This window comes from Salmo salar, chromosome 02 (genome assembly GCF_965601325.2).
Source record: "Salmo salar chromosome 02, fSalSal1, whole genome shotgun sequence".
NCBI classification, from domain to species: Eukaryota; Metazoa; Chordata; class Actinopteri; order Salmoniformes; family Salmonidae; genus Salmo; species Salmo salar.
Window position 1 is genome coordinate 11,341,493 of NC_138292.1, and position 207,341 is coordinate 11,548,833.

A 207,341-nucleotide genomic window follows, 5' to 3' on the forward strand; every position below is an offset into this window, starting at 1 on the left:
ATATAAATATGAACTTGAGTGAACGAAACATGCATGTATTGTATAACATAATGTCCTAGGAGTGTCATCTGATGAAGATCATCAAAGGTTAGTGCTGCATTTAGCTGTGGTTTTGGTTTTTGTGACATATATGCTTGCTTTGAAAATGGCTGTGTGATTATTTTTGGCAGGGTACTCTCCTGACATAATGTAATGTTTTGCTTTCGCTGTAAAGCATTTTTGAAATCGGACAATGTGGTTAGATTAACGAGAGTCTTGTCTTTAAAATGGTGTAAAATAGTCATATGTTTGAGAAATTGAAGTTATAGCATTTTTGAGGTCTTTGTATTTTGTGCCACGCTCTACCATTGGATATTGGTGAGGCGGAACGCTAGCGGAACGTCTGTCCTTATTAAATCAATTAGTATATTTGAGTTTAACCATAATATTTGTTGTAATATATGTTCTGTCTTTTCTGGTGGATTAAACTGAAATTGCAACCAACTCTTTATTTCTTGTTTTTAAAACACCGATATTACGGAGATTGTTGGATTTTCAAATAACCGAAAGTGAGCGGTTGTAACCTGAATAAAGGGAAAAAGGTCATTCTTGAACATGGGGTGAGACATTCTTACTCATCTGCTAGAGAACTAGTTTGGGCTTAAGTATAACTTTTGTATGACTGAAGCCTTTAGTGAGAGGTCTAATGCTTTAATATTTAATCATTTCTGCCCTCTGAATTCATAATCATTATATAAATAGGCCTGTTTAATTTTGTCTGGCTTTCCGTTCCAAATAAAATTGAATATGCTTTTACAGGTGACCAACGGGCAGGCTTTCTACTGGCTGTCTCAGCTGAGGCATCGCTGGGAAGAGCAGCAGAGAAACTGCCTGGCTAACATCTGTGATGTTCAGTTTTTCTAGTCCTACCAATACCTGGGGAACACCCCTCGTCTGGTCATCACCCCCTCATGACCGGTCAGTACTTCAACCTAACCCTAGCTTCATGTCCAGTTCAACTCTAGCCTCAACCACAACCCTAATCCTCAACCCTAAATCTAACCCTGTCAAGTCATCAGTCCCCTCACAGACTGGTCCATAACTCTCCCCTTAAATCTGTACTGTCATCTCTCAGCTTATTTTGTTCATCTTGTCATTAGGTTTATTTCATGTTTACAACTGTGTTGCTATCAATGCTGATTAGAATACACAATGAAAGCTGATTAGGATACCAAATATTATCTCATTGTACATTTATTTTGTGTCCTAAAGAATATCATTATTCAGTCCGACCCAGTCTCTCCACCTGACTAAGAGTGGGGCCCCGGCAGGTCCTGCTGGCACTGGGAAGACTGATACCACCAAGGACCTGGGAGGGGCCCTGGGCATCATGGTGTACGTCTTCAATTGCTCTGAACAGATGGACTACAAGGTTAGAACAAGGCCACATTTGTTCCTATTTTTTATTTTCTTGTCTTGACTTGTTTTTCAGTTGGAATATCACCAGTCACCACCTCCACAATATTGTGTTTTCATATTCATTGATCAGTATTTCTCCCTCTGCACTTGAATAGTTCCTTGTGCATGTTGTATGGCACCCAGGTGGTGTTTATAATGATGTCATCCCCTGTCATGTCCAGCCTATAGGGAACATCTTTAAGGGCCTAGACTGGAGCCTGGGGCTACTTCGATGAATTCAACCGTATCTCTGTGGAGGGCCTGTCAGTGGTGGCTGTGTAGGTCAAAACCATTCAGACTGCCATCCGTAACAATAGGAAGAGGTGGGGACTGTTTTTATCATGTGAACACAGGGTCGTGTTCAGTAGGGAGAATATGTTTTCAAATGGGCAGGTACTAGCCAAACTTTTTCCTCTTTCTGTTGCAAAACATTTTGATTCTGTTTACCCTATTGAACTTGACCCTGGTTCTTTGATTTGCACACAACACTACAAATATGGATTGATTGTTGATGTTAATGTTTCTTAACCTTCTGTGTACAACACCAAGAGAAATTCTGCTTGCAACATCTGTTGCATGGCAATACTGTTTTCTGATTCAGATCCCAACCGGAATACCATGTTATATATAAATGATCATCAGACACAACTGATAGTAGAAACTTCATCACCATGAACCCAGCCTACGCAGGCAGGATGGAGCTACCTGAGCTAGATCCATTCTCTCACCGTATTATCCTCTCTTCAGAGAGCTAGCTCCATTCTCTCACCATATTATCCTCTCTTCAGAGAGCCAGCTCCATTCTCTCACCATATTATCCTCTCTTCAGAGAGCCAGCTTCATTCTCTCACCATATTATCCTCTCTTCAGAGAGCCAGCTTCATTCTCTCACCGTATTATCCTCTCTTCAGAGAGCCAGCTCCATTCTCTCACCATATTATCCTCTCTTCAGAGAGCTAGCTCCATTCTCTCACCATATTATCCTCTCTTCAGAGAGCCAGCTCCATTCTCTCACCATATTATCCTCTCTTCAGGTAGAGCTAGCTCCATTCTCTCACTATATTATCCTCTCTTCAGAGAGCTAGCTCCATTCTCTCACCATATTATCCTCTCTTCAGAGAGCTAGCTTCATTCTCTCACCATATTATCCTCTCTTCAGAGAGCCAGCTCCATTCTCTCACCATATTATCCTCTCTTCAGAGAGCCAGCTCCATTCTCTCACCATATTATCCTCTCTTCAGAGAGCTAGCTCCATTCTCTCACCATATTATCCTCTCTTCAGAGAGCCAGCTCCATTCTCTCACCATATTATCCTCTCTTCAGAGAGCCAGCTCCATTCTCTCACCATATTATCCTCTCTTCAGGTAGAGCTAGCTCCATTCTCTCACCATATTATCCTCTCTTCAGGTAGAGCTAGCTCCATTCTCTCACCATATTATCCTCTCTTCTGATCTGTGTGTCTCCAGACCGCGTGTCATGGTGGTGACTGACATTGAGCTGATCTGTGTGTCTCCAGACCGCGTGTCATGGTGGTGACTGACATTGAGCTGATCTGTGTGTCTCCAGACCGCGTGTCATGGTGGTGCCTGACATTGAGCTGATCTGTGATCTGTGTGTCTCCAGACCGCGTGTCATAGTGGTGACTGACATTGAGCTGATCTGTGATCTGTGTGTCTCCAGACTGCGTGTCATGGTGGTGCCTGACATTGAGCTGATCTGTGATCTGTGTGTCTCCAGACCGCGTGTCATGGTGGTGACTGACATTGAGCTGATCTGTGATCTGTGTGTCTCCAGACTGCGTGTCATGGTGGTGCCTGACATTGAGCTGATCTGTGATCTGTGTGTCTCCAGACCGCATGTCATGGTGGTGACTGACATTGAGCTGAGCTGTGATCTGTGTGTCTCCAGACCGCGTGTCATGGTGGTGACTGACATTGAGCTGATCTGTGATCTGTGTGTCTCCAGACCGCGTGTCATGGTGGTGACTGACATTGAGCTGATCTGTGATCTGTGTGTCTCCAGACTGCGTGTCATGGTGGTGCCTGACATTAAGCTGATCTGTGATCTGTGTGTCTCCAGAACGCGTGTCATGGTGGTGACTGACATTGAGCTGATCTGTGTGTCTCCAGACCGCGTGTCATGGTGGTGACTGACATTGAGCTGATCTGTGATCTGTGTGTCTCCAGACCGCGTGTCATGGTGGTGACTGACATTGAGCTGATCTGTGAGTCTCCAGACCGCGTGTCATGGTGGTGACTGACATTGAGCTGATCTGTGATCTGTGTGTCTCCAGACTGCGTGTCATGGTGGTGCCTGACATTGAGCTGATCTGTGATCTGTGTGTCTCCAGACCGCGTGTCATGGTGGTGACTGACATTGAGCTGATCTGTGATCTGTGTGTCTCCAGACCTCGTGTCATGGTGGTGACTGACATTGAGCTGATCTGTGATCTGTGTGTCTCCAGACTGCGTGTCATGGTGGTGCCTGACATTGAGCTGATCTGTGATCTGTGTGTCTCCAGACCGCGTGTCATGGTGGTGACTGACATTGAGCTGATCTGTGTGTCTCCAGACCGCGTGTCATGGTGGTGACTGACATTGAGCTGATCTGTGATCTGTGTGTCTCCAGACCGCGTGTCATGGTGGTGACTGACATTGAGCTGATCTGTGATCTGTGTGTCTCCAGACCGCGTGTCATGGTGGTGACTGACATTGAGCTGATCTGTGATCTGTGTGTCTCCAGACTGCGTGTCATGGTGGTGCCTGACATTGAGCTGATCTGTGATCTGTGTGTCTCCAGACCGCGTGTCATGGTGGTGACTGACATTGCGCTGATCTGTCAGATCATGCTGTTGGCTGAATGCTTCCTCAGTGCCAAGCTACTGGCCAAGAAGTTGATTACCCTGTACACACTGCAAGGAGCTGCTCTCCAAAAAAGGTACCTTTACTACCACACCATACTGCATTATACAGGCACACGCACGCACACACACACACACACACACACACACACACACACACACACACACACACACACACACACACACACACACACACACACACACACACACACACACACACACACACACACACACACACCATTGCTTTTCGATCCCTTGACTAAAGACTGTAAAATTGGGACCTGATGTGTCTCTGCTTGGTACTCAGCATTAAGGAGATAGATTGGTGGTCCGGCCCTGCGATACACGAGTGTCCTGTCTACCAGGTGTACTGGTACATCAAGCTGCCTCACTTCAGAAACAGGAGATATGCTCCTGCTCCTATAAGCCGTTATATCTATCACAAACCAAGGTTCATGCACCAATCCCCCACTAGAACACACCAATCCACCACTAGAACACACCAATCCACCACTAGAACACACCAATCCACCACTACACCACACCAATCCACCACTACACCACACCAATCCACCACTACACCACACCAATCCACCACTACACCACACCAATCCACCACTACAACACACCAATCCACTACTAGAAAACAACAATCTACTACTACAACACACCAATCCACCAATCCACCACACCAAGCCACCACTACAACACACCAATCCACTACTAGAAAACAACAATCTACTATTACAACACACCAATCCACCACTAAAATAACACACCAATCCACCACTAAAATAACACACCAATCCGCTATTACAACACACCAATCCGCTATTACAACACTCCAATCCGCTACTACAACACTCCAATCCGCTACTACAACACTCCAATCCGCTACTACAACACTCCAATCCGCTACTACAACACTCCAATCCGCTACTACAACACTCCAATCCGCTACTACAACACTCCAATCCGCTACTACAACACTCCAATCCGCTACTACAACACTCCAATCCACACTCCAATCCACTACTACAACACTCCAATCCGCTACTACAACACTCCAATCCGCTACTACAACACTCCAATCCGCTACTACAACACTCCAATCCGCTACTACAACACTCCAATCCACACTCCAATCCGCTACTACAACACTCCAATCCGCTACTACAACACTCCAATCCACTACTAGAAAACAACAATCTACTACTACAACACACCTATCCACCAATCCACCACACCAAGCCACCACTACAACACACCAATCCACTACTAGAAAACAACAATCTACTACTACAACACACCAATCCACCACTAAAATAACACACCAATCCACTACTACAACACACCAATCCACTACTACAACACTCCAATCCGCTACTACAACACTCCAATCCACTACTACAACACTCCAATCCGCTACTACAACACTCCAATCCGCTACTACAACACTCCAATCCGCTACTACAACACTCCAATCCACTACTACAACACTCCAATCCGCTACCACAACACTCCAATCCACACTCCAATCCACTACTACAACACTCCAATCCGCTACTACAACACTCCAATCCGCTACTACAACACTCCAATCCGCTACTACAACACTCCAATCCACTACTACACCACACTCCAATCCGCCACAACACTCCAATCCGCTACTACAACACTCCAATCTCAGCTATCTACACCACACTCCAATCCACTATTACACCACACTCCAATCCACTATTACACCGCACTCCAATCCACTATTACACCGCACTCCAATCCACTATTACACCGCACTCCAATCCACTATTACACCGCACTCCAATCCACTATTACACCGCACTCCAATCCACTATTACACCGCACTCCAATCCACTATTACACCACACCAATCCACTACTACACCACACCAATCCACTACTACACCACACCAATCCACTACTACACTACACCACACCAATCCACACCAATCCACCACACCAATCCACTACTACAACACACCAATCCACTACTACACCACACCAATCCACTACTACACTACACCACACCAATCCACTACTACACTACACCACACCAATCCACTACTACACTACACCACACCAATCCACTACTACACTACACCACACCAATCCACTACTACACCACACCAATCCACTACTACACCACACCAATCCACTACTACACCACACCAATCCACTACTACACCACACCAATCCACTACTACACCACACCAATCCACTACTACATTTACATTTAGTCATTTAGCAGACGCTCTTATCCAGAGCAACTTACAGTAGTGAATACAAACATTTCATTTCATGCATTTTTTTGTTGTTGTACTGGCCCCCCATGGGAATCGAACCCACAACCCTGGCATTGCACACACCATGCTGGCGTTGCAAACACCACACCAATCCACAACTACAACACACCAATCCACTACTACAACACACCAATCCACTATTACAACACTCCAATCCACTATTACAACACACCAATCCACTACCACAACACACCAATCCACCACTAAAACGCACCAATCCACTATTACAACAAACCAATCCACCACTACACCAATCCACCACACCAATCCACCGCTACACCACACCAATCCACTACTACACCACACCAATCCACTACTACACTACACCAATCCACTACTACAACACACCAATCCACTACTACACCACACCAATCCACTACTACCACCCAATCCACTACTACACCAATCCACTACTACACCAATCCACTACTACACCAATCCACTACTACACCACACCAATCCACTACTACACCACACCAATCCACTATTACACCACACCAATCCACTATTACACCACACCAATCCACTACTACACTACACCACACCAATCCACTACTACACCACACCAATCCACTACTACAACACACCAATCCACCACTACAACACACCAATCCACCACTAAAACACACCAATCCACCACTAAAACACACCAATCCACCACTAAAACACACCAATCCACCACTACACCACACCAATCCACTACTACATTTACATTTAGTCATTTAGCAGACGCTCTTATCCAGAGCAACTTACAGTAGTGAATACAAACATTTCATTTCATGCATTTTTTTGTTGTTGTACTGGCCCCCCATGGGAATCGAACCCACAACCCTGGCATTGCACACACCATGCTGGCGTTGCAAACACCACACCAATCCACTACTACAACACACCAATCCACTACTACAACACACCAATCCACTACTACACCACACCAATCCACTACTACACCACACCAATCCACTACTACACCACACCAATCCACTACTACACTACACCACACCAATCCACTACTACACCACACCAATCCACTACTACAACACACCAATCCACCACTAAAACACACCAATCCACCACTAAAACACACCAATCCACCACTAAAACACACCAATCCACCACTACACCACACCAATCCACTACTACATTTACATTTAGTCATTTAGCAGACGCTCTTATCCAGAGCAACTTACAGTAGTGAATACAAACATTTCATTTCATGCATTTTTTTGTTGTTGTACTGGCCCCCCATGGGAATCGAACCCACAACCCTGGCATTGCACACACCATGCTGGCGTTGCAAACACCACACCAATCCACTGCTACAACACACCAATCCACTACTACAACACACCAATCTACTATTACAACACTCCAATCCACTATTACAACACACCAATCCACTACCACAACACACCAATCCACCACTAAAACGCACCAATCCACTATTACAACAAACCAATCCACCACTACACCAATCCACCACACCAATCCACCGCTACACCACACCAATCCACTACTACAACACACCAATCCACTACTACAACACACCAATCCACTACTACAACACACCAATCCACTATCACACCACACCAATCCACTATCACACCACACCAATCCACTATCACACCACACCAATCCACTACCACAACGCACCAATCCACCACTAAAACGCACCAATCCACTATTACAACAAACCAATCCACCACTACACCAATCCACCACACCAATCCACCGCTACACCACACCGATCCACCGCTACAGCACTCCAATCCACCGCTACAACACTCCAATCCAATCCACCGCTACACCACACCAATCCACTGCTACAACACTCCAATCCACTATTACAACACTCCAATCCACCACACCAATCCACTACTACAACACACCAATCCACTACTACACCACACCAATCCACTACTACACCACACCAATCCACTACTACACCACACCAATCCACTACTATAACACAGCAATCCACTACTACACCACACCAATCCACTACTATAACACAGCAATCCACCACTAAAACGCACCAATCCACCATTACAACAAACCAATCCACCGCTACACCACACCAATCCACCGCTACACCACACCAATCCACCGCTACACCACACCAATCCACCGCTACAACACTCCAAATCACTATTACAACACTCCAATCCACCGCTACAACACTCCAATCCACCGCTACAACACTCCAATCCACCGCTACAACACTCCAATCCACCGCTACAACACTCCAATCCACTATTACAACACTCCAATCCACTATTACAACACTCCAATCCACTATTACAACACTCCAATCCACTACTACGACACACCAATCCACTATTACAAAACACACCAATCCACTATTACAAAACACCAATCCACTACTGCAACACAATCTCCACATTTAGTACATGTTCTTCCAGTGTAGAATATTAAGGTACTGTGGTATACTGAGCACGGTTGCCATTGTAATGTCAATAAAATATTATCATATTTATTGTAAAATAATAATACAACTACATACAGTTGAAGTGGGACATTTACATACCCTTAGGTTGGAATCATTCAAACTCGTTTTCAACCACTCCACTAATTTCTTCATAACAAACTATAGTTTTGGCAAGTCAGTTAGGACATCGACTTTGTGCATGACACAAGTAATTTTTCAACAATTGTTTACAGACAGATTATTTCACTTATAATTCACTGTATCACAATTCCAGTGGGTCAGAAGTTCACATACACTAAGTTGACTGTGCCTTTAAACAGCTTGGAAAATTAAAGAAAATTATGCCATGGCTTTAGAAGCTTCTGATAGGCTAATTGACATAATTTGAGTCAATTGGAGGGGTACCTATGGATGTATTTCAAGGCCTACCGTCAAACCCGGTGCCTCTTTGCTTGACATCATGGGAAAATCAAAAGAAATCAGCCAAGACCTCAGAAAAAAAAGAATTTGTAGACCTCCACAAGTCTGGTTAATCCTTGGGAGCAATTTCCAAATGCCTGAAGGTACCACGTTCATCATACAAAAAATAGTACGCAAGTATAAACACCATGGGACCACTCAGCCATCATACTGCTCAGGAAGGAGATGCGTTCTGTCTCCTAGAAATGAACGTACTTTGGTGCGAAAAGTGCAAATCAATCCCAGACCAACAGTAAAGGACCTTGTGAAGATGCTGGAGGAAACAGGTACAAAAGTATCTATATCCACTGTACAATGAGCCCTATGTCGTCATAACCTGAAAGGCCGCTCAGCAAGGAAGAAGCCATTGCTCCAAAACCGTCATAAAAAAGCCAGACTATGGTTTGCAACTGCACATGGGGTCAAAGATCGTACTTTTTGGAGAAATGTCCTCTGGTCTAATGAAACAAAAATAGAACTGTTTGGCAATAATGACCATTGTTATGTTTGGAGGAAAAAGGGGGAGGCTTGCAGGCCAAAGAACACCATCCCAACCGAGAAGCACGGGGGTGGCAGCATCATGTTGTGGGGGTGCTTTGCTGCAGGAGGGACTGGTGCACTTCACAAAATAGATGGCATCATGAGAAAGGAAAATTATGTGGATATATTGAAGCAACATCTCAAGACATCAGTCAGGAAGTTAAAGCTTGGTCGCAAATGGGTCTTTCAAATGGACAATGACCCCAAGCATACTTCCAAAGTTGTGGCAAAATGGCTTAAGGACAACAAAGTCAAGGTATTGGAGTGGCCATCACAAAGCCCTGACCTCAATCCTATAGAACATTTGTGGGCTGAACTGAAAAAGTGTGTGCGAGCAAGGAGGCCTACAAACCTGATTCAGTTACACCAGCTCTGTCAGGAGGAATGGGCCAAAATTCCCCCAACTTATTGTGGGAAGCTTGTCGAAGGCTACCTGAAATGTTTGGCCCAAGTTAAACAATTTAAAGGCAATGCTACCAAATACTAATTGCGTGTATGTAAACTTCTGACCCACTGTGAATGTGATGAAAGAAATAAAAGCTGAAATAAATCATTCTCTCTACTATTATTCTGACATTTCACATTCTTAAAATAAAGTGTTGATCCTAATTGACCCAAGACAGGGACTTTTTACTAGGATTAAATGTCAGGAATTGTGAAAAACTGAGTTTAAATGTATTTAGCTAAGGTGTATGTAAACTTCAGACTTAAACTGTATGTATTGTAGTACTTTTTATTAATAAAACTACAAAATCATTAAATTGTAGCTTGTGGTTCTGTTTTCGGCTGTGTGTTTTGCGATTGGTCATATCTGTAGTGCTTGAACCCCCCATGTCTTCCTCCCAGGTCTTGACCCCGGCCAGTAATCAACTTGTTCCTCTCACCCCATCCTTGAGGCTGGTGTTTGAGATCAGTCACCTGAGGACAGCCATTCCTGCCACTGCGTCCAGAGTAGTCATCCTATACGTCAACCCACAGGACCTGGGATTGTCCTGTGCAGCTTGCTCTCTCTCTCTCTCTCTGAGATGTTTTTTTTCTGCTCATCTCTTGTCTCCTGGCTGCAGACTGTGTGCGTTGCTCTCTGTAGACTCTCTTTGTAGTAGCCGCTCTCTGTAGACTCTCTCTGTAGACTCTCTTTGTAGTAGTCGCTCTCTGTAGACTCTCTCTGTAGACTCTCTCTGTAGCCGCTCTCTGTAGTAGCCGCTCTCTGTAGTAGCCGCTCTCTGTAGTAGCCGCTCTCTGTAGTAGCCGCTCTCTGTAGTAGCCGCTCTCTGTAGTAGCCGCTCTCTGTAGTAGCCGCTCTCTGTAGTAGACTCTCTCTGTAGTAGACTCTCTCTGTAGTAGACTCTCTCTGTAGACTCTCTCTGTAGTAGCCGCTTTCTGTATTTGCTCTCTGTAGACTCTCTCTGTAGACTCTCTCTTTTGTCTCTCTCTTTTGTCTCTCTGTATCATGTAATTAACTAGCCGCACAGCCAGAGTTCTGGAAAACCTCCCGGTTACAGTTGATGTTTTTATTGTAGACTACATGGGAATAATATCTTCCTGTTGCAGCTTTACCTTCCTGTTGCAACTTTTCAAAGAACATCGGAATACACGTTTCAGAGAGAAAGACACCATCCTTTCAAAAACAATGACAAGAAATGAACAATGCGGCCGTATTAAAAATGTCTGAACGCATCAGCGAGCATGAGAGGGTAAAGCCACACATCATGAGGTCATAGTGGGGGTCCCTAGCTAGGACGGAACAAAGCCCTGCCACTGTGTCTGATTACCATCTAGCACACCGCATAGCAGAGGGTGTGGGTGTAAAAGCACAGACTCTAGACTCTCAACCCACGCTCTATTGCCTCCTCCCAGTCCTCCTGCCCACAGCTGCCTGCCTGCTGCCTGCCGCCTCTGGCTGAGCTGTAATTAGCAGGGTTTTGTTCCCACCTAACGACGCTATTATCCCCGAACAGTGGCGGTGTACACGGGACACATAAGACATTATCAATTATGAACAACTCACTGACTTGGTGTCGGTCAATACATGGCTTTCAAAGTGAGTGATATAACCATGCTGTAACCATTTCTGTGTTCACACTTCACTCTTTTCTCAGTTGTTTTCTACGGCTGCTGTACTTTAGGCCGCTCTGGTGCACACGGCTGAGACGGCGCATCTGAGGTACTTCATGGATCTGTTGCTGGAGAGGGGCCAACCCCTGATGCTGGTGGGGAATGCAAGCGTGGAGAAGAACTTCTCTGGTCAGGAATCAGGTAGACCACCTGACAGACAGAGATTGACATGACCACTGAAGTACCCCTCAACTACTACTGCACCTCCCTCATGCTACAGAGTGAGTGACACAACATTGGGTTCTTTCTTGACTTAAGCCCTTGGCTCCTATTAGGAGCATAGGCCATTGACGAATGTCCTCCATCTCACTCGGTTCTGGTCAAGTTCTTCCTGTGTTGAAGCTGTGCTTTAAGGCAACAAGCTGTGATGAAAAAATGCTTCACGTCTAAGATATGCGGTTGTAAGATCCAGATCTCCAATCAGAACAGAACAGCAGCACCATCTGCTGGTGTTACTAGGAGAACGAGTAGAGATGGTGAGGTGACAAAGAAAAGTTATCTGTACCATCCAGCAGTGTTTCCCAACCCTGGTCATCCAGTACCTCCAACACTACACAGTGTTGTTGTAGCCCTGGACAAACACACCTCATTCAACTCATTGAGGGCTTAATGATTAGTTGACAAGTTGAATCAGGGGTGCTTGTCCAGGGTTACAATAAAAACATGTACTGTTGGAGGTACCTGAGGACCAGGGTTGGGGAACAATGCCATATAGGCCAGGGGTATTCACCGCTTACACTACGAGATCCAGAGCCTGCTGGTTTTCTGTTCTACCTGATAATTAATTGCACTCACCTGGTGTTCCAGGTCTAAATCAGTCCCTAATGAGAGGGGAACAATGAAAAACTGCAGTGGAATTGGCTTTGAGGTCCAGAGTTGAGTTTGAGGGGTATAGGCCAGTACTAGTTTGATCATCAATTCCACTTGTACATCTTCTAAAAGGGCCAACAGGAAACACTTTGGTTGTTGGTGATCTAACAGTACTCATCAAAATATAGTTTATCAGTGACTTGGGGTGTTTTGGTAACTGTGATGTCTGATGTGACTAGGGAGTTCTGGTAAGTGATGTGACTAGGGAGTTCTGGTAAGTGATGTGACTAGGGAGTTCTGGTAACTGTGGTAAGTGATGTGACTAGGGAGTTCTGGTAAGTGATGTGACTAGGGAGTTCTGGTAAGTGATGTGACTAGGGAGTTCTGGTAAGTGATGTGACTAGGGAGTTCTGGTAACTGATGTGACTAGGGAGTTCTGGTAACTGATGTGACTAGGGAGTTCTGGTAACTGATGTGACTAGGGAGTTCTGGTAACTGATGTGACTAGGGAGTTCTGGTAACTGATGTGACTAGGGAGTTCTGGTAACTGATGTGACTAGGGAGTTCTGGTAACTGTTGTGACTAGGGAGTTCTGGTAAGCGATGTGACTAGGGAGTTCTGGTAAGCGATGTGACTAGGGAGTTCTGGTAAGCGATGTGACTAGGGAGTTCTGGTAAGCGATGTGACTAGGGAGTTCTGGTAAGTGATGTGACTAGGGAGTTCTGGTAAGTGATGTGACTAGGGAGTTCTGGTAAGTGATGTGACTAGGGAGTTCTGGTAAGTGATGTGACTAGGGAGTTCTGGTAAGTGATGTGACTAGGGAGTTCTGGTAAGTGATGTGACTAGGGAGTTCTGGTAAGTGATGTGAATAGGGAGTTCTGGTAAGTGATGTGACTAGGGAGTTCTGGTAACTGATGTGACTAGGGAGTTCTGGTAACTGATGTGACAAGGGAGTTCTGGTAACTGATGTGACTAGGGAGTTCTGGTAACTGATGTGACTAGGGAGTTCTGGTAACTGTGATGTCTGATGTGACTAGGGAGTTCTGGTAATTGATGTGACTAGGGAGTTCTGGTAACTGTGATGTCTGATGTGACTAGGGAGTTCTGGTAAGTGATGTGACTAGGGAGTTCTGGTAACTGTGATGTCTGATGTGACTAGGGAGTTCTGGTAACTGATGTGACTAGGGAGTTCTGGTAAGATATGTGACTAGGGAGTTCTGGTAACTGTGATGTCTGATGTGACTAGGGAGTTCTGGTAACTGTGATGTCTGATGTGACTAGGGAGTTCTGGTAACTGATGTGACTAGGGAGTTCTGGTAACTGATGTGACTAGGGAGTTCTGGTAACTGATGTGACTAGGGAGTTCTGGTAACTGATGTGACTAGGGAGTTCTGGTAACTGATGTGACTAGGGAGTTCTGGTAACTGATGTGACTAGGGAGTTCTGGTAAGTGATGTGACTAGGGAGTTCTGGTAAGTGATGTGACTAGGGAGTTCTGGTAAGTGATGTGACTAGGGAGTTCTGGTAAGTGATGTGACTAGGGAGCTCTGGTAAGTGATGTGACTAGGGAGCTCTGGTAAGTGATGTGACTAGGGAGTTCTGGTAACTGATGTGACTAGGGAGTTCTGGTAACTGATGTGACAAGGGAGTTCTGGTAACTGATGTGACTAGGGAGTTCTGGTAACTGATGTGACTAGGGAGTTCTGGTAACTGTGATGTCTGATGTGACTAGGGAGTTCTGGTAATTGATGTGACTAGGGAGTTCTGGTAACTGTGATGTCTGATGTGACTAGGGAGTTCTGGTAAGTGATGTGACTAGGGAGTTCTGGTAACTGTGATGTCTGATGTGACTAGGGAGTTCTGGTAACTGATGTGACTAGGGAGTTCTGGTAAGATATGTGACTAGGGAGTTCTGGTAAGTGATGTGACTAGGGAGTTCTGGTAACTGTGATGTCTGATGTGACTAGGGAGTTCTGGTAAGTGATGTGACTAGGGAGTTCTGGTAACTGATGTGACTAGGGAGTTCTGGTAACTGATGTGACTAGGGAGTTCTGGTAACTGATGTGACTAGGGAGTTCTGGTAACTGATGTGACTAGGGAGTTCTGGTAACTGATGTGACTAGGGAGTTCTGGTAAGTGATGTGACTAGGGAGTTCTGGTAAGTGATGTGACTAGGGAGTTCTGGTAAGTGATGTGACTAGGGAGTTCTGGTAAGTGATGTGACTAGGGAGTTCTGGTAAGTGATGTGACTAGGGAGCTCTGGTAAGTGATGTGACTAGGGAGCTCTGGTAAGTGATGTGACTAGGGAGTTCTGGTAAGTGATGTGACTAGGGAGTTCTGGTAAGTGATGTGACTAGGGAGTTCTGGTAAGAGATGTGACTAGGGAGTTCTGGTAACTGATGTGACTAGGGAGTTCTGGTAACTGATGTGACTAGGGAGTTCTGGTAACTGTGATGTGACTAGGGAGTTCTGGTAACTGTGATGTCTGATGTGACTAGGGAGTTCTGGTATTTGATGTGACTAGGGAGTTCTGGTAACTGTGATGTCTGATGTGACTAGGGAGTTCTGGTAACTGATGTGACTAGGGAGTTCTGGTAACTGATGTGACTAGGGAGTTCTGGTAACTGTGATAACTGATGTGACTAGGGAGTTCTGGTAACTGATGTGACTAGGGAGTTCTGGTAACTGTGACGTCTGATGTGACTAGGGAGTTCTGGTAAGTGATGTGACTAGGGAGTTCTGGTAAGTGATGTGACTAGGGAGTTCTGGTAAGTGATGTGACTAGGGAGTTCTGGTAAGTGACGTGACTAGGGAGTTCTGGTAAGTGACGTGACTAGGGAGTTCTGGTAACTGTGATGTCTGATGTGACTAGGGAGTTCTGGTAAGTGATGTGACTAGGGAGTTCTGGTAAGTGATGTGACTAGGGAGTTCTGGTAAGTGACGTGACTAGGGAGTTCTGGTAAGTGACGTGACTAGGGAGTTCTGGTAAGTGACGTGACTAGGGAGTTCTGGTAACTGTGATGTCTGATGTGACTAGGGAGTTCTGGTAACTGATGTGACTAGGGAGTTCTGGTAACTGTGATGTCTGATGTGACTAGGGAGTTCTGGTAACTGATGTGACTAGGGAGTTCTGGTAACTGATGTGACTAGGGAGTTCTGGTAACTGATGTGACTAGGGAGTTCTGGTAACTGATGTGACTAGGGAGTTCTGGTAACTGATGTGACTAGGGAGTTCTGGTAACTGTGGTAAGTGATGTGACTAGGGAGTTCTGGTAACTGATGTGACTAGGGAGTTCTGGTAACTGATGTGACTAGGGAGTTCTGGTAACTGATGTGACTAGGGAGTTCTGGTAACTGATGTGACTAGGGAGTTCTGGTAACTGATGTGACTAGGGAGTTCTGGTAACTGATTTGACTAGGGAGTTCTGGTAACTGATGTGACTAGGGAGTTCTGGTAACTGATGTGACTAGGGAGTTCTGGTAACTGATGTGACTAGGGAGTTCTGGTAACTGATGTGACTAGGGAGTTCTGGTAACTGATGTGACTAGGGAGTTCTGGTAACTGATGTGACTAGGGAGTTCTGGTAACTGATGTGACTAGGGAGTTCTGGTAACTGATGTGACTAGGGAGTTCTGGTAACTGATGTGACAAGGGAGTTCTGGTAAGTGATGTGACTAGGGAGTTCTGGTAACTGATGTGATTAGGGAGTTCTGGTAACTGATGTGACTAGGGAGTTCTGGTAACTGATGTGACTAGGGAGTTCTGGTAAGTGATGTGACTAGGGAGTTCTGGTAAGTGATGTGACTATGGAGTTCTGGTAACTGATGTGACAAGGGAGTTCTGGTAACTGATGTGACTAGGGAGTTCTGGTAACTGATGTGACTAGGGAGTTCTGGTAACTGTGACGTCTGATGTGACTAGGGAGTTCTGGTAAGTGATGTGACTAGGGAGTTCTGGTAACTGATGTGACTAGGAAGTTCTGGTAACTGTGATGTCTGATGTGACTAGGGAGTTCTGGTAAGTGATGTGACTAGGGAGTTCTGGTAAGTGATGTGACTAGGGAGTTCTGGTAAGTGATGTGACTAGGGAGTTCTGGTAAGTGATGTGACTAGGGAGTTCTGGTAAGTGATGTGACTAGGGAGTTCTGGTAACTGATGTGACTAGGGAGTTCTGGTAACTGATGTGACTAGGGAGTTCTGGTAACTGATGTGACTAGGGAGTTCTGGTAACTGATGTGACTAGGGAGTTCTGGTAACTGATGTGACTAGGGAGTTCTGGTAACTGATGTGACTAGGGAGTTCTGGTAACATATGTGACTAGGCAGTTCTGGTAACTGATGTGACTAGGGAGTTCTGGTAACTGATGTGACTAGGGAGTTCTGGTAACTGTGATGTCTATTGTGACTAGGGAGTTCTGGTAACTGATGTGACTAGGGAGTTCTGGTAACTGATGTGACTAGGGAGTTCTGGTAACTGATGTGACTAGGGAGTTCTGGTAACTGATGTGACTAGGGAGTTCTGGTAACTGATGTGACTAGGGAGTTCTGGTAACTGATGTGACTAGGGAGTTCTGGTAACTGTGATGTCTGATGTGACTAGGGAGTTCTGGTAACTGATGTGATTAGGGAGTTCTGGTAACTGTGACGTCTGATGTGACTAGGGAGTTCTGGTAAGTGATGTGACTAGGGAGTTCTGGTAACTGATGTGACTAGGAAGTTCTGGTAACTGTGATGTCTGATGTGACTAGGGAGTTCTGGTAAGTGATGTGACTAGGGAGTTCTGGTAAGTGATGTGACTAGGGAGTTCTGGTAAGTGATGTGACTAGGGAGTTCTGGTAAGTGATGTGACTAGGGAGTTCTGGTAAGTGATGTGACTAGGGAGTTCTGGTAAGTGATGTGACTAGGGAGTTCTGGTAAGTGACGTGACTAGGGAGTTCTGGTAAGTGACGTGACTAGGGAGTTCTGGTAAGTGACGTGACTAGGGAGTTCTGGTAAGTGACGTGACTAGGGAGTTCTGGTAACTGTGATGTCTGATGTGACTAGGGAGTTCTGGTAACTGATGTGACTAGGGAGTTCTGGTAACTGATGTGACTTGGGAGTTCTGGTAACTGATGTGACTAGGGAGTTCTGGAAAGTGATGTGACTAGGGAGTTCTGGTAAGTGATGTGACTAGGGAGTTCTGGTAACTGATGTGACTAGGGAGTTCTGGTAACTGTGATGTCTGATATGACTAGGGAGTTCTGGTAAGTGATGTGACTAGGGAGTTCTGGTAAGTGATGTGACTAGGGAGTTCTGGTAACTGATGTGACTAGGGAGTTCTGGTAACTGATGTGACTAGGGAGTTCTGGTAACTGATGTGACTAGGGAGTTCTGGTAACTGATGTGACTAGGGAGTTCTGGTAACTGATGTGACTAGGGAGTTCTGGTAACTGATGTGACTAGGGAGTTCTGGTAACTGATGTGACTAGGGAGTTCTGGTAACTGATGTGACTAGGGAGTTCTGGTAACTGATGTGACTAGGGAGTTCTGGTAACTGATGTGACTAGGGAGTTCTGGTAACTGATGTGACTAGGGAGTTCTGGTAACTGATGTGACAAGGGAGTTCTGGTAAGTGATGTGACAAGGGAGTTCTGGTAAGTGATGTGACTAGGGAGTTCTGGTAACTGATGTGACTAGGGAGTTCTGGTAACTGATGTGACTAGGGAGTTCTGGTAAGTGATGTGACTAGGGAGTTCTGGTAAGTGATGTGACTATGGAGTTCTGGTAACTGATGTGACAAGGGAGTTCTGGTAACTGATGTGACTAGGGAGTTCTGGTAAGTGATGTGACTAGGGAGTTCTGGTAAGTGATGTGACTAGGGAGTTCTGGTAACTGATGTGACTAGGGAGTTCTGGTAAGTGATGTGACTAGGGAGTTCTGGTAAGTGATGTGACTAGGGAGTTCTGGTAAGTGATGTGACTAGGGAGTTCTGGTAAGTGATGTGACTAGGGAGTTCTGGTAACTGTGATGTCTGATGTGACTAGGGAGTTCTGGTAAGTGATGTGACTAGGGAGTTCTGGTAACTGTGATGTCTGATGTGACTAGGGAGTTCTGTTAAGTGATGTGACTAGGGAGTTCTGGTAACTGATGTGACTAGGGAGTTCTGGTAACTGTGATGTCTGATGTGACTAGGGAGATCTGGCAACTGATGTGACTAGGGAGTTCTGGTAACTGATGTGACTAGGGAGTTCTGGTAACTGATGTGACTAGGGAGTTCTGGTAAGTGATGTGACTAGGGAGTTCTGGTAAGTGATGTGACTAGGGAGTTCTGGTAAGTGATGTGACTAGGGAGTTCTGGTAAGTGTTGTGACTAGGGAGTTCTGGTAACTGATGTGACTAGGGAGTTCTGGTAACTGATGTGACTAGGGAGTTCTGGTAACTGATGTGACTAGGGAGTTCTGGTAACTGATGTGACTAGGGAGTTCTGGTAACTGATGTGACTAGGGAGTTCTGGTAACATATGTGACTAGGCAGTTCTGGTAACTGATGTGACTAGGGAGTTCTGGTAACTGATGTGACTAGGGAGTTCTGGTAACTGTGATGTCTATTGTGACTAGGGAGTTCTGGTAACTGATGTGACTAGGGAGTTCTGGTAACTGATGTGACTAGGGAGTTCTGGTAACTGATGTGACTAGGGAGTTCTGGTAACTGATGTGACTAGGGAGTTCTGGTAACTGATGTGACTAGGGAGTTCTGGTAACTGTGATGTCTGATGTGACTAGGGAGTTCTGGTAACTGATGTGATTAGGGAGTTCTGGTAACTGTGACGTCTGATGTGACTAGGGAGTTCTGGTAAGTGATGTGACTAGGGAGTTCTGGTAACTGATGTGACTAGGAAGTTCTGGTAACTGTGATGTCTGATGTGACTAGGGAGTTCTGGTAAGTGATGTGACTAGGGAGTTCTGGTAACTGTGATGTCTGATGTGACTAGGGAGTTCTGGTAACTGATGTGACTAGGGAGTTCTGGTAAGATATGTGACTAGGGAGTTCTGGTAAGTGATGTGACTAGGGAGTTCTGGTAAGTGATGTGACTAGGGAGTTCTGGTAACTGTGATGTCTGATGTGACTAGGGAGTTCTGGTAAGTGATGTGACTAGGGAGTTCTGGTAAGTGATGTGACTAGGGAGTTCTGGTAACTGATGTGACTAGGGAGTTCTGGTAACTGATGTGACTAGGGAGTTCTGGTAACTGATGTGACTAGGGAGTTCTGGTAACTGATGTGACTAGGGAGTTCTGGTAACTGATGTGACTAGGGAGTTCTGGTAACTGATGTGACTAGGGAGTTCTGGTAAGTGATGTGACTAGGGAGTTCTGGTAAGTGATGTGACTAGGGAGTTCTGGTAAGTGATGTGACTAGGGAGCTCTGGTAAGTGATGTGACTAGGGAGTTCTGGTAAGTGATGTGACTAGGGAGTTCTGGTAAGTGATGTGACTAGGGAGTTCTGGTAAGAGATGTGACTAGGGAGTTCTGGTAACTGATGTGACTAGGGAGTTCTGGTAACTGTGATGTGACTAGGGAGTTCTGGTAACTGTGATGTCTGATGTGACTAGGGAGTTCTGGTAATTGATGTGACTAGGGAGTTCTGGTAACTGTGATGTCTGATGTGACTAGGGAGTTCTGGTAACTGATGTGACTAGGGAGTTCTGGTAACTGATGTGACTAGGGAGTTCTGGTAACTGTGATAACTGATGTGACTAGGGAGTTCTGGTAACTGATGTGACTAGGGAGTTCTGGTAACTGTGACGTCTGATGTGACTAGGGAGTTCTGGTAAGTGATGTGACTAGGGAGTTCTGGTAAGTGATGTGACTAGGGAGTTCTGGTAAGTGATGTGACTAGGGAGTTCTGGTAAGTGACGTGACTAGGGAGTTCTGGTAAGTGACGTGACTAGGGAGTTCTGGTAACTGTGATGTCTGATGTGACTAGGGAGTTCTGGTAAGTGATGTGACTAGGGAGTTCTGGTAAGTGATGTGACTAGGGAGTTCTGGTAAGTGACGTGACTAGGGAGTTCTGGTAAGTGACGTGACTAGGGAGTTCTGGTAAGTGACGTGACTAGGGAGTTCTGGTAACTGTGATGTCTGATGTGACTAGGGAGTTCTGGTAACTGATGTGACTAGGGAGTTCTGGTAACTGTGATGTCTGATGTGACTAGGGAGTTCTGGTAACTGATGTGACTAGGGAGTTCTGGTAACTGATGTGACTAGGGAGTTCTGGTAACTGATGTGACTAGGGAGTTCTGGTAACTGATGTGACTAGGGAGTTCTGGTAACTGATGTGACTAGGGAGTTCTGGTAACTGATGTGACTAGGGAGTTCTGGTAAGTGATGTGACTAGGGAGTTCTGGTAACTGTGGTAAGTGATGTGACTAGGGAGTTCTGGTAACTGTGGTAAGTGATGTGACTAGGGAGTTCTGGTAACTGATGTGACTAGGGAGTTCTGGTAACTGATGTGACTAGGGAGTTCTGGTAACTGATGTGACTAGGGAGTTCTGGTAACTGATGTGACTAGGGAGTTCTGGTAACTGATGTGACTAGGGAGTTCTGGTAACTGATGTGACTAGGGAGTTCTGGTAACTGATGTGACTAGGGAGTTCTGGTAACTGATGTGACTAGGGAGTTCTGGTAACTGATGTGACTAGGGAGTTTTGGTAACTGATGTGACTAGGGAGTTCTGGTAACTGATGTGACAAGGGAGTTCTGGTAAGTGATGTGACTAGGGAGTTCTGGTAAGTGATGTGACTAGGGAGTTCTGGTAACTGATGTGACTAGGGAGTTCTGGTAACTGATGTGACTAGGGAGTTCTGGTAACTGATGTGACTAGGGAGTTCTGGTAAGTGATGTGACTAGGGAGTTCTGGTAAGTGATGTGACTATGGAGTTCTGGTAACTGATGTGACAAGGGAGTTCTGGTAACTGATGTGACTAGGGAGTTCTGGTAAGTGATGTGACTAGGGAGTTCTGGTAAGTGATGTGACTAGGGAGTTCTGGTAACTGATGTGACTAGGGAGTTCTGGTAACTGTGACGTCTGATGTGACTAGGGAGTTCTGGTAAGTGATGTGACTAGGGAGTTCTGGTAACTGATGTGACTAGGAAGTTCTGGTAACTGTGATGTCTGATGTGACTAGGGAGTTCTGGTAAGTGATGTGACTAGGGAGTTCTGGTAACTGATGTGACTAGGGAGTTCTGGTAAGTGATGTGACTAGGGAGTTCTGGTAACTGATGTGACTAGGGAGTTCTGGTAACTGATGTGACTAGGGAGTTCTGGTAACTGATGTGACTAGGGAGTTCTGGTAACTGATGTGACTAGGGAGTTCTGGTAACTGATGTGACTAGGGAGTTCTGGTAACTGATGTGACTAGGGAGTTCTGGTAACTGATGTGACTAGGGAGTTCTGGTAACTGATGTGACTAGGGAGTTCTGGTAACTGATGTGACTAGGGAGTTCTGGTAACTGATGTGACTAGGGAGTTCTGGTAACTAATGTGACTAGGGAGTTCTGGTAACTAATGTGACTAGGGAGTTCTGGTAACTGATGTGACTAGGGAGTTCTGGTAACTGTGGTAAGTGATGTGACTAGGGAGTTCTGGTAACTGATGTGACTAGGGAGTTCTGGTAACTGATGTGACTAGGGAGTTCTGGTAACTGATGTGACTAGGGAGTTCTGGTAACTGATGTGACTAGGGAGTTCTGGTAACTGATGTGACTAGGGAGTTCTGGTAACTGATGTGACTAGGGAGTTCTGGTAACTGATGTGACTAGGGAGTTCTGGTAACTGATGTGACTAGGGAGTTCTGGTAACTGATGTGACTAGGGAGTTCTGGTAACTGATGTGACTAGGGAGTTCTGGTAACTGATGTGACAAGGGAGTTCTGGTAAGTGATGTGACAAGGGAGTTCTGGTAAGTGATGTGACTAGGGAGTTCTGGTAACTGATGTGACTAGGGAGTTCTGGTAACTGATGTGACTAGGGAGTTCTGGTAAGTGATGTGACTAGGGAGTTCTGGTAAGTGATGTGACTAGGGAGTTCTGGTAAGTGATGTGACTATGGAGTTCTGGTAACTGATGTGACAAGGGAGTTCTGGTAACTGATGTGACTAGGGAGTTCTGGTAAGTGATGTGACTAGGGAGTTCTGGTAAGTGATGTGACTAGGGAGTTCTGGTAACTGATGTGACTAGGGAGTTCTGGTAAGTGATGTGACTAGGGAGTTCTGGTAACTGATGTGACTAGGGAGTTCTGGTAACTGATGTGACTAGGGAGTTCTGGTAACTGATGTGACTAGGGAGTTCTGGTAACTGATGTGACTAGGGAGTTCTGGTAACTGATGTGACAAGGGAGTTCTGGTAAGAGATGTGACTAGGGAGTTCTGGTAACTGATGTGACTAGGGAGTTCTGGTAACTGTGATGTGACTAGGGAGTTCTGGTAACTGTGATGTCTGATGTGACTAGGGAGTTCTGGTAATTGATGTGACTAGGGAGTTCTGGTAACTGTGATGTCTGATGTGACTAGGGAGTTCTGGTAACTGATGTGACTAGGGAGTTCTGGTAACTGATGTGACTAGGGAGTTCTGGTAACTGTGATAACTGATGTGACTAGGGAGTTCTGGTAACTGATGTGACTAGGGAGTTCTGGTAACTGTGATGTGACTAGGGAGTTCTGGTAACTGTGATGTCTGATGTGACTAGGGAGTTCTGGTAATTGATGTGACTAGGGAGTTCTGGTAACTGTGATGTCTGATGTGACTAGGGAGTTCTGGTAACTGATGTGACTAGGGAGTTCTGGTAACTGATGTGACTAGGGAGTTCTGGTAACTGTGATAACTGATGTGACTAGGGAGTTCTGGTAACTGATGTGACTAGGGAGTTCTGGTAACTGTGACGTCTGATGTGACTAGGGAGTTCTGGTAAGTGATGTGACTAGGGAGTTCTGGTAAGTGATGTGACTAGGGAGTTCTGGTAAGTGATGTGACTAGGGAGTTCTGGTAAGTGACGTGACTAGGGAGTTCTGGTAACTGTGATGTCTGATGTGACTAGGGAGTTCTGGTAAGTGATGTGACTAGGGAGTTCTGGTAAGTGACGTGACTAGGGAGTTCTGGTAAGTGACGTGACTAGGGAGTTCTGGTAAGTGACGTGACTAGGGAGTTCTGGTAACTGTGATGTCTGATGTGACTAGGGAGTTCTGGTAACTGATGTGACTAGGGAGTTCTGGTAACTGATGTGACTAGGGAGTTCTGGTAACTGATGTGACTAGGGAGTTCTGGTAACTGATGTGACTAGGGAGTTCTGGTAACTGATGTGACTAGGGAGTTCTGGTAACTGATGTGACTAGGGAGTTCTGGTAACTGATGTGACTAGGGAGTTCTGGTAACTGATGTGACTAGGGAGTTCTGGTAACTGATGTGACTAGGGAGTTCTGGTAACTGATGTGACTAGGGAGTTCTGGTAACTGATGTGACTAGGGAGTTCTGGTAACTGATGTGACTAGGGAGTTCTGGTAACTGATGTGACTAGGGAGTTCTGGTAACTGATGTGACTAGGGAGTTCTGGTAACTGATGTGACTAGGGAGTTCTGGTAACTGATGTGACTAGGGAGTTCTGGTAACTGATGTGACTAGGGAGTTCTGGTAACTGATGTGACTAGGGAGTTCTGGTAACTGATGTGACTAGGGAGTTCTGGTAACTGATGTGACTAGGGAGTTCTGGTAACTGATGTGACTAGGGAGTTCTGGTAACTGATGTGACTAGGGAGTTCTGGTAACTGATGTGACAAGGGAGTTCTGGTAAGTGATGTGACTAGGGAGTTCTGGTAACTGATGTGACTAGGGAGTTCTGGTAACTGATGTGACTAGGGAGTTCTGGTAACTGATGTGACTAGGGAGTTCTGGTAAGTGATGTGACTAGGGAGTTCTGGTAAGTGATGTGACTATGGAGTTCTGGTAACTGATGTGACAAGGGAGTTCTGGTAACTGATGTGACTAGGGAGTTCTGGTAAGTGATGTGACTAGGGAGTTCTGGTAAGTGATGTGACTAGGGAGTTCTGGTAACTGATGTGACTAGGGAGTTCTGGTAACTGTGACGTCTGATGTGACTAGGGAGTTCTGGTAAGTGATGTGACTAGGGAGTTCTGGTAACTGATGTGACTAGGGAGTTCTGGTAACTGATGTGACTAGGGAGTTCTGGTAACTGATGTGACTAGGGAGTTCTGGTAACTGATGTGACTAGGGAGTTCTGGTAACTGATGTGACTAGGGAGTTCTGGTAACTGATGTGACTAGGGAGTTCTGGTAACTGATGTGACTAGGGAGTTCTGGTAACTGATGTGACTAGGGAGTTCTGGTAACTGATGTGACTAGGGAGTTCTGGTAACTGATGTGACTAGGGAGTTCTGGTAACTGATGTGACTAGGGAGTTCTGGTAACTGATGTGACTAGGGAGTTCTGGTAACTGATGTGACTAGGGAGTTCTGGTAACTGATGTGACTAGAGAGTTCTGGTAAGTGATGTGACTAGGGAGTTCTGGTAACTGTGGTAAGTGATGTGACTAGGGAGTTCTGGTAACTGATGTGACTAGGGAGTTCTGGTAACTGATGTGACTAGGGAGTTCTGGTAACTGATGTGACTAGGGAGTTCTGGTAACTGATGTGACTAGGGAGTTCTGGTAACTGATGTGACTAGGGAGTTCTGGTAACTGATGTGACTAGGGAGTTCTGGTAAGTGATGTGACTAGGGAGTTCTGGTAACTGATGTGACAAGGGAGTTCTGGTAAGTGATGTGACAAGGGAGTTCTGGTAAGTGATGTGACTAGGGAGTTCTGGTAACTGATGTGACTAGGGAGTTCTGGTAACTGATGTGACTAGGGAGTTCTGGTAAGTGATGTGACTAGGGAGTTCTGGTAAGTGATGTGACTATGGAGTTCTGGTAAGTGATGTGACTAGGGAGTTCTGGTAAGTGATGTGACTAGGGAGTTCTGGTAAGTGATGTGACTAGGGAGTTCTGGTAACTGATGTGACTAGGGAGTTCTGGTAAGTGATGTGACTAGGGAGTTCTGGTAAGTGATGTGACTAGGGAGTTCTGGTAAGTGATGTGACTAGGGAGTTCTGGTAAGTGATGTGACTAGGGAGTTCTGGTAACTGTGATGTCTGATGTGACTAGGGAGTTCTGGTAAGTGATGTGACTAGGGAGTTCTGGTAACTGTGATGTCTGATGTGACTAGGGAGTTCTGTTAAGTGATGTGACTAGGGAGTTCTGGTAACTGATGTGACTAGGGAGTTCTGGTAACTGTGATGTCTGATGTGACTAGGGAGATCTGGCAACTGATGTGACTAGGGAGTTCTGGTAACTGATGTGACTAGGGAGTTCTGGTAAGTGATGTGACTAGGGAGTTCTGGTAAGTGATGTGACTAGGGAGTTCTGGTAAGTGATGTGACTAGGGAGTTCTGGTAAGTGATGTGACTAGGGAGTTCTGGTAAGTGTTGTGACTAGGGAGTTCTGGTAAGTGTTGTGACTAGGGAGTTCTGGTAACTGATGTGACTAGGGAGTTCTGGTAACTGATGTGACTAGGGAGTTCTGGTAACTGATGTGACTAGGGAGTTCTGGTAACTGATGTGACTAGGGAGTTCTGGTAACTGATGTGACTAGGCAGTTCTGGTAACTGATGTGACTAGGGAGTTCTGGTAACTGATGTGACTAGGGAGTTCTGGTAACTGATGTGACTAGGGAGTTCTGGTAACTGTGATGTCTATTGTGACTAGGGAGTTCTGGTAACTGATGTGACTAGGGAGTTCTGGTAACTGATGTGACTAGGGAGTTCTGGTAACTGATGTGACTAGGGAGTTCTGGTAACTGATGTGACTAGGGAGTTCTGGTAACTGTGATGTCTGATGTGACTAGGGAGTTCTGGTAACTGATGTGATTAGGGAGTTCTGGTAACTGTGACGTCTGATGTGACTAGGGAGTTCTGGTAAGTGATGTGACTAGGGAGTTCTGGTAACTGATGTGACTAGGAAGTTCTGGTAACTGTGATGTCTGATGTGACTAGGGAGTTCTGGTAAGTGATGTGACTAGGGAGTTCTGGTAACTGATGTGACTAGGGAGTTCTGGTAAGTGATGTGACTAGGGAGTTCTGGTAAGTTTGATGTCTGATGTGACTAGGGAGTTCTGGTAAGTGATGTGACTAGGGAGTTCTGGTAAGTGATGTGACTAGGGAGTTCTGGTAAGTGACGTGACTAGGGAGTTCTGGTAAGTGACGTGACTAGGGAGTTCTGGTAAGTGACGTGACTAGGGAGTTCTGGTAACTGTGATGTCTGATGTGACTAGGGAGTTCTGGTAACTGATGTGACTAGGGAGTTCTGGTAACTGATGTGACTTGGGAGTTCTGGTAACTGATGTGACTAGGGAGTTCTGGAAAGTGATGTGACTAGGGAGTTCTGGTAAGTGATGTGACTAGGGAGTTCTGGTAACTGATGTGACTAGGGAGTTCTGGTAACTGTGATGTCTGATATGACTAGGGAGTTCTGGTAAGTGATGTGACTAGGGAGTTCTGGTAAGTGATGTGACTAGGGAGTTCTGGTAAGTGATGTGACTAGGGAGTTCTGGTAAGTGATGTGACTAGGGAGTTCTGGTAACTGATGTGACTAGGGAGTTCTGGTAACTGATGTGACTAGGGAGTTCTGGTAACTGATGTGACTAGGGAGTTCTGGTAACTGATGTGACTAGGGAGTTCTGGTAACTGATGTGACTAGGGAGTTCTGGTAACTGATGTGACTAGGGAGTTCTGGTAACTGATGTGACTAGGGAGTTCTGGTAACTGATGTGACTAGGGAGTTCTGGTAACTGATGTGACTAGGGAGTTCTGGTAACTGATGTGACTAGGGAGTTCTGGTAACTGATGTGACAAGGGAGTTCTGGTAAGTGATGTGACTAGGGAGTTCTGGTAACTGATGTGACTAGGGAGTTCTGGTAACTGATGTGACTAGGGAGTTCTGGTAACTGATGTGACTAGGGAGTTCTGGTAAGTGATGTGACTAGGGAGTTCTGGTAAGTGATGTGACTATGGAGTTCTGGTAAGTGATGTGACTATGGAGTTCTGGTAACTGATGTGACAAGGGAGTTCTGGTAACTGATGTGACTAGGGAGTTCTGGTAAGTGATGTGACTAGGGAGTTCTGGTAAGTGATGTGACTAGGGAGTTCTGGTAACTGATGTGACTAGGGAGTTCTGGTAAGTGATGTGACTAGGGAGTTCTGGTAAGTGATGTGACTAGGGAGTTCTGGTAAGTGATGTGACTAGGGAGTTCTGGTAAGTGATGTGACTAGGGAGTTCTGGTAACTGTGATGTCTGATGTGACTAGGGAGTTCTGGTAAGTGATGTGACTAGGGAGTTCTGGTAACTGTGATGTCTGATGTGACTAGGGAGTTCTGTTAAGTGATGTGACTAGGGAGTTCTGGTAACTGATGTGACTAGGGAGTTCTGGTAACTGTGATGTCTGATGTGACTAGGGAGATCTGGCAACTGATGTGACTAGGGAGTTCTGGTAACTGATGTGACTAGGGAGTTCTGGTAACTGATGTGACTAGGGAGTTCTGGTAAGTGATGTGACTAGGGAGTTCTGGTAAGTGATGTGACTAGGGAGTTCTGGTAAGTGATGTGACTAGGGAGTTCTGGTAAGTGTTGTGACTAGGGAGTTCTGGTAACTGATGTGACTAGGGAGTTCTGGTAACTGATGTGACTAGGGAGTTCTGGTAACTGATGTGACTAGGGAGTTCTGGTAACTGATGTGACTAGGGAGTTCTGGTAACATATGTGACTAGGCAGTTCTGGTAACTGATGTGACTAGGGAGTTCTGGTAACTGATGTGACTAGGGAGTTCTGGTAACTGTGATGTCTATTGTGACTAGGGAGTTCTGGTAACTGATGTGACTAGGGAGTTCTGGTAACTGATGTGACTAGGGAGTTCTGGTAACTGATGTGACTAGGGAGTTCTGGTAACTGATGTGACTAGGGAGTTCTGGTAACTGATGTGACTAGGGAGTTCTGGTAACTGTGATGTCTGATGTGACTAGGGAGTTCTGGTAACTGATGTGATTAGGGAGTTCTGGTAACTGTGACGTCTGATGTGACTAGGGAGTTCTGGTAAGTGATGTGACTAGGGAGTTCTGGTAACTGATGTGACTAGGAAGTTCTGGTAACTGTGATGTCTGATGTGACTAGGGAGTTCTGGTAAGTGATGTGACTAGGGAGTTCTGGTAACTGATGTGACTAGGGAGTTCTGGTAAGTGATGTGACTAGGGAGTTCTGGTAAGTGTGATGTCTGATGTGACTAGGGAGTTCTGGTAAGTGATGTGACTAGGGAGTTCTGGTAAGTGATGTGACTAGGGAGTTCTGGTAAGTGATGTGACTAGGGAGTTCTGGTAAGTGACGTGACTAGGGAGTTCTGGTAAGTGACGTGACTAGGGAGTTCTGGTAAGTGACGTGACTAGGGAGTTCTGGTAACTGTGATGTCTGATGTGACTAGGGAGTTCTGGTAACTGATGTGACTAGGGAGTTCTGGTAACTGATGTGACTTGGGAGTTCTGGTAACTGATGTGACTAGGGAGTTCTGGAAAGTGATGTGACTAGGGAGTTCTGGTAAGTGATGTGACTAGGGAGTTCTGGTAACTGTGATGTGACTAGGGAGTTCTGGTAACTGATGTGACTAGGGAGTTCTGGTAACTGATGTGACTAGGGAGTTCTGGTAACTGATGTGACTAGGGAGTTCAGGTAACTGATGTGACAAGGGAGTTCTGGTAACTGATGTGACAAGGGAGTTCTGGTAAGTGATGTGACTAGGGAGTTCTGGTAACTGATGTGACTAGGGAGTTCTGGTAAGTGATGTGACTAGGGAGTTCTGGTAAGTGATGTGACTAGGGAGTTCTGGTAAGTGATGTGACTATGGAGTTCTGGTAACTGATGTGACAAGGGAGTTCTGGTAACTGATGTGACTAGGGAGTTCTGGAAAGTGATGTGACTAGGGAGTTCTGGTAAGTGATGTGACTAGGGAGTTCTGGTAACTGATGTGACTAGGGAGTTCTGGTAACTGTGACGTCTGATGTGACTAGGGAGTTCTGGTAAGTGATGTGACTAGGGAGTTCTGGTAAGTGATGTGACTAGGGAGTTCTGGTAACTGATGTGACTAGGGAGTTCTGGTAACTGTGATGTCTGATGTGACTAGGGAGTTCTGGTAACTGTGATGTCTGATGTGACTAGGGAGTTCTGGTAACTGATGTGACTAGGGAGTTCTGGTAACTGATGTGACTAGGGAGTTCTGGTAACTGATGTGACTAGGGAGTTCTGGTAACTGATGTGACTAGGGAGTTCTGGTAACTGATGTGACTAGGGAGTTCTGGTAACTGATGTGACTAGGGAGTTCTGGTAACTGATGTGACTAGGGAGTTCTGGTAACTGATGTGACTAGGGAGTTCTGGTAACTGATGTGACTAGAGAGTTCTGGTAACTGATGTGACTAGAGAGTTCTGGTAAGTGATGTGACTAGGGAGTTCTGGTAACTGTGGTAAGTGATGTGACTAGGGAGTTCTGGTAACTGATGTGACTAGGGAGTTCTGGTAACTGATGTGACTAGGGAGTTCTGGTAACTGATGTGACTAGGGAGTTCTGGTAACTGATGTGACTAGGGAGTTCTGGTAACTGATGTGACTAGGGAGTTCTGGTAACTGATGTGACTAGGGAGTTCTGGTAACTGATGTGACTGGGGAGTTCTGGTAACTGATGTGACTAGGGAGTTCTGGTAACTGATGTGACTAGGGAGTTCTGGTAACTGATGTGACTAGGGAGTTCTGGTAACTGATGTGACTAGGGAGTTCTGGTAACTGATGTGACAAGGGAGTTCTGGTAACTGATGTGACAAGGGAGTTCTGGTAAGTGATGTGACTAGGGAGTTCTGGTAACTGATGTGACTAGGGAGTTCTGGTAACTGATGTGACTAGGGAGTTCTGGTAAGTGATGTGACTAGGGAGTTCTGGTAAGTGATGTGACTAGGGAGTTCTGGTAAGTGATGTGACTAGGGAGTTCTGGTAAGTGATGTGACTAGGGAGTTCTGGTAACTGTGATGTCTGATGTGACTAGGGAGTTCTGGTAAGTGATGTGACTAGGGAGTTCTGGTAACTGTGATGTCTGATGTGACTAGGGAGTTCTGTTAAGTGATGTGACTAGGGAGTTCTGGTAACTGATGTGACTAGGGAGTTCTGGTAACTGTGATGTCTGATGTGACTAGGGAGTTCTGGCAACTGATGTGACTAGGGAGTTCTGGTAACTGATGTGACTAGGGAGTTCTGGTAAGTGATGTGACTAGGGAGTTCTGGTAAGTGATGTGACTAGGGAGTTCTGGTAAGTGATGTGACTAGGGAGTTCTGGTAAGTGATGTGACTAGGGAGTTCTGGTAACTGATGTGACTAGGGAGTTCTGGTAACTGATGTGACTAGGGAGTTCTGGTAACTGATGTGACTAGGGAGTTCTGGTAACTGATGTGACTAGGGAGTTCTGGTAACTGATGTGACTAGGGAGTTCTGGTAACATATGTGACTAGGCAGTTCTGGTAACTGATGTGACTAGGGAGTTCTGGTAACTGATGTGACTAGGGAGTTCTGGTAACTGATGTGACTAGGGAGTTCTGGTAACTGATGTGACTAGGGAGTTCTGGTAACTGATGTGACTAGGGAGTTCTGGTAACTGATGTGACTAGGGAGTTCTGGTAACTGATGTGACTAGGGAGTTCTGGTAACTGATGTGACTAGGGAGTTCTGGTAACTGATGTGACTAGGGAGTTCTGGTAAGTGATGTGACTAGGGAGTTCTGGTAAGTGATGTGACTATGGAGTTCTGGTAACTGATGTGACAAGGGAGTTCTGGTAACTGATGTGACTAGGGAGTTCTGGTAAGTGATGTGACTAGGGAGTTCTGGTAAGTGATGTGACTAGGGAGTTCTGGTAACTGATGTGACTAGGGAGTTCTGGTAAGTGATGTGACTAGGGAGTTCTGGTAAGTGATGTGACTAGGGAGTTCTGGTAAGTGATGTGACTAGGGAGTTCTGGTAAGTGATGTGACTAGGGAGTTCTGGTAACTGTGATGTCTGATGTGACTAGGGAGTTCTGGTAAGTGATGTGACTAGGGAGTTCTGGTAACTGTGATGTCTGATGTGACTAGGGAGTTCTGTTAAGTGATGTGACAAGGGAGTTCTGGTAACTGATGTGACAAGGGAGTTCTGGTAAGTGATGTGACTAGGGAGTTCTGGTAACTGATGTGACTAGGGAGTTCTGGTAACTGATGTGACTAGGGAGTTCTGGTAAGTGATGTGACTAGGGAGTTCTGGTAAGTGATGTGACTATGGAGTTCTGGTAACTGATGTGACAAGGGAGTTCTGGTAACTGATGTGACTAGGGAGTTCTGGTAAGTGATGTGACTAGGGAGTTCTGGTAAGTGATGTGACTAGGGAGTTCTGGTAACTGATGTGACTAGGGAGTTCTGGTAAGTGATGTGACTAGGGAGTTCTGGTAAGTGATGTGACTAGGGAGTTCTGGTAAGTGATGTGACTAGGGAGTTCTGGTAAGTGATGTGACTAGGGAGTTCTGGTAACTGTGATGTCTGATGTGACTAGGGAGTTCTGGTAAGTGATGTGACTAGGGAGTTCTGGTAACTGTGATGTCTGATGTGACTAGGGAGTTCTGTTAAGTGATGTGACTAGGGAGTTCTGGTAACTGATGTGACTAGGGAGTTCTGGTAACTGTGATGTCTGATGTGACTAGGGAGTTCTGGCAACTGATGTGACTAGGGAGTTCTGGTAACTGATGTGACTAGGGAGTTCTGGTAAGTGATGTGACTAGGGAGTTCTGGTAAGTGATGTGACTAGGGAGTTCTGGTAAGTGATGTGACTAGGGAGTTCTGGTAAGTGATGTGACTAGGGAGTTCTGGTAACTGATGTGACTAGGGAGTTCTGGTAACTGATGTGACTAGGGAGTTCTGGTAACTGATGTGACTAGGGAGTTCTGGTAACTGATGTGACTAGGGAGTTCTGGTAACTGATGTGACTAGGGAGTTCTGGTAACATATGTGACTAGGCAGTTCTGGTAACTGATGTGACTAGGGAGTTCTGGTAACTGATGTGACTAGGGAGTTCTGGTAACTGATGTGACTAGGGAGTTCTGGTAACTGATGTGACTAGGGAGTTCTGGTAACTGATGTGACTAGGGAGTTCTGGTAACTGATGTGACTAGGGAGTTCTGGTAACTGATGTGACTAGGGAGTTCTGGTAACTGATGTGACTAGGGAGTTCTGGTAACTGATGTGACTAGGGAGTTCTGGTAAGTGATGTGACTAGGGAGTTCTGGTAAGTGATGTGACTATGGAGTTCTGGTAACTGATGTGACAAGGGAGTTCTGGTAACTGATGTGACTAGGGAGTTCTGGTAAGTGATGTGACTAGGGAGTTCTGGTAAGTGATGTGACTAGGGAGTTCTGGTAACTGATGTGACTAGGGAGTTCTGGTAAGTGATGTGACTAGGGAGTTCTGGTAAGTGATGTGACTAGGGAGTTCTGGTAAGTGATGTGACTAGGGAGTTCTGGTAAGTGATGTGACTAGGGAGTTCTGGTAACTGTGATGTCTGATGTGACTAGGGAGTTCTGGTAAGTGATGTGACTAGGGAGTTCTGGTAACTGTGATGTCTGATGTGACTAGGGAGTTCTGTTAAGTGATGTGACTAGGGAGTTCTGGTAACTGATGTGACTAGGGAGTTCTGGTAACTGTGATGTCTGATGTGACTAGGGAGTTCTGGCAACTGATGTGACTAGGGAGTTCTGGTAAGTGATGTGACTAGGGAGTTCTGGTAAGTGATGTGACTAGGGAGTTCTGGTAAGTGATGTGACTAGGGAGTTCTGGTAAGTGATGTGACTAGGGAGTTCTGGTAACTGATGTGACTAGGGAGTTCTGGTAACTGATGTGACTAGGGAGTTCTGGTAACTGATGTGACTAGGGAGTTCTGGTAACTGATGTGACTAGGGAGTTCTGGTAACTGATGTGACTAGGGAGTTCTGGTAACATATGTGACTAGGCAGTTCTGGTAACTGATGTGACTAGGGAGTTCTGGTAACTGATGTGACTAGGGAGTTCTGGTAACTGATGTGACTAGGGTGTTCTGGTAACTGATGTGACTAGGGAGTTCTGGTAACTGATGTGACTAGGGAGTTCTGGTAACTGATGTGACTAGGGAGTTCTGGTAACTGATGTGACTAGGGAGTTCTGGTAACTGATGTGACTAGGGAGTTCTGGTAACTGATGTGACTAGGGAGTTCTGGTAACTGTGATGTCTGATGTGACTAGGGAGTTCTGGTAACTGATGTGATTAGGGAGTTCTGGTAACTGTGACCTCTGATGTGACTAGGGAGTTCTGGTAAGTGATGTGACTAGGGAGTTCTGGTAACTGATGTGACTAGGAAGTTCTGGTAACTGTGATGTCTGATGTGACTAGGGAGTTCTGGTAAGTGATGTGACTAGGGAGTTCTGGTAACTGATGTGACTAGGGAGTTCTGGTAAGTGATGTGACTAGGGAGTTCTGGTAAGTGTGATGTCTGATGTGACTAGGGAGTTCTGGTAAGTGATGTGACTAGGGAATTCTGGTAAGTGATGTGACTAGGGAGTTCTGGTAAGTGACGTGACTAGGGAGTTCTGGTAAGTGACGTGACTAGGGAGTTCTGGTAAGTGACGTGACTAGGGAGTTCTGGTAAGTGACGTGACTAGGGAGTTCTGGTAACTGATGTGACTAGGGAGTTCTGGTAACTGTGATGTCTGATGTGACTAGGGAGTTCTGGTAACTGATGTGACTAGGGAGTTCTGGTAACTGATGTGACTTGGGAGTTCTGGTAACTGATGTGACTAGGGAGTTCTGGAAAGTGATGTGACTAGGGAGTTCTGGTAAGTGATGTGACTAGGGAGTTCTGGTAACTGTGATGTCTGATGTGACTAGGGAGTTCTGGTAACTGATGTGACTAGGGAGTTCTGGTAACTGTGATGTCTGATATGACTAGGGAGTTCTGGTAACTGATGTGACTAGGGAGTTCTGGTAAGTGATGTGACTAGGGAGTTCTGGTAAGTGATGTGACTAGGGAGTTCTGGTAACTGATGTGACTAGGGAGTTCTGGTAACTGATGTGACTAGGGAGTTCTGGTAACTGTGATGTCTGATGTGACTAGGGAGTTCTGCTAAGTGATGTGACTAGGGAGTTCTGGTAACTGTGATGTCTGATGTGACTAGGGAGTTCTGCTAAGTTATGTGACTAGGGAGTTCTGGTAACTGTGATGTCTGATGTGACTAGGGAGTTCTGGTAAGTGATGTGACTAGGGAGTTCTGGTAAGTGATGTGACTAGGGAGTTCTGGTAACTGATGTGACTAGGGAGTTCTGGTAACTGATGTGACTAGGGAGTTCTGGTAACTGATGTGACTAGGGAGTTCTGGTAACTAATGTGAAGAGGGAGTTCTGGTAAGTGATGTGACTAGGGAGTTCTGGTAACTGATGTGACTAGGGAGTTCTGGTAAGTGATGTGACTAGGGAGTTCTGGTAAGTGATGTGACTAGGGAGTTCTGGTAACTGTGATGTCTGATGTGACTAGGGAGTTCTGGTAATTGATGTGACTAGGGAGTTCTGGTAACTGTGATGTCTGATGTGACTAGGGAGTTCTGGTAACTGATGTGACTAGGGAGTTCTGGTAACTGATGTGACTAGGGAGTTCTGGTAACTGATGTGACTAGGGAGTTCTGGTAACTGTGATGTCTGATGTGACTAGGGAGTTCTGGTAACTGATGTGACTAGGGAGTTCTGGTAACTGTGACGTCTGATGTGACTAGGGAGTTCTGGTAAGTGATGTGGCTAGGGAGTTCTGGTAAGTGATGTGACTAGGGAGTTCTGGTAAGTGATGTGACTAGGGAGTTCTGGTAAGTGATGTGACTAGGGAGTTATGGTAAGTGATGTGACTAGGGAGTTCTGGTAAGTGATGTGACTAGGGAGTTCTGGTAACTGTGATGTCTGATGTGACTAGGGAGTTCTGGTAAGTGATGTGACTAGGGAGTTCTGGTAACTGTGATGTCTGATGTGACTAGGGAGTTCTGGTAAGTGATGTGACTAGGGAGTTCTGGTAACTGATGTGATTAGGGAGTTCTGGTAACTGTGACGTCTGATGTGACTAGGGAGTTCTGGTAAGTGATGTGACTAGGGAGTTCTGGTAACTGATGTGACTAGGAAGTTCTGGTAACTGTGATGTCTGATGTGACTAGGGAGTTCTGGTAAGTGATGTGACTAGGGAGTTCTGGTAACTGATGTGACTAGGGAGTTCTGGTAAGTGATGTGACTAGGGAGTTCTGGTAAGTGTGATGTCTGATGTGACTAGGGAGTTCTGGTAAGTGATGTGACTAGGGAGTTCTGGTAAGTGATGTGACTAGGGAGTTCTGGTAAGTGATGTGACTAGGGAGTTCTGGTAAGTGACGTGACTAGGGAGTTCTGGTAAGTGACGTGACTAGGGAGTTCTGGTAACTGATGTGACTAGGGAGTTCTGGTAACTGTGATGTCTGATGTGACTAGGGAGTTCTGGTAACTGATGTGACTAGGGAGTTCTGGTAACTGATGTGACTTGGGAGTTCTGGTAACTGATGTGACTAGGGAGTTCTGGAAAGTGATGTGACTAGGGAGTTCTGGTAAGTGATGTGACTAGGGAGTTCTGGTAACTGATGTGACTAGGGAGTTCTGGTAACTGTGATGTCTGATATGACTAGGGAGTTCTGGTAAGTGATGTGACTAGGGAGTTCTGGTAAGTGATGTGACTAGGGAGTTCTGGTAAGTGATGTGACTAGGGAGTTCTGGTAAGTGATGTGACTAGGGAGTTCTGGTAACTGATGTGACTAGGGAGTTCTGGTAACTGATGTGACTAGGGAGTTCTGGTAACTGTGATGTCTGATGTGACTAGGGTGTTCTGCTAAGTGATGTGACTAGGGAGTTCTGGTAAGTGATGTGACTAGGGAGTTCTGGTAACTGATGTGACTAGGGAGTTCTGGTAACTGATGTGACTAGGGAGTTCTGGTAACTGATGTGACTAGGGAGTTCTGGTAACTGATGTGAAGAGGGAGTTCTGGTAAGTGATGTGACTAGGGAGTTCTGGTAACTGATGTGACTAGGGAGTTCTGGTAAGTGATGTGACTAGGGAGTTCTGGTAAGTGATGTGACTAGGGAGTTCTGGTAACTGTGATGTCTGATGTGACTAGGGAGTTCTGGTAATTGATGTGACTAGGGAGTTCTGGTAACTGTGATGTCTGATGTGACTAGGGAGTTCTGGTAACTGATGTGACTAGGGAGTTCTGGTAACTGATGTGACTAGGGAGTTCTGGTAACTGATGTGACTAGGGAGTTCTGGTAACTGTGACGTCTGATGTGACTAGGGAGTTCTGGTAAGTGATGTGGCTAGGGAGTTCTGGTAAGTGATGTGACTAGGGAGTTCTGGTAAGTGATGTGACTAGGGAGTTCTGGTAAGTGATGTGACTAGGGAGTTATGGTAAGTGATGTGACTAGGGAGTTCTGGTAAGTGATGTGACTAGGGAGTTCTGGTAACTGTGATGTCTGATGTGACTAGGGAGTTCTGGTAAGTGATGTGACTAGGGAGTTCTGGTAACTGTGATGTCTGATGTGACTAGGGAGTTCTGGTAAGTGATGTGACTAGGGAGTTCTGGTAACTGATGTGATTAGGGAGTTCTGGTAACTGTGACGTCTGATGTGACTAGGGAGTTCTGGTAAGTGATGTGACTAGGGAGTTCTGGTAACTGATGTGACTAGGAAGTTCTGGTAACTGTGATGTCTGATGTGACTAGGGAGTTCTGGTAAGTGATGTGACTAGGGAGTTCTGGTAACTGATGTGACTAGGGAGTTCTGGTAAGTGATGTGACTAGGGAGTTCTGGTAAGTGTGATGTCTGATGTGACTAGGGAGTTCTGGTAAGTGATGTGACTAGGGAGTTCTGGTAAGTGATGTGACTAGGGAGTTCTGGTAAGTGATGTGACTAGGGAGTTCTGGTAAGTGACGTGACTAGGGAGTTCTGGTAAGTGACGTGACTAGGGAGTTCTGGTAACTTTTGTGACTAGGGAGTTCTGGTAACTGTGATGTCTGATGTGACTAGGGAGTTCTGGTAACTGATGTGACTAGGGAGTTCTGGTAACTGATGTGACTTGGGAGTTCTGGTAACTGATGTGACTAGGGAGTTCTGGAAAGTGATGTGACTAGGGAGTTCTGGTAAGTGATGTGACTAGGGAGTTCTGGTAAGTGATGTGACTAGGGAGTTCTGGTAACTGATGTGACTAGGGAGTTCTGGTAACTGTGATGTCTGATATGACTAGGGAGTTCTGGTAAGTGATGTGACTAGGGAGTTCTGGTAAGTGATGTGACTAGGGAGTTCTGGTAAGTGATGTGACTAGGGAGTTCTGGTAAGTGATGTGACTAGGGAGTTCTGGTAACTGATGTGACTAGGGAGTTCTGGTAACTGATGTGACTAGGGAGTTCTGGTAACTGTGATGTCTGATATGACTAGGGAGTTCTGGTAAGTGATGTGACTAGGGAGTTCTGGTAAGTGATGTGACTAGGGAGTTCTGGTAAGTGATGTGACTAGGGAGTTCTGGTAAGTGATGTGACTAGGGAGTTCTGGTAACTGATGTGACTAGGGAGTTCTGGTAACTGATGTGACTAGGGAGTTCTGGTAACTGTGATGTCTGATGTGACTAGGGTGTTCTGCTAAGTGATGTGACTAGGGAGTTCTGGTAAGTGATGTGACTAGGGAGTTCTGGTAACTGATGTGACTAGGGAGTTCTGGTAACTGATGTGACTAGGGAGTTCTGGTAACTGATGTGACTAGGGAGTTCTGGTAACTGATGTGAAGAGGGAGTACTGGTAACTGATGTGACTAGGGAGTTCTGGTAAGTGATGTGACTAGGGAGTTCTGGTAAGTGATGTGACTAGGGAGTTCTGGTAACTGTGATGTCTGATGTGACTAGGGAGTTCTGGTAATTGATGTGACTAGGGAGTTCTGGTAACTGATGTGACTAGGGAGTTCTGGTAACTGATGTGACTAGTGAGTTCTGGTAAGTGATGTGACTAGGGAGTTCTGGTAAGTGATGTGACTAGGGAGTTCTGGTAAGTGATGTGACTAGGGAGTTCTGGTAACTGATGTGACTAGGGAGTTCTGGTAACTGATGTGACTAGGGAGTTCTGGTAACTGATGTGACTAGGGAGTTCTGGTAACTGTGATGTCTGATGTGACTAGGGAGTTCTGGTAACTGATGTGACTAGGGAGTTCTGGTAACTGTGACGTCTGATGTGACTAGGGAGTTCTGGTAAGTGATGTGACTAGGGAGTTCTGGTAAGTGATGTGACTAGGGAGTTCTGTTAAGTGATGTGACTAGGGAGTTCTGGTAAGTGATGTGACTAGGGAGTTCTGGTAAGTGATGTGACTAGGGAGTTCTGGTAACTGTGATGTCTGATGTGACTAGGGAGTTCTGGTAAGTGATGTGACTAGGGAGTTCTGGTAACTGTGATGTCTGATGTGACTAGGGAGTTCTGTTAAGTGATGTGACAAGGGAGTTCTGGTAACTGATGTGACAAGGGAGTTCTGGTAAGTGATGTGACTAGGGAGTTCTGGTAACTGATGTGACTAGGGAGTTCTGGTAACTGATGTGACTAGGGAGTTCTGGTAAGTGATGTGACTAGGGAGTTCTGGTAAGTGATGTGACTATGGAGTTCTGGTAACTGATGTGACAAGGGAGTTCTGGTAACTGATGTGACTAGGGAGTTCTGGTAAGTGATGTGACTAGGGAGTTCTGGTAAGTGATGTGACTAGGGAGTTCTGGTAACTGATGTGACTAGGGAGTTCTGGTAAGTGATGTGACTAGGGAGTTCTGGTAAGTGATGTGACTAGGGAGTTCTGGTAAGTGATGTGACTAGGGAGTTCTGGTAAGTGATGTGACTAGGGAGTTCTGGTAACTGTGATGTCTGATGTGACTAGGGAGTTCTGGTAAGTGATGTGACTAGGGAGTTCTGGTAACTGTGATGTCTGATGTGACTAGGGAGTTCTGTTAAGTGATGTGACTAGGGAGTTCTGGTAACTGATGTGACTAGGGAGTTCTGGTAACTGATGTGACTAGGGAGTTCTGGTAACTGTGATGTCTGATGTGACTAGGGAGTTCTGGCAACTGATGTGACTAGGGAGTTCTGGTAAGTGATGTGACTAGGGAGTTCTGGTAAGTGATGTGACTAGGGAGTTCTGGTAAGTGATGTGACTAGGGAGTTCTGGTAAGTGATGTGACTAGGGAGTTCTGGTAAGTGATGTGACTAGGGAGTTCTGGTAACTGATGTGACTAGGGAGTTCTGGTAACTGATGTGACTAGGGAGTTCTGGTAACTGATGTGACTAGGGAGTTCTGGTAACTGATGTGACTAGGGAGTTCTGGTAACTGATGTGACTAGGGAGTTCTGGTAACATATGTGACTAGGGAGTTCTGGTAACTGATGTGACTAGGGAGTTCTGGTAACTGATGTGACTAGGGAGTTCTGGTAACTGATGTGACTAGGGAGTTCTGGTAACTGATGTGACTAGGGAGTTCTGGTAACTGATGTGACTAGGGAGTTCTGGTAACTGATGTGACTAGGGAGTTCTGGTAAGTGATGTGACTAGGGAGTTCTGGTAAGTGATGTGACTAGGGAGTTCTGGTAAGTGATGTGACTATGGAGTTCTGGTAACTGATGTGACAAGGGAGTTCTGGTAACTGATGTGACTAGGGAGTTCTGGTAAGTGATGTGACTAGGGAGTTCTGGTAAGTGATGTGACTAGGGAGTTCTGGTAACTGATGTGACTAGGGAGTTCTGGTAAGTGATGTGACTAGGGAGTTCTGGTAAGTGATGTGACTAGGGAGTTCTGGTAAGTGATGTGACTAGGGAGTTCTGGTAAGTGATGTGACTAGGGAGTTCTGGTAACTGTGATGTCTGATGTGACTAGGGAGTTCTGGTAAGTGATGTGACTAGGGAGTTCTGGTAACTGTGATGTCTGATGTGACTAGGGAGTTCTGTTAAGTGATGTGACTAGGGAGTTCTGGTAACTGATGTGACTAGGGAGTTCTGGCAACTGATGTGACTAGGGAGTTCTGGTAAGTGATGTGACTAGGGAGTTCTGGTAAGTGATGTGACTAGGGAGTTCTGGTAAGTGATGTGACTAGGGAGTTCTGGTAAGTGATGTGACTAGGGAGTTCTGGTAAGTGATGTGACTAGGGAGTTCTGGTAAGTGATGTGACTAGGGAGTTCTGGTAACTGATGTGACTAGGGAGTTCTGGTAACTGATGTGACTAGGGAGTTCTGGTAACTGATGTGACTAGGGAGTTCTGGTAACTGATGTGACTAGGGAGTTCTGGTAACTGATGTGACTAGGGAGTTCTGGTAACTGATGTGACTAGGCAGTTCTGGTAACTGATGTGACTAGGGAGTTCTGGTAACATATGTGACTAGGCAGTTCTGGTAACTGATGTGACTAGGGAGTTCTGGTAACTGATGTGACTAGGGAGTTCTGGTAACTGATGTGACTAGGGAGTTCTGGTAACTGATGTGACTAGGGAGTTCTGGTAACTGATGTGACTAGGGAGTTCTGGTAACTGATGTGACTAGGGAGTTCTGGTAAGTGATGTGACTAGGGAGTTCTGGTAAGTGATGTGACTAGGGAGTTCTGGTAACTGTGATGTCTGATGTGACTAGGGAGTTCTGGTAAGTGATGTGACTAGGGAGTTCTGGTAACTGTGATGTCTGATGTGACTAGGGAGTTCTGGTAAGTGATGTGACTAGGGAGTTCTGGTAACTGATGTGATTAGGGAGTTCTGGTAACTGTGACGTCTGATGTGACTAGGGAGTTCTGGTAAGTGATGTGACTAGGGAGTTCTGGTAACTGATGTGACTAGGAAGTTCTGGTAACTGTGATGTCTGATGTGACTAGGGAGTTCTGGTAAGTGATGTGACTAGGGAGTTCTGGTAACTGATGTGACTAGGGAGTTCTGGTAAGTGATGTGACTAGGGAGTTCTGGTAAGTGTGATGTCTGATGTGACTAGGGAGTTCTGGTAAGTGATGTGACTAGGGAGTTCTGGTAAGTGATGTGACTAGGGAGTTCTGGTAAGTGATGTGACTAGGGAGTTCTGGTAAGTGACGTGACTAGGGAGTTCTGGTAAGTGACGTGACTAGGGAGTTCTGGTAACTTTTGTGACTAGGGAGTTCTGGTAACTGTGATGTCTGATGTGACTAGGGAGTTCTGGTAACTGATGTGACTAGGGAGTTCTGGTAACTGATGTGACTTGGGAGTTCTGGTAACTGATGTGACTAGGGAGTTCTGGAAAGTGATGTGACTAGGGAGTTCTGGTAAGTGATGTGACTAGGGAGTTCTGGTAACTGATGTGACTAGGGAGTTCTGGTAACTGTGATGTCTGATATGACTAGGGAGTTCTGGTAAGTGATGTGACTAGGGAGTTCTGGTAAGTGATGTGACTAGGGAGTTCTGGTAAGTGATGTGACTAGGGAGTTCTGGTAAGTGATGTGACTAGGGAGTTCTGGTAACTGATGTGACTAGGGAGTTCTGGTAACTGATGTGACTAGGGAGTTCTGGTAACTGTGATGTCTGATGTGACTAGGGTGTTCTGCTAAGTGATGTGACTAGGGAGTTCTGGTAAGTGATGTGACTAGGGAGTTCTGGTAACTGATGTGACTAGGGAGTTCTGGTAACTGATGTGACTAGGGAGTTCTGGTAACTGATGTGACTAGGGAGTTCTGGTAACTGATGTGAAGAGGGAGTACTGGTAACTGATGTGACTAGGGAGTTCTGGTAAGTGATGTGACTAGGGAGTTCTGGTAAGTGATGTGACTAGGGAGTTCTGGTAACTGTGATGTCTGATGTGACTAGGGAGTTCTGGTAATTGATGTGACTAGGGAGTTCTGGTAACTGATGTGACTAGTGAGTTCTGGTAAGTGATGTGACTAGGGAGTTCTGGTAAGTGATGTGACTAGGGAGTTCTGGTAACTGATGTGACTAGGGAGTTCTGGTAACTGATGTGACTAGGGAGTTCTGGTAACTGATGTGACTAGGGAGTTCTGGTAACTGTGATGTCTGATGTGACTAGGGAGTTCTGGTAACTGATGTGACTAGGGAGTTCTGGTAACTGTGACGTCTGATGTGACTAGGGAGTTCTGGTAAGTGATGTGACTAGGGAGTTCTGGTAAGTGATGTGACTAGGGAGTTCTGTTAAGTGATGTGACTAGGGAGTTCTGGTAAGTGATGTGACTAGGGAGTTCTGGTAAGTGATGTGACTAGGGAGTTCTGGTAACTGTGATGTCTGATGTGACTAGGGAGTTCTGGTAAGTGATGTGACTAGGGAGTTCTGGTAACTGTGATGTCTGATGTGACTAGGGAGTTCTGTTAAGTGATGTGACAAGGGAGTTCTGGTAACTGATGTGACAAGGGAGTTCTGGTAAGTGATGTGACTAGGGAGTTCTGGTAACTGATGTGACTAGGGAGTTCTGGTAACTGATGTGACTAGGGAGTTCTGGTAAGTGATGTGACTAGGGAGTTCTGGTAAGTGATGTGACTATGGAGTTCTGGTAACTGATGTGACAAGGGAGTTCTGGTAACTGATGTGACTAGGGAGTTCTGGTAAGTGATGTGACTAGGGAGTTCTGGTAAGTGATGTGACTAGGGAGTTCTGGTAACTGATGTGACTAGGGAGTTCTGGTAAGTGATGTGACTAGGGAGTTCTGGTAAGTGATGTGACTAGGGAGTTCTGGTAAGTGATGTGACTAGGGAGTTCTGGTAAGTGATGTGACTAGGGAGTTCTGGTAACTGTGATGTCTGATGTGACTAGGGAGTTCTGGTAAGTGATGTGACTAGGGAGTTCTGGTAACTGTGATGTCTGATGTGACTAGGGAGTTCTGTTAAGTGATGTGACTAGGGAGTTCTGGTAACTGATGTGACTAGGGAGTTCTGGTAACTGTGATGTCTGATGTGACTAGGGAGTTCTGGCAACTGATGTGACTAGGGAGTTCTGGTAAGTGATGTGACTAGGGAGTTCTGGTAAGTGATGTGACTAGGGAGTTCTGGTAAGTGATGTGACTAGGGAGTTCTGGTAAGTGATGTGACTAGGGAGTTCTGGTAAGTGATGTGACTAGGGAGTTCTGGTAACTGATGTGACTAGGGAGTTCTGGTAACTGATGTGACTAGGGAGTTCTGGTAACTGATGTGACTAGGGAGTTCTGGTAACTGATGTGACTAGGGAGTTCTGGTAACTGATGTGACTAGGGAGTTCTGGTAACATATGTGACTAGGGAGTTCTGGTAACTGATGTGACTAGGGAGTTCTGGTAACTGATGTGACTAGGGAGTTCTGGTAACTGATGTGACTAGGGAGTTCTGGTAACTGATGTGACTAGGGAGTTCTGGTAACTGATGTGACTAGGGAGTTCTGGTAACTGATGTGACTAGGGAGTTCTGGTAAGTGATGTGACTAGGGAGTTCTGGTAAGTGATGTGACTAGGGAGTTCTGGTAAGTGATGTGACTATGGAGTTCTGGTAACTGATGTGACAAGGGAGTTCTGGTAACTGATGTGACTAGGGAGTTCTGGTAAGTGATGTGACTAGGGAGTTCTGGTAAGTGATGTGACTAGGGAGTTCTGGTAACTGATGTGACTAGGGAGTTCTGGTAAGTGATGTGACTAGGGAGTTCTGGTAAGTGATGTGACTAGGGAGTTCTGGTAAGTGATGTGACTAGGGAGTTCTGGTAAGTGATGTGACTAGGGAGTTCTGGTAACTGTGATGTCTGATGTGACTAGGGAGTTCTGGTAAGTGATGTGACTAGGGAGTTCTGGTAACTGTGATGTCTGATGTGACTAGGGAGTTCTGTTAAGTGATGTGACTAGGGAGTTCTGGTAACTGATGTGACTAGGGAGTTCTGGTAACTGTGATGTCTGATGTGACTAGGGAGTTCTGGCAACTGATGTGACTAGGGAGTTCTGGTAAGTGATGTGACTAGGGAGTTCTGGTAAGTGATGTGACTAGGGAGTTCTGGTAAGTGATGTGACTAGGGAGTTCTGGTAAGTGATGTGACTAGGGAGTTCTGGTAAGTGATGTGACTAGGGAGTTCTGGTAACTGATGTGACTAGGGAGTTCTGGTAACTGATGTGACTAGGGAGTTCTGGTAACTGATGTGACTAGGGAGTTCTGGTAACTGATGTGACTAGGGAGTTCTGGTAACTGATGTGACTAGGGAGTTCTGGTAACTGATGTGACTAGGGAGTTCTGGTAACTGATGTGACTAGGGAGTTCTGGTAACATATGTGACTAGGCAGTTCTGGTAACTGATGTGACTAGGGAGTTCTGGTAACTGATGTGACTAGGGAGTTCTGGTAACTGATGTGACTAGGGAGTTCTGGTAACTGATGTGACTAGGGAGTTCTGGTAACTGATGTGACTAGGGAGTTCTGGTAACTGATGTGACTAGGGAGTTCTGGTAACTGATGTGACTAGGGAGTTCTGGTAACTGATGTGACTAGGGAGTTCTGGTAACTGATGTGACTAGGGAGTTCTGGTAACTGTGATGTCTGATGTGACTAGGGAGTTCTGGTAACTGATGTGATTAGGGAGTTCTGGTAACTGTGACGTCTGATGTGACTAGGGAGTTCTGGTAAGTGATGTGACTAGGGAGTTCTGGTAACTGATGTGACTAGGAAGTTCTGGTAACTGTGATGTCTGATGTGACTAGGGAGTTCTGGTAAGTGATGTGACTAGGGAGTTCTGGTAACTGATGTGACTAGGGAGTTCTGGTAAGTGATGTGACTAGGGAGTTCTGGTAAGTGTGATGTCTGATGTGACTAGGGAGTTCTGGTAAGTGATGTGACTAGGGAATTCTGGTAAGTGATGTGACTAGGGAGTTCTGGTAAGTGACGTGACTAGGGAGTTCTGGTAAGTGACGTGACTAGGGAGTTCTGGTAAGTGACGTGACTAGGGAGTTCTGGTAAGTGACGTGACTAGGGAGTTCTGGTAACTGATGTGACTAGGGAGTTCTGGTAACTGTGATGTCTGATGTGACTAGGGAGTTCTGGTAACTGATGTGACTAGGGAGTTCTGGTAACTGATGTGACTTGGGAGTTCTGGTAACTGATGTGACTAGGGAGTTCTGGAAAGTGATGTGACTAGGGAGTTCTGGTAAGTGATGTGACTAGGGAGTTCTGGTAACTGTGATGTCTGATGTGACTAGGGAGTTCTGGTAACTGATGTGACTAGGGAGTTCTGGTAACTGTGATGTCTGATATGACTAGGGAGTTCTGGTAACTGATGTGACTAGGGAGTTCTGGTAACTGATGTGACTAGGGAGTTCTGGTAACTGATGTGACTAGGGAGTTCTGGTAACTGATGTGACTAGGGAGTTCTGGTAACTGATGTGACTAGGGAGTTCTGGTAACTGATGTGACTAGGGAGTTCTGGTAACTGATGTGACTAGGGAGTTCTGGTAACTGATGTGACTAGGGAGTTCTGGTAACTGATGTGACTAGGGAGTTCTGGTAAGTGATGTGACTAGGGAGTTCTGGTAAGTGATGTGACTAGGGAGTTCTGGTAAGTGATGTGACTAGGGAGTTCTGGTAAGTGATGTGACTATGGAGTTCTGGTAACTGATGTGACAAGGGAGTTCTGGTAACTGATGTGACTAGGGAGTTCTGGTAAGTGATGTGACTAGGGAGTTCTGGTAAGTGATGTGACTAGGGAGTTCTGGTAACTGATGTGACTAGGGAGTTCTGGTAAGTGATGTGACTAGGGAGTTCTGGTAAGTGATGTGACTAGGGAGTTCTGGTAAGTGATGTGACTAGGGAGTTCTGGTAAGTGATGTGACTAGGGAGTTCTGGTAACTGTGATGTCTGATGTGACTAGGGAGTTCTGGTAAGTGATGTGACTAGGGAGTTCTGGTAACTGTGATGTCTGATGTGACTAGGGAGTTCTGTTAAGTGATGTGACTAGGGAGTTCTGGTAACTGATGTGACTAGGGAGTTCTGGTAACTGTGATGTCTGATGTGACTAGGGAGTTCTGGCAACTGATGTGACTAGGGAGTTCTGGTAAGTGATGTGACTAGGGAGTTCTGGTAAGTGATGTGACTAGGGAGTTCTGGTAAGTGATGTGACTAGGGAGTTCTGGTAAGTGATGTGACTAGGGAGTTCTGGTAAGTGATGTGACTAGGGAGTTCTGGTAACTGATGTGACTAGGGAGTTCTGGTAACTGATGTGACTAGGGAGTTCTGGTAACTGATGTGACTAGGGAGTTCTGGTAACTGATGTGACTAGGGAGTTCTGGTAACTGATGTGACTAGGGAGTTCTGGTAACATATGTGACTAGGCAGTTCTGGTAACTGATGTGACTAGGGAGTTCTGGTAACTGATGTGACTAGGGAGTTCTGGTAACTGATGTGACTAGGGAGTTCTGGTAACTGATGTGACTAGGGAGTTCTGGTAACTGATGTGACTAGGGAGTTCTGGTAACTGATGTGACTAGGGAGTTCTGGTAACTGATGTGACTAGGGAGTTCTGGTAACTGATGTGACTAGGGAGTTCTGGTAACTGATGTGACTAGGGAGTTCTGGTAACTGTGATGTCTGATGTGACTAGGGAGTTCTGGTAACTGATGTGATTAGGGAGTTCTGGTAACTGTGACGTCTGATGTGACTAGGGAGTTCTGGTAAGTGATGTGACTAGGGAGTTCTGGTAACTGATGTGACTAGGAAGTTCTGGTAACTGTGATGTCTGATGTGACTAGGGAGTTCTGGTAAGTGATGTGACTAGGGAGTTCTGGTAACTGATGTGACTAGGGAGTTCTGGTAAGTGATGTGACTAGGGAGTTCTGGTAAGTGTGATGTCTGATGTGACTAGGGAGTTCTGGTAAGTGATGTGACTAGGGAATTCTGGTAAGTGATGTGACTAGGGAGTTCTGGTAAGTGACGTGACTAGGGAGTTCTGGTAAGTGACGTGACTAGGGAGTTCTGGTAAGTGACGTGACTAGGGAGTTCTGGTAAGTGACGTGACTAGGGAGTTCTGGTAACTGATGTGACTAGGGAGTTCTGGTAACTGTGATGTCTGATGTGACTAGGGAGTTCTGGTAACTGATGTGACTAGGGAGTTCTGGTAACTGATGTGACTTGGGAGTTCTGGTAACTGATGTGACTAGGGAGTTCTGGAAAGTGATGTGACTAGGGAGTTCTGGTAAGTGATGTGACTAGGGAGTTCTGGTAACTGTGATGTCTGATGTGACTAGGGAGTTCTGGTAACTGATGTGACTAGGGAGTTCTGGTAACTGTGATGTCTGATATGACTAGGGAGTTCTGGTAAGTGATGTGACTAGGGAGTTCTGGTAAGTGATGTGACTAGGGAGTTCTGGTAAGTGATGTGACTAGGGAGTTCTGGTAACTGATGTGACTAGGGAGTTCTGGTAACTGATGTGACTAGGGAGTTCTGGTAACTGTGATGTCTGATGTGACTAGGGAGTTCTGCTAAGTGATGTGACTAGGGAGTTCTGGTAACTGTGATGTCTGATGTGACTAGGGAGTTCTGGTAAGTGATGTGACTAGGGAGTTCTGGTAAGTGATGTGACTAGGGAGTTCTGGTAACTGATGTGACTAGGGAGTTCTGGTAACTGATGTGACTAGGGAGTTCTGGTAACTGATGTGACTAGGGAGTTCTGGTAACTAATGTGAAGAGGGAGTTCTGGTAAGTGATGTGACTAGGGAGTTCTGGTAACTGATGTGACTAGGGAGTTCTGGTAAGTGATGTGACTAGGGAGTTCTGGTAAGTGATGTGACTAGGGAGTTCTGGTAACTGTGATGTCTGATGTGACTAGGGAGTTCTGGTAATTGATGTGACTAGGGAGTTCTGGTAACTGTGATGTCTGATGTGACTAGGGAGTTCTGGTAACTGATGTGACTAGGGAGTTCTGGTAACTGATGTGACTAGGGAGTTCTGGTAACTGATGTGACTAGGGAGTTCTGGTAACTGTGATGTCTGATGTGACTAGGGAGTTCTGGTAACTGATGTGACTAGGGAGTTCTGGTAACTGTGACGTCTGATGTGACTAGGGAGTTCTGGTAAGTGATGTGGCTAGGGAGTTCTGGTAAGTGATGTGACTAGGGAGTTCTGGTAAGTGATGTGACTAGGGAGTTCTGGTAAGTGATGTGACTAGGGAGTTATGGTAAGTGATGTGACTAGGGAGTTCTGGTAAGTGATGTGACTAGGGAGTTCTGGTAACTGTGATGTCTGATGTGACTAGGGAGTTCTGGTAAGTGATGTGACTAGGGAGTTCTGGTAACTGTGATGTCTGATGTGACTAGGGAGTTCTGGTAAGTGATGTGACTAGGGAGTTCTGGTAACTGATGTGATTAGGGAGTTCTGGTAACTGTGACGTCTGATGTGACTAGGGAGTTCTGGTAAGTGATGTGACTAGGGAGTTCTGGTAACTGATGTGACTAGGAAGTTCTGGTAACTGTGATGTCTGATGTGACTAGGGAGTTCTGGTAAGTGATGTGACTAGGGAGTTCTGGTAACTGATGTGACTAGGGAGTTCTGGTAAGTGATGTGACTAGGGAGTTCTGGTAAGTGTGATGTCTGATGTGACTAGGGAGTTCTGGTAAGTGATGTGACTAGGGAGTTCTGGTAAGTGATGTGACTAGGGAGTTCTGGTAAGTGACGTGACTAGGGAGTTCTGGTAAGTGACGTGACTAGGGAGTTCTGGTAAGTGACGTGACTAGGGAGTTCTGGTAACTGATGTGACTAGGGAGTTCTGGTAACTGTGATGTCTGATGTGACTAGGGAGTTCTGGTAACTGATGTGACTAGGGAGTTCTGGTAACTGATGTGACTTGGGAGTTCTGGTAACTGATGTGACTAGGGAGTTCTGGAAAGTGATGTGACTAGGGAGTTCTGGTAAGTGATGTGACTAGGGAGTTCTGGTAACTGTGATGTCTGATGTGACTAGGGAGTTCTGGTAACTGTGATGTCTGATATGACTAGGGAGTTCTGGTAAGTGATGTGACTAGGGAGTTCTGGTAAGTGATGTGACTAGGGAGTTCTGGTAAGTGATGTGACTAGGGAGTTCTGGTAAGTGATGTGACTAGGGAGTTCTGGTAACTGATGTGACTAGGGAGTTCTGGTAACTGATGTGACTAGGGAGTTCTGGTAACTGTGATGTCTGATGTGACTAGGGTGTTCTGCTAAGTGATGTGACTAGGGAGTTCTGGTAAGTGATGTGACTAGGGAGTTCTGGTAAGTGATGTGACTAGGGAGTTCTGGTAAGTGTGATGTCTGATGTGACTAGGGAGTTCTGGTAAGTGATGTGACTAGGGAATTCTGGTAAGTGATGTGACTAGGGAGTTCTGGTAAGTGACGTGACTAGGGAGTTCTGGTAAGTGACGTGACTAGGGAGTTCTGGTAAGTGACGTGACTAGGGAGTTCTGGTAAGTGACGTGACTAGGGAGTTCTGGTAACTGATGTGACTAGGGAGTTCTGGTAACTGTGATGTCTGATGTGACTAGGGAGTTCTGGTAACTGATGTGACTAGGGAGTTCTGGTAACTGATGTGACTTGGGAGTTCTGGTAACTGATGTGACTAGGGAGTTCTGGAAAGTGATGTGACTAGGGAGTTCTGGTAAGTGATGTGACTAGGGAGTTCTGGTAACTGTGATGTCTGATGTGACTAGGGAGTTCTGGTAACTGATGTGACTAGGGAGTTCTGGTAACTGTGATGTCTGATATGACTAGGGAGTTCTGGTAACTGATGTGACTAGGGAGTTCTGGTAAGTGATGTGACTAGGGAGTTCTGGTAAGTGATGTGACTAGGGAGTTCTGGTAACTGATGTGACTAGGGAGTTCTGGTAACTGATGTGACTAGGGAGTTCTGGTAACTGTGATGTCTGATGTGACTAGGGAGTTCTGCTAAGTGATGTGACTAGGGAGTTCTGGTAACTGTGATGTCTGATGTGACTAGGGAGTTCTGCTAAGTTATGTGACTAGGGAGTTCTGGTAACTGTGATGTCTGATGTGACTAGGGAGTTCTGGTAAGTGATGTGACTAGGGAGTTCTGGTAAGTGATGTGACTAGGGAGTTCTGGTAACTGATGTGACTAGGGAGTTCTGGTAACTGATGTGACTAGGGAGTTCTGGTAACTGATGTGACTAGGGAGTTCTGGTAACTAATGTGAAGAGGGAGTTCTGGTAAGTGATGTGACTAGGGAGTTCTGGTAACTGATGTGACTAGGGAGTTCTGGTAAGTGATGTGACTAGGGAGTTCTGGTAAGTGATGTGACTAGGGAGTTCTGGTAACTGTGATGTCTGATGTGACTAGGGAGTTCTGGTAATTGATGTGACTAGGGAGTTCTGGTAACTGTGATGTCTGATGTGACTAGGGAGTTCTGGTAACTGATGTGACTAGGGAGTTCTGGTAACTGATGTGACTAGGGAGTTCTGGTAACTGTGATGTCTGATGTGACTAGGGAGTTCTGGTAACTGATGTGACTAGGGAGTTCTGGTAACTGTGACGTCTGATGTGACTAGGGAGTTCTGGTAAGTGATGTGGCTAGGGAGTTCTGGTAAGTGATGTGACTAGGGAGTTCTGGTAAGTGATGTGACTAGGGAGTTCTGGTAAGTGATGTGACTAGGGAGTTATGGTAAGTGATGTGACTAGGGAGTTCTGGTAAGTGATGTGACTAGGGAGTTCTGGTAACTGTGATGTCTGATGTGACTAGGGAGTTCTGGTAAGTGATGTGACTAGGGAGTTCTGGTAACTGTGATGTCTGATGTGACTAGGGAGTTCTGGTAAGTGATGTGACTAGGGAGTTCTGGTAACTGATGTGATTAGGGAGTTCTGGTAACTGTGACGTCTGATGTGACTAGGGAGTTCTGGTAAGTGATGTGACTAGGGAGTTCTGGTAACTGATGTGACTAGGAAGTTCTGGTAACTGTGATGTCTGATGTGACTAGGGAGTTCTGGTAAGTGATGTGACTAGGGAGTTCTGGTAACTGATGTGACTAGGGAGTTCTGGTAAGTGATGTGACTAGGGAGTTCTGGTAAGTGTGATGTCTGATGTGACTAGGGAGTTCTGGTAAGTGATGTGACTAGGGAGTTCTGGTAAGTGATGTGACTAGGGAGTTCTGGTAAGTGACGTGACTAGGGAGTTCTGGTAAGTGACGTGACTAGGGAGTTCTGGTAACTGATGTGACTAGGGAGTTCTGGTAACTGTGATGTCTGATGTGACTAGGGAGTTCTGGTAACTGATGTGACTAGGGAGTTCTGGTAACTGATGTGACTTGGGAGTTCTGGTAACTGATGTGACTAGGGAGTTCTGGAAAGTGATGTGACTAGGGAGTTCTGGTAAGTGATGTGACTAGGGAGTTCTGGTAACTGTGATGTCTGATGTGACTAGGGAGTTCTGGTAACTGTGATGTCTGATATGACTAGGGAGTTCTGGTAAGTGATGTGACTAGGGAGTTCTGGTAAGTGATGTGACTAGGGAGTTCTGGTAAGTGATGTGACTAGGGAGTTCTGGTAACTGATGTGACTAGGGAGTTCTGGTAACTGATGTGACTAGGGAGTTCTGGTAACTGTGATGTCTGATGTGACTAGGGTGTTCTGCTAAGTGATGTGACTAGGGAGTTCTGGTAAGTGATGTGACTAGGGAGTTCTGGTAACTGATGTGACTAGGGAGTTCTGGTAACTGATGTGACTAGGGAGTTCTGGTAACTGATGTGAAGAGGGAGTTCTGGTAACTGATGTGAAGAGGGAGTTCTGGTAAGTGATGTGACTAGGGAGTTCTGGTAACTGATGTGACTAGGGAGTTCTGGTAAGTGATGTGACTAGGGAGTTCTGGTAAGTGATGTGACTAGGGAGTTCTGGTAACTGTGATGTCTGATGTGACTAGGGAGTTCTGGTAATTGATGTGACTAGGGAGTTCTGGTAACTGTGATGTCTGATGTGACTAGGGAGTTCTGGTAACTGATGTGACTAGGGAGTTCTGGTAACTGATGTGACTAGGGAGTTCTGGTAACTGATGTGACTAGGGAGTTCTGGTAACTGTGACGTCTGATGTGACTAGGGAGTTCTGGTAAGTGATGTGGCTAGGGAGTTCTGGTAAGTGATGTGACTAGGGAGTTCTGGTAAGTGATGTGACTAGGGAGTTCTGGTAAGTGATGTGACTAGGGAGTTATGGTAAGTGATGTGACTAGGGAGTTCTGGTAAGTGATGTGACTAGGGATTTCTGGTAACTGTGATGTCTGATGTGACTAGGGAGTTCTGGTAAGTGATGTGACTAGGGAGTTCTGGTAACTGTGATGTCTGATGTGACTAGGGAGTTCTGGTAAGTGATGTGACTAGGGAGTTCTGGTAACTGATGTGATTAGGGAGTTCTGGTAACTGTGACGTCTGATGTGACTAGGGAGTTCTGGTAAGTGATGTGACTAGGGAGTTCTGGTAACTGATGTGACTAGGAAGTTCTGGTAACTGTGATGTCTGATGTGACTAGGGAGTTCTGGTAAGTGATGTGACTAGGGAGTTCTGGTAACTGATGTGACTAGGGAGTTCTGGTAAGTGATGTGACTAGGGAGTTTTGGTAAGTGTGATGTCTGATGTGACTAGGGAGTTCTGGTAAGTGATGTGACTAGGGAGTTCTGGTAAGTGATGTGACTAGGGAGTTCTGGTAAGTGATGTGACTAGGGAGTTCTGGTAAGTGACGTGACTAGGGAGTTCTGGTAAGTGACGTGACTAGGGAGTTCTGGTAACTGATGTGACTAGGGAGTTCTGGTAACTGATGTGACTTGGGAGTTCTGGTAACTGATGTGACTAGGGAGTTCTGGAAAGTGATGTGACTAGGGAGTTCTGGTAAGTGATGTGACTAGGGAGTTCTGGTAACTGATGTGACTAGGGAGTTCTGGTAACTGTGATGTCTGATATGACTAGGGAGTTCTGGTAAGTGATGTGACTAGGGAGTTCTGGTAAGTGATGTGACTAGGGAGTTCTGGTAAGTGATGTGACTAGGGAGTTCTGGTAAGTGATGTGACTAGGGAGTTCTGGTAACTGATGTGACTAGGGAGTTCTGGTAACTGATGTGACTAGGGAGTTCTGGTAACTGTGATGTCTGATGTGACTAGGGTGTTCTGCTAAGTGATGTGACTAGGGAGTTCTGGTAAGTGATGTGACTAGGGAGTTCTGGTAACTGATGTGACTAGGGAGTTCTGGTAACTGATGTGACTAGGGAGTTCTGGTAACTGATGTGACTAGGGAGTTCTGGTAACTGATGTGAAGAGGGAGTACTGGTAACTGATGTGACTAGGGAGTTCTGGTAAGTGATGTGACTAGGGAGTTCTGGTAAGTGATGTGACTAGGGAGTTCTGGTAACTGTGATGTCTGATGTGACTAGGGAGTTCTGGTAATTGATGTGACTAGGGAGTTCTGGTAACTGATGTGACTAGTGAGTTCTGGTAACTGATGTGACTAGGGAGTTCTGGTAAGTGATGTGACTAGGGAGTTCTGGTAACTGATGTGACTAGGGAGTTCTGGTAACTGATGTGACTAGGGAGTTCTGGTAACTGATGTGACTAGGGAGTTCTGGTAACTGTGATGTCTGATGTGACTAGGGAGTTCTGGTAACTGATGTGACTAGGGAGTTCTGGTAACTGTGACGTCTGATGTGACTAGGGAGTTCTGGTAAGTGATGTGACTAGGGAGTTCTGGTAAGTGATGTGACTAGGGAGTTCTGTTAAGTGATGTGACTAGGGAGTTCTGGTAAGTGATGTGACTAGGGAGTTCTGGTAACTGTGATGTCTGATGTGACTAGGGAGTTCTGGTAAGTGATGTGACTAGGGAGTTCTGGTAACTGTGATGTCTGATGTGACTAGGGAGTTCTGGTAAGTGATGTGACTAGGGAGTTCTGGTAACTGTGATGTCTGATGTGACTAGGGAGTTCTGGTAAGTGATGTGACTAGGGAGTTCTGGTAAGTGATGTGACTAGGGAGTTCTGTTAAGTGATGTGACTAGGGAGTTCTGTTAAGTGATGTGACTAGGGAGTTCTGGTAACTGATGTGACTAGGGAGTTCTGGTAACTGTGATGTCTGATGTGACTAGGGAGTTCTGGTAACTGATGTGACTAGGGAGTTCTGGTAACTGATGTGACTAGGGAGTTCTGGTAAGTGATGTGACTAGGGAGTTCTGGTAACTGATGTGACTAGGGAGTTCTGGTAACTGATGTGACTAGGGAGTTCTGGTAACTGATGTGACTAGGGAGTTCTGGTAACTGATGTGACTAGGGAGTTCTGGTAACTGATGTGACTAGGGAGTTCTGGTAACTGATGTGACTAGGGAGTTCTGGTAACTGATGTGACTAGGGAGTTCTGGTAACTGATGTGACTAGGGAGTTCTGGTAACATATGTGACTACGCAGTTCTGGTAACTGATGTGACTACGCAGTTCTGGTAACTGATGTGACTAGGGAGTTCTGGTAACTGATGTGACTAGGGAGTTCTGGTAACTGTGATGTCTGATGTGACTAGGGAGTTCTGGTAACTGATGTGACTAGGGAGTTCTGGTAAGTGATGTGACTAGGGAGTTCTGGTAACTGATGTGACTAGGGAGTTCTGGTAACTGATGTGACTAGGGAGTTCTGGTAACTGATGTGACTAGGGAGTTCTGGTAACTGATGTGACTAGGGAGTTCTGGTAACTGATGTGACTAGGGAGTTCTGGTAACTGTGACATCTGATGTGACTAGGGAGTTCTGGTAAGTGATGTGACTAGGGAGTTCTCGTAACTGATGTGACTAGGGAGTTCTGGTAACTGTGATGTGACTAGGGAGTTCTGGTAACTGTGATGTCTGATGTGACTAGGGAGTTCTGGTAATTGATGTGACTAGGGAGTTCTGGTAACTGTGATGTCTGATGTGACTAGGGAGTTCTGGTAACTGATGTGACTAGGGAGTTCTGGTAACTGATGTGACTAGGGAGTTCTGGTAACTGTGATAACTGATGTGACTAGGGAGTTCTGGTAACTGATGTGACTAGGGAGTTCTGGTAACTGTGACGTCTGATGTGACTAGGGAGTTCTGGTAAGTGATGTGACTAGGGAGTTCTGGTAACTGATGTGACTAGGGAGTTCTGGTAACTGATGTGACTAGGAAGTTCTGGTAACTGTGATGTCTGATGTGACTAGGGAGTTCTGGTCAGTGATGTGACTAGGGAGTTCTGGTAACTGATGTGACTAGGGAGTTCTGGTAAGTGATGTGACTAGGGAGTTCTGGTAACTGTGATGTCTGATGTGACTAGGGAGTTCTGGTAAGTGATGTGACTAGGGAGTTCTGGTAAGTGATGTGACTAGGGAGTTCTGGTAAGTGATGTGACTAGGGAGTTCTGGTAAGTGACGTGACTAGGGAGTTCTGGTAAGTGACGTGACTAGGGAGTTCTGGTAACTGTGATGTCTGATGTGACTAGGGAGTTCTGGTAACTGATGTGACTAGGGAGTTCTGGTAACTGTGATGTCTGATGTGACTAGGGAGTTCTGGTAACTGATGTGACTAGGGAGTTCTGGTAACTGATGTGACTAGGGAGTTCTGGTAACTGATGTGACTAGGGAGTTCTGGTAACTGATGTGACTAGGGAGTTCTGGTAACTGATGTGACTAGGGAGTTCTGGTAACTGATGTGACTAGGGAGTTCTGGTAACTGATGTGACTAGGGAGTTCTGGTAACTGATGTGACTAGGGAGTTCTGGTAACTGATGTGACTAGGGAGTTCTGGTAACTGATGTGACAAGGGAGTTCTGGTAACTGATGTGACAAGGGAGTTCTGGTAAGTGATGTGACTAGGGAGTTCTGGTAACTGATGTGACTAGGGAGTTCTGGTAACTGATGTGACTAGGGAGTTCTGGTAAGTGATGTGACTAGGGAGTTCTGGTAAGTGATGTGACTATGGAGTTCTGGTAACTGATGTGACAAGGGAGTTCTGGTAACTGATGTGACTAGGGAGTTCTGGTAACTGTGACGTCTGATGTGACTAGGGAGTTCTGGTAAGTGATGTGACTAGGGAGTTCTGGTAAGTGATGTGACTAGGGAGTTCTGGTAACTGATGTGACTAGGAAGTTCTGGTAACTGTGATGTCTGATGTGACTAGGGAGTTCTGGTAAGTGATGTGACTAGGGAGTTCTGGTAACTGATGTGACTAGGGAGTTCTGGTAAGTGATGTGACTAGGGAGTTCTGGTAAGTGATGTGACTAGGGAGTTCTGGTAACTGATGTGACTAGGGAGTTCTGGTAACTGATGTGACTAGGGAGTTCTGGTAACTGTGATGTCTGATGTGACTAGGGAGTTCTGGTAAGTGATGTGACTAGGGAGTTCTGGTAAGTGATGTGACTAGGGAGTTCTGGTAAGTGACGTGACTAGGGAGTTCTGGTAACTGTGATGTCTGATGTGACTAGGGAGTTCTGGTAACTGATGTGACTAGGGAGTTCTGGTAACTGATGTGACTAGGGAGTTCTGGTAACTGATGTGACTAGGGAGTTCTGGTAACTGATGTGACTAGGGAGTTCTGGTAACTGATGTGACTAGGGAGTTCTGGTAACTGATGTGACTAGGGAGTTCTGGTAACTGATGTGACTAGGGAGTTCTGGTAACTGATGTGACTAGGGAGTTCTGGTAACTGATGTGACTAGAGAGTTCTGGTAAGTGATGTGACTAGGGAGTTTTGGTAACTGTGGTAAGTGATGTGACTAGGGAGTTCTGGTAACTGATGTGACTAGGGAGTTCTGGTAACTGATGTGACTAGGGAGTTCTGGTAACTGATGTGACTAGGGAGTTCTGGTAACTGATGTGACTAGGGAGTTCTGGTAACTGATGTGACTAGGGAGTTCTGGTAACTGATGTGACTAGGGAGTTCTGGTAACTGATGTGACAAGGGAGTTCTGGTAACTGATGTGACAAGGGAGTTCTGGTAAGTGATGTGACTAGGGAGTTCTGGTAACTGATGTGACTAGGGAGTTCTGGTAACTGATGTGACTAGGGAGTTCTGGTAACTGATGTGACTAGGGAGTTCTGGTAAGTGATGTGACTATGGAGTTCTGGTAAGTGATGTGACTATGGAGTTCTGGTAACTGATGTGACAAGGGAGTTCTGGTAACTGATGTGACTAGGGAGTTCTGGTAAGTGATGTGACTAGGGAGTTCTGGTAACTGATGTGACTAGGGAGTTCTGGTAACTGTGACGTCTGATGTGACTAGGGAGTTCTGGTAAGTGATGTGACTAGGGAGTTCTGGTAAGTTATGTGACTAGGGAGTTCTGGTAACTGATGTGACTAGGAAGTTCTGGTAACTGTGATGTCTGATGTGACTAGGGAGTTCTGGTAAGTGATGTGACTAGGGAGTTCTGGTAACTGATGTGACTAGGGAGTTCTGGTAAGTGATGTGACTAGGGAGTTCTGGTAAGTGATGTGACTAGGGAGTTCTGGTAACTGATGTGACTAGGGAGTTCTGGTAACTGATGTGACTAGGGAGTTCTGGTAACTGTGATGTCTGATGTGACTAGGGAGTTCTGCTAAGTGATGTGACTAGGGAGTTCTGGTAACTGTGATGTCTGATGTGACTAGGGAGTTCTGCTAAGTTATGTGACTAGGGAGTTCTGGTAACTGTGATGTCTGATGTGACTAGGGAGTTCTGGTAAGTGATGTGACTAGGGAGTTGTGGTAAGTGATGTGACTAGGTAGTTCTGGTAACTGATGTGACTAGGGAGTTCTGGTAACTGATGTGACTAGGGAGTTCTGGTAACTGATGTGACTAGGGAGTTCTGGTAACTGATGTGAAGAGGGAGTTCTGGTAAGTGATGTGACTAGGGAGTTCTGGTAACTGATGTGACTAGGGAGTTCTGGTAAGTGATGTGACTAGGGAGTTCTGGTAAGTGATGTGACTAGGGAGTTCTGGTAACTGTGATGTCTGATGTGACTAGGGAGTTCTGGTAATTGATGTGACTAGGGAGTTCTGGTAACTGTGATGTCTGATGTGACTAGGGAGTTCTGGTAACTGATGTGACTAGGGAGTTCTGGTAACTGATGTGACTAGGGAGTTCTGGTAACTGATGTGACTAGGGAGTTCTGGTAACTGTGATGTCTGATGTGACTAGGGAGTTCTGGTAACTGATGTGACTAGGGAGTTCTGGTAACTGTGACGTCTGATGTGACTAGGGAGTTCTGGTAAGTGATGTGGCTAGGGAGTTCTGGTAAGTGATGTGACTAGGGAGTTCTGGTAAGTGATGTGACTAGGGAGTTCTGGTAAGTGATGTGACTAGGGAGTTATGGTAAGTGATGTGACTAGGGAGTTCTGGTAAGTGATGTGACTAGGGAGTTCTGGTAAGTGATGTGACTAGGGAGTTCTGGTAACTGTGATGTCTGATGTGACTAGGGAGTTCTGGTAAGTGATGTGACTAGGGAGTTCTGGTAACTGTGATGTCTGATGTGACTAGGGAGTTCTGGTAAGTGATGTGACTAGGGAGTTCTGGTAACTGATGTGATTAGGGAGTTCTGGTAACTGTGACGTCTGATGTGACTAGGGAGTTCTGGTAAGTGATGTGACTAGGGAGTTCTGGTAACTGATGTGACTAGGAAGTTCTGGTAACTGTGATGTCTGATGTGACTAGGGAGTTCTGGTAAGTGATGTGACTAGGGAGTTCTGGTAACTGATGTGACTAGGGAGTTCTGGTAAGTGATGTGACTAGGGAGTTCTGGTAAGTGTGATGTCTGATGTGACTAGGGAGTTCTGGTAAGTGATGTGACTAGGGAGTTCTGGTAAGTGATGTGACTAGGGAGTTCTGGTAAGTGATGTGACTAGGGAGTACTGGTAAGTGACGTGACTAGGGAGTTCTGGTAAGTGACGTGACTAGGGAGTTCTGGTAACTGATGTGACTAGGGAGTTCTGGTAACTGTGATGTCTGATGTGACTAGGGAGTTCTGGTAACTGATGTGACTAGGGAGTTCTGGTAACTGATGTGACTTGGGAGTTCTGGTAACTGATGTGACTAGGGAGTTCTGGAAAGTGATGTGACTAGGGAGTTCTGGTAAGTCATGTGACTAGGGAGTTCTGGTAACTGATGTGACTAGGGAGTTCTGGTAACTGTGATGTCTGATATGACTAGGGAGTTCTGGTAAGTGATGTGACTAGGGAGTTCTGGTAAGTGATGTGACTAGGGAGTTCTGGTAAGTGATGTGACTAGGGAGTTCTGGTAAGTGATGTGACTAGGGAGTTCTGGTAACTGATGTGACTAGGGAGTTCTGGTAACTGTGATGTCTGATGTGACTAGGGTGTTCTGCTAAGTGATGTGACTAGGGAGTTCTGGTAAGTGATGTGACTAGGGAGTTCTGGTAACTGATGTGACTAGGGAGTTCTGGTAACTGATGTGACTAGGGAGTTCTGGTAACTGATGTGACTAGGGAGTTCTGGTAACTGATGTGACTAGGGAGTTCTGGTAACTGATGTGAAGAGGGAGTACTGGTAACTGATGTGACTAGGGAGTTCTGGTAAGTGATGTGACTAGGGAGTTCTGGTAAGTGATGTGACTAGGGAGTTCTGGTAACTGTGATGTCTGATGTGACTAGGGAGTTCTGGTAATTGATGTGACTAGGGAGTTCTGGTAACTGTGATGTCTGATGTGACTAGGGAGTTCTGGTAACTGATGTGACTAGTGAGTTCTGGTAACTGATGTGACTAGGGAGTTCTGGTAAGTGATGTGACTAGGGAGTTCTGGTAACTGATGTGACTAGGGAGTTCTGGTAACTGATGTGACTAGGGAGTTCTGGTAACTGATGTGACTAGGGAGTTCTGGTAACTGTGATGTCTGATGTGACTAGGGAGTTCTGGTAACTGATGTGACTAGGGAGTTCTGGTAACTGTGACGTCTGATGTGACTAGGGAGTTCTGGTAAGTGATGTGACTAGGGAGTTCTGGTAAGTGATGTGACTAGGGAGTTCTGGTAAGTGATGTGACTAGGGAGTTCTGGTAAGTGATGTGACTAGGGAGTTCTGGTAAGTGATGTGACTAGGGAGTTCTGGTAAGTGATGTGACTAGGGAGTTCTGGTAACTGTGATGTCTGATGTGACTAGGGAGTTCTGGTAAGTGATGTGACTAGGGAGTTCTGGTAACTGTGATGTCTGATGTGACTAGGGAGTTCTGGTAAGTGATGTGACTAGGGAGTTCTGGTAACTGTGATGTCTGATGTGACTAGGGAGTTCTGGTAAGTGATGTGACTAGGGAGTTCTGGTAAGTGATGTGACTAGGGAGTTCTGTTAAGTGATGTGACTAGGGAGTTCTGGTAACTGTGATGTCTGATGTGACTAGGGAGTTCTGGTAACTGATGTGACTAGGGAGTTCTGGTAACTGATGTGACTAGGGAGTTCTGGTAACTGATGTGACTAGGGAGTTCTGGTAACTGATGTGACTAGGGAGTTCTGGTAACTGATGTGACTAGGGAGTTCTGGTAACTGATGTGACTAGGGAGTTCTGGTAACTGATGTGACTAATGTGACTAGGGAGTTCTGGTAACTGATGTGACTAGGGAGTTCTGGTAACTGATGTGACTAGGGAGTTCTGGTAACTGATGTGACTAGGGAGTTCTGGTAACTGATGTGACTAGGGAGTTCTGGTAACTGATGTGACTAGGGAGTTCTGGTAACTGATGTGACTAGGGAGTTCTGGTAACTGATGTGACTAGGGAGTTCTGGTAACTGATGTGACTAGGGAGTTCTGGTAACATGATGTGACTAGGGAGTTCTGGTAACTGATGTGACTAGGCAGTTCTGGTAACTGTGATGTCTGATGTGACTAGGGAGTTCTGCTAAGTGATGTGACTAGGCAGTTCTGGTAACTGTGATGTCTGATGTGACTAGGGAGTTCTGGTAACTGATGTGACTAGGGAGTTCTGGTAACTGTGATGTCTGATGTGACTAGGGAGTTCTGCTAAGTGATGTGACTAGGGAGTTCTGGTAACTGTGATGTCTGATGTGACTAGGGAGTTCTGCTAAGTTATGTGACTAGGGAGTTCTGGTAACTGTGATGTCTGATGTGACTAGGGAGTTCTGGTAAGTGATGTGACTAGGGAGTTGTGGTAACTGATGTGACTAGGGAGTTCTGGTAACTGATGTGACTAGGGAGTTCTGGTAACTGATGTGACTAGGGAGTTCTGGTAACTGATGTGACTAGGGAGTTCTGGTAACTGATGTGAAGAGGGAGTTCTGGTAAGTGATGTGACTAGGGAGTTCTGGTAACTGATGTGACTAGGGAGTTCTGGTAAGTGATGTGACTAGGGAGTTCTGGTAAGTGATGTGACTAGGGAGTTCTGGTAACTGTGATGTCTGATGTGACTAGGGAGTTCTGGTAATTGATGTGACTAGGGAGTTCTGGTAACTGTGATGTCTGATGTGACTAGGGAGTTCTGGTAACTGATGTGACTAGGGAGTTCTGGTAACTGATGTGACTAGGGAGTTCTGGTAACTGATGTGACTAGGGAGTTCTGGTAACTGTGATGTCTGATGTGACTAGGGAGTTCTGGTAACTGATGTGACTAGGGAGTTCTGGTAACTGTGACGTCTGATGTGACTAGGGAGTTCTGGTAAGTGATGTGGCTAGGGAGTTCTGGTAAGTGATGTGACTAGGGAGTTCTGGTAAGTGATGTGACTAGGGAGTTCTGGTAAGTGATGTGACTAGGGAGTTATGGTAAGTGATGTGACTAGGGAGTTCTGGTAAGTGATGTGACTAGGGAGTTCTGGTAAGTGATGTGACTAGGGAGTTCTGGTAACTGTGATGTCTGATGTGACTAGGGAGTTCTGGTAAGTGATGTGACTAGGGAGTTCTGGTAACTGTGATGTCTGATGTGACTAGGGAGTTCTGGTAAGTGATGTGACTAGGGAGTTCTGGTAACTGATGTGATTAGGGAGTTCTGGTAACTGTGACGTCTGATGTGACTAGGGAGTTCTGGTAAGTGATGTGACTAGGGAGTTCTGGTAACTGATGTGACTAGGAAGTTCTGGTAACTGTGATGTCTGATGTGACTAGGGAGTTCTGGTAAGTGATGTGACTAGGGAGTTCTGGTAACTGATGTGACTAGGGAGTTCTGGTAAGTGATGTGACTAGGGAGTTCTGGTAAGTGTGATGTCTGATGTGACTAGGGAGTTCTGGTAAGTGATGTGACTAGGGAGTTCTGGTAAGTGATGTGACTAGGGAGTTCTGGTAAGTGATGTGACTAGGGAGTACTGGTAAGTGACGTGACTAGGGAGTTCTGGTAAGTGACGTGACTAGGGAGTTCTGGTAACTGATGTGACTAGGGAGTTCTGGTAACTGTGATGTCTGATGTGACTAGGGAGTTCTGGTAACTGATGTGACTAGGGAGTTCTGGTAACTGATGTGACTTGGGAGTTCTGGTAACTGATGTGACTAGGGAGTTCTGGAAAGTGATGTGACTAGGGAGTTCTGGTAAGTCATGTGACTAGGGAGTTCTGGTAACTGATGTGACTAGGGAGTTCTGGTAACTGTGATGTCTGATATGACTAGGGAGTTCTGGTAAGTGATGTGACTAGGGAGTTCTGGTAAGTGATGTGACTAGGGAGTTCTGGTAAGTGATGTGACTAGGGAGTTCTGGTAAGTGATGTGACTAGGGAGTTCTGGTAACTGATGTGACTAGGGAGTTCTGGTAACTGTGATGTCTGATGTGACTAGGGTGTTCTGCTAAGTGATGTGACTAGGGAGTTCTGGTAAGTGATGTGACTAGGGAGTTCTGGTAACTGATGTGACTAGGGAGTTCTGGTAACTGATGTGACTAGGGAGTTCTGGTAACTGATGTGACTAGGGAGTTCTGGTAACTGATGTGACTAGGGAGTTCTGGTAACTGATGTGAAGAGGGAGTACTGGTAACTGATGTGACTAGGGAGTTCTGGTAAGTGATGTGACTAGGGAGTTCTGGTAAGTGATGTGACTAGGGAGTTCTGGTAACTGTGATGTCTGATGTGACTAGGGAGTTCTGGTAATTGATGTGACTAGGGAGTTCTGGTAACTGTGATGTCTGATGTGACTAGGGAGTTCTGGTAACTGATGTGACTAGGGAGTTCTGGTAACTGTGACGTCTGATGTGACTAGGGAGTTCTGGTAAGTGATGTGACTAGGGAGTTCTGGTAAGTGATGTGACTAGGGAGTTCTGGTAAGTGATGTGACTAGGGAGTTCTGGTAAGTGATGTGACTAGGGAGTTCTGGTAAGTGATGTGACTAGGGAGTTCTGGTAAGTGATGTGACTAGGGAGTTCTGGTAACTGTGATGTCTGATGTGACTAGGGAGTTCTGGTAAGTGATGTGACTAGGGAGTTCTGGTAACTGTGATGTCTGATGTGACTAGGGAGTTCTGGTAAGTGATGTGACTAGGGAGTTCTGGTAACTGTGATGTCTGATGTGACTAGGGAGTTCTGGTAAGTGATGTGACTAGGGAGTTCTGTTAAGTGATGTGACTAGGGAGTTCTGGTAACTGTGATGTCTGATGTGACTAGGGAGTTCTGGTAACTGATGTGACTAGGGAGTTCTGGTAACTGATGTGACTAGGGAGTTCTGGTAACTGATGTGACTAGGGAGTTCTGGTAACTGATGTGACTAGGGAGTTCTGGTAACTGATGTGACTAGGGAGTTCTGGTAACTGATGTGACTAGGGAGTTCTGGTAACTGATGTGACTAGGGAGTTCTGGTAACTGATGTGACTAGGGAGTTCTGGTAACTGATGTGACTAGGGAGTTCTGGTAACTGATGTGACTAGGGAGTTCTGGTAACTGATGTGACTAGGGAGTTCTGGTAACTGATGTGACTAGGGAGTTCTGGTAACTGATGTGACTAGGGAGTTCTGGTAACTGATGTGACTAGGGAGTTCTGGTAACTGATGTGACTAGGGAGTTCTGGTAACTGATGTGACTAGGGAGTTCTGGTAAGTGATGTGACTAGGGAGTTCTGGTAACTGATGTGACTAGGGAGTTCTGGTAACTGATGTGACTAGGGAGTTCTGGTAACTGATGTGACTAGGGAGTTCTGGTAACTGATGTGACTAGGGAGTTCTGGTAACTGATGTGACTAGGGAGTTCTGGTAACTGTGATGTCTGATGTGACTAGGGAGTTCTGGTAACTGATGTGACTAGGGAGTTCTGGTAACTGTGACGTCTGATGTGACTAGGGAGTTCTGGTAACTGATGTGACTAGGGAGTTCTGGTAACTGATGTGACTAGGGAGTTCTGGTAACTGATGTGACTAGGGAGTTCTGGTAACTGATGTGACTAGGGAGTTCTGGTAACTGATGTGACTAGGGAGTTCTGGTAACTGTGATGTCTGATGTGACTAGGGAGTTCTGGTAACTGATGTGACTAGGGAGTTCTGGTAACTGTGATGTCTGATGTGACTAGGGAGTTCTGGTAACTGATGTGACTAGGGAGTTCTGGTAACTGATGTGACTAGGGAGTTCTGGTAAGTGATGTGACTAGGGAGTTCTGGTAACTGATGTGACTAGGGAGTTCTGGTAACTGATGTGACTAGGGAGTTCTGGTAACTGATGTGACTAGGGAGTTCTGGTAACTGATGTGACTAGGGAGTTCTGGTAACTGATGTGACTAGGGAGTTCTGGTAACTGATGTGACTAGGGAGTTCTGGTAACATGATGTGACTAGGGAGTTCTGGTAACTGATGTGACTACGCAGTTCTGGTAACTGATGTGACTAGGGAGTTCTGGTGACTGTGATGTCTGATGTGACTAGGGAGTTCTGGTAACTGATGTGACTAGGGAGTTCTGGTAACTGATGTGACTAGGGAGTTCTGGTAACTGATGTGACTAGGGAGTTCTGGTAACTGATGTGACTAGGGAGTTCTGGTAACTGATGTGACTAGGGAGTTCTGGTAACTGATGTGACTAGGGAGTTCTGGTAACTGATGTGACTAGGGAGTTCTGGTAACTGATGTGACTAGGGAGTTCTGGTAACTGATGTGACTAGGGAGTTCTGGTACTGTGATGTCTGATGTGACTAGGGAGTTCTGGTAACTGACGTGATTAGGGAGTTCTGGTAACTGTGACATCTGATGTGACTAGGGAGTTCTGGTAAGTGATGTGACTAGGGAGTTCTCGTAACTGATGTGACTAGGGAGTTCTGGTAACTGTGATGTGACTAGGGAGTTCTGGTAACTGTGATGTCTGATGTGACTAGGGAGTTCTGGTAACTGATGTGACTAGGGAGTTCTGGTAACTGTGATGTCTGATGTGACTAGGGAGTTCTGGTAACTGATGTGACTAGGGAGTTCTGGTAACTGATGTGACTAGGGAGTTCTGGTAACTGTGACGTCTGATGTGACTAGGGAGTTCTGGTAAGTGATGTGACTAGGGAGTTCTGGTAAGTGATGTGACTAGGGAGTTCTGGTAACTGATGTGACTAGGGAGTTCTGGTAACTGTGATGTCTGATGTGACTAGGGAGTTCTGGTAAGTGATGTGACTAGGGAGTTCTGGTAAGTGATGTGACTAGGGAGTTCTGGTAAGTGATGTGACTAGGGAGTTCTGGTAACTGTGATGTCTGATGTGACTAGGGAGTTCTGGTAAGTGATGTGACTAGGGAGTTCTGGTAAGTGACGTGACTAGGGAGTTCTGGTAAGTGATGTGACTAGGGAGTTCTGGTAAGTGATGTGACTAGGGAGTTCTGGTAACTGATGTGACTAGGGAGTTCTGGTAACTGATGTGACTAGGGAGTTCTGGTAAGTGATGTGACTAGGGAGTTCTGGTAACGGAGCTGATGTGACTAGGGAGTTCTGGTAAGTGATGTGACTAGGGAGTTCTGGTAACTGATGTGACTAGGGAGTTCTGGTAACTGATGTGACTAGGGAGTTCTGGTAACTGATGTGACTAGGGAGTTCTGGTAACTGATGTGACTAGGGAGTTCTGGTAACTGATGTGACTAGGGAGTTCTGGTAAGTGATGTGACTAGGGAGTTCTGGTAACTGATGTGACTAGGGAGTTCTGGTAAGTGATGTGACTAGGGAGTTCTGGTAACTGATGTGACTAGGGAGTTCTGGTAACTGATGTGACTAGGGAGTTCTGGTAACTGATGTGACTAGGGAGTTCTGGTAACTGATGTGACTAGGGAGTTCTGGTAACTGATGTGACTAGGGAGTTCTGGTAACTGATGTGACTAGGGAGTTCTGGTAACTGATGTGACTAGGGAGTTCTGGTAACTGATGTGACTAGGGAGTTCTGGTAACTGATGTGACTAGGGAGTTCTGGTAACTGATGTGACTAGGGAGTTCTGGTAACTGATGTGACTAGGGAGTTCTGGTAACTGATGTGACTAGGGAGTTCTGGTAACTGATGTGACTAGGGAGTTCTGGTAACTGATGTGACTAGGGAGTTCTGGTAACTGATGTGACTAGGGAGTTCTGGTAACTGATGTGACTAGGGAGTTCTGGTAACTGATGTGACTAGGGAGTTCTGGTAACTGATGTGACTAGGGAGTTCTGGTAACTGTGAGTCTGATGTGACTAGGGAGTTCTGGTAAGTGATGTGACTAGGGAGTTCTGGTAACTGATGTGACTAGGGAGTTCTGGTAACTGTGAGTCTGATGTGACTAGGGAGTTCTGGTAAGTGATGTGACTAGGGAGTTCTGGTAAGTGATGTGACTAGGGAGTTCTGGTAAGTGATGTGACTAGGGAGTTCTGGTAACTGATGTGACTAGGGAGTTCTGGTAAGTGATGTGACTAGGGAGTTCTGGTAAGTGATGTGACTAGGGAGTTCTGGTAAGTGATGTGACTAGGGAGTTCTGGTAAGTGATGTGACTAGGGAGTTCTGGTAAGTGATGTGACTAGGGAGTTCTGGTAAGTGACGTGACTAGGGAGTTCTGGTAACTGATGTGACTAGGGAGTTCTGGTAACTGTGATGTCTGATGTGACTAGGGAGTTCTGGTAACTGATGTGACTAGGGAGTTCTGGTAACTGTGATGTCTGATGTGACTAGGGAGTTCTTGTAACTGATGTGACTAGGGAGTTCTGGTAACTGATGTGACTAGGGAGTTCTGGAAAGTGATGTGACTAGGGAGTTCTGGTAAGTGATGTGACTAGGGAGTTCTGGTAACTGTGATGTCTGATGTGACTAGGGAGTTCTGGTAACTGATGTGACTAGGGAGTTCTGGTAACGTGATGTGACTAGGGAGTTCTGGTAACGTGATGTGACTAGGGAGTTCTGGTAAGTGATGTGACTAGGGAGTTCTGGTAAGTGATGTGACTAGGGAGTTCTGGTAACTGATGTGACTAGGGAGTTCTGGTAACTGATGTGACTAGGGAGTTCTGGTAACTGATGTGACTAGGGAGTTCTGGTAAGTGATGTGACTAGGGAGTTCTGCTAAGTGATGTGACTAGGGAGTTCTGGTAACTGTGATGTCTGATGTGACTAGGGAGTTCTGCTAAGTTATGTGACTAGGGAGTTCTGGTAACTGTGATGTCTGATGTGACTAGGGAGTTCTGGTAAGTGATGTGACTAGGGAGTTCTGGTAAGTGATGTGACTAGGGAGTTCTGGTAACTGATGTGACTAGGGAGTTCTGGTAACTGATGTGACTAGGGAGTTCTGGTAACTGATGTGACTAGGGAGTTCTGGTAACTGATGTGAAGAGGGAGTTCTGGTAAGTGATGTGACTAGGGAGTTCTGGTAACTGATGTGACTAGGGAGTTCTGGTAAGTGATGTGACTAGGGAGTTCTGGTAACTGATGTGACTAGGGAGTTCTGGTAACTGATGTGACTAGGGAGTTCTGGTAACTGATGTGACTAGGGAGTTCTGGTAACTGATGTGACTAGGGAGTTCTGGTAACTGATGTGACTAGGGAGTTCTGGTAACTGATGTGACTAGGGAGTTCTGGTAACATATGTGACTAGGCAGTTCTGGTAACTGATGTGACTAGGGAGTTCTGGTAACTGATGTGACTAGGGAGTTCTGGTAACTGTGATGTCTATTGTGACTAGGGAGTTCTGGTAACTGATGTGACTAGGGAGTTCTGGTAACTGATGTGACTAGGGAGTTCTGGTAACTGATGTGACTAGGGAGTTCTGGTAACTGATGTGACTAGGGAGTTCTGGTAACTGATGTGACTAGGGAGTTCTGGTAACTGTGATGTCTGATGTGACTAGGGAGTTCTGGTAACTGATGTGATTAGGGAGTTCTGGTAACTGTGACGTCTGATGTGACTAGGGAGTTCTGGTAAGTGATGTGACTAGGGAGTTCTGGTAACTGATGTGACTAGGAAGTTCTGGTAACTGTGATGTCTGATGTGACTAGGGAGTTCTGGTAAGTGATGTGACTAGGGAGTTCTGGTAACTGATGTGACTAGGGAGTTCTGGTAAGTGATGTGACTAGGGAGTTCTGGTAAGTGTGATGTCTGATGTGACTAGGGAGTTCTGGTAAGTGATGTGACTAGGGAGTTCTGGTAAGTGATGTGACTAGGGAGTTCTGGTAAGTGATGTGACTAGGGAGTTCTGGTAAGTGACGTGACTAGGGAGTTCTGGTAAGTGACGTGACTAGGGAGTTCTGGTAAGTGACGTGACTAGGGAGTTCTGGTAACTGATGTGACTAGGGAGTTCTGGTAACTGTGATGTCTGATGTGACTAGGGAGTTCTTGTAACTGATGTGACTAGGGAGTTCTGGTAACTGATGTGACTTGGGAGTTCTGGTAACTGATGTGACTAGGGAGTTCTGGAAAGTGATGTGACTAGGGAGTTCTGGTAAGTGATGTGACTAGGGAGTTCTGGTAACTGTGATGTCTGATGTGACTAGGGAGTTCTGGTAACTGATGTGACTAGGGAGTTCTGGTAACTGTGATGTCTGATATGACTAGGGAGTTCTGGTAAGTGATGTGACTAGGGAGTTCTGGTAAGTGATGTGACTAGGGAGTTCTGGTAAGTGATGTGACTAGGGAGTTCTGGTAACTGATGTGACTAGGGAGTTCTGGTAACTGATGTGACTAGGGAGTTCTGGTAACTGTGATGTCTGATGTGACTAGGGAGTTCTGCTAAGTGATGTGACTAGGGAGTTCTGGTAACTGTGATGTCTGATGTGACTAGGGAGTTCTGCTAAGTTATGTGACTAGGGAGTTCTGGTAACTGTGATGTCTGATGTGACTAGGGAGTTCTGGTAAGTGATGTGACTAGGGAGTTCTGGTAAGTGATGTGACTAGGGAGTTCTGGTAACTGATGTGACTAGGGAGTTCTGGTAACTGATGTGACTAGGGAGTTCTGGTAACTGATGTGACTAGGGAGTTCTGGTAACTGATGTGAAGAGGGAGTTCTGGTAAGTGATGTGACTAGGGAGTTCTGGTAACTGATGTGACTAGGGAGTTCTGGTAAGTGATGTGACTAGGGAGTTCTGGTAACTGTGATGTCTGATGTGACTAGGGAGTTCTGGTAATTGATGTGACTAGGGAGTTCTGGTAACTGTGATGTCTGATGTGACTAGGGAGTTCTGGTAACTGATGTGACTAGGGAGTTCTGGTAACTGATGTGACTAGGGAGTTCTGGTAACTGATGTGACTAGGGAGTTCTGGTAACTGTGATGTCTGATGTGACTAGGGAGTTCTGGTAACTGATGTGACTAGGGAGTTCTGGTAACTGTGACGTCTGATGTGACTAGGGAGTTCTGGTAAGTGATGTGGCTAGGGAGTTCTGGTAAGTGATGTGACTAGGGAGTTCTGGTAAGTGATGTGACTAGGGAGTTCTGGTAAGTGATGTGACTAGGGAGTTCTGGTAAGTGATGTGACTAGGGAGTTCTGGTAAGTGATGTGACTAGGGAGTTCTGGTAAGTGATGTGACTAGGGAGTTCTGGTAAGTGATGTGACTAGGGAGTTCTGGTAACTGTGATGTCTGATGTGACTAGGGAGTTCTGGTAAGTGATGTGACTAGGGAGTTCTGGTAACTGTGATTTCTGATGTGACTAGGGAGTTCTGGTAAGTGATGTGACTAGGGAGTTCTGGTAACTGATGTGATTAGGGAGTTCTGGTAACTGTGAAGTCTGATGTGACTAGGGAGTTCTGGTAAGTGATGTGACTAGGGAGTTCTGGTAACTGATGTGACTAGGAAGTTCTGGTAACTGTGATGTCTGATGTGACTAGGGAGTTCTGGTAAGTGATGTGACTAGGGAGTTCTGGTAAGTGTGATGTCTGATGTGACTAGGGAGTTCTGGTAAGTGATGTGACTAGGGAGTTCTGGTAAGTGATGTGACTAGGGAGTTCTGGTAAGTGACGTGACTAGGGAGTTCTGGTAAGTGACGTGACTAGGGAGTTCTGGTAAGTGACGTGACTAGGGAGTTCTGGTAACTGATGTGACTAGGGAGTTCTGGTAACTGATGTGACTAGGGAGTTCTGGTAACTGTGATGTCTGATGTGACTAGGGAGTTCTGGTAACTGATGTGACTAGGGAGTTCTGGTAACTGATGTGACTTGGGAGTTCTGGTAACTGATGTGACTAGGGAGTTCTGGAAAGTGATGTGACTAGGGAGTTCTGGTAAGTGATGTGACTAGGGAGTTCTGGTAACTGTGATGTCTGATGTGACTAGGGAGTTCTGGTAACTGATGTGACTAGGGAGTTCTGGTAACTGTGATGTCTGATATGACTAGGGAGTTCTGGTAAGTGATGTGACTAGGGAGTTCTGGTAAGTGATGTGACTAGGGAGTTCTGGTAAGTGATGTGACTAGGGAGTTCTGGTAACTGATGTGACTAGGGAGTTCTGGTAACTGATGTGACTAGGGAGTTCTGGTAACTGTGATGTCTGATGTGACTAGGGTGTTCTGCTAAGTGATGTGACTAGGGAGTTCTGGTAAGTGATGTGACTAGGGAGTTCTGGTAACTGATGTGACTAGGGAGTTCTGGTAACTGATGTGACTAGGGAGTTCTGGTAACTGATGTGACTAGGGAGTTCTGGTAACTGATGTGAAGAGGGAGTACTGGTAACTGATGTGACTAGGGAGTTCTGGTAAGTGATGTGACTAGGGAGTTCTGGTAAGTGATGTGACTAGGGAGTTCTGGTAACTGTGATGTCTGATGTGACTAGGGAGTTCTGGTAATTGATGTGACTAGGGAGTTCTGGTAACTGTGATGTCTGATGTGACTAGGGAGTTCTGGTAACTGATGTGACTAGGGAGTTCTGGTAACTGATGTGACTAGGGAGTTCTGGTAAGTGATGTGACTAGGGAGTTCTGGTAACTGATGTGACTAGGGAGTTCTGGTAACTGATGTGACTAGGGAGTTCTGGTAACTGATGTGACTAGGGAGTTCTGGTAACTGTGATGTCTGATGTGACTAGGGAGTTCTGGTAACTGATGTGACTAGGGAGTTCTGGTAAGTGATGTGACTAGGGAGTTCTGGTAAGTGATGTGACTAGGGAGTTCTGGTAAGTGATGTGACTAGGGAGTTCTGGTAAGTGATGTGACTAGGGAGTTCTGGTAAGTGATGTGACTAGGGAGTTCTGGTAAGTGATGTGACTAGGGAGTTCTGGTAACTGTGATGTCTGATGTGACTAGGGAGTTCTGGTAAGTGATGTGACTAGGGAGTTCTGGTAACTGTGATGTCTGATGTGACTAGGGAGTTCTGGTAAGTGATGTGACTAGGGAGTTCTGGTAACTGTGATGTCTGATGTGACTAGGGAGTTCTGGTAAGTGATGTGACTAGGGAGTTCTGGTAAGTGATGTGACTAGGGAGTTCTGTTAAGTGATGTGACTAGGGAGTTCTGTTAAGTGATGTGACTAGGGAGTTCTGGTAACTGTGATGTCTGATGTGACTAGGGAGTTCTGGTAACTGATGTGACTAGGGAGTTCTGGTAACTGATGTGACTAGGGAGTTCTGGTAACTGATGTGACTAGGGAGTTCTGGTAACTGATGTGACTAGGGAGTTCTGGTAAGTGATGTGACTAGGGAGTTCTGGTAACTGATGTGACTAGGGAGTTCTGGTAAGTGATGTGACTAGGGAGTTCTGGTAACTGATGTGACTAGGGAGTTCTGGTAACTGATGTGACTAGGGAGTTCTGGTAACTGATGTGACTAGGGAGTTCTGGTAACTGATGTGACTAGGGAGTTCTGGTAACTGATGTGACTAGGGAGTTCTGGTAACTGATGTGACTAGGGAGTTCTGGTAACTGATGTGACTAGGGAGTTCTGGTAACTGATGTGACTAGGGAGTTCTGGTAACTGATGTGACTAGGGAGTTCTGGTAACTGATGTGACTAGGGAGTTCTGGTAACTGATGTGACTAGGGAGTTCTGGTAACTGATGTGACTAGGGAGTTCTGGTAACTGTGATGTCTGATGTGACTAGGGAGTTCTGGTAACTGATGTGATTAGGGAGTTCTGGTAACTGTGACGTCTGATGTGACTAGGGAGTTCTGGTAAGTCATGTGACTAGGGAGTTCTGGTAACTGTGATGTCTGATATGACTAGGGAGTTCTGGTAACTGATGTGACTAGGGAGTTCTGGTAAGTGATGTGACTAGGGAGTTCTGGTAAGTGATGTGACTAGGGAGTTCTGGTAACTGATGTGACTAGGGAGTTCTGGTAACTGATGTGACTAGCGAGTTCTGGTAACTGTGATGTCTGATGTGACTAGGGAGTTCTGGTAAGTGATGTGACTAGGAAGTTCTGGTAACTGTGATGTCTGATGTGACTAGGGAGTTCTGGTAACTGATGTGACTAGGGAGTTCTGGTAAGTGATGTGACTAGGGAGTTCTGGTAACTGTGATGTCTGATGTGACTAGGGAGTTCTGCTAAGTGATGTGACTAGGGAGTTCTGGTAACTGTGATGTCTGATGTGACTAGGGAGTTCTGCTAAGTGATGTGACTAGGGAGTTCTGGTAACTGTGATGTCTGATGTGACTAGGGAGTTCTGGTAAGTGATGTGACTAGGGAGTTCTGGTAACTGATGTGACTAGGGAGTTCTGGTAACTGATGTGACTAGGGAGTTCTGGTAACTGATGTGACTAGGGAGTTCTGGTAACTGATGTGACTAGGGAGTTCTGGTAACTGATGTGACTAGGGAGTTCTGGTAAGTGATGTGACTAGGGAGTTCTGGTAAGTGATGTGACTAGGGAGTTCTGGTAAGTGATGTGACTAGGGAGTTCTGGTAACTGTGATGTCTGATGTGACTAGGGAGTTCTGGTAACTGATGTGACTAGGGAGTTCTGGTAAGTGATGTGACTAGGGAGTTCTGGTAACTGATGTGACTAGGGAGTTCTGGTAAGTGATGTGGCTAGGGAGTTCTGGTAAGTGATGTGACTAGGGAGTTCTGGTAACTGTGATGTCTGATGTGACTAGGGAGTTCTGGTAACTGTGATGTCTGATGTGACTAGGGAGTTCTGGTAACTGTGATGTCTGATGTGACTAGGGAGTTCTGGTAAGTGATGTGACTAGGGAGTTCTGGTAAGTGATGTGACTAGGGAGTTCTGGTAAATGATGTGACTAGGGAGTTCTGGTAAATGATGTGACTAGGAAGTTCTGGTAACTGTGATGTCTGATGTGACTAGGGAGTTCTGGTAAGTGATGTGACTAGGGAGTTCTGGTAAGTGATGTGACTAGGGAGTTCTGGTAAGTGATGTGACTAGGGAGTTCTGGTAAGTGATGTGACTAGGGAGTTCTGGTAAGTGATGTGACTAGGGAGTTCTGGTAAGTGATGTGACTAGGGAGTTCTGGTAACTGATGTGACTAGGGAGTTCTGGTAACTGATGTGACTTGGGAGTTCTGGTAACTGATGTGACTAGGGAGTTCTGGAAAGTGATGTGACTAGGGAGTTCTGGTAAGTGATGTGACTAGGGAGTTCTGGTAACTGTGATGTCTGATGTGACTAGGGAGTTCTGGTAACTGATGTGACTAGGGAGTTCTGGTAACTGTGATGTCTGATATGACTAGGGAGTTCTGGTAACTGATGTGACTAGGGAGTTCTGGTAAGTGATGTGACTAGGGAGTTCTGGTAAGTGATGTGACTAGGGAGTTCTGGTAAGTGATGTGACTAGGGAGTTCTGGTAACTGATGTGACTAGGGAGTTCTGGTAACTGATGTGACTAGGGAGTTCTGGTAACTGTGATGTCTGATGTGAATAGGGAGTTCTGCTAAGTGATGTGACTAGGGAGTTCTGGTAACTGTGATGTCTGATGTGACTAGGGAGTTCTGGTAACTGTGATGTGACTAGGGAGTTCTGGTAACTGATGTGACTAGGGAGTTCTGGTAACTGATGTGACTAGGGAGTTCTGGTAACTGATGTGACAAGGGAGTTCTGGTAACTGATGTGACTAGGGAGTTCTGGTAACTGATGTGACTAGGGAGTTCTGGTAAGTGATGTGACTAGGGAGTTCTGGTAACTGATGTGACTAGGGAGTTCTGGTAAGTGATGTGACTAGGGAGTTCTGGTAAGTGATGTGACTAGGGAGTTCTGGTAAGTGATGTGACTAGGGAGTTCTGTTAACTGTGATGTCTGATGTGATTTGGGAGTTCTGGTAATTGATGTGACTAGGGAGTTCTGGTAACTGTGATGTCTGATGTGACTAGGGAGTTCTGGTAACTGATGTGACTAGGGAGTTCTGGTAAGTGATGTGACTAGGGAGTTCTGGTAACTGATGTGACTAGGGAGTTCTGGTAACTGATGTGACTAGGGAGTTCTGGTAACTGTGATGTCTGATGTGACTAGGGAGTTCTGGTAACTGATGTGACTAGGGAGTTCTGGTAACTTTGACGTCTGATGTGACTAGGGAGTTCTGGTAAGTGATGTGACTAGGGAGTTCTGGTAAGTGATGTGACTAGGGAGTTCTGGTAAGTGATGTGACTAGGGAGTTCTGGTAAGTGATGTGACTAGGGAGTTCTGGTAAGTGATGTGACTAGGGAGTTCTGGTAAGTGATGTGACTAGGGAGTTCTGGTAAGTGATGTGACTAGGGAGTTCTGGTAACTGTGATGTCTGATGTGACTAGGGAGTTCTGGTAAGTGATGTGACTAGGGAGTTCTGGTAACTGTGATGTCTGATGTGACTAGGGAGTTCTGGTAAGTGATGTGACTAGGGAGTTCTGGTAACTGATGTGATTAGGGAGTTCTGGTAACTGTGACGTCTGATGTGACTAGGGAGTTCTGGTAAGTGATGTGACTAGGGAGTTCTGGTAACTGATGTGACTAGGAAGTTCTGGTAACTGTGATGTCTGATGTGACTAGGGAGTTCTGGTAAGTGATGTGACTAGGGAGTTCTGGTAAGTGACGTGACTAGGGAGTTCTGGTAACTGATGTGACTAGGGAGTTCTGGTAACTGTGATGTCTGATGTGACTAGGGAGTTCTGGTAACTGATGTGACTAGGGAGTTCTGGTAACTGATGTGACTTGGGAGTTCTGGTAACTGATGTGACTAGGGAGTTCTGGTAACTGTGATGTCTGATATGACTAGGGAGTTCTCGTAACTGATGTGACTAGGGAGTTCTGGTAAGTGATGTGACTAGGGAGTTCTGGTAAGTGTGATGTCTGATGTGACTAGGGAGTTCTGGTAAGTGATGTGACTAGGGAGTTCTGGTAAGTGATGTGACTAGGGAGTTCTGGTAAGTGATGTGACTAGGGAGTTCTGGTAAGTGATGTGACTAGGGAGTTCTGGTAACTGATGTGACTAGGGAGTTCTGGTAACTGATGTGACTAGGGAGTTCTGGTAACTGTGATGTCTGATGTGACTAGGGAGTTCTGCTAAGTGATGTGACTAGGGAGTTCTGGTAACTGTGATGTCTGATGTGACTAGGGAGTTCTGCTAAGTGATGTGACTAGGGAGTTCTGGTAACTGTGATGTCTGATGTGACTAGGGAGTTCTGGTAAGTGATGTGACTAGGGAGTTCTGGTAAGTGATGTGACTAGGGAGTTCTGGTAACTGATGTGACTAGGGAGTTCTGGTAACTGATGTGACTAGGGAGTTCTGGTAACTGATGTGACTAGGGAGTTCTGGTAACTGATGTGAAGAGGGAGTTCTGGTAAGTGATGTGACTTGGGAGTTCTGGTAACTGATGTGACTAGGGAGTTCTGGTAAGTGATGTGACTAGGGAGTTCTGGTAACTGTGATGTGACTAGGGAGTTCTGGTAACTGTGATGTCTGATGTGACTAGGGAGTTCTGGTAATTGATGTGACTAGGGAGTTCTGGTAATTGATGTGACTAGGGAGTTCTGGTAACTGATGTGACTAGGGAGTTCTGGTAACTGATGTGACTAGGGAGTTCTGGTAAGTGATGTGACTAGGGAGTTCTGGTAAGTGATGTGACTAGTGAGTTCTGGTAACTGATGTGACTAGGGAGTTCTGGTAACTGATGTGACTAGGGAGTTCTGGTAACTGATGTGACTAGGGAGTTCTGGTAACTGATGTGACTAGGGAGTTCTGGTAACTGTGATGTCTGATGTGACTAGGGAGTTCTGGTAACTGATGTGACTAGGGAGTTCTGGTAACTGTGACGTCTGATGTGACTAGGGAGTTCTGGTAAGTGATGTGACTAGGGAGTTCTGGTAAGTGATGTGACTAGGGAGTTCTGGTAAGTGATGTGACTAGGGAGTTCTGGTAAGTGATGTGACTAGGGAGTTCTGGTAACTGTGATGTCTGATGTGACTAGGGAGTTCTGGTAAGTGATGTGACTAGGGAGTTCTGGTAACTGTGATGTCTGATGTGACTAGGGAGTTCTGGTAAGTGATGTGACTAGGGAGTTCTGGTAAGTGATGTGACTAGGGAGTTCTGTTAAGTGATGTGACTAGGGAGTTCTGTTAAGTGATGTGACTAGGGAGTTCTGGTAACTGTGATGTCTGATGTGACTAGGGAGTTCTGGTAACTGATGTGACTAGGGAGTTCTGGTAACTGATGTGACTAGGGAGTTCTGGTAAGTGATGTGACTAGGGAGTTCTGGTAACTGATGTGACTAGGGAGTTCTGGTAACTGATGTGACTAGGGAGTTCTGGTAACTGATGTGACTAGGGAGTTCTGGTAACTGATGTGACTAGGGAGTTCTGGTAACATATGTGACTAGGGAGTTCTGGTAACTGATGTGACTAGGGAGTTCTGGTAACATATGTGACTAGGGAGTTCTGGTAACTGATGTGACTAGGGAGTTCTGGTAACTGATGTGACTAGGCAGTTCTGGTAACTGATGTGACTAGGGAGTTCTGGTAACTGATGTGACTAGGGAGTTCTGGTAACTGTGATGTCTGATGTGACTAGGGAGTTCTGGTAACTGATGTGACTAGGGAGTTCTGGTAAGTGATGTGACTAGGGAGTTCTGGTAACTGATGTGACTAGGGAGTTCTGGTAACTGATGTGACTAGGGAGTTCTGGTAACTGATGTGACTAGGGAGTTCTGGTAACTGATGTGACTAGGGAGTTCTGGTAACTGATGTGACTAGGGAGTTCTGGTAACTGATGTGACTAGGGAGTTCTGGTAACTGTGATGTCTGATGTGACTAGGGAGTTCTGGTAACTGATGTGATTAGGGAGTTCTGGTAACTGTGACGTCTGATGTGACTAGGGAGTTCTGGTAACTGATGTGACTAGGGAGTTCTGGTAACTGATGTGACTAGGGAGTTCTGGTAACTGTGATGTCTGATGTGACTAGGGAGTTCTGCTAAGTGATGTGACTAGGGAGTTCTGGTAACTGTGATGTCTGATGTGACTAGGGAGTTCTGCTAAGTGAAGTGACTAGGGAGTTCTGGTAACTGTGATGTCTGATGTGACTAGGGAGTTCTGCTAAGTGATGTGACTAGGGAGTTCTGGTAAGTGTGATGTCTGATGTGACTAGGGAGTTCTGGTAAGTGATGTGACTAGGGAGTTCTGGTAAGTGACGTGACTAGGGAGTTCTGGTAACTGATGTGACTAGGGAGTTCTGGTAACTGTGATGTCTGATGTGACTAGGGAGTTCTGGTAACTGATGTGACTAGGGAGTTCTGGTAACTGATGTGACTTGGGAGTTCTGGTAACTGATGTGACTAGGGAGTTCTGGTAACTGATGTGACTAGGGAGTTCTGGAAAGTGATGTGACTAGGGAGTTCTGGTAAGTGATGTGACTAGGGAGTTCTGGTAACTGTGATGTCTGATGTGACTAGGGAGTTCTGGTAACTGATGTGACTAGGGAGTTCTGGTAACTGTGATGTCTGATATGACTAGGGAGTTCTGGTAACTGATGTGACTAGGGAGTTCTGGTAACTGATGTGACTAGGGAGTTCTGGTAACTGTGATGTCTGATATGACTAGGGAGTTCTGCTAAGTGATGTGACTAGGGAGTTCTGGTAACTGTGATGTCTGATATGACTAGGGAGTTCTGCTAAGTGAAGTGACTAGGGAGTTCTGGTAACTGTGATGTCTGATGTGACTAGGGAGTTCTGGTAAGTGATGTGACTAGGGAGTTCTGGTAAGTGTGATGTCTGATGTGACTAGGGAGTTCTGGTAAGTGATGTGACTAGGGAGTTCTGGTAAGTGACGTGACTAGGGAGTTCTGGTAACTGATGTGACTAGGGAGTTCTGGTAACTGTGATGTCTGATGTGACTAGGGAGTTCTGGTAACTGATGTGACTAGGGAGTTCTGGTAACTGATGTGACTTGGGAGTTCTGGTAACTGATGTGACTAGGGAGTTCTGGTAACTGATGTGACTAGGGAGTTCTGGAAAGTGATGTGACTAGGGAGTTCTGGTAAGTGATGTGACTAGGGAGTTCTGGTAACTGTGATGTCTGATGTGACTAGGGAGTTCTGGTAACTGATGTGACTAGGGAGTTCTGGTAACTGTGATGTCTGATATGACTAGGGAGTTCTCGTAACTGATGTGACTAGGGAGTTCTCGTAACTGATGTGACTAGGGAGTTCTGGTAAGTGATGTGACTAGGGAGTTCTGGTAAGTGTGATGTCTGATGTGACTAGGGAGTTCTGGTAAGTGATGTGACTAGGGAGTTCTGGTAAGTGATGTGACTAGGGAGTTCTGGTAAGTGATGTGACTAGGGAGTTCTGGTAAGTGATGTGACTAGGGAGTTCTGGTAACTGATGTGACTAGGGAGTTCTGGTAACTGATGTGACTAGGGAGTTCTGGTAACTGTGATGTCTGATGTGACTAGGGAGTTCTTCTAAGTGATGTGACTAGGGAGTTCTGGTAACTGTGATGTCTGATGTGACTAGGGAGTTCTGCTAAGTGATGTGACTAGGGAGTTCTGGTAACTGTGATGTCTGATGTGACTAGGGAGTTCTGGTAAGTGATGTGACTAGGGAGTTCTGGTAAGTGATGTGACTAGGGAGTTCTGGTAACTGATGTGACTAGGGAGTTCTGGTAACTGATGTGACTAGGGAGTTCTGGTAACTGATGTGACTAGGGAGTTCTGGTAACTGATGTGAAGAGGGAGTTCTGGTAAGTGATGTGACTAGGGAGTTCTGGTAACTGATGTGACTAGGGAGTTCTGGTAAGTGATGTGACTAGGGAGTTCTGGTAAGTGATGTGACTAGGGAGTTCTGGTAACTGTGATGTCTGATGTGACTAGGGAGTTCTGGTAATTGATGTGACTAGGGAGTTCTGGTAACTGTGATGTCTGATGTGACTAGGGAGTTCTGGTAACTGATGTGACTAGGGAGTTCTGGTAAGTGATGTGACTAGGGAGTTCTGGTAAGTGATGTGACTAGGGAGTTCTGGTAAGTGATGTGACTAGGGAGTTCTGGTAACTGATGTGACTAGGGAGTTCTGGTAACTGATGTGACTAGGGAGTTCTGGTAACTGATGTGACTAGGGAGTTCTGGTAACTGTGATGTCTGATGTGACTAGGGAGTTCTGGTAACTGATGTGACTAGGGAGTTCTGGTAACTGTGACGTCTGATGTGACTAGGGAGTTCTGGTAAGTGATGTGACTAGGGAGTTCTGGTAAGTGATGTGACTAGGGAGTTCTGGTAAGTGATGTGACTAGGGAGTTCTGGTAAGTGATGTGACTAGGGAGTTCTGGTAAGTGATGTGACTAGGGAGTTCTGGTAAGTGATGTGACTAGGGAGTTCTGGTAAGTGATGTGACTAGGGAGTTCTGGTAACTGTGATGTCTGATGTGACTAGGGAGTTCTGGTAAGTGATGTGACTAGGGAGTTCTGGTAACTGTGATGTCTGATGTGACTAGGGAGTTCTGGTAAGTGATGTGACTAGGGAGTTCTGGTAACTGTGATGTCTGATGTGACTAGGGAGTTCTGGTAAGTGATGTGACTAGGGAGTTCTGGTAAGTGATGTGACTAGGGAGTTCTGTTAAGTGATGTGACTAGGGAGTTCTGTTAAGTGATGTGACTAGGGAGTTCTGGTAACTGTGATGTCTGATGTGACTAGGGAGTTCTGGTAACTGATGTGACTAGGGAGTTCTGGTAACTGATGTGACTAGGGAGTTCTGGTAACTGATGTGACTAGGGAGTTCTGGTAAGTGATGTGACTAGGGAGTTCTGGTAACTGATGTGACTAGGGAGTTCTGGTAACTGATGTGACTAGGGAGTTCTGGTAACTGATGTGACTAGGGAGTTCTGGTAACTGATGTGACTAGGGAGTTCTGTTAACATATGTGACTAGGGAGTTCTGGTAACTGATGTGACTAGGGAGTTCTGGTAACATATGTGACTAGGGAGTTCTGGTAACTGATGTGACTAGGCAGTTCTGGTAACTGATGTGACTAGGGAGTTCTGGTAACTGATGTGACTAGGGAGTTCTGGTAACTGTGATGTCTGATGTGACTAGGGAGTTCTGGTAACTGATGTGACTAGGGAGTTCTGGTAAGTGATGTGACTAGGGAGTTCTGGTAACTGATGTGACTAGGGAGTTCTGGTAACTGATGTGACTAGGGAGTTCTGGTAACTGATGTGACTAGGGAGTTCTGGTAACTGATGTGACTAGGGAGTTCTGGTAACTGTGATGTCTGATGTGACTAGGGAGTTCTGGTAACTGATGTGATTAGGGAGTTCTGGTAACTGTGACGTCTGATGTGACTAGGGAGTTCTGGTAACTGTGATGTCTGATATGACTAGGGAGTTCTGGTAACTGATGTGACTAGGGAGTTCTGGTAAGTGATGTGACTAGGGAGTTCTGGTAAGTGATGTGACTAGGGAGTTCTGGTAAGTGATGTGACTAGGGAGTTCTGGTAAGTGATGTGACTAGGGAGTTCTGGTAACTGATGTGACTAGGGAGTTCTGGTAACTGTGATGTCTGATGTGACTAGGGAGTTCTGGTAAGTGATGTGACTAGGAAGTTCTGGTAACTGTGATGTCTGATGTGACTAGGGAGTTCTGGTAACTGATGTGACTAGGGAGTTCTGGTAAGTGATGTGACTAGGGAGTTCTGGTAACTGTGATGTCTGATGTGACTAGGGAGTTCCGCTAAGTGATGTGACTAGGGAGTTCTGGTAACTGTGATGTCTGATGTGACTAGGGAGTTCTGCTAAGTGATGTGACTAGGGAGTTCTGGTAACTGTGATGTCTGATGTGACTAGGGAGTTCTGGTAAGTGATGTGACTAGGGAGTTCTGGTAACTGATGTGACTAGGGAGTTCTGGTAACTGATGTGACTAGGGAGTTCTGGTAAGTGATGTGACTAGGGAGTTCTGGTAAGTGATGTGACTAGGGAGTTCTGGTAAGTGATGTGACTAGGGAGTTCTGGTAAGTGATGTGACTAGGGAGTTCTGGTAAGTGATGTGACTAGGGAGTTCTGGTAACTGATGTGACTAGGAAGTTCTGGTAACTGTGATGTCTGATGTGACTAGGGAGTTCTGGTAAGTGATGTGACTAGGGAGTTCTGGTAAGTGATGTGACTAGGGAGTTCTGGTAAGTGATGTGACTAGGGAGTTCTGGTAAGTGATGTGACTAGGGAGTTCTGGTAAGTGACGTGACTAGGGAGTTCTGGTAAGTGACGTGACTAGGGAGTTCTGGTAAGTGACGTGACTAGGGAGTTCTGGTAACTGATGTGACTAGGGAGTTCTGGTAACTGTGATGTCTGATGTGACTAGGGAGTTCTGGTAACTGATGTGACTAGGGAGTTCTGGTAACTGATGTGACTTGGGAGTTCTGGTAACTGATGTGACTAGGGAGTTCTGGTAACTGATGTGACTAGGGAGTTCTGGTAACTGTGATGTCTGATGTGACTAGGGAGTTCTGGTAACTGATGTGACTAGGGAGTTCTGGTAACTGTGATGTCTGATATGACTAGGGAGTTCTGGTAACTGATGTGACTAGGGAGTTCTGGTAAGTGATGTGACTAGGGAGTTCTGGTAAGTGATGTGACTAGGGAGTTCTGGTAAGTGATGTGACTAGGGAGTTCTGGTAAGTGTTGTGACTAGGGAGTTCTGGTAAGTGATGTGACTAGGGAGTTCTGGTAACTGATGTGACTAGGGAGTTCTGGTAACTGATGTGACTAGGGAGTTCTGGTAACTGTGATGTCTGATGTGACTAGGGAGTTCTGCTAAGTGATGTGACTAGGGAGTTCTGGTAACTGTGATGTCTGATGTGACTAGGGAGTTCTGCTAAGTGAAGTGACTAGGGAGTTCTGGTAACTGTGATGTCTGATGTGACTAGGGAGTTCTGGTAAGTGATGTGACTAGGGAGTTCTGGTAAGTGATGTGACTAGGGAGTTCTGGTAACTGATGTGACTAGGGAGTTCTGGTAACTGATGTGACTAGGGAGTTCTGGTAACTGATGTGACTAGGGAGTTCTGGTAACTGATGTGAAGAGGGAGTTCGGGTAAGTGATGTGACTAGGGAGTTCTGGTAACTGATGTGACTAGGGAGTTCTGGTAAGTGATGTGACTAGGGAGTTCTGGTAAGTGATGTGACTAGGGAGTTCTGGTAACTGTGATGTCTGATGTGACTAGGGAGTTCTGGTAATTGATGTGACTAGGGAGTTCTGGTAACTGTGATGTCTGATGTGACTAGGGAGTTCTGGTAACTGATGTGACTAGGGAGTTCTGGTAACTGATGTGACTAGGGAGTTCTGGTAAGTGATGTGACTAGGGAGTTCTGGTAAGTGATGTGACTAGGGAGTTCTGGTAACTGATGTGACTAGGGAGTTCTGGTAACTGTGATGTCTGATGTGACTAGGGAGTTCTGGTAACTGATGTGACTAGGGAGTTCTGGTAACTGTGACGTCTGATGTGACTAGGGAGTTCTGGTAAGTGATGTGACTAGGGAGTTCTGGTAAGTGATGTGACTAGGGAGTTCTGGTAAGTGATGTGACTAGGGAGTTCTGGTAAGTGATGTGACTAGGGAGTTCTGGTAAGTGATGTGACTAGGGAGTTCTGGTAAGTGATGTGACTAGGGAGTTCTGGTAAGTGATGTGACTAGGGAGTTCTGGTAACTGTGATGTCTGATGTGACTAGGGAGTTCTGGTAAGTGATGTGACTAGGGAGTTCTGGTAACTGTGATGTCTGATGTGACTAGGGAGTTCTGGTAAGTGATGTGACTAGGGAGTTCTGGTAACTGTGATGTCTGATGTGACTAGGGAGTTCTGGTAAGTGATGTGACTAGGGAGTTCTGGTAAGTGATGTGACTAGGGAGTTCTGTTAAGTGATGTGACTAGGGAGTTCTGTTAAGTGATGTGACTAGGTAGTTCTGGTAACTGTGATGTCTGATGTGACTAGGGAGTTCTGGTAACTGATGTGACTAGGGAGTTCTGGTAACTGATGTGACTAGGGAGTTCTGGTAAGTGATGTGACTAGGGAGTTCTGGTAAGTGATGTGACTAGGGAGTTGTGGTAACTGATGTGACTAGGGAGTTGTGGTAACTGATGTGACTAGGGAGTTCTGGTAACTGATGTGACTAGGGAGTTCTGGTAACTGATGTGAAGAGGGAGTTCTGGTAAGTGATGTGACTAGGGAGTTCTGGTAACTGATGTGACTAGGGAGTTCTGGTAAGTGATGTGACTAGGGAGTTCTGGTAAGTGATGTGACTAGGGAGTTCTGGTAACTGTGATGTCTGATGTGACTAGGGAGTTCTGGTAATTGATGTGACTAGGGAGTTCTGGTAACTGTGATGTCTGATGTGACTAGGGAGTTCTGGTAACTGATGTGACTAGGGAGTTCTGGTAACTGATGTGACTAGGGAGTTCTGGTAACTGATGTGACTAGGGAGTTCTGGTAAGTGATGTGACTAGGGAGTTCTGGTAACTGATGTGACTAGGGATTTCTGGTAACTGTGATGTCTGATGTGACTAGGGAGTTCTGGTAACTGATGTGACTAGGGAGTTCTGGTAACTGTGACGTCTGATGTGACTAGGGAGTTCTGGTAAGTGATGTGACTAGGGAGTTCTGGTAAGTGATGTGACTAGGGAGTTCTGGTAAGTGATGTGACTAGGGAGTTCTGGTAAGTGATGTGACTAGGGAGTTCTGGTAAGTGATGTGACTAGGGAGTTCTGGTAAGTGATGTGACTAGGGAGTTCTGGTAACTGTGATGTCTGATGTGACTAGGGAGTTCTGGTAAGTGATGTGACTAGGGAGTTCTGGTAACTGTGATGTCTGATGTGACTAGGGAGTTCTGGTAAGTGATGTGACTAGGGAGTTCTGGTAACTGTGATGTCTGATGTGACTAGGGAGTTCTGGTAAGTGATGTGACTAGGGAGTTCTGGTAAGTGATGTGACTAGGGAGTTCTGTTAAGTGATGTGACTAGGTAGTTCTGGTAACTGTGATGTCTGATGTGACTAGGGAGTTCTGGTAACTGATGTGACTAGGGAGTTCTGGTAACTGATGTGACTAGGGAGTTCTGGTAAGTGATGTGACTAGGGAGTTCTGGTAAGTGATGTGACTAGGGAGTTCTGGTAAGTGATGTGACTAGGGAGTTCTGGTAAGTGATGTGACTATGGAGTTCTGGTAACTGATGTGACTAGGGAGTTCTGGTAACTGATGTGACTAGGGAGTTCTGGTAACTGATGTGACTAGGGAGTTCTGGTAACTGATGTGACTAGGGAGTTCTGGTAACTGATGTGACTAGGGAGTTCTGGTAACATATGTGACTAGGGAGTTCTGGTAACTGATGTGACTAGGCAGTTCTGGTAACTGATGTGACTAGGGAGTTCTGGTAACTGATGTGACTAGGGAGTTCTGGTAACTGTGATGTCTGATGTGACTAGGGAGTTCTGGTAAGTGATGTGACTAGGAAGTTCTGGTAACTGTGATGTCTGATGTGACTAGGGAGTTCTGGTAACTGATGTGACTAGGGAGTTCTGGTAAGTGATGTGACTAGGGAGTTCTGGTAACTGTGATGTCTGATGTGACTAGGGAGTTCTGCTAAGTGATGTGACTAGGGAGTTCTGGTAACTGTGATGTCTGATGTGTCTAGGGAGTTCTGCTAAGTGATGTGACTAGGGAGTTCTGGTAACTGTGATGTCTGATGTGACTAGGGAGTTCTGGTAAGTGATGTGACTAGGTAGTTCTGGTAAGTGATGTGACTAGGGAGTTCTGGTAACTGATGTGACTAGGGAGTTCTGGTAACTGATGTGACTAGGGAGTTCTGGTAACTGATGTGACTAGGGAGTTCTGGTAAGTGATGTGACTAGGGAGTTCTGGTAAGTGATGTGACTAGGGAGTTCTGGTAAGTGATGTGACTAGGGAGTTCTGGTAAGTGATGTGACTAGGGAGTTCTGGTAACTGTGATGTCTGATGTGACTAGGGAGTTCTGGTAAGTGATGTGACTAGGGAGTTCTGGTAACTGTGATGTCTGATGTGACTAGGGAGTTCTGGTAAGTGATGTGACTAGGGAGTTCTGGTAAGTGATGTGATTAGGGAGTTCTGGTAACTGTGACGTCTGATGTGACTAGGGAGTTCTGGTAAGTGATGTGACTAGGGAGTTCTGGTAACTGATGTGACTAGGAAGTTCTGGTAACTGTGATGTCTGATGTGACTAGGGAGTTCTGGTAAGTGATGTGACTAGGGAGTTCTGGTAACTGATGTGACTAGGGAGTTCTGGTAAGTGATGTGACTAGGGAGTTCTGGTAAGTGTGATGTCTGATGTGACTAGGGAGTTCTGGTAAGTGATGTGACTAGGGAGTTCTGGTAAGTGATGTGACTAGGGAGTTCTGGTAAGTGATGTGACTAGGGAGTTCTGGTAAGTGACGTGACTAGGGAGTTCTGGTAAGTGACGTGACTAGGGAGTTCTGGTAACTGATGTGACTAGGGAGTTCTGGTAACTGTGATGTCTGATGTGACTAGGGAGTTCTGGTAACTGATGTGACTAGGGAGTTCTGGTAACTGATGTGACTTGGGAGTTCTGGTAACTGATGTGACTAGGGAGTTCTGGAAAGTGATGTGACTAGGGAGTTCTGGTAAGTGATGTGACTAGGGAGTTCTGGTAACTGTGATGTCTGATGTGACTAGGGAGTTCTGGTAACTGATGTGACTAGGGAGTTCTGGTAACTGTGATGTCTGATATGACTAGGGAGTTCTGGTAAGTGATGTGACTAGGGAGTTCTGGTAAGTGATGTGACTAGGGAGTTCTGGTAAGTGATGTGACTAGGGAGTTCTGGTAAGTGATGTGACTAGGGAGTTCTGGTAAGTGATGTGACTAGGGAGTTCTGGTAACTGTGATGTCTGATGTGACTAGGGAGTTCTGCTAAGTGATGTGACTAGGGAGTTCTGGTAACTGTGATGTCTGATGTGACTAGGGAGTTCTGCTAAGTGATGTGACTAGGGAGTTCTGGTAACTGTGATGTCTGATGTGACTAGGGAGTTCTGGTAAGTGATGTGACTAGGGAGTTCTGGTAAGTGATGTGACTAGGGAGTTCTGGTAACTGATGTGACTAGGGAGTTCTGGTAAATGATGTGACTAGGGAGTTCTGGTAACTGATGTGAAGAGGGAGTTCTGGTAAGTGATGTGACTAGGGAGTTCTGGTAACTGATGTGACTAGGGAGTTCTGGTAAGTGTTGTGACTAGGGAGTTCTGGTAAGTGATGTGACTAGGGAGTTCTGGTAACTGTGATGTCTGATGTGACTAGGGAGTTCTGGTAATTGATGTGACTAGGGAGTTCTGGTAACTGTGATGTCTGATGTGACTAGGGAGTTCTGGTAACTGATGTGACTAGGGAGTTCTGGTAACTGATGTGACTAGGGAGTTCTGGTAAGTGATGTGACTAGGGAGTTCTGGTAAGTGATGTGACTAGGGAGTTCTGGTAAGTGATGTGACTAGGGAGTTCTGGTAACTGTGATGTCTGATGTGACTAGGGAGTTCTGGTAACTGATGTGACTAGGGAGTTCTGGTAACTGTGACGTCTGATGTGACTAGGGAGTTCTGGTAAGTGATGTGACTAGGGAGTTCAGGTAAGTGATGTGACTAGGGAGTTCTGGTAAGTGATGTGACTAGGGAGTTCTGGTAAGTGATGTGACTAGGGAGTTCTGGTAAGTGATGTGACTAGGGAGTTCTGGTAAGTGATGTGACTAGGGAGTTCTGGTAAGTGATGTGACTAGGGAGTTCTGGTAACTGATGTGACTAGGGAGTTCTGGTAACTGATGTGACTAGGGAGTTCTGGTAACTGATGTGACTAGGGAGTTCTGGTAAGTGATGTGACTAGGGAGTTCTGGTAAGTGATGTGACTAGGGAGTTCTGGTAAGTGATGTGACTAGGGAGTTCTGGTAACTGATGTGACTAGGGAGTTCTGGTAACTGATGTGACTAGGGAGTTCTGGTAACTGATGTGACTAGGGAGTTCTGGTAACTGATGTGACTAGGGAGTTCTGGTAACTGATGTGACTAGGGAGTTCTGGTAACTGATGTGACTAGGGAGTTCTGGTAACTGATGTGACTAGGGAGTTCTGGTAACTGATGTGACTAGGGAGTTCTGGTAACTGATGTGACTAGGGAGTTCTGGTAACTGTGATGTCTGATGTGACTAGGGAGTTCTGGTAACTGATGTGATTAGGGAGTTCTGGTAACTGTGACGTCTGATGTGACTAGGGAGTTCTGGTAAGTGATGTGACTAGGGAGTTCTGGTAACTGTGATGTCTGATATGACTAGGGAGTTCTGGTAACTGATGTGACTAGGGAGTTCTGGTAAGTGATGTGACTAGGGAGTTCTGGTAAGTGATGTGACTAGGGAGTTCTGGTAAGTGATGTGACTAGGGAGTTCTGGTAACTGATGTGACTAGGGAGTTCTGGTAACTGTGATGTCTGATGTGACTAGGGAGTTCTGGTAAGTGATGTGACTAGGAAGTTCTGGTAACTGTGATGTCTGATGTGACTAGGGAGTTCTGGTAACTGATGTGACTAGGGAGTTCTGGTAAGTGATGTGACTAGGGAGTTCTGGTAACTGTGATGTCTGATGTGACTAGGGAGTTCTGCTAAGTGATGTGACTAGGGAGTTCTGGTAACTGTGATGTCTGATGTGACTAGGGAGTTCTGCTAAGTGATGTGACTAGGGAGTTCTGGTAACTGTGATGTCTGATGTGACTAGGGAGTTCTGGTAAGTGATGTGACTAGGGAGTTCTGGTAAGTGATGTGACTAGGGAGTTCTGGTAAGTGATGTGACTAGGGAGTTCTGGTAAGTGATGTGACTAGGGAGTTCTGGTAAGTGATGTGACTAGGGAGTTCTGGTAAGTGATGTGACTAGGGAGTTCTGGTAACTGTGATGTCTGATGTGACTAGGGAGTTCTGGTAACTGTGATGTCTGATGTGACTAGGGAGTTCTGGTAACTGTGATGTCTGATGTGACTAGGGAGTTCTGGTAACTGATGTGACTAGGGAGTTCTGGTAACTGATGTGACTAGGGAGTTCTGGTAACTGATGTGACTAGGGAGTTTTGGTAACTGATGTGACTAGAGAGTTCTGGTAAGTGATGTGACTAGGGAGTTCTGGTAAGTGATGTGACTAGGGAGTTCTGGTAACTGATGTGACTAGGGAGTTCTGGTAAGTGATGTGACTAGGGAGTTCTGGTAACTGTGATGTCTGATGTGACTAGGGAGTTCTGGTAACTGTGATGTCTGATGTGACTAGGGAGTTCTGGTAACTGTGATGTCTGATGTGACTAGGGAGTTCTGGTAACTGATGTGACTAGGGAGTTCTGGTAACTGATGTGACTAGGGAGTTCTGGTAACTGATGTGACTAGGGAGTTTTGGTAACTGATGTGACTAGAGAGTTCTGGTAAGTGATGTGACTAGGGAGTTCTGGTAAGTGATGTGACTAGGGAGTTCTGGTAACTGATGTGACTAGGGAGTTCTGGTAAGTGATGTGACTAGGGAGTTCTGGTAACTGTGATGTCTGATGTGACTAGGGAGTTCTGGTAACTGTGATGTCTGATGTGACTAGGGAGTTCTGGTAACTGTGATGTCTGATGTGACTAGGGAGTTCTGGTAACTGTGATGTCTGATGTGACTAGGGAGTTCTGGTAACTGTGATGTCTGATGTGACTAGGGAGTTCTGGTAAGTGATGTGACTAGGGAGTTCTGGTAAGTGATGTGACTAGGGAGTTCTGGTAAGTGATGTGACTAGGGAGTTCTGGTAACTGATGTGACTAGGAAGTTCTGGTAACTGATGTGACTAGGAAGTTCTGGTAACTGTGATGTCTGATGTGACTAGGGAGTTCTGGTAAGATATGTGACTAGGGAGTTCTGGTAAGTGATGTGACTAGGGAGTTCTGGTAAGTGATGTGACTAGGGAGTTCTGGTAAGTGATGTGACTAGTGAGTTCTGGTAAGTGATGTGACTAGGGAGTTCTGGTAAGTGATGTGACTAGGGAGTTCTGGTAACTGATGTGACTAGGGAGTTCTGGTAACTGATGTGACTAGGGAGTTCTGGTAACTGATGTGACTAGGGAGTTCTGGTAACTGATGTGACTAGGGAGTTCTGGTTACTGATGTGACTAGGGAGTTCTGGTAAGTGATGTGACTAGAGAGTTCTGGTAAGTGATGTGACTAGGGAGTTCTGGTAAGTGATGTGACTAGGGAGTTCTGGTAACTGTGATGTCTGATGTGACTAGGGAGTTCTTGTAAGTGATGTCTGATGTGACTAGGGAGTTCTGGTAAATGTGATGTCTGATGTGACTAGGGAGTTCTGGTAACTGATGTGACTAGGGAGTTCTGGTAAGTGATGTCTGATGTGACTAGGGAGTTCTGGTAACTGATGTGACTATTGAGTTCTGGTAACTGATGTGACTAGGGAGTTCTGGTAAGTGATGTGACTAGGGAGTTCTGGTAACTGTGATGTCTGATGTGACTAGGGAGTTCTGGTAACTGTGATGTCTGATGTGACTAGGGAGTTCTGGTAACTGTGATGTCTGATGTGACTAGGGAGTTCTGGTAACTGTGATGTCTGATGTGACTAGGGAGTTCTGGTAACTGTGATGTCTGATGTGACTAGGGAGTTCTGGTAAGTGATGTGACTAGGGAGTTCTGGTAAGTGATGTGACTAGGGAGTTCTGGTAAGTGATGTGACTAGGGAGTTCTGGTAACTGATGTGACTAGGAAGTTCTGGTAACTGATGTGACTAGGAAGTTCTGGTAAGCTATGTGACTAGGGAGTTCTGGTAAGTATGTGACTAGGGAGTTCTGGTAAGTGATGTGACTAGGGAGTTCTGGTAAGTGATGTGACTAGGGAGTTCTGGTAAGTGATGTGACTAGGGAGTTCTGGTAAGTGATGTGACTAGGGAGTTCTGGTAAGTGATGTGACTAGGGAGTTCTGGTAAGTGATGTGACTAGGGAGTTCTGGTAACTGATGTGACTAGGGAGTTCTGGTAACTGATGTGACTAGGGAGTTCTGGTAACTGATGTGACTAGGGAGTTCTGGTAACTGATGTGACTAGGGAGTTCTGGTAACTGATGTGACTAGGGAGTTCTGGTAACTGATGTGACTAGGGAGTTCTGGTAACTGATGTGACTAGGGAGTTCTGGTAAGTGATGTGACTAGAGAGTTCTGGTAAGTGATGTGACTAGGGAGTTCTGGTAACTGTGATGTCTGATGTGACTAGGGAGTTCTTGTAAGTGATGTCTGATGTGACTAGGGAGTTCTGGTAAATGTGATGTCTGATGTGACTAGGGAGTTCTGGTAACTGATGTGACTAGGGAGTTCTGGTAAGTGATGTCTGATGTGACTAGGGAGTTCTGGTAAGTGATGTGACTAGGGAGTTCTGGTAAGTGATGTGACTAGGGAGTTCTGGTAAGTGATGTGACTAGGGAGTTCTGGTAAGTGATGTGACTAGGGAGTTCTGGTAAGTGATGTGACTAGGGAGTTCTGGTAAGTGATGTGACTAGGGAGTTCTGGTAAGTGATGTGACTAGGGAGTTCTGGTAAGTGATGTGACTAGGGAGTTCTGGTAAGTGATGTGACTAGGGAGTTCTGGTAAGTGATGTGACTAGGGAGTTCTGGTAAGTGATGTGACTAGGGAGTTCTGGTAAGTGATGTGACTAGGGAGTTCTGGTAAGTGATGTGACTAGGGAGTTCTGGTAAGTGATGTGACTAGGGAGTTCTGGTAAGTGATGTGACTAGGGAGTTCTGGTAAGTGATGTGACTAGGGAGTTCTGGTAAGTGATGTGACTAGGGAGTTCTGGTAAGTGATGTGACTAGGGAGTTCTGGTAAGTGATGTGACTAGGGAGTTCTGGTAACTGATGTGACTAGGGAGTTCTGGTAACTGATGTGACTAGGGAGTTCTGGTAAGTGATGTGACTAGGGAGATCTGGTAAGTGATGTGACTAGGGAGTTCTGGTAAGTGATGTGACTAGGGAGATCTGGTAAGTGATGTGACTAGGGAGTTCTGGTAACTGTGATGTCCGATGTGACTAGGGAGTTCTGGTAAGTGATGTGACTAGGGAGTTCTGGTAACTGTGATGTCTGATGTGATTAGGGAGTTCTGGTAAGTGATGTGACTAGGGAGTTCTGGTAACTGATGTGACTAGGAAGTTCTGGTAACTGTGATGTCTGATGTGACTAGGGAGTTCTGGTAAGTGATGTGACTAGGGAGTTCTGGTAACTGATGTGACTAGGGAGTTCTGGTAACTGTGATGTCTGATGTGACTAGGGAGTTCTGGTAAGTGTGATGTCTGATGTGACTAGGGAGTTCTGGTAAGTGATGTGACTAGGGAGTTCTGGTAAGTGATGTGACTAGGGAGTTCTGGTAAGTGATGTGACTAGGGAGTTCTGGTAAGTGATGTGACTAGGGAGTTCTGGTAAGTGATGTGACTAGGGAGTTCTGGTAACTGTGATGTCTGATGTGACTAGGGAGTTCTGGTAACTGATGTGACTAGGGAGTTCTGGTAAGTGATGTGACTAGAGAGTTCTGGTAAGTGATGTGACTAGGGAGTTCTGGTAAGTGATGTGACTAGGGAGTTCTGGTAACTGTGATGTCTGATGTGACTAGGGAGTTCTGGTAACTGTGATGTCTGATGTGACTAGGGAGTTCTTGAAAAGTGATGTCTGATGTGACTAGGGAGTTCTGGTAAGTGATGTGACTAGGGAGTTCTGGTAACTGTGATGTGACTAGGGAGTTCTGGTAACTGTGATGTGACTAGGGAGTTCTGGTAACTGTGATGTGACTAGGGAGTTCTGGTAAGTGATGTGACTAGGGAGTTCTGGTAAGTGATGTGACTAGGGAGTTCTGGTAAGTGATGTGACTAGGGAGTTCTGGTAAGTGATGTGACTAGGGAGTTCTGGTAAGTGATGTGACTAGGGAGTTCTTGTAAGTGATGTGACTAGGGAGTTCTGGTAAGTGATGTGACTAGGGAGTTCTGGTAACTGTGATGTCTGATGTGACTAGGGAGTTCTGGTAACTGTGATGTCTGATGTGACTAGGGAGTTCTGGTAACTGATGTGACTAGGGAGTTCTGGTAAGTGATGTGACTAGAGAGTTCTGGTAAGTGATGTGACTAGGGAGTTCTGGTAAGTGATGTGACTAGGGAGTTCTGGTAACTGTGATGTCTGATGTGACTAGGGAGTTCTGGTAACTGTGATGTCTGATGTGACTAGGGAGTTCTTGAAAAGTGATGTCTGATGTGACTAGGGAGTTCTGGTAAGTGATGTGACTAGGGAGTTCTGGTAACTGTGATGTGACTAGGGAGTTCTGGTAACTGTGATGTGACTAGGGAGTTCTGGTAAGTGATGTGACTAGGGAGTTCTGGTAAGTGATGTGACTAGGGAGTTCTGGTAAGTGATGTGACTAGGGAGTTCTGGTAAGTGATGTGACTAGGGAGTTCTGGTAAGTGATGTGACTAGGGAGTTCTGGTAAGTGATGTGACTAGGGAGTTCTGGTAAGTGATGTGACTAGGGAGTTCTGGTAAGTGATGTGACTAGGGAGTTCTGGTAAGTGATGTGACTAGGGAGTTCTGGTAAGTGATGTGACTAGGGAGTTCTGGTAAGTGATGTGACTAGGGAGTTCTGGTAACTGATGTGACTAGGGAGTTCTGGTAAGTGATGTGACTAGGGAGTTCTGGTAAGTGATGTGACTAGGGAGTTCTGGTAAGTGATGTGACTAGGGAGTTCTGGTAAGTGATGTGACTAGGGAGTTCTGGTAAGTGATGTGACTAGGGAGTTCTGGTAAGTGATGTGACTAGGGAGTTCTGGTAAGTGATGTGACTAGGGAGTTCTGGTAACTGTGATGTCCGATGTGACTAGGGAGTTCTGGTAAGTGATGTGACTAGGGAGTTCTGGTAACTGTGATGTCTGATGTGACTAGGGAGTTCTGGTAAGTGATGTGACTAGGGAGTTCTGGTAACTGATGTGACTAGGGAGTTCTGGTAACTGTGATGTCTGATGTGACTAGGGAGTTCTGGTAAGTGTGATGTCTGATGTGACTAGGGAGTTCTGGTAACTGATGTGACTAGGGAGTTCTGGTAACTGTGATGTCTGATGTGACTAGGGAGTTCTGGTAACTGATGTGACTAGGGAGTTCTGGTAACTGATGTGACTAGGGAGTTCTGGTAAGTGATGTGACTAGGGAGTTCTGGTAAGTGATGTGACTAGGGAGTTCTGGTAACTGTGATGTCCGATGTGACTAGGGAGTTCTGGTAAGTGATGTGACTAGGGAGTTCTGGTAACTGTGATGTCTGATGTGACTAGGGAGTTCTGGTAAGTGATGTGACTAGGGAGTTCTGGTAACTGGTATGACTAGGAAGTTCTGGTAACTGTGATGTCTGATGTGACTAGGGAGTTCTGGTAAGTGATGTGACTAGGGAGTTCTGGTAACTGATGTGACTAGGGAGTTCTTGTAACTGTGATGTCTGATGTGACTAGGGAGTTCTGGTAAGTGATGTGACTAGGGAGTTCTGGTAAGTGATGTGACTAGGGAGTTCTGGTAAGTGATGTGACTAGGGAGTTCTGGTAAGTGATGTGACTAGGGAGTTCTGGTAAGTGATGTGACTAGGGAGTTCTGGTAACTGTGATGTCCGATGTGACTAGGGAGTTCTGGTAAGTGATGTGACTAGGGTGTTCTGGTAACTGTGATGTCTGATGTGACTAGGGAGTTCTGGTAAGTGATGTGACTAGGGAGTTCTGGTAAGTGATGTGACTAGGGAGTTCTGGTAAGTGATGTGACTAGGGAGTTCTGGTAAGTGATGTGACTAGGGAGTTCTGGTAAGTGATGTGACTAGGGAGTTCTGGTAAGTGATGTGACTAGGGAGTTCTGGTAAGTGATGTGACTAGGGAGTTCTGGTAAGTGATGTGACTAGGGAGTTCTGGTAAGTGATGTGACTAGGGAGTTCTGGTAACTGATGTGACTAGGCAGTTCTGGTAACTGATGTGACTAGGCAGTTCTGGTAACTGTGATGTCTGATGTGACTAGCGAGTTCTGGTAACTGATGTGACTAGGGAGTTCTGGTAACTGATGTGACTGGGGAGTTCTGGTAAGTGATATGACTAGGGAGTTGTGGTAAGTGATGTGACTAGGGAGTTCTGGTAACTGTGATGTCCGATGTGACTAGGGAGTTCTGGTAAGTGATGCGACTAGGGAGTTCTGGTAACTGTGATGTCTGATGTGACTAGGGAGTTCTGGTAAGTGATGTGACTAGGGAGTTCTGGTAACTGATGTGACTAGGAAGTTCTGGTAACTGTAATGTCTGATGTGACTAGGGAGTTCTGGTAAGTGATGTGACTAGAGAGTTCTGGTAACTGATGTGACTAGGGAGTTCTGGTAACTGATGTGACTAGGGAGTTCTGGTAACTGTGATGTCTGATGTGACTAGGGAGTTCTGGTAACTGATGTGACTAGGAGTTCTGGTAACTGATGTGACTAGGGAGTTCTGGTAACTGATGTGACTAGGGAGTTCTGGTAAGTGATGTGACTAGGGAGTTCTGGTAAGTGATGTGACTAGGGAGTTCTGGTAACTGATGTGACTTGGGAGTTCTGGTAACTGTGATGTCTGATGTGACTAGGGAGTTCTGGTAACTGATGTGACTAGGGAGTTCTGGTAACTGATGTGACTAGGGAGTTCTGGTAAGTGATGTGACTAGGGAGTTCTGGTAAGTGATGTGACTAGGGAGTTCTGGTAACTGTGATGTCCGATGTGACTAGGGAGTTCTTGTAAGTGATGTGACTAGGGAGTTCTGGTAACTGTGATGTCTGATGTGACTAGGGAATTCTGGTAAGTGATGTGACTAGGGAGTTCTGGTAACTGATGTGACTAGGAAGTTCTGGTAACTGTGATGTCTGATGTGACTAGGGAGTTCTGGTAACTGATGTGACTAGGGAGTTCTGGTAACTGATGTGACTAGGCAGTTCTGGTAACTGTGATGTCTGATGTGACTAGCGAGTTCTGGTAACTGATGTGACTAGGGAGTTCTGGTAACTGATGTGACTAGGGAGTTCTGGTAAGTGATGTGACTAGGGAGTTCTGGTAAGTGATGTGACTAGGGAGTTCTGGTAAGTGATGTGACTAGGGAGTTCTGGTAACTGTGATGTCCGATGTGACTAGGGAGTTCTGGTAAGTGATGTGACTAGGGATTTCTGGTAACTGTGATGTCTGATGTGACTAGGGAGTTCTGGTAAGTGATGTGACTAGGGAGTTCTGGTAACTGATGTGACTAGGAAGTTCTGGTAACTGTAATGTCTGATGTGACTAGGGAGTTCTGGTAAGTGATGTGACTAGAGAGTTCTGGTAAGTGATGTGACTAGGGAGTTCTGGTAACTGATGTGACTAGGGAGTTCTGGTAACTGTGATGTCTGATGTGACTAGGGAGTTCTGGTAACTGATGTGACTAGGGAGTTCTGGTAACTGATGTGACTAGGGAGTTCTGGTAACTGATGTGACTAGGGAGTTCTGGTAAGTGATGTGACTAGGGAGTTCTGGTAACTGATGTGACTAGGGAGTTCTGGTAACTGTGATGTCTGATGTGACTAGGGAGTTCTGGTAAGTGTGATGTCTGATGTGACTAGGGAGTTCTGGTAACTGATGTGACTAGGGAGTTCTGGTAACTGTGATGTCTGATGTGACTAGGGAGTTCTGGTAACTGATGTGACTAGGGAGTTCTGGTAAGTGATGTGACTAGGGAGTTCTGGTAAGTGATGTGACTAGGGAGTTCTGGTAAGTGATGTGACTAGGGAGGTCTGGTAACTGTGATGTCCGATGTGACTAGGGAGTTCTGGTAAGTGATGTGACTAGGGAGTTCTGGTAACTGTGATGTCTGATGTGACTAGGGAATTCTGGTAAGTGATGTGACTAGGGAGTTCTGGTAACTGATGTGACTAGGAAGTTCTGGTAACTGTGATGTCTGATGTGACTAGGGAGTTCTGGTAACTGATGTGACTAGGGAGTTCTGGTAACTGATGTGACTAGGGAGTTCTGGTAACTGATGTGACTAGGGAGTTCTGGTAACTGATGTGACTAGGGAGTTCTGGTAACTGATGTGACTAGGGAGTTCTGGTAACTGATGTGACTAGGGAGTTCTGGTAAGTGATGTGACTAGGGAGTTCTGGTAAGTGATGTGACTAGGGAGTTCTGGTAAGTGATGTGACTAGGGAGTTCTGGTAAGTGATGTGACTAGGGAGTTCTGGTAACTGTGATGTCTGATGTGACTAGGGAGTTCTGGTAACTGTGATGTCTGATGTGACTAGGGAGTTCTGGTAAGTGATGTGACATGGGAGTTCTGGTAACTGTGATGTCTGATGTGACTAGGAAGTTCTGGTAACTGTGATGTCTGATGTGACTAGGAAGTTCTGGTAACTGTGATGTCTGATGTGACTAGGGAGTTCTGGTAAGTGATGTGACTAGGGAGTTCTGGTAAGTGATGTGACTAGGGAGTTCTGGTAAGTGATGTGACTAGGGAGTTCTGGTAAGTGATGTGACTAGGGAGTTCTGGTAAGTGATGTGACTAGGGAGTTCTGGTAAGTGATGTGACTAGGGAGTTCTGGTAAGTGATGTGACTAGGGAGTTCTGGTAAGTGATGTGACTAGGGAGTTCTGGTAAGTGATGTGACTAGGGAGTTCTGGTAAGTGATGTGACTAGGGAGTTCTGGTAAGTGATGTGACTAGGGAGTTCTGGTAAGTGATGTGACTAGGGAGTTCTGGTAAGTGATGTGACTAGGGAGTTCTGGTAACTGATGTGACTAGGGAGTTCTGGTAAATGATGTGACTAGGCAGTTCTGGTAACTGTGATGTCTGATGTGACTAGCGAGTTCTGGTAACTGATGTGACTAGGGAGTTCTGGTAAGTGATGTGACTAGGGAGTTCTGGTAACTGTGATGTCCGATGTGACTAGGGAGTTCTGGTAAGTGATGTGACTAGGGAGTTCTGGTAACTGATGTGACTAGGAAGTTCTGGTAACTGTGATGTCTGATGTGACTAGGGAGTTCTGGTAACTGATGTGACTAGGGAGTTCTGGTAACTGATGTGACTAGGGAGTTCTGGTAACTGATGTGACTAGGGAGTTCTGGTAACTGATGTGACTAGGGAGTTCTGGTAACTGATGTGACTAGGGAGTTCTGGTAACTGATGTGACTAGGGAGTTCTGGTAACTGATGTGACTAGGGAGTTCTGGTAACTGATGTGACTAGGGAGTTCTGGTAAGTGATGTGACTAGGGAGTTCTGGTAAGTGATGTGACTAGGGAGTTCTGGTAAGTGATGTGACTAGGGAGTTCTGGTAACTGTGATGTCTGATGTGACTAGGGAGTTCTGGTAACTGTGATGTCTGATGTGACTAGGGAGTTCTGGTAAGTGATGTGACTAGGGAGTTCTGGTAAGTGATGTGACATGGGAGTTCTGGTAACTGTGATGTCTGATGTGACTAGGAAGTTCTGGTAACTGTGATGTCTGATGTGACTAGGAAGTTCTGGTAACTGTGATGTCTGATGTGACTAGGGAGTTCTGGTAAGTGATGTGACTAGGGAGTTCTGGTAAGTGATGTGACTAGGGAGTTTTGGTAAGTGATGTGACTAGGGAGTTCTGGTAAGTGATGTGACTAGGGAGTTCTGGTAAGTGATGTGACTAGGGAGTTCTGGTAAGTGATGTGACTAGGGAGTTCTGGTAAGTGATGTGACTAGGGAGTTCTGGTAAGTGATGTGACTAGGGAGTTCTGGTAAGTGATGTGACTAGGGAGTTCTGGTAAGTGATGTGACTAGGGAGTTCTGGTAAGTGATGTGACTAGGGAGTTCTGGTAAGTGATGTGACTAGGGAGTTCTGGTAAGTGATGTGACTAGGGAGTTCTGGTAAGTGATGTGACTAGGGAGTTCTGGTAACTGATGTGACTAGGGAGTTCTGGTAACTGATGTGACTAGGCAGTTCTGGTAACTGTGATGTCTGATGTGACTAGCGAGTTCTGGTAACTGATGTGACTAGGGAGTTCTGGTAAGTGATGTGACTAGGGAGTTCTGGTAAGTGATGTGACTAGGGAGTTCTGGTAAGTGATGTGACTAGGGAGTTCTGGTAACTGTGATGTCCGATGTGACTAGGGAGTTCTGGTAAGTGATGTGACTAGGGAGTTCTGGTAACTGTGATGTCTGATGTGACTAGGGAGTTCTGGTAAGTGATGTGACTAGGGAGTTCTGGTAACTGATGTGACTAGGAAGTTCTGGTAACTGTAATGTCTGATGTGACTAGGGAGTTCTGGTAAGTGATGTGATTTGAGAGTTCTGGTAACTGATGTGACTAGGGAGTTCTGGTAACTGATGTGACTAGGGAGTTCTGGTAACTGTGATGTCTGATGTGACTAGGGAGTTCTGGTAACTGATGTGACTAGGGAGTTCTGGTAACTGATGTGACTAGGGAGTTCTGGTAACTGATGTGACTAGGGAGTTCTGGTAAGTGATGTGACTAGGGAGTTCTGGTAACTGATGTGACTAGGGAGTTCTGGTAACTGTGATGTCTGATGTGACTAGGGAGTTCTGGTAAGTGTGATGTCTGATGTGACTAGGGAGTTCTGGTAACTGTGATGTCTGATGTGACTAGGGAGTTCTGGTAACTGATGTGACTAGGGAGTTCTGGTAACTGATGTGACTAGGGAGTTCTGGTAACTGATGTGACTAGGGAGTTCTGGTAAGTGATGTGACTAGGGAGTTCTGGTAACTGTGATGTCCGATGTGACTAGGGAGTTCTGGTAAGTGATGTGACTAGGGAGTTCTGGTAACTGTGATGTCTGATGTGACTAGGGAGTTCTAGTAAGTGATGTGACTAGGGAGTTCTGGTAACTGATGTGACTAGGAAGTTCTGGTAACTGTGAGATCTGATGTGACTAGGGAGTTCTGGTAAGTGATGTGACTAGGGAGTTCTGGTAAGTGATGTGACTAGGTAGTTCTTGTAACTGTGATGTCTGATGTGACTAGGGAGTTCTGGTAAGTGATGTGACTAGGGAGTTCTGGTAAGTGATGTGACTAGGGAGTTCTGGTAAGTGATGTGACTAGGGAGTTCTGGTAAGTGATGTGACTAGGGAGTTCTGGTAAGTGATGTGACTAGGGAGTTCTGGTAAGTGATGTGACTAGGGAGTTCTGGTAACTGTGATGTCTGATGTGACTAGGGAGTTCTGGTAACTGATGTGACTAGGGAGTTCTGGTAACTGATGTGACTAGGGAGTTCTGGTAACTGATGTGACTAGGGAGTTCTGGTAACTGATGTGACTAGGGAGTTCTGGTAACTGATGTGACTAGGGAGTTCTGGTAACTGATGTGACAAGGGAGTTCTGGTAAGTGATGTGACTAGGGAGTTCTGGTAACTGATGTGACTAGGGAGTTCTGGTAACTGATGTGACTAGGGAGTTCTGGTAACTGATGTGACTAGGGAGTTCTGGTAAGTGATGTGACTAGGGAGTTCTGGTAAGTGATGTGACTATGGAGTTCTGGTAACTGATGTGACAAGGGAGTTCTGGTAACTGATGTGACTAGGGAGTTCTGGTAAGTGATGTGACTAGGGTGTTCTGGTAAGTGATGTGACTAGGGAGTTCTGGTAAGTGATGTGACTAGGGAGTTCTGGTAACTGTGATGTCTGATGTGACTAGGGAGTTCTGGTAACTGATGTGACTAGGGAGTTCTGGTAACTGTGATGTCTGATGTGACTAGGGAGTTCTGGTAACTGATGTGACTAGGGAGTTCTGGTAACTGTGATGTCTGATGTGACTAGGGAGTTCTGGCAACTGATGTGACTAGGGAGTTCTGGTAACTGATGTGACTAGGGAGTTCTGGTAAGTGATGTGACTAGGGAGTTCTGGTAAGTGATGTGACTAGGGAGTTCTGGTAAGTGATGTGACTAGGGAGTTCTGGTAAGTGATGTGACTAGGGAGTTCTGGTAAGTGATGTGACTAGGGAGTTCTGGTAAGTGATGTGACTAGGGAGTTCTGGTAACTGTGATGTCCGATGTGACTAGGGAGTTCTGGTAAGTGATGTGACTAGGGAGTTCTGGTAACTGTGATGTCTGATGTGACTAGGGAGTTCTAGTAAGTGATGTGACTAGGGAGTTCTGGTAACTGATGTGACTAGGAAGTTCTGGTAACTGTGAGATCTGATGTGACTAGGGAGTTCTGGTAAGTGATGTGACTAGGGAGTTCTGGTAAGTGATGTGACTAGGTAGTTCTTGTAACTGTGATGTCTGATGTGACTAGGGAGTTCTGGTAAGTGATGTGACTAGGGAGTTCTGGTAAGTGATGTGACTAGGGAGTTCTGGTAAGTGATGTGACTAGGGAGTTCTGGTAAGTGATGTGACTAGGGAGTTCTGGTAAGTGATGTGACTAGGGAGTTCTGGTAAGTGATGTGACTAGGGAGTTCTGGTAACTGTGATGTCTGATGTGACTAGGGAGTTCTGGTAACTGATGTGACTAGGGAGTTCTGGTAACTGATGTGACTAGGGAGTTCTGGTAACTGATGTGACTAGGGAGTTCTGGTAACTGATGTGACTAGGGAGTTCTGGTAACTGATGTGACTAGGGAGTTCTGGTAACTGATGTGACAAGGGAGTTCTGGTAAGTGATGTGACTAGGGAGTTCTGGTAACTGATGTGACTAGGGAGTTCTGGTAACTGATGTGACTAGGGAGTTCTGGTAAGTGATGTGACTAGGGAGTTCTGGTAAGTGATGTGACTAGGGAGTTCTGGTAAGTGATGTGACTATGGAGTTCTGGTAACTGATGTGACAAGGGAGTTCTGGTAACTGATGTGACTAGGGAGTTCTGGTAAGTGATGTGACTAGGGTGTTCTGGTAAGTGATGTGACTAGGGAGTTCTGGTAAGTGATGTGACTAGGGAGTTCTGGTAACTGTGATGTCTGATGTGACTAGGGAGTTCTGGTAACTGATGTGACTAGGGAGTTCTGGTAACTGTGATGTCTGATGTGACTAGGGAGTTCTGGTAACTGATGTGACTAGGGAGTTCTGGTAACTGTGATGTCTGATGTGACTAGGGAGTTCTGGCAACTGATGTGACTAGGGAGTTCTGGTAACTGATGTGACTAGGGAGTTCTGGTAAGTGATGTGACTAGGGAGTTCTGGTAAGTGATGTGACTAGGGAGTTCTGGTAAGTGATGTGACTAGGGAGTTCTGGTAAGTGATGTGACTAGGGAGTTCTGGTAAGTGATGTGACTAGGGAGTTCTGGTAAGTGATGTGACTAGGGAGTTCTGGTAACTGATGTGACTAGGGAGTTCTGGTAACTGATGTGACTAGGGAGTTCTGGTAACTGATGTGACTAGGCAGTTCTGGTAACTGATGTGACTAGGCAGTTCTGGTAACTGATGTGACTAGGGAGTTCTGGTAACTGATGTGACTAGGGAGTTCTGGTAACTGATGTGACTAGGGAGTTCTGGTAACTGATGTGACTAGGGAGTTCTGGTAACTGATGTGACTAGGGAGTTCTGGTAACTGATGTGACTAGGGAGTTCTGGTAACTGATGTGACTAGGGAGTTCTGGTAACTGATGTGACTAGGGAGTTCTGGTAACTGATGTGACTAGGGAGTTCTGGTAACTGATGTGACTAGGGAGTTCTGGTAACTGATGTGACTAGGGAGTTCTGGTAACTGATGTGACTAGGGAGTTCTGGTAACTGATGTGACTAGGGAGTTCTGGTAACTGATGTGACTAGGGAGTTCTGGTAACTGATGTGACTAGGGAGTTCTGGTAACTGTGATGTCTGATGTGACTAGGGAGTTCTGGTAACTGATGTGATTAGGGAGTTCTGGTAACTGTGACGTCTGATGTGACTAGGGAGTTCTGGTAAGTGATGTGACTAGGGAGTTCTGGTAACTGATGTGACTAGGAAGTTCTGGTAACTGTGATGTCTGATGTGACTAGGGAGATCTGGTAAGTGATGTGACTAGGGAGTTATGGTAACTGATGTGACTAGGGAGTTCTGGTAAGTGATGTGACTAGGGAGTTCTGGTAAGTGTGATGTCTGATGTGACTAGGGAGTTCTGGTAAGTGATGTGACTAGGGAGTTCTGGTAACTGATGTGACTAGGAAGTTCTGGTAACTGTAATGTCTGATGTGACTAGGGAGTTCTGGTAAGTGATGTGACTAGGGAGTTCTGGTAACTGTGATGTCTGATGTGACTAGGGAGTTCTGGTAAGTGATGTGACTAGGGAGTTCTGGTAACTGATGTGACTAGGAAGTTCTGGTAACTGTAATGTCTGATGTGACTAGGGAGTTCTGGTAAGTGATGTGACTAGAGAGTTCTGGTAACTGATGTGACTAGGGAGTTCTGGTAACTGTGATGTCTGATGTGACTAGGGAGTTCTGGTAACTGATGTGACTAGGGAGTTCTGGTAACTGATGTGACTAGGGAGTTCTGGTAACTGATGTGACTAGGGAGTTCTGGTAAGTGATGTGACTAGGGAGTTCTGGTAAGTGATGTGACTAGGGAGTTCTGGTAACTGATGTGACTAGGGAGTTCTGGTAAGTGTGATGTCTGATGTGACTAGGGAGTTCTGGTAAGTGTGATGTCTGATGTGACTAGGGAGTTCTGGTAACTGATGTGACTAGGGAGTTCTGGTAACTGTGATGTCTGATGTGACTAGGGAGTTCTGGTAACTGATGTGACTAGGGAGTTCTGGTAAGTGATGTGACTAGGGAGTTCTGGTAAATGATGTGACTAGGGAGTTCTGGTAACTGATGTGACTAGGAAGTTCTGGTAACTGTGATGTCTGATGTGACTAGGGAGTTCTGGTAAGTGATGTGACTAGGGAGTTCTGGTAAGTGTGATGTCTGATGTGACTAGGGAGTTCTGGTAAGTGATGTGACTAGGGAGTTCTGGTAAGTGATGTGACTAGGGAGTTCTGGTAAGTGATGTGACTAGGGAGTTCTGGTAAGTGTGATGTCTGATGTGACTAGGGAGTTCTGGTAACTGATGTGACTAGGGAGTTCTGGTAACTGTGATGTCTGATGTGACTAGGGAGTTCTGGTAAGTGATGTGACTAGGGAGTTCTGGTAAGTGATGTGACTAGGGAGTTCTGGTAAGTGATGTGACTAGGGAGTTCTGGTAACTGATGTGACTAGGAAGTTCTGGTAACTGTGATGTCTGATGTGACTAGGGAGTTCTGGTAAGTGATGTGACTAGGGAGTTCTGGTAAGTGTGATGTCTGATGTGACTAGGGAGTTCTGGTAAGTGATGTGACTAGGGAGTTCTGGTAAGTGATGTGACTAGGGAGTTCTGGTAAGTGATGTGACTAGGGAGTTCTGGTAAGTGATGTGACTAGGGAGTTCTGGTAAGTGATGTGACTAGGGAGTTCTGGTAACTGATGTGACTAGGGAGTTCTGGTAACTGATGTGACTAGGGAGTTCTGGTAACTGATGTGACTAGGGAGTTCTGGTAACTGATGTGACTAGGGAGTTCTGGTAACTGATGTGACTAGGGAGTTCTGGTAACTGATGTGACTAGGGAGTTCTGGTAACTGATGTGACAAGGGAGTTCTGGTAACTGATGTGACAAGGGAGTTCTGGTAACTGATGTGACTAGGGAGTTCTGGTAACTGATGTGACTAGGGAGTTCTGGTAAGTGATGTGACTAGGGAGTTCTGGTAAGTGATGTGACTAGGGAGTTCTGGTAAGTGATGTGACTATGGAGTTCTGGTAACTGATGTGACAAGGGAGTTCTGGTAACTGATGTGACTAGGGAGTTCTGGTAAGTGATGTGACTAGGGAGTTCTGGTAAGTGATGTGACTAGGGAGTTCTGGTAAGTGATGTGACTAGGGAGTTCTGGTAACTGATGTGACTAGGGAGTTCTGGTAAGTGATGTGACTAGGGAGTTCTGGTAAATGATGTGACTAGGGAGTTCTGGTAACTGTGATGTCCGATGTGACTAGGGAGTTCTGGTAAGTGATGTGACTAGGGAGTTCTGGTAACTGTGATGTCTGATGTGACTAGGGAGTTCTGGTAAGTGATGTGACTAGGGAGTTCTGGTAACTGATGTGACTAGGAAGTTCTGGTAACTGTGATGTCTGATGTGACTAGGGAGTTCTGGTAAGTGATGTGACTAGGGAGTTCTGGTAAGTGATGTGACTAGGTAGTTCTTGTAACTGTGATGTCTGATGTGACTAGGGAGTTCTGGTAAGTGTGATGTCTGATGTGACTAGGGAGTTCTGGTAAGTGATGTGACTAGGGAGTTCTGGTAAGTGATGTGACTAGGGAGTTCTGGTAAGTGATGTGACTAGGGAGTTCTGGTAAGTGATGTGACTAGGGAGTTCTGGTAAGTGATGTGACTAGGGAGTTCTGGTAACTGTGATGTCTGATGTGACTAGGGAGTTCTGGTAACTGATGTGACTAGGGAGTTCTGGTAACTGATGTGACTAGGGAGTTCTGGTAACTGATGTGACTAGGGAGTTCTGGTAACTGATGTGACTAGGGAGTTCTGGTAACTGATGTGACTAGGGAGTTCTGGTAACTGATGTGACTAGGGAGTTCTGGTAACTGATGTGACAAGGGAGTTCTGGTAACTGATGTGACAAGGGAGTTCTGGTAAGTGATGTGACTAGGGAGTTCTGGTAACTGATGTGACTAGGGAGTTCTGGTAACTGTGATGTCTGATGTGACTAGGGAGTTCTGGTAACTGATGTGACTAGGGAGTTCTGGTAACTGTGACGTCTGATGTGACTAGGGAGTTCTGGCAAGTGATGTGACTAGGGAGTTCTGGTAAGTGATGTGACTAGGGAGTTCTGGTAAGTGATGTGACTAGGGAGTTCTGGTAAGTGATGTGACTAGGGAGTTCTGGTAAGTGATGTGACTAGGGAGTTCTGGTAAGTGATGTGACTATGGAGTTCTGGTAACTGATGTGACAAGGGAGTTCTGGTAACTGATGTGACTAGGGAGTTCTGGTAAGTGATGTGACTAGGGAGTTCTGGTAAGTGATGTGACTAGGGAGTTCTGGTAAGTGATGTGACTAGGGAGTTCTGGTAACTGATGTGACTAGGGAGTTCTGGTAACTGATGTGACTAGGGAGTTCTGGTAAGTGATGTGACTAGGGAGTTCTGGTAAATGATGTGACTAGGGAGTTCTGGTAACTGTGATGTCCGATGTGACTAGGGAGTTCTGGTAAGTGATGTGACTAGGGAGTTCTGGTAACTGTGATGTCTGATGTGACTAGGGAGTTCTGGTAAGTGATGTGACTAGGGAGTTCTGGTAACTGATGTGACTAGGAAGTTCTGGTAACTGTGATGTCTGATGTGACTAGGGAGTTCTGGTAAGTGATGTGACTAGGGAGTTCTGGTAAGTGATGTGACTAGGTAGTTCTTGTAACTGTGATGTCTGATGTGACTAGGGAGTTCTGGTAAGTGTGATGTCTGATGTGACTAGGGAGTTCTGGTAAGTGATGTGACTAGGGAGTTCTGGTAAGTGATGTGACTAGGGAGTTCTGGTAAGTGATGTGACTAGGGAGTTCTGGTAAGTGATGTGACTAGGGAGTTCTGGTAAGTGATGTGACTAGGGAGTTCTGGTAACTGTGATGTCTGATGTGACTAGGGAGTTCTGGTAACTGATGTGACTAGGGAGTTCTGGTAACTGATGTGACTAGGGAGTTCTGGTAACTGATGTGACTAGGGAGTTCTGGTAACTGATGTGACTAGGGAGTTCTGGTAACTGATGTGACTAGGGAGTTCTGGTAACTGATGTGACTAGGGAGTTCTGGTAACTGATGTGACAAGGGAGTTCTGGTAACTGATGTGACAAGGGAGTTCTGGTAAGTGATGTGACTAGGGAGTTCTGGTAACTGATGTGACTAGGGAGTTCTGGTAACTGATGTGACTAGGGAGTTCTGGTAAGTGATGTGACTAGGGAGTTCTGGTAAGTGATGTGACTAGGGAGTTCTGGTAAGTGATGTGACTATGGAGTTCTGGTAACTGATGTGACAAGGGAGTTCTGGTAACTGATGTGACTAGGGAGTTCTGGTAAGTGATGTGACTAGGGAGTTCTGGTAAGTGATGTGACTAGGGAGTTCTGGTAACTGATGTGACTAGGGAGTTCTGGTAAGTGATGTGACTAGGGAGTTCTGGTAACTGATGTGACTAGGGAGTTCTGGTAAGTGATGTGACTAGGGAGTTCTGGTAAGTGATGTGACTAGGGAGTTCTGGTAACTGTGATGTCTGATGTGACTAGGGAGTTCTGGTAAGTGATGTGACTAGGGAGTTCTGGTAACTGTGATGTCTGATGTGACTAGGGAGTTCTGTTAAGTGATGTGACTAGGGAGTTCTGGTAACTGATGTGACTAGGGAGTTCTGGTAACTGTGATGTCTGATGTGACTAGGGAGTTCTGGCAACTGATGTGACTAGGGAGTTCTGGTAAGTGATGTGACTAGGGAGTTCTGGTAAGTGATGTGACTAGGGAGTTCTGGTAAGTGATGTGACTAGGGAGTTCTGGTAACTGATGTGACTAGGGAGTTCTGGTAACTGATGTGACTAGGGAGTTCTGGTAACTGATGTGACTAGGGAGTTCTGGTAACTGATGTGACTAGGGAGTTCTGGTAACTGATGTGACTAGGGAGTTCTGGTAACTGATGTGACTAGGGAGTTCTGGTAACATATGTGACTAGGCAGTTCTGGTAACTGATGTGACTAGGGAGTTCTGGTAACTGTGATGTCTATTGTGACTAGGGAGTTCTGGTAACTGATGTGACGTCTATTGTGACTAGGGAGTTCTGGTAACTGATGTGACTAGGGAGTTCTGGTAACTGATGTGACTAGGGAGTTCTGGTAACTGATGTGACTAGGGAGTTCTGGTAACTGATGTGACTAGGGAGTTCTGGTAACTGATGTGACTAGGGAGTTCTGGTAACTGATGTGACTAGGGAGTTCTGGTAACTGATGTGACTAGGGAGTTCTGGTAACTGATGTGACTAGGGAGTTCTGGTAACTGATGTGACTAGGGAGTTCTGGTAACTGATGTGACTAGGGAGTTCTGGTAACTGATGTGACTAGGGAGTTCTGGTAACTGATGTGACTAGGGAGTTCTGGTAACTGTGATGTCTGATGTGACTAGGGAGTTCTGGTAACTGATGTGATTAGGGAGTTCTGGTAACTGTGACGTCTGATGTGACTAGGGAGTTCTGGTAAGTGATGTGACTAGGGAGTTCTGGTAACTGATGTGACTAGGAAGTTCTGGTAACTGTGATGTGACTAGGGAGTTCTGGTAAGTGATGTGACTAGGGAGTTCTGGTAAGTGATGTGACTAGGGAGTTCTGGTAACTGATGTGACTAGGGAGTTCTGGTAAGTGATGTGACTAGGGAGTTCTGGTAAGTGTGATGTCTGATGTGACTAGGGAGTTCTGGTAAGTGATGTGACTAGGGAGTTCTGGTAAGTGATGTGACTAGGGAGTTCTGGTAAGTGAAGTGACTAGGGAGTTCTGGTAAGTGACGTGACTAGGGAGTTCTGTTAACTGATGTGACTAGGGAGTTCTGGTAACTGTGATGTCTGATGTGACTAGGGAGTTCTGGTAACTGATGTGACTAGGGAGTTCTGGTAACTGATGTGACTTGGGAGTTCTGGTAACTGATGTGACTTGGGAGTTCTGGAAAGTGATGTGACTAGGGAGTTCTGGTAAGTGATGTGACTAGGGAGTTCTGGTAACTGTGATGTCTGATGTGACTAGGGAGTTCTGGTAACTGATGTGACTAGGGAGTTCTGGTAACTGTGATGTCTGATATGACTAGGGAGTTCTGGTAACTGATGTGACTAGGGAGTTCTGGTAACTGATGTGACTAGGGAGTTCTGGTAACTGATGTGACTAGGGAGTTCTGGTAACTGTGATGTCTGATGTGACTAGGGAGTTCTGCTAAGTGATGTGACTAGGGAGTTCTGGTAACTGTGATGTCTGATGTGACTAGGGAGTTCTGCTAAGTGATGTGACTAGGGAGTTCTGGTAACTGTGATGTCTGATGTGACTAGGGAGTTCTGGTAAGTGATGTGACTAGGGAGTTCTGGTAAGTGATGTGACTAGGGAGTTCTGGTAACTGATGTGACTAGGGAGTTCTGGTAACTGATGTGACTAGGGAGTTCTGGTAACTGATGTGACTAGGGAGTTCTGGTAACTGATGTGAAGAGGGAGTTCTGGTAAGTGATGTGACTAGGGAGTTCTGGTAACTGATGTGACTAGGGAGTTCTGGTAAGTGATGTGACTAGGGAGTTCTGGTAAGTGATGTGACTAGGGAGTTCTGGTAACTGTGATGTCTGATGTGACTAGGGAGTTCTGGTAATTGATGTGACTAGGGAGTTCTGGTAACTGTGATGTCTGATGTGACTAGGGAGTTCTGGTAACTGATGTGACTAGGGAGTTCTGGTAACTGATGTGACTAGGGAGTTCTGGTAAGTGATGTGACTAGGGAGTTCTGGTAAGTGATGTGACTAGGGAGTTCTGGTAAGTGATGTGACTAGGGAGTTCTGGTAAGTGATGTGACTAGGGAGTTCTGGTAAGTGATGTGACTAGGGAGTTCTGGTAAGTGATGTGACTAGGGAGTTCTGGTAAGTGATGTGACTAGGGAGTTCTGGTAAGTGATGTGACTAGGGAGTTCTGGTAACTGTGATGTCTGATGTGACTAGGGAGTTCTGGTAAGTGATGTGACTAGGGAGTTCTGGTAACTGTGATGTCTGATGTGACTAGGGAGTTCTGGTAAGTGATGTGACTAGGGAGTTCTGGTAACTGATGTGATTAGGGAGTTCTGGTAACTGTGATGTCTGATGTGACTAGGGAGTTCTGGTAAGTGATGTGACTAGGGAGTTCTGGTAACTGATGTGAGTAGGAAGTTCTGGTAACTGTGATGTCTGATGTGACTAGGGAATTCTGGTAAGTGATGTGACTAGGGAGTTCTGGTAACTGATGTGACTAGGGAGTTCTGGTAAGTGATGTGACTAGGGAGTTCTGGTAAGTGTGATGTCTGATGTGACTAGGGAGTTCTGGTAAGTGATGTGACTAGGGAGTTCTGGTAAGTGATGTGACTAGGGAGTTCTGGTAAGTGATGTGACTAGGGAGTTCTGGTAAGTGACGTGACTAGGGAGTTCTTGTAAGTGACGTGACTAGGGAGTTCTGGTAACTGATGTGACTAGGGAGTTCTGGTAACTGATGTGACTAGGGAGTTCTGGTAACTGTGATGTGACTAGGGAGTTCTGGTAACTGTGATGTCTGATGTGACTAGGGAGTTCTGGTAACTGATGTGACTAGGGAGTTCTGGTAACTGTGATGTCTGATATGACTAGGGAGTTCTGGTAACTGATGTGACTAGGGAGTTCTGGTAAGTGATGTGACTAGGGAGTTCTGGTAAGTGATGTGACTAGGGAGTTCTGGTAACTGATGTGACTAGGGAGTTCTGGTAACTGATGTGACTAGGGAGTTCTGGTAACTGATGTGACTAGGGAGTTCTGGTAACTGTGATGTCTGATGTGACTAGGGAGTTCTGCTAAGTGATGTGACTAGGGAGTTCTGGTAACTGTGATGTCTGATGTGACTAGGGAGTTCTGCTAAGTGATGTGACTAGGGAGTTCTGGTAACTGTGATGTCTGATGTGACTAGGCAGTTCTGGTAAGTGATGTGACTAGGGAGTTCTGGTAAGTGATGTGACTAGGGAGTTCTGGTAAGTGATGTGACTAGGGAGTTCTGGTAACTGATGTGACTAGGGAGTTCTGGTAACTGATGTGACTAGGGAGTTCTGGTAACTGATGTGAAGAGGGAGTTCTGGTAAGTGATGTGACTAGGGAGTTCTGGTAACTGATGTGACTAGGGAGTTCTGGTAAGTGATGTGACTAGGGAGTTCTGGTAAGTGATGTGACTAGGGAGTTCTGGTAACTGTGATGTCTGATGTGACTAGGGAGTTCTGGTAATTGATGTGACTAGGGAGTTCTGGTAACTGTGATGTCTGATGTGACTAGGGAGTTCTGGTAACTGATGTGACTAGGGAGTTCTGGTAACTGATGTGACTAGGGAGTTCTGGTAACTGATGTGACTAGGGAGTTCTGGTAAGTGATGTGACTAGGGAGATCTGGTAACTGATGTGACTAGGGAGTTCTGGTAACTGATGTGACTAGGGAGTTCTGGTAACTGTGATGTCTGATGTGACTAGGGAGTTCTGGTAACTGATGTGACTAGGGAGTTCTGGTAACTGTGACGTCTGATGTGACTAGGGAGTTCTGGCAAGTGATGTGACTAGGGAGTTCTGGTAAGTGATGTGACTAGGGAGTTCTGGTAAGTGATGTGACTAGGGAGTTCTGGTAAGTGATGTGACTAGGGAGTTCTGGTAACTGTGATGTCTGATGTGACTAGGGAGTTCTGGTAAGTGATGTGACTAGGGAGTTCTGGTAACTGTGATGTCTGATGTGACTAGGGAGTTCTGGTAAGTGATGTGACTAGGGAGTTCTGGTAAGTGATGTGACTAGGGAGTTCTGTTAAGTGATGTGACTAGGGAGTTCTGTTAAGTGATGTGACTAGGGAGTTCTGTTAAGTGATGTGACTAGGGAGTTCTGTTAAGTGATGTGACTAGGGAGTTCTGGTAACTGTGATGTCTGATGTGACTAGGGAGTTCTGGTAACTGATGTGACTAGGGAGTTCTGGTAACTGATGTGACTAGGGAGTTCTGGTAACTGTGATGTCTGATGTGACTAGGGAGTTCTGGTAACTGATGTGACTAGGGAGTTCTGGTAAGTGATGTGACTAGGGAGTTCTGGTAAGTGATGTGACTAGGGAGTTCTGGTAAGTGATGTGACTAGGGAGTTCTGGTAAGTGATGTGACTAGGGAGTTCTGGTAAGTGACGTGACTAGGGAGTTCTGGTAAGTGACGTGACTAGGGAGTTCTGGTAACTGATGTGACTAGGGAGTTCTGGTAACTGTGATGTCTGATGTGACTAGGGAGTTCTGGTAACTGATGTGACTAGGGAGTTCTGGTAACTGATGTGACTTGGGAGTTCTGGTAACTGATGTGACTAGGGAGTTCTGGAAAGTGATGTGACTAGGGAGTTCTGGTAAGTGATGTGACTAGGGAGTTCTGGTAACTGTGATGTCTGATGTGACTAGGGAGTTCTGGTAACTGATGTGACTAGGGAGTTCTGGTAACTGTGATGTCTGATATGACTAGGGAGTTCTGGTAACTGATGTGACTAGGGAGTTCTGGTAACTGATGTGACTAGGGAGTTCTGGTAACTGTGATGTCTGATGTGACTAGGGAGTTCTGGTAACTGATGTGACTAGGGAGTTCTGGTAAGTGATGTGACTAGGGAGTTCTGGTAAGTGATGTGACTAGGGAGTTCTGGTAAGTGATGTGACTAGGGAGTTCTGGTAAGTGATGTGACTAGGGAGTTCTGGTAAGTGACGTGACTAGGGAGTTCTGGTAAGTGACGTGACTAGGGAGTTCTGGTAACTGATGTGACTAGGGAGTTCTGGTAACTGTGATGTCTGATGTGACTAGGGAGTTCTGGTAACTGATGTGACTAGGGAGTTCTGGTAACTGATGTGACTTGGGAGTTCTGGTAACTGATGTGACAAGGGAGTTCTGGAAAGTGATGTGACTAGGGAGTTCTGGTAAGTGATGTGACTAGGGAGTTCTGGTAACTGTGATGTCTGATGTGACTAGGGAGTTCTGGTAACTGATGTGACTAGGGAGTTCTGGTAACTGTGATGTCTGATATGACTAGGGAGTTCTGGTAACTGATGTGACTAGGGAGTTCTGGTAAGTGATGTGACTAGGGAGTTCTGGTAAGTGATGTGACTAGGGAGTTCTGGTAACTGATGTGACTAGGGAGTTCTGGTAACTGATGTGACTAGGGAGTTCTGGTAACTGTGATGTCTGATGTGACTAGGGAGTTCTGCTAAGTGATGTGACTAGGGAGTTCTGGTAACTGTGATGTCTGATGTGACTAGGGAGTTCTGCTAAGTGATGTGACTAGGGAGTTCTGGTAACTGTGATGTCTGATGTGACTAGGCAGTTCTGGTAAGTGATGTGACTAGGGAGTTCTGGTAAGTGATGTGACTAGGGAGTTCTGGTAAGTGATGTGACTAGGGAGTTCTGGTAACTGATGTGACTAGTGAGTTCTGGTAACTGATGTGACTAGGGAGTTCTGGTAACTGATGTGAAGAGGGAGTTCTGGTAAGTGATGTGACTAGGGAGTTCTGGTAACTGATGTGACTAGGGAGTTCTGGTAAGTGATGTGACTAGGGAGTTCTGGTAAGTGATGTGACTAGGGAGTTCTGGTAACTGTGATGTCTGATGTGACTAGGGAGTTCTGGTAATTGATGTGACTAGGGAGTTCTGGTAACTGTGATGTCTGATGTGACTAGGGAGTTCTGGTAACTGATGTGACTAGGGAGTTCTGGTAACTGATGTGACTAGGGAGTTCTGGTAACTGATGTGACTAGGGAGTTCTGGTAAGTGATGTGACTAGGGAGATCTGGTAACTGATGTGACTAGGGAGTTCTGGTAACTGATGTGACTAGGGAGTTCTGGTAACTGTGATGTCTGATGTGACTAGGGAGTTCTGGTAACTGATGTGACTAGGGAGTTCTGGTAACTGTGACGTCTGATGTGACTAGGGAGTTCTGGCAAGTGATGTGACTAGGGAGTTCTGGTAAGTGATGTGACTAGGGAGTTCTGGTAAGTGATGTGACTAGGGAGTTCTGGTAAGTGATGTGACTAGGGAGTTCTGGTAAGTGATGTGACTAGGGAGTTCTGGTAACTGTGATGTCTGATGTGACTAGGGAGTTCTGGTAAGTGATGTGACTAGGGAGTTCTGGTAACTGTGATGTCTGATGTGACTAGGGAGTTCTGGTAAGTGATGTGACTAGGGAGTTCTGGTAAGTGATGTGACTAGGGAGTTCTGTTAAGTGATGTGACTAGGGAGTTCTGTTAAGTGATGTGACTAGGGAGTTCTGTTAAGTGATGTGACTAGGGAGTTCTGGTAACTGTGATGTCTGATGTGACTAGGGAGTTCTGGTAACTGATGTGACTAGGGAGTTCTGGTAACTGATGTGACTAGGGAGTTCTGGTAACTGTGATGTCTGATGTGACTAGGGAGTTCTGGTAACTGATGTGACTAGGGAGTTCTGGTAACTGATGTGACTAGGGAGTTCTGGTAAGTGATGTGACTAGGGAGTTCTGGTAAGTGATGTGACTAGGGAGTTCTGGTAAGTGATGTGACTAGGGAGTTCTGGTAAGTGACGTGACTAGGGAGTTCTGGTAAGTGACGTGACTAGGGAGTTCTGGTAACTGATGTGACTAGGGAGTTCTGGTAACTGTGATGTCTGATGTGACTAGGGAGTTCTGGTAACTGATGTGACTAGGGAGTTCTGGTAACTGATGTGACTTGGGAGTTCTGGTAACTGATGTGACTAGGGAGTTCTGGAAAGTGATGTGACTAGGGAGTTCTGGTAAGTGATGTGACTAGGGAGTTCTGGTAACTGTGATGTCTGATGTGACTAGGGAGTTCTGGTAACTGATGTGACTAGGGAGTTCTGGTAACTGTGATGTCTGATATGACTAGGGAGTTCTGGTAACTGATGTGACTAGGGAGTTCTGGTAACTGATGTGACTAGGGAGTTCTGGTAACTGTGATGTCTGATGTGACTAGGGAGTTCTGGTAACTGATGTGACTAGGGAGTTCTGGTAAGTGATGTGACTAGGGAGTTCTGGTAAGTGATGTGACTAGGGAGTTCTGGTAAGTGATGTGACTAGGGAGTTCTGGTAAGTGATGTGACTAGGGAGTTCTGGTAAGTGACGTGACTAGGGAGTTCTGGTAAGTGACGTGACTAGGGAGTTCTGGTAACTGTGATGTCTGATGTGACTAGGGAGTTCTGGTAACTGATGTGACTAGGGAGTTCTGGTAACTGATGTGACTTGGGAGTTCTGGTAACTGATGTGACAAGGGAGTTCTGGAAAGTGATGTGACTAGGGAGTTCTGGAAAGTGATGTGACTAGGGAGTTCTGGTAAGTGATGTGACTAGGGAGTTCTGGTAACTGTGATGTCTGATGTGACTAGGGAGTTCTGGTAACTGATGTGACTAGGGAGTTCTGGTAACTGTGATGTCTGATATGACTAGGGAGTTCTGGTAACTGATGTGACTAGGGAGTTCTGGTAAGTGATGTGACTAGGGAGTTCTGGTAAGTGATGTGACTAGGGAGTTCTGGTAACTGATGTGACTAGGGAGTTCTGGTAACTGATGTGACTAGGGAGTTCTGGTAACTGTGATGTCTGATGTGACTAGGGAGTTCTGCTAAGTGATGTGACTAGGGAGTTCTGGTAACTGTGATGTCTGATGTGACTAGGGAGTTCTGCTAAGTGATGTGACTAGGGAGTTCTGGTTACTGTGATGTCTGATGTGACTAGGGAGTTCTGGTAAGTGATGTGACTAGGGAGTTCTGGTAACTGATGTGACTAGGGAGTTCTGGTAACTGATGTGACTAGGGAGTTCTGGTAACTGATGTGACTAGGGAGTTCTGGTAACTGATGTGACTAAGGAGTTCTGGTAACTGATGTGAAGAGGGAGTTCTGGTAAGTGATGTGACTAGGGAGTTCTGGTAACTGATGTGACTAGGGAGTTCTGGTAAGTGATGTGACTAGGGAGTTCTGGTAAGTGATGTGACTAGGGAGTTCTGGTAACTGTGATGTCTGATGTGACTAGGGAGTTCTGGTAATTGATGTGACTAGGGAGTTCTGGTAACTGTGATGTCTGATGTGACTAGGGAGTTCTGGTAACTGATGTGACTAGGGAGTTCTGGTAAGTGATGTGACTAGGGAGTTCTGGTAACTGATGTGACTAGGGAGTTCTGGTAACTGTGATGTCTGATGTGACTAGGGAGTTCTGGTAACTGATGTGACTAGGGAGTTCTGGTAACTGTGACGTCTGATGTGACTAGGGAGTTCTGGTAAGTGATGTGAGTAGGGAGTTCTGGTAAGTGATGTGACTAGGGAGTTCTGGTAAGTGATGTGACTAGGGAGTTCTGGTAAGTGATGTGACTAGGGAGTTCTGGTAAGTGATGTGACTAGGGAGTTCTGGTAAGTGATGTGACTAGGGAGTTCTGGTAACTGTGATGTCTGATGTGACTAGGGAGTTCTGGTAAGTGATGTGACTAGGGAGTTCTGGTAACTGTGATGTCTGATGTGACTAGGGAGTTCTGGTAAGTGATGTGACTAGGGAGTTCTGGTAACTGATGTGATTAGGCAGTTCTGGTAACTGTGATGTCTGATGTGACTAGGGAGTTCTGGTAACTGATGTGACTAGGAAGTTCTGGTAACTGTGATGTCTGATGTGACTAGGGAATTCTGGTAAGTGATGTGACTAGGGAGTTCTGGTAACTGATGTGACTAGGGAGTTCTGGTAAGTGATGTGACTAGGGAGTTCTGGTAAGTGTGATGTCTGATGTGACTAGGGAGTTCTGGTAAGTGATGTGACTAGGGAGTTCTGGTAAGTGATGTGACTAGGGAGTTCTGGTAAGTGATGTGACTAGGGAGTTCTGGTAAGTGACGTGACTAGGGAGTAATGGTAAGTGACGTGACTAGGGAGTTCTGGTAACTGATGTGACTAGGGAGTTCTGGTAACTGATGTGACTAGGGAGTTCTGGTAACTGTGATGTGACTAGGGAGTTCTGGTAACTGTGATGTCTGATGTGACTAGGGAGTTCTGGTAACTGATGTGACTAGGGAGTTCTGGTAAGTGATGTGACTAGGGAGTTCTGGTAAGTGATGTGACTAGGGAGTTCTGGTAACTGATGTGACTAGGGAGTTCTGGTAACTGATGTGACTAGGGAGTTCTGGTAACTGATGTGACTAGGGAGTTCTGGTAACTGTGATGTCTGATGTGACTAGGGATTTCTGCTAAGTGATGTGACTAGGGAGTTCTGGTAACTGTGATGTCTGATGTGACTAGGGAGTTCTGCTAAGTGATGTGACTAGGGAGTTCTGGTAACTGTGATGTCTGATGTGACTAGGCAGTTCTGGTAAGTGATGTGACTAGGGAGTTCTGGTAAGTGATGTGACTAGGGAGTTCTGGTAACTGATGTGACTAGGGAGTTCTGGTAACTGATGTGACTAGGGAGTTCTGGTAACTGATGTGACTAGGGAGTTCTGGTAACTGATGTGAAGAGGGAGTTCTGGTAAGTGATGTGACTAGGGAGTTCTGGTAACTGATGTGACTAGGGAGTTCTGGTAAGTGATGTGACTAGGGAGTTCTGGTAAGTGATGTGACTAGGGAGTTCTGGTAACTGTGATGTCTGATGTGACTAGGGAGTTCTGGTAATTGATGTGACTAGGGAGTTCTGGTAACTGTTTTGTCTGATGTGACTAGGGAGTTCTGGTAACTGATGTGACTAGGGAGTTCTGGTAACTGATGTGACTAGGGAGTTCTGGTAACTGATGTGACTAGGGAGTTCTGGTAAGTGATGTGACTAGGGAGATCTGGTAACTGATGTGACTAGGGAGTTCTGGTAACTGATGTGACTAGGGAGTTCTGGTAACTGTGATGTCTGATGTGACTAGGGAGTTCTGGTAACTGATGTGACTAGGGAGTTCTGGTAACTGTGACGTCTGATGTGACTAGGGAGTTCTGGTAAGTGATGTGACTAGGGAGTTCTGGTAAGTGATGTGACTAGGGAGTTCTGGTAAGTGATGTGACTAGGGAGTTCTGGTAAGTGATGTGACTAGGGAGTTCTGGTAACTGTGATGTCTGATGTGACTAGGGAGTTCTGGTAAGTGATGTGACTAGGGAGTTCTGGTAACTGTGATGTGACTAGGGAGTTCTGGTAAGTGATGTGACTAGGGAGTTCTGGTAAGTGATGTGACTAGGGAGTTCTGTTAAGTGATGTGACTAGGGAGTTCTGTTAAGTGATGTGACTAGGGAGTTCTGTTAAGTGATGTGACTAGGGAGTTCTGGTAACTGTGATGTCTGATGTGACTAGGGAGTTCTGGTAACTGATGTGACTAGGGAGTTCTGGTAACTGATGTGACTAGGGAGTTCTGGTAACTGTGATGTCTGATGTGACTAGGGAGTTCTGGTAACTGATGTGACTAGGGAGTTCTGGTAACTGATGTGACTAGGGAGTTCTGGTAACTGATGTGACTAGGGAGTTCTGGTAAGTGATGTGACTAGGGAGTTCTGGTAACTGATGTGACTAGGGAGTTCTGGTAACTGATGTGACTAGGGAGTTCTGGTAACTGATGTGACTAGGGAGTTCTGGTAACTGATGTGACTAGGGAGTTCTGGTAACTGATGTGACTAGGGAGTTCTGGTAACTGTGACGTCTGATGTGACTAGGGAGTTCTGGTAACTGATGTGATTAGGGAGTTCTGGTAACTGTGACGTCTGATGTGACTAGGGAGTTCTGGTAAGTGATGTGACTAGGGAGTTCTGGTAACTGTGATGTCTGATATGACTAGGGAGTTCTGGTAACTGATGTGACTAGGGAGTTCTGGTAAGTGATGTGACTAGGGAGTTCTGGTAACTGTGATGTCTGATGTGACTAGGGAGTTCTGGTAAGTGATGTGACTAGGGAGTTCTGGTAACTGTGATGTGACTAGGGAGTTCTGGTAAGTGATGTGACTAGGGAGTTCTGGTAAGTGATGTGACTAGGGAGTTCTGTTAAGTGATGTGACTAGGGAGTTCTGTTAAGTGATGTGACTAGGGAGTTCTGTTAAGTGATGTGACTAGGGAGTTCTGGTAACTGTGATGTCTGATGTGACTAGGGAGTTCTGGTAACTGATGTGACTAGGGAGTTCTGGTAACTGATGTGACTAGGGAGTTCTGGTAACTGTGATGTCTGATGTGACTAGGGAGTTCTGGTAACTGATGTGACTAGGGAGTTCTGGTAACTGATGTGACTAGGGAGTTCTGGTAAGTGATGTGACTAGGGAGTTCTGGTAACTGATGTGACTAGGGAGTTCTGGTAACTGATGTGACTAGGGAGTTCTGGTAACTGATGTGACTAGGGAGTTCTGGTAACTGATGTGACTAGGGAGTTCTGGTAACTGATGTGACTAGGGAGTTCTGGTAACTGTGACGTCTGATGTGACTAGGGAGTTCTGGTAACTGATGTGATTAGGGAGTTCTGGTAACTGTGACGTCTGATGTGACTAGGGAGTTCTGGTAAGTGATGTGACTAGGGAGTTCTGGTAACTGTGATGTCTGATATGACTAGGGAGTTCTGGTAACTGATGTGACTAGGGAGTTCTGGTAAGTGATGTGACTAGGGAGTTCTGGTAAGTGATGTGACTAGGGAGTTCTGGTAACTGATGTGACTAGGGAGTTCTGGTAACTGATGTGACTAGGGAGTTCTGGTAACTGTGATGTCTGATGTGACTAGGGAGTTCTGGTAAGTGATGTGACTAGGAAGTTCTGGTAACTGTGATGTCTGATGTGACTAGGGAGTTCTGGTAACTGATGTGACTAGGGAGTTCTGGTAAGTGATGTGACTAGGGAGTTCTGGTAACTGTGATGTCTGATGTGACTAGGGAGTTCTGGTAACTGTGATGTCTGATGTGACTAGGGAGTTCTGCTAAGTGATGTGACTAGGGAGTTCTGGTAACTGTGATGTCTGATGTGACTAGGGAGTTCTGGTAAGTGATGTGACTAGGGAGTTCTGGTAACTGATGTGACTAGGGAGTTCTGGTAACTGATGTGACTAGGGAGTTCTGGTAACTGATGTGACTAGGGAGTTCTGGTAACTGATGTGACTAGGGAGTTCTGGTAACTGATGTGACTAGGGAGTTCTGGTAACTGATGTGACTAGGGAGTTCTGGTAAGTGATGTGACTAGGGAGTTCTGGTAAGTGATGTGACTAGGGAGTTCTGGTAAGTGATGTGACTAGGGAGTTCTGGTAAGTGATGTGACTAGGGAGTTCTGGTAACTGTGATGTCTGATGTGACTAGGGAGTTCTGGTAACTGATGTGACTAGGGAGTTCTGGTAACTGATGTGACTAGGGAGTTCTGGTAACTGATGTGACTAGGGAGTTCTGGTAAATGATGTGACTAGGGAGTTTTGGTAACTGATGTGACTAGGGAGTTTTGGTAACTGATGTGACTAGGGAGGTCTGGTAACTGATGTGACTAGAGAGTTCTGGTAAGTGATGTGACTAGGGAGTTCTGGTAAGTGATGTGACTAGGGAGTTCTGGTAACTGATGTGACTAGGGAGTTCTGGTAAGTGATGTGACTAGGGAGTTCTGGTAAGTGATGTGACTAGGGAGTTCTGGTAACTGTGATGTCTGATGTGACTAGGGAGTTCTGGTAACTGTGATGTCTGATGTGACTAGGGAGTTCTGGTAAGTGATGTGACTAGGGAGTTCTGGTAAGTGATGTGACTAGGGAGTTCTGGTAACTGATGTGACTAGGAAGTTCTGGTAACTGTGATGTCTGATGTGACTAGGGAGTTCTGGTAAGTGATGTGACTAGGGAGTTCTGGTAAGTGATGTGACTAGGGAGTTCTGGTAAGTGATGTGACTAGGGAGTTCTGGTAAGTGATGTGACTAGGGAGTTCTGGTAAGTGATGTGACTAGGGAGTTCTGGTAAGTGATGTGACTAGGGAGTTCTGGTAACTGATGTGACTAGGGAGTTCTGGTAACTGATGTGACTAGGGAGTTCTGGTAACTGATGTGACTAGGGAGTTCTGGTAACTGATGTGACTAGGGAGTTCTGGTAACTGATGTGACTAGGGAGTTCTGGTAACTGATGTGACTAGAGAGTTCTGGTAAGTGATGTGACTAGGGAGTTCTGGTAAGTGATGTGACTAGGGAGTTCTGGTAACTGTGATGTCTGATGTGACTATGGAGTTCTGGTAACTGTGATGTCTGATGTGACTAGGGAGTTCTGGTAACTGTGATGTCTGATGTGACTAGGGAGTTCTGGTAAGTGATGTGACTAGGGAGTTCTGGTAAATGTGATGTCTGATGTGACTAGGGAGTTCTGGTAACTGATGTGACTAGGAAGTTCTGGTAACTGATGTCTGATGTGACTAGGGAGTTCTGGTAAGTGATGTGACTAGGGAGTTCTTGTAAGTGATGTGACTAGGGAGTTCTGGTAAGTGATGTGACTAGGGAGTTCTGGTAAGTGATGTGACTAGGGAGTTCTGGTAAGTGATGTGACTAGGGAGTTCTGGTAAGTGATGTGACTAGGGAGTTCTGGTAAGTGATGTGACTAGGGAGTTCTGGTAAGTGATGTGACTAGGGAGTTCTGGTAAGTGATGTGACTAGGGAGTTCTGGTAAGTGATGTGACTAGGGAGTTCTGGTAAGTGATGTGACTAGGGAGTTCTGGTAAGTGATGTGACTAGGGAGTTCTGGTAAGTGATGTGACTAGGGAGTTCTGGTAACTGATGTGACTAGGGAGTTCTGGTAACTGATGTGACTAGGGAGTTCTGGTAAGTGATGTGACTAGGGAGTTCTGGTAAATGATGTGACTAGGGAGATCTGGTAAGTGATGTGACTAGGGAGTTCTGGTAAGTGATGTGACTAGGGAGATCTGGTAAGTGATGTGACTAGGGAGTTCTGGTAACTGTGATGTCCGATGTGACTAGGGAGTTCTGGTAAGTGAAGTGACTAGGGAGTTCTGGTAACTGTGATGTCTGATGTGATTAGGGAGTTCTGGTAACTGATGTGACTAGGAAGTTCTGGTAACTGTGATGTCTGATGTGACTAGGGAGTTCTGGTAAGTGATGTGACTAGGGAGTTCTGGTAACTGATGTGACTAGGGAGTTCTGGTAACTGTGATGTCTGATGTGACTAGGGAGTTCTGGTAAGTGTGATGTCTGATGTGACTAGGGAGTTCTGGTAACTGATGTGACTAGGGAGTTCTGGTAACTGTGATGTCTGATGTGACTAGGGAGTTCTGGTAACTGATGTGACTAGGGAGTTCTGGTAACTGATGTGACTAGGGAGTTCTGGTAAGTGATGTGACTAGGGAGTTCTGGTAAGTGATGTGACTAGGGAGTTCTGGTAACTGTGATGTCCGATGTGACTAGGGAGTTCTGGTAAGTGATGTGACTAGGGAGTTCTGGTAACTGTGATGTCTGATGTGACTAGGGAGTTCTGGTAAGTGATGTGACTAGGGAGTTCTGGTAACTGATGTGACTAGGGAGTTCTGGTAAGTGTGATGTCTGATGTGACTAGGGAGTTCTGGTAAGTGATGTGACTAGGGATTTCTGGTAAGTGATGTGACTAGGGAGTTCTGGTAAGTGATGTGACTAGGGAGGTCTGGTAAGTGATGTGACTAGGGAGTTCTGGTAAGTGATGTGACTAGGGAGTTCTGGTAAGTGATGTGACTAGGGAGTTCTGGTAAGTGATGTGACTAGGGAGTTCTGGTAACTGTGATGTCTGATGTGACTAGGGAGTTCTGGTAACTGAGATGTCTGATGTGACTAGGGAGTTCTGGTAACTGATGTGACTAGGGAGTTCTGGTAACTGATGTGACTAGGGAGTTCTGGTAACTGATGTGACTAGGGAGTTCTGGTAACTGATGTGACTAGGAAGTTCTGGTAACTGTGATGTCTGATGTGACTAGGGAGTTCTGGTAAGTGATGTGACTAGGGAGTTCTGGTAACTGATGTGACTAGGGAGTTCTGGTAAGTGTGATGTCTGATGTGACTAGGGAGTTCTGGTAACTGATGTGACTAGGGAGTTCTGGTAACTGTGATGTCTGATGTGACTAGGGAGTTCTGGTAACTGATGTGACTAGGGAGTTCTGGTAAGTGATGTGACTAGGGAGTTCTGGTAAGTGATGTGACTAGGGAGTTCTGGTAAGTGATGTGACTAGGGAGTTCTGGTAACTGTGATGTCCGATGTGACTAGGGAGTTCTGGTAAGTGATGTGACTAGGGAGTTCTGGTAACTGTGATGTCTGATGTGACTAGGGAGTTCTGGTAAGTGATGTGACTAGGGAGTTCTGGTAACTGATGTGACTAGGGAGTTCTGGTAAGTGATGTGACTAGGGAGTTCTGGTAAGTGATGTGACTAGGGAGGTCTGGTAAGTGATGTGACTAGGGAGTTCTGGTAAGTGATGTGACTAGGGAGTTCTGGTAAGTGATGTGACTAGGGAGTTCTGGTAAGTGATGTGACTAGGGAGTTCTGGTAACTGTGATGTCTGATGTGACTAGGGAGTTGTGGTAACTGATGTGACTAGGGAGTTCTGGTAACTGATGTGACTAGGGAGTTCTGGTAACTGATGTGACTAGGGAGTTCTGGTAACTGATGTGACTAGGGAGTTCTGGTAACTGATGTGACTAGGGAGTTCTGGTAACTGATGTGACTAGGGAGTTCTGGTAACTGATGTGACTAGGGAGTTCTGGTAAGTGATGTGACTAGAGAGTTCTGGTAAGTGATGTGACTAGAGAGTTCTGGTAAGTGATGTGACTAGGGAGTTCTGGTAACTGTGATGTCTGATGTGACTAGGGAGTTCTGGTAAGTGATGTGTCTAGGGAGTTCTGGTAAGTGATCTGACTAGGGAGTTCTGGTAAGTGATGTGACTAGGGAGTTCTGGTAAGTGATGTGACTAGGGAGTTCTGGTAAGTGATGTGACTAGGGAGTTCTGGTAAGTGATGTGACTAGGGAGTTCTGGTAAGTGATGTGACTAGGGAGTTCTGGTAAGTGATGTGACTAGGGAGTTCTTGTAAGTGATGTGACTAGGGAGTTCTTGTAAGTGATGTGACTAGGGAGTTCTTGTAAGTGATGTGACTAGGGAGTTCTGGTAAGTGATGTGACTAGGGAGTTCTGGTAACTGATGTGACTAGGGAGTTCTGGTAACTGATGTGACTAGGGAGTTCTGGTAACTGATGTGACTAGGGAGTTCTGGTAACTGATGTGACTAGGGAGTTCTGGTAACTGATGTGACTAGGGAGTTCTGGTAACTGATGTGACTGGGGAGTTCTGGTAACTGATGTGACTAGGGAGTTCTGGTAAGTGATGTGACTAGAGAGTTCTGGTAAGTGATGTGACTAGGGAGTTCTGGTAAGTGATGTGACTAGGGAGTTCTGGTAAGTGATGTGACTAGGGAGTTCTGGTAAGTGATGTGACTAGGGAGTTCTGGTAACTGTGATGTCTGATGTGACTAGGGAGTTCTGGTAACTGTGATGTCTGATGTGACTAGGGAGTTCTTGTAAGTGATGTCTGATGTGACTAGGGAGTTCTGGTAAGTGATGTGACTAGGAAGTTCTGGTAACTGTGATGTCTGATGTGACTAGGGAGTTCTGGTAAGTGATGTGACTAGGTAGTTCTTGTAAGTGATGTGACTAGGGAGTTCTGGTAAGTGATGTGACTAGGGAGTTCTGGTAAGTGATGTGACTAGGGAGTTCTGGTAAGTGATGTGACTAGGGAGTTCTGGTAACTGATGTGACTAGGGAGTTCTGGTAACTGATGTGACTAGGGAGTTCTGGTAAGTGATGTGACTAGGGAGTTCTGCTAAGTGATGTGACTAGGGAGTTCTGGTAAGTGATGTGACTAGGGAGTTCTGGTAAGTGATGTGACTAGGGAGTTCTGGTAAGTGATGTGACTAGGGAGTTCTGGTAACTGTGATGTCCGATGTGACTAGGGAGTTCTGGTAAGTGATGTGACTAGGGAGTTCTGGTAACTGTGATGTCTGATGTGACTAGGGAGTTCTGGTAAGTGATGTGACTAGGGAGTTCTGGTAACTGATGTGACTAGGGAGTTCTGGTAACTGTGATGTCTGATGTGACTAGGGAGTTCTGGTAAGTGATGTGACTAGGGAGTTCTGGTAACTGATGTGACTAGGGAGTTCTGGTAACTGTGATGTCTGATGTGACTAGGGAGTTCTGGTAAGTGTGATGTCTGATGTGACTAGGGAGTTCTGGTAACTGATGTGACTAGGGAGTTCTGGTAACTGTGATGTCTGATGTGACTAGGGAGTTCTGGTAACTGATGTGACTAGGGAGTTCTGGTAAGTGATGTGACTAGGGAGTTCTGGTAAGTGATGTGACTAGGGAGTTCTGGTAAATGATGTGACTAGGGAGTTCTGGTAACTGTGATGTCCGATGTGACTAGGGAGTTCTGGTAAGTGATGTGACTAGGGAGTTCTGGTAACTGATGGGACTAGGAAGTTCTGGTAACTGTGATGTCTGATGTGACTAGGGAGTTCTGGTAAGTGATGTGACTAGGGAGTTCTGGTAACTGATGTGACTAGGGAGTTCTTGTAACTGTGATGTCTGATGTGACTAGGGAGTTCTGGTAAGTGATGTGACTAGGGAGTTCTGGTAACTGATGTGACTAGGGAGTTCTTGTAACTGTGATGTCTGATGTGACTAGGGAGTTCTGGTAAGTGATGTGACTAGGGAGTTCTGGTAAGTGATGTGACTAGGGAGTTCTGGTAAGTGATGTGACTAGGGAGTTCTGGTAAGTGATGTGACTAGGGAGTTCTGGTAAGTGATGTGACTAGGGAGTTCTGGTAAGTGATGTGACTAGGGAGTTCTGGTAAGTGATGTGACTAGGGAGTTCTGGTAACTGATGTGACTAGGGAGTTCTGGTAACTGATGTGACTAGGGAGTTCTGGTAACTGATGTGACTAGGGAGTTCTGGTAACTGATGTGACTAGGGAGTTCTGGTAACTGATGTGACTAGGGAGTTCTGGTAAGTGATGTGACTAGGGAGTTCTGGTAAGTGATGTGACTAGGGAGTTCTGGTAAGTGATGTGACTAGGGAGTTCTGGTAAGTGATGTGACTAGGGAGTTCTGGTAAGTGATGTGACTAGAGAGTTCTGGTAAGTGATGTGACTAGGGAGTTCTGGTAAGTGATGTGACTAGAGAGTTCTGGTAAGTGATGTGACTAGGGAGTTCTGGTAACTGTGATGTCTGATGTGACTAGGGAGTTCTGGTAACTGTGATGTCTGATGTGACTAGGGAGTTCTGGTAAGTGATGTGACTAGGGAGTTCTGGTAAATGTGATGTCTGATGTGACTAGGAAGTTCTGGTAACTGTGATGTCTGATGTGACTAGGGAGTTCTGGTAACTGTGATGTCTGATGTGACTAGGGAGTTCTGGTAACTGTGATGTCTGATGTGACTAGGAAGTTCTGGTAACTGTGATGTCTGATGTGACTAGGGAGTTCTGGTAAGTGATGTGACTAGGGAGTTCTGGTAAGTGATGTGACTAGGGAGTTCTGGTAAGTGATGTGACTAGGGAGTTCTGGTAAGTGATGTGACTAGGGAGTTCTGGTAAGTGATGTGACTAGGGAGTTCTGGTAAGTGATGTGACTAGGGAGTTCTGGTAAGTGATGTGACTAGGGAGTTCTGGTAAGTGATGTGACTAGGGAGTTCTGGTAAGTGATGTGACTAGGGAGTTCTGGTAAGTGATGTGACTAGGGAGTTCTGGTAAGTGATGTGACTAGGGAGTTCTGGTAAGTGATGTGACTAGGGAGTTCTGGTAAGTGATGTGACTAGGGAGTTCTGGTAAGTGATGTGACTAGGGAGTTCTGGTAAGTGATGTGACTAGGGAGTTCTGGTAAGTGATGTGACTAGGGAGTTCTGGTAAGTGATGTGACTAGGGAGTTCTGGTAAGTGATGTGACTAGGGAGTTCTGGTAAGTGATGTGACTAGGGAGTTCTGGTAACTGATGTGACTAGGGAGTTCTGGTAACTGATGTGACTAGGGAGTTCTGGTAACTGATGTGACTAGGGAGTTCTGGTAACTGATGTGACTAGGCAGTTCTGGTAACTGTGATGTCTGATGTGACTAGCGAGTTCTGGTAACTGATGTGACTAGGGAGTTCTGGTAACTGATGTGACTAGGGAGTTCTGGTAAGTGATGTGACTAGGGAGTTCTGGTAAGTGATGTGACTAGGGAGTTCTGGTAACTGTGATGTCCGATGTGACTAGGGAGTTCTGGTAAGTGATGTGACTATGGAGTTCTGGTAACTGTGATGTCTGATGTGACTAGGGAGTTCTGGTAAGTGATGTGACTAGGGAGTTCTGGTAACTGATGTGACTAGGAAGTTCTGGTAACTGTAATGTCTGATGTGACTAGGGAGTTCTGGTAAGTGATGTGACTAGAGAGTTCTGGTAACTGATGTGACTAGGGAGTTCTGGTAACTGATGTGACTAGGGAGTTCTGGTAACTGATGTGACTAGGGAGTTCTGGTAACTGATGTGACTAGGGAGTTCTGGTAACTGATGTGACTAGGGAGTTCTGGTAACTGATGTGACTAGGGAGTTCTGGTAAGTGATGTGACTAGGGAGTTCTGGTAACTGATGTGACTAGGGAGTTCTGGTAACTGTGATGTCTGATGTGACTAGGGAGTTCTGGTAAGTGTGATGTCTGATGTGACTAGGGAGTTCTGGTAACTGATGTGACTAGGGAGTTCTGGTAACTGTGATGTCTGATGTGACTAGGGAGTTCTGGTAACTGATGTGACTAGGGAGTTCTGGTAACTGATGTGACTAGGGAGTTCTGGTAAGTGATGTGACTAGGGAGTTCTGGTAAGTGATGTGACTAGGGAGTTCTGGTAACTGTGATGTCCGATGTGACTAGGGAGTTCTGGTAAGTGATGTGACTAGGGAGTTCTGGTAACTGTGATGTCTGATGTGACTAGGGAGTTCTGGTAAGTGATGTGACTAGGGAGTTCTGGTAACTGATGTGACTAGGAAGTTCTGGTAACTGTGATGTCTGATGTGACTAGGGAGTTCTGGTAAGTGATGTGACTAGGGAGTTCTGGTAAGTGATGTGACTAGGGAGTTCTGGTAAGTGATGTGACTAGGGAGTTCTGGTAACTGATGTGACTAGGGAGTTCTGGTAACTGATGTGACTAGGGAGTTCTGGTAACTGATGTGACTAGGGAGTTCTGGTAACTGATGTGACTAGGGAGTTCTGGTAACTGATGTGACTAGGGAGTTCTGGTAACTGATGTGACTAGGGAGTTCTGGTAACTGATGTGACTAGGGAGTTCTGGTAACTGATGTGACTAGGGAGTTCTGGTAAGTGATGTGACTAGGGAGTTCTGGTAAGTGATGTGACTAGAGAGTTCTGGTAAGTGATGTGACTAGGGAGTTCTGGTAAGTGATGTGACTAGAGAGTTCTGGTAAGTGATGTGACTAGGGAGTTCTGGTAACTGTGATGTCTGATGTGACTAGGGAGTTCTGGTAACTGTGATGTCTGATGTGACTAGGGAGTTCTGGTAAGTGATGTGACTAGGGAGTTCTGGTAACTGTGATGTCTGATGTGACTAGGAAGTTCTGGTAACTGTGATGTCTGATGTGACTAGGGAGTTCTGGTAAGTGATGTGACTAGGGAGTTCTGGTAACTGTGATGTCTGATGTGACTAGGGAGTTCTGGTAACTGTGATGTCTGATGTGACTAGGAAGTTCTGGTAACTGTGATGTCTGATGTGACTAGGGAGTTCTGGTAAGTGATGTGACTAGGGAGTTCTGGTAAGTGATGTGACTAGGGAGTTCTGGTAAGTGATGTGACTAGGGAGTTCTGGTAAGTGATGTGACTAGGGAGTTCTGGTAAGTGATGTGACTAGGGAGTTCTGGTAAGTGATGTGACTAGGGAGTTCTGGTAAGTGATGTGACTAGGGAGTTCTGGTAAGTGATGTGACTAGGGAGTTCTGGTAAGTGATGTGACTAGGGAGTTCTGGTAAGTGATGTGACTAGGGAGTTCTGGTAAGTGATGTGACTAGGGAGTTCTGGTAAGTGATGTGACTAGGGAGTTCTGGTAAGTGATGTGACTAGGGAGTTCTGGTAAGTGATGTGACTAGGGAGTTCTGGTAAGTGATGTGACTAGGGAGTTCTGGTAAGTGATGTGACTAGGGAGTTCTGGTAAGTGATGTGACTAGGGAGTTCTGGTAAGTGATGTGACTAGGGAGTTCTGGTAACTGTGATGTCTGATGTGACTAGCGAGTTCTGGTAACTGATGTGACTAGGGAGTTCTGGTAACTGATGTGACTAGGGAGTTCTGGTAAGTGATGTGACTAGGGAGTTCTGGTAAGTGATGTGACTAGGGAGTTCTGGTAACTGTGATGTCCGATGTGACTAGGGAGTTCTGGTAAGTGATGTGACTAGGGAGTTCTGGTAACTGTGATGTCTGATGTGACTAGGGAGTTCTGGTAAGTGATGTGACTAGGGAGTTCTGGTAACTGATGTGACTAGGAAGTTCTGGTAACTGTAATGTCTGATGTGACTAGGGAGTTCTGGTAAGTGATGTGACTAGAGAGTTCTGGTAACTGATGTGACTAGGGAGTTCTGGTAACTGATGTGACTAGGGAGTTCTGGTAACTGTGATGTCTGATGTGACTAGGGAGTTCTGGTAACTGATGTGACTAGGGAGTTCTGGTAACTGATGTGACTAGGGAGTTCTGGTAACTGATGTGACTAGGGAGTTCTGGTAAGTGATGTGACTAGGGAGTTCTGGTAACTGATGTGACTAGGGAGTTCTGGTAACTGTGATGTCTGATGTGACTAGGGAGTTCTGGTAAGTGTGATGTCTGATGTGACTAGGGAGTTCTGGTAACTGATGTGACTAGGGAGTTCTGGTAACTGTGATGTCTGATGTGACTAGGGAGTTCTGGTAACTGATGTGACTAGGGAGTTCTGGTAACTGATGTGACTAGGGAGTTCTGGTAAGTGATGTGACTAGGGAGTTCTGGTAAGTGATGTGACTAGGGAGTTCTGGTAACTGTGATGTCCGATGTGACTAGGGAGTTCTGGTAAGTGATGTGACTAGGGAGTTCTGGTAAGTGATGTGACTAGGGAGTTCTGGTAACTGATGTGACTAGGAAGTTCTGGTAACTGTGATGTCTGATGTGACTAGGGAGTTCTGGTAAGTGATGTGACTAGGGAGTTCTGGTAAGTGATGTGTCTAGGGAGTTCTGGTAAGTGATGTGACTAGGGAGTTCTGGTAAGTGATGTGACTAGGGAGTTCTGGTAACTGATGTGACTAGGGAGTTCTGGTAACTGATGTGACTAGGGAGTTCTGGTAACTGATGTGACTAGGGAGTTCTGGTAACTGATGTGACTAGGGAGTTCTGGTAACTGATGTGACTAGGGAGTTCTGGTAACTGATGTGACTAGGGAGTTCTGGTAAGTGATGTGACTAGGGAGTTCTGGTAAGTGATGTGACTAGGGAGTTCTGGTAAGTGATGTGACTAGAGAGTTCTGGTAAGTGATGTGACTAGGGAGTTCTGGTAAGTGATGTGACTAGAGAGTTCTGGTAAGTGATGTGACTAGGGAGTTCTGGTAACTGTGATGTCTGATGTGACTAGGGAGTTCTGGTAACTGTGATGTCTGATGTGACTAGGGAGTTCTGGTAACTGTGATGTCTGATGTGACTAGGGAGTTCTGGTAAGTGATGTGACTAGGGAGTTCTGGTAACTGTGATGTCTGATGTGACTAGGAAGTTCTGGTAACTGTGATGTCTGATGTGACTAGGGAGTTCTGGTAACTGTGATGTCTGATGTGACTAGGGAGTTCTGGTAAGTGATGTGACTAGGGAGTTCTGGTAACTGTGATGTCTGATGTGACTAGGAAGTTCTGGTAACTGTGATGTCTGATGTGACTAGGGAGTTCTGGTAAGTGATGTGACTAGGGAGTTCTGGTAAGTGATGTGACTAGGGAGTTCTGGTAAGTGATGTGACTAGGGAGTTCTGGTAAGTGATGTGACTAGGGAGTTCTGGTAAGTGATGTGACTAGGGAGTTCTGGTAAGTGATGTGACTAGGGAGTTCTGGTAAGTGATGTGACTAGGGAGTTCTGGTAAGTGATGTGACTAGGGAGTTCTGGTAAGTGATGTGACTAGGGAGTTTTGGTAAGTGATGTGACTAGGGAGTTCTGGTAAGTGATGTGACTAGGGAGTTCTGGTAAGTGATGTGACTAGGGAGTTCTGGTAAGTGATGTGACTAGGGAGTTCTGGTAAGTGATGTGACTAGGGAGTTCTGGTAAGTGATGTGACTAGGGAGTTCTGGTAAGTGATGTGACTAGGGAGTTCTGGTAAGTGATGTGACTAGGGAGTTCTGGTAAGTGATGTGACTAGGGAGTTCTGGTAAGTGATGTGACTAGGGAGTTCTGGTAAGTGATGTGACTAGGGAGTTCTGGTAAGTGATGTGACTAGGGAGTTCTGGTAAGTGATGTGACTAGGGAGTTCTGGTAAGTGATGTGACTAGGGAGTTCTGGTAACTGATGTGACTAGGGAGTTCTGGTAACTGATGTGACTAGGCAGTTCTGGTAACTGTGATGTCTGATGTGACTAGCGAGTTCTGGTAACTGATGTGACTAGGGAGTTCTGGTAACTGATGTGACTAGGGAGTTCTGGTAAGTGATGTGACTAGGGAGTTCTGGTAAGTGATGTGACTAGGGAGTTCTGGTAACTGTGATGTCCGATGTGACTAGGGAGTTCTGGTAAGTGATGTGACTAGGGAGTTCTGGTAACTGTGATGTCTGATGTGACTAGGGAGTTCTGGTAAGTGATGTGACTAGGGAGTTCTGGTAACTGATGTGACTAGGAAGTTCTGGTAACTGTAATGTCTGATGTGACTAGGGAGTTCTGGTAAGTGATGTGACTAGAGAGTTCTGGTAACTGATGTGACTAGGGAGTTCTGGTAACTGATGTGACTAGGGAGTTCTGGTAACTGTGATGTCTGATGTGACTAGGGAGTTCTGGTAACTGATGTGACTAGGGAGTTCTGGTAACTGATGTGACTAGGGAGTTCTGGTAACTGATGTGACTAGGGAGTTCTGGTAAGTGATGTGACTAGGGAGTTCTGGTAACTGATGTGACTAGGGAGTTCTGGTAACTGTGATGTCTGATGTGACTAGGGAGTTCTGGTAAGTGTGATGTCTGATGTGACTAGGGAGTTCTGGTAACTGATGTGACTAGGGAGTTCTGGTAACTGTGATGTCTGATGTGACTAGGGAGTTCTGGTAACTGATGTGACTAGGGAGTTCTGGTAACTGATGTGACTAGGGAGTTCTGGTAAGTGATGTGACTAGGGAGTTCTGGTAAGTGATGTGACTAGGGAGTTCTGGTAACTGTGATGTCCGATGTGACTAGGGAGTTCTGGTAAGTGATGTGACTAGGGAGTTCTGGTAAGTGATGTGACTAGGGAGTTCTGGTAACTGATGTGACTAGGAAGTTCTGGTAACTGTGATGTCTGATGTGACTAGGGAGTTCTGGTAAGTGATGTGACTAGGGAGTTCTGGTAAGTGATGTGTCTAGGGAGTTCTGGTAAGTGATGTGACTAGGGAGTTCTGGTAAGTGATGTGACTAGGGAGTTCTGGTAACTGATGTGACTAGGGAGTTCTGGTAACTGATGTGACTAGGGAGTTCTGGTAACTGATGTGACTAGGGAGTTCTGGTAACTGATGTGACTAGGGAGTTCTGGTAACTGATGTGACTAGGGAGTTCTGGTAACTGATGTGACTAGGGAGTTCTGGTAACTGATGTGACTAGGGAGTTCTGGTAACTGATGTGACTAGGGAGTTCTGGTAAGTGATGTGACTAGGGAGTTCTGGTAAGTGATGTGACTAGAGAGTTCTGGTAAGTGATGTGACTAGGGAGTTCTGGTAAGTGATGTGACTAGAGAGTTCTGGTAAGTGATGTGACTAGGGAGTTCTGGTAACTGTGATGTCTGATGTGACTAGGGAGTTCTGGTAACTGTGATGTCTGATGTGACTAGGGAGTTCTGGTAACTGTGATGTCTGATGTGACTAGGGAGTTCTGGTAAGTGATGTGACTAGGGAGTTCTGGTAACTGTGATGTCTGATGTGACTAGGAAGTTCTGGTAACTGTGATGTCTGATGTGACTAGGGAGTTCTGGTAACTGTGATGTCTGATGTGACTAGGGAGTTCTGGTAAGTGATGTGACTAGGGAGTTCTGGTAACTGTGATGTCTGATGTGACTAGGAAGTTCTGGTAACTGTGATGTCTGATGTGACTAGGGAGTTCTGGTAAGTGATGTGACTAGGGAGTTCTGGTAAGTGATGTGACTAGGGAGTTCTGGTAAGTGATGTGACTAGGGAGTTCTGGTAAGTGATGTGACTAGGGAGTTCTGGTAAGTGATGTGACTAGGGAGTTCTGGTAAGTGATGTGACTAGGGAGTTCTGGTAAGTGATGTGACTAGGGAGTTCTGGTAAGTGATGTGACTAGGGAGTTCTGGTAAGTGATGTGACTAGGGAGTTCTGGTAAGTGATGTGACTAGGGAGTTCTGGTAAGTGATGTGACTAGGGAGTTCTGGTAAGTGATGTGACTAGGGAGTTCTGGTAAGTGATGTGACTAGGGAGTTCTGGTAAGTGATGTGACTAGGGAGTTCTGGTAAGTGATGTGACTAGGGAGTTCTGGTAAGTGATGTGACTAGGGAGTTCTGGTAAGTGATGTGACTAGGGAGTTCTGGTAAGTGATGTGACTAGGGAGTTCTGGTAAGTGATGTGACTAGGGAGTTCTGGTAACTGATGTGACTAGGGAGTTCTGGTAACTGATGTGACTAGGGAGTTCTGGTAAGTGATGTGACTAGGGAGTTCTGGTAAGTGATGTGACTAGGGAGTTCTGGTAAGTGATGTGACTAGGGAGTTCTGGTAACTGATGTGACTAGGGAGTTCTGGTAACTGATGTGACTAGGGAGTTCTGGTAACTGATGTGACTAGGGAGTTCTGGTAACTGATGTGACTAGGCAGTTCTGGTAACTGTGATGTCTGATGTGACTAGCGAGTTCTGGTAACTGATGTGACTAGGGAGTTCTGGTAACTGATGTGACTAGGGAGTTCTGGTAAGTGATGTGACTAGGGAGTTCTGGTAAGTGATGTGACTAGGGAGTTCTGGTAACTGTGATGTCCGATGTGACTAGGGAGTTCTGGTAAGTGATGTGACTAGGGAGTTCTGGTAACTGTGATGTCTGATGTGACTAGGGAGTTCTGGTAAGTGATGTGACTAGGGAGTTCTGGTAACTGATGTGACTAGGAAGTTCTGGTAACTGTAATGTCTGATGTGACTAGGGAGTTCTGGTAAGTGATGTGACTAGAGAGTTCTGGTAACTGATGTGACTAGGGAGTTCTGGTAACTGATGTGACTAGGGAGTTCTGGTAACTGTGATGTCTGATGTGACTAGGGAGTTCTGGTAACTGATGTGACTAGGGAGTTCTGGTAACTGATGTGACTAGGGAGTTCTGGTAACTGATGTGACTAGGGAGTTCTGGTAAGTGATGTGACTAGGGAGTTCTGGTAACTGATGTGACTAGGGAGTTCTGGTAACTGTGATGTCTGATGTGACTAGGGAGTTCTGGTAAGTGTGATGTCTGATGTGACTAGGGAGTTCTGGTAACTGATGTGACTAGGGAGTTCTGGTAACTGTGATGTCTGATGTGACTAGGGAGTTCTGGTAACTGATGTGACTAGGGAGTTCTGGTAACTGATGTGACTAGGGAGTTCTGGTAAGTGATGTGACTAGGGAGTTCTGGTAAGTGATGTGACTAGGGAGTTCTGGTAACTGTGATGTCCGATGTGACTAGGGAGTTCTGGTAAGTGATGTGACTAGGGAGTTCTGGTAACTGTGATGTCTGATGTGACTAGGGAGTTCTGGTAAGTGATGTGACTAGGGAGTTCTGGTAACTGATGTGACTAGGAAGTTCTGGTAACTGTGATGTCTGATGTGACTAGGGAGTTCTGGTAAGTGATGTGACTAGGGAGTTCTGGTAAGTGATGTGACTAGGTAGTTCTTGTAACTGTGATGTCTGATGTGACTAGGGAGTTCTGGTAAGTGTGATGTCTGATGTGACTAGGGAGTTCTGGTAAGTGATGTGACTAGAGAGTTCTGGTAAGTGATGTGACTAGGGAGTTCTGGTAAGTGATGTGACTAGGGAGTTCTGGTAACTGTGATGTCCGATGTGACTAGGGAGTTCTGGTAAGTGATGTGACTAGGGAGTTCTGGTAACTGATGTGACTAGGGAGTTCTGGTAACTGTGATGTCTGATGTGACTAGGGAGTTCTGGTAAGTGTGATGTCTGATGTGACTAGGGAGTTCTGGTAACTGATGTGACTAGGGAGTTCTGGTAACTGTGATGTCTGATGTGACTAGGGAGTTCTGGTAAGTGATGTGACTAGGGAGTTCTGGTAACTGATGTGACTAGGGAGTTCTGGTAAGTGATGTGACTAGGGAGTTCTGGTAAGTGATGTGACTAGGTAGTTCTGGTAACTGTGATGTCCGATGTGACTAGGGAGTTCTGGTAAGTGATGTGACTAGGGAGTTCTGGTAACTGTGATGTCTGATGTGACTAGGGAGTTCTGGTAAGTGATGTGACTAGGGAGTTCTGGTAACTGATGTGACTAGGAAGTTCTGGTAACTGTGATGTCTGATGTGACTAGGGAGTTCTGGTAAGTGATGTGACTAGGGAGTTCTGGTAAGTGATGTGACTAGGTAGTTCTTGTAACTGTGATGTCTGATGTGACTAGGGAGTTCTGGTAAGTGTGATGTCTGATGTGACTAGGGAGTTCTGGTAAGTGATGTGACTAGGGAGTTCTGGTAACTGATGTGACTAGGAAGTTCTGGTAACTGTGATGTCTGATGTGACTAGGGAGTTCTGGTAAGTGATGTGACTAGGGAGTTCTGGTAACTGTGATGTCTGATGTGACTAGGGAGTTCTGGTAACTGATGTGACTAGGGAGTTCTGGTAACTGATGTGACTAGGGAGTTCTGGTAACTGGTGTGACTAGGGAGTTCTGGTAAGTGATGTGACTAGGGAGTTCTGGTAACTGTGATGTCTGATGTGACTAGGGAGTTCTGGTAACTGTGATGTCTGATGTGACTAGGGAGTTCTGGTAAGTGATGTGACTATGGAGTTCTGGTAAGTGATGTGACTAGGGAGTTCTGGTAACTGTGATGTCTGATGTGACTAGGAAGTTCTGGTAACTGTGATGTCTGATGTGACTAGGGAGTTCTGGTAAGTGATGTGACTAGGGAGTTCTGGTAAGTGATGTGACTAGGGAGTTCTGGTAAGTGCTGTGACTAGGGAGTTCTGGTAAGTGATGTGACTAGGGAGTTCTGGTAAGTGATGTGACTAGGGAGTTCTGGTAAGTGATGTGACTAGGGAGTTCTGGTAAGTGATGTGACTAGGGAGTTCTGGTAAGTGATGTGACTAGGGAGTTCTGGTAAGTGATGTGACTAGGGAGTTCTGGTAAGTGATGTGACTAGGGAGTTCTGGTAAGTGATGTGACTAGGGAGTTCTGGTAAGTGATGTGACTAGGGAGTTCTGGTAACTGATGTGACTAGGGAGTTCTGGTAACTGATGTGACTAGGGAGTTCTGGTAACTGATGTGACTAGGGAGTTCTGGTAACTGTGATGTCTGATGTGACTAGGGAGTTCTGGTAACTGATGTGACTAGGGAGTTCTGGTAAGTGATGTGACTAGGGAGTTCTGGTAAGTGATGTGACTAGGGAGTTCTGGTAAGTGATGTGACTAGGGAGTTCTGGTAACTGTGATGTCCGATGTGACTAGGGAGTTCTGGTAAGTGATGTGACTAGGGAGTTCTGGTAACTGTGATGTCTGATGTGACTAGGGAGTTCTGGTAAGTGATGTGACTAGGGAGTTCTGGTAACTGATGTGACTAGGAAGTTCTGGTAACTGTGATGTCTGATGTGACTAGGGAGTTCTGGTAAGTGATGTGACTAGGGAGTTCTGGTAACTGATGTGACTAGGGAGTTCTGGTAACTGATGTGACTAGGGAGTTCTGGTAACTGTGATGTCTGATGTGACTAGGGAGTTCTGGTAACTGATGTGACTAGGGAGTTCTGGTAAGTGATGTGACTAGGGAGTTCTGGTAAGTGATGTGACTAGGGAGTTCTGGTAAGTGATGTGACTAGGGAGTTTTGGTAACTGTGATGTCTGATGTTACCAGGGTGTTTTGGTAACTGTGAAATCTGATGTGACCAGGGCGTTTTGGTAACTGCGATATCTGATGTTACCAGGGAGTTTTGGTAACTACGATATCTGATGTTACCATGGAGTTTTGGTAACTACGATATCTGATGTTACCAGGGAGTTTTGGTAACTACGATATCTGATGTTACCAGGGAGTTTTGGTAACTACGATATTTGATGTTACCAGGGATTTTTTTAACTGACGTGACTAGGGCGTTTTGGTAACTCTGATGTCTGATGTGACCAGGTTGTTTAGGTATGTCTCTCTAATTCTCCCTCTCTCCCTCCCTCTCTCTCTCTCCCACCCTATGATCACACAGGCGAGAAGCCCTGCACACTGTAATGCCTCTTATACCCGCTATGATTGTAAGATCAGAATCAAATGTTGCACTTCCATTTTATCAGAAGTGTGATTTGTGTTGTGTTAGTTTTGTATAATCAAGCAGTTGCCCCACTCTTTCCTACTGCAGCTATGACAGGCAGAAGATAACCCTAAATGAGATCCAAAACTCTCAGTATGTTGCCTGTATGAAACCTACCTCTGAGAGCTTCACCATCAACCCTTAGAGACTACAGGTACTGACTAGGACTAGCTCAACTCCACTGGTATATTCCAGCTTAGACTCCAGGTACTGACTAGGTATGCAACAATCCAGGTACTGACTTGGAATGCTAGACTCCAGGTACTGACTAGGAATGCCTAGTCTCCAGATACCGACTAGGAATGCCTAGACTCCAGGTACCGACTAGGAATGCCTAGACTCCAGGTACCGACTAGGAATGCCTAGACTCCAGGTACCGACTAGGAATGCCTAGACTCCAGGTACCGACTAGGAATGCCTAGACTCCAGGTACCGACTAGGAATGCCTAGACTCCAGGTACCGACTAGGAATGCCTAGACTCCAGGTACCGACTAGGAATGCCTAGACTCCAGGTACCGACTAGGAATGCCTAGACTCCAGGTACCGACTAGGAATGCCTAGACTCCAGGTACCGACTAGGAATGCCTAGACTCCAGGTACCGACTAGGAATGCCTAGACTCCAGGTACCGACTAGGAATGCCTAGACTCCAGGTACCGACTAGGAATGCCTAGACTCCAGGTACCGACTAGGAATGCCTAGACTCCAGGTACCGAGTAGGAATGCCTAGACTCCAGGTACCGAGTAGGAATGCCTAGACTCCAGGTACCGAGTAGGAATGCCTAGTCTCCAGGTACCGAGTAGGAATGCCTAGTCTCCAGGTACCGAGTAGGAATGCCTAGTCTCCAGGTACCGACTAGGAATGCCTAGTCTCCAGGTACCGACTAGGAATGCCTAGACTCCAGGTACCGACTAGGAATGCCTAGACTCCAGGTACCGACTAGGAATGCCTAGACTCCAGGTACCGACTAGGAATGCCTAGACTCCAGGTACCGAGTAGGAATGCCTAGACTCCAGGTACCGACTAGGAATGCCTAGTCTCCAGGTACCGACTAGGAATGCTAGTCTCCAGGTACCGACTAGGAATGCTAGTCTCCAGGTACCGACTAGGAATGCTAGTCTCCAGGTACTGACTAGGAATGCCTAGTCTCCAGGTACTGACTAGGAATGCCTAGTCTCCAGGTACTGACTAGGAATGCCTAGTCTCCAGGTACTGACTAGGAATGCCTAGACTACAGGTACTGACTAGGAATGTTGGACTCCAGGTACTGACTAGGAATGTTGGACTCCAGGTACTGACTAGGAATGTTGGACTCCAGGTACTGACTAGGAATGTTGGACTCCAGGTACTGACTAGGAATGTTGGACTCCAGGTATTGACTAGAAATGCTAGACTCTAGGTACTGACTAGGTCCCTATCTGTTTTTAACCCCCCAAAAAATGTATTTATCGTTTCAAACTTTAAACGTTTGAGGCTGGTTTCCTGGACACAGGTCAGGTCTAGTCCTGGACTAAAAATGTCTTTCATTGGAGAATCTCCATTTAGCATGTGTTTGAGTCCAAGACTAGGCTTAACCTGTGTCCAGGAAACCAGCCCCTACAGTCAATCAATCAATTGAATCTATTTATAAAGCCCTTTTTACATCAGCAGTTGTCCCAAAGAAACCCAGCCTAAAACCCCAAACATCAAGCAATGCAGATGTAGAAGCACGGTGGCTAGGAAAAATTCTAGAATGGCAGCAGCCAGGAAGAAACCAGGATCTGAGGGGTGGCCAGTCCTCTTCTGGCTGTGCCAGGTGGAGATTATAAGAGTACATGGCCAGATCGCTCTTCAAGATTTTCAAACGTTCGTAGATGACCAGCAGGGTCAAATAATAACCAAAGTGGTTGTAGAGGGTGCAACAGGTCAGCACCTCACGAGTAAATGTCAGTTGTCTTTACATAGCTGATCATTCAGATCATGTCAGGGTTCCATAGCTGCAGGCAGAACAGCAGAGACTGGATCAGCACCACGCCAAGGTAGCATGTCTGGTGAACAGGTCAGGGTTCCATAGCTGCAGGCAGAACAGCAGAAACTGGATCAGCAGCACGACAAGGTACAGTAGCGTTGGAGTGTAGCCCAATAACAAGGCATAGCCTACAGTCGGGAACACGCAGCAAATATGTCAGTGCACAAAGAGCATACAGAAAAAAAGGCCTTTTGCAATATTTAAAATAGTCTGCAATCACAGGAAAACATGCAGCAGCAAATGGCTCCTGCTGAAAAGAGAAGACTGTAATCTGTCTGCTGTAGGCTACCAAAATATTTTATTAACATCCAAATATTGTTTTACAAAGTAAAACAAGAGAGAGGCTTTTGGCACCAGCGCATATGCCATCACCAGCAATTGAGCTGCGCATCATTGGGTGAGTCAGTGAAACTGGAAAGCATTTTTAGGACTATAATTTCCTCCTCATACTGTAGCCTACAATATGTCTCCACACTCCTAGGCCTAGGCTGATGGATTCAAAGCAAGGTCGTTTTCATTGATCTCAGATTCCTCAGTTGTCAATGTCAAAGTAGCCTTTCATTTCTATCATTTGTGCGGTATTATGGTGCTTTCAAGACAACTGGGAACTCTGAAAAGAATCGAGGTCGAATCATGAATCACGGTCCAAAAGTCGGAGCTCTAGAAAGAGGCAAGAGTTCCTCACTTGGAATTCCGAGTTGGATGACCGTTCAATGCGAATGTTCCCAGTCGGAGTTCGTTTTTTCCCGATTTCCCAGTTGTCTTGAACACATTGAAGTTGGAGATTTCCCAGCTCAGTTCCCAGTTGTTTTGAACGTGGCATTAAAAAACATTATGCCAAAGTCTCCAGTCATGTAGAATTGCATGAAATACGTTCATAAAAGGCCCCAAACTCCCAGACCCTAGGCCACCAAAACAAAAAAATCATGTGCAACCTCTGTAAGTGCATCTACTCTACTGCTCTATGCCTCTAAGCAAATGTGATTATATGCAACGCTTTATTATAAACAGGGGCGGAAATCCCAGGGGGGACGGGGGGGACACGACCCCCACATCCTGGGAAAAATATGATTTGTTCCCCCCCAATATATCACTGAAACATAACTATGTAATTTAAATAATATTAATAATACGCAATGAAAGCAATTGTGCTGATTATAGACACTTAATAGCGCGTTTTTAAGTTTCAAAAGATTGCGACCCCCCCGCCCTTTGCCTCACAATGGTTTGATCCACTGCCAGTTCCTTAGTTTGCACGTAACTGCCGTGAGGTTCATCCAGTCAATCGTGCACACACACACTAGCTGAATATGCAGAGCTAGCGTGCAAATATTAACTATTAAGCTAGCTAGTACCTATTCCATTTATGTGGCGTCATCAAAGATGGAATCAGCATGCAGATGATGTAAGTTAGTGCTTCAAAGTCCCTGTGATAAGGTTAGCGATAAACTGAAATCCAAACTGAACAGAACTACACTCTCTTCTACCATTGTCTTAAATATATTTAATGGTCTCGTTGCAAAAGCTAAATTGTCGCAAGGGAACTTTTATTTATTTATTTTATTTCACCTTTATTTAACCCGGGTAGCAAAGATTATAGCAAACACCACTGAAACTGAATTGGTGCTCGCTAGCTTTGCAAATTCAGCTATTGTTGGAAGCCAGCCAATATGAAACAAACTATTAAAATTACAAAAAGTTGCAGCATATGTTGTGTAAATGGTGAACTCATACAGCTGTCAACTCTTGTCATTTTAATCCGTTTCACATTTGCTAGCTACCTTTTAGATCGAAGCCCAAATACAATGATAGAAGATAAGATGATAGAAGCCTATCTCCTACTGTAAATAACCTACACACTGTGTGTGTGTGTAGCCAGCCAGGTAGAAAAATGGCAGAAAAATAAAAGATGGACATCAGAGTATTTTTCAATACACCAAAACGCATAGTAAGAACCCTAGTAGCCTAATATCTCAAAGACTAGTTGATAAAATGTTCATAAGAAAGAAATGAAATTCTAATGGAAATGTTTCACAATGATGTCATTAGGCAGAGCAGGCAACAGATGGCACACAGACAGCAGAGTTGGGGACAGATATGCAGGGACAGACTGGCAGAGACAGGGAGTCTCAGGTAAGTTTGTTGAGTCTTTGTTTGGCAACATTATGAAAGGTTCTCAATTTTTTTGACTTGTAAAATAGGAACATAATTGGAAAATGCCATGGATACCCCCACTCTCAACTTAAACTGGTGACTGAACTAAGATTTGTTAAAGGCAATGGTATTGCTGTTGTGATTAGTTGTGTAGTTTTGGGTACTGGTAGTTAGGAGTACGGCAAACACCTTATTTCTTTGGTTCCTCAATATACATTTACCATATTACAATGTAGGCTATGTGTTACAGCACTACTTTTGGTGTCCCCCTCAGGAATTGCTCTTGAGAAAATTTCATGTAATTGTCCCCTCCAAAGTGGATATCAGATTTTCGCCCCTGATTATAAAGGGGATTTTTTTTTTACCTCAGGGCTCCCCAGGTCAGCGCTCACTTCCGATTTACAAATGAAGCACTGCTTACACTCGTAACAACTAAAGCATAAAAAAACTTCTATTCAATCAGAATAAACCTCACGTAGCAAATAAGACATAATTCTTTGTTGTTGGCCAAATTCGACACACCCATTGACCTCCATACAGCAACTCCTTGCTTGGTGGGCGAAACAACAAAAAATGCCACATGCTGGAGGAAGACAGTTTTTCCGCTGAGTTGGGCCTCTCTCTTCCTCTTCCATAACCAAATAGCTAGCTACCTTTGTTTGCCTGTACCATCCATAATAAGTTAACTAGCTAGCTTTTAGCTGACAGGTACAGAGACTATCTACTGGACAAGAAAGCTAACGTTAGCTAGGTAATGCTAGGTAATCAAAATAGCTGTTTGCATTTATTGATTAACCTCAGTTTGAATACCACCATACAGTTAGCTGTGTGATTAAACATTGATTTAAGGTTAGGGTTAGATTTAACATGTTAGTGCAGTGGGCTAAATCAGGGTCGCACAGTGTTTCTTGGTAGTCTTCAGCAAATCTGCTTTGAAACAAAAGTATACACCTCACACACTGTATGGGCTTTAAATAAAAAAGACACTTGTACCATGTCAGTTATAGAGTTGAAATGTACTCAATTTTGAGTTTGCATCCCAATATTACACTTTATATATATCACAGAAGACTGAAATATAACAAAACCATTTGACATAAAAACATAGGATTTTTTGTGGAAGATTTTTTTTATAATGTTTTATTTTCAGAATTCTGAAAAATATGAATAACATTCCACCCATGAGACCACTAGAGGGTGATTTGGTCATCTGACTGCAGGAAAGGGTTTTAACCACACTGCTAACCTAACCTTAAATTGAGACCAAAAAGCTAATTTTTTCTTTCATGATTTTTTAAAATAGACAATTCTGACTTTGTAGCTGGCCTATCTAAGGGGAAATCGCTCAGTTCTGCCTCCAGGACAAGACTCATGACAATAAATGTCAACCTGCTCTGATTACACCTCTACACAATCAGATATACCTTAAAGCAGTCAGGTATGTATTCACCCCACCACTCTTCCTCCTGACCAAGGTGCTATTAGGGCCCAGGACTAGCAGTCATCTGTCAATGTGTTTGGCTGTATAGCACAGCAACATCCATCTCCGACTAACACTGCTGTCCCACCTATTGATTACCACCTAAATACATCTGTTTCAAAACAAAGTTTCCAGAACAGCTTGAGCTGGACCACTTTGGGATGATCGGTTTTTGGTAGCAAAGCAATGTAATCGAAAAGGCTTCATTTGAGTGCAACACCTAAAATGTATCCTTTTCTGTGTGGAATTAATTTGGTGTTGAAATAAAATAAGATCTTAGGATACAGATGCTCTAAATCCAAAACATGGTATTTAATGTAAGGTGAGTATTGGTTAAGTGGGACACGTAGCAAAGTGGGAGACTTAAGCTTTGTAATGGATATCTTTAAATGTGCACAATAACACAACCTACAATTAATGCCTGTGTGTTAGTGAGAAAGTATGTGATGATAAACCATTGGTTCAATGGGTACGACGTCATCATTGTGGGCGTGGCACCCCGTGTAATGACCTGCGTCTCCAGAGGCATAACAGTAAGTCAAATGACATAGCGTTCGGAGGTAAATAATGTGAAGGTTATAAAAAAAATAAGAAAGCATATTCAGTGTCTTATTACAACATATTTTGTATGTAATTGTGAATCAAAATGACTGTAAATGGTTTTCTTATTTTGAATGTTGACAGTGTCCCAGTATGCCAATGGCCTACTGTGAAACGGGGACATCCTGTTACTGTCAAACTGGGACATCCTGTTACTGTCAAACTGGGACATCCTGTTACTGTCAAACTGGGACACCCTGTTACTGTCAAACTGGGACATCCTGTTACTGTCAAACTGGGCATCCTGTTACTGTCAAACTGGGACACTGCTCTAGGTCATTTTCATTTAGATTTTTTTTTTTTGGGGGGGGATTATGAAATGCATGCTTTTGTAACAGAAATCAATTTTCTAAATAGGATCAAATGTTCAATTTCATGAATCAAATCTGCTATCAGCTAGCTTAAAAGCGAAAGCTAGCATAGCTGCATATTCACTTTTTTTTTTAACCTCTACAGGATCGGTGGGTCCCCTGCGGGACGGTTGAGCTAACGTAGGCTAATGCGATTAGCATGAGGTTGTAAGTAAGAAGAACATTTCCCAGGACATAGACATATCTGATATTGGCAGAAAGCTTAAATTCTTGTTAATATAATTGCACTGTCCAATTTACAGTAGCTATTACAGTGAAATAATACCATGCTATTGTTTGAGGAGAGTGCACAGTTATGAACTTGAAAAGTTATTAATGAACTTGAAAAGTTATTAATGAACCAATTAGGCACATTTGGGCAGTCTTGATACAACATGTTGAACAGAAATCAATGGTTCATTGGATCAGTCTAAAATGTTTGTCTGAAATCACAACACACTGAATGTTGCCGTTATCTGCTACTAAAGGCCATAAGCCATGGCACAATATATCCAAGGTGCCACAGTATAAAAGCTGATTCTGAATTAACAACATATTGGATAACTGGGCTAGTGTAACCTGAGGGATGAACCCAGGCTTAATGCTGGAGAAACCAACGTCTTGACCATTAGACCGTTAGACCAAGAGGAAATTCCCTATTGGCCCGAGGGCCAACACTGATTTTGAAGTCGCAGGCTGGGCTACCCATCACAATGAGCATCCGCGACCGACTCATGTCTGCTACACTAGCAGGCACCAGATTTGCTTTGAAGGCCACATTTTCTCAGACGACATAACAGGTGTCAAAATGGACACTCTCTTACTGCCAAATGGTGCACTATTCCCCACATAGTACACTACTTTTGACCTGAGTCCTACGGGTCCTGGTCAAAAGTAGTGCACTACATTGGGAATAGGGTGCCGTTTGGCATACAGGCCATCTCTGAGATTATTAAAAAATATATATATTTTACCTTTATTTAACTAGGCAAGTCAGTTAAGAACAAATTCTTATTTTCAATGACGGCCTAGGAACAGTGGGTTAACTGTCTTGTTCAGGGGCAGAACGACTGATGATGATCCGTGAGGGTGAAGGAGGAAAGATAAGAAACGTGATTTATAATAACAAATGACAAAAAATGGAGATCACAACCATTTGTACCTGTATTGTTTAGCAAATGACTTCCTTCTTCAGCACTAATTGCAGCGATCACTTATGCGGCGTGGCGAACTGTCACGTCGGCCTGCGTGTAATTACACAGAGAACAACGCTTCATTGCCCCCCTAATGAATTCTCTGTGTAAGCACATACAGGTTAGTGTTTAGTTAACATAATGAAGGACATTCGTTTTTGGGGGGGCAGAATCTGAGGAGATAATTGGTTGTGACCGGAGTAATAGGAAGAGAAAAACACATTACGTGTTGTTAGTGTGAATGAGGGGCACAACAGTATAATAATGACAGGATTCTTTCTTTGTGTGTTGGAGATACAGTGAAAGGATAGGTTGGGCTGTGTGAGTGGAGATACAGTGATATGATAGGTTGGGCTGTGTGAGTGGAGATACAGTGATATGATAGGTTTGGCTGTGTGAGTGGAGATACAGTGATATGATAGGTTTGGCTGTGTGAGTGGAGATACAGTGATATGATAGGTTTGGCTGTGTGAGTGGAGATGTGAAGATACACTATTTGACCAAAGTATGTGGACACCTGCTCCTCGAACATCTCATTCCTAAATCATGGGCATTAATATGGAGTTGGTCCCCCTCTTTGCTGCTAATTTCAGCCTCCACTCTTCTTGGAAGGCTTTCCACTAGATGTTGGAACATTGCTGTGGGGACTTGCTTCGATTCAGCCACAAGAGCATAAGTGAGGTCGGGCACTGATGTTGGGCGATTAGGCCTGGCTCACAGTTGGCATTTCAATTCATCCGAAAGGTGTTCGATGGGTTGAGGTCAGGGCTCTGTGCAGGCCAGTCAAGTTCTTCCACACAGATCTCGACAAACTATTTCTGTATGGACCTCGCTTTGTGCACGGGGGAATTGTCATGCTGAAACAGGAAAGAGCCTTCCCCAAACTGTTGCCTCAAAGTTGGAAGCATAGAATTGTCTACAATGTCATTGTATACTATAGGATTAAGATTTCCCTTCACAGGAACTAAGGGGCCAAGCCCAAACCATGAAAAACAGCCACAGACCATTATTTATCCTCCACCAAACTTTACACTTGGCATTATGCATTTGGGCAGGTAGCCTTCTCCTGGTGTCCGCCAAACCCAGTTTCGTCTGTCGGACTGCCAGAGAGTGAAGCGTGATTCATCAATACAGAGAATGCATTTTCACTGCTCATTTCCGCTGCTCCAGAGTCCAATGGCAGCAAGCTTTACACCACTCCAGCCGACGCTTGGCATTGTGCAAGGTGATCTTAGGTTTGTGTGCGGCTACTTGGCCATGGAAAACCATTTCATGAAGCTCCTGAAGAACAGTTGTTGTGCTGACATTGCTTTCAGAGGCAGTTTGAAACTCGGTAGTGAGTGTTGCAACCGAGGACTCGGTTTCAGCACTCGGTGGTCCCGTTCTGTGAGCTTGTGTGGCCTACCACTTCGCGGCTGAGCCGTTGTTGCTCCTAGACGTTTCACAATAACAGCACTTACAGTTAACGGGGGAATCTCTAGCAAGGCAGAAATTTGACAAACTGACATGTTGGAAAAGTGGCATTCAATGACGGTGCCATGTTGAAAGTCACTAAGATCTTCAATAAGGCCATTCTACTGCCAATGTTTGTCTATGAAGATTACATGGCTGTTATACACCTGACAGCAATAGGTGTGGCTGAAATAGCAGAATCCACTAATTTGAAGCGGTGTCCACATCCTTTTGTATATACAGTGTATGATAGGAATGGAAATTATTTCATTTTTTAAGTGTGGAATATTTCACTGCATATGAATGGAACATTTACTAACTGTACTTGTTTTGCTTATCGAAATAACTTGTATTACTATTTAAAAAACACAAATTTATGTAATTGATCAAAATATATTGTCTTAATACAAATCTCATCTCTTGGATGAGTTTCCAATTGACTCTTCGTTAAGCCCCACCCCAGAATTTGGGGTAACCAATCGCAGCGCACGTCAGACAAGTTCACGTTTTAAAGGCATGGAAGCCATTGAGGGCATTGTAAAGATTGAGCAAAAACAAATTGTTTAAATGGCTAATAACTGTGCACCAGGAGTACTTGCTATCTGTGTCTTGTGTCTTGAATAAATACAGGCTGCAGTAGTCTACCTTCATTTGAATCTGTGTCTGGAATAAATACAGGCTGCATTAGCCTACCTTCATCTAAATCTGTGTCTGGAATAAATACAGGCTACAGTAGCCTACCTTCATCTGAATCTGTGTCTGGAATAAATACAGGCTACAGTAGCCTACCTTCATCTGAATCTGTGTCTGGAATAAATACAGGCTACAGTAGTCTACCTTCATCTGAATCTGTGTCTGGAATAAATACAGGCTGCATTAGCCTACCTTCATCTGAATCTGTGTCTGGAATAAATACAGGCTGCATTAGCCTACCTTCATCTAAATCTGTGTCTGGAATAAATACAGGCTGCAGTAGCCTACCTTCATCTAAATCTTTGTGTCACGACTTCCGCCGAAGTCGGTCCCTCTCCTTGTTCGGGCAGTGTTCGGCGGTCAACGTCACCAACCTTCTAGCCATCACTGATCCATTTTTCATTTTCCATTGGTTTTGTCTTGTCTTCCTTCACACCTGGTTCCAATCCCATCAATTACATGTTGTGTATTTAACCCTCTGTTTCCCCTCATGTCCTTGTCGGAGTGTAACGGTTGTCGTACTGTAGAGATGACCAAAACGCAGCAGGAATGTGACTGCTCATCTTTATATTTATTAAGTAAAGAGAACACGGAAAAACAACAAAACAAAGAATGACAGATAACAGTTTTGCAGGCTAACAATAAGCAGTGCAAAATCAACTACCCACAAAAACCCCAGGTGAAAACAAGCTCCTAATATATGACTCCCAATCAGGAACAACGACGTACAGCTGTTCCTGATCGGGAGCCACACAGAAAACAAAGAAATAGACAAACCAGAAAACCAGAACCAGAACATACCCTGAAACCCCGGAACACATAAATATAACATCCCTTTAATAACACACACAACCCGAACCATAAGAAACAAATACCCCTCTGCCACGTCCTGACCAAACTACAATACAAAATACTCCCTCTACTGGTCAGGACGTGACACGGAGATTGTTTTATTGTATGTTTGTGTAAGTCATGTGTCGGTGCGCGACGGGTTTTGTACCCACTTATATTATTTTTTGTATATTTTGGTTTTGGAGTTTTATGAGCACTTGTTGAACAACTCTGTTTATACCAAGTTCGTTTTCCTGCGCCTGACTTCCCTGCCACCGACATGCAGCCATTACACTGTGTCTGGAATAAATACAGGCTGCATTAGCCTACCTTCATCTGAAGCTGTGTCTGGAATAAATACAGGCCGCAGTAGCCTACCTTCATCTGAATCTGTGTCTGGAATAAATACAGGCTACGGTAGTCTACCTTCATCTGAATCTGTGTCTGGAATAATTACCGGCTGCGGTAGCCTACCTTCATCTGAATCTGTGTCTGGAATAAATACAGGCTGCATTAGCCTACCTTCATCTGAATCTGTGTCTGGAATGAATACAGGCTGCATTAGCCTACCTTCATCTAAATCTGTGTCTGGAATAAATACAGGCTGCATTAGACTACCTTCATCTGAATCTGTGTCTGGAATAAATACAGGTTGCAGTAGCCTACCTTCATCTGAATCTGTGTCTGGAATAAATACAGGCTGCATTAGCCTACCTTCATCTAAATCTGTGTCTGGAATAAATACAGGCTGCATTAGCCTACCTTCATCTGAATCTGTGTCTGGAATAAATACAGGCTGCATTAGCCTACCTTCATCTAAATCTGTGTCTGGAATAAATACAGGCTGCAGTAGCCTACCCTCATCTGAATCTGTGTCTGGAATAAATACAGGCTGCGGTAGTCTACCTTCATCTGAATCTGTGTCTGGAATAAATACAGGCTGCATTAGCCTACCTTCATCTAAATCTGTGTCTGGAATAAATACAGGCTGCATTAGCCTACCTTCATCTAAATCTGTGTCTGGAATAAATACAGGCTGCAGTAGCCTACCTTCATCTGAATCTGTGTCTGGAATAAATACAGGCTGCAGTAGCCTACCCTCATCTGAATCTGTGTCTGGAATAAATACAGGCTGCAGTAGCCTACCTTCATCTGAATCTGTGTCTGGAATAAATACAGGCTGCAGTAGCCAGCCATGCATTAGGCAATTTTTTGGCCTATTTCATTGATAGTTAAATAGGACTAAGTAAGTAAATCATGTGCATTTTCATCTGTCGGGGTCATTTATCTTTGAACAATGTGTGAATGAGTGAAGGAACATATTGATGCACTCTAAGTGATAGAGCAGTAATGTAGACCTGAGGTATAGCCTTTACTGGCATTTAAAGTGCACTTCCGGGTTTTCCGATCGCCAGTAAATCCGATTACGAGTATCGAGTGTGATAAAACGGATACGATTACGAATACGAGTATGACGAGATCGGCACACTCCTAGTTACTAGGTTTGGCTGCATGGTGACAGTGCATTCAGAACCATCCAGTGGCTAGACACACTACAACCTTAATTTTACCAGGTTCCTGTGAAGCAACTGTAATGACAGTCCACCACAACCACCCGATTAAACTATCGGGTGCCACCACATACCCAACAGTTTGAGATCATTGTGAGGGGATTTTGCCAGTGGTTCGTATGGGGAAACAGGCTTCCCAGGAAAATGTTGACTGAGGTTGCAACACTAACCAAGGGGGGGCGGAGCATAGTGAAGGGTAAATTCATTCCGGAGTAAATCCTGATTCCTCCAACCTGGATTTGTGGAAAACCTGGGGATTTTTGGAAGGTTTTGGGAATGTGAGCATTACTTTGGTGTTGGCTTCCATGTAGTTGCAGAGCACGTTTACAGAGATGACCAGGTCTCCTGTGTTGAAGGGTTAAGATCTGTTCCAGCCCTGGGGATCAAACTTCCTGCGCTCCGTCACACAGGCATGGAGGTAGCAGAGGGAGAAGAACAGATTGTTGAACTCCTGCTCCCGAGAACACATCTCCAGGGTATCCTGTAAACAGAGACAGAGAGAGAGAGCAATAGCTATCAAAATCAAATGTTATTTGTCACATGCGCTGAACACAACAGGTGTAGGTGAAAAGCAGCTGCTGTAAGAGCTTCACTACAGGTGAAAGGCAGCTGCTGTAAGAGCTTCACTACAGGTGAAAGGCATCTGCTGTAAGAAAGCTTCACTACAGGTGAAAGGCAGCTGCTGTAAGAAAGCTTCACTACAGGTGAAAGGCAGCTGCTATAAGAGCTTCACTACAGGTGAAAGGCATCTGCTGTAAGAAAGCTTCACTACAGGTGAAAGGCAGCTGCTGTAAGAAAGCTTCACTACAGGTGAAAGGCAGCTGCTGTAAGAGCTTCACTACAGGTGAAAGGCAGCTGCCTTAAGAGGGCTTCACTACAGGTGAAAGGCAGCTGCTGTAAATATTAACTACTGTAGGGCACTGAGTTTTCCTTCACCGCATGACCTTGACCAGGAAAAACTCTGAACCCTGCTCATTTCACAAGGCATCACTTAAATTCTATATCTTCAAAACAACTTTTTTTAATCAGCCATATGTTTGCCTCTGACCTGGTTGAAGTTGTGGAAGGCAGCGTGCAGACTCGCGTGCCTGCCGGAGGGTAGCTCGTTGGGGATCTTGCTGGCGTCCTCCAGGATGTCTCTGGGGATGATGTGCTGGTCAGGGATGGGCGCTGGCTCCCCGCTGATGAACACCCGGTAGTCATGGTGGCCGCCCCGGTCCTCTTCAGGAGGGCTTCCAGAGAGGGCAACCAACGCGCCACCAGGTGCACTTTCTGACTGAAACAATACACACACACACACACACACACACACACACACACACACACACACACACACACACACACACACACACACACACACACACACACACACACACTATACAGTATATATTGTATTTTATGTGTTCATTAACGTTTCTTAATGAGGGGAAATGTTTCTAGAAACAAGACCTAAACACTTTTGTTCCAGCCAAGAAACGAAGCAGCTGATTGAGCTGATCTAATCTAATCATGCTTTAGATTGAACCAAATTGATTGAACCAAATTGATTGAACCAAATTGATAGAACCAAATTGAACCAAATTGCCTTAGGTTCACTGGCTCAGATCAAGAAGGGAGATAATCATGTTGAATCAGGTGCTCTATTCTATTGTCGCTGGCTGGCTGCTGGAACAACATCATACATTCACTATGACCCTCCAGACTACCACTAGTCTAGTCTGGCTGCTGACTGGAACAACATCATACAGTCACTATGACCCTCCAGACTACCACTAGTCTAGTCTGGCTGCTGACTGGAACAACATCATACAGTCACTATGACCCTCCAGACTACCACTAGTCTAGTCTGGCTGCTGTAACAACATCATACAGTCACTATGACCCTCCAGACTACCACTAGTCTAGTCTGGCTGCTGACTGGAACAACATCATACAGTCACTATGACCCTCCAGACTACCACTAGTCTAGTCTGGCTGCTGACTGGAACAACATCATACAGTCACTATGACCCTCCAGACTACCACTAGTCTAGTCTGGCTGCTGGAACAACATCATACAGTCACTATGACCCTCCAGACTACCACTAGTCTAGTCTGGCTGCTGTAACAACATCATACAGTCACTATGACCCTCCAGACTACCACTAGTCTAGTCTGGCTGCTGTAACAACATCATACAGTCACTATGACCCTCCAGACTACCACTAGTCTAGGCTTCTCTACTGTATTACCGTGTACAGCAGGATGCTCAATTCCTGTCCTGGAGGGCCGAAAGACTTGGTTTTCGTTCTCACTTTCTAATCAAAGGGAAAGACCCAGTTAGTTATACAACTTAATGCCTTCAACTGACATGTTTGTTTGGCATCTAACCCAACCCCTCTGAGTCAGAGAAATACTTCCATACTGACAAATGCTGTTCCCTACCTGCAGGATGACCCAGTGTCTGCTGTTCCCTACCTGCAGGATGACCCAGTGTCTGCTGTTCCCTACCTGCAGGATGACCCAGTGTCTGCTGTTCCCTACCTGCAGGATGACCCAGTGTCTGCTGTTCCCTACCTGCAGGATGACCCAGTGTCTGCTGTTCCCTACCTGCAGGATGACCCAGTGTCTGCTGTTCCCTACATGCAGGATGACCCAGTGTCTGCTGTTCCCTACCTGCAGGTTGACCCAGTGTCTGCTGTTCCCTACCTGCAGGATGACCCAGTGTCTGCTGTTCCCTACCTGCAGGATGACCCAGTGTCTGCTGTTCCCTACCTGCAGGATGACCCAGTGTCTGCTGTTCCCTACCTGCAGGATGACCCAGTGTCTGCTGTTCCCTACCTGCAGGATGACCCAGTGTCTGCTGTTCCCTACCTGCAGGATGACCCAGTGTCTGCTGTTCCCTACCTGCAGGATGACCCAGTGTCTGCTGTTCCCTACCTGCAGGATGACCCAGTGTCTGCTGTTCCCTACCTGCAGGATGACCCAGTGTCTGCTGTTCCCTACCTGCAGGATGACCCAGTGTCTGCTGTTCCCTACCTGCAGGATGACCCAGTGTCTGCTGTTCCCTACCTGCAGGATGACCCAGTGTCTGCTGTTCCCTACCTGCAGGATGACCCAGTGTCTGCTGTTCCCTACCTGCAGGATGACCCAGTGTCTGCTGTTCCCTACATGCAGGATGACCCAGTGTCTGCTGTTCCCTACCTGCAGGTTGACCCAGTGTCTCCTGTTCCCTACCTGCAGGATGACCCAGTGTCTGCTGTTCCCTACCTGCAGGATGACCCAGTGTCTGCTGTTCCCTACCTGCAGGATGACCCAGTGTCTGCTGTTCCCTACCTGCAGGATGACCCACTGTCTGCTGTTCCCTACCTGCAGGATGACCCAGTGTCTGCTGTTCCCTACCTGCAGGATGACCCAGTGTCTGCTGTTCCCTACCTGCAGGATGACCCAGTGTCTGCTGTTCCCTACCTGCAGGATGACCCAGTGTCTGCTGTTCCCTACCTGCAGGATGACCCAGTGTCTGCTGTTCCCTACCTGCAGGATGACCCAGTGTCTGCTGTTCCCTACCTGCAGGATGACCCAGTGTCTGCTGTTCCCTACCTGCAGGATGACCCAGTGTCTGCTGTTCCCTACCTGCAGGATGACCCAGTGTCTGCTGTTCCCTACCTGCAGGATGACCCAGTGTCTGCTGTTCCCTACCTGCAGGATGACCCAGTGTCTGCTGTTCCCTACCTGCAGGATGACCCAGTGTCTGCTGTTCCCTACCTGCAGGATGACCCAGTGTCTGCTGTTCCCTACCTGCAGGATGACCCAGTGTCTGCTGTTCCCTACCTGCAGGATGACCCAGTGTCTGCTGTTCCCTACCTGCAGGATGACCCAGTGTCTGCTGTTCCCTACCTGCAGGATGACCCAGTGTCTGCTGTTCCCTACCTGCAGGATGACCCAGTGTCTGTTGTTCCCTACCTGCAGGATGACCCAGTGTCTGCTGTTCCCTACCTGCAGGATGACCCAGTGTCTGCTGTTCCCTACCTGCAGGATGACCCAGTGTCTGCTGTTCCCTACATGCAGGATGACCCAGTGTCTGCTGTTCCCTACCTGCAGGATGACCCAGTGTCTGCTGTTCCCTACCTGCAGGATGACCCAGTGTCTGCTGTTCCCTACCTGCAGGATGACCCAGTGTCTGCTGTTCCCTACCTGCAGGATGACCTAGTGTCTGCTGTTCCCTACCTGCAGGTTGACCCAGTGTCTGCTGTTCCCTACCTGCAGGATGACCCAGTGTCTGCTGTTCCCTACCTGCAGGATGACCCAGTGTCTGCTGTTCCCTACCTGCAGGATGACCCAGTGTCTGCTGTTCCCTACCTGCAGGTTGACCCAGTGTCTGCTGTTCCCTACCTGCAGGATGACCCAGTGTCTGCTGTTCCCTACCTGCAGGATGACCCAGTGTCTGCTGTTCCCTACCTGCAGGTTGACCCAGTGTCTGCTGTTCCCTACCTGCAGGATGACCCAGTGTCTGCTGTTCCCTACCTGCAGGATGACCCAGTGTCTGCTGTTCCCTACCTGCAGGATGACCCAGTGTCTGCTGTTCCCTACATGCAGGATGACCCAGTGTCTGCTGTTCCCTACCTGCAGGATGACCCAGTGTCTGCTGTTCCCTACCTGCAGGATGACCCAGTGTCTGCTGTTCCCTACCTGCAGGATGACCCAGTGTCTGCTGTTCCCTACCTGCAGGATGACCCAGTGTCTGCTGTTCCCTACCTGCAGGATGACCCAGTGTCTGCTGTTCCCTACCTGCAGGATGACCCAGTGTCTGCTGTTCCCTACCTGCAGGATGACCCAGTGTCTGCTGTTCCCTACCTGCAGGATGACCCAGTGTCTGCTGTTCCCTACCTGCAGGATGACCCAGTGTCTGCTGTTCCCTACCTGCAGGATGACCCAGTGTCTGCTGTTCCCTACCTGCAGGATGACCCAGTGTCTGCTGTTCCCTACCTGCAGGTTGACCCAGTGTCTGCTGTTCCCTACCTGCAGGATGACCCAGTGTCTGCTGTTCCCTACCTGCAGGATGACCCAGTGTCTGCTGTTCCCTACCTGCAGGATGACCCAGTGTCTGCTGTTCCCTACCTGCAGGATGACCCAGTGTCTGCTGTTCCCTACCTGCAGGATGACCCAGTGTCTGCTGTTCCCTACCTGCAGGATGACCCAGTGTCTGCTGTTCCCTACCTGCAGGTTGACCCAGTGTCTGCTGTTCCCTACCTGCAGGATGACCCAGTGTCTGCTGTTCCCTACCTGCAGGATGACCCAGTGTCTGCTGTTCCCTACCTGCAGGATGACCCAGTGTCTGTGTTGAGAGGCAATCTGCAGGGCCCCTGTCAGCCACCTCCTCCTGACCCAGAGACATGTTGTGTAGTGTCCCCAACTCTATGGAGAAACCCAGCCTCAAACCCATAACACAGGACACAAGACACTCTGAATATCTCTCCACAGTCCCCACGTGCTTCTTATCATCAGGATGCATCTGAATCAGGTGGTTACAGTGAGAATAGGATTGGAGTCTGCTGCTCAACCCAGTAGCTCTCTAGGAGGAAAGTTGGCAACCCGGTGTTTGTGTAGTGTTGTGTAGCCAGGTTCTCCACATTGTTGAGTGGGTCCACTCCAGGAGAGAGGATGCAGAACACAGGGGTGGAGGGGCTGCTCTCCAGCTTGGCAGCGTGCACATACCTCGCTCCCAAGCTCTCCTCCACAAAGCTCCTGTCACAGTTCAAGTCACAGATTTAGTTACCTACTCACTATGGGACTGATAGAGGTGAAATACACTATGTTACTATCATTTCCTTACTGGCAAAGCTTGAAGTGCATAAAACTGTTGCATTTACATTCACCAAGTCCAAGTCCGTTTACAAACATGTGCAGGGGCTACACTTCCTCACCGGAAATGAAAGAATACTGTAGAATATGTAGTGCTGATGTCTCAGTCCCAAATGGAACCCTTTTCCCTACATAGTATGCTACTTTTGACAAGAACCCCATGGTCCCTGGTCAGAAGTAGTGCACTATATAAGGAATAATAGGGGGCCATTTGGGACACAACTGATGTCTCACCTGAGGGCGTAGGTCATTCTGTCAGGGTATATGGCTCTCAGCATAATGAGTTTCTGCAGGGAGGTTTGAGGAAACCCCTCTCTCTCAGGACACTCTGAGTCTACCATCTTCCTCCAGTGCTTGGCTGAGCCCTTAATGTCCTGGTCCAACCCCCCGGAACTCATCCAGGGTAGACAGGGTCTGAGGAGATCATCATCATCACACCACCCTAAGCTGCCAATGTCCCAGTGCAGGCTCCCTATTCCCTATGGGCCCTGGTCAAAAGTAGTGTACTACATAGGGAATAAGCTGCCAGTTGGATCGCACACACAATGTGCTACTGTACTTCTTAGTGCACTCATTTTAGTGCACTCTATGGGGAAAAGGGTGTGATTAGTGCACTATGGGGAATAGGGTGTGATTAGTGCACTCTATGGGGAATAGGGTGTGATTAGTGCACTCTATGGGGAATAGGGTGTGATTAGTGCACTCTATGGGGAATAGGGTGTGATTATTACACTCTGTGGCGAATAGGGTGTGATTATTACGCTCTATGGGGAATAGGGTGTGATTATTGCACTCTATGGGGAATAGGGTGTGATTATTACACTCTATGGGGAATAGGGTGTGATTATTGCACTCTATGGGTTATAGGGTGTGATTATTACACCCTATGGGGAATAAGGTGTGACTATTGCACTCTATGGGGAATAGGGTGTGATTATTACACTCTGTGGGGAATAGGGTGTGATTATTACACTCTATGGGGAATAGGGTGTGATTAGTGCACTCTATGGGGAATAGGGTGTGATTAGTGCACTCTATGGGGAATAGGGTGTGATTAGTGCACTCTATGGGGAATAGGGTGTGATTATTACACTCTATGGGGAATACGGTGTGATTATTATACTCTATGGGGAATAGGGTGTGATTATTGCACTCTATGGGGAATAGGGTGTGATTATTACACTCTATGGGGAATAGGGTGTGATTATTGCACTCTATGGGGAATAGGGTGTGATTATTGCACTCTATGGGGAATAGGGTGTGATTATTGCACTCTATGGGGAATAGGGTGTGATTATTACACTCTATGGGGAATAGGGTGTGATTACTACACTCTATGGGGAATAGGGTGTGATTAGTGCACTCTATGGGGAATAGGGTGTGATTATTGCACTCTATGGGGAATAGGGTGTGATTATTACACTCTATTGGGAATAGGGTGTGATTATTGCACTCTATGGGGAATAGGGTGTGATTTAAGGTGCAGCCTTGGAGATGTGTGTTATCCTGACGATTCCCAGGCTTGTGGGGACAGGAACGAGACAGGGCTGGCTACGCTGGGCTCCACTGAGAAATACAACAGGAAGTCCAACTGCTGGGCCTAAATCTGCCCACGGGTTAGTAGAATCTGGAGAGGAGAGACAGAGATATAACAACAGGTATAGATTAGAAAAGGGGATTTTTCAGATCAGAACTTCTATCCTATCAATAAAGTTTTTGATCAAACAAGATTATGGCCTCGGCTACCAGAAACATTAATCTGAGACATGTGAAATCACGACCATGCGAATGACAGCCTTACTATAGACACTTTCTCACAGTGGAGTTGAGAACAGTTGGCGACAGGCAGGTGGCTATGACAGTTATTAGCATTCTGCCGTCAGGCCACACCCGCTGTCAGAGGTAACAGTCTGAACAGCTTTGGCCAGGCCAGGTGGGAGAGCTAATCAAAAGCAGCGTATGGTCCTTCTGTCCCGCTGACGGCCTCTAATTGAAGCTAATGTGGGGCCAGAATAAGTGCTTTGATTTATGAGAATGACAGGGGGGGCCAACCTTTTGGGGCTGCCCTGGGCCACTTACCTGGAAGGCATTGTGTAACAGGAAGGTTGACTTGTCTCTCTGGAAGAGGCTCCGGCTGGTGTAGAGGAATGCTGAGTAGGTGACGGCCTCGGTCAAGGAGAGCACTCTGGCCCTCACGTCCTCATCCCACTCCGCTCGCTCTATTGCTTTGTGGAAGACTGTGTTGAAGGTCTGGAGCACAGGTACAGGGAGACAGGTACAGGGAGACAGATGCAGGGAAACAGATACAGAGAGACAGATACAGGGAGACAGATGCAGGGAGATAGATACAGGGAGACAGATACAGGGAGACAGGTACAGGGAGACAGATACAGGGAGATGATACAGGGAGACAGATACAGGGAGACAGGTACAGGGAGACAGATACAGGGAGACAGATACAGGGAGACAGATGCAGAGAGACAGGTGCAGAGAGACAGGTACAGGGAGACAGATACAGGGAGACAGATACAGGGAGACAGGTACAGGGAGACAGATGCAGGGAGACAGATGCAGGGAGACAGATACAGGGAGACAGATACAGGGAGACAGATACAGGGAGATAGATACAGGGAGACAGATGCAGAGAGACAGATGCCGGGAGACAGATGCAGGGAGACAGATACACGGAGACAGATACAGGGAGACAGATACAGGGAGACAGGTACAGGGAGACAGGGAGGCAGGAACAGGTAGACAGGTACAGGGAGACAGGTACAGGGAGACAGGAACAGAGAGACAGGAACAGAGAGACAGGTACAGAAAGACCGGTACAGAGAGACAGGAACATGGAGACAGGAACATGGAGACAGGTACAGGGAGACAGGTACAGGGAGACAGGAACAGAGAGACAGGAACCGAGAGACAGGTCCAGGGAGACAGGAACAGGGAGACAGGAACAGAGAGACAGGTACAGAGAGACAGGAACCGAGAGACAGGTCCAGGGAGACAGGTCCAGGGAGACAGGAACAGAGAGACAGGTCCAGGGAGACAGGTCCAGGGAGACAGGAACAGAGAGACAGGAACCGAGAGACAGGAACCGAGAGACAGGAACCGGGAGACAGGAACCGGGAGACAGGAAAAGGGAGACAGGAACAGAGAGACAGGTACAGGGAAACAGGAACAGAGAGAAAGAAACAGAGTGACAGGTACAGGAAGACAGGTACAGGGAGACAGATACAGGGAGACAGGTACAGGGAGAAAGATACAGGGAGACAGGAAAGGGAAGAAAGGTACAGGGAGACAGGTACAGAGAGACAGGTACAGAGAGACAGGTACAGAGAGAAAGGGGATTTCATAGGTCCATAGTGTGATTAACTGTTCTATTACACCCCAGGGAGTTTCCCCCATGTGTCTCAACCAGCTATGAGAGTAGTGAGTGACTACACAAACACTTGACAAGTATGACTCCAGATATTAAACACCCTAAAGGAGAACTGGTACATGGAGTTATAAGAGGTTATAATCACCTTGAGGGAGAACTGGTACATGGGGTTATAACCACCTTGAGGGTGAACTGGTACATGGAGTTATATGAGGTTTTAATCACCTTAAGGGAGAACTGGTACATGGAGTTATAAGAGGTTATAATCACCTTGAGGGAGAACTGGTACATGGGGTTATAACCACCTTGAGGGTGAACTGGTACATGGAGTTATATGAGGTTTTAATCACCTTAAGGGAGAACTGGTACATGGAGTTTTAAGAGGTTTATAAGAGGTGATCTACTTCATTGAGAACTGGTGCATGGGGTTATAAGTGATTATAATCACCTTCAGGGAGAACTGGTATGTGGGGTTATAAGATGATATAATCACCTTGAGGGAGAACTAGTACATGGGGTTATAAGCGATTATAATCACCTTCAGGGAGAACTGGTATGTGGGGTTATAAGATGTTATAATCACCTTCAGGGAGAACTGGTACATGGGGTTATAATCACCTTCAGGAAGAACTGTTACATGGGGTTATAAGCGATTATAATCACCTTCAGGGAGAACTGGTATGTGGGGTTATAAGATGTTATAATCACCTTGAGGGAGAACTGGTACATGGGGTTATAAGAGGTTTATAAGAGGTTATCAACTTCATTGAGAACTGGTACATGGGGTTATAATCACCTTGAGGGAGAACTGGTACATGGGGTTGTAGTCATCTTGAGGGAGAACTGGTACATGGAGATATATGAGGTTTTAATCACCTTGAGGGCAAACTGGTACATGGAGTTATAAGAGGTTTATAAGAGGTTATCAACTTCATTGAGAAATGGTACATGGGGTTATAAGCGATTATAATCACCTTCAGGGAGAACTGGTATGTGGGGTTATAAGATGATATAATCACCTTGAGGGAGAACTAGTACATGGGGTTATAAGCGATTATAATCACCTTCAGGGAGAACTGGTATGTGGGGTTATAAGATGTTATAATCACCTTCAGGGAGAACTGGTACATGGGGTTATAATCACCTTCAGGAAGAACTGTTACATGGGGTTATAAGCGATTATAATCACCTTCAGGGAGAACTGGTATGTGGGGTTATAAGATGTTATAATCACCTTGAGGGAGAACTGGTACATGGGGTTATAAGAGGTTTATAAGAGGTTATAATCACCTTCAGGGAGAACTGGTACATGGGGTTATAATCACCTTCAGGAAGAACTGTTACATGGGGTTATAAGCGATTATAATCACCTTCAGGGAGAACTGGTATGTGGGGTTATAAGATGTTATAATCACCTTGAGGGAGAACTGGTACATGGGGTTATAAGAGGTTTATAAGAGGTTATAATCACCTTGAGGGAGATCTGGTACATGGGTTTATAACAGGTTTATACAAGGTTATAATCACCTTGAGGGAGAACTGGTATGTGGGGTTATAAGATGTTATAATCACCTTGAGGGAGAACTGGTACATGGGGTTATAATCACCTTCAGGGAGAACTGGTACATGGGGTTATAATCACCTTCAGGAAGAACTGTTACATGGGGTTATAAGCGATTATAATTACCTTCAGGGAGAACTGGTATGTGGGGTTATAAGAGGTTTATAAGAGGTTATAATCACCTTGAGGGAGATCTGGTACATGGGTTTATAAGAGGTTTATACAAGGTTATAATCACCTTGCGGGAGAACTGGTACATGGGTTTATAAGAGGTTTATACAAGGTTATAATCACCTTGAGGGAGAACTGGTATGTGGGGTTATAAGATGTTATAATCACCTTGAGGGATAACTGGTACATGGGTTTATAAGAGGTTTATACAAGGTTATGATCACCTTGAGGGAGAACTGGTATGTGGGGTTATACGAGGTTTATAAGAGGTTATAATCACCTTGAGGGAGAACTGGTACATGGGTTTATAAGAGGTTTATACAAGGTTATAATCACCTTGAGGGAGAACTGGTATGTGGGGTTATAAGAGGTTTATAAGAGGTTATAATCACCTTGAGGGAGAACTGGTACATGGGGTTGATTCTGTGCAGGTTGTAGATGATGAAGTAGAACAAAGAGGTTCTCTGGGCAGCAGGACGGTAGAGCTCTCTGGCCTCGTTGATCTTTGTCTTGATCTCTCTGGCCTCCACCACCTGTGTGTGTGTGTGTGTGTGTCAGTTAACACAATGAGTTATGAACTAGGGCCTCAGTCATGCTCCAGATTTCTCCCTATTTCAGCGTAGCCATAAGTACATTTCATTTGTAGCTAACACGATGAAATGGAGTGCGCATTGCTCTACTAACTAGACTATAAAACAGTAGGCCTATATAATAACACATGGAATTTAAGTCTTGACGCTAGTAGACATCCTAAACCAGAGCTACTGTACATACTACTGTACATCAGAGAGGCTGAACAGTATTTCTTTACCTTGTTGTTCTAACACCAGTGATACTAAACTACAGGCTACTGTATGATTCATTTGACCTGGTTATCATGAACATAATTATACACTAAGATAGACGCAATAACTAAGATAAGATAGACTTTATTAGTCCACATGGGATGGAAATATGCCTTCTGCTTTTCCCCCAACACCTCCAATATACACACACATACACAGGGGTGAAAGTTAGCCGGTGCGGTCCGGTACGGCGTCCCGGTAAAATAAATTAGCTGTATGCTAATAGATACCCATAGACTTCCAGTCATTGCACTAATGCCATGTTAGTATTGGCTCGCAAAACTACCTCTAACTTCCTTCATACTGGACACAGAGACATAGAAATGGTATCTATGAGTTCATCTGACTGGGGAAGTAGACACAATCCCAAAGTATCCCTTTAAACCAGAAGCCCTCTGGTCAGAAATCCTCATGCTTCTCCAAACTTTGAAAAGTTTCAAATGTTCACCACAAGGGAATAATCTTAACTGTATCCACGAGATAATCTATAGTCTCCCAAAGCAGCCAATACAGTATTTATCTGTTCCTCCATTTCAATTCAATTAGCAGAGGCTGGACAAACCCGACCCGGTGGCTTTTCATTTTTCACTAATTACCCTTCCCATGTCAGGCTACGGACCCAATTTTTTAGGGCCCAGGTTTCCCATGGCCCGGATCTTGTTACACTCTATATCTTCACAAGCAAAAATGAATGTACTATTGATAGAACCATTACTCCACCAAATGAAAGTCCTGGGCTGATGGATTGGCTTGTAGTCCTCCGTCAGCCATGAAAGGAAATAATTAGTATTCATTACTTCACACTCTACAACATTCCAATTATTAATGAACTTCAGCTGTGGAGCCTCACCGTATCCATCATGGCCATCACAGCAGGTTGTATTAATCACAAGCAAAAACAAGCGCAGGTCATCTACAGCGGATGAATTTCTAATCAGATTTACCACAGGGATGAATTGTCACGGGTCGACAGACAGCAGCAGCACTGGATCTGTTAGGAGTTCAATACATGTCCAGTCTTAGATGTTCAGTAATATTCACACACACTTTGGTTTCACAGGGAAAGGAAGGAACAAGAAAGATGTGTGTTGATGGTTGAGAAGAGGTCGATTTATAGTATTTTTATTTTTTACGTTTGCACCGTAGATACTTCCTGTTACATTGTGATATGTTGTTCATTTAGAGGATTGAACTCAGATAATCATAACGGTGGTGTGGAGGTGAATGAATATGCTTGGGGATTGGATTATTTGCTCCATTGGTTCAAAGGGACTCAGTGTAATAGATTGAAATACATCCACATCCATTTCACATCATAGTGGATTCATCATTCTTCCCATAGCCTACGCTACGGCAAATGACCAAATCAACTACAAACTACAGGCTTACGTAGCCTAATGCTAGACCTATGTAGCCTGATAATAAGCCTATGTAGACTAATGATCTGTATTGGAGATTGTCCTGGATACACTCCTGACCACTGTTGAGAGTGGTGGTGGTGTTGTGTTGTTCCCATTCGTTTTCAGAGAGGGAAAGGCACAAGTCCCTAACCCACAAGAGAGGCTGGCTGCCCACTTTTCAGGGCTAACCACTGAAGAATAACTGTTCAGTATTCACCACATAAAGACTATGAGCAGGCCAATGAACATCTATCACCAGACGTCAGAGGGGAGATCCATACATCTGCCTCAGGGACTCAGAACACGCAATACAAATGCATCTAGAATCTAAAGAGCAAGGAGCAATCCTCTCCCAGTCAGTCATGTCCCTGGAGCTGTCTACCGCTCAGTGAGACTCTAGCGTCAGTCAGGCAAATCCTCTGGCATTGTCTGTGTCCCAGATGGCACCCTAGTCCCTATGTAGTGCACTACTTTTGACCAGGGCCCATAGGGTTGTGCACTATATAGGGAATAGGGTTCGCAGCCATTTGGGATCGCAGATACTGTAAAATACTGTCCCACAGGCCCATATTTAGACACGTTGGGATAGTATTGACTTGTATATCAAAAGGGATATAAAACCATGGATCGATTAGTAATGTGTAGACAAGACTGGTTACAGGCTATAGGCACAACTATAGAATAAATAGCTTTTGCAGAAAAAGCACATTGTGCACAGTATGATAATTGTATAGGGCTACTGTGTCTTAATGACAAAAATCTCACTGTTTGTCTCCTCCAGGGCTGGTTTCCTGGACACAGACTAAGGCTAATCCTAGACTAAAAAGCACTTTCAATGGACATTCTCAGTTGAAAGTGCTTTTTAGTCCAGGACTAGACTTAATCTGTGTCTGGGAAACCGCCCCACCTAGAGATTTCATTGGTGGATTCCTGAGCCAGTCGATCTGTATAGGGACAGGTCAAACCAAGGACCATTGTCACTACTTGCCTTCCTTCCTTGATGGTGTTTCTCCCCAGTAGTGGCTCCAGGACTGGGTCAACTCTCTCCTATAGGTTCTCAATCAGAACAGTCTCTTGTGTTTATCTCCCCAGTAGTGGCTCCAGGACTGGGTCAACTCTCTCCTATAGGTTCTCAATCAGAACAGTCTCTTGTGTTTATCTCCCCAGTAGTGGCTCCAGGACTGGGTCAACTCTCTCCTATAGGTTCTCAATCAGAACAGTCTCTTGTGTTTATCTCCCCAGTAGTGGCTCCAGGACTGGGTCAACTCTCTCCTATAGGTTCTCAATCAGAACAGTCTCTTGTGTTTATCTCCCCAGTAGTGGCTCCAGGACTGGGTCAACTCTCTCCTATAGGTTCTCAATCAGAACAGTCTTTTGTGTTTATCTCCCCAGTAGTGGCTCCAGGACTGGCTCAACTCTCTCCTGTAGGTTCTCAATCAGAACAGTCTCTTGTGTTTATCTCCCCAGTAGTGGCTCCAGGACTGACTCAACTCTCTCCTGTAGGTTCTCAATCAGAACAGTCTCTTGTGTTTATCTCCCCAGTAGTGGCTCCAGGACTGGCTCAACTCTCTCCTGTAGGTTCTCAATCAGAACAGTCTCTTGTGTTTATCTCCCCAGTAGTGGCTCCAGGACTGGCTCAACTCTCTCCTATAGGTTCTCAATCAGAACAGTCTCTTGTGTTTATCTCCCCAGTAGTGGCTTCAGGACTGGGTCAACACTCTCCTGTAGGTTCTCAATCAGAATAGTCTCTGCATAGGCAAGGGCTCGCTCTAACACAGCCAAATACCTGTGGAGAATGATGATGGTAACACTTTAGAGAAAATACATATGAATTATACTTTATAACATCCTGTATAATGACTTATAATACACTTACAATTATATTATAAGGCATTATAAAGGATGTTATAAAGCATTAAACGTACAGTAAGTATTTCATTTAAAGTGTAACCAGAATGATTCACTGGAAGAGGTAACTTGAATACTTTTTTACATTTTGTAACTGGCAAGCCCAAAGACACATGAATGGGTGGAGTTATGGGCGGAGTTAGGAAGTTGGCTGTCAGAAGTATTACAATGTAAATGTATTTTAATCCATCTGTCTGCATATTTCAAGACATGGCATATGAGGGTGCAGTGAGATAACCCATGGATTGGATGATACTTTTCTCGTCAATCAATTTGTAAAAAAATATACAGTGCATTCGGAAAGTATTCAGACCCTTTGACTTTTTCCACATTTTGTAATGTTACAGCCTTATTCTAAAATGGATGAAATCTTTTTTTCCCTCATCAAACTACACACAATACCCCATAATGACAAAGCAAAAACAGGTTTTGTGGATGTTTTGCCCAAAAAATATACATAAAAACTGAAATATAACGTTTACATAAGTATTTTGACCCTTTACTCAGTACTTTGTTGAAGCACCTCAAGTCTTCTTGGGTATGACACTACAAGCTTGGCACACCTGTATTTGGGGAGTTTCTCCCATTCTTCTCTGCAGATCCTCTCAAGCTCTGTCAGGTTGGATAGGGAGCATTGCTGCACAGCTATTTTCAGGTCTCTCCAGAGATCAGGTTCAAGTCCGGGCTCTGGCTGGGCCACTCAAGGACATTCAGAGACTTGTCCCAAAGCCACTCCTGGGTTGTCTTGGCTGTGTGCTTATGTCGTTGTCCTGTTGAAAGGTGAACCTTCTCCCCAGTCTGAGGTCCTGAGCGCTCTGGAGCAGGTTTTCATCAAGGATCTCGCTATACTTTGCTCCGTTAATCTTTCCCTCGATCCTGACAAGCCTTCCAGTCCCTGCCACTGAAAAACATCCCCACAGTATGATGCTGCCACCACCATGCTTCACCGTAGGGATGGTGCCAGGTTTCCTCCAGACATGACACTTGGCATTTAGGCCAAAGAGTTCTATCTTGGTTTCATCAGACCAGAGAATCTTGTTTCTCATGGTCTGAGAGTCCTTTAGGTACCTTTTGGCAAACTCCAAGTGGGCTGTCATGTACCTTTTACTGAAGAGTGGCTTCCGTCTGACCATTCTACCATAAAGGCCTGATTGGTGGAGTGCTGCAGAGATGGTTGTCTTTCTGGAAGGTTCTGCCATCTCCACAGAGGATCTCTGGAGCTCTTTCATAGTGACCATCTGGTTCTTGGTCACCTCCCTGACCAAAGCCCTTCTCCCTCGATTGCTTGTTCATTTTGGCTGGACGGTCAGCTCTAGGAATAGTCTTGGTGGTTCTAAACTTCTTCTATTTAAGAATGATTGGTTCCTTTCCAGCAGATCTGTGCCTCGACACGATCCTGTCTCGGAGCCCTACAGACAATTCCTTCGACCTTATGGCTTGGTTTGTGATCTGACATGCATTGTCAACTGTGGGACCTTATATAGACAGGTGTGTGCCTTTCCAAATCATGTCCAATTAGATGAATGTATCACAGGTGGACTCCAATCAAGTTGTACAAACATCTCAAAGATGATCTTTGGAAACAGAAGGCTCCTGAGCTCAATTTCGAGTCTCATAGCAAAAGGTCTGAATATTTATATAAATAAGATATTTCAGTTTTTAAATTGTAATAAATCTGCAAAAATCTCTAAAAACCTGTTTTCGCTTTGTCATTAGGGGGTATTGTGTGTAGATTGATGAGAAAAATATAAAATTTAATCAATTTTAGAATAAGGCTGTAACGTTACAAAATGTGGAAAAAGTTAAGGGGTCTGAATACTTAGTAGTGACCAGTGATTAGCCTGGTCCCATCCTGTATCTACTGTCCAGACACCAAATCTTCTATGGTCATCATACCCTACTGTACATGTTTGGCTAAAGTACAAACAGACTGGACCACTTGGATAGACACTGTCCAGTGATACAAACCAAACCCTTGTGACCATCAATGTTCCAAGTCCAACTTGCTTCCCTTCCTTTTTCACCCCCCCTCTGAAATCTCTACTATCATTAATGAAATGAGTCAAAACAACGCCCTCCCTCTCTCACTCCATCTGGTGGAGCTGCTCCACCCTGAGCTCTGGCCCACAGCGCCTGCGGATCCACTTGATGCCCTGCTGCTGGGCGTCCATCGTGAGTGGCCAGCACTCGCTGGTGGTCAGGATGGCAGCGTTCTCTGTGGACATCCTATCGTTTGGCAGGCTCTGGTTGTGCCAGGCAGCCACGGTGGCATCGTCTGTAAGCATGAGGACAGGGTCCAGGCCGTCTTTCTGGGGGATGGAGACCTGGAACACACGGAGAGACAGACAGATGGAACCCTGTTCACTATATAGTGCACTAAATAATAAATAGGGTGGCATTTGGAACCGACAGCAGTGAGGCGGTGATGTCACTCTGTTGGCTGTGTGTGGGGTACAGATTGTACAACTATGCAGGCCGATAGAGAGAGAGAGGCAACAGTGCTTCACCAAGATTCATTTCCAGGCGGGTTATCCTAAATGAACATCCAAAATCAAAATGTTAAAATAAAATCAATTAAAGACCATGAATAAAAACAGTTTAGACATATTTACACGATAAAGGATAAAGGAGCAGCTTTATAATGCCCCACTGGTCAAAAGTAGTGAACTACATAGGGAATAGGGTGCCATTCGGGATCTTGCCCGTTGTGACTGTACGAAGGGTATCAAGGCTTCGTAGAGCAGTTGGTGTTGGTAGGGCCTGGTGAAGTGACCCACGTAGGAGACAGAATCTGAGGTGAGGAGAACATCACCACACAGAGTCTCCTGCCTGGGACCACCGCTCCTTTTCTGACTGGAACACACACACATACACCAGGCTTCTTCATGACAATATACACCACCAAAAGCAGCATGAAACGTAGTCTACAGTGTATGTATGTAATAACCTTTAGAATAAACTGGAAACTTGGTATATGCATTTAACTTCAAAGCACCTCAGATATTTCAAACTATGGGATGAAAGGTTCATCAAGGCTGAAATATGTTTCTCCACTGAGTCTATCAGCCAAACTAGAAAAACATAAAGCAGTAAAGTATACAACACTAATTCCACCAAACTGGCTTTGAAAGTTTTCCTGCAAATTAATTCAGCATCTATTTAGCGTCCATTTAATCCTTCCATAGTATGACCAGCTGTGACAGCCTGAACACGGTAAATCACGCGTGGCGTTTCTTCACAAGGGCCCATGGGGCCAGAATATGTGGCATAATAAATTCCCAGACAGTTAAAAATCACTATAATTTTACCCTAATGCATTATGGGTTGTCTGTAATATCACTCAGTCTTGGGGTGAAGCGTTTTTAATTTCCAACAGCTGTTGAGCCTGTGAGGTAAGTTAATGATTAAATATAGTCTGATGTATTAGTCTAAACACTGTGGCTTCCAGATCAATGCCACAAAGACATATCATTTATCTTGATATGTGGAAAAGCCAAGCTGTCCCATGCTAGCCACATTTGTTTTGTTGAATAAGAAAGTAGAACATATGAATATGGCCACTGCAGAAACACATGACTCCTATTGGATTTGACATTATTAACGGACCGACGTAAACATTTCTGTATCCCCACAGAACCACTTTGTTTTAAGATGCAACACCTGGACTTGATGTGAGTAGAATAGAAGACACTGTAGCCAAAATATGAAGAGCAGCATCAATTACAATGTATACATATCTATACGTGTACCGAATACACACACACACACACACACACACACACACACACACACACACACACACACACACACACACACACACACACACACACACACACACACACACACACACACACACACACACACACACACACACACACACACACTTCTTCAGGCCAGTCTGCTGCCCAGCTTGAGTGTACGGTCCATGCAGCCTTCCTGCCATCTCTTCTCCACTGGGCCGTGGGCCAGACAGAGACAGTTGCCCAGTTTAATGGTGCGTTTGCTGTGGTCCATCCCACTCTCCCTCTCCATCCTCCCTGATCCCCAACAGGCTGGCTAGCCAGACCTGAAGCTCCATCCCCTCCATCACACTACAGCCAGATCACAGGGACATTATAACAAGTCCTCATCCAGGTTACTGATGCACTTCTGTCAACCCCACCTCCTGGTAGACAGCGTTCCTCGGGCTCTGTGACAAGTCACTTCCATGCCAGGTGAGACACACTGATCCCTGATACACACTATATGGCCGAACCGTGCGTTGCTGGCTCAGGTATTTTCTTTTCCCATTTTCCTTTCCAGCACGGTTCCAGAAACTATGGTGGATGTGTAACCACTACCCAGCCCAGAGCAGCTGGGTTTGGCTCTATAGTGTGTATCAGGCATGACAGGACTGACCCCCACCCCAGCCCCTCCTCTCTGTACCTCCAGGCCCTTGACCAGCTGGTTGGCCTGCTCGATAGTCTGGTTGGTGTGGGTCACTTCCTCCTGGCACTGGACCTTGTCATCAGCAGCCATCTCAAACTGGACTGTGAGGCTCTGTAGGTTGATTTTCAACCCCTGTTAGACACACCACAGAATCACAGATTAGATCAGCTTCATGACAAGACAAGGCTGAGTGGCATATGGTCATTGTGAGAGCTGGAGATTTCAACCCAGCGTGGTGAATGATAATATAACACTTCTTACCTCCAGTTTTGTTAGCACAGCTGAAAACTGTTGTTCTGAATAAAGAAGCTATAAAACTGGCCTTCTTTAGACTAGTTGAGTATCTGGAACATCAGCGTTTGTGGGTTCGATTACATGCTCAAAATGGCCAGAAATAAAGCACTTTCTCGTCAGTCTATTCTTGTTCTGAAAATTAAGGCTATTCCATGCGAGTAATTGCCAAGAAACTGAAAATCTCATACAACGCTGTGTACTACTCCCTTCACAGAACAGCGCAAACTGGATCTAACCATAATAGAAAGAGGAGTGGGAGGCCCCAGTGCACAACTGAGCAAGAGGACAAGTACATTAGAGTGTCTAGTTTGAGAAACAAACGCCTCAAAAGTCCTCAACTGACAGCGTCATTAAATACGTCAACAGTGAAGAGGCGACTCCGGGACGTTGGCCTTCTAGGCAGAGTTCCTCTGTCCAGTGTCTGTGTTCTTTGCCCATCTTTACACTTTCTTTTTATTGGCCAGTCTGAGATATGGCTTTTTCTTTGCAGCTCTGCCTAGAAGGCCAGCATCCCGGAGTCGCATCTTCACTGCTGATTTTGAGACTGGTGTTTTGCGGGTACTATTTAATGAAGCTGCCAGTTGAGTACTTGTGAGGCTGTAATCGAACCCACAAGTGCTGATGCTCCAGATACTCAACTAGTCTAAAGAAGTCCAGTTTTATTGCTTCTTTAATCAGAACAACAGTTTTCAGCTGCGCTTACATAATTGCTAAAGGGTTTTCTAATGTTCAATTAGCCTTTTAAAATGATAAACTTGGATTAGCTAACACTACATGCCATTGGAACACAGGAGTGATGGTTGCTGATAATGGGCCTCTGTATGCCTATGTACAGTAAAAATCAGAAGTTTACATAGACTTAGGTTGGAGTCATTAATACTCGTTTTTCAACCACTCCACAAATTTCTTCTTAACAAACTATAGTTTTGGCAAGTCGGTTAGGACATCTACTTTGTGCATGACACAAGTAATTTTTCCAATAATTGTTAACAGACAGATTATTTCACTTATAATTCACTGTATCACAATTCCAGTGGGTCAGAGGCTTACATACACTGAGTTGACTGTGCCTATAAACAGCTTGGAAAATTTAAGAAAATTATGCCATGGCTTTAGAAGCTTCTGATAGGCTAATTGACATAATTTGAGTCAATTGGAGGTGTACCTGTGGATGTATTTCAAGGCCTACCTTCAAACTCAGTGCCTCATTGCTCGATATCATGGGAAAATCAAAAGAAATCAGCCAAGACCTCAGAAAAAAATGTAGACCTCCACAAGTCTGGTTCATCCTTGGGAGCAATTTCCAAACCCCTGAAGGTACTGCGTTCATCTGTACAAACAATAGTACGCAAGTATAAACACCATGGGACCACGCAGCAGTCATACCGCTCAGGAAGGAGATGTGTTCTGTCTCCTAGAGATGAACGTACTTTAGTGCGAAAAGTTCAAATCAATCCCAGAACAACAGCAACACCTTGTGAAGATGCTGGAGGAAACAGGTACAAAAGTATCTATATCCACAGTAAAACGAGTCCTATGTCGACATAACCTGAAAGGCAGCTCAGCAAGGAAGAAGCGACAGCTCCAAAACTGCCATAAAAAAAGCCAGATTTATGGTTTGCAACTGCACATAAGGACAAAGATCGTACTTTTTGGAGAAAAAAGGTTCTGAAATCTCTGGTCAGAAATAGAACTGTTTGGCCATAATGACCATCGTTAAGTTTGGAGGAAAAAGGGGGAAGCTTGCAAACCGAAGAACACCATCCCAACCGTGAAGCATGGGGTGGCAACATCATGTTTCTGGGGTGCTTTGCTGCAGGAGGAACTGGTGCACTTCACAAAATAGATGGCATCATGAGGTAGAAAAATTATGTGGATATATTGAAGCAACATCTCAAGACATCAGTCAGGAAGTTAAAGCTTGGTCGCAAATGGGTCTTCCAAATGGACAATGACCCCAAGCATACTTCCAAAGTTGTGGCAAAATGGCTTAAGGACAACAAAGTCAAGGTATTGGAGTGGCCAACACAAAGCCCTAACCTCAATCCTATAGAAAATTTGGGCTGAACTGAAAAAGCAAGGAGGCTTACAAACCTGACTCAGTTACACCAGCTCTGTCAAGAGGAAAAGGACATTTCAGGCAATTTATTGTGGGAAGCTTGTGGAAGGCTACCCGAAATGTTTGACCCAAGTTACCAATTTAAAGGCAATGCTACCAAATACTAATTGAGTGTATGTAAACTTCTGACCCACTGTGAATGTGATGAAAGAAAGAAAAGCTGAAATAAATCATTCTCTCTACTATTTTTCTGACATGGCACATTCTTAAAATAAGGTGTGGATCTTAACTGACCTAAGACAGGGAATTTTTACTAGGATTAAATGTCAGAAATTGGGAAAAACTGAGTTGAAATGTATTTGGCTAAGGTGTTTGTAAACTTCCAACTTCGACTATAGACAACCCATAAAATAATCTGCTGTTTCCAGCTACAATAGTCATTTACAACATTAACAATGTCTACCCTGCACTTCTGATCAATTTGATATTATTTTAATGGACCAAAAAATTGGTTCTCTTTCAAAAACAAGGACATTTCTAAGTGACCCCAAACTTTTCAATGGTAGTTTATATTGATGAATGAAACAATTGGTTCATGATTTAATGATAATCTATCAATGGCATTCAATGTGATATTATAATAATAAAATAATATATCCCATTTAGCAGATGCTTATAACCAAAGTGACTGACAGTAAGTAGTACATTTTGGTATACTGTCATTGCAAGCGCTGTGCTCTACTAACTGAGCCACTGTCACGTCCTGACCAGTATAAGGGGTTATTTGTTATTGTAGTTTGGTCAGGACGTGGCAGGGGTTGTTTGTTTAGAGTGTTTCGGGGTTTGTTGGGCTATGTTCTGTTTTAAGAGGGGTGTTTGTTTAGAGTGTTTTGGGGTTTGTTGGGTTATGTTCTATGTTAGTATATTTCTATGTTTATCTAGTATGTCTAGTTCTATGTTTAGTTAATGGGGTTGACCTTCAATTGGAAGCAGCTGCTCTTAGTTGCTTCTAATTGAAGGTCCTATTTAAGATGGGTGTTTTTCTGTGGGAGTTTGTGGGTAGTTGTTCCTTGTTTAGTGTTTGTTGCACCTGACGGGACTGTTTCGTGTTGTTCTTTTTTGTATATGTACTTATTTGTTTCTCCTTCTTCAAAATAAAAAGAAGATGAGTATACATATTCCCGCTGCATTTTGGTCAAATCCTTACGACACCCGTGACAGAACAACCCACCAACAAAGGACCAAGCAGCGGGGTAAGGAGCACGATGAAGAAGGATGGACATGGGCGGAGATGAGGATGAGCATATCCAGGGCTATGGAGGAGTTAAGGAAGCCTGAGAGGCAGCCCCATTATTATTTTTTTTTTGGGGGGGGGCACACGGGTAGTTTGGCTAGGCCAGGGTTGAGCCCTAAGCCAACTCCCCGTGCTTACCGGAGGCAGCGTCATACTGGTCAGGCCCCGTGCTATGGGGTGATGCACACGGCGTCGAGGCCGAGCATCCACAGGCCGGTGTGCTCGGTGCCAGCGTCCCGCATTTGCCGGGGGGAAGCGGGCACCCAGCCAGTACGGGTGGTGCCAGTCCTGCGCTCGAGACCGCCAGTGCGCCTCCACGGCCCAGTGTATCCTGTTCCCGCTCCCCGCACTAGCCCTGAGGTGCGTGTCTCCAGTCTGGCGCCTCCAAAGCCAGCACCACGCACCAGGCCTCCAGTGCGTCAGCCCAGTCTAGTACGTCCTGTTCCCGCTCCTCGCACTAGCCTTGGGGTGCATGTCTCCAGTCTAGTACCTCCACTACCAGCCCCACGCACCAGGCCTCCAGTGCGTCAGCCCAATCCAGCTCATCCTGCTCCTGCTCCTGCTCCCCGCACTAGCCCTGAGGTGCGTGTCTCCAGTCTGGCGCCTCCAAAGCCAGCCCCACGCATCAGGCCTTCAGTGCGCAGTCCCCGTCCAGAGCTTCCGGCAACAGTGCCCTGTTCAGAGAGTCCGGCAACAATGCCCTGTTCAGAGTGTCCGGCAACAGTGCCTCGTCCAGAGTGTCCGGCAACAGTGCCTCGTCCAGAGTGTCCGGCAACAGTGCCTCGTCCAGAGTGTCCGGCAACAGTGCCTCGTCCAGAGTGTCCGGCAACAGTGCCTCGTCCAGAGTGTCCGGCAACAGTGCCCCGTCCAGAGCTTCCGGCGACAGTGCCCCGTAGAGAGATGGCCCACAGTCCGGAGCCAGCAGAGACGGCCCACAGTCCGGAGCTGAGAGAGACGGCCCACAGTCCGGAGCCGAGAGAGACGGCCCACAGTCCGGAACCGAGAGAGACGGCCCACAGTCCAGAACCAAGAGAGTCGCCCTACAGTCCGGAATCAGCGCAGCCAGAGTCGCCCTTCAGCCCGAGGTCTCCAGCGACGCACATCAGCCCGAGGTCTTCAGCGATGCGCCATAGCCCAGAGACTTCGGGAGGGGTAATATTTAATAAGTATTTAGCGGGGGTGGACAGGTTAGGTTGGGGAGTAAGGCCGGAGCCTGAGCCACCTCTGTAGGAGGAGGTTGGGGAGGGGGGGGGGTGTAGCACAAGAACCGTCGGTGACGGTGGCCACCCTCCCTTTCCTCCCTTTAGTTTGGGATTATTTTTGTTTTGGGGTTTATTTTTTTGTGTTTATTTTTTGTGTGAGGTGCATCTGGGGTCTGCACCTTTGGGGGGGGGGGGGGGGGGGGGGGGGGGGTACTGTCACGTCCTGACCAGTATAAGGGGTTATTTGTTATTGTAGTTTGGTCAGGATGTGGCAGGGGGTGTTTGTTTAGAGTGTTTCGGGGTTTGTTGGGCTATGTTCTGTTTTAAGAGGGGTGTTTGTTTAGAGTGTTTCGGGGTTTGTTGGGTTATGTTCTATATTAGTATATTTCTATGTTAATCTAGTATGTCTAGTTCTATGTTTAGTTAATGGGGTTGACCTTCAATTGGAAGCAGCTGCTCTTAGTTGCTTCTAATTGAAGGTCCTATTTAAGATGGGTGTTTTTCTGTGGGAGTTTGTGGGTAGTTGTTCCTTGTTTAGTGTTTGTTGCACCTGACGGGACTGTTTCGTGTTGTTCTTTTTTGTATACGTATTTAGTTGTTTTCCTTCTTCAAAATAAAAAGAAGATGAGTATACATATTCCCGCTGCATTTTGGTCAAATCCTTACGACACCCGTGACAGCCACATTCAAACTATCTTAGTGATACACATCAAGCTCTATTTCAGACTGCTCTCTGTCTGACCTCCTAGTATCTGACCATGTTGATGGCCCAGCTGCAGAGGCGGTGGACTTGGTCCTGACTAGGTCAGGGTGAAACTCTGGGTTCCTCATGTACTTCTGCTTCACCACCACCAGACATGATTCAGCGATGTGCTCCTTGTCATACGACACCAGCGGAGGTCATCCACCTGGAAACCACAGGGAGACATGTTTGCATCAAGATACAATACCTATTCATGTAGAAAGGGTGATGTATTGTTGTCAGTCAAGTGGAACTAACACAGCTTTTGACTGTAAAACACGTCTTGCACATGTTGATGATGTCACAAGGCAGACTAATGTTGGATTGGTTGATGGACTTGTTGAGCCAACATAATAAAGACAATCCAAGAACATTCATCTTTGAGCCCAGAGGACCGTACAGTACAGTGGCGCTGGCTCCTTTCAGAACTATATTCAAAGAGCCATCATGCAGCTGAATTGTGAGGATGAGACATGCAGGGTACATACAGGGTCAAGGCCCAGACCCAGATTACACTGGCATCCCTCAGACAGACGATGATGTGATTGACACAGTGACGGGTGGTAACCTTGGTTACCTTGCCCCTAAAGGCCCGGGCTGCCTTCCAGCTCCTCTGCTTGGGAACGAAGCCACACGGAGCCAGCAGCACCATCACCGCCACCTTGATCACCGCTGCCGGAGGGTTCAGCTCCTTGGAGACAGATACAATGTACCACCAGGTAGTTATTGCAGAATATAATTGATCTATCAATGACTTTCCTGGCTTTATGACAATTGAATAAATCAATCAAGAACCATATACAACAAACCAAAAGGATCATTAGCTTGATTTAGACACAGCAAGTACTGTAAATAACTGGTTCATTTACAGGTTGACTGGTTACCTTATTAGATATGTGGCTTAGCGACAATTGCTCTATAATCTATGACATGATTTGAGTATTGTACCTTGTTAAGGCTGTCCAGCACTGCAGTAGCAGCCTGCAGAACGGGCTCTGCCTTGGCCAGGTCAGTCTCACAGTCCCTATGCTTCAGTGAATCCTCTGTCTGGATGACAGACAGCTGAACAGAGGACACAGACACTGTCAGCTAAGTCACTTAGCTAAGTCACTCCTTCAACTGTGAGGGCTTGACCTTTTTTTGTGAAATAAGTGAAATAATAGACCTGGGTGAAAAACATAATGTCAAGTATTTGTCTTGAAATATTTGAGATGCGCTTGATTGAGATTGGAGTTTGCACTTTTAGGACTATTCTATTGTCCATTGCACCGGGCAAAAGTAGATCAAGCGCGAATCAAGTATTAAAAATGCCATCTAGTAATATAGATATTTGATATGTAATTGAGCCATGTCTGATTGGATATTTAACAAGATGACCTGCTACATCTGCAGCCTCTCTCTGGTAGCTACATCTCAGTCTGCTGTCCAATCTAACTGACGAGAGCTTCTGCATCAGCGTTCTTCAGGGTCAGATCCTCTTCTTGGGATGCCAGTTTGGCTTTTAGCTCCTTAACCTACAGTAAACCACACAGTCCCATAAGAGGATCCCATCTCAGACTGCACACTACTTTTGACCAGAGTCCATAGGGCTGTGGTCAAAAGTAGGTCCCATAGGGCTGTGGTGACTTTTTCCACATTTTGTTACATTACAGCCTTACTCAACAACAAAAAATCTATACACAATCAATCTACAAACAATACCCCATAATAACATCACAATACCCCATAATGACAAAGCAAAAACAGCCATGTCTGCACATTTATTAAAAATGTAAAACTGAAATATAACATTTACATAAGTATTCAGACTCTTTACTCAGTACTTTATTGAAGCCCCTTTGGCAGTGATTACAACCTCGAGTCTTCTTGGGTATGACGCTACAAGCTTGGCACACCTGTATTTGGGGAGTTTCTCCCATTCTTCACTGCGGATCCTCTCAAGCTCTGTCAGGTTGGATGGGGAAAGTCGCTGCACAGCAATTTTCAGGTCTCTCCAGAGATGTTCGATCGGGTTCAAGTCCGGGCTCTGGCTGGGCCACTCAAGGACATTCAGAGACTTGTCCCGAAGCCACTCCTGCATTGTCTTGGCTGTGTGCTTAGGGTTGTTGTCCTATTCGAAGGTGAACCTTCGCCCCAGTCTGAGGTCCTGAGCGCTCTGGATCTCTCTATAATTTTCTCCGTTCATCTTTCCCTTGATCCTGACTAGTCTCCCAGTCCCTGCCACTGAAAAACATCCCCACATCATGATGCTGCCACCACCATGCTTCACCGTAGGGATGGTGCCAGGGTTCCTCCAAGACATAATGCTTGGCATTTAGGCCAAAGAGTTCAATCTTGGTTTCATCAGACCAGAGAATCTTGTTTCTCATGGTCTGAGAGTCCTTTGGGTGCCTTTTGGCAAACTCCAAGCGGCCTCTCATGTGCCTTTTACTGAGGAGAGGCGTCCATCTGGCCATTCTACCATAAAATCCAGATTGATGGAGTGCTGCAGAGATAGTTGTCTTTCTGGAAGGTTCTGCCATCTCCACAGAGGAACTCTGGAGCTCTGTCAGAGTGACCATCTGGTTCTTGGTCACCTCCTGACCAAGGCCCTTCTCCCCCGATTGCATAGTTTGGCCGGGCAGCCAGCTCTAGGAAGAGTCTTCCATTTAAGAATGATGGAGGGCACTGTGTTCTTGGGGACCTTCAATGCTGCAGACATTTTTTGGTATCCTTCCCCAGATCTGTGCCTCGACACAATCCTGTCTTGGAGCTCTACGGACAATTCCTTCAACTTCATGGCTTGGTTTTTGCTCTGACATACACTGTCAACTGTGGAACCTTATATAGACAGGTGTGTGCCTTTCCAAATCATGTCCAATTAGTTGAATTTAACACAGGTGGACTCTAATCACGTTGTAGAAACATCTCAAGGATGATCAATGGAAACAGGATGCACCTGAACTCAATTTCGAGTCTCATAGCAAAGGGTCTGAATACTTATGTAAATAAGGTATCTGTTTTGAAATTGTAATAAATTAGCAAAAATGTAAAAAATATCTGTTTCGCTTTGTCATTATGGGGTATAGTGTGTAGATTGATGACGACATGTTTTTTATTTAATCCATTTTAGAATAAGGCTGTAAAGTAATAAAATGTGGAAAAAGTCAAGGGGTCTGAATACATTCTGAAGGCACCGTACAGTATATAGAGAATAGGGTACCATTTGAGCAATACATGAATATCATCATACTTTGGATAATGAATCTGATTTATGTCACGTCTGTGTTAATGATATTATAATACATCTTCTGATGGCATTTTTTTTTTGCAATAAAAATTGATTAAATAAATGGAAATCCAATGTTGTACTCTTTCCGGCAATAGCTATAAAATGTGATTTACGTACATTTCAAGGTTTATCAGCAGCATTCAATCAGTGGAAAGGCAAAAGGCATTATACAAATGTGCTACTCAAACCTCCTCTGATCTCGTCCCACAGCCTTGAGGTTCTGATATTAACAAAACGTTAAAGCCTGCCTCTCAAATGGCACCCTATTCCCTACATTCCAAATGGCACCCTATTCCCTACATTCCAAATGGCACCCTATTCCATACATTCCAAATGCACCCTATTCCCTACATTCCAAATGTCACCCTATTCCCTACATTCCAAATGGCACCCTATTCCATACAATCCAAATGCACCCTATTCCCTACATTCCAAATGGCACCCTATTCCCTACATTCCAAATGGCACCCTATTCCCTACATTCCAAACGGCACCCTATTCCCTACATTCCAAATGCACTCTATTCCATACATTCCAAATGGCACCCTATTCCATACATTCTAAATGGCACCATATTCCATACATTCCAAATGGCACCCTATTCCATACATTCCAAATGGCACCCTATTCCCTACATTCCAAATGGCACCCTATTCCATACATTCCAAATGCACCCTATTCCATACATTCCAAATGGCACCCTATTTCCTACATTCCAAATGGCACCCTATTCCATACATTCCAAATGGCACCTTATTCCCTACATTCCAAATGGCACCTTATTCCCTGTATAGTGCAGAGGGCCTGGTTTAAAGTAGTGCACCATAGGAAATAGGGTGCCATTTGGGACGTACTCAGACTCCTACCTGAGCGGCGGTAGTCTGGAGCTTCTGAAGGCCGCTGACGAGGCGCTTCATCTTCCCACGGATCTGAGCCCGGCTCTTCCCCAGGAACTTGCTGTACAGGGTGATCTGCTGGAGAAAGCTCTTTTGGAGTGGTGTAATTGTACTTCTTCTCATCGTGCCGGGTATTTTTCACTTGCCTGGTTGACACTGGTGTGAACATAGGCCATGAAAAGACTAATGGATTTCTGGACGGCTGGCTGTAAAAATAAGCAGAGGTGGGGAGGGGGGGAGGGAGAAGCACAGCAGGGGCTCTCTGGATTGAGTGGAGTTTAACGTCCCCAAGCTGATGGGCCCTGAAATATTATCTTCATAAATTCTGAATTCATCTACAAGTTTTGCCATTTTACTTGGCCAGCCTCGACTTACTCAATCTCAAATTTAGGGCCAGCTAGCAGGACTGATTAGGCTTTGAAACCACTGGGAAAATAATGTGTTTAAGGCCTGTGACATGCAGTGCATAACGCAGAGGCTCTGTTTACATTATCCCTCATGTCCTTCAACTTTCTTTTACACAGTACTCTACTACACACAGTGTTGAAGCTACAGCATAGCCCTACTGACTGGGTATTTATCATAGTACTGCTCAATGAACCGCCATGTCACAATTAATCACATGCCATTAGCGATCAATTAATGCAAAAACAAAGTGGCGAAGAGAACAGGGCTAAAACCTGAACATCACTCACAAAAGGCCATTGTACGTGATCCAGGAACCAGTGGGAAAAATCATTAGTAATTAAGATCTGACATAATGCCTTTTGACAAAGTGTTGCATGTTCAGTTGAGACGCGGAGCAGCAAAGTTCTCATTGATTTACCTAGTTCATCCATTATTTGTGGCTTGTGCATTTTTTAAACTACATTTAATTGAGCATTTATTTAATTGGGTTTCGCTACTTCTTTAACAAGACAAACATGTTTAAATATTGATCGCTTTATATGTAATTTCTCACAAATAATTCTTTGATTTCAGGTTTCAACTTCTCATACAAGGCAGGCGTATTTCCATGTTTTCCTTTGATGGATGTTTTCAGCGCTGCCAGACTCAAGTGCTTGGAGTTGAGGCCAGTGACCCTCTGTTCAGCTGCTGGAAGTGGGTCATTCAAATCATACAGCTTTGGAGTAACACATTGTACTGGAGAAAAGGTCAATACCATTGCCACGTGCGCACACACAGCGAGAGAGACACAAATTCACACACACATACACTCCTACAGTCTTGTCCCACAGCTCTCCACAGCAGCAGCATGTGAAGGCCCTTCCTGTTAGTGCGGTGACAGCTGTGCCTCCTGAGAGGGTTGTCATTACCATATTAATCACTCTGCTCTTATTAACATAAATGATCCTGGGTACTGATCGTTCCACTGCCATGAGTGAAAACAATGATACGTCTACTCTGCACACACACACACACACACACACACACACACACACACACACACACACACACACACACACACACACACACACACACACACACACACACACACACACACACACACACAGTAGTCATCTGCCATGCGACCAGCCATTTGTCAGTAGCTCAGTGAGTCTCAGTGGAGAAGTAATGATGAGGGATCTATGGTAAAGTTAATACAGCTGCACTGCTGTAATTACAAGATGTTCATTAAAAGTCTGACTAAGTCTTAAACCCTTTACGAGTGTCATTAGGAAGGACATGGCCAAAACACACTACAGCACAGTGTAAACTGTTGTTCTAATCGAGGACAGTAATTACAACTAACTACGTCTAACCTGTATAGCAGAATGCTGTAGTCAACCTGACTGTACTGTATGTAGCTCTATTCTTGTGTATTTTATTTCATTCATCTCCTTACTATTTTAATATTTTCATTGATTTCTTAACTCTGCGTTGTTGGGATGGGCTCGTAAGAAAGCAGTTCATGGTAAAGTCTACACTAGTTGTATTCCACGCATGTGAGAAAATGTACTTTGATTTGATTTGATTTTAACATAGACCACAGAGATAAAATCCAGATCAAAAACACCATCACATCAGTACAACTACACGGCCTTGTATTGTCATTCATCTACTGGAACAGACCTGAGCTGTGTAAAACACCATCACATCAGTACAACTACACGGCCTTGTAGTGTCATTCATCTACTGGAACAGACCTGAGATGTGTAAAACACCATCACATCAGTACAACTACACGGCCTTGTAGTGTCATTCATCTACTGGAACAGACCTGAGCTGTGTAAAACACCATCACATCAGTACAACTACACGGCCTTGTAGTGTCATTCATCTACAGGAACAGACCTGAGCTGTGTATAACACCATCACATCAGTACAACTACATGGCCTTGTAGTGTCATTCATCTACTGGAACAGACCTGAGCAGTGTAAAACACCATCACATCAGTACAACTACACAGCCCTGTAGTGTCATTCATCTACAGGAACAGACCTGAGCTGTGTAAAACACCATCACATCACTACAACTACACGGCCTTGTAGTGTCATTCATCTACTGGAACAGACCTGAGCTGTGTAAAACACCATCACATCAGTACAACTACACGGCCTTGTAGTGTCATTCATCTACTGGAACAGACCTGAGCTGTGTAAAACACCATCACATCAGTACAACTACACGGCCTTGTAGTGTCATTCATCTACAGGAACAGACCTGAGCTGTGTAAAACACCACCACATCAGTACAACTACACGGCCTTGTAGTGTCATTCATCTACTGGAACAGACCTGAGCTGTATAAAACACCATCACATCAGTACAACTACACGGCCTTGTAGTGTCATTCATCTACTGGAACAGACCTGAGCTGTGTAAAACACCATCACATCAGTACAACTACACGGCCTTGTAGTGTCATTCATCTACTGGAACAGACCTGAGCTGTGTAAAACACCATCACATCAGTACAACTACACAGCCCTGTAGTGTCATTCATCTACTGGAACAGACCTGAGCTGTGTAAAACACCATCACATCAGTACAACTACACGGCCTTGTAGTGTCATTCATCTACTGGAACAGACCTGAGCTGTATAAAACACCATCACATCAGTACAACTACACGGCCTTGTAGTGTCATTCATCTACTGGAACAGACCTGAGCTGTGTAAAACACCATCACATCAGTACAACTACACGGCAATGTAGTGTCATTCATCTACTGGAACAGACCTGAGCTGTGTAAAACACCATCACATCAGTACAACTACACAGCCCTGTAGTGTCATTCATCTACAGGAACAGACCTGAGCTGTGTAAAACACCATCACATCACTACAACTACACGGCGTTGTAGTGTCATTCATCTACTGGAACAGACCTGAGCTGTGTAAAACACCATCACATCAGTACAACTACACGGCCTTGTAGTGTCATTCATCTACAGGGAACAGACCTGAGCTGTGTAAAACACCATCACATCAGTACAACTACACGGCCTTGTAGTGTCATTCATCTACTGGAACAGACCTGAGCTGTGTAAAACATCATCACATCAGTACAACTACACGGCCTTGTAGTGTCATTCATCTACAGGAACAGACCTGAGCTGTGTAAAACACCACCACATCAGTACAACTACACGGCCTTGTAGTGTCATTCATCTACTGGAACAGACCTGAGCTGTATAAAACACCATCACATCAGTACAACTACACGGCCTTGTAGTGTCATTCATCTACTGGAACAGACCTGAGCTGTGTAAAACACCATCACATCAGTACAACTACACGGCCTTGTAGTGTCATTCATCTACTGGAACAGACCTGAGCTGTGTAAAACACCATCACATCAGTACAACTACACGGCCTTGTAGTGTCATTAATCTACAGGAACAGACCTGAGCTGTGTAAAACACCATCACATCAGTACAACTACACGGCCTTGTAGTGTCATTCATCTACTGGAACAGACCTGAGCTGTGTAAAACACCATCACATCAGTACAACTACACGGCCTTGTAGTGTCATTCATCTACTGGAACAGACCTGAGCTGTGTAAAACACCATCACATCAGTACAACTACACGGCCTTGTAGTGTCAATCATCTACTGGAACAGACCTGCGCTGTATAAAACACCATCACATCAGTACAACTACACGGCCTTGTAGTGTCAATCATCTACTGGAACAGACCTGCGCTGTGTAAAACACCATCACATCAGTACAACTACACGGCCTTGTAGTGTCATTCATCTACTGGAACAGACCTGAGCTGTGTAAAACACCATCACATCAGTACAACTACACGGCCTTGTAGTGTTATTCATCTACTGGAACAGACCTGAGCTGTGTAAAACACCATCACATCACTACAACTACACGGCCTTGTAGTGTCATTCATCTACTGGAACAGACCTGAGCTGTGTAAAACACCATCACATCAGTACAACTACACGGCCTTGTAGTGTCATTCATCTACAGGGAACAGACCTGAGCTGTGTAAAACACCATCACATCAGTACAACTACACAGCCCTGTAGTGTCATTAATCTACAGGAACAGACCTGAGCTGTGTAAAACACCATCACATCACTACGACTACACGGCCTTGTAGTGTCATTCATTTACTGGAACAGACCTGAGCTGTGTGAAACACCATCACATCAGTACAACTACACTGCCTTGTAGTGTTATTCATCTACTGGAACAGAGCTGAGTTGTGTAAAACACCATCACATCACTACAACTACACGGCCTTGTAGTGTCATTCATCTACTGGAACAGACCGGAGCTGTGTAAAACACCATCACATCAGTACAACTACACGGCCTTGTAGTGTCATTCATCTACAGGGAACAGACCTGAGTTGTGTAAAACACCATCACATCAGTACAACTACACGGCCTTGTAGTGTCATTCATCTACAGGGAACAGACCTGAGCTGTGTAAAACACAATCACATCAGTACAACTACACGGCCTTGTAGTGTCATTCATCTACTGGAACAGACCTGAGCTGTGTAAAACACCATCACATCAGTACAACTACACGGCCTTGTATTGTCATTCATCTACTGGAACAGACCTGAGCTGTGTAAAACACCATCACATCAGTACAACTAAACGGCCTTGTAGTATCATTCATCTACTGGAACAGACCTGAGATGTGTAAAACACCATCACATCAGGACAACTACACGGCCTTGTAGTGTCAATCATCTACTGGAACAGACCTGAGCTGTGAAAAACACCATCACATCAGTACAACTACACAGCCTTGTAGTGTCATTCATCTACAGGAACAGACCTGAGCTGTGTAAAACACCATCACATCAGTACAACTACACGGCCTTGTAGTGTCATTCATCTACTGGAACAGACCTGAGCTGTGTAAAACACCATCACATCAGTACAACTACACGGCCTTGTAGTGTCATTCATCTACAGGAACAGACCTGAGCTGTGTAAAACACCATCACATCAGTACAACTACACGGCCTTGTAGTGTCATTCATCTACAGGAACAGACCTGAGCTGTGTAAAACACCATCACATCACTACAACTACACGGCCTTGTAGTGTCATTCATCTACTGGAACAGACCTGAGCTGTGTAAAACACCATCACATCAGTACAACTACACGGCCTTGTAGTGTCATTCATCTACAGGGAACAGACCTGAGCTGTGTAAAACACCATCACATCACTACAACTACACGGCCTTGTAGTGTCATTCATCTACTTGAACAGACCTGAGCTGTGTAAAACACCACCACATCAGTACAACTACACGGCCTTGTAGTGTCATTCATCTACAGGAACAGACCTGAGCTGTGTAAAACACCACCACATCAGTACAACTACACGGCCTTGTAGTGTCATTCATCTACTGGAACAGACCTGAGCTGTATAAAACAGCATCACATCAGTACAACTACACGGCCTTGTAGTGTCATTCATCTACTGGAACAGACCTGAGCTGTGTAAAACACCATCACATCAGTACAACTACACGGCCTTGTAGTGTCATTCATCTACTGGAACAGACCTGAGCTGTGTAAAACACCATCACATCAGTACAACTACACGGCCTTGTAGTGTCATTCATCTACTGGAACAGACCTGAGCTGTGTAAAACACCATCACATCAGTACAACTACACGGCCTTGTAGTGTCATTCATCTACTGGAACAGACCTGAGCTGTGTAAAACACCACCACATCAGTACAACTACACGGCCTTGTAGTGTCATTCATCTACAGGAACAGACCTGAGCTGTGTAAAACACCACCACATCAGTACAACTACACGGCCTTGTAGTGTCATTCATCTACTGGAACAGACCTGAGCTGTATAAAACACCATCACATCAGTACAACTACACGGCCTTGTAGTGTCATTCATCTACTGGAACAGACCTGAGCTGTGTAAAACACCATCACATCAGTACAACTACACGGCCTTGTAGTGTCATTCATCTACAGGAACAGACCTGAGCTGTGTAAAACACCATCACATCAGTACAACTACACAGCCCTGTAGTGTCATTCATCTACAGGAACAGACCTGAGCTGTGTAAAACACCATCACATCACTACAACTACACGGCCTTGTAGTGTCATTCATCTACTGGAACAGACCTGAGCTGTGTAAAACACCATCACATCAGTACAACTACACGGCCTTGTAGTGTCATTCATCTACAGGGAACAGACCTGAGCTGTGTAAAACACCATCACATCAGTACAACTACACGGCCTTGTAGTGTCATTCATCTACAGGGAACAGACCTAGCTGTGTAAAACACCATCACATCAGTACAACTACACAGCCCTGTAGTGTCATTCATCTACAGGAACAGACCTGAGCTGTGTAAAACACCATCACATCACTACAACTACACGGCCTTGTAGTGTCATTCATCTACTGGAACAGACCTGAGCTGTGTAAAACACCATCACATCAGTACAACTACACGACCTTGTAGTGTCATTCATCTACAGGGAACAGACCTGAGCTTTGTAAAACACCATCACATCAGTACAACTACACGGCCTTGTAGTGTCATTCATCTACTCGAACAGACCTGAGCTGTGTAAAACACTATCACATCAGTACAACTACACGGCCTTGTAGTGTCATTCATCTACAGGAACAGACCTGAGCTGTGTAAAACACCACCACATCAGTACAACTACACGGCCTTGTAGTGTCATTCATCTACTGGAACAGACCTGAGCTGTATAAAACACCATCACATCAGTACAACTACACGGCCTTGTAGTGTCATTCATCTACTGGAACAGACCTGAGCTGTGTAAAACACCATCACATCAGTACAACTACACGGCCTTGTAGTGTCATTCATCTACTGGAACAGACCTGAGCTGTGTAAAACACCATCACATCAGTACAACTACACGGCCTTGTAGTGTCATTCATCTACTGGAACAGACCTGAGCTGTGTAAAACACCATCACATCAGTACAACTGAACGGCCTTGTAGTGTCAATCATCTACTGGAACAGACCTGCGCTGTGTAAAACAACATCACATCAGTACAACTACACGGCCTTGTAGTGTCAATCATCTACTGGAACAGACCTGCGCTGTGTAAAACACCATCACATCAGTACAACTACACGGCCTTGTAGTGTCATTCATTTACTGGAACAGACCTGAGCTGTGTAAAACACCATCACATCAGTACAACTACACGGCCTTGTAGTGTTATTCATCTACTGGAACAGACCTGAGCTGTGTAAAACACCATCACATCACTACAACTACACGGCCTTGTAGTGTCATTCATCTACTGGAACAGACCTGAGCTGTGTAAAACACCATCACATCAGTACCACTACACGGCCTTGTAGTGTCATTCATCTACAGGGAACAGACCTGAGCTGTGTAAAACACCATCACATCAGTACAACTACACGGCCTTGTAGTGTCATTCATCTACAGGGAACAGACCTGAGCTGTGTAAAACACCATCACATCAGTACAACTACACGGCCTTGTAGTGTCATTATTCTACTGGAACAGACCTGAGCTGTGTAAAACACCATCACATCAGTACAACTACACGGCCTTGTATTGTCATTCATCTACTGGAACAGACCTGAGCTGTGTAAAACACCATCACATCAGTACAACTACACGGCCTTGTAGTGTCATTCATCTACAGGGAACAGACCTGAGCTGTGTAAAACACCATCACATCAGTACAACTACACGGCCTTGTAGTGTCATTCATCTACTGGAACAGACCTGAGCTGTGTAAAACACCACCACATCAGTACAACTACACGGCCTTGTAGTGTCATTCATCTACAGGAACAGACCTGAGCTGTGTAAAACACCACCACATCAGTATAACTACACGGCCTTGTAGTGTCATTCATCTACTGGAACAGACCTGAGCTGTATAAAACACCATCACATCAGTACAACTACACGGCCTTGTAGTGTCATTCATCTACTGGAACAGACCTGAGCTGTGTAAAACACCATCACATCAGTACAACTACACGGCCTTGTACTGTCATTCATCTACTGGAACAGACCTGAGCTGTGTAAAACACCATCACATCAGTACAACTACACAGCCCTGTAGTGTCATTCATCTACAGGAACAGACCTGAGCTGTGTAAAACACCATCACATCACTACAACTACACGGCCTTGTAGTGTCATTCATCTACTGGAACAGACCTGAGCTGTGTAAAACACCATCACATCAGTACAACTACACGGCCTTGTAGTGTCATTCATCTACAGGGAACAGACCTGAGCTGTGTAAAACACCATCACATCAGTACAACTACACGGCCTTGTAGTGTCATTCATCTACTGGAACAGACCTGAGCTGTGTAAAACACCATCACATCAGTACAACTACACGGCCTTGTAGTGTCATTCATCTACAGGAACAGACCTGAGCTGTGTAAAACACCAGCACATCAGTACAACTACATGGCCTTGTAGTGTCATTCATCTACAGGAACAGACCTGAGCTGTGTAAAACACCACCACATCAGTATAACTACACGGCCTTGTAGTGTCATTCATCTACTGGAACAGACCTGAGCTGTATAAAACACCATCACATCAGTACAACTACACGGCCTTGTAGTGTCATTCATCTACTGGAACAGACCTGAGCTGTGTAAAACACCATCACATCAGTACAACTACACGGCCTTGTACTGTCATTCATCTACTGGAACAGACCTGAGCTGTGTAAAACGCCATCACATCAGTACAACTACACAGCCCTGTAGTGTCATTCATCTACAGGAACAGACCTGAGCTGTGTAAAACACCATCACATCACTACAACTACACGGCCTTGTAGTGTCATTCATCTACTGGAACAGACCTGAGCTGTGTAAAACACCATCACATCAGAACAACTACACGGCCTTGTAGTGTCATTCATCTACAGGGAACAGACCTGAGCTGTGTAAAACACCATCACATCAGTACAACTACACGGCCTTGTAGTGTCATTCATCTACTGGAACAGACCTGAGCTGTGTAAAACACCATCACATCAGTACAACTACACGGCCTTGTAGTGTCATTCATCTACAGGAACAGACCTGAGCTGTGTAAAACACCACCACATCAGTACAACTACACGGCCTTGTAGTGTCATTCATCTACTGGAACAGACCTGAGCTGTATAAAACACCATCACATCAGTACAACTACACGGCCTTGTAGTGTCATTCATCTACTGGAACAGACCTGAGCTGTGTAAAACACCATCACATCAGTACAACTACACGGCCTTGTAGTGTCATTCATCTACTGGAACAGACCTGAGCTGTGTAAAACACCATCACATCAGTACAACTACACGGCCTTGTAGTGTCATTCATCTACAGGAACAGACCTGAGCTGTGTAAAACACCATCACATCAGTACAACTACAGGGCCTTGTAGTGTCATTCATCTACTGGAACAGACCTGAGCTGTGTAAAACACCATCACATCAGTACAACTACACGGCCTTGTAGTGTCAATCATCTACTGGAACAGACCTGCGCTGTGTAAAACACCATCACATCAGTACAACTACACGGCCTTGTAGTGTCAATCATCTACTGGAACAGACCTGCGCTGTGTAAAACACCATCACATCAGTACAACTACACGGCCTTGTAGTGTCATTCATCTACTGGAACAGACCTGAGCTGTGTAAAACACCATCACATCAGTACAACTACACGGCCTTGTAGTGTTATTCATCTACTGGAACAGACCTGAGCTGTGTAAAACACCATCACATCACTACAACTACACGGCCTTGTAGTGTCATTCATCTACTGGAACAGACCTGAGCTGTGTAAAACACCATCACATCAGTACAACTACACGGCCTTGTAGTGTCATTCATCTACAGGGAACAGACCTGAGCTGTGTAAAACACCATCACATCAGTACAACTACACGGCCTTGTAGTGTCATTATTCTACTGGAACAGACCTGAGCTGTGTAAAACACCATCACATCAGTACAACTACACGGCCTTGTATTGTCATTCATCTACTGGAACAGACCTGAGCTGTGTAAAACACCATCACATCAGTACAACTACACGGCCTTGTAGTGTCATTCATCTACTGGAACAGACCTGAGATGTGTAAAACACCATCACATCAGTACAACTACACGGCCTTGTAGTGTCAATCATCTACTGGAACAGACCTGAGCTGTGTAAAACACCATCACATCAGTACAACTACACAGCCTTGTAGTGTCATTCATCTACAGGAACAGACCTGAGCTGTGTAAAACACCATCACATCAGTACAACTACACGGCCTTGTAGTGTCATTCATCTACTGGAACAGACCTGAGCTGTGTAAAACACCATCACATCAGTACAACTACACGGCCTTGTAGTGTCATTCATCTACAGGAACAGACCTGAGCTGTGTAAAACACCATCACATCAGTACAACTACACGGCCTTGTAGTGTCATTCATCTACTGGAACAGACCTGAGCTGTGTAAAACACCATCACATCAGTACAACTACACAGCCCTGTAGTGTCATTCATCTACAGGAACAGACCTGAGCTGTGTAAAACACCATCACATCACTACAACTACACGGCCTTGTAGTGTCATTCATCTACTGGAACAGACCTGAACTGTGTAAAACACCATCACATCAGTACAACTACACGGCCTTGTAGTGTCATTCATCTACAGGGAACAGACCTGAGCTGTGTAAAACACCATCACATCAGTACAACTACACGGCCTTGTAGTGTCATTCATCTACTGGAACAGACCTGAGCTGTGTAAAACACCACCACATCAGTACAACTACACGGCCTTGTAGTGTCATTCATCTACAGGAACAGACCTGAGCTGTGTAAAACACCACCACATCAGTATAACTACACGGCCTTGTAGTGTCATTCATCTACTGGAACAGACCTGAGCTGTATAAAACACCATCACATCAGTACAACTACACGGCCTTGTAATGTCATTCATCTACTGGAACAGACCTGAGCTGTGTAAAACACCATCACATCAGTACAACTACACGGCCTTGTACTGTCATTCATCTACTGGAACAGACCTGAGCTGTGTAAAACACCATCACATCAGTACAACTACACAGCCCTGTAGTGTCATTCATCTACAGGAACAGACCTGAGCTGTGTAAAACACCATCACATCACTACAACTACACGGCCTTGTAGTGTCATTCATCTACTGGAACAGACCTGAGCTGTGTAAAACACCATCACATCAGTACAACTACACGGCCTTGTAGTGTCATTCATCTACAGGGAACAGACCTGAGCTGTGTAAAACACCATCACATCAGTACAACTACACGGCCTTGTAGTGTCATTCATCTACTGGAACAGACCTGAGCTGTGTAAAACACCATCACATCAGTACAACTACACGGCCTTGTAGTGTCATTCATCTACAGGAACAGACCTGAGCTGTGTAAAACACCACCACATCAGTACAACTACACGGCCTTGTAGTGTCATTCATCTACTGGAACAGACCTGAGCTGTATAAAACACCATCACATCAGTACAACTACACGGCCTTGTAGTGTCATTCATCTACTGGAACAGACCTGAGCTGTGTAAAACACCATAACATCAGTACAACTACACGGCCTTGTAGTGTCATTCATCTACTGGAACAGACCTGAGCTGTGTAAAACACCATCACATCAGTACAACTACACAGCCCTGTAGTGTCATTCATCTACAGGAACAGACCTGAGCTGTGTAAAACACCATCACATCACTACAACTACACGGCCTTGTAGTGTCATTCATCTACTGGAACAGACCTGAACTGTGTAAAACACCATCACATCAGTACAACTACACGGCCTTGTAGTGTCATTCATCTACAGGGAACAGACCTGAGCTGTGTAAAACACCATCACATCAGTACAACTACACGGCCTTGTAGTGTCATTCATCTACTGGAACAGACCTGAGCTGTGTAAAACACCACCACATCAGTACAACTACACGGCCTTGTAGTGTCATTCATCTACAGGAACAGACCTGAGCTGTGTAAAACACCACCACATCAGTATAACTACACGGCCTTGTAGTGTCATTCATCTACTGGAACAGACCTGAGCTGTATAAAACACCATCACATCAGTACAACTACACGGCCTTGTAGTGTCATTCATCTACTGGAACAGACCTGAGCTGTGTAAAACACCATCACATCAGTACAACTACACGGCCTTGTACTGTCATTCATCTACTGGAACAGACCTGAGCTGTGTAAAACACCATCACATCAGTACAACTACACAGCCCTGTAGTGTCATTCATCTACAGGAACAGACCTGAGCTGTGTAAAACACCATCACATCACTACAACTACACGGCCTTGTAGTGTCATTCATCTACTGGAACAGACCTGAGCTGTGTAAAACACCATCACATCAGTACAACTACACGGCCTTGTAGTGTCATTCATCTACAGGGAACAGACCTGAGCTGTGTAAAACACCATCACATCAGTACAACTACACGGCCTTGTAGTGTCATTCATCTACTGGAACAGACCTGAGCTGTGTAAAACACCATCACATCAGTACAACTACACGGCCTTGTAGTGTCATTCATCTACAGGAACAGACCTGAGCTGTGTAAAACACCACCACATCAGTACAACTACACGGCCTTGTAGTGTCATTCATCTACTGGAACAGACCTGAGCTGTATAAAACACCATCACATCAGTACAACTACACGGCCTTGTAGTGTCATTCATCTACTGGAACAGACCTGAGCTGTGTAAAACACCATCACATCAGTACAACTACACGGCCTTGTAGTGTCATTCATCTACTGGAACAGACCTGAGCTGTGTAAAACACCATCACATCAGTACAACTACACGGCCTTGTAGTGTCATTCATCTACAGGAACAGACCTGAACTGTGTAAAACACCATCACATCAGTACAACTACACGGCCTTGTAGTGTCATTCATCTACAGGGAACAGACCTGAGCTGTGTAAAACACCATCACATCAGTACAACTACACGGCCTTGTAGTGTCATTCATCTACTGGAACAGACCTGAGCTGTGTAAAACACCACCACATCAGTACAACTACACGGCCTTGTAGTGTCATTCATCTACAGGAACAGACCTGAGCTGTGTAAAACACCACCACATCAGTATAACTACACGGCCTTGTAGTGTCATTCATCTACTGGAACAGACCTGAGCTGTATAAAACACCATCACATCAGTACAACTACACGGCCTTGTAGTGTCATTCATCTACTGGAACAGACCTGAGCTGTGTAAAACACCATCACATCAGTACAACTACACGGCCTTGTACTGTCATTCATCTACTGGAACAGACCTGAGCTGTGTAAAACACCATCACATCAGTACAACTACACAGCCCTGTAGTGTCATTCATCTACAGGAACAGACCTGAGCTGTGTAAAACACCATCACATCACTACAACTACACGGCCTTGTAGTGTCATTCATCTACTGGAACAGACCTGAGCTGTGTAAAACACCATCACATCAGTACAACTACACGGCCTTGTAGTGTCATTCATCTACAGGGAACAGACCTGAGCTGTGTAAAACACCATCACATCAGTACAACTACACGGCCTTGTAGTGTCATTCATCTACTGGAACAGACCTGAGCTGTGTAAAACACCATCACATCAGTACAACTACACGGCCTTGTAGTGTCATTCATCTACAGGAACAGACCTGAGCTGTGTAAAACACCACCACATCAGTACAACTACACGGCCTTGTAGTGTCATTCATCTACTGGAAAAGACCTGAGCTGTATAAAACACCATCACATCAGTACAACTACACGGCCTTGTAGTGTCATTCATCTACTGGAACAGACCTGAGCTGTGTAAAACACCATCACATCAGTACAACTACACGGCCTTGTAGTGTCATTCATCTACTGGAACAGACCTGAGCTGTGTAAAACACCATCACATCAGTACAACTACACGGCCTTGTAGTGTCATTCATCTACAGGAACAGACCTGAGCTGTGTAAAACACCATCACATCAGTACAACTACACGGCCTTGTAGTGTCATTCATCTACTGGAACAGACCTGAGCTGTGTAAAACACCATCACATCAGTACAACTACACGGCCTTGTAGTGTCAATCATCTACTGGAACAGACCTGCGCTGTGTAAAACACCATCACATCAGTACAACTACACGGCCTTGTAGTGTCAATCATCTACTGGAACAGACCTGCGCTGTGTAAAACACCATCACATCAGTACAACAACACGGCCTTGTAGTGTCATTCATCTACTGGAACAGACCTGAGCTGTGTAAAACAATATCACATCAGTACAACTACACGGCCTTGTAGTGTCATTCATCTACTGGAACAGACCTGAGCTGTGTAAAACACCATCACATCAGTACAACTACACGGCCCTGTACTGTCATTCATCTACTGGAACAGACCTGAGCTGTGTAAAACACCATCACATCAGTACAACTACACAGCCCTGTAGTGTCATTCATCTACAGGAACAGACCTGAGCTGTGTAAAACACCATCACATCACTACAACTACACGGCCTTGTAGTGTCATTCATCTACTGGAACAGACCTGAGCTGTGTAAAACACCATCACATCAGTACAACTACACGGCCTTGTAGTGTCATTCATCTACAGGGAACAGACCTGAGAAGTGTAAAACACCATCACATCAGTACAGCTACACGGCCTTGTAGTGTCATTCATCTACTGGAACAGACCTGAGCTGTGTAAAACACCATCACATCAGTACATCTACACGGCCTTGTAGTGTCATTCATCTACAGGAACAGACCTGAGCTGTGTAAAACACCACCACATCAGTACAACTACACGGCCTTGTAGTGTCATTCATCTACTGGAACAGACCTGAGCTGTATAAAACACCATCACATCAGTACAACTACACGGCCTTGTAGTGTCATTCATCTACTGGAACAGACCTGAGCTGTGTAAAACACCATCACATCAGTACAACTACACGGCCTTGTAGTGTCATTCATCTACTGGAACAGACCTGAGCTGTGTAAAACACCATCACATCAGTACAACTACACGGCCTTGTACTGTCATTCATCTACTGGAACAGACCTGAGCTGTGTAAAACACCATCACATCAGTACAACTACACAGCCCTGTAGTGTCATTCATCTACAGGAACAGACCTGAGCTGTGTAAAACACCATCACATCACTACAACTACACGGCCTTGTAGTGTCATTCATCTACTGGAACAGACCTGAGCTGTGTAAAACACCATCACATCAGTACAACTACACGGCCTTGTAGTGTCATTCATCTACAGGGAACAGACCTGAGCTGTGTAAAACACCATCACATCAGTACAACTACACGGCCTTGTAGTGTCATTCATCTACTGGAACAGACCTGAGCTGTGTAAAACACCATCACATCAGTACAACTACACGGCCTTGTAGTGTCATTCATCTACAGGAACAGACCTGAGCTGTGTAAAACACCACCACATCAGTACAACTACACGGCCTTGTAGTGTCATTCATCTACTGGAACAGACCTGAGCTGTATAAAACACCATCACATCAGTACAACTACACGGCCTTGTAGTGTCATTCATCTACTGGAACAGACCTGAGCTGTGTAAAACACCATCACATCAGTACAACTACACGGCCTTGTAGTGTCATTCATCTACTGGAACAGACCTGAGCTGTGTAAAACACCATCACATCAGTACAACTACACGGCCTTGTAGTGTCATTCATCTACAGGAACAGACCTGAGCTGTGTAAAACACCATCACATCAGTACAACTACACGGCCTTGTAGTGTCATTCATCTACTGGAACAGACCTGAGCTGTGTAAAACACCATCACATCAGTACAACTACACGGCCTTGTAGTGTCAATCATCTACTGGAACAGACCTGCGCTGTGTAAAACACCATCACATCAGTACAACTACACGGCCTTGTAGTGTCAATCATCTACTGGAACAGACCTGCGCTGTGTAAAACACCATCACATCAGTACAACTACACGGCCTTGTAGTGTCATTCATCTACTGGAACAGACCTGAGCTGTGTAAAACACCATCACATCAGTACAACTACACGGCCTTGTAGTGTTATTCATCTACTGGAACAGACCTGAGCTGTGTAAAACACCATCACATCACTACAACTACACGGCCTTGTAGTGTCATTCATCTACTGGAACAGACCTGAGCTGTGTAAAACACCATCACATCAGTACAACTACACGGCCTTGTAGTGTCATTCATCTACTGGAATAGACCTGAGCTGTGTTAAACACATTTCACATAGTTTCGTAAATCACTCAAAATGTATGATGAAATTCGTCCGTTTTGATTTATTTAAAAGAAATGGAAAACAGTCTGAACCCAGCCCTGGTAAAGAAGACTACAGTACCTTGTTGAAAGTGTCCAGTACATTTAATAAAGCTGTCTAGTAGCTACCAGGCCTCACCTCAATGTCCTCAGTCTCCTGGATGAACCTGAGGCTGACAGACTGCAGGGCCTCAGGGGGCCAGCAGTGCAACCAGCCCATGGTGGTGCAGTGGACCAGCGCGGGGAAGAGACGGGCCCTGAGACGCAGGGCACTGCCCACAGGAGACAGACACAGAACAAGCTAGAGAGAGACACTATCCGCATGGCAGGAAGAAGGAAGTGAGGTTCAGACAGACATGGACACTTGGCACCCTATTCCCTATTTAGTGCACTACTTTTGACCAGGCCCCATAGGGAGGCCCATATGGTCCTACTATGTTCATTGCGTTTGCGTCCCAAACAGCACCCTGTACTCCACAAAGCCATGAACATACAGGCCCTGGGAGAGACGGGGCTCTGGGTGGCTAACCACCAGACACTTTTGGCAGACATGGTAAACACACAGACACATATGTGCACATTTCCCAACACAGACATAAAAGGATGTATGCCCAAATGCACATACTGTATGACAACACACACGCAGTCATAGACCACTGAAATGGCAGATGCATCCAAATAGGAAACATCCTCTTTTAACAGAGTGAGACAAACTGGCAGCCTGTCCATTCTACCTCCCTCTCGCTTTCCCTCTCACTCTCCTTCCTTCCTTCCTTCCTTCCTTCCTTCCTTCCTTCCTTCCTTCCTTCCTTCCTTCCTTCCTTCCTTCCTTCCTTCCTTCCTTCCTTCCTTCCTTCCTTCCTTCCTTCCTTCCTTCCTTCCTTCCTTCCTTCCTTCCTTCCTTCCTTCCTTCCTTCCTTCCATCCTTCCTTCCTTCCTTCCTTCCTTCCTTCCTTCCTTCCTTCCTTCCTTCCACCTCCTTCCTTCCTTCCTCTCTTCCTCTCTTCCTCTCTCCCCCCTCTCCCTCACTCGCTCTTTCCATCTCTCGCTCTCTCCTTCTCTTTCAGTCCGTTGTGGGGCATGTCAGGCATGTGTAGTTTGGATCTAACAGACAGGACACCCCAGTAGAGGCCTATCGGGGTCCATGGATGGATTAGCTGGACCAGGAACATGTGCAGTGTCTGAGACAACTCGTTCCTTCCTCTCCTTCAGCCCCCGTGTCTCTGTCTGGCTCTGGCAAGGCATCGAACCATAACAACCATTCAACAGGGCACAATTCAAGGAGCCATGTCTTAACCGACTATCTCCCTCTAGATTCTGAGGGGAATTTACAGGAAGCAAACTACCTACAGGTTAGAAAGAGTCAAGTGTCTGACTGAACTGGACCTTGAGTTTGAGCCGGACTTGGTCGATGAAAAAACTCCAGCAGTCGTCTCTGGTGTCCAGCAGGCCCAGCCCCTGGACCTCAGTCCTCCCCCTGCTACAATATCACTGAACAGGTCAGAGACCTCACCTGGAGAAACAGACACACAGTCAACACCACCAACAGAGACAGGGGAGGGAGGGATTGATTGATAACTGTAATTCCCAGTGACTTGCAGGGTCAGTAGAGAACACAGTAACAGTCAGGGTCAGTAGAGACAGAACACAGTAACAGTCAGGGTCAGTAGAGAACACAGTAACAGTCAGGGTCACTAGAGAACACAGTAACAGTCAGGGTCAGTAGAGAACACAGTAACAGTCAGGGTCAGTAGAGAACACAGTAACAGTCAGGGTCAGTAGAGACAGAACACAGTAACAGTCAGGGTCAGTAGAGAACACAGTAACAGCCAGGGTCAGTAGAGAACACAGTAACAGTCAGGGTCAGTAGAGAACACAGTAACAGTCAGGGTCAGTAGAGAACACAGTAACAGCCAGTGTCACTAGAGAACACAGTAACAGTCAGGGTCAGTAGAGAACACAGTAACAGTCAGGGTCAGTAGAGAACACAGTAACAGTCAGGGTCAGTAGAGAACACAGTAACAGTCAGGGTCAGTAGAGAACACAGTAACAGTCAGGGTCAGTAGAGAACACAGTAACAGTCAGGGTCAGTAGAGAACACAGTAACAGTCAGGGTCAGTAGAGAACACAGTAACAGTCAGGGTCAGTAGAGAACACAGTAACAGTCAGGGTCACTAGAGAACACAGTAACAGTCAGGATCAATAGAGACAGAACACAGTAACAGTCAGGGTCAGTAGAGACAGAACACAGTAACAGTCAGGGTCAGTAGAGAACACAGTAACAGTCAGGGTCAGTAGAGAACACAGTAACAGTCAGGGTCAGTAGAGAACACAGTAACAGTCAGGGTCAGTAGAAAACACAGTAACAGTCAGGGCCAGTAGAAAACACAGTAACAGTCAAGGTCACTAGAGAACACAGTAACAGTCAGGGTCAGTAGAGACAGAACACAGTAACAGTCAGGGTCAGTAGAGAACACAGTAACAGTCAGGGTCAGTAGAGAACACAGTAACAGTCAGGGTCACTAGAGAACACAGTAACAGTCAGGGTCAGTAGAGACAGAACACAGTAACAGTCAGGGTCAGTAGAGAACACAGTAACAGTCAGGGTCAGTAGAGAACACAGTAACAGTCAGGGTCAGTAGAGAACACAGTAACAGTCAGGGTCAGTAGAGAACACAGTAACAGTCAGGGTCAGTAGAGACAGAACACAGTAACAGTCAGGGTCAGTAGAGACAGAACACAGTAACAGTCAGGGTCAGTAGAGAACACAATAACAGTCAGGGCCAGTAGAAAACACAGTAACAGTCAGGGCCAGTAGAGAACACAGTAACAGGCAGGGTCACTAGAGAACACAGTAACAGTCAGGGTCAGTAGAGAACACAGTAACAGTCCGGGTCAGTAGAGAACACAGTAACAGTCAGGGTCAGTAGAGAACACAGTAACAGCAGGTCAGTAGAGAACACAGTAACAGTCAGGGTCAGTAGAGAACACAGTAACAGTCAGGGTCAGTAGAGAACACAGTAACAGTCAGGGTCATAGAGAACACAGTAACAGTCAGGGTAGAGCAGAACACAGTAACAGTCAGGGTCAGTGAGCAGAACACAGTAACAGTCAGGGTCAGTAGAGACAGAACACAGTAACAGTCAGGGTCACTAGAGAACACAGTAACAGTCAGGGTCAGTAGAGAACACAGTAACAGTCAGGGTCAGTAGAGACAGAACACAGTAACAGTCAGGGTCAGTAGAGAACACAGTAACAGTCAGGGTCAGTAGAGACAGAACACAGTAACAGTCAGGGTCAGTAGAGACAGAACACAGTAACAGTCAGGGTCAGTATAGAACACAGTAACAGTCAGGGTCAGTAGAGAACACAGTAACAGTCAGGGTCAGTAGAGAACACAGTAACAGTCAGGGTCAGTAGAGACAGAACACAGTAACAGTCAGGGTCAGTAGAGAACACAGTAACAGTCAGGGTCAGTAGAGACAGAACACAGTAACAGTCAGGGTCAGTAGAGAACACAGTAACAGTCAGGGTCAGTAGAGACAGAACACAGTAAGCAGAGCTGGTTGTTCTGTTTTTTTACTCCAGTCCTCAGCTAAATCCACCTACACTGTAGAGCATAAGAGTGTGTCGACCAGGAAGCCAACAGAAGAAAAGGCTTAATGAAAGGGGAAGGGGTGTTCCCTCGTGTGCCATAATAAACACAACCCAGATAGACAGTGGAAACACTCTAACTATCTTCAAGCAGTGAAAGTTGTGGTGTATTCTGAAAATACACATTCAACACGATGGTGCTCATTGAAGAATTTGGAGGTGTCCAAGATCAATGAAGTGGCTCATCACCATGACGCTGCAGAGAGAGAAAGAGAGAGAGAGAGGACTCTGGTTTGCGTCCCAAATTGCAACCTATTCGCTATACAATGCTCTATAGGTCCTAGTCAAAAGTAGTGCACTACATAGGGAATTAGGAAGCCATTTGATAGGCAGATGTGATCTTTAAACAGATGATTAAAGAGATAAGGCATGCCTCACCAATGAGCTATTTAAATATTTTCCAGGGCTCTTTAATAGCATCTGACAATGATTCCTGTGGGAGTTGAGAGAGAAGAGAGAAAGAGAGAGTGAGAGATAGAGAGAGAGAGAGAGAAAGAGAAAGAGACAGAGAGAGAACAGAGTGAACAGGACTAGATGAGATCAATACAACTGCTAGCAGCCAGAGGGGTATTGATCCTAGAGAACTGTGTCTAAAAGAAACATTGATCTCTCTTAATGAATCACAGACATTTTGCATTATTATTCTCCTGTGGTGCGGTTCACCGCACAACATGGCGGATTGTGATTGGCCGGGATAAAGATATTTATTATACTACACAAAGTTTTAATATTGACAGATAAATGTCTCTTGGTGTTGAAATCCTGCTCTGCCGCGTGATATCTATTCACATATTCATTGTAATCACTTATCATGCCTAAACGATCTACGATAAATTCTGTCAGGCTTTACATCCATTATTAATGACTATGTTAATCATGATGACCTCTCAAACCAAGAAGACCTTATGTGTTTACCTTGAGGTTCTGTGTGGTGTAGGCCTTCCTCGGGGTGTGTGTGTTTACCTTCAGGTTCTGTGTGGTGTAGGCCTTCCTCGGGTGTGTGTGTTTACCTTGAGGTTCTGTGTGGTGTAGGCCTTCCTCGGGTGTGTGTGTTTACCTTCAGGTTCTGTGTGGTGTAGGCCTTCCTCGGGTGTATGTGTGTGTTTACCTTGAGGTTCTGTGTGGTGTAAGCCTTCCTCGGGTGTGTATGTTTACCTTGAGGTTCTGTGTGGTGTAGGCCTTCCTCGGGTGTATGTGTGTGTTTACCTTGAGGTTCTGTGTGGTGTAGGCCTTCCTCGGGGTGTGTGTGTTTACCTTCAGGTTCTGTGTGGTGTAGGCCTTCCTCGGGTGTGTGTGTTTACCTTGAGGTTCTGTGTGGTGTAGGCCTTCCTCGGGTGTATGTGTGTGTTTACCTTGAGGTTCTGTGTGGTGTAAGCCTTCCTCGGGTGTGTGTGTTTACCTTGAGGTTCTGTGTGGTGTAGGCCTTCCTCGGGTGTATGTGTGTGTTTACCTTCAGGTTCTGTGTGGTGTAGGCCTTCCTCGGGTGTGTGTGTTTACCTTGAGGTTCTGTGTGGTGTAGGCCTTCCTCGGGGTGTGTGTGTTTACCTTGAGGTTCTGTGTGGTGTAGGCCTTCCTCGGGTGTATGTGTGTGTTTACCTTGAGGTTCTGTGTGGTGTAAGCCTTCCTCGGGTGTATGTGTGTGTTTACCTTGAGGTTCTGTGTGGTGTAGGCCTTCCTCGGGTGTATGTGTGTGTTTACCTTGAGGTTCTGTGTGGTGTAGGCCTTCCTCGGGTGTGTGTGTTTACCTTGAGGTTCTGTGTGGTGTAGGCCTTCCTCGGGTGTGTGTGTGTTTACCTTGAGGTTCTGTGTGGTGTAGGCCTTCCTCGGGGTGTGTGTGTTTACCTTGAGGTTCTGTGTGGTGTAGGCCTTCCTCGGGGTGTGTGTGTGTGTGTGTGTGTGTGTGTTGACCTTGAGGTTCTGTGTGGTGTAGGTCTTCCTTGGGTGTGTGTGTGTGTGTGTGTGTGTGTGTGTGTGTGTGTGTGTGTGTGTGTGTGTGTGTGTGTGTGTGTGTGTGTGTGTGTGTGTGTGTGTGTGTGTGTGTGTGTGTGTGTGTGTGTGTGTGTTGACCTTGAGGTTCTGTGTTTTGTGTAGGCCTTCGTCAGGGCATGACCTCACGGAGACTCCAGGATATAAATGACCCTACAGCTGTGGATGAACACAAAACATGCTCAACTCTATTGTCTTAAAAAACACTTCCTGAAAAGGGTGTTCCATGATCCTGCCTTCAAGACAACTGAGGTTACCTCATTGATAATACTTCTGAATACCTCCAGAAAAAAGTTAGATGACTCAATTATGCTCTGTTTTGAAAAAAATCAGTTTGTCTGCTTATTTCAACATTATACATTTTTTTGTGTTTTAAAAGATGTAAAAAAAAGAAAGTTGAAGCAATTCGTCTTCATCTTTAATTACACACAATATTTTGTGAAAACACTTTTACAGTGAGTTTATTATACTACCCGTTTTATAATACAGTGGTTCCCAAACTAAGGGTTGGGAGTCTAAGTTGGTCACGGGATGATTTTCTTTTTATCACACACTTTCGGTATGACAAAACACTTTCAGTGTAAATTGAAATGACGAAAAACCATATAGAAAGTGTGTACAAAGATAATGGACCTACAGTTGAAGTCGGAAGTTTACATACAATATGTTGACTGTGCCTTTAAACAGCTTGGAAAATTCCAGAAAATTATGTCATGGCTTTAGAAGCTTCTGATAGGCTAATTGACATATTTTGAGTCAATTGGAGGTGTACCTGTGGATGTATTTCAAGGCCTACCTTCAAACTCAGTGCCTCTTTGCTTGACATCATGGGAAAATCAAAAGAAATCAGCCAAGACCTCAGAAAAAAAGAATTTGTAGGCCTCCACAAGTCTGGTTCATCCTTGGGAGCAATTTCCAAATGCCTGAAGGTACCACGTTCATCTGTACAAACAATAGTACGCAAGTATAAACACCATGGGACCACACAGCCATCATAAAAATAGAACTGTTTGGTCATAATGACCATTGTTATGTTTGGAGGAAAAAGGGGGAGGCTTGCAAGCCGAAGAACACCATCTCAACTGTGAAGCACGGGGGTGGCAGCATCATGTTGTGGGGGTACTTTGCGGCAGGAGGGACTGGTGCACTTCACAAAATAAATGGCATCATGAGGTAGGAAAATTATGTGGATATATTGAAGCAACATCTCAAGACATCAGTCAAGAAGTTAAAGCTTGGTCAGAAATGGGTCTTCCAAATGGACAATGACCCCAAGCATACTTCCAAAGTTGTGTCAAAATGGCTTAAGGACAACAAAGTCAAGGTATTGGAGTGGCCATCACAAAGCCCTGACCTCAATCCCATCAAAAATTTGTTGGCAGAACTGAAAAAGCATGTGCGAGCAAGGAGGCCTACAAACCTGACTCAGTTACACCAGCTCTGTCAAGAGGAATGGGCCAAAATTCACCCAACTTATTGTGGGAAGCTTGTGTAAGGCTACCCGAAATGTTTGACCCAAGTTAAACAATTTAAAGGCAACGCTACCAAATACTAATTAAGTGTATGTAAACTTCTTACCCACTGGGAATGTGATGAAAGAAATTAAAGCTGAAATAAATTATTCTCTCTACTATTATTCTGACATTTCACATTCTTACAATGAGGTGGTGATCCTAACTGACCTAAGACAGGGACTTTCTGATAAGATTAAATGTCAGGAATTGTGAAAAACTGAGTTGAAATGTATTTGGTTAAGGTGTATGTAAACTTCCGACTTCAACTGTATATCTATATTTTTTTATAATAGCCTAGAATCTTTGAGAATGTACAATCAACAAAATGAAACCTAGACAAACTGGCCCCTGTTGATTTGGTCATAAGGCAAGTCAGTTAAGAACAAGTTCTTATTTTCAATGATGGCCTAGGAACAGTGGGTTAACTGCCTTGTTCAGGGGCAGAATAACAGATTTTTACCTTGTCAGCTCAGGGATTCGATCTTGCAACTTCTCAGTTGCTAGTCCAGCACTTTACCACTAGGCTACCTGCCTCTAACCACTAAGCTACCTGCCTCTAACCACTAGGCTACCTGTCTCTAACCACTAGGCTACCTGCCTCTAACCACTAGGCTACCTGCCTCTAACCACTAGGCTACCTGCCTCTAAACACTAGGCTACCTGCCTCTAACCACTAGGCTACCTGCCTCTAAACACTAGGCTACCTGCTGCCATGTTTACCAGGTTTGGTACCAAACTCCAAAGCACTCTGTCAGCGTGTCCATCTGGAGTTTGGTGAAAAGCTGCAGGTCTCTGGTCTCCACCAGTCTGTCTGACTACACCCTGCTAGACTCATGGATTTACAGCTGTACCAGGTCACTGTCCTGTCTCACACACTCTGGCCCTAACAACAGAAGGCCCTACAAACACACACATGTCCAATGTTCATCAAAATACCACTTTTAACTAAGCATAGTTTATATTGATCATAGCTAAACGAAAAGGTGTGTCAGATCTGTTCAAAGCAGGACAAGAGAACCGTGGGTGAATGTCTGCCGCCTGGACTTATTGTGAAAGGTGTCAGGTGATGTCACTTTTACAGTAGTGTTCAGGGTATATAGTGTTCAGGGTATATAGTGTTCAGAGTTTATAGTGTTTAGGGTATACAGTGTTTAGGGTATATAGTGTTTAGGGTGTATAGTGTTTAGGGTATATAGTGTTTAGGGTATAGAGTGTTTAGGGTATATAGTGTTCAGGGTATATAGTGTTTAGGGTGTATAGTGTTCAGGGTATGTAGTGTTTAGGGTATATAGTGTTTAGGGTATATAGTGTTTAGGGTATAGAGTGTTTAGGGTATATCGTGTTTAGGGTGTATAGTGTTCAGGGTATATAGTGTTCAGGGTATATAGTGTTCAGGGTATATAGTGTTTAGGGTGTATAGTGTTCAGGGTATATAGTGTTTAGGGTATATAGTGTTTAGGGTATATAGTGTTTAGGGTATATAGTGTTCAGGGTATATAGTGTTTAGGGTGTATAGTGTTTAGGGTATATAGTGTTTAGGGTATAGAGTGTTTAGGGTATATCGTGTTCAGGGTATATAGTGTTTAGGGTGTATAGTGTTTAGGGTATATAGTGTTCAGGGTATATAGTGTTTAGGGTGTATAGTGTTCAGGGTATATCGTGTTTAGGGTATATAGTGTTCAGGGTATATAGTGTTTAGGGTATAGAGTGTTTAGGGTATATTACTTTAACACAACCATCATCATTAGCTGAAAGATGTTGGCGAGGTCTCGTAGGTTGAAGATGTAATGGAACTTGACTGCAGTGGGGCAGGAAGTTGTGGAGCATGCTGTGGTGGAGGGCTACTGCAGTCTGGAGCACGGAGGGGGCTGTCTTCAACACAGCTGAGGGGGCCACCTGCTGCAAATGACCAATCCGGATGTGACTATAGATGGAGTCCTGCACCTCAGCCGACGGGAAGTTCACAGAAAACACTGAGAAATGCCTCTTTATAGGGGAGAAAACCCCCCACATAGGAGTCAATAGGAGAACTGTCTCAGTCTTCAGTATCTATGCTGCAATAGTCTATGTGCCGGGGGGCTAGGGTCAGTCTGTCCTATCTGGTGTAATTCTCCTGTCTTATCTGGTGACCTGTGTGATCATAGGTATGCTCCCTCCCTCCCTCCCTCCCTCCCTCCCTCCCTCCCTCCCTCCCTCCCTCCCTCCCTCCCTCCCTCCTTCCCAGGGGACCTGAGCCTTAGGAACATGCTCTTCAGGACTACCTGGCCTGACGACTCTTGGCTATCCCTGTCCCCAGTCCTGCTTGTAGTGCTGCTGATCCAGTTTCAGCTGTTCTGCCTGCAGCTATGGAACCCTGACCTGTTCACCAGACATGCTACTTTAGGATATTTATAAAAGAAGCTATTTATCCTCTGTGGCTACATTTTAGGCTTCCTCGTGGTGTAGTAGGCTATTCTGAATTATTACATTTCTTTCTAAACAGACAGCATTAACTCCATAACGTTGGCAAACTTATTTCAATTTATCAGGCGTCCTGCAAGTCTGCTGTTGATGAAGTATGTCATATACTTCCCCTGCCATTGTTTAGTTGAGGTACGCGCCACCTGGAAAATAATCTAGAGGAAACACTGATCTAACCACTGACACAGCACAATGACAACTGTTTGATTGATAGAGCAGTGTTCCATGCTGTGTCATGTAGGGATTAGGTATTATGGTGTGTCTCTTGAATCATGCATAGTAGAAAAAGAAACGATTTGTATTTTTGTAGCTTTTATAACCTATAAAGCAAACAAATTGTATGTGTCACATGCGCTGAATACAACCGGTGTAGACCTTACCGTGAAATGCTGTCACGTCCTGACCAGCAGAGGGGGCAATTGTATTAGTTTTGGTCAGGACGTGGCAGGTTTTTGTGTGTCAAGTGTTGTGTTGGTGATTAGGACTCCCAATTGAAGGCAGGTGTGTTGAGTTGCCTTTGATTGGGAGTCCTATATAGTAGTGTGTGTTTTTCTTTGGGGTTGTGGGTAGTTGTTCTTGCATTGCGTTTCGTGTGCCTGCAAGACTGTTCCTGTCATGAGTATCATTGATTGCTTTTTTCCCTGTGGGCGCTTTACTTTTGTTTATTAAAAACTATGAGTATCCACATTCCCGCTGTGCCTTGGTCCATTTTTGAAGACAGCTGTTACAAATGCTTACTTACAAGCCCTTAACCAACAATGCAGTTTTAAGAAAAATAGAGTTAAGAAAATATTTACTTAACAACTAAAATAAAAAAAAAGTAAGAGAATAAAATAACTATGAGGCTATATATAGGTGGTACCGGTACGGAGTCAATGTACAGGTTAGTCAAGGTCATTTGTACATATAGGTAAAGGTAATGTGACTATGCATAGATAATAAACAGTGAGTAGCAGCAGTGTAAAATCAAGGGGTGGGGGTGGGGGGGCTCAATGCAAATAGTCTGGGTGGCCATTTGATGAATTGTTCAGCAGTCTTAG

At 45.5% G+C, this 207,341-nt stretch overlaps 1 pseudogene; it reads right to left on the reverse strand.

Annotated features, from left to right (window-relative positions):
* Nucleotides 1-12,152: 12,152 nt before the first annotated feature.
* LOC123733372 (dynein axonemal heavy chain 11-like) lies at nt 12,153-163,180 on the reverse strand (annotated as a pseudogene).
* Nucleotides 163,181-207,341: the final 44,161 nt, after the last annotated feature.